Source organism: Drosophila subobscura, chromosome A, assembly GCF_008121235.1.
Source record: "Drosophila subobscura isolate 14011-0131.10 chromosome A, UCBerk_Dsub_1.0, whole genome shotgun sequence".
In the NCBI taxonomy this organism is placed as follows: Eukaryota; Metazoa; Arthropoda; class Insecta; order Diptera; family Drosophilidae; genus Drosophila; species Drosophila subobscura.
Genome location: NC_048530.1, coordinates 11,098,493 through 11,375,844, shown reverse-complemented (window position 1 = coordinate 11,375,844; position 277,352 = coordinate 11,098,493). Strand labels below are relative to the sequence as shown.

The following is a 277,352-nucleotide window of genomic DNA, read 5'->3' as shown; positions in this document are numbered from 1 at the left end:
CAGACACAAACGAGTGGGCACCCAACCGGCGAGTGCACAGACTGCACTCGCAAAAGATGCTGACAAAGCAGCGAGTGATGGAAAGAAAGAAAAACGAGTAGTTGCCTACACAAATAGGTAGATATAAATAGGTAGTTAGGTAGGTAGGTAGGCCTTTCTATTGGAGTGTTTATGTGTATTTACATTTACATATATCCCAGTTACCGCACACACACATATTCCAAGGTATGTCTATTTATATGTACTGCATATATGCATTTGCTTAAGACACATTTTTCAATAAGTAAGTGGAACAACATCCAACGCCAAGTGTTATATTTTGTTTCGGTTTCTGCTTTGCCTTTTTTCTGGTTTCATTTGCTTAATGTTCTTTCATTTTCGGTCTGTTTTTTATCTATTTCTTTTTTAACTACATTCACATAAATTACACACGTATGTTTAGCATTCTCTTATAATTTCTCTTTTTTTACTTTCTTATGTATTTTCTGCCTTTCTCGTACTCGAATCAAAAGTCTTTAATGACAAATATTTTGTGATTTCTTCCCAACGTTTTCTTTGTTTGACTTTGGATTTCTTTAGTTTTTCTTGTGCATCAATTAAATTGTTTATGTGTCAAATGTATTTACAATTCTTTCAACACTCAGATCTTAAGAGTACCAAAAAAAACACCTGTTATTAAATATTCTTCTGTTTTATTAATTATAATATTATCATAGTTTATAATCCACAATTTTTACTCTATGTACAAGCATTGCTAGTGTATAAATAATAATATAAAAAAAAAACAAATACATGATTCGTACATACATTCGTATGTACATATGTTTAGTTAAATGAATATTTTTCTGTATGGGTATGGTTTATATATACTCTTATATATGTACGCTTATATCTGATCATGTTTTTAGACAACTTTTTGTGGTGCAATCTTCTAGATCTAGTTTCCACATTCATTTCAAAAAAAATTCCATCCTCATTTGCGCTTCTCGTATTTCTAGTTGGGATGCGATACAAAAAAAAATTGGCTTTAAATATTGATTTATATATATTTTGTATATACACGAATAAATATAGTTGTGTGTGTGTGTGTGTGTGTGTGTGTGTATGGTATATGTTTATATAATCTATGTAGATACATTTATAGCGGTGCCAGATTTGCCAGATGGTTAATAATACATATATTTTGAATATATATATTGATCAATTCTGTGCTTAGTAACGATTAAAGATTTAAAATGTTCATCAGCCCTATCTCTAGCCCCACACATGCAGGAAAAAAACATCGATATACATCTATTCAACATACAACATCGTTATCGTAATCGTAATCGTAATCGGTTATCATTATTATCGCTTATCGTAAGCTGCATGCAATCGTGGTGACGGGGGTTGTTCTTCTGTCTTTCCTTTACTTTTCTCTACGCATTGCGTTGATTCCATTCCTCACTCTTCATTCCATTCTGTAGTTACTTTTGTTTTGTAGGTACCTTGCGTTCCATTCATTCAAATCATTCACTCCACTTCTCTCCTCCCCCCCGCCACCTATCTGTATACCACCACCCCACCCCCTTACAACATTTCTGTGAGGGAGTCGCACTGCTGATCCTGGAATATCGGGCGGCAACACTCCTCGACGGCATCGTATTTGTAGTAGCGTCGACGACTCCTCTGGCCGACAGTGTGGCCGTAGTAACGTTGCTTTTGCTTCCTGGCATATCTCTGATATTCAACTAGCTCCTGCCCACCCTCATCCTCCGCCTCCTGCCTAATATCATCGTCTTCGTTTTCGACCAGCTCGAAAGGATATTTGTGATCTTTGTGTAGGGCATAGCGACTACCGGCTCGCTGCAATGATGAAGTGGACGATGACGTTGATGCTGACGATGTCAGCTGCTGATGCTGATGTTGGCCGCTGCTTCTGCTTCTGCTTCTGCTGCTGCTGCTAGTGCTGTTGTTGTTGCTGCTGCTGCTGCCGTTGCTGTTGCTGTTGCTGTTGCTGGGTTGGTGGTAATAGTGGATGGCATGGCATGAGGCAGTCTTTGAATTGTATTCCTGCAAGCGAAACAAAACAATGCAAATAATAGTTATTAATCGAGCAAATCTTTGGCAATCTTTAAAGCTAAGAAATCCATTTCCAAACTACAATTTGAAAGCTATGCTGATAATGATAGCGCTAAGGTTTTATTTTCCAATCCTTCTATAGATCCCCAAATGGATAGTTCTGCACTTTCAAGTTCCTTTGTTTCCGATCTTAGTTTTAGTAGTTCAACAAGCTCCACGATCTGTGGGGCCTTGGGTCAAGTCCGGCAATTGACTTTTAGCCGCCACCTACTGGAATATTGTCTGCTTTCCAAATTTGTTGCACAAATTGTGGCAACAAATTTTGTGTGTTGCCGCTTTTGGCGCACTGCCTCGACATCTGTGTCCATGTGGCCAATGGGTTTCCATGGCCGTGTTGTGTGTGTGCTTGGGTGTGTGTGTATGTGTGTGTGTGTGTAAATAACCAACATAATGGCAGAAAGGTCGCATTCTCATAAAGTTGGCGCTGACTTCCAGTTGGTATCCTCTGCGCCAGCCTTCCTGCCTGCTGCCGCACCCTCCTCTCTGCTCCTGCTTCCTGTTCTTCCTCGCATATTATCAATAAATTGCATCTGACTGCCGGAGCAGCAGCAGACAACAAAACGGTAGCCCCGTAGCCCCGTGGCCCCATCTATGCGCCACCCTTAAACCACCCACACACCACACACCACACACCACCACCACCTGCCTAACCCGTTATTAAGTGAGCCTCGTCGTACGTCGTAGCACTGAGAGAAACGGCCATGAGGTTTAACCAAAAGGAAGCACGTTTCAACGCATTTCTTCTTCTCAGTGTTGGGGGGAGGAGCTGGGGCTCGGGTTGGCTCTGTCGTACCGCACCTTGTTCTAATTTATTTATTGTTGCATGCATGTACTTTTATTGGGTGCTCTCCCGGACACATCCCACACCCCTCCTTCTTTGCACATACACATCTCCTGCTCCTCACCCCCCAACTGTTGACCGCAATACTGCCTCTGCCTCTGCCTCTGGCCCTGCTCCTGTCCCCTCTGCCTTTGCCACTGGGCTTGACTCTGCCTGGACTTTAACAATTATGTTTTTTGGGGTTCGGTCAATGTCAACACCGGAAAATGTCTGACAATTTGATGCACTTGTCGCTCTCCCTCTCTCTCCCTTTGTCCCTCCCCCCAAAAAAGGGACTGTGGAGGGAGGACTGGGCCCACATTTGGTGCCAAAGTTATTAAGCAAAAACGTCTGGGGGATGGATGGAATTTTAAGCCTCAGCTGAGCGGCAGAGCCGAGTTTTGAAAGCAGCTTAAAGGCAGGTCGAAAGGTCCAAATGTATTTGGAATAACCCCGTGAAGCATTCAAAAAGCACTGCTATATCCAGCTGGGCCCAGCACCCTCCAGCACGCAACAGCTTCCCCTTTTCATGTCTACACACGTATGGATGGATGGATGTGTGTGTGTGTGTGTGTATGTATTTTTTGTTATTGTTGCAAGTTTATTGATGTCGACGCAAAAGGCACAGGTGGGGAGGCAGGGGTGTGTGGGCAGACTCGTCTGCAACGTGACAAAACCCATTATAGATGCGACCGCAAAGATAACACTCAATGGCTCTGGCTCTGGCTCTGGCTCGGACTCGAGCTCTGACCAGGCAAAGGTCCAGAGGACACTCCCGACATTTTATGGATGCCCCCGAAAAAGACAGAGCAGCAGACGCAAAGGGAACGAGTGGGTGGGGTGGGGTGGGTGTGACACAGACACAGAGTAAAGGTGAGAGAGCTGCTGCTTTTTTCGTTGGTGTTGCTTGGTGTGGGGAGCACATAAATTTCATTTTGCAAACCATCAAAAAGTTAAGTCAACGATAAATTGAATGGCTGCATGATTGACTGAATGAATGAACGAATGAATGCTTGAGGGGCAAAAAGAGCGGGGCTACGGCGGGGTTGGCTGCGGTGTTAGGTGTGTGCCAAGGGGGACGGGGCACGGGGCACGGGGCAGGGGGCACGGCTGTGGCTGTCAGTTGCTTTTCGGTCATTGTGTGCCTCGTTGCGTTTGCACAGACATCAAAATCCACATTGAAAAAAAAGGAGCCAGAGAGAGAGAGCGAAAGAGATGGACAAGAAAGAGACAAATGCATACATGCAGGGGGTCGCTGGGTGTAAAAAGCTTCCATATAAATATAAAACCCGTCAACACAGGCCACACAACGACAATGCCAAAAAGTCAAAAACCGTCAAAAAGCGTCATTGAACCAGCCGGGATGTAGGGCTGCAGGGGGGTAGGGCTGCAGGGGCAGGGGCAGGGGCAGGGCTTCAAACACCTTTCATATGAAAAGCATTCTTTGCCGTCGTGTCTGTCCGTCCGTCTGTCTGTCTGTCTGTCTGTCTGCATGGGGGGCGTATCGGTCTCTTTGCTGTTTATTTTTTTTTTATTGCAACAAGGCGTGGCATGGACATGTGACATGTGTGCTCCCCCTCACCCTCACCCTCCCCTGCCTGACACTGTCATGGCAACACCTACCAGCCGGAGTGGGGGCGTGTGCCCCGACAATAGTGCGGAAATATTAAATCTGCGCTTCACACACACACACACACACACACACACACACAAAAAGAACGAAAACTCGAGGAAGTACAAATATTTCGAAAATATCCAACACCTGCAGGAGAGACACGATGGGAGGGGGCGGTACCTGGTGCTATGCTGGATAATGGGCGTGTTTCAATTTTTATATAAACTGCAATAAACATGAATTGGGTCGCAAGCAGCACAGGCATTCAGGCAGCAGTCCCAAACCCAGTCCCAGTCTCGGTCCCCTCCAATTCAGTCAAAGGCAGTCGAGCAGACAGACAGCCAGGAAGGCCAGAGTTAATACTGATTATGTCCCCGTTGGATGGATGTCAGCGGAAGGATGATCCAGAGGAGGAGCAGAGCAGACACCCACCCGGCCCGGAAGGTTGGGGCAGGCAGCAGCTGCTATGGGATATAATGGATCATTTGAACGAGAGAGGAAACAGCAGTTTTAGTGCTGGTATAATGCGAGTAAAAGGATGATTGTTATTTTGTGTTATGTGGCGACGGCACAGGATAAGGGTTAAGCTGTAAATGGGCGGTGTGGACGGGGTGTGGAGCGCAAGCGAAAGCAAGGGAATTGATTAGTTGAGGCGTTAAGCTGCTTTTAGTTTTGCAGACTAGGAAAAGGATATCTTTATGATTAAATCCTTCTGTGATTCAGAACAAATAAACGTCCAAAGACAGGCTGAAGGACCTGGCTTAAAGACAGCTGGTGTTTGACTTCTTTAGGTGCCCACAAAGTACGAGATTCCTTTGGGCTTAGAAGATTAGCTATGGGCATTAGGTTAACTTTAAGTTAAGCGAAAAGGTCAACGTGAGCTAAGGTCATGCCTGGCAATAACCTTTTGTGCCCACCCTCTCCCTCCTGTCATTCATAAATGCATTACATCAAGACCCCCATCCCCCTCCCCATCCCATTGCCTACTTTCCAGCGCCGTGTGCTGTGGACAAAATTGTTGCCTGCTTTTTGGGGCGGCTCTCGTTTGACTGCACTTAAAGGTTGCATGGGGCTTGGCTTGGGCAGTGTGTGTGTGTGTGTGTGTGTGTTTGTTCCAAGGCGTTTCAAGCGGGTGGGGCCTGGTTGTTGTGCAGTGAAATTTCTGACATGCCATAAATCGGCACAATGGGCTAGCCAGCCGGCCGGCCAGGCAAGCGCCTTCCAAAAAACCACCCAGCCCGTCGCCAAGCCCTAGTTAAACAACACCCATGCAACATTCCATCGCACAAGGATGTGTAGGTACATGGCGTACATACATATGCATGTTTATTCCGATTCTCGCTGCTGCGGCTGTTTGTTGGCTGCTGCCGTGGTGCTTGTACGCGCGGTCTTGCACTCTTCAACTGCGGGGAAAAGCCAAAAACCAAAACCGAAACGAAATAAAACCGAACAGAAAACGCATTCGCCAGCTGCCCCACTCCCCGAGCTCCAACGGAACAAAAGCTCTTGCACAAATAAAGGTGTGAAGCGAGCGACAGCGACAACGCCAGCCACACTGCTCCTCCTGCCTCCTGCCTCTCCCCTTTCCCCATATAAATATGTACAGCATACTTTCAATGTTTGCATATGTATGTGTGTGTGTGTGTAGGTGTACATATATTTTGCACAGTTAATGAAGCGACCCAAGGACCAAGCGACTAGCGACAAGCGAATGGCCGAAACCAAAGTATGATAAAACAGCAGCAATGCGAAAACAACAAAGGAATAACGGCACAACGGTACGGTGGGCGCAGTCCGACGCTCTCTGGCAGCGGGTCGAAGGTGCAAGTACCCTTTTTGGTGGCAAAGTCTAAATATTTTAACTAACATTTTCATTGGCATCATCGGCTCTTTCCCTCTGGCAACATTTGAAGCTAACAAATCACTTGATTTGAACGATTTTGCCTTTCTCCGCACTGACGGCGACACTTTCTTCCTGCCGAACGAGAACGAGAACGAGAACCCCCACCCCTTCCCCTAAAGGGGTATCAGAAAAAAGAACCGCACTGTGGGCCACACCTCTTAGCTCTCAGCTGTCACCTCTCACCTCTCACCGCTCGGCTCGTTTGTTTCGCTTGTTTATTAGCCCTGCCCCGTGGCCCCACCGCTGCCCTGTCCAGCAACAAAATGGCCGCCACCGACGCGCTTAATTGTGCGGCCAGCAACCGGAAACGGAAACTGATTGTGCGGTCTGGCAGGGTGCCCACTCCTCCCCCCTCTGGCACCATTTCGAGGCTTGGCCTCTTGCGATTTTCTACAAATCTCATCCACATTACAAGCGAGAGCCAGCGAGCCAGCGAGCCAGCGGGTCAGGCCGCGTTTTTAGTCGCGCTGGCGGCTTTCCAATCAACGCATTTGACATTTCGCTCGCTCGTGTGGCACCACTTCCCTCGCCCCCGGCAGCAGTTGCACTGCTTGCCACACATTGATTAAGCAAAGGGAAAGGGTGAATGATGGGGTGGGGGAGGGGGAGGGGAAGGCCTACGCCAATCGATTTGTTTGTTTGCCAAAAAAACAAAAACGAAAAAGAGAGACTGACTTTGAGATTCCATCTCGTCTCTCCCTCGCAGTCCCCGCTCTCTCTCGTGTGTGGGTGTTTGCTGTTTTGTTTTTTAGTTCGTTTTGTGTCCTGATTGATGGGCTTAGATACGGTTGAGGGAGGGATGGGGCTGTCGTTTGCATTTAACAGTTGGTATCCCTGCTCCCAGTACTCCTCCCATGGCAGCCGGCAGAAGGGACAACGAAATCGCGTTCAATTGAAGCTGCTTCACATCTCTGTCCCTTCTCTCTCTCTCTGCATTCTCCACTCCACTCCTCTCCACTGCCCTCTCCGTTTACTTTCTTCTCTCGTAATTGATGTGTCTGCGCTGCGTTTCGCCTTCCCCTCCAGCCCCTTGCCCACAATTTTTTCCATTTCTCATCCCACCAGAGAAGAGAGCGACAGCCCGGCAGATAGTAGGTCCAACAGTTGCACATCTCCATTATATCGTGCGCCATGGCAAGAGGACGCGAAGCTCGAAGGATAGTGGTTCTCGGACAAGCCAAAGAAGATCCAAGACAAGATAATCCAAAAGAGGAATTGTATGTCCACGCTGCAGGCGATTTTATATTGTTTAGGCTAAAAACTATGCGAAAACGTTTGCTTTGCTCTTATTCCATTCCATTTTAGGAAACTTAAAAAGCAGAAGAGATCCTGAATAAAGTCAACCGCAAAAAGTAGTAGAAAATGCCACAAAACAACTAGAAAACTGCACCAAAAATATGCTTCAAAAATAACTAAAAATAAATTGTGAACTAAATAAAATATAATATAAACAAATGTTCCCTTGTGTTCCAACTATCATATTAAATAATGGCAACAACAAATCAAGAATCAATCGTCTAAGTTATTCGCACAAATCGAAAAGAAAAGACTCTGCAACCCATTCCCGATTTCAATGTCAAATGAAAGCTGATGCCTGAGGATTTCCTTCCACTTTCGCTCTACACTTTCCAATTATTCTAATGAGTGGCGCAATGAGGCTCTGATTCGTTTGCTTTCGCACGAAACCATTTGGTAACCATATCTCAGGGGTCGTCGTCGTTGACTACGACTATTATCAATTGCTCTTCACGCACGTTTGGCAGTTAATGCAGTCATCAGGGTCCCAAAACCCAAAGCCCAATCCCAAGACTCAATCCAGCAAATACAACCCCTCCACCCGCCATCCTCCAGCCTCCACTCATGGCGAGAGCATCATCCCACGCACCAGCTGCGTGCTGCGGAGAAGACTCAGCTCTCAACTCAACTCAACTCAACTCAAGCAAACCAAACCGAACCGAACCTCAAGTCGATAATTTAATGGTCTCTGCCATTTAATCTGCATTGAATTTATTATCTTGGAAAAAATTAATCTTGATATGTGGCCGGCTTATGTCGAGACGATGAACGCGAGACTGCGACTGCGACTGCGACTCCGACGGCGACGGCGACTGCCGACTGGGAGCGATGACGAAAATAGCTAAAAAGCCGCGACAAGCACGCGCCACACCCCAGACTCCCATTCCCACTCCCAATCCCAATCCCCTCTCCTCTCCTCTCTTTCCTCATTCTCAATGAGTAATTCTCCCCCGTGAATATCTCATAAAAATTTTGCAATTGTGCGGGTGTGCTGCTGCCAGTGCCTTTCGCTGGAGTGTCTCTAAATCTTTAAAGAATTATTTACTACAGTTTGCTTCTTAGACGACGAGCACTTTGGCCGAAGGGGGGAGAAGGCAAGGCCAGAGCCAGAGCCAGAGCCCAGAAACCAGAAGCGAAGTGGTGGGTGAACTCGGTTTAGACAACCCCCAAAAAAGTAACAAGAGGGTGGGGATGTGTGTGTGTGTGTGTGTGTGTGTGTGTATGAAAGGGAATCCAGACAATGTCACCACCAGCTACTACCGTTGAGCCACCCTCAGAGTTGTGTTATTGCTTAACGCTTGCCATTGTCCTCCGGTCCGGTCCGGTCCTCCTCTGGGCTCCGTTACGTTACGCCATTCCTTTCGTGTTGTCCATCCGTCCATCCGTCCACCCATCCAGTCGCCCTGCCTTATCCATTCCCTTGGACCACGGCTTGGCGCCTTGCCAGACCCCCAGACCCAAGACCCCAGGCCGGGGCAGGCCAGACTCGTGCTCCTACTCGTACGATAGCAGGCCTTGTCCTTGCAAATTTATTGTGTTACCCACGCGACTGCGACTTTGGCGCCAGCGGGTTAAGGTTTTCGCTTTTCTTTCACTTCTGATACACTCGCAAAAATATGAGGCCGATACCCTTCGGATACCCTTTGGTAGGAGGAATTGGAATGAAGTTGCAAAGCCATTCCCATGCTATGCGGCGGATTAAACAGTTCCATAAATGCCAACAAATACTTTGAATATGCAAAAGATGAACACAGAAAAGAGACATCTACAAACATGCTAAATAAAATGCCAGATAGAAGAGTACAAAACAATGCAGAAGACCACAACTAAGAGGCTGAAAACTATTAATAAAATCACAAACTTAATCGTCAAATAATCTTTGAGTAACTGACAACAAAAAGGACATCGAATCGTTCTCTTTTACCTCTTAAGCACCCAACTGAAGCTTTCTTTTTCGGTGTAGTTCCTGGAGAGAAACATTGCCTGCCGGACAAAAGTATTTTATGCCGCGACATATCCCCCAACTCCCCCCAACACGGAAAAATGCCTCACTACTATAACAATCTCTGCTGTATGGCGGAAAGTCTTCCGCTTTGAGGGGGGAAAAAGGAACCGGGTCGGGCCGCCTTCATCATTCAATTTTTAATCAGTCGAAGGAAATCTGCGTCTAGGAATAGGAAAAAAAAGAGAAAAGGAGAGACCAGCAGTGACGGGACGCTCTCCATTCATGAGAGTGAAACTTCAGACAAATTTCGCCTTGCGACCCCCGAGGATCCGCTGCGACCCCACGTGACCAAAACTGTGTGGGGTCCACCTCGGGGGACGGGTTGCGGGTGGTGGTGCTGCTGTTTCCTCTTTCCTTTGCCTCTGGGGTCTGTTCAAATAGAAATGTTGTTCATTTGAGTACTATGCTCGTACGTACGAAGTATTTTGGCTGCTGTTGCCATTTGCCATTTGCCGTTGCTCTTCTTTTATTATGGCTAAGTGAATGTTTATGCCCGATTTCCTTGCACTCCCATCGCATGTATGTTGCTATGTGCGGGGCACACTCTTCCACTTGCTCCATCTGGGCGGCAGCCCCTTCGTTTTTCCTGTGTGTTGGCCTTATCTTCATTACTTATATGCGGCATTGTCCAGCTCTGGAATCCCTAAATCGCCCGCCATCGTCCTGTTTCTGGTCCTCGGGGCGCATTCACATTCACATTCACATTCCCACATCCCACATACATTTTCATATTTGCCCAAAAGCAGCAGCAGCAGCAGCAGACGTTTCCCCATTTTGATGTGGCTCTGATTTCATTTTGGAGTTTCTTTTCGGCTTCCTTTCGTTCGGGTTCGTTCTTCCCCATTTTTTTCCCCCTTTTTGCTTTATTAGCCGCAGTCGTTGCCGTTGCCGTTGCCGCTGCCGCTGCCGCTGCCGCAAGTTTAAAATGTTTTATTATTGTTGGTTACATTTAAACGATTCAAAGGGACGACGGACTCCGCCAGGAAGTGGGGCACGGGGCATGGGCCAGTGACTGACTGTCAAATCGAGTGTGCACAAATCGTTTCAGGATAGAGTTTTCGGGACACACACGTACGAGTTGAGAGGAGAATTCTAAAAGAGAAAGGGGGAATCCTATTCCTATTCCTATTCCCATGCTCCTCTGGTGATGATGATGATGTGATGTCTGGCAGGAGCACAAGTTTGTAGTTTGAAGCACTCCAAAAATGTGCACTCCTCTGCACTCTCCACTCTCCAATCTCCAAACTCTCTCTCGAAATTGAATGCCATCGATGAAAGGCACACAAATGGAATGAATAGGAATGGACTGGACTGGGTGTGTGTGTGTGTGTGCAGAGTGTGTGAGTTCAAGGTGAATGCTGATGGATTGTGTCTACCTGAGAGTGTACACAGTCATAAAGCTGTGGGGCAAAATGCAAATATTATAAATATAACGAAAGGCGAAGACGCAGACGCAGACGAAGACGAAGCCCACAAAGCTGGCACACAATTTGGACATTTAGAAAACGTTTAATATTTGATCGGTTCACAAAACCCTTTTATTCTATAGTATTTTAGTTTGAAAAGTCTTTTCTTTTTGCACTTTCGGCTTGGGAATAATCTCTCGAGGACCTAAAGAGAAATCTTTAAGTGAATTCAAGGTGAAAGAGAGCCTCTGAATGGTGTACAAAGCTGAATGAATTTATGAGCATGAATGAGTACAGCCGAAAACTGAACCAATCCCATAAATGCCCTAAGAACACCCAATCCCCCCACTCCCCGACTCGAGTGTGGATGGAGAGCGCTGTTCCCCGGGCCACTTGGTCACTCAATGGACCATTCACACATGCACATTCGCGCATTCAAAACGGGGCGCACTGAATGGACCGTTGGGTTCCGTTCCTTCCCTTTTTCGGAGCGCTCACGAACATCAGCGCCCGGGGTCCCTTTCTCCCGGGACTCTCTCTATTTCGGCACTGGGCTCTGCCCTGCCACCGTTTACTTCGCATGCTACTTAACACCCGAGGCAAATTAGTTGCGCCTCAGCGCAGTTTCGAATATAAATCAACGCAGCGGCGACGAACGCACCAAAAGAACAGATTCGTTCGCTCCGAGCAAAACGAAGCTGTTGATACTCTTCCCACTGGCGCACATTTATCCCTGCTCCAACAGCAAATTTTGCATTTATTCAACTAAAATGCTATAAAATTAATGCAATAATCAATAAATGCTGAACTAAATGAACACTAAAATAGTTGTTCCTTTAATTGGGTAATAATTAAAGCACAAATCATCATCATAATATTTTTGCAATCCATCTCAAGTTTGTTTAAAACTTGGGAATAGCTTTTGGGCTTTTGATGGATGCGCTACGTATGTATATCTATGACAAAAATTAGTGTATTTTAATGCTGAAGTAGGAACAACAACAAAGTTGTGTATTCCGGCAGGCCGTGGCATTTCCGAGCATTTTTCGCATGCGATTTTTTATGGTTCCCGAAACGTGCGCACGGCGCACCCTGCGGATTCCGGACACACAGCAGTTGCAGTGCAGTGCCAGGGCCTGAAGTGTGGTTGCCCTTCAGCCCTGTGCCCTGTGCCCTGTGCACACCCTCAGTGTGGTGGTGTTTCCACACCCCCCTCCCCCCTGGTTGACGACGTTTGCCTGTCGAATTGCATCGAGAATCATACCATCCCATGGCCCTTCTCCCTCTCCCTCTCCCTCTCCCTTTCAGCACGCACAATTGTGCAAATTGACAGATTTATAACAAAATGCAATGAATAACGGTATTATTCACATACACCCATGAGTGTGGGAGGTGGGGGCGCCCTCCTTCTTGGGTTTTGTCTCGCATTTCAACAGGCGCCCTAATGGTCGTCGTTTGTGCTGCTGCTGCTGCTGCTGCATCTTGTGCTCCCATTCCATTCCAATCCATTCCAGCGACTGCTTTGGTAATCCCCGTGACCATTGCCATAAAAATGGGGGCATATGTGGCCGAGTGTCTGATGAGCGATCTCCGGATTACCCCAGTTCTTTCGGTCTTAAATTAATTTTTCTCCAATGAAGCCAGAAGCCTGAAGCCTGAAACGTAAAGCCTCAAGTATGAGGCTCAGGGGCTGCTGCGGCTGCTGCTGGGAAATCTATGCAGTTCAATCAGTTTTAATTGATTCATTTTTGGAGTGGTTGGGCAGGCGGCGCATGGATGGATGAGGGGAGGATTGAGCGGATCGAGAGGATGGTATTATGAGAGAGGGTGAAATTTCCTTCCACCTCCCACATAATGATGATGTTTTTTTTTTTTTTTTTCGTTTGGGTTGTGTGGCTGTTGCTGTTGGGCCTCTCTCTCACTCGCTGCAAGTTAATAAATTTATTATCTTGGGAATGTGTGGATTTGCTGCTTCTATAACTTCCTCTCTCTCTCTCTCTCTCCCTCTCTGTGCCACTTCCTGAATGAGTTCAACGGAAGTGCCTCATTGCTTTTGAAACGGAGCCCTGGCAATGGCCCTGACTCGCTCTCTCACTCTCGAAAACAGGCCGCAAATTTATTATGATTAAAGTTGAAAAGTTGAAATTGATGCCGCCCGGAAAAACCAGTGCTCTATATTGTAGAGTGTGTGTGTGTTGTGTGTGTGTGTAGTGGGGGTGGGAATATTGTACGATGATGATAGCTGATGGCTGATGGCTAGATAATGATGGAGGCAACGATGTCCCCCCCCATCCATGGCGAACACAGCAAAAGGATTCACAACAGAATGATGACTGCTGGCTGCGTATTTGGTAACAGTTTTAATAGGGAAATACGAGCATGCAGATGGGTTTATGGCATGCACATAAATGTTCAATGATTCCCACACTCACCATGACAATAGTCCATTTTTTGCATATGTGACGCAGCGCCTTTTTGTAGCATCACGGTTTCATGGTCCAGAAATTCTTCTTGGGTTTCGCTCCGGTGGACAGTGCCACGTTGCTGCTGCTGCTGAGACTGCAGCTGCCTTCGCCAGACATGGCCACCGCTGTGGCTGCACCTCCACCCATGCCCATGCCCATGCCCATGCCCATGCCCATTCCCATGCCCATTCCGGAGGCAACCGAGCGACCAGAGGCACGCTGCTGATCGGCTGAACAGCGTCGCGGATAATGGAAGGGCGATAGGGAGCCCAGGCCGGCATCCTGCATTCCGACAGCACCAGCAGTGGGTCCTGCCACACCAGCAGCAGCAGCAGCAGCAGGCATGCCTCCTGCTCCCATCATGCCCATTCCTGCGATGCCTTGATCCTCGCCACAGCTGGCCATGCTGCTCTTCGATGTCGATGTCCCAGAGGCAGTCGACGAGCGGCAGCTGCGAATATTATGGGGCAATGTGTTGTTGTTGTTGTTGTTGTTGTTGTTCAGTGGATGCTGCTGCTGCTGCTGCTGCTGGTGCTGGTGGTGGAGCGTGGGATTCAAGCTTAGATTCAGATTGAGATTGGGATTGTGGCCAGTGGGCGTTGCCGACTTGTAGTAGCGCAAACTTTCGTTGTAGCTGGCACCGCTGCTGCTGCCACTGCCACTGAATCCGCTGTCCAGATCCCCCTCATCGAATTCCGGATTAACACAGCTGCTCGTGTGTCCATGCTGATGCTGCTGCTGCTGCTGCTGCTGGTGATGATGCTGGTGGTGCTGATGCTGATGATGATCCTTCAGCTCCATGCTATTCAGAGTGCTCGATAGATTCTCGAGGCTGGCATGCGAGGCCGAACTGGAGGCAGCACTGGCACTGGCCGCCGCTCCGCCCAACAATCCACCGCGTCGTGGCCTCTGGGCGGTCTTCGATTGGCTGCTGCTGCTGCTGCTGCTGCTGGCCACCAGTGAGGATGGCACCGCCGCCGCTCCGCCTGGGGAGGAGGAGTTGGAGCAGGCCACGGCCTGTCCCAGGCCACTGCTGTTGGAGGGGGCACTTATGGGCCCCATGCCCATGCCCATTCCCATTCCCATCTCATCGACGGCCACGGCTATCGCATGACTGGGGCTAATATCCGGCGGCGTTGGGGGCATAATCAAGGCCTCCAGCGAGAGATTCAGTTCGTCGAGCACACGGAAATGATTGTGCTGGACGCGTCGCTGCTCCTCCTTCACGTTGCCCGCGCTGGACGAGGCGATGCGATTGTCGGAGAGCACCTTGCGGATCTTCTGCTCGCTCACCTCCTCGTACAGATTCTCGGTGGTGCCGTAGCGCGTGGTGTACGTGTGCCTGTCCCGATCCTCGGCGCTTGGCGACGACGATGTCGACTGCCCACCGTTGTGGGTCGATGATTTCGAGCGGAAACTCTTGGCCAGCAGGGCGCGTATGGAGTTCCTGGGCGGACTCTTCGATGGCGCCTGCATCTGTCCATGGGCCTGCGCCTGCGCCTGAGCCTGGGCCTGCGCATGGGCATGGGCCAGTGCCTGGGCCTGTGCTGATCCCTGGGCGGGCACATTCGTGTGGCACTTGGCCGCCCCTGGCTCATAGTAGGCGTACGAGTAGACATGATTGAATGGCGCCGCTGCAGCTGCTGCTCCAACGGCCCCACCGCTGGCCCCTGCCCCGGCGCCGCCCGAGCCGCCTCCATTGAAGGCCACGTGCAACGACGGTGTGGAGGACATGCCGCCACCAGAGGCGCCTCCGCCATGCGAGGGCGTGGCACTGCTGCTGCTGGGCGTCATAACGCCGGCGGCAAAGCCATAGTCCAGCGATGAGGTGGACGACGAGGACTGTGTGTTGGTTGTGGGCTCAAAGCGTTCCATGGTGGCGGCAATATTCTTGCGGGACCACTTGACCTACAAAAGAGACAGAGAGGGAAAGAGAGAGAGAGGAGATCAGTTGAGTATATCATAAATTAGGTATCCTTTCACTTAGGGGAACATTTTAATGGCGCAATCGGTCAAATATCTAGTTTGTCGTGAAAATTCCATGCACAGAAATTTATATTCCCCTCAGTGATAGGCTCTACCCTTAGAAGAATGTATCCTTTCACTTAGGGAAACTTTATTTTTTTTTTTTTTTTGGTTGAAAAGAGAAAACCGGAGACTCACCTGCTGCTCTACATCCATTTTATGGTTGCTCCTGCGACTATGTCCGCGTCGTCGACGCTCCGTAAATGCCTCCCCATGGCTGCTGCCCAACAGCAGCTGCTCTCCGCCATTCTGCTGTGATGAGGATGACGAGGAGGAGGGCGCTGCCGGCATGCAGAACTCGATGCTGTCCATGTCATCGGGAAAGATCAGATGGGAGCCCACATGATGGTGGTGGCCCAATGTGGCCGCCGTGCCATGGCCCATGCTCAAGCCGTGATTGAGGCCGTGATTGTGGCCGCCATGGCCATGGCCGCCATGATTGAGGGTCATTTGGTGCGCTGCCGTGGACGAGGTGGAGCGCTGGCTGGGATGCCGCATCGAGCCGCCGGCACCACCGCCCCCTGGGGCATTGTGTACGGCCGCGGCTGTCGTCTGATGTTGATGCTGATGCGAATGTGCATGCGGATGCGGATGCGAATGCGGATAGTCACCCGGTGGCGGCGGCGCAAAGCTGGCAAACTGTGGCGATGCGCAACGATTCTGAAACTTGGATGCAGATCCTGCGCTGCTGCTGGCACTGCCCGGATACATGATGCTCTCTGGGTCTTTGCTGATCGTTTGTTTGGGGTTCTCTCTGCCTCGCTCGCTCTCTCGCTCTCTCGCTCTCTCTTTTGGGGAATATTCCTCGCTTTATTTTGGTGTAGGGTTTCCTCTTAGTAGCGGGGCATCATCTGTGGAGGGAAAGAAAGAGAAAATATGGCCATTAATCAGAGTTGGAAATGGGAAGCAGCATCATACGTTCAACCCCCGAATGCGCATGCGGCATGCGGCAGGCGGCATGGCCCAAGATGCATGACTGACATGCCATGCTAAAATCCCACAAATAAAAGCAGGAATTATGAGCTTTACCAGAGCCATCCCCCCACACGCTGTCCCGTTGCCACCCTTGTAGCCCCACAGTCAATTCCAATTTATTTATGCGAAAACATTGTTGCCACAATAAGTGGCAGAGGCAGCAGCAACAGCACGCATGTAAAACATTTGGCGCTGGCATGCCACCAGAGTTCCAGTTCCCACTCAACTACCAAATGCTCTATGCCACATGCCCCATCAGTTGTTGCTCTCGCTCTCGCTCGCTCTCTCCACGAAATGCCATAAAACAGCATTAAAGCTATTAACAGTCAAAGGAGAGGCAGAGGCAGAGCCAAAGGCAAAGGCAAAAGGAAGCCAAAGCGTGGGAGGAGCAACAACAACAACAGCAAACAACAAAAAATGTTTAGTGACGAGAGCCTGCTGCCCCTTTTGGTGCCTTTGCCACTGCCACAGGGGGGGGACATAAATCAATCAGTGGGAGAGTCAGATCCCTTTATGAGTCGCCCTGGCCATGGCCATGGCCCCCAGCGTGTGTCCAAGATAATCCTAGAAGGCGGACAGACAGACAGACAGACAGACAGACAGACTTCATACATGTGGCATGTCACATGTATCTACGGATATGTCCGCCGCAAGTACAGCGAGCCCTCAAGGCCACATTTGAAAACCGAAAAGACCCAAGCGTCTGTCTGTCCCGGTTATTATCGGTTATTAGAACGCCTTCGAGGGAAACAGAAATTAAAGAAGATATAAGCCTCCACGGTAATGGCCATTCTTTTACGATGAACTCGAACATTTCGAGGGCTTAGAGGCCCGTAAAAATCTGCTCAGCGAATCTCCATGATTCATCAGGGTTTGCCCCACAGAAATGCTGGGAGGAAACGGCATGAATGGAGTAATTCCAAATGATATTTTTGGCTAGGAATACTTGTGCAATGAATTGCTCGAACGAAACTCTTTAATTATGTCTAGGGGAGTACGAGGTAGAACGTTTTGGGACGCGTTTGACGCGTCACTACTCTTAGCAGCAGTCTAGATGCAAAATATGGCTGGTGGCTCTAAACTTCTCAATTACAGGGTATAAATACGAACAACAATTTAGACAAAAATTAAATTAATTTAACAATTTTTTTTTTAAATTAATTTACAAAAATCAAGAACATGTTTTGGATTTTAGACCAAAAATGCAAGAAAATATTCGAATATGAATGCTCATTACTTTCCATTCCTTTACGTGCCAGCTAGAGGGTATAGAAAAATCCAAAATGAGTTTCCCCATTCCTCTCCCCTGGCCACCTTTCGGGCCCATCTCTCATCTCGCTTTTCCTCTGATTGATATATCAAATTGATGGCCATCCGCCGGCTGCTATATAGTCAAATGCTCCTCCGCCTTCTCCCAATTTCCATTGCCCCGTAGATACTTCTGCCCTACCTCTATCACCCTCTGACTGCCTCAATCTGTCTAGTGCCATCTCTGTTCAAGCTCTTAACAGAACTCGGAAATGTTTGTGCCTCTCTGTGTATTTGCTTTTCCTTTTTTGCTGTTGCTTTTTCTGTTTTCTGTTCTGTTCTGTTCAGATCTCTGTTTTTTTCGTGTTTTTCTCATTTTTCTCTGGACTTTTTTCTAGTATTTGTTGTTGTTGTTAGTTTTTGTTACGTTTTTTGTTTCTGTTTTTTTCGGGCGATAGCATTTTGCATGCAAATTCTAACGAGTTGTTTGTGGTCTTGTCGAGGCGTTGCCAACAATAAAAAATGGTCAAAAAAACAAAACAAAAAAACAAAATAAAGGCAACAGAAACAGCAGAAACAACACTGATAGCAGAGCAGAGCACAACAATGCCAACAATATGCCGTTTATTTGCTGCATTTGTGCAACATTTTGATACGAGCATTCCCACTGATTGAGTTGCTTTCGTTTGTGCCTAAAAACCAAAGGCAAACTGCACAAAAACCAGACCAATATCGCAATTGATATGCATTTTTCAATTAGGATTTCTCGGCAAGGATTCTCATATAACATTTTCCCGTGAATCTCTGCCTGCACTTTGTGTGGTGGCTCTTTGATTTGATTGCTGGTAGAAAATATTTTATGCCTGGCATTTGAGGGATATTTTCTTGTTTGTTTGTTGCTAAAACCATTTCAAAGATTTGTGTTTATTATTTATCTTTAGGGAATGTTTGCACAAACATATTGTAATCGAAGAAGCAAAATACTGGAGCATATTCAGTGGAATTCTTTGAGGATTTGTGAGAAGTATTTATAAAATATTATCAAATAAATGTTTGAATATTTTTTCATGTATTTTCTTCGTGTTTAATAATCCCTTAAAACTTATTAAACATTTAAATGTTAGATGCAACTCTCTCTTCTGCTCTGTACTCCTTCTCTTTGTTTACCATCTATGTACATAAGTATATACCGTGTGTAATACCGATCGATGTTCAACTTTTAACCTGGTTCCACTCGCCTAATGCAATTCTCGAATGCAAAAGCCAAAAGCCATAAAAATATCTATTTTAATCGAACACTTTGTAGAGAACTCTCTTAACATTTTTCTTATATTATTTCTCCTTTAGCTCAGCTCTCCGCATCCCTTTCTCTCTCTCTCTCTGGCCCTGTCTCTGTCTCTGTCTCACCCTCCGCTGTTCAGGTGAGAGGAGGACGTTGCACGAGATGCTGCACCGTTTGGCAAAAGCAATTTAAAGTCTTCTGAATCTTGGGTTCATCCTCATCCTCATCCTCATCCGTCCGTCGTCGTCGTCGTCGTCTTCGTTGTAGTCGTCGTCATCTGGGGGCCAACAGCAGCAGCGGCAGCGGCAGCTGCAAGAATAAGCTGCAAGAGGAGTTGTTCCAAGCACCAAGGCATTGAATGTATCTTATGGATACATCCACAGCATCCCCGGTCCACGTTCTTGAATGTATTTGAATGCCTCAGCTGCCTGCTGGCAATTCGATTTCATGCTGCAATTTAATTTGCTTCACTCTGGCCCCGACAGCAGCAGCAGCAGGCAGCACAGTTTTCGATTTGAAAAGCAAAAGTATCTCAAGGCAAGAGGTTCCGTTCCTTCTGCCGAACCAACACCCCTGCCCCGCCCCACCAAACACAGCACTTGGCAAAAAGGGCAACAGGTTCGGGGGCTCGTGGACTCATTAGGCAGTCATCGAGTGCGCTCTCGGCACACACACAAAGAGGTGAGCTCCACGAGGCCCCCATCCCATCCCAATCCATTGGCAGTCGGCAGTTGGCAGTCGGCAGTTGGTTTATCATTAACACATTTTGTGCATGTTGTGCATCATTAGAGGAGGCACACGAAAGGTAAGGGATAGTCCGCCACCCCAAGCACACACGGCCACGATACAGTGCAAGAAATATGTGGCTGCGTTTGTTCGGTGTGAACATTAAGGCTGCAGATCCCCGGATCCCCGATGATACCTTAACGCTTACTATTCCCGTTCTAACTTTCAAAGCAGTAAAACTTTAACCGTTTACACTTATTTTTTGCATTCATCCTCATCTCTGTGCTCCAACTGTTTCCAATTCCATAAATCTAATTGGATTTCTATCAGTGCAGTCATTTCGCATGTTTCATTATTTCGAAAATGCTTCTGACACGTGGCCACCACACCACACCACCCAGCTGGTACGCCTCTCCTCTCATCCTCCTTGAGCAACACACACACACATTCAGAGCCCTTGCCACACCCCCTGCTCTGCGCTCATCACCTCACCCATTCGCCCCATCGCCCCAGCGCCCTAGCCAAAAATTATTCATTGATGTCAATGCCAAAGAGGAGATTTTCCCAGGCACCATTCCTGCCACTGACCGTCCCTGCCTGTGCCTTGAGCTGTGCGGCTGCTGCTGCTGCTGCTGCTGGTCCGTGTCCGTCCCTCTCCTGATTTGCCTCCTGCTTGCCATGCATATCAAAATTGGCCAATTTGGCGCAGCGTTTGGCTCCACTTTGTTGTTGCTGCTGCTTCCAGAATCCAGCAACAGGATGAGGCGCAGAGTCCAGAGAGAGAGTCCCCAGCAGATCAGAAAGGAGCAGAGCCGCAGAGTGGCAGAGTGGCGGACTGCCGGACTGCCGGACTGGCGAGTGAAACGAGGAACTACATTTGAATTTTGTTTCCTTTGGGCTCTGGGACTCTTGGCGTTGGTGTTGGCGGCGTCCTCCACCTAATGACTTTAATTAACATACATACACGAAACTTTTGGCAGTGGGGTGCGGTGGCTGGCTGCCGCTCTTGTGGCACGAGCGTTCACGTGGAAGCCAGAAAAGGGAGCAGCAGCAGCGTCAGCAGGAGCCACAGCAACAAAAACAAAAACATAAACCGAACCGAAGCGAAGCGAAGCGAACACACAAAATGTGGGCCACAACTTGGTGGCCAATGCTGCAGCTGCAACAACAAAAACACTGCACACAGGCAGCAGCAGCAGCCGCAGCATCCGCAGCAGCCGCAGCAGCAGCAGAAACAACAACAACAGCAATCGGTAGCTTCATGAAAGGGAAATGCATTCTGCCAGCTGTTTTTGTTTCCTCAACTTCTTCGGGCATTCAAATATTTGATCAAATGAATGAGAAAATTTCATGGCAAAACTAAGGAAAAATATGCGAGACGGAGAGCAAAATTTGCCCCCCAAATTATTGGGTCAAGTGGAGCGTATGAATGGATGCTGGGAGAATAAGAGGCTTAACCGGGGGGATAGGCTGCAGAGCGGGATGACACACGGTTATGCAAAGGAAAACAATGTCATTCATGTGGAATATCATTTGAATATGCTGTCGGGAAAAGTGTGGCACTTATCTGCATATCCGCCACATACTGCGTATGTTTTATCCTTTAATCGAACCAAAAACCGCCGACCCCTTGCCAAAGAGCGGAAAGCTTTCTTTCCCAATCTGTGCTGTGGCCAATCTGTTCATCAAACAGAACCCTTTTTTTTTGGAAATGAACCAAGCGAATGGAAAAACTTATTGGAATTTCGAAAATGATAGTGTTGACATCCAGTCCCCCCTCTCACACTCGCACTCACACTCGCACTCTCACGCACTCTCGGCACTGTCGTCACAGCCTAAAAGCAGATGAGGGCCAAGATTTTGTGTGTTTTTTATTTAGCTTTTATTGTGTTTTATGTCGCAACAACACACAGCCAAGCACCCAGCCAGACGGACCGACAGGCGGACACACAGAAAAAAGTCAACCAGAAATCGGCTTAACAGAAGGGAAAACCCGAATGAAGAAAGAAATGAATCCAAGAGAGATGCGTATCTTGCGGTGCCCCAAAGTTCCCCTTTCGCCCTGCCTTGCTTATCATCTGCATGTTAGTGGAGGCTTAGGCCATGAAGATTTTCATTTTCTGTTTCATAGAGTGGAGGGAGTGGGGAAGGGGTCGGATTCGGATTCGGAATGGGTTTCGAATGTGGAGATTAAGTCGCTCACTCTCCATGCAGCTCTCCAGCCTCTGCTCCCATCGGTTGCCCAGCCTCTTCTTCGATATTTTTTGATATGCATCTATTCGGGCCTGTCTTTGGGCTAAGAGGTCTCTCCATGGCCTCCATGGATGGATACTCTGTGGCGCTTTTTATTGTCATTTTGTTTGGAATTTGATTATGGGAAAGAGACTTTTTTTTTTTTCTTTCATTTTGGTCTGCATTTTGTTTATGATTTGTCAAGATCTTAAGACCATGGAAAATGTGTTTGGCGATAAAAACTTTATCCGAAAGGAAAGAGCTGTCGCTCTCTCTCTCGCTCGCTCTCTCTCTATGTTTCTGCAGGAGGAGGAGTAGCACTAATAAATTCACCTTTTACCGCAAAATATTGCCCAACATTTGCAAAAGACAAACAGCTCAAAAAGCCAGAGAGAAACGAGAGAAACGCCAGCCCATAAATCTCCAGCGAGTGGAATCCATGGCCTGGCTGGCTGCCTGTCTGCCTGTCTGCCTGTCTACCTGGGTGTTGATTTTTGTCAACCTAATACAAAAAGCAAACAAAATTTGTGTTGGCATTTGGTTAGATTTGCCAGAAGCGGAGTGGCCGGAGGCTGGAGCATAAAATGGGGCGGATGGATGGAAATGGAGTCTGACTCGGAGAGTTGGCCAGAGTGGGGGAGCGAGGAGCTCTTGGGCTTAGGGTTCAAGTGCGGCAGCAAGTGGAAAAGCATAAAAGTGGACACTGGGGATTAGACGTTGATGAAGGAGCACGGAAATCGAATATTCGACGAGTTGTAGTTGCTGGCTTCACGGGTCGTAGGAAATATTGAGACTATTATCAGGTGGAATGCCACTTTTGACCTCACCCAACCGCACTGGACTTGCGGCCTTCCCCCTGAGGCTTCCTTATTAGTTTAACTTATTTTAATCATCACCAACATTCCAGGACCAGCTTCTCGTTGCCGAAGCTCGTGCACTTGTTTGGAATCTGTCTCTATAATCGCCGCTGTTGAACCTCTTTTACTTACCATTTTCCACTTTCGTTCCACTTTCGTGCCAGATGCTGCGAGATGCTGCAATGGAAGAAGCAATGCAAATGGAAAATATTAGAACAGAGTCACAATTTAATTAGCATGCGTATACTTTTTCAACAAACTGTGTAACCAAACAAACACACAGCAAACGAGAAGGGACGTGTGAGACGCTTCTTACGCGTCACAACTTTTATACCCGGCACTCAGTACTACATCTGCAACTTAGCGGTGTTTTGTCAAATTTTACATTTTTTCTTCATCTTCCATCTACATCAACAACACTACTCACGCCAACACGCTCCTTTAGCTCGCCACCCTCCCCTATAGACACACACTGCAGACTCACGGCAGAGGCAGAGCCAGCGGCAGAGGCAGAGACAGCGGCAGAGCCAGCGGCAGAGGCAGAGCCAGCGGCAGACGGCCAGTGTTTTGCTATAAGCTGCGGGACAGGGTGGGTTTGGCCACTGAAAATTAATTTCTTCATTGTGGCTATAATAATGATCCAATCGGATCCCATTTTGGTGATCTGATAGATATGGTCATTCCCTACGGAATGGCGTTTTTAGTTTTCTGTTATCTTCAAAATTGTAGATTTGGGAGGTTTTCGCCCTTTTGCGGGGGCGGAAGGGGGCGGGGCTCATTTTTGAAATACACTGGTTTCAGTGTGAGCATACAGCAGTCTGGTGCCAAAATTTGGTGGCTCTAGCTCTTATAGTCTCTGAGAACTAGCCGACAAACAAGACGGACAGACGGACGGACGGACAGACGGACAGACGGACAGACGGACAGACGGACAGACAGACAGACAGACATAGACTCGGCTATTGATGCTGATCAAGAATATATATACTTTATGGGGTCGGAAACGTTTCCTTCTGTGCGTTACATACAACCGTTATCCGCACAAATACAATATACCCTATTTACTCTTCGAGTACCGGGTATAAAAAAGCAAAAAAAAACATACGAAAATATACTCTCAGAAATAGAAAATGTTTTGCTTTCTCTTCAGCTCTTCCAGCAAGAAAAAGAATGATGGAAATGTTTTAGGGCATTGTATGTCAGATGTGACTTACGAATGTCAGACAAAATGAAATTTTACCTCTCTGGGTGGAAGCCACACCCCCTGCCCCTTCCCATCCCCATCTCCATTCATGCACCCCGCCCCGTCCATCTGCTGTTTGTAACATTTTGCTTTAGCATTTTCATCATTTCAAAGTCAAATGTTGGATAAATAAAACAGTTTTCCCCCGTAGTTTTTCTTGTATTTTTGTGTCTGTTCAAAGCTTTTTCTCGGAATTCATAATTGAATGTTTTTTTTGCCCCATCCTTCTGCTGGAACGACGTTCGTCGTCGTTCGGTACAACTTTCTGTGTGTTTTTCTGGGAGGATGATATGGGATTTGCAATTGAATTAAATTCTGATGCCATTTGTCTATGGTTTTCCATCGTTCGGTTCGTTCGCCTTTCGCTTCGCCTCTCTCGATGGTATTTTCGTCAGATCCTCTGGTTCTCTGATTGAAATTCTTGTGATTGTGTATTGGTGGTGGAGAGCCAGGCTGTGATTGCTTGGGTTAATTGTTCCATTTCGAGGTCCCTGATTGATCTGTGCCTTGATTGTTACAAATACGAAATTGAATGAAGGAATGGCCTGATGCTTCAAGTGGAACTTCATCCACGGTTCCACTCGTAGGGCATAAATTCCTTCCAAAACAGACTTTTGTATAGCTTTTAGTTGGTTTTTCATGCCATACTTTTCTTTTCCGCCTTAGCAATAGTTCCACATAAGCCGGCTGCAATTTTGTGCCATCAATCAGAAGCCGCAACATATTTGTGCACTGTCCTCTTTGGCATTGAAGATATCCCCCCCACGTAATGCTCTCACATTTTTTCAAACTGCAGCCGGGGGAAACAATACTTTAAGCAGATTTCCCACCCACCCAACAGAGAGAGGGAGAAAGAAGCAAACCCGAAAATGAATTGAAACCTTAAGAGCCGAGTTGCCCGAGTAATGGTCCAGTGTGCGGTCGCCTGTCTATGGCTTTCCACTGCTTTTCCCTGCTTTTCCAAGTATTTTTTCCGACTGCAAAGCCCCACAAATGTCATTGCAAAAATGTTCTAATTGAGAGCCGAGAATGGGGTGTGGTGGGTTATGGTGTTTGAAACATAAGAAACGAACCCAAAAACCAAATACACAAAATCAGTAAAAGTAAAAACGCTGAAAGGGGATGACGCTGACGCTGATGCTGATGCTGATGACGATGTGCGGGAGTGGTGGCAATACAAATAAAATAGCATTTTAAACCACAAGAAAACGTGCGTTATTCATTTTTGAATTTATAACACAATTGGGAGGAATGTGAATGCGAATGAATGTCAAAAGAGGAAGTCGAATTGGTGGCTTCAGCTGAAGACCAGAGGAGTGGCAAAACTGGATGTGGATGTGGATGTGGATATGGATGTGGATATCCAACCGCCCCCGCTCCAGAAAAGGAGTGAAAATGCGCAGTGAAAATAAATTCTTCTTGTCTGCTACTGTTGCTTTTGATACACTCTAAAGATCGGGCATTGCCCATTTTTGGGCAGAGGTTGCAGGGGACTGTCTAGAGCTGAAGTTTCGCGTTCAAAAATGAATTTATTCCATATTCGCCCATCGGTTTGGTGTAATTTGTTGCCACTTGAAGTGGCTCAAGGAAGTCTCTAAGACATAATTTTCACCTCTTGAAAGGGTATTCCGAAACACTGGAATTTGTTTCGGTTTCTGTTCCTGTTCCTGTTCCCGTTGGGTTCGTTTTATTTGATTTTTGGGTTGTTGTTGCCGTGTGCAACACATAAAAATAGAAATAAATAAGGATGTGCTTGAGGTTGTAGCAGGGAAGGAAGGAAGCAAGGATGCCGAGCAGCAGGAACAGGAGACGGCACAGGGCTGGCAAAGTCAAAGGAAATCGTGTCGTGGCAAATGTGACACACACCTCCTCCAACCAACCATCCACACACGCGACTTGCAAATGACTCGAGTTCTCGCGGCAAAATTGACAAAAAAACAGAAAAAGAAAAATGTAGAAAAGGAAACCGAACGAGGAGTCACACAGAAAGTGGCAACAGAATGTAACCTGTGCGAAATAACAATAATGATCATCATCATGAGCATTGTCCTTCCACGCCTCCTCCCCACACTCATGCGGAGCATGGGGGGAATGCCACCAGCTTCTGAATTTCTTCACATGGATTGCCGGCTGACATTTTTAAGGCGAGCTTCAAGTTCGTTCCGCTGGATTCCCATTGGGGCAGCCCCTTTGGGGAATGTGCTGATATTTCTACACGAATTGATTTTTTTCTGTCGCTAACAAGTTCATGGTTGATGGAGGTGTTCACTCCTGGCTCTTTAAGGCGAATATTTGTGCAGTTTTGTGTGGAAAATAAAAGGATTTAAAACGTAAAATGTTCTGTAGATCTGTCAGGGTTTTAGTCTGTGGAAAGGGATCCATCAATTTCGCGATTCATGCAAAAACTTCACAGAAAACTTGAGCAAACAACAAACTGAATTGGTCTTTTTTCTCCGCTAACAAATCGATTTACTTTCTAAGGAACCTTCTGTAAAGAGTGTTCTTTTGCTAATCAATAGCCCATTGTTAGTCAATGATCCGAATGCAGAGTTAATCGTCAAAGAAACCGAAGACCCACTGCCTCACACGAATTTCTTATGATTGAGGGGGTACGGACTCGAGTGACGTCCACGGGAAGACCCGCAGCTGGGGCTTCCACCAGAGCCGCGTTGCAACCCCTTTTTGTTTTTTGTTATTTTTGTCCTACTGCCATGAGTCATGGAGGCACGGACTTGTGTTTGCATACAGATAAACCCATACCACACACACTCGAGCAGATATGGGGGCAATTTTTTCATCCGACTGCGATTACAATGTACGAACGTACATGCATGTGAGGCATGCCTCAGTAGGCAGCAGCGTCTTTCCAGTACAATCAACCGAAGAGGGAGACAGAGGCAGAGCGGCGACCTTGTAGGAAAAAATTATTGAATGCTCTCTGCAATATGTGTGGCATGATGGAGTGTGCAAATATGTGTGAAATTTATTTGCCACACAACTCGTCCCAGGGGAGTTGTGGCGGAAGAGGGAGTGGGAGTGGGAGTGCTACCCGTATCCGTATCGAGTGTGTGTGTGTGTGTGTGTGTGTGTGAGCAACCCTTTTGCTCGTGTATTACTTTGTGCTTCAGGGGTTGCTGCTCTCACAGCACCCATTCCATGTCCACCTTTTCGGTTGTTTAAAAATCACTTGATTGCACAAATGCTCATTGAGCTAATTTAAAACGAGAAGGGACGTGTGAGACGCTTCTTACGCGTCACAACTTTTATACCCGGCACTCAGTACTACATCTGCCCTTTAGCGGTTATTTGTCAAATTTTACATTTTTTCTTCATCTGTCATCTACATCAACAACACTACTCACGCCAACACGCTCCTTTAGCTCGCCACCCTCCCCTAGAAACACACACTGCAGAGTCAGGGCAGAGTCAGCGGCAGAGGCAGCGGCAGAGGCAGCGGCAGAGGCAGTGACGTGTCAGGGGCCAGGCCATAAACAGCGCGAAGCAGAGTGTGAATGCTGCGGGACGGGGTGGGTTTGGCTACTGCAAATTAATTTCTTCATTGTGGCTATAATAATGACCCAATCGTATCCCAATTTGGTGATCTGATAGATATGGTCACTCCCTACGGAATGGCGTTTTTAGTTTTCTGTTATCTTCAAAATTGTAGATTTGGGAGGTTTTCGCCCTTTTGCGGGGGCGGATGGAGGCGGGGCTCATTTTTGAAATACACTGGTTTCAGTGTGAGCATACAGCAGTCTGGTGCCAAAATTTGGTGGCTCTAGCTCTTATAGTCTCTGAGAACTAGCCGACAAACAAGACGGACGGACGGACAGACGGACAGACGGACAGACGGACAGACGGACAGACGGACAGACAGACAGACAGACAGAGACTCGGCTATTGATGCTGATCAAGAATATATATACTTTATGGGGTCGGAAACGTTTCCTTCTGTGCGTTACATACAACCGTTATCCGCACAAATACAATATACCCTATTTACTCTTCGAGTACCGGGTATAAAAAGAGTTAAGTAATGGAGAGGAGAGGAGAGGAGCGGAGCGGAGAAAGGAGAAAGAACACGAAGAAGGGCAACTTGAGCTCACGGCTACATTTGATGGGATTCCGATTTCCATATGGAACACAAGAAAGGGAAGCCCCGTCTGACATTACCCCTAACCCATAGCCCCTTCTCTTTGAAGGAGAACTTCTTAACTAACTTAACTAAATGATTAGCTGCTCCCACTCCTTCTGGTGCTCGGCTGCAGGGTTAATGCTCATCAATGTGGAAAAATGTGTTATGTCCTTAAAAACAAAAGGGCAAACGACGCACAGTGGGCCATTCAGCCATTTCCGCTTGCTAAATTAATAGCTTCTAAGCGAATCAAGACATCTTCTGGAAATAAACTGCACTTCAAAGACAAACTATACAACATTTACTATGCACACAGAAGTGGCGCTACAATCTCTAAAAGCTTTGCAATAAATTGTCAAAGTCCATAAATTGTCACGATCTTTGGGTATTTCTAAATGTTTGTGTAAAATCCCTTTTTGCCCTTCGGAGCTGTTTAGTTTTTATATCCATTTGTAGTGTTTTTGTATGTCATTTTATCCTGCAACACAATTTTTTCCGATTTCCTTGTACGTTTTTTAAGCTCTGGAAAATGTTCTCGAGACGCGCTTGAGACTTTTGCCACCTCTTTTCGGCTGAGGCTCCACTGTGCGACGTCTCGGAGTTGGGGTGCTTGATGGTTGATCAAATTACCAGACCCCGAATACGGTTCTACCACTTTGATGCACTTGAGCCGAGCCCCGTCTGTCCCCCTGTCCCACTGTCCGTCCGTCCTGTCGTGTCAGAAGAGTAGTCAAAGAAGCAGTCAACTCCAGGAGAAGGAAGTGTCCATTAGAAGGAGGAGACCAGACCAGGCCAGGCCAGACCTGGAGCAAGCACAAAAGTCCAGGAAAGTCCATGGGCAACTACAAGTATTGTCCCTTCCTTGGGGGGGTGTGAGGACTAGTGGACTCTAGATGGGACTCCTTTTGTTGTGTCGCCTTTTTGCTGGGGGGTCACTTTAATTAATTACATGAAATGAGTTCTTTTCTTCTTGCGGTGCGGTGTGGGTGCTGTTGGAAGGTTAAAGGGCTGTCAGCCATAGGCCAAATTACACGGTCAGAAATGCTCGAACACAAAGGGCAAAAACCATTGAAAGAGGAGAAGAGAGTGGGACAGGTACGGAATGGTAAGATAATCCAATACTTGACAACTTTTGAGAGTTTTGCTTGCATTTATTTTGGAGATTTTCAATATATTCAGCCATTAAAAGCGTACAGGACAGAGACATCACAGCTGCTTCAGTGCTGAGTTTACCCAACAGATTCTGACAGATATTCAATGTAGACTTTCCCATCTGCAGGACCCACCGATAGGCGTGTGTGTGTGTGTGTGTGTGTGTGTGTCTGTGTGTGTGTGGCTGAAGTCCAGAGCTACGAGCTTGTTCCCTTTCTCAGGGCTGTCCAAAACAAATCCATTTAGAAGACGACCGACAGACCATCTTCTGGACTGATTCGCACTTGAAATGAGTTTTCTCTGTGGAAAACTTTTTTCGGAGAAAAGTTCCGAGCTATTTCGCACTTCTTCGCGCCCTTTGAACTGTCTGCAACTGTCTCTCTCTCTCGCTCTCTCTCTCTCTCTCTCTCTCGCTCTTTGTGTCATGCTTGGAAGTTCCATTACCAATTCCATTTAGCCAATGAACACAGCAACAAGAAGAACTACAAAAAGTCAACAGAAAAAAAAGAAAAGATGGAAACACAAATTTTCTCTCGCTCTCTCTCTCTCTCTTCACGTTCTCTCTGCTGGGTCTTATTTTTTGGGGCATGTTTGGCAATTAAATCATTTTGACCATAAATCGAATTTCGCAACAGTGTCCGTGTCCGTGTCCGTTTCCGTGTGTCCGCCAATGTGTCCGCCCGTGTGTCCTCCCCTCTCCACGGTGTTAATCCAATTAACTTGGCCTGCATCAAACACATTCCTCTCCAGGAGCAAAACGAAGGCAAATGGAAGAAAGCGGAAGACGAGAGAATGTTGAGGAAGTGGCAGGGGCAGTGGCAGCGGCAGTGGGGCTTCCCTCTTCGAGTGGTGGTGGGGGAAGAGGGAGATGAATAAAGAAATGAAAACAGTTTCAAAGAAAACTCAACGCAAACTTCAAGTTTTATAGTCCCCCCCACTGTTGTTGCTGTTGCTGCTGCTGCTGTTTTCTTGGTCTCCTCCTGGACTCCGTCACTCCTTCAGCATATATCCTTTTGCTCCAGCACACATACGGACAAACACATGTACATATATTTACCTTATATCCCCACTCGCACTCCCCGTTTGCGCGCTGTCCCATATCATCTCTTCTTGGCTACAAATTTCATGCGAAACTTCTCGACTCTCTGGAAACTTTTCACAGGCATTTCATTGGAATAACTTCCACCGCCTCGCCCCGCTCCCATATTAAACTTCCCAAAGAATCTCCGCCCCTCCCCCACCGCCCACCGCACCGCATAAGGTGGAGCAATGCTTGTCCTGACAAATGTTTTCATTGATTTTTACGAGCAGCGAACGTATAAAAATAAATTTCTCCCGTTTGTTCTTTGTTTTATTCTTCATTTTTGTTTCTGATTTTTATGTTTGGCGCCCAAAAAAAACCAACTCAAAGCCCCCGCCCGCCCCAAATTTAGAAAGAGAAAGCAGCATACAAAATCAGGCCCCACATGTACAGAAAGTTTTCGTTTTTTCTATGCAACAAAAATCTCAATTTCTGTTTATTTTGTTCCCGCTTGTTTTGCGTGTTTCGTTGTGTTATTGCTCTTCCGCCACTATTTCAAATATTCAGCAAAGGCGGGGCGCAGCGGGAGTGGGGTGTCAGTTTTATGATGCCATGCCCCACGCTGGGCTGGGCTGGGCTGGGCTGGGCGGGGTGTGCGGAGGGGAGGCGCCAACGTTAACGATCCTCCCACCCAACCAAACCAACAGCCAACAACCACCTCCACTGCTGAGGTCTGTCCATATGATATGCGTGTCCTGGTTCATGTGTCGTAAACGCATCATAAACACAGCTGCCACTCCACACACACACACGCACACACACACACACACGCATACATTGAAGCGGACATGGCATGGGGCATGGGTTGCCGGGCATCATCATCATCAAAATTATACTTCATATTTACTCCCTTTTTTTCGTGGAGTGGCAAAGACTTTAAAAGACTTTGGCAGAATATTCATGGTGGCCTGAATGCCAGCACTCCACCTGATCTCTTTGATCAACAGGTGGGGCCATGCTCGGAATCCCCTTGAGTGAATAGCCGTGGAAGGTTTGCAGGTGAAGCAAAAAGGGAAGCTAGAAGAAAAGATTGAATGTTCCGAAGAAGTGATATTCAAGGATGTTCAATCTGTGGTTAAAATGAAAGCTGCACCAACTTTTCCTTCGTCTGTCCATTTCCGACTTTTCGCTGCTTCGCTTATAATTCAATAAAATATTCCACTTGCCTTTCATCGATGGAATACTTCAAACTCTAAGCGGGGAAATCTTTCGCTTTCCTTTATTTTGTGAGAACTTAAGCCTCATGCCATATATCATTCCCCTGGATTATCAATTCTTCATTGCCATAAAACTTTCAATCATCATAAAAATAAAGCAAACGATTTAAATTGTTTCGATTGCCGGATTACCCGAGAATGGGGAAATGGAAATTATTATCAGCCGAAACATGAACAACAAAATATGAATTATCTACCACAAAATGATTCTTTCTTTTCACTGGAAAGATGCATCCAAGATGTTGCTGCTGCTGCTGCTGCTGCTGCTGTCTGTGGCAAAGGTTTGATTAGTCTGTTGGCTGTCCCCCACCCAGACCCTCATGATTTTTCCCCTCACACATTGTATTTGTGTGTGTTTAATATATTTTTCTTTCTGTGAATTTTACGAGCCATAAAATGCATTGCAACAACATCTTGGTCGCGTCCCAGAAAACAAGAAATAAGAAACGGGGCGGGAACGCGGCATTAACGTATTATAGTATTATTAATATCCCTATCCCTCTCTCTCTATCTCTCTATCTCTCCATCTCTCCCTCTCTCTCTCTGTGCATTTTGAAACCCTTGACTTATGCCGGGCATGAGAGATGGTGGGTTGAGGGTTCATTCTTGGGGCGCAACTCGAGAGTCGAGCCCAATAAAATGTAATTAATTTGCCAAAAACTTTTCCCTTCACAAAAGCCAAAAGCCAATAAACCAAAAGTCGAAGACGGAGACGGAGACGGAGATGCTGCAGCAGCACGACGATGTCGATGTGGAGGCCAGGCCAGGATTTGCATGAGCCAAAAAATGCGGGTAAGAAAAGCAGGCCAAGCCAGAAGCAGGGCAAACAAAAAGCTGCAGCAGCAGCATCGGCATCGGCGAGAAGAGAGCCAAGAGAAAGGCCAACAGCTGCTCGACATAAAACTTATAAAAGCTGGCAAAACTCCTCCAAGCCCCAGAGAAGACACAAGGACAGCAGCAGGACAGAGTGTAGCTGCAGCTGGAGCTGGGGATGGGGATGGGGCTGGGGCTGGGGAAAAGCTCTGGCATTGCTGTATTAAAAAGTTAATAAAAGTGGAGCATGCCACAAGTCGTGCCGCAATTTGCGGCAGCTGCAGCTGCTCCTGCTCCGGCTCCGGCTCCTGCTGTTGCGTTCCAACTCAGAAAGGATATGGATATGAATATAAGTAATCCTAGTGCCACACACAGAGTTCCAGAAGAGAGCATAAGCAGCAGCAGGAGCAGCAGCAGCAGCAGCAGGAGCAGCAGCAGTAGGAGGAGAAGTAGGAGGCGGAGTAGTGTCCTTGCGGGAAGAGGACTAAAACTTGTTGCTCTTCAGGTGGCATAAGCTGCGACTTTTGCACTTGCACTTGCCGCATTTGCCGTGGCTGGCTGGCTGGCTGGCTGCCTTCCTGCCACCAAGAGCTGCAAACAATTAAAATCCTCAAATGACGGAGGCACTCGACTGCCTGCCTGCCTGCCTGCCTGCCATGTGTGTGCTGTCCCAGAAGGATGTTCTCCTTTGCACATGCAACAACATTAACCAATAATTTCTGTGTTTTTGGCATGGAAATTAATTCATTTAGCAATGGAAGTTCTGGAAGTTCTATTTAAGCGATTCAAAGCAAACCAATCCCTGGGTATAATCGATTAGAGTCGAAAGAGTTTCCTCTTTTCGGAACACTGACAATTTCTGCTGCCTCTGGCCGCAAGCCATAAATAAACTTCTGTCAAATTTTAAACCACAAGAAAATCTCTATTATAGGAAGTACACATATAAACGAGTTTATGTGTGTGTGTGTGTGTGTGTGTGTGTGTGCGTGTGTGGCATGCAGCACACTCGTGTGGATGTTGCAACTAAATGCAACTCTCTGCTGGCAAGTGGCGAGAGCTCACTTCCACTTGCGGTTTCAAGGGTTACTCAACGCATGAAAGAGGCTGAGGAGGAGGCAGGAGGCAGGAGGCAAGAAGAGCACCCAAGGACCCAAAGAGGAGAAGCCAAGCTCCAAAGACCCCAAGACCCCGTAGAGTCAGAGTTAAAGTCGGCAGCGGGGTGGGAAGCGGGTGGAAGATGCTTGCACTGCCTCCACTGCCTTTCTGTGTGCGCTTTAAGTAATGCGGCCAATTGAAAATGTCGAACAAGTGCCACACACACACACACACACACACACACACACACACACACATACAGCAGCAGGCAATAGCCAACAGAAAGCGGCAAGCAGCGGCTGCAACTTGGAGCTAATTAAGAACGCATTAAAACGATTTGTGTGCAACGTAACACAGGCAGCAAGTCAAAGAAATGGTAGGGCAGGGTGGGGCAGGGAATGTAAAGGGAGCTCGCCTCAATGTGGCACAGATTAAGCGGCATAAGCAGACTCTCCCTCTCCCCCTCTCCCCCTCTCTCTCTCTGTCAATGGGCGAGGCGGGATTATGCCAGAGAGCGAGAGAAGGCCATCGTCAAAGACAATTAACAAAACATTGAATGCTGTTGCGTAAACCCCCCGAATGCCAGCACCCCACAACCCCACAACCCACGTGAAAAGCGCATAGAAGAGCGAACCCTAAGCTGATTAGCAGCTGAAACTCCCTTTGAACACATTCCACATGAAGCGAAAGACAAACTTTAAGCCACAAATGGCATAACCCCAAAAATATTGCATTGAACCCACACCGCAGAATGGCCAAAATGGCTACAATGCGATGGGAAAAGTGCAATTAACAGGCAAAGGAAGTGGTGGAGCCAAGAAAATTATGCAATTGATTGGAATGCGGCCTGAAATTTCACACTCATAGATGGGCTATTGAAATGCAAAGGCAAAGAGAACATTCAACAGCGAATCAATGTCATTCGAGGGTGCAGCAGCAGCAGCAGCAGCAGCAACGGCAGTGCTGGAGCCTCAATTACAGTTTCAAAATGGAAATAAACTGACAGTCTGGCATATTGGCTCGTGCTGCCGTGTCGTCCTTGAGGCAGAGGCTCCTCAATGGAGGCACAGGCAGTCTCTGCTGCAGAGGCAAACGGGCAAACAATGCGAAACTTTGTGCCAAGCCATTAGAAATGTCCAACAACAAGTGGCCATCGCACACACACAGAAAGGAGGAGAAGGAGAAGGAGAAAAACTACTTGGAAAAGCAGCAGCGTAGGAAAAACTTCAAAGCAACTTTCCGTGCGAGTGTGTGCACAAATATTTTCAATTACAAATTGTATTTTTCCGTTTAGATAAGCAAAATTTATGGCAGGACTTTCTCTGCTCCCTTCGGGATGTCCCACGTTGCCGCTGCGCCAACAAACACTTTTTCGCTTGGTCGGCGTCGCAGTTGTAAACAACGAGCAAATACAGCGAAGAAAATCACCGTAGAGCCACCCGTAGCCACCGGAGGGGAGGGGGGGAAAATGGAAAAACCAAAGAGTACCCAGAAGCAAGTAGCAGACGGCAGGCAGGCCAAAGACCAAGAGACGCCAACAAAAAAAAATCAAGCGAAAAGAGAGAAGCAGCAACGATGGACACGGCCGCCACGCCACCCAAGGAAACTGCAGGAGAAACTTAAACAAAAAAAAAGAGAGGGAAAAGGGAGAAGGAAAAAGGAAAAAGGGCAAAAGAAACAGCGCGCTCCCGCACACAGCGACACACAAGAAGCCGCCAAGGGAAATGGCGTACAGATTTATAGAGTATTTTCATTTTACGTGCTTCTCGGTGGCGCCGCCAAATGTCACGTACGCAGACATCAGGCGGCGGCCAGGAAGGATGCTGCATTGCATGGGTGTGGAATGGCATGGAATGGCATTGCTCCTTCTTCTCATATGTGGCTGTCACATGAATGCAATTGCCAACTTAATACCGAAGGCAAATGCAACAAACTGGCCAGCCAGACAGCCAGACAGCCAGAAACAGAAGCCTCCTTCCCTTATTCCTTGCTCCTTGGACTGTCCTTCGGCAAGGATTGTCATCTCTCTGCACTCCCATTTCAATAAAATTAGATTGCGACTCTGTTTGTGAAGAGTGCGGCCATAATGTGCGGCCAAAGGTGTGCGTCTGTGAGTGGAAGAGTAGAAGCTGGGAGCAGGAGTTGGCTTTCATGGGTATGATCGATATTTAAGTTATTTCTCACATTTACATTTTCGCCCATGCACGTTCCACAGGGATGCAGGAAATAACAAGAGAGAGCTAGAGAGAAAGAAATCGCAATGGATAAAAGCAAAATGAGTGAAGGAATTGCAAATGATGTCTCGAATGCCACTGTTGCATTTGGTGGAACATCTGAATGATGTTCCCATAGGTGAAAGGTCACATTTGAACCAACAGCAAATCCTTTAACTCTTCGACTTTTCAACTCACGCAACTCCTAAACAGAGCTGGTCACACCGATAATCTCACACTTACTAGGTGAATTCTCTGCGGTGTGTATTGACAACTCCTTCTAGAACCATTTACATGTAATTTGCAATTATTTGCCAACTTCTAACACATCCCTGGCAAAGCTGGCAGCTCCTCTGTCACGGTGTGGCTTAGCATCCTTCCATTCTGCATCTGTGGCATCAATTTCTTGGCAATATTTAACGAGAAATGTAATCTCTCTCCACTGCCACACAGACACCCACACATGCACACATCCCCATCCCCTCCTCCCTCCTCCCACCAACCATAAATAGTAAAAGAGTCTTGAGGCTTAAGCACAAGAATCAGGCGCTAATAGTCGCCGTGTCTGGGGTGGCGGCGGCGGCGGCGACGGCGGCATCCAAACGTTTGGTGTGGATCGTGTGAAGCCATCAAAAATAGAATTGACACGTTCTGTATTGCTCTGGCTGACTGCCTGCCGCATGCCTGCCACAGTGCTGTGTGCCAGATGCACGCAATGCGACAACAACAAGAGCATGCCCCATGCCCCCGGAATGCCTGCCTGGCTGCCTGCCTGCCTGACTTCGTTTCTTTTCTCTGGTGGAGTGGTGGAATGGTGACCCCAACGTCGACGTCGTCTTATCATAATGATGACGTTTACATTTCAATTAACGGAGAACAACATAATTGCAGCAGTCAAATTATATAATTATACGCAAACAACGAGAGAGGCACAAGACGGAGCAACACGAAACAGAAACAGAAACAGAAACAGACACACAAACGAGGCAGTTCGGATCCCAGGGAAATGAAATGCATTTTCTCTTATGGGGCGGGCAGCTGCAGATGTCATGCCGCACGCTGCAACGCAGGTGTTGCCCCATGTGTCAAAAAATAATCATTTTGAAATCACTTCAGACAGAGGGAAAATCAGTTAAAGATGAAAAATGCGTTCGCCAAGAGCGGAGGGGGCGAGAGCGAGGGCCTTGTCAAGTGTTCCTGGTGGTGGTGGCATGCCCCGTGTCCGTGTCCGTGTCTCCTGCTGCCCTGCCCGTCGCTGTCTTATAATTTCATTTCAACATTCAATGCAATGAAATGACGGACTTCAAGCGGCTTCAAGCTGCCAGTCAGTCAGTCAGCCAGTCAGACGGGGCCCACAGCTGCATTTTGAGATCAGCAGTCACACTGAGAGAATCCACCAACTGCAACGCAAAGAGGTGCACAAAATTATGTTGGTAGTATTTTATTTATATTTCTCTACCTTGATGCATTCAGCTTCTTGTTTTGCTCTCAGTGCAGCCACACGCACCATTTGAATGTGCGATCGAAAGTCCAGCGATCGACCAACATTTGGCGGCGGTTTGTGGCGGCTATGAAAACGGAGATTTTTAGTCGTGAAGAAACCGAATCCGACACGAGTTCCCACAATGTAAAATGCCTGAGAGAACTTAACACCGACAGGGGAACAGGGAGAGGAAAACAACAAAAAATTGAATTGTTTTCTATCGTGACACATGAGATGGGGACTGCGGCGACTGGGGCCTGAGGCGGCTCTCAATGGGCGCATAATTTTTCATGGCACACATTCCCCGAGAGCATACACATATAATAATAATAATAATCTCTGCTCTGTTTGGTAATTTATTAACAATTTCTGCCCCTCCGGTGTCGGTGTCTGTGTCGCATCTCTCTCTCTCTCTCGCTCTCCCGCTCTCGCTCCGTCTCCCTGCTCCCGATGGGTTGGCGGTTTCGCTTTCAGCGTTTTATTTCAATGCGATTGAAAGCACTCTTGTGTGGCACCTGCCATGGGCGGACCGCATCGGGAAAAGCAAAAGCAAAGAAAAGCAGTGGAAAGGGGAGAGAGAGAGAGAGAGAGAGAGAGTGAGAGTGTGAGGGGGGAAATGCCATTTGCCAGGCTGCCACACGCTTCCACTCTCTGGGATTTTGATGATGCAGCAGCAGCGCATTAAACAAATAACGCCCTGGCGATATTTCATTAAAAAACTTAACGGCTCTGACAGCACAACGTGAGTGAAGTGGAGTGCAGCTCCATTGGCTAATGCCCCTTTGGCGTGGCGATTTGATGGAGCAACACAAGATGCATTTTAGCCAGAGACAGACAAAGATACGGAGAGTGGCGAGTGGCGAGCAAATGGGAAGTGGCAGTGTCAGAGTGGCGTAAACACAGGATGGCTAAAGTGGCAACACTAATGTGATCCTAAATACAAGGCGATATCCAATCGCAATTGCCAATCAACCATTCCCAGGAACACTAAAAGGCTAAAAGGATAACTAAATATTTCTAACAAAAACACTTTAAGGCAAAAAATGCTTAGAATTTCCATCCCACCTACCAGCATTTATTTACTGCTCAGCTTAACTATTAGTTTTCATTATGCTTGCTGATTAATTTGTGTTTCATTGCTATCTTAAAGTGTTTGCTAGTGATTAGGATGTTTAATTGGTTTATTTTTAAGTGTTTTTTAACCCCACAAGTGGCATTAAAAATATATTTTAGGGCATTTCTAACCTTAAACACGTGAAAGAACTTGTTTATGGTTCATGCTCACACTTGGTCTTTCTTTTCTAACCTTTTTTTATTCATATTGAGAAAAGTAAACCACAAAAATCTCCCGCACACTTTTGACAATTTTTTCATTGCCTCATTTTTCCTTGGTTTTCTTTTCTTGTGGGTGAGAGGGGGGATTGATTTATTGTTATTGTTCAATTAAACCAAACCCCACCTTAAACGCACTTTCAACCAACGCAAAATCCTTTCATTAATCCTTTAATTTCAATCAATTTGCATCTTAAGAAAATAAATCAAATTTCCAAGACTCGCAAAGGTTAATTTGCAATAATTCGTAGACTCATTTCTGGCTTTTCAATCGATTTATTCCTTTTATTTTTTATGGCTTTCCCTCACTTTCCAGGTTCATGATTGCCATGATTTTCCTTTGTGTTCTGTGTGTGTGTTTTCCCCCTCATAATATTATTCTGTTTAATTAGTTTGAAAAGCGGAAAAACAAGAAATGAGACAAATGAAAAATGTATGAAAATAATATTCATTCCCATCCCCACTCACCCCCATTTCCACACACACACACACACACACACACACACACACACACACACACAGTTGTGTATTTTCCCCCATTTTCCATTTGTTGAAATTGACAGTGAAATTATTATTGCTTTTTGTAGTTGTCGTTAAAACTGTCGTTGGGCTGTTTCGCTGCTTTTTTGCAGAGTTTGTCTATTGTGCGAGTAAATACCCCGCAAAGTAGAAATGTGATTGAGGATTGGCAAAGACCAAAATTCAATTAACTTGACCAGAAATTGTTGAATTTGATTGGCAAAGTACTGGTGTGAATCGTATACCTATGAGGATAGTTTTTCGTACTGAGTGGATTATTTATTAGCTTTAATTCTTAAAAAAAAACGTTCTATTTATAAGCTCACAGTTCCGAGCATAAAAATCTACAAACTTCCATGGGTACCAGTGCCATTCGCTTAGGGAAATGTTTTTCAAGCGTCTTCCAGGGTATCAAAAGTTTCAAGCACCAAATGCATGGCATTTCCATTATGTATGAATTATATTTGTGATATTCGTAGCTTTTGTCAATTTTGGTTTTGGGTTTTATTTATTTTTTTGTTGTTTGCTTGAAATGCGATTGTTATTATTGTATGAGTTGGAAATTTTCGGTGTCAATTTGTAGTTTGTTTTTGGTTTATTTTTTATGTGGCTCAGTGTGGGCGTTGGGGCGTTTTTTGGTCATAGAATTTACGGTAAATTAAATTAGCCTGATTGCTGTATGCATTTTTAATGACATCACTTCAATCCGGAGCCTCGTTTGCCGGCTCCTTCTGCTGCCGTCCCCCCATGTGGATCGGAGTGTTTCTGTGTTTCTGTGTGTCTCTGTGGTGTGTGTGTGGTTTCTGTGTGCTTGTGCAATGATAAATTAATAAAATAAATGTTTATTACTTTTATTTCATTCGTGGCCGCTTCCACCAAACCTCCACCCCCGAATTCACTGCCTTTTTCGGTGTGGAAACGTAATTAAAGTGCCTCAGAAATTTCAATAAAATTTGTTATGTTATAATTATAGGCCAATGAAGAAGACAGCGGTCTGCGGAAAGAGAAGGAGACACAGGACAGGCAGTGGCAAAAGCAGTACGTCCGAATGGACGACGCATAATAAAAATTATCGCCATATACTGCCACCCCCCGGCTGTACCTTCGGGCACTGCTTGTTTGCTTTCGGGCCATAATTTTTCTATTAGACAAATATGAGGGAGAGAGGGAGGCAGAGAGAGAGCCAGTAGAAGATGGGGGCTGTGTGGCATGTTTGTCATGTGAGAGTGTAATAAATTTTATTAAAAACATACACAAAACAAAACGCATAAACGCACAAACGCAAAGGAGACGACAGTGCAGACGGACAGTCTCCAGGCGGTCCAAGAGGGGTGAGGGAGGGAGTGGAGGAGAGTGGAGCAAGACGAGGGGAAGAGAAGGGCTAGGGCAAAACTTGGAGGTGAGGTGTGGGTCTTGCACACACTTTTTGGGTCATCATACGTGACCGGACGGCATCGGAATGCCGGGCAACGACGACGGGACGCGCCCTGGCTCCACGTCGCGCCACGCCACGGCACACCGTTACCCCCTAATCTTTTCTTCCCCTTTCCCCTTTCCACTCTCTCGTTTTTGCTTTTGCTACCCACCGAACAGAAAAAAACAACACGATGTCCAGCTGAGACAACACATAAAACCGAAAATAAATAACGTTGCGAAGAAAGAGGCGCAAAGAGAGAGTGCAACAAGCACAAGCACGGCAAAAGAGCGAGGGAGAGAGAAAGGCACGACACATCTCAAGGAAATTTCAATCAAAATATCAGGATTTACTCTCCGGCTTACTCTTCGTCCATCTGCGGCATGCAGAGCGATAGTTTCTTAAGAGAATGCAGAAACAAAGGCCTGGAAATTACACCAAATATTGGTGTTAGTTTGTAAGAATTTATTTCATCTATTGGCAGCGTATTAGTCGGTAGTTCCTTTGCTTGCTTGCCACGCTTCTGCAATCCTTCGCACCTTGTGCTGAGTGAAAAACTTAGAAAACGAATCAGAAAAGTTTTCACAAGTACAACCAACACCTTCCAAAGTGGAACACCGCACACAGCCCAAACAACCTCTGGCGTGTGGTGTGCGGCATGTGGCGGAGGTAAAAATGAAAGCAGAAAAAAACGTAGTTAAGTGTGGCCAAATTAATGGACATTGAATGAAGTTGACCGGCCTGTCATAAAGCCTTCCATAATTACTTTTCACACCAGGCGGCGACAGCGGGGGCAAAACGTGAACCCGAGCCGAACCGACTCAACGAATGACTAACGATGAGAAAGATGAAAAAAAAACCACGATGGCAGGGGGAGGGGAAACAAGCCCATATTTATACACGTAGTTCATGTAATCTGTCAAACAACAGTCGGCGGGGAACAGAACACAGAAAGCCGAACGATTATTACAAATAAAAAATCATAAATTTCAATAAATTTCTATAAATTCTAATTGAAAGAAAGAGTTATTGTCGTTGTTTTTGTTGTTGTCGTTGTCGTGTGTGCTGTTTGATGTCTGCTTATAGGCTTAGGGAGGAGGAGGAGACAGCACAGCACAGGCCAGGCCAGGCCAGCCCAGTACGAGCCCCGTGTGTCGCACGACATTCATTCCGTTTTATTTATGGCTCCAAATGGCAATAAAATCTAATAACTTTGACACAATTTAATTAATTTCGATTTTTCGAAATATACTAAGAAGAAAAAAACAAAAGGAATAAGGGAGAAAAGCCAAAACATAACACAACATAAAAATGTTTATATTCCAAAGGGCAGGGAGCAGAATATACATAAACATTTCTATTAGTTTTGGGCATTTCCTCGCTCTATTTTCCCACATGCAAAGGGAAATTGAATCAAAATTCAACGAGAGGGCAGAATCCCATGGAATAGATTCTGCAAATGGAAATTTCATCAGTATCCACGAATCCATTTCTCAGAATCGAACCAATTAGGGGGCTTTTGACAACAAATTATCAAATTTAAAACTAGTTTTAGTTTCCCTTGCAAACAAATTCCAGTTCGTTCCTTTAAACAATTTGTACCATGGGAATTTGGATGGAAAACGCCACAACAGAGAACCAGGGTTTGAGGATGCTTCTTTTGGTTCTTAAATTCTCTTCAACTTTATTCAAACAGAACATTTTTTAGTGTAATTAATTGTTGTGGCATATTTTTTGATCCGTTGCATCGATTGGTAATTTCCTATTAAAGAATACTCTTTTACGCGTACCTAATAAGATAATTGGATGTCGTAAAAATCGCATAAGAAGTAGTTTAGTTGATCTCCTGTATTATCTGATTCTGCCTCGTCCCTCCATTTAAAGTTTCAAATATTTAAAGCACACGCGCTAATACCCCAACGCTTTCTGTGTTGCGTTGCACAATCGAGTCCCTCATTCGAATAACCTTTGAAGTGTAAGCCAGCGAGAGAGATCCGCTTGCATCCTCCAATCCCTTCCACATGAAATCTCTCGCAATTGACAAGAGTTATTATAGTCTTTTATGTGGCAGTGTGTCCTGTCCGTCCGTCCGTCCGTCCGTCCGTCCGTCTGTTGGCCACCGTAAAAACCGCAATTGAAATGCAAAATATGGAGACCATGGAATCTCCCGCCTCCTCGCCCATAGACGAGCGGGGCGAGCGGAAAAAAACATGTGAATAAATATAAATATTTTGAGGGGGAAAAAGTCAAAATGCAATGATGGACAAAATGGAAAGCGGATGGAAATTAATTTTGAATGCAGTCTGGAATTGAAAGGTCTCCTCCTCCTCTTTAACCCCTCTCTAGCGTAAGCCGCACTCTTGTATCGTTTTTAAATTGTGACAACATAAAAGAATTGTTAAAGCCGAAAAACAGCAATAAAAAGGGACAGGGAGAGGAACGGGAACTGAAACTGGGACAGCCAAGTGTGTGTGTGTGTGTGGCAGTGGCAGGAGTCAGAGTCAAAGCAATTTGCAATGCACCAAAAGTCCAAAAACCAAAAACCAAAAGCCTCGCAGCAGCAGCACCAGACCCAGCAGATTTCCCCCGTGTGTGCGTGCGTTTATGTGTGGAAAATTTATTGATTTCCATATATTTATTTGTGTAAAATGCCATAAATTACAATTATTTAACAGGGCCGTAAAGTCAACGCCCGTCCACATCCACATCCACGTCCCCACCGTCCTGCCGTGGGTTATCTCTCTGCTGGTTTGGCGCCTCGTTGGGTCAGTAGTGCACAGCACAGCACAGCTCTTCCTCCCTCTCTCGCTTCCTCTCTCTGTTGCTGCTGCTGCTGTTGCTGTTGCTGCCTCTTGCATAATTTGTTAGCCAAATTGCAACTCAACAAGCCAGGTACGACGACGCGGAGAGTCCAGGATACCAGGACCCTGAGACCCTGGACAAACACAAACACAAACACACATAGAGAGGCAAGAGGCCTGCCTGTCTGCCAGCCTGCCTGCCTGCCAGCCTGCCAGCCTGCTGCCTCATTGCTGGGAAGGCTCATCAAATATGCAAAATTCTGCAAGTCCTTGCAACAATCACAATTAGGGAAGAGGCGCCACAATCGCTGGTAGCACAACACTGCTAATGAAAACGGTGACGGAGAAGCACTGGAGAAAATACTCGGGCAAATACTGTGACAGCAAGTGGCACGGCCTCGAAAATACTCGAAGGAAAAGCAAAAGTTATGGTGAAATGGGTCTAAAATATTTTCAGGAATGCACAAGCTGAGAAACGGCTATGAAACCGATAAAGGAATAATAAGAAATATATTCTGAAAGTGCTTAAAGTCATGGCTAAAAATCGAATTAATTGTTGAAGCATTTCTCCTCCTCAATTCTTTGTATACTTTCGCTTGGGGCAACATTTCCACAGCGAGTCACAGAGTCACAATTTTGCACTGGAAATCACGTAACTATCACAGAAATCCACACACCGAAATTCTCGTGTAGGACATCTCTAGTCATCGCTTGAGAGCCATAAACCGTTTGCTGCCGTTGCAGGCTGCTACTGCGAGGTCCCTGCCCGCCCTGATCAATCGCTTGGTCATTTGTTGGCTTTGCCTGTGAAGTATCTGTTGCTCAGTGTGTGTGTGTGTTGCAGCTGTATCTGTGTGTCTGTGTGTCTGTGCATCTGTGGAGACTATTATGTCCGAGGCTTATTAACTGCGGGTCTTCGAAAATGCAATGCAAATAAGCAAATTTATAATCAAAAGAACGATTCTCATATTTAAGATGGCAATTGGATGGAGAGACTCAGGGGGCCACAACTACAGAATATGGAAAGAAGGGGCGTGTGCGTGTGCGTGTGTGTGTGTGTTTGTGTGTGTGTGTGTGTGTGGCATGCACTTAATTTGGCAATTGTCTCTCTGCGCTTCATGCAGAAAGAGTGAACCAGGCTGGGCGGAGAGAGGTCATAGAAGGGAAGGAGCTGTTTCTCTCATCTATGAATTTGTCTCTCCCCTCTCCATCACTCTACTTGTGTGTGTGTGTGTGTATGCGCCTGTCTTTGCCATTAATATTAATTTCGTGTTTAATTTATTGTAATTTACGTGCATTTGATAAATCGTGTTATTATAATCAGTTGACTGGAAACGTGAACGTGAAGAAAGGACACACACACACAGGGAGAAGGAGACGCCTCGCCTCATAGAGGAGGAGGCCTCTGCAGGGAGTCCATCTGGCCGAGTGGTGGTGGGGCGTATGGGGAGAATGGAGTGGGCATCGAGCCTCATATCGAAATGCCAATGACAGCTGTCCGAACAGACATTTGGTTGCCTGCCTGCTGCCTGCCTGCCTGCCTTCTGGACTCACATAAGAGGTGGGTGGCAGCCACTTACCTTTCATTCAGCAGCAGAGTCGCGCAACATTTCCCTCTCTAATGGCTCCAACTTAAAACAAAAACTGCAATGAGAACGAGAGGGTGAACGCAATCAGTAAGGTGGAATAATTAAAGTATTCAGTGGGTTATGAATAGATGGGCGCCGCTTCGGAGAATTAATCCACAATTTGCTGTGCTGTGGGAAAACATGAGGGGGAAAGAGTGTGCCTTTGAAATACAGGGATGAGGTGGTCAAGGAATCGATTACATGATTATCAATCAATGCTTCGAAACGCTAATGACGCAATGAGTGAAGCGGTTACGAAACAGAATTTTAAAGCAAACAGAAATCAAAATTGAAGCATTTGTTATGCAAGCAATCGCTGTAAGCTCCTTTCGACCAAGCGAATCGGGAGGAATCCAGCCATGGAATGTCTAGAAAGCATTTCAAACATCCATCTTTAGCTGCCTTTTTCCGTATTCCCTCGATGGCAGCTTTGCAAATACCCCAAAAGAATCCTCAATGTACGTATAACCCATCCACTTATGTTCTTTATTCCATAAAAATTCAAGCAGAAATCACCAATTCCAATGGCCAGGCGCCAACTAATATTTGTGACAATCTCATAGAAGGGGTGTCCAAGGGGAGACCTTTCGGAGGGAAGGAGCAGGGACAAGCAGGACCAAACAGGGTCATGTCTGGGTTAATAAACATTTTCTCATGTGCGCAGAAATGCTTAAGGAAAAGTGCCGCATAAAACGAGGGAGACTCCTGCATTTTTATAACCAAATAATTATATTTATTCCGCAAGTGCTGGCAGAGACACACAGACAGAGAGAGAGAGAGAGGGGAGATGTGTTGGTGTCTTTGTATGCATTGGGTATTGCAGCACAAAGCGCATTCTAGTCGGAGTAATGCAAGAAGGAAAATCCCCCAAACACAATTCCAATCACCCGCTCCGCTCCCGCACTCAAAGTTCGCACTCAATCCTCCTGCTCGATCCCGATTCCCATTGATGTTCTCCCCCTCTCTCTCTCTCTCTCTCTTCCACTGTCGCTGAGCAGCAGCGCCCCTCCTTCTGTGCATGACGGCATCCACTGCACGCAACAACAAAAGGCAAAATGGTGTCTGGGGCGACAATGTGTTGCTGCATGCGTGTGTCCTGTATTGTCGTTGGCAATTATTTTTATTAGTTTACACAATTTTTATATGGAAAAGGCAAAAGAATGGAAGCGATGGGAGCAGAATGGGAGAGGCGAACCGAACCCTGGCCATGGATCGAATCGAAACGAAGCGAAAACAACAGTCCACAACGCACAGCAACAAAAAAAAAAAATAAAATGAACTTTTTTTTGCTTGTGTTCAACACAAGCCACATAAATATTTAGTATATTGTTGTATTTAATGAGATTTTTGAACTTTTCCATAAGCGCCTTAAGCGTTTTCCCGCACCCTCTCTCTTTGTGGGAGAAAACACTTTGCAGAAGCCACAAAATGTGAAAAAAAAATAGCCAACAGAACAAGAAACAACATTTCAGGAAGTTTCCCAGCGACAAGTGGGCTAAAGACTGAAGGAAAGTCAGGAAGTGGGAGCAAAAGCTTCCGCCAATGCAAGGAACATACAGGAAGGAAAAAGACTAATAAAAAACGTTTAATACTTAAGTATTACCAGTCCAAGAATCCCCTCTGCCCCGATATCATTATCTAAATCTATTGAAAGGTAACTAAGCTACCCTCCTGAACATATTTATCTCAGAAACATCAAAAGTTCACCATTTACCATCTAAATTCTGTGGCCATATCACACCTTATGCTATCCATCCTCTACCCGCTTTGTCTCTCTATCATAAAAATATCTCAATTATCTGGCATCTTCTGTTATCTATCGATCCTAATGACTTCTAATTGCATTATAAACACACAAATTCCATTCCTCTGAACGTGGAATCAACTGATTGTCATCGCATTTAAGAGCCCATTAGTTAGATGACTGATTAGATCTCTCGGATCGCTGATCCCCCGAATGTTGAATGCATTTGTCATTCGAAAAACGAATCAGAGCAGATCGAAAGACCAGTTTCGAGACCTTCTCTCGATGTGTGCATTTGTGTGTGTGTGGGAAAACCGGTGGCAAAGTCCAATAGCCCAAATCCCAATCCAAAGCCAAAGCCAAAGCCTCCAACGCATTCATTAGTTCTCATTAGAGACACACAAAAAAAAAAGCATTGGAAATATCAACTCCAAAAACGTATTCAAATGATAAACAAAACATTTTTCAAGACGCCATGGGGGGTATTACCGGTTCTCTAATGAACCTCCCGACTCCACTAATGGAATACAGAAAAAGAAAAGCATCGAATAAAACCGATTTTCCTGTGTGGGTGGCCGCTGGGGAAGGGAGCGAAAGAGAGAGGTTTTAACTGAAGGAAAGCATGAATGATCAACATCTCATGTCGAAACGGCAAAGGCAAATTTTGAATTGAAATTTGAGAAATGGATGCACAATTCTTTGATACAATTCCAGAGCTACTTTCTGGGGATAAAATAGTGAAAAACAATCGATATTTGGGACATGTTCGAAAGGCTTTTATTATGTTCAAGAAACTCCATTTAAAACTTAACATTTCCATTTGCTTCATTTGGTCTTAGAACAAACCCTTATGTAATTTTTCCAATACGAATACGCCCTTAAAATTAACTGCAGGCAAACAGACAAATAAGGACCAACAAAATGCATTGCTTTGTCGTTAAGCTTCACGTTTTATTAATAATGCAATTGAAAAGCCTAGAAAGACACAGGGAAAAGCAAAGGAAGAGAGGAAAAACTGCTAAAGGAAACTCCAATGACATAAGCGTTTAAATATGAGAGGGGACCCATAAAGACCGAAAGCGAAGCAGACACTAAACTGCAGGCCGTCCAAAGAGTGGGCCTGGAGGGGGTAGACGCGAGTATGTGGGGCACAAAAGCAAACATGTGACATATGCGGCAATTAATGCCGTTAATTATTTAAGTTAACACCCAAAAGCGACATGCACAAGTCAAATAAATAAACACGCAGCAGGGCACCAACCAAAAGCCCGAAAGCCCGAAAAAAAACCCTCATACGATATTCCTCCCCTCCATGCCCCTCAAAAAAACCCATAAAATGTGAGGGTCTCCCCTCGCGAGCCAAAGAAAAAAACGCCCCAACAATTAAGGACAATGCGTACTAATTTCAAACGAAAACTTCAGCGCAAAACAGGGGTACAGAAATGGGGAAAATAATTACAAAAAATATATTTTGAATCAAAATGAAGGAGAGAGACAGCGAAACGAATGTTGGTTACCCTTTCAAGCTAAAATATGGTTCACTATTTCGATGGGAACTTTGCGTTAAGTCGAAGAGATTTTGATATTGTCTGGAAGAACATTTTGGAAGTATCAAATGCAGCTGTGGAACAACAAACTGTCATCCATTGAATGTGCATAAATGATGTAATGATGTACATATACTTAGGCTACAGGCACTGGGAAGACTTTCAGCAGTTAGAAGACCTTCCAGCAATGTTCTTTTCCTGGACTTTGAGGACTTTTTGGGAGAGCCTCCCAGTTTCATGCATAACTTCATGACCTCCATGAGGGGTGTGCGGGGCTGCAGTGGGAGTAATAATGATTTTTATTTATAAACTGCCTCAAAGGGGGAGCCCAAGTCATGCGTGCCACAAGCGGCACAGGCAGCAGCAGGAGGGAGCAACAGCAGCAGCAGCAGCAGGAATATTGGGTAAGGACAGTTGGCACATAAATAATTTACACGCTCCCGCCGCCCACCCCTCTCCCAAACTCTCGTCCTGCTGACATAATTTTATATCCTACCCCGAATTAGGGAGCAGAGGTGAAGTGGGTTGTGTGTGCATGTGCCAGGGGGCTGTGCAGGGTGCGGGGTGGGGGGTGGGGTGATGCAAATGCATAAGCAAACAAAACACACACACACAGAAAAACACAGAACTTTAGCAATTTTGTGCAACTTTTGTTGGCTTCCACATAACAAATTTCCTTCCTTTGTTGTTGTTTTTTTTTTTGCAGGAAATTATGTTTTCTTTTTTTTTGGAAAAACAGGAAAAACCTTGGAAAAATAATGACAATGCTAGTACTGAAAGGAGTTTATTTTTGGTGTCCTAAAAATGGACTTTGATCAATATTTAACTTTTCTAATCGAACTTTGAGGAAATATTTTTGATTAGGGCTTCCACTTAAGAGGATGAATTCCATTTTCTACTTCGACATCGCATCTCAAAGATGCTCTGACTCTTAGCCTAAATCTATCCTGAATCTATCCCGATTAAAGAAAGAAATTCACTCTGCTTAATGGGTGGGTGAACCCCTACTCCCAAGTAACACAACGTTCCTCTTCGTTTTTTTTTCTTTTCTGAAAACGTTTGGCACTTAACGGGCGCATAAAACGCCAATAAGGGGCTGCTAGCTGCGGCAGGGGGAGGCAGGGGCACAATGACAATGAGCATATGATTTTCAATTTTTGCCACAAATTCAGACAGACAGTGGAGCAGGGGCGAGGCAGAGAGCAATATATGGTGAGAGAGTGAAGGGCACAGACATGGCTAAAACTTTTCGCCCCTCGGTCTCACTCTCTCTCTCTTTCCCGTCAAAAGTGCCAATGGGATATACAGCAGACTGGCTCTAACTTTGGGGCATGCCACGAGAGCCCACACACCCTGCCCACTCCTACTCCTACCCATTCACAGTCAACCGTTAAGCGCCATTAGGCGGCTGTGCAGACATTAAAAACAGCTGCCATCCGCGTCTACAGTTGAGGGCCATACTCTCGTACATACCCTAGAAGGAGGTTCTTCGGGTATGATGGATAAGCAACAGATATTATGAGAGCCTTTTTTCGGACTTAGAAACTCTAAATTGAAAGTCAGGAGAAAGCTAAAAAAAAACGCACAGTCTATAATCTGATATGTTCGCTTCCAATTTCCTTCAGAGGGCACAAACTCTATTCCTATCGAAGGTATCAAAGAAGTTGATATTCTACATGTTTGCTGCTTGTTGTTGCTTTTGCTGTTCAGGCAGTTTTTCCCTTGTTTTTCGGGGGTCATGGGGCATGTGCTTGAGAGGGGATTCGTTGGGGTAGACGGGGCGGGGGAGATACCAAAAATTGCCTGTTTATATTCGCAGCGACAGCAAATTTTATTATTATTTTTGTTCTTGACAACGACAACAGAACAGGATCGGAAGCAGCACAGTGGAATGGGGACACAAGGGACACCGGAACATGCCCAAAAAAAAAAACTTAGTCGAGGATATTCCCCCCTAGAGAGAGGGGTGTATCGGTTAAATCGAAATACTGCACAAGCATCTCTATGAAGACAATAGAAATAATCATTTTTAAAGCAGGAATGAGGATATTTTTCAGCAAACATCGAAAGAAAATGCGTTTTTCTTTGCAATATTTTGTAGGCACTTTTTGAGCACAATATTTATTTTTTAGAACATTTATTTGGTGTTTTTTTTTAAACTGATTTTTCTATGTTATCATTAGGAGTCTGCCACAACGTGTCCTTCCGTTTAGTTCCATTCACTATTTACCCCTAGAGGGTATCATTTATTTGAATTTTGTTAAGCCCACAAATGTATGCCCCAAAATAAAATTCCATTCCCCAATATACACACATAAAAATTGATATATTTTGATATTGTTTTTATACCCGGTACTCGAAGAGTAAATAGGGTATATTGTATTTGTGCACATAACGGTTGTATGTAACGCACAGAAGGAAACGTTTCCGACCCCATAAAGTATATATATTCTTGATCAGCATCAATAGCCGAGTCTCTGTCTGTCTGTCTGTCTGTCCGTCTGTCCGTCTGTCCGTCCTGATGAGCGCCTAGTACTCAGAGACTATAAGAGCTAGAGCCACCAAATTTTGCATCCAGACTTCTGTATGCTCACACTGTTACAAGTGTATTTCAAAAATGAGCCACGCCCCCTTCCGCCTCCGCAAAAGGGCGAAAACCTCCCAAATCTACAATTTTGAAGATAGCAGAAAACTAAAAACGCCATTCCGTAGGGAATGACCATATCTAAAAGATCACCAAATTGGGATACGATTGGATCATTATTATAGCCACAATGAAGAAATTAATTTGCAGTAGCCAAACCCACCCCGTCCCGCAGCATTCACACTCTGCTTCGCGCTGTTTATGGCCTGGCCCCTGACACGTCACTGCCTCTGCCGCTGCCTCTGCCGCTGACTCTGCCTCTGCCGCTGACTCTGCCGCGACTCTGCAGTGTGTGTCTATAGGGGAGGGTGGCGAGCTAAAGGAGCGTGTTGGCGTGAGTAGTGTTGTTGATGTAGATGACAGATGAAGAGAAAATGTAAAATTTGACAAATAACCGCTAAGTTGCAGATGTAGTACTGAGTGCCGGGTATAAAAGTTGTGACGCGTAAGAAGCGTCTCACACGTCCCTTCTCGTTTTTTTTCTTTTTCTTGCAAATTTTGCAAATTTTTTGTAGAGGGGAATCGAAATCAAAGTCCAAATCAAAGTTGTTGCTGCTGCTGCTGAATGTTGTATTTGCCGCATAGACACAAATTCCCAACGATGCCAGAGACCACCTCCTACGGGGCATGGGGCAGGGAGTTGCGCCGACGCATAGTGCTTAGAAGTTTCCCATTCTTCTTTTTTTCCATTCTTTCGTCTTTCGACAGCGCGCCTCCAATTATAGAATAATTCATTTCAATTGAAGTCAATCAAAAGAAATTATTTCACGCTTAATCAATTAGAGAGGAACGGAACTGGAATTCAGGGAGACAGCGCAGGGCGCTGCACAGTATCCATAAAATTCTTTTGATGGTGAATCCCAACGAAGCGACACCCCAAAAAGAACCCCAAACGAAAGAAATGAAAGAATTTCATGCACAGAGATTCATTTTTCATTTGCCTCAATCAGAATACATGGTGATCCTCCTCATCATTATGATATATGGGTGCTGAGAGGCTTTGCTTTTATATGTGAATATATTTTTGGTTGGCTTTGGTCCCCAAGCAAATTGATTCCCATTGTGGTGGAGGGGGTGCCCCAGAAAGTGGCACTTGAAAGATGCTTAAGCTTTACTTTCGGTGCTAGCTGGAGACGCTCATGAGTGGCTGCCACTTTCAATGGAATGCTCCAGAATGGATGCACCCAAGTGGTGGCAGTTCTTTGGATCATGTGGCATAATGAGCCTAGGATTTATGGATCTCCGAAAAAGTGCCACACTTGACGGTAGAGAGGAGGCCACTCGAGCAAACACAAATAGATGGTGGATGATCGAGGGCTGAGGGCTTTTAACTATGCTACACCCAACGTTCATCAGATTTCATCGGCTATGATTTTTGTAAAAGAAAGACCTTTTATTTTATCGCAGAATGTCTGGCCTAATGGGAGAATGGAATCTTATATTTAAGATAAATAATGTACAGATATTCCTGCATATTCGATGCACTCCTTTGATTTCAGGCCAGACTGCGCGCAAAAGACGCGGAGGGGAGAAAGTAACTAAAATATATAGAAGCAAAAGTCAGCCGCAGAAGATCTCGAAAATTATTTATAGTAGGATAACTTCTAGAGCTGGGAAGACGAAGCGACGGAGTGTGCAGAGTGCGGAAAGCAGGGGCGGCACGTCGTAAACAATTTTTTCGCTTACGCAACGCCCACCCAAGTGGCGACACCAGACAGATGAAGGCAGACAGAGGGGCGGGCCAGCGGCAGCAGCAGCAGCAACAGTCGGCGGGGCAAGGCATCGCATTAATTTGTCATTTTGCGAGTGTGTTGACGACGGGGGCACAAACATATAAAGAGTCAACGGCGACTGCGAGTGCGAATAAAGAAGGCAAAGTCGTGGCAAATAGAAGCCACATCAAGTGGCATGCCACACACACACACACACACACACACTCTCTCCCACATGGCTGGAGGAAACGCTGCAGGAAAAGTTGCACTTTTTCCATTTTTTTGGCATGACTTTTTTATTCTTTTTTTTTTTTTGGTTCCTATTAAAATTCTCCATTTTTTTTGTCGCCTTATTCTTTAGCGGAATTTGACTTTGGGGCCAAAAGAAGGAACGAGTGGCACACACACACACACAACAAAAAGTGTCACAAAACTTTTATGGTGGCCCTGACACGTTGGTGGTATCCCAGCACCTGCCCCTGTCCCGACCCTGTCTCTGGCCCTGGCCCTGGCCCTGGCCCTGCAACATCCTATGCGGTGGTTGCCTCTACTTCATTTGCCTGTGCGCTCATTAAAAAAGTTGCGACACATACAAATGCATACACTGAGAGAAAAACGCGACGAGAACTTGCCCAACATCAAGCTGCAGCAATAAATGGCATTGATTGCAAACTCTTACCTAGAATGAAAGGGAAAATACAAACAAATTAAATATAGTTTTATGCTAGTTTATGCTCTTCCCTCTCCACGTTTTCTGCGGGATGTCCCTTTTGACTTTTTCTCTCTGTGCAGCCGCTCCTGTCCGCTTGTGTCGCACTGCCTCTGCCACTGCCACATTCTCTGTGCTAACCAATTCCCTAGACCAAGTCAACACGTTTGCCTGCATGTCAAGTGCCAGTCACTCTGTTGGGTACCCCTCGCCCCTTTGTCCTTCCCGCTTTCGTTCCCGTTTGTTTTTCTTCTTTTTTTCGGAAAATGAATGTCAAGAACGAGTGAAAATTTGCGCTTAAATGCAGCTGAAATAAAAACGAAGGAAGGAAAAACTATGGAAGAAGGCCAGCGAACTGTCGCCATTTTTGCATATTTTTCGGGGAAGGAGCTTGTCAGTCGACGTCTGCACCTCATTCCCACTAGGCGCTTCTCCCTTCCCCTTTAAAGTTGTGCCCCGCCCCTTCTTCCTCTGCCTTTTACAGCCCTGTTTCCAGGCTGCCATCTACTTGCCCCCTGTCTTCGCTGCTGTTTTGCTGTTTGGTCATTACACACATGAGACACATGAGGGGCCCGGCCTGGCCTGGCCTGGCCTGGCCCACGACGTTGGCAGCCAAAGGCTTAGGGAAGTCACTGAAGCGAACAAGAGGGGAAAATGCATGTGGCACTGGCAGCAATAGGGGTGGCAGGGTGCAGGGTGCAGGGGTGAATGCACCTGCCACAGCCACAGAGGTGAAAGGTGAAACATTACGATAAACATGTCCGAAAAATGAATGAATTTAATTCTAAAAACATTCACAAACAAATTAAAAAGAGTTTCTCCTTGCTATTGAAAAAAGGGTGCGGGGGGTGGAGTGTTGACACGGCATGATGTAATCATAAGCAGAGAGAGAGAGAGAAAACGGTTATTTTGTCTCCCAAGAGATGGATCTCTGTGCGATGTGGCGGAGGCGCAACCATTTGGCAGTCTGAACGTCGCCAGTGGCCCTATAAATAGTCCAGATAACACTAAACCAGGCAATCAGCTTAAGGCGAACCTCTTATCTTAATGTGTCGTCGTCGTCGTCGTCGTTGCCCCATCGTGCCCCCCCTTTACCCATATTCCATTCCGTCGTTCCTTTCGCTGAACTTCACTTCAGAGAGAGAGAGAGAGGGAGAGGGAGGGAGACATTTTTGCTAATTAAGCTGTGGACTTGGACGGGTATCGGGGGGATGACAGTAGAACTATGTAGCTCCTTCTGAACCATTAAAAGTGTCTCTCAGACATTAGCATTTTTATATATACTCATAGAGAGAGGGGGGGAGAGAGGGGGGGAGAGCGAAGACCCACTGTAAAGGAGCGGGGCAAAGAGCGAGGGAACGTAACGTTTATCTCTGGTCAGAGTTTATGTCTGGCAGCGGTCACTACTTAGTCTGATTATTGTTATTATGGCGTCGTAGTTTTCATAAATTCCCAGCAAGTTATTTTCCCATAAATTTCTACCTCTCGCGCTGTATCGTTGCCGTGCCTCTGCCTCTGCCTCTGGACGCCTCTCCCTCTGCTGCTGCTCTGCTGTTTTGCTGGTCAGGAGGCGACAGGAGTCGACCAGGTAAATGACGACGACAGCAAATGACAGACGAGAGGCGGCGGGCATGAGGTCTGCGGATGGTTCTACGTTCAGCAGAGGGGGAGGGGACAGGTGGTCTGGTCTGCCACTGCCACTGGGTAGTCAGTGGTCGGGTTGGTCGGGGGTTCGGCGGGGTGGTGCTTTGGCTGCCTCCTGTCAAGACCTAGACAACTAACGAACCAAGGAAATAACAACTAAAAAGACGGTGACTATGGCAAATCTCTTGGCAGGACAACAACAGCAAACGGCCATAAGCAACCCAACAAGAAGGTAGAAACTGGGCAGTCGACACACCGAAACTACAAACACCCTCGGAAGTCCGAACTTAACGAAGAGTGTTAAATGTGTACAGCAACAGTTTCATTGAACATTTCGTGGGGAATGCAAGGGATCAAACTCGGTGAATGGGTAAAGAGACAACGCTACTTGAGGATTCTGCAATTGCATTGAAACATCTATGGGGATTCATGAGTCATGGAAATATCATCCAATATTAATAAACATTTTTGGATGCAGTTCTGCACTGCAAGAACTTAGTTTCGTTGAATTGTTTAATGCAAAAGATACTTATCGTCGGGAAATCTCTTACTATCTTCAAACATTCCTGTGCCACAGTATGATTGATAGTCTCTGCCAAGGGTTAGGGTATGCCCAGCCCTAAGCAGACGACCGACCAACAAACAACGAAGCAAACGATGCGAACGAAACGAAACGAAACAAAACGAGACGAGACGAGACGAGACGAGACGAAACGGTGCCTCATGAACTAACCTGTCTCTCGACATGTGTGCAATGTGCACTGTGCAATGTCCTTTGGGTATACAATTTAAATTGGCATTCCACATGACAATAGATGTGTGTGCGAGTACGGGACGGTACGAGGAATGCACACAAGATGGAAGAAGCGGACAGGTAGATAGACAGAGGTTGGTAGACGGAGCAGAAACTTTACCAATCAGCGAGTTGATAATTTCTTCCTCCGCAAAGTGTTCAATTATCGCTTAAATGCCAAATGAATTAATAATCCACTAAATAAAACAAGTCTCGAGGCTTTTGTTTTCCAGCTCTCCAATTTGTATTGCATTTGGAAAATGTCAAGTTAAACCAATCAATTGGCAAGACAGCTGGAAAAACACCTGAAAATGGGAGCATAATTGATGGCAGAAGCAGCAAATATTCGGGCATCCATCAGGGCATTCGGGCATAAGCACATTCAATTATTAGTTGCTTAAACTAAAAGAATTGTTTTTTTTTTCGCCCGCCCATCAAGAGCACTTCCAGGGCCTGCCCTCTGTCTCGTCCCCAAAAGTTCCGCTTTTTCATGGAGTTTCCCCAAGGTTAGGTGTGGTCTCCTCCTGCTTATCGGATGGTTCGCTGCAACGCGTTGCAAGGGGTGTAAATAAAACGTTTGCAACTTGTGCAACGCTTCGGTTGCGTTTTGTTGCTGTCTGTTCCGCTGTCTGTGGCTGCCTCCTGCCTTTTGGTTGTTTCTTTTCGTTTCGTTTCGTTGTTTGCTATCAACATTAGCACCTCCAACGTTCCTTCGTCCGTGTCTGTTTCTTGGCCTCTTATCTGTCCTGTTGTGTTTGCCACCACCTACATCCGACTATCAATTGCGTTATCAGGCACAGAGCAAGATGCCATCAGTATCGGTATCAGTGGCATCATTATCCTGAAACCTGATTTATTCTCCATTCGGTTTCTCGTTCACTGGACTATTTATTTGCCTCTTCACTGAACACAGAAAAGAGCAGGAACGTATTGGATCAGCGATCACTTTGCAAGTGAAATACTTTATGCATATTTGTAAGCATCGAAGGAGAATCAGAGAATCGTTTTTACCGTTTTCGGTGTGTGTCATTCGAGGAATGCCAAACATGTTGTGTGTGCGTCTGTGTGTGTGAATGGATCTCTGCAAATGAAATGAGGAGGATGGAGGAAGGCCACCAGAGCCTGAGAGCATTTTGTAGAGTTTTGTTCTGGTCATTTATATTGTGGAATCCCCACCACTCCTGCTGCTGCTGCTGCTGCTTCTCCTCCTCCTCCTGCTGCTCCTCTGTGTGCTGTGTGCATGTGTCAAGTGGACTTGTTTAATAATTTATGATGAGGCCAAAAACGTAGATCGTGCGTTGCGCATTGCTGGCCATTAATCATGGCCGAAAGGCAGCCAGAGCGGCAGAGCGAGAGGGAGACAGAGAGGGGCATGTGGCAGATAAAGCGAAGAAGAGGAAGGCACAGTCCACTGCCACTGCCACTGCTGCTGCCACTGCTGCTGCTGCTGCTGCTGCCTGTAGTAAAAGTTCAATTACCCGCCAAATCAAAATTCAATCTGCTTGGCAAAATACAACAACAAAAAGTACATAAAAAATGAAGAAAAACCAACAAAAGTCTGGGGCTGGAGGAGAAGATACAGTGGGCATGCGACTGCATATTGACTGCCGGACAGACTGCCGGACAGACAGCCGGACAGACTGCCGAACGACTGCTGCCGGCTGCTGCAATGTGGCAAAAATCAAAAATTCCAAACGCATACACGCAGACAACCATGAAGTGAAGTGGAGAGACGGCCCCGGCCTGGCCCGGCCCGTTCCGGCCAATGCGATGGCCATGTCATGGCGGGTGGATGGAAACCACGACCGAATGATGGACACACGAGAGAAAGAGCCACAGAGAAAGACAGAAGGAGGAGCCAGGAGAGAGCCAGGGGAGCGGCAGCCACTTAGCCACGCCACAGATCAGATGACAGCCAGCCCAAGAAGGGAGGAGGCGGGATAACACACAGCAGCAGCAGCAGCAGCAGCAGCGACCGAGACAGAGAACAACAACAACAGCAAAACCTAAGCCGTAACCTCAGCGAAAAGCTGCAGCGGCACTCACAAAAATGCACTGAAGGAATACCCTACGAAACATTATTTTTAGCTTACCAAAAATGATATTCGGTGGCGCATAATCTTTGGTTCAAAGAGTGCCAAATGTTGTGCGAATTGATGGGAAATTAGTCAATGTATTATCCAGAATGTGGCAGTGGTAATTATACCCTGTATTTCCCTGGTATATTTGTGCAGCTATTGGCCGACTAAATGACCCGAAAAACCACCCAAAGCAGACACCTTTCGCCCACTGATGCCTCCCCATTTTCGATTTCCCTGGCAGGCAGCGCTGCAGAACTGCGGGAAATCTTTGCCCTTCGCAAAGTCCATGGCAAAGCTGATGGATATGCCCAGGGGGCACAAAGGCAGCGCATCCCAAAAGCGAGCAGGAACAAGTAACGCGGGTTTTCCACTCCTCCGATGCGTTGGGCATGGGACATGGGGCATGGGGCATGGGGCATGGGGAATGCTCTGGCATTTTAGCTTCCTGCTAGTCTCTACTCACACACACACACATGTGTGTGTCTGCCGCTTGGCCTGTGGTGCTTTCACGTAGTAGGTGCAAGCATAAGCGCTACTAATCTGCTACTCAGTGGCGTATCAAGCTGAAGGCACCAACAGCAGCAGCAGCGGCAGCAGCAGAAGCAGCAGCAGCAGCAGAAGCAGCAGCGGCAACGACAGCAGTTGAGGCATGCCACCAAACAAAACCAACAGACAAACAAACAAACAGATGGGTGAGGCAGCGGCATGGCCGGGGGAGGGATAGTCCCCGTGTGAGTGATCAGACAGCCACAGATTACGTATACGCCGCGGCGTCTCGCTCAGTGGCAGAGGCAGAGGCAGAGGCAAGGCGAAAAGGGGCACCAAGGGCGCTTAACTTTTTGACTCTTGGCTGCGGCTTCTGTGGCTGAATGCTGATGCTGGATGCTGATTCCTGATGCCGCACTACGTCTCCTCTCTCCTCTCTCCTCTGATGCTGATGCTGATGCAGCAACAACGGAAGGGAAAAAAAACTTCATCTTCTGTGCTGCTGCTGCTGCTGCCTCTTCTCTCTGCCACTGGAATCTGCTTAAAAAGTCCGCTCAGGTTTTGTCTGTTGGCCGTCGCAGTCGCAGCCTTCATTTGTTATTCAAAAGTTTCTTGGTTTTTGCACTTCTTATTGTTCGTTGCTTTCTTTTGGTTTCGTTTCGTTTCCTTACTTATTTATTTTATTTGCCCGATTTCATTTCATTTTTGTTTCATTTCATTTGGCTTCAATTTCATTCCTCACGTACGCGCCGCGTCTCTTGTTCTTTGTGGAATGTTCTCCTGGAATGTGCGACAGCGGCCGGGCAGGGGAAGGGCAAGTGCATCCCAATTTTGGTCACCAAATATTTCATCCATCCGCTGAATGCTCAAGAATGCTCAAAGGATTCCCCTCCAGGAATGTCTATGAAACAAATTAACCCGAAAATGATGTTCCGCAAATGTGCAAACAATTAGAAATGTGATATCAATACAGAAGATGCGCAATCTGCGATGCTACAACATTTCAATCGGATGCACAGTACACAGGGGCCCACTGGGAAGACTCAATCCTGCACTAAGAATGGACCCTATAATTCTATCTAGAGTCTGGGACATCTAGCCAATATATTTTGAATATTTGTTCATATTTATTTCCTTCCAACAGGAAAAGAGGATACAAAAGCTCAATGGTTATCCCTTTGGTCGCAACGCTTCCCTCGACTCTAAGGCATGTGGCGTTATTTTTGTGTTATTCACTCATTTTTCCACACATATTTTTCATAATCACCAACAACAACAACAACAACAGCAAAAGGGGGAGAGCGTGAGCGTGGGCGTGGGCTCTGCCCGAAATAATAATAATAAATAAGCGTATAATAATTGAAAATACAATTAGCATAATTGCCGGCAAAGGCGAAGGCAACAGCAGAAGCAACAAAAAACCAGAGTATAATTAACATAATTAGTGTTTACACATATTTAACATCCAGGCAGCTTTTGCGGGGGACACGATGAGAGGCTCTTCATTTTTTCAATCCAAATTTTATTTAATTTTTAGACATTTTTGTATTTTATATATTTTTTCCACTGTTATCGTGCGACGGAAGAGCCGACGCGATGCTTCTCGGAAAATCCCCTGAATTATCTGGGTGTTTCGATCGAGACAAGTCAGAAAACATTATTGGCTGTTTTTCGGTGTATTGCCATTGTTTATCTGGCATTTTGGTATAAATAAAAACAATAAGTGCAATATCTGATATACCGCAAAATGTTGGCCATAAATTGTTATGTGTAGCAAAAACATAAAATGTTGTTCTTTGGCCATAAATTTCAGTGGCGGCTTGACCTTTTTTGGCCTTTTGTTTATGGTCAAAATGCTTATCAAACAATTTCCGCAAAAAGCAAACAATCAAACACACACACAGATATGTGTGCACATATTTATATATGGCAAATCCATTTAGAGAATTCTTTTTCGGGCAAACTTTTTCATAATTTTCATACGCATATTTTAATCCCGAAAGTTTCATTTGAATATCCCAATATCCCGTTCAATGGATGCGATGGCTTAAATGCACAAAGTTGAGCATCATCTGCTTTGTATTGTCGCTGAAAAATGGTTCAGCTCAAAATTGTGTGCATACGAGAAGTACCTCTTTGTGCTAGAATATCATAATTGGTTGCACTTCAAATGCATTTTTCAATATTTATTGCAGTAAAATGTACAGCCAACCGGTCCACGTAATACGATCTATAAAATGTATATGGTATTACTCTTTGTAAGCTGAAAATCATTGGCCAGAGGAGGTACACTTAAGCATAATGAGGCAAGCATTTGTTCAAGTGTATTGATTTTGGTTTAATAAATCGACACAAACCCATGCCATTTATGAGTTGCTTCTCTCCCATTAACCGAGTAGCTTTACAGATAAATCAGAGATAAGAGCCAGAAGATGGATTTTATTGACAGTATGTCTGTATTTTTATTCTTTTCATATCCCAACCAAAATTAAATTGATTTTGCATCTCTCCACCAACCTCATGAGGTTACAATGCCAGAAGTCTGGGCACATAATTGCACGCCCACACACACGTCCACTCATTCACACAGAGAGACGCTGGGACGCTGGCACATGGACGACATGGACATAATGTATTCACACATATTCATTAAATAATTATGTTCATAATTAAAAACCAAGCGAATGCTAGGTAGGATGGCCGGCAGGCCTGCATCTGAGCGAACCCACAAGCGACCTTCGACCACTAGAGGCGGCAATCGGATGCCCACCGAATTCCCATTTTGAAGCTGCAACTTTTTATTAATTATATTTTTTGTATATTTCACTTTTTCATTATAATCATTTGGCGAGATTAAAAGTCTATTAACTTATGGCTGATGCAAACACAAAATAACAATATTTACAAAAAAAAACCCAGCAAGAGTGGTGTCTAAAGTGCTGGGAAAATGTAGGGAAATTCAGGGAAAAATGAATGCCAGATTGTTGAGAGTCGAGTGGCGGCAGCCCGCTCCCCCTCTCTCTCTCTCTGTCACTCTCGTTTTGTGTGCAAAAATGTGGAAAAATTATGCAAAAATATTGTAGAAAAAGTGAGGAAAATATGTAGTTAATATTTTTTCTGCATTTACGATTTTTGCATAAACTAAGAAGCGAAAACCATTACATTATATATGTATTTATGAATGTATTTGCTGCGCATTTGTTGCTTCATTTTTTACTTCAAATATTTTACAGATAATTGCGGTTTATTAAAAATATGAAAAATCATGATTTATATATTTTTTATGCCACTTATAGGTATTGTATCCCACGAGGCTTATCATTCCCAAGCTAATTGGGTTCTACTACTGTAAAATGGTTTGCTTTTAAATGGGAAATGCCATGCAACGATGGGAGAGGGACTTTTGTTGGAAAAAACGACTCCAATTCATTGGTAAATTATGATATAGAAAGTTGATTCACTGCACAAATAGCCAGGATCAATGAGAGTCAAAGCATAAACCAAATGTGCACATAAAATCAATGGATGATCATTTATAAATATTTATTAACTTTTTTGCTGTGTTAAATTTTGATGCCTTGACGCGTGTTTGTGTTTTCTTTTACCTTTTCCCCAACATATTGATCGTATTTTGCTCCCACTACTTCTCTCTCTCTCTCTCTCCATAATTCCTCAATCCACATTCTGCAGTCTCTTAATGGATTTATTTCTTCTCTTTTTTCGTGTGTATGTTTCAAGGCGAATGTTTATTAGCGTCACCTGACACTGCCTGTCTTCTGGGTTAAACGATACCATCTGTCGACGATTCATTTATGTATGTGGAAACTTGAGGGGTATGTATAAAAAACAGCAGTTCATAATTACCGCCCCTCACCAGATGCACCTCTTCGTGTTCCCAGTGCTCCCTGCTCCCTACTCTCGTTCCCACTCTTTTCTGTTTTCTGTTTTTTTGTTGTTCTTCAAGTTTCGTATACAAAAAACTGACGCCTTCGCCTGGCATTTGTTTAATTAAAGTGACGACCTCTCTCCCGCCTCCCCTCGTGATCCATGGTCCCGTGCGGCCGGTCGGTTGCTGCCTCAGAGTGCAAAAAAAAAAGAAAGAAAAAAATCAGAAGCCGCTGGCATTATTTAAAATGCAACGCAATGCGGCGCTCGAAATGCAATCAATGTGAATTAAATTCCCCAACTGGGACCAAGCCACAAAGAGCACAGAGTGATGGAGGGAGTGGCGTGAGGCTGGAATCACAGAGAAAGAGAGGGTCAGGGGTCGGTCCAGGGATTGGGGTCAGCAGCATCAGCAGCAGCATTCGGCCGCAACAATTTTATCCCCAAACTCAGGAGCGGAGATAAAAGTGCAAAAAATATGCATAAAAGAGTGAAAAATCTGGGAAAAAATTGAATTGAGCGTGAAATATTTTCCAGAAGCGGAATCGGTGCAGATAAATGCATCAGGAGAGGGTAGGCAGGAGGCGGAACCGCCCACCTACCACATCCAAGGTGTTTACTGCTAAAAGCTTTGTCAATGCCATAACTTTGTCTCTCTCTCTCCCTCTCTCTCTCTCTTTCTTTCAATGCCCATCTATCTAACACTTTGTCTTTCTATTTGGTTTTATCATAAATAATTTATAAAGCACGTGGAGAATTTCCCTTGCAATTTCTCGCATCTCTTCAAGAAATTCCAAATATTTGAGAGCTGTCTGAGAGAGAGGATTCTCTCGAAAGCAGACAGACACTTGTTAGATCAATTAATAATAAATACTCGTTATCTTTGGTATTTTTTCAAGGAAATTAAATGGTTTTTATTCCAAATTGAAGAGCATTTATAAACCCTTTTAAGCAAATTTCTTCTCTTTGATTTCGTATATTTTTTCGTATTTTTTCTGCAGATTTTGTTGCTTTGATTTTGTACATATATTTTTCTTCATTCGCTTCCTTTCTCCATTTTTGTTGTAGTTTGTATCCTATATTTGTTTCTCTCTAGTGCTTTTGTTGTGTTTTGCCTCCTTTTTGTTTGCTATTTTGTTTTGTTTTGTTGGTCACGCAATTAATTTCTGCACGCAAAGTTTTCATTTCTGTTTTGTTGAGTGAAACAATAGCCTTGAACACTGACCCCCCGCTCTCCCAGCCCACTCCACCAACCACATACCCACCCCCACTGTAAGGTCTAGGCATTGTCTTGGACCCCTCCCCCGTCAGCTCTATGAACCCCTCCCCCTCGATCGTTGTTATTAGAAAAGTTTTATGCACAATATTTCTCGCTCTTTTTGTCTTGATTGTTGTTACTTTTTAGGTTTGTACTTCTTTTACTTCTCCTTCTCCTTCTGCTCCCCCTCCCCCTCCCCCTATCCCTCATTCTCATTCTCATTCTCCTTCTTATTCCGACTTCTCTTTCTCGTTGTCTGGGGCTCTCCGTTTTCTCACCTTCTAACCCTCCTTTGCTTTTCCCAACCGGCCATCGGGCCATCATACATCGTTTATGTTACGTGACTTGCTTCCAAGATGAATGCAAAATAACAGACATCCCATCCAACCCATCGCCTTGAAGGAGTATGTCCCCCGTCCACCACGTCCACCAGATCCACGATGGGAAACACATGAACATCAGCATGGACAAGGCGAGAAGCCTCTTTACACTGAGAGAAACTTGCGGCAACCATAGCCACATGCAATACATATTTACTTATGTAAATATCTATGTAACAATAAGCCCTCGATTTTCGTTCGTGTAAGATGAGCGAGTGTGCGACAGCTGGAAAAACAGCGGAAAATCAACAGAAAAAGAAAAACACCAGAGAGAGTGGGTGTCCAAGAGGTGGCTTTGATAATGAGACAAAATTAAATGACGGCAACAGCCTATGGAAAGGAAGGCAGAGAAAAGGCCAGTCAGTGTATGTGATTCCAAAATATTTTTCCACAGCCCAGACGCGTTTTCTCCTACTTATCCGCTGCCGCCACAACCCCTGCCGCTGCCTCAGCCTCTGCGTTTTCCTTCTGCCACTGCCGTGTTAATCATTTTATCGATTCGTGGGTTTTATTTTGGTTCACTCTTTGCCTTTAATGCATATTAAACAGATGTTACAATTTACACTTCAACTACAACAATTTGAGCGTGAAAATACCAAAACGAACACAGCGAAAAAAAAAAACAAAAAGGGAAAAGGAAAAGAAAAACAAAAATGAGGAACGTTGTACAGATCCCACTTATCTTCGAGTAACGCGTATGCAACAAACGATAACCTTTGCAATACCCACCACTACAGCTGCATAGTTTTTATACAAATTGTAATTTATTTTTGCAGAAAATTGCAATTATAAATACAAATTTGGAGTTCTGCTTATAAATATTTAGCATTTTATGCTTAACCATTTTTTTATGTTGTATATTTTTATTTGTTAATTAAGCATCTTCTAGTAGTTTTTATTTTTTTGGGTCTATTACTTTTTTCTTGTGTGTGTTTTAAGTCATTTTTCTCTTATTGCTTTAGTGTTTTGTTGCATTAATATCTTATAGTAAGTTTCAAATATTTTGGTATGTTGTAGAAGTTATTTTCAAGTATTATTTTTACCCTTTTAACCATTACTTTAATAAGTTTCGAGTATTTCTTAACATTATTATTTGTATTTTGCTATTTGGTAATCCTCGTATCCGGATCTATCAGGATATAAAAATACTGACGCTGCTTTAACAGCGCCTCACAACGTTCCTCCTCGCTTCCTTTCATTTGCTTGTTCTAGTGTTATTCCTTGTTTTCCTGTTTTCCACGCTGATCCTTTTCCATGTTTTCTCAGTTGGTCGCTTTCCCTTTCTCTTGACTGAATTTGTTTTTATTTTTATTTCGTTTCGGTTTTATTTCATTTCAATATGTTGTGTGTGTGTTTTTCGCTTGTGTCTGTTTCTCCCTTCCTGCTTCTTCCTTCATTTGTATTTCTTCCTTCGCTCCTCCTTCTCCCGCTTGCTTTCTGGTTTTATTTTTTTCTTCATGTTTTGTTTCAGTTGTCGCTTACTGTTTTCTTTCTGTTATCTTTTTACTTCAATTGTGATGTCCCTCCGCCTTGCGGCAGCATCATTTACACATCCTCCAAACTGCAGCCTCATTATGGCCTTCAAGGACAAGGGCTCTTGCAATTTTGAGAAGTAAAACGAAGCAATTCCCTTATTTAAAGACTGCTCTTTCTGTTTAGTGGGCAGAAAGAGCTTTACATTTAATTAACTTGGAAAGAATGTTCCATAAATCTGCCATTCCCAGATTTATTCCATTCCTTAAGAAAATGTTACATCTTTAAAGATCTAATTTGAGTTTTCCCATAGATTCACCCCTCACATATTCCCAAAAGAAAAAAACCAAAAGATGAGCATGGAAAAAAAGGTCATCAAAAGGATCTTTCCCTTTCCGTGTGGCTCTGTTTTTGTTGCGGCTAAAATTACAAGTAATTGAACCTCGAGATGCTGTTCCCCGGCCCAGTCCAGAAACATGTGTGGTGTGCGGCATCATCGGGGGGTTAAAACTACAGAAAATACAAATCGGAAACTGAAAAACACAAGCAGTCGTCGGTGGTGGGGGGGAGACGGAGGTGCAACAGCAGGCGGGCCTCAGAGGCTGCACGCACAGGATGCTCACAATAAGCAATCCAGGAGATAGGCAAACTGAACGGCGAGGGCTACCAGATATCAGGGAAAGAATAAGTGGCAGAAGGAACTAACAAAACAAAGTAAAGGGAACACGGAAGGGTGCCTCCTGCAGGGGAGTGGCGATTCGCAACAGGGAAATGCGTGGCAGGAGGGACTTAAGTGGAAGACACAGTGAGGAACTGGAGAAACAAACTTGCGCAAAATTCGAAGGACTGGGGCGGTGGTCGGCAGTTCTGTTAGATTTTGGTATTGGTACAAACCACTGCACAGCCTATGCCTCCTGTGCACAGTGAATAGGGCACCGCCCTGCTCTGTCTTAGAGCCACATTGATCGCATCGATCCATCAAACGATCGGAACGGGACATAAACCATCTGTCCATATTTCTCTGCTCTCTTTCTGCCTTGCTCCATTCAATGCTCTTTTCCCTCCTTTATTTCTACAACAAGCAACGCCCACCAAGGATGAAAGGAGAGATCGTGCAAAGGATCGTGTTTCCCTGACACGTTTTTCACACACAGTTCGAGTGGTAAATGTGGCATATAGTACATATGTATGTATATCTATTAATGCCGACCATTAATCCTTTAAAATATAATGTGTTATTGATAAAATCCCCTTTAAACCTCTCTCACAAGTCAAGAACATGTTTGAAATTCATTTCTAAAACAAGTTTTCTCTCTCCTTACGTCACAAAGTCCGCAATTAACTTTTTGCTGCAAGACTTTTTGCCTTTCAAAACACACAACGGCAAAGCAGTCTTCGGTTCCTTTTCGTAGCTCTTCTGCTGGAAAATCCCTTGGAAAATTGGCAAATGCTAAACAGATTTTCCCACAAACAGAGAGAAATGAAAATTGAGAAATACAAAAATTGAAATGGAAAATCCCACTGTTTGCTGTGCAGCAGCCTTTGATGTGTGTGGTCCAATAAGGAGAGAGGGGGAAATATTTGACAATGTTCCACCGGAAATGAGCAGCAAATCGAAGAGATGATAAATTCGAATCTGAAACTGTTTCCAGTTCTGGTTTCTCGATTGAAATTTTTGCTCATTTTGTGGCATGTGGCAGCAGGCAGCCGGCAGCAGGAGGAATGGCAGGGGGCAGGGGCTTTTGCATAAACGAAAAACTTACTTCTTCCACAGATTTTTCAAAGTAAATATGCAAAATATTTCCTAGTATCACATTAATGCATCAGAGTTGGGAGAGGGACAGAGAGAGTACAGGGTGTGGACTGGGACTGGTGCCAAAGTCACTCAGACGTCGTCATCCTCGTCGCTGGGTCCAAAATGTGGGCGAGAGATAGCCCAGGAAGTGGCTACAAACATAACAAAAACCAGAAAATAAAAGAGAAAACGACAAAATCCAAGAAGGAAAATCTAAGGCCAGGAAAACGAAGAAAAATATACACTAAAAAAGCGAGTTTTTTTTATGAAGTTTTTAATTATGAAGCAGTTCTTTAAAAAAGAAAAGAAACTGCTTCCAATTGTTAGATTTTTGTAGAAATCAAAGCTAATAAATTGTACGCTCTGTTCCCATTCGTTTATGCTTCATTTGTACAAAGTATCAACGAAAGTCGCTGCAGATGTGCTCTCTGTTGCTCTTTGGATAGTGTATTTGCATAGGAAAGGAGCGATTTCTTGTGAGTCAAAAGCTATGCAAAAAACGTGCAACAAAACTATGCATTTGTCTCGCTCCAACTGCAGTATCCGTTCGGGTCCCCTCTCCCCCAGCCAATCTACCGTTCCTCGTCCCCTTTTGGGGCCAGGTTTAAATGTTGGCGGCATGTCATGGAAATAACATTAAAAACACATTAAAACCGCGAGGTTTCTGGGCAACAAACCAACAAACAAAAACTAAACGATGTGAGAAGGAAGCCATAGAGGTGGAGGGAGAGGTGGAGGTAGGAGGTAGCAGAGACCAAGCCCCAACAACACGCACAGACATGCACATGCATGCACAGACGCGTGTGTGTGTGTGCATGGGTGTAAAGCAGCGACAAAGATGCGTTTCTGCTGCTGCCTTTTTCATTCTCCTTCGCTCTCTCGTTCTTCTTTCTCGTTTGGACACTGATGATAGGAGCCAGTCCCTGGTGCCGCCGCCGCCGCCACCGTTCCACCAGCTTCTGGCTGCTGCTTTTGGCACTCAAAAACGAATGGGGGGGAAAAGACTAAAATGCTGATGTTTGAAGGGGATAAAAGTGCGAAAAATAAGTGCAAGTCCCATGGAAAGGTTAGTGGAACGGAGACTGCGATTACGGGGAAGCTAATTTCAAGAGGTGTGAGCGAAAGAGAGAGCTCAGGATTTGATTAGCTTCCAGTGTCAACGGGGGAATTTCAAATTCAACACCAATTTAGCGGCTGCGATTGCTGGCTCCAAAGATATGTGCTTAAGTTTCGCTGAAAATATGTTCTATTGATATTTCTAAAGAGGCAATCTTTTTCTTTGCCTCAAGATTTCCTTCCACAGGGAATCCTGTTGCTTCTTCTCCTAAAAAAAGTGCCCTACCTTACGTTGACTTTTTTCTTGCCATTTAACAAACCATTTACTTCATGGACCAGAAACGTACCTGAAAAGAGAGGAAAAATAGACAATCAAATATTAATCAATAAAATAAAAATGAAAGAAATCCAAAATATTAAATGTTAAAAAAAACATTTCCATCTAAAACTATCCCGAAATTATTTTCTAAATTTATTGAAAGGGAACTTTTTTATCTGCTCTTCTGACATACAATTTTATTCACTTTAAAGCAAAGCAAAAAGCTAACTTTTATTTGTATTATTTTAGTATTTTGTTTTAGAATAATGTTTTCATATTCTACCTCTGGCAATGCGTACGAGGTCAGAGAAACTCCCATATACGCGTTAAAGATGGGCATAAAAAGAGGGGGTGGAACGTGTGTTTCCTATCGAAACTGCTTCCGTTTCAGTGGCGCTGCTAATCGTCAATTTTCGATCCGAAAAAGCAATTAAAATCCAGAGGAGCAGCGAGCGAGTGTTGGAAGCTCAATGGTTAATTCAGGCATCCACGAATCGATGGATGATGTTAACTATATGTTTGCCAGTGTTACGCCTCATTAACCATTCGCTCATCGGCCCCCTTGTCAGCGCAAAATTATAGATGGTGGAAAAATCAAAGAGATAGAAGGGGGAGGGGAAAAAGCGCCACATAAACAAATTGTAAATTTCCAACACGTAATATTAACGAATTTCTTGTTAAAAGGGGCCACATCATCATCAGGAATTAACAATTTTGTTTGCCAATCCACACACATCAATGAATTATCATTAACGAGAAAACCAAACCCCATGGATGAATGGATAGATAGATGGTTGGATGGTTGGATGGATGGATGGATTGCTGGTTGGTTGGTTGGTCGGTTGGTATGGGGTTAAAAATCAGTACATAATTGAGGTTAGCCCAACAATGCCCTTTCCGGACAGAAGAGAAGAAGAGAGATTACCCTTTCGTGAGAGTACATACAAATTATAATTTATTTTGGAAGAAAATCAACATTCCTTGAAGCTAGAGCGCATCACACTATGGCTATCTCTCTCCCGTCCAACGAGAGCTCTCTCCCAGTGAGTCCCAAACTTTAGTTTTGCTTCTCATTCGATTTATTTTAATACCCTGCTAATATTGCAGCTTAAACCGAGTCACCTCTCGCTAGCCCCCCGTCTTAGTCACGCTCGTCGACGCTTGTGTCAAAGTTTAAACAAAAAAAATGCAAGCAAATTTCAAAAAAGAATTATTTACATTCCATTCCAAAACGATTCTCACATTGGCTTTCATGGTGTCGAAATTTCTCACATTCTCACCACCCCCCGTTAACCTTAACCCCTTGCAAACAGCCGTGCCTCGTGTCACCCTGCGGTTCTCGCAATCAATTTGCTTTGAACTTCAGAGCCAGAGCCCGAGCCAGAGTGAGAGCCTGAACTAAATGGATGGGCATGGGCATGGGAATGGGAATGATGATGATGACTCGCCAGAAGAAGAACAAACGCCATAGCCACGGCCATAGACCATATGAATATACAACAAAAAAGCATATAGAAAATGCTCCAGCCCCTCCTGCACTCCCTGCCGCACCATCCATATCTCCCCCCGTATCATATTTTTCGTATATACACATTGTTTGGGCGACTTATGATTGATGATTGCCATTGATTGATGCATGACGCGCTTTCCACGCCTTGGCTTCGCCTCCTTCTCCTGACTCTGTCATCGTTTGTTGCCGTTTAATTGAATTTTCCTACACCCCACACACTCCGCCCAGCATTACCGAAAAAATAAAATAAAAAGAAAAAAGAAAAAAGAAAAATATGCTGAAAGCGAACTTTTGCATGTGCTCCACACCCTCCGCGAACTATTCCACCCTGTCGCACCACTTCTTGGAGCACTCCCTCCCTCTGTGCCCCTTTCGCGTCGCTTCTTGCTGTCCCGCAGAAAAGTTTCGCTGGGAAATTTGTGCGAAAGCCACAAGGAATGCGCCACATAATCGTCATTGCAGCGTCAACAGCATTTTATTGCAACAGCATTGATGTGGATGGGCGGGGGAGCGGAGAAGCAGAAGAGAAGAACTAAACGCAAACAGAAATAAAGAAGTAACGAGAAGAAGAGAAGTGGAACATAAAGACAATGAATCAAAAGTTATAGTTGTACTCAAGAAGTTTTCTTCAGAGAGTTGCCATTGAAAACAAACAGAAATTCTGAGAGAGACATTTTCGACGAATCAAAATATATTTTGGGCTGCTAAAGCATTATGGTCTCTCCATCCAAACATATGTACATATGTACAACTTTCCATTTTCTCAAACTGTTTCCCCTAAGCCGCATTAATTTTCACACTTTCTGTGCATTTTTTTCCACTTTATTTATTTTTTGGGAAATTTATTTAATGAGTTTTTTTCAAATATTTCTCATAATTTTCGTAATTTTCAGTCATCAAATGCATGAAGACCCCACAATAAATAAATCCTTGAAAATTGCCACCGATGTCTGGTTTTTATGATGATATAGTAGGTTGCAGCCCCCCTCTACAATGTTTTAATCAAACCAGCAAAAAAATTGTTTATAATTGCATCATTTCTGCAAATTCCTCTGCCCTTGGGGCTTCCGCTTCCTCTTCATCTATTTTTGTTTCTGTTTCCTCTGCTGGTGTTTTACTTCTTCTGGGATCTTCTCTTCGTTTTGATAACTTCTTTGGCCTCACCCGCTCTCATCATCACAGTAAGTATGGGGATTGGTACCCCTTAAAGAAGGGAATGATGATTTTAAAGATGTTTTTGTTAATATTCCAAATATGATTGCAACGACCCTTGTGCATGGTGTTTACATTCTTTTGTAATATTTAATGAGTGCTTATTCAACAATTTTAAAAGGATTAAGCATATTTTAATGTCTTTCGAAGCGAATGTGTCCTTTCAGTTAGGGTAACATTTTCTGCTAGTGTAAACAGGGTAACAAGTCCTACAATACTACGCTCGAAGTATATTTGGAGAATCAATTGAACAAGAGGCTTTGGAAGGTTCTTCTGTTCAGTTATAGTTATTCCCATAAACTCCTTCTTGATGGTATGCTTAAGTGTGTGTGTACATTTGTTTATGCATGCCCTAAGCAGGGTATCGTTAACTTCGTTTTAGCTTTGGTTGAACATTAATTTCCCGTGTTTTGTTGTTAGTCCCCAAATGGGGCGTTGTGGCTGACGACTAATGCGGCACCTTGAAATGGTTTTTATGGTCATGGCGTGCGTTTGGCCATTTCAATTAAACGTCTCATGATGATGATGAGGATTGTAGAGGGACAAGGGGTAGACGACGGCAGGGGAGTGCGGTGTAGCGAATTCACATTTTCTAGTACACATTTTTTTTTTGTTTTTGGCATAATCACAGCTACTTTGTCACCGGTACCGCCGCTTCCACCCTCTCTCTCTCTCTCTCTCGCTCTGTCTGTTTTTCTCTACCTATCCCTCTTTTTCGCTCCCTCTGTTTAGCTAGCTCTCGACCAGCCCCTCTCCTCTTTGCGGGCCTTGCTGCCGCCTCCTTAATGCAACCGACACACGCAACAGCCGCATAAAAACAAAATGTTTTGCGGGAGGTCGTCTTTCTCTAACTCCACCAATTGCTACACCCCTCACACTCACACTAACCCCCTCTCTCTCTCTCTCTCTCTTTCTATACTTGTTTAGGAAGTCTCTGTGTTCTCTCATTTTTGTATTTGGCCGGAAATGAAGATGATGCAGCACTAAAACTGTGAAATAAATAAACTACATGCCACACACCAAAAAGCCAGAAGGAGGAGGCATGGAAAAAAGCAGGAGACGGAGCAAAGCGGCACAAAGACCGAGGAAAATGCTGAGGAAGAAGGCCCAAGGAGAGTGGCACAGCACAGCTCCATTCTCCCCAAACTGAAGAACGCAATTCTTAACTCAATCCAACAATTTGGCAAATGCAAAAATCTTTAAAAATAAATACACACAAATGATGGGAAGAAGGCAGAAGGGGCTGTTGAGAACCAGAACGGGTGGAATGTCATGGTACAGAAGGGAAAGAGGGAAAGGAGTGGCAGCAGACGGAGTCTGAAGGAAATCTGTATTCAGAAAACACACACAAAACACTTTGGAAGGGGACTGCAACGAGTGGAACAGGGTATGTAAAAAGTTTTCAGTGCTTGTTTTTGAAGAGGCTTTAAGCATTTCCAGAAATTATGATTATTTCAACATTTTTCAACCCTATAAAGGATATATTTTTGTGACCATCATCAATAGCCGAGTCTCTAGGGCCCTGTCTGTGTGTCCGTCTTGGTTGTCTCCTAATTTTCTGAGACTATAAGTGGCTCTTGTTACACATGGACTTCAAAATAATATTTTTATGCATTTTCCTACAATTCTGAAAGCCAACTTTTATTTAATTCTTTGCTGGTTAGCAAGAAAAGCGTTTTAAAATGTTTCCATATTTGGCTTAATTAGCTTAAAAGCTTTACAAATTCCATTGCAAAGTTTTTGTTACGCCCTGGCCCTGGCACACTCTTCCTTCCATTTCACATTCCCCCTCGCTGCCACAACAACAAAGACAAACACAATTTGCAGCACTTGTTATTGTTAAAAAGTCACACAAAAACTTCAATTAAATAATTTATTTTATGAAATTAATTATGTATGGATGGAAGAGCTAAAAACACGGAGAGAGTAAAAATACCTTTAAGGATAATGTAATTACGAGGAAACTGAAATTACAAATTAGAATATTCTTGGGATTTACTCGGGAGAGTAAAGACCAAAAATATAAAAGAAAACTGTTTTAAAAATTTAAAAAAAAATCTAAGAAAGTAAAGCTTAAAGCAAGCAGAATAACAAGCCAAGAGAAATAACGATACAAAACGATAGAAAACAATACTTATCGAAGGTGTAATACGTCGATAAATAATCGATAATTATTTTAATTCTATTTTAGTTTATTTTTTGACGATAAAATTCAGATTTAAGGATAGCACAATGTACCGAGAATTTATCGATTAGCAGTCGAATCATATTTACTTAACTTTATAGTTTAATAATCGGCTGTCACGATAAATCGATCAATTCGCTGACATCATAATTATTTGTGCGCTAATTGTCAGTATTTTGACATATTTATCAGAGACGAACGACTCGCCTCTAATTAAATAAAACACAAACTCTGTGTGATAAATACGCTCCCCCTTGATCCATCAACCACCAGTCAAGGGCCGCTGCCACACCTGCCGCACTTGCCACAAGGCATATTCCATCATGGAAGCCAAAAGTCGAAAAGTGAAAAAAATTAAGTCAACTTCCGCACACCGAAAATTGATGAGGTGCGGCACTTGATGCGACGCGACGCCCCATATAGACAGCACCCCGACCGGCAACAGCAACGGCATCCATCCATGGGTGTCGCAGCACTCCCCTTACGGTTCCCACCCCCCCACACCCTCTCGCTCTATCACTCATTCTCTCTCTCCCTCTTGTTCGCCTACCATTCCTCCTTCTGTTCTTCGACCAAGACACCTTTCACCTTCCATTCATTTTCACCAAGAGAATATTTAAACTGAGGGAAAGAAACACACACAAATCGAAGCGCAACTCTCAGATACCCTTTAAATTGTTCTGAAACGAAACATTTATAAAATATATTAAGTAGGGGGAATGAATTAAACAAATATTTATGGCTCTCCTTGAAGCTAATTACTGCACAAAAAGCTATTCATTTGTTGATCATCGAAAGAAATGGAAAGTTTCTGTGATAAACATGCGTCAGTGCAGTAGTTTTCCACTGTTTATTTTGGTTACTAGCATTTCCATCAGCCTTTTATTCTCCTGCTGCTACCCTATGATTAGCGCTGATAATTAATTAGCACCTGGCCGCTTCGTTACGTTTTTGGGATGGAGGCAGCTAGACGTAACACAAGAAGTAGGAGGAAGAGGAGTAGCGCGATGCTCAGACATAAAAACACAGAGACAGAAGGCAGGAGAACAACGAAAAAGCGACGGCAAAAGTGGAACTCCCCACCCATCACACCGTCCACAAGAGATATTGCAGGTCGTGTAGGCGAGAGATGCCGCAATGTTGCTGCTGCTGCCTTAATGATCCACATGGCTCCCTCTCCTTCTCCTACCAGCTCTCCCCTTCGCTCTTCTTCCCACACTACACTCTTGATGTCACCCTCATTTTTGTGGGCCGCAAGTGTCATCCCAAAATTAATTGCTAAACAAATGTATAATCTTTGCAAGTTAAAAAGCGCATAAATCAAGCGCAAATCAAACACTACCCAAGAAAACAGAGATGCACAGATACACAGATGCATAAGAGCTACAAATACAAATACAAATACAGTCCACAGATGTGGACAGAAAGAGACAGCAACAGCACACATGACAGTTTGCTTCTTGTTTTTTTTTGGTGTCTTTTCTTCTTGTTTCGATGTCTTTTCCAGTATTTTATTTTTGGGTGAATGGCAAGTGACTCAATTGGGGCCAAGTGGCAAATGGATTTAAAATGAAACAGAGATCGCGAGAGAGGTGGAAGAGGGAGTGGCGGAGGGAAAGGGATGGACAATTGCGTGATAAATTTTAAAATAAAAGAGTAAGTAAGTAAGATGCTTCTATCCAATGACTACATATGATAAAACACTTACAACAAATATGTCCCCAAAACAAATAACTTTAAATGATTCCAGAATTCCTATTTAAATATTTTGGTACTTTATTTTGTATGCAAATTTAAATATTTATATCGTTTAAATACATAGCTTTATGGATGTGCTTGCTTATTTAAGAACTCCAATAAAAAGTTTCAAAATGAAATCTCTATGCGTTGTCCGGCGCTCTGCCATTCAACAGAAGTCCTGCTGGTGATGGTGGCGAGGGCATAGAGTCCACTGGGGAAAACTCATTTCCTATGCTACTTCTGCCCAGTCCCACCGACTCCTCTAGGCTTCCCCCGCTGCTCGTGCTCTGGTCCCTATCCCTCTGCGTACTCTCTAGGCGGCAGGCCTTTCGCTGGGACTCCCGTTTTGGTGTCCGTCCGTGTGGGAGGCGTGTGGGAGGACCGACCATCGTACATTTATGATTTAGTTTCTGCCTCGCTCTCTGCTATACCCTTTCTCCGTTTATCAAGAAGTCTGTTTCTCTCTTCGTTTCGGTTGCATTTTTATTGCCAACTTTTTTGCACACTAAACACACCCCCTGGCCCCCTCACCGCACACACACTTCCAGCGACCTACTGCCCCTCTCCAATCATCACTCTGCTCTCCAGTGAAACTTCCTTTTGCCTTATTTGTCTCTCTCTTTTATTTTGCACTACTCTTTCACACTCTCAGTTTTTTCTATTTTTTTTTTCTAGTAGAAAATTTAAATTTTGATGTCACTGGGAAACTCTGCCGCTTCGCTCAGCTTCCCTTCCCCGGTCCATGGACCGGGGGACACTCACTGTCCGGCAGTTTCCCTCTTATTTTTCTCTTTTTTGCTTTTCTGCTGCTTCCTGAATGCACTTTCTCCTCTACAATTTCATGCTTGACTCTAGTGTGGTGTGACGCGTATTTCCCTTTGCTCCTTCTGCCACTCTTTGAGTCTTCCTTCTTCTTTTGGCATTTCATCATCGTTGACGAGCTCGACACTTTTTCGTCTCACTTCTACTCTGCCTGTGGCGACGGGTATTGTGCCGAGCCTATTTCTCGAATTATTCTCTCCCAAAGTGTTCCCGTATATGGCCAAATAAAGTACTTAAAATGTAACCTAAAAGTGCAGTTTCCTATAAAAATACAAAGTGCAAAAACAATAAAATTAGTTGGCCTTTTCCATTACCCCAATGGATCTTTAAGTGTATCACAAATTTAACTTTTCCTTAGACGTTTTTTTGCACCTTCTTTTCTTCCTCGCCTTTTTCTCGCATTTCTTATTTTTTCTTCACTTTTCCTTCTAAATTTCTGTTTCCATTGGTCTATTTTGTATAGTTTTTTACTCAAAAAAGAATATTGCAAAATGTGTATTTATTTGGACAATTTTTTATTGGATTTCTGGGGAAGTTTCTGCTCTCCTTCGTTGCTCCTTCTTCGCCTTCCAGGTTGCAGGACTGCAGGACTGCTTCTTGTTTATTTGGTTAACCTCTGCTGCAGCACCCTGCCACCTTGCTTCAGTGCCTGGCTCCTCTTTAAATTTACATGCAGTTGGGTCACAAATTTAGCACTTTTTGCTTGCTCTGCTCTTTGAACACGCGAAAGCGCAGTGACTTTAGACTTAGCTTTAGACTTTGGAGCCAGCTACCGAGCAGTGGCAACTTATGACATTTTCCATCGTTTAGTATTACCAGAATAGCATTCGATGCAGGCCTCCCACATCCGTCTCTGTTCGAGCCACCATCTGCGAGTAATCCGAAATGATTGAATCATTCGGCAACATCCGTTTCCTGCTTCAGTTCTCACTCCAAGCTGCTCCAAGCTGCTCCAGGCTGCTCTCACTCCTCCTCTGCTCGACTTTCTTTGTGAACTTCCCTGCACCTCTGCTTGCTTTTCTCCTTCTCTTTAGGAGACAAAAAAACTCCCTTTGGGGTCTTTGGCTTTTTGACACTAGTTTTCTCCTTCCCACCATCCTCCGAAGCTTAATTAGCCCTCAAAAAAAAACCCGACCACGGAATTAGCCCGAAAGCAAAGTTTTGAGTTCAAATGCGCGAAGGTGAAAAGAGTCCTTGCTCTCAGGATTTTACCTCCTTTTCATTGATATTTGATTACAGGGGACACGTTTTTTTTTTGTTTCTAACAAAAGTTCCTCCCCTCGTTCTCTCTTTGCTGGCTTCGTATTTCTGCCTTTCTTTTCAGTCTTTCTTTCTTTCTTGCGTTTTTGTTTTGTCGGCTGCCTGACATTTGATGTTTTTTTTGTGCCCCGCGGTTCCTGCCTCAAATTTCAATCGAGGCATCGAGCCACTTAAGCGGTTGAGCGGTAGAGCGGTTGAGCGGTTGAGTGCTGTGTGGTGTGTGGTGCTGGGGCGGTGCAGTAGAGCGGTTACTGTCATTCGATATTTTTGCCTAAAACGTGGCTTCAGGTAGTCGCTCGGAGTAGCCCAATGCCACGTCAGTGGAGGCAGAAATAACAGCAGCAGCCACATGTACACATTTGGGCATGCCACAAGGTGGCCCGAAGGAGGCACAAAATGATTGAAAAGTGGATAAAGATGCGTCGTTAAACATTTTGTGTGGAATGTGTGAAAAAGATGACTAAACATTTTGCGAGATTCGAGGGGAAACAGCATACATTTCGTAGTTAAAACAGTGACCAAAAACGCTACATTCGTCGCAGCAGAATAGCTACTTTCTTTCTTGAGAGCGACAGAGGGACTCTCGAGCCGCCGCCGCCGCCTCCGCCTCCGCCCCAAGGCGGAAATGAAATATGGAGTACCCACTGACGCCTGACGCCTGACGCCTGACGCTTTGGTCTGCGTCTGCCAGTCACTGCATCTCTGCATCTATGTACATCTCTTTATAAAGAGCATATCTCCCCTAGTTGCTTCCCCTTAATGCTCAATCCCCATCCTTGATTTTCAGTCTTCTACCATTTTATATACTAAAATATTCTCCTTTTTTTTTCTTTGCTATTTTTGCGGGTGCAACACACTTTTGAGTACTCGAGAAGTGAGTCAGTGCCATGCCACAGAATGTGGCGAGGCAATGGCACAGAGCGGCATGGCATGGAGTTTCCCTCTGCTGTTGTTCCCCTTTCTCTCTGGCTGACTTCTGTTTTTTTCTTTGTTTTGTTATTTATTTTGTAGGGTAGCTCCGTGTCGGGCAATAACCCCTTTTTTTGGCGCTGCGAGGGGGACAGCGAGCGCAAAAAATGTAGCACCAACAGCGACACAGCCCTCGCCACGGTTCCTTCTACTCCTCCGCGTGCAACAGAAAGTCATGCTGCACAGAGAGGGGCTGAGGTGATGCCACAATTTTGTTGGGTCGATGATCGAATGCTCTTTTGTGTGTGCATTTGAAACGGCTGCTTATGGTCAAATATTTCGATTATGGAAACCTTTCTCAGCCGCCATGAGGAATCGGTTATGAAGAAGTGATTGTGTCGGCCACGAATATCAGTTTATAAATCTGATAAAACCGTTCGATTTGCCGCAATAATGAATATTTCCTCGATCGTTAATTAATTCAGTTTGAATCGGCAATTTAGTTGTAAGCGTTTAAAAATCGTTTCCAAATAAAGCCGCTGAAAACTGAAAAGCAACCGGCTGAAAAAGTCATAAAGCGACCATACCAAAAGTTCCCCCACCACCAAACCGAAGCCAACCCAACCCAACCCTTCCCCGCCACGAACCCCGTGCGCATAAAAGAGGGCCAACAACCGCAGTGGGACTTTTTTCCCCTAGTTTTATTTTTTTTTTTTGTTCACAACTTCTTTCTCATCTTTTTGTCGTAACTCTCATCTGAACTCTACGAAACACTCTGGTACACTCTCCGAACTCTCCGAACTCTCGGAACTCTCGCTGTTCTCGCTGCCATTTCAACTCGTACCCTATCCCCCATTTGCCCATTTCCCACTTTTTACTGAAGGGTCCCTATTTTTTTTGGTAGTTCTTCCTCCTCTTTTTTGGCCCGGCCTTACTTTGATTGAGAGCAGACTGCAGAACACTCGCACAGCACCGCAGCGCGTCACAAAAGGCACTCCCGTGCCTGGGAAATGGGGGAAAACTGTGACTCGCAGTGTGACTGGCGGGTACAAGTCATTAGGCCATGCCCCCAGCTCCTGCCCCCCTTCAATGCTGCCAGCCAGTCAATGCTGGGGCTGGGGCTGGGGCTGGGAGCTTTGGCTTTTGTTTGACAATTTCTGCGCGAGGGTCCTTCGAGCTGCGGCCTCAAGCCAAAAGTCATTGTATCTTAGCCTGGTCCACAGAAAAACCCAAAAAGTAAAACAAAAACCCAGAATGTGGCATGCAGAGGGTGCAAGTTGAGGGTGCAAGTGTATAAATATTTGTTAAGCCTTTAACGATTGTTATTGGCATTTGGAAAATGTTTAAAATTAATTGAATTTTTGGTTTAAAAGTAACTGAAACAACGATGAACCGGTTAGGAACCGGTTATGCCATCCATAAGTTAAATGCATAATTGTTGATCAACATTTTCTTTGGAGTCTTTCTTAAACTCAGACTGCTCGCGCTTGCATTGTGAATGAATCATCCACAAGCTGCCAATTAATGAATGATTCACTTCATTTCGAATACATTTACATATGGGATACTCACACACAAATCTGTGTGGGATCCAATTAGTAAATAAAAGCATGGGGGTTGCCCAGGGTTGCCCAGGGTTGCCACGGTGCGACGCACACACGACAATCGTAGTGTAGGGGGCGACAGCTCTCATTTTTCCACCATCCCTAAAAGATGCCTCCCCCCCCCCGTCTATATCTCCATTTGTGCTCTGTGGCCCCCGCGTTGTCGTCGCTGCACTTAATTTTCATAATTAAAAAAGTTTACCTACGTAAAATCTCATGTGCGTGTGCCCCATGCAACACCCCCTGCAAGCAACCCTCCCACTACACACCCACCCCTCCCCCACAGTTCCCCCCTATCTGGTTGATACGCACAAATGGGGGGATGCCCCGTTTCGGGGGGGCAGGAGCAAAAACGTTTTTGTAATTAATTTATGCAAATAATCAGAGACGCCGCCGCTTAGGGTTCCCTCACAGGGTCGATGGGGTGGGTCGGGGGTGCGGGGAAGGTGGCCAATTGCAGCAGCTCCCGTTCCCCAGCTCACCACCCCTCAGAGCATATTAAAACGAATGACCCTCGGCATACGATAAATAGTGGAGCTCCTTTGCCTCTCCCGTTCTTTTTTTGCTGCTATTTTTCAGATATTTTCACTGCTTCCATGTAGTGGCGGAGTGCGGGCGCCACTCTCTCGCCCCTTTGTGGTGTATGGATTAAGTCGACAAGTTGGGAAATGAAGAGATCGCGAGAAGAGGGGAGCTGTGGAAACTAGTCTCTTCAAGCAATATTTTACATTTTTTCTCGCTCTTTTTCGCAGTAAATATTTTGCAAATTTCTCCCACCAAGCGGTTGGTTGTTTGATAGAAATTGAACCCTTGCAAAGGACTCACATGTGTAGAAAATGTATTAAAAACAAATGCACTGCACTTGTGGGTACACCCATGCGAACGAGTGTGATTTATGTCCCCATATTCCACGAATGTCAATTCTCTTCCCTTCGAATTTCAAAGACTGTTCCAGTCCATGAAATCCTCCGCATGATATACGATCCATGCGGACAGTTCCACGAAAATGAATTTCGCTAAAAACAAATGAATGTGAGGGAGGGAGGGGGAAGGTAGGTGGGGATTACCCCGTTCATTTAATAGCCATTTACCTGCATGGATTTGTAACCGTTCCCCACTCCTCCTCCGCAAACTCCTCCGCCATCCCCTCTCCTTCAACCGCGCCCCATTAAAAATGTTTAGCCCCAAAGTTCGTTTCGTTTCGGCCCAAAAACACCTGAGCGCAAAAAAAAAGCACTTAAAATTCCAAATTTCTCTCTCTCTCTCTCTCTCTCTCTGTCCCCACCTCCTGCTTAGCCCTCTAATGACCGTTGGACGTCTCTAAATGCGCCGTCAAACGCTTAACGCATGCGCAACAAAAGGCTCCAGCTCCAGCTCCAGCCGTGCCCCGCCGCCTACTCAGCGCTCCCCTTTTCGAGGGAATCGTGGAATCGGATCGCTGAGCAAAAATTGCTTTTCTCAAGTCTCTGAATGATTGTCGGAGTGCCAGCCTGCTGCTACTCTGTAACTTATAATGATTTAATGGAATTTTCACGCGAAGCGGAAACACAAAAATCTACGTGCAAGGAGTGAGTTTTTTCAAAAGGAATTTCTAACAGGTAAACCTTTATTACCGATTGTTTATGAAAGAAATGAATTACTGATGCCTTTGCCAGGGTAGCACAGCCTTCGTTGCCCCTGTAATGGTTAACTAATTAACTCTGAAATGAGTGTTGCGGTCTGTGAGTGGGTGTGGGATATGGATATGGCTGTGGCTGTGGGTGTGGGTGTGGCCTGCACGTATTTATGTGTGTGTGCCTGAGACGGTTTGGGTGTTTATTTGAGTGTGGTGAATGGTGTATCAGTGACCCGAAGGGTGTTCGTCACTAGACCAAATATTGCAAAATGTGTTATAAAAAAGTATTTATTATGTTTTTCTCCTCTCTCTCTTGCTACTCCTTTTTTCTACTCTCTTTTGCTTCTTTTTCTAACAAAAACACGCTCAAATCTATCGAAAAATCGTCTCAAAATTAAGCTTTATATTTTCTGTTCTATTATTTTTCTCGTTTTTGCTGTTTTTTCTTCCTTGTAAACCGGAAATTTTTCATCATTAGGTGGGAAACTTGATTTTCACTTCGTTGTCAGGATTTTTCAGGCACATTTTCTGTGCAATTTTTTTCTAGAAGGGAGTTTCCGCTTTGCCCTGACCTTTGCCTTAGCGGAAATCCCTACCTTCTGTGTGGTGGTAAAAGGGACAGTAAAAGGCAGTTGGGGGCCAGGACATTACATTCAAATTCTTGTGTTCTTTGCTGAATATTTTAATTTTTTCAGATTTAAATATCGAGCTTTTGCCAATTACAGGGTGTCTAGTGCGTCCAGCTGGCAGAAAGATTGCAGGAAGGAATGTAGAAGGAACTCGCGCATTCACCTTTGAACCTCTCCCAAAACCTAAGCTTCTTTCCACCAAAAATAAAGATAGAAAGTGGAGATAATAGGTTCCAGGAGGAGCCAAGCAGTAGGGAATGGCTGGCGAACAGAGGGGGGTAGGGTTGAGGGTAACAACTGAAAGCAGACGAAGAAAAATGATAAAGCAACAGACCAGGAACAGTCGTCGTCTCCCCCGATAAAAATTTCGTTTTGGGCGCCAAAAAGAAAACAGACGAAAAATCGCCAACGGAAAACAGGAAGCAATGCTAGAGGAGGGGTTGTGCACAGTGATTTGTGTGTATGTGTGTGTGTGTGTGTGTGTGTGTGTTGTCGTGTGGAGGGGGGACAAATGATAAATGAATTTGTGATAAATGAAGCTAAAATGTGGCCAAAAACGTTGCACAAAATACTTTTTACAGACTTTTTTTCGGGTGGGGGTGGAGGGAATGGAAAGAGGGGGAACAAAGAGGGGACAAAGGCGAGGCCAACGAGGGGCAATGGGTGCCCAAGGAGGGTACTCTATGGTAGCGAGAGGATTGGGTTTCTCTGTGGCGTCAGGGTTTAGAAGGTGAAATCTATATCGAATTATGAATGGGGGGCGGCATGTGGCATGTGGCATGTGGCAAGTATCGTATCATTCTTTTGGACAAAGGAGAAGACTCGGTGGGCCAGGACATCCGGAGGCAGGGGCAAATCCCTTTCATTAACATTGGCTCTTCGGGTTATGCATTGGGTCCCATCATTTTTCCATTCGATTTGCAAACCAAAAACTGAACTTGCCCCACACTGAGAGCCACTCCTTTCACTTGGTTTTCCCCAAATTCCAGACAAGTGTGTGTGAATGGTCGAATGAGTGGGTGATTGGCTGCATAAATGAGTGCGAATGTTGGCCAATAAGTGTACGAATGACGTCCAAGTGGCAGTGTGAGTGTGTCGAGTGCAACTCTGAATCCGAAGCGATTAATTTTCAATCGTTTTTAACAGCTGTTCTTCAATGTCTCCTCCAGCCTTTAGTAGCAGGAATCTGCTTTATTCCTCCCCAACCCCTGCTCTACACCCACTCATATAATCATCCATCAGCAATCCATCGATTGTTTCGTCCATGGTTTATGGTGGGGCTATCGCGGAGCCCCTCAGTCGTCTGCTCGCACATATAAATGATGATGCTGCTCATTTCTGGTTCAAATATTCCAGTTCCTCTCTCTCTCTCTCTCTTCATTCTCCACCTCATCGATACGATACGGTTACTGATTCTGTGTGGGCCGACGCTGTTTTTTATACCCGGTACTCGAAGAGTAAATAGGGTATATTGTATTTGTGCGGATAACGGTTGTATGTAACGCACAGAAGGAAACGTCTCCGACCCCATAAAGTATATATATTCTTGATCAGCATCAATAGCCGAGTCGATTGAGCCATGTCTGTCTGTCCGTCCGTCTGTCCGTCTGTCCGACTGTCCGTCTGTCCGTCCGTCTTGTTGAGCGCCTGGATCTCAGAGACGATAAAAGCTAGAGCCACCAAATTTTGCATCCATACTTCTGTGTGCTCACACTGTTACAAGTGTATTTCAAAAAAGAGCCACGCCCCCTTCCGCCTATGCAAAAGGGCGAAAACCTCCCAAATCTACAATTTTGAAGATAGCAGAAAACGCCATTCCGTAGGGAATGACCATATCTATCAGATCACCAAATTGGGATCCAATTGGATCATTATTATAGCCACAATGAAGAAATTAATTTTCAGTGGCCAAACCCACCCCGTCCCGCAGCTTATAGCAGCACACTGGCCGTCTGCCTCTGGCTCTGGCTCTGCCGCTGGCTCTGCCTCTGCCTCTGCCGCTGGCTCTGCCTCTGCCGTGAGTCTGCAGTGTGTGGGTCTAGGGAAGGGGGGCGAGCTAAAGGAGCGTGTTGGTGTGAGAAGTGTTGTAGATGTAGATGACAGATGAAGAACAAATTAAAAATTTGACAAATAACCGCTAATGTACAGATGTAGTACTGAGTGCCGGGTATAAAAGTTGTGACGCGTAAGAAGCGTCTCACACGTCCCTTCTCGTTTGTTGTTGAAATGCCGCCGCCTTAGTCGCTGATAAATGAGTTTTTTTTGTTGGTTCTTTTGTTGTTGGCTTTTTGGACGTGGGAAAATAATGCATTGATTTACATGTGGCATCCATGGAAATACTCACTGACCAGACACGAATACTCACACTCGCTCGCACACGCATAGAACTGAGTGGTCGGGGGACAATCGTCTAGACATTCGTCTTTGGGGATTCTCAGATTCGCATGGATCAAGTGGCAGACTTTTCCAAAGAAATTTGCAAATAAAAACAAACACTTACGCCCCCAAAAGAGCGAAAACAAATGTTCTGGTCTGATTTCGGATTAAAACGTAAATCAAATGACTGAAGGGGCTCGAATATTGCGTGGATTAAGGTGTTGATTTATGGTTAAACAGGAAACGGGTGCAACATTCAGTGGCAAAGGACGGGGACGGTGTAAACCGATGCAAGAATATTTTTTAAATATAGTAATAAACAAATATAATTAGGAAAGATGGCTGAAGTGGTGAAAATACATTCAGAAATTTGGACTACACCCTCATGAGTGTATTTATCATTGAAATGCTGAATCCCTCTTTGAATTTCTGTTTTTTGCTAGTGCCAATCTTTGGATTCTTTTGATGTTCTTTGGATTTTTATGTCCCCACATCTAATTTATGGCCTAAACATTTAATTGCCAAAAATGTACCACTCCCCCATCAGCCCCATGCCCCCACTCGTGCAACCCCCGCAGATATATTTATTACACTTGTTTGTATGAATTCACGAATATACTTGGAGTATTCATTTCAAATAATGACCACAAAAACTGTCATTAGACACGGCGCATAAACAGCGGAGAACACAAACACAAAAATAAAAGAAGAGCCCAACGGAAAGGCTGAAAAGTGGGGGAAAGTATGTAGTATGTATGTAAGTGGTAGGTGGGAGAAGAGAGTGGGCAGGAAAGGGGCGATGAAGTAGATGGAATAAAGTGTATGGCAAACAGAGCGCAACGGATGATGATGGCGTTGGAATGGAATAATAATATGTAATACTAAGGCTCGTATGTATGTTAATATCTATATATGTATGTATGTTCATTTGTAGATATTTGTTAAATGTAGATACTTATGTACGTACATATGTACATATGTATGTATGTATGTACTTGTGTACATATATTTACTCGCTTCTTTCGATTTTGTTGGGTACAAACTCCTGCTACTCCTATTCCTGCTCCGCCTCTGCTACTTATATTTCTACTCCTGCTGCTGAGGCGATTCTCGTAGTAGTTTTACGAGTGGAAGACACACACGCACACACACATACATACATACATACATATGTACATATTTACATATGCATAAATGGGATATTCATTGGCATGAGCCTCATACTACTCCTCATAATCGTACTCCTTCTTTCTCCTTGTTCTTCTTCCTCTATGTTTGTTTATAATTTGTTTTGAGAACAAATGCAGAAGGAGGAGTGGAAGTATAAGGAGGAGAAGAAGTGCCTGAAACAAGCCAAAAGTGGATGTAAAAGATGTTCATTATGCATTTACCCGTTTATTTAATTGATTTGAAGGCAAAACAGAACGAAAACAGTGAATAAACTATGGATTACATTTTAGTTTATTTTGATTTATGTTTCTTTTATCTTTTCTCTAGTTAAGGTATTTTCCTTTGAAAAACATATCCTTTGGATCAAAGAAAAAACTTAGAATCTCAAAAAGTGTTAAAAAATATCGAGTGAAGTAAAAACAACGAAGAAACCCAAAGAAAGAGAGACCGGGATACTCACAGGGAATGGATGTGAATCCGATCCTCTCTTTTCCTCCTTCTGTCACTGCTTCTTTTTCTTCCTCTCTCTCTCTCTCTTTGTGACTGTTTTGCCCTCTCTTTATTCCTCTCTCGAAGAAACAGGTTCCCTTGGGCGAAAGAACTGTGAACGAATTCTTTCCTTCGTTTTTCGAGTCGTGTTTCTTCTGCTCTGCTGCTGCTTCTTCAAGAAGAACCTGCGTGTGTGCCCACACTCACACACATGCACGCACATTCGTTGCCTTCTCTCTCTCTCTCACCCTCGGTCTCCCTCCGCCCTTTCTTCTGTCTTCGTTTAAAGTGGCAAGGAAACCTGTTCTGGTTGGGGGTTTATCTCCAATAATAAAAAACTAATTTATTAACTAGTTTTTGGAGGCACAACAGAAAACACAAACCCAAAATCATCAACAACAACAGCAACAACATTATCGGCATCGCATTGAAACGGTAGTAAAGGGGGGGGAAGCAAGAAATGAAAAAAACATCTCCATACTCCAAAACCCATGGCGACAAAATACAACAACTGTAAACGGGGTAAAAGAAAAACAAAACAAAGGTAGTGTGAATTTTTGCTCTACAGTGGTGGGTGGACGGTGAAGAAGGGAGGGCATGGAAAGAGTTGTGCGCGAAAGAGAGAGGCGGGGAGAGGTGCGTAGCTGTGTCGTCGTTGGTTGAGGAGGGGGAGAAGGTAGAGGTAACAAAAAAAAAAAAGGTTCCAAAGAACAACAATAAACGAGGAGGTGAAAAAAAAACAAACTCCGTGTGTGGCTAATCAGAATCAAATTGATTTAAATTTCAATGGTTCTTCGATGCCATCGATGGATGGATGAGTGGAGCGGTGCGAGTCAGGGTAGGGGAAGGTATGTGCATATGTGCAGGTAACGCTTTAGAGGGAGAAGGGGTAATTGTATGTGGCTGTTTGTGCAAGTGGAATGGGCTGGGGAATGGTATGGAAATGGATTGGAATGGAATCGAATGGGAAGGAGGAAAGGCAATCGTTGACCGTTTCTTCACGTGAAGAGATCGACAGAGCGAGAAAGAGAGAGAGAGAGAGCGATGTGTGACTGTGTGTGCAGGTGAAGAGTGAATCTGGGATGGGGGGTGCGAAGAATTGGTGACTGTTGGTCGATAGAGTTGGAGGGAGACAGCAGGCGAAGAGCTGACTGTTTGCTGCTAAAGTGTATGGATGAGAGAGGGAGGCGCATGCAATAAGCAGATCGTAACTGAGGGTCGGCTCTCCCTTCCGCACTATTCGGGCTGCTGTTCATGAACTTATCTCTTCGGGGACGCTCTTCGCTGACTAATTAAAACTGCTGGAGCAGAGAGAGAGAAGACAGGAGAGAGCGCAGCTTTCGTTCCACTTTGTCATGAACATGAAACACACAAATTTGGATGCCATTGAAGGCACTTTAGTTATGTTCCACACAACTTTGTCCCTTCTTTCACGCTAAAGGGTTTTCCTTAAAACAACTGGGAAACACAAACATCTCGTTTTCCACAGGTAAATGCTAAATGCAGGAAAAGCAATGGCGAGGGGCAAACAATTCTAGATAAGCGGAAAATAGGCAAACAACAAAAATGTTGATGGTATCCAAAAGAATAGAAACAAAAACAGAAAGAAAATGAAATGAAATGGAAAGCGTAGAAGAGTTTGCCAATTCGCAAGTTCTTCCAGCTGTAAAATTGCAAAAGGGGCGAAACCTAGCGATAACCAGAGGGAAAACCTTCAAAAAACTAAGGAAAAGTAAAAGCTTCAAAACCGTAGCAAAACCCCGAAAGGACAACCCCACCCCACAGAAAACTGGTGGAAGACCCCACGCGAAAAGCCCAAAGAACAATAGAAAATAGTGGAGAGAGAGAAAGTTTCTTAAAGATACAAAAGCAAACAAAAGCAACGGGGAAACAGGCTGGGTAGACGGGGAAGAGGGGAAAGCATCGAACAGGAGTAGGATAGGCTTCGGTTGTATCTGTATCTGTATCTGTGATGGCAGGGAAACAGGGCCACTGGAGGATATGGCTTGAAATGTATAGACAAGACGAAAGCGTTAACTTTGACGCTCACTTTTGACTGAAGAATACTTTTAGAAGAGAGAGCGGGTGTCAGGGGTCGTCAGATTCCTCTAGAGGCAACAGGTGGGCCGGCCATTTACTTACCTTGAATTCTGTTTGTTTGCGTTGTTTTTTTTACTGCTTCTCCCCTTCTTCTTTTTATATTGCGCCTCAATCTTCTCTAAGGACTTGGCTGCATCCAACAGATGCGCATCCTTAAAAATGTACTTTTTTTCTGCACCTCAAAAGTTGTGTCGACTCAAAAGTTCTAGCTGCAAAAAGAGAAGAGCCATTTTCATACAAATTAAAAACTAAATAAATAATAAATACATATTTATATTTAGGGACCCATGAAACCCGTTTTCTGTTTTTTTGTTCCCCGCTTTAGGCCCACTTTTAAGCTCAATTTCGGTAGTTCAGTCTATGATTCACATCGCATGAATATTCATCAACATTTTACGCGGTTTTATGCCTTAGGAAACTAACACTTTTTCGATTGGCAAAACCAGTCCTGCCTCTTTTCTTTATTTATTCTTCATTCGAATTTCAAATCCTAATTCAATTACAATTTCTGACTCAGGCCCCTATGATTTATAGATGAAAATAGATGGGACATTTTTCATTTTTCGTGCCCTAAGAGTGTGTTTTCTTATTACCCAGGAAAATCTCTTTCTCAAGTGAAATCTTGTTGAATTTTAGAGATAAGACGAGAAGGAACGTTTTTGGACATAACAAATTTCACTTAAAAATCCTTTCAATAAATTGATTGCACGTTGCAATAATTTCCAGAATTTATTTTCGACATTTGCTTATTTTTTTACCAACAAAATCTGGATCCAATGTCTTTATTTAGCCGCATACACTCCCTCAATGCCACATGAAAATAACTGTAAGAGGTCTGCGTTCGTCGCCTCCCATCGAAAAGAGACGGCGAAAAAGATACTCAATCGAATTAAAATGCATTCGAGTAGCAATGACACTGACACCGCCCTTGCCACTTGCAGCACGCCCACCACCAAAGTCCACCTCCTTTGGCCAGGCCAAGCAGAAAAATAAGAAGCGAGAAAGCAAACGATACTCCGCCTCACACAAAAGATACGGCGGCCAACTTAAACTGTGGCAAAAGTTATTGTAACTTTTCGGCCGCCGCTGGCAGGGGCAATATTCTGGAAGGGGGCGAGACAGAAAGGAAACAAGAGGAAGAGTAGAGGGGCAGAGTGTAGGAAAGATAGGAAGGCTACGGGAGGAATCAAGAGGGAGTAAATACGGTATTACGGTAGCTTAGGAATCGTGGCTTGATTTCCATTCTAAAGTTCCCGTTTGAACAATTCTATTCCCAGGGTATCTCCAATTCGTTTTATTTGTATACAAGGATTAAATAATTCTTTGCTTTTCTTTCGTTTCCAACTCATTTCCACACGAATAAATCTTTTAAATGAGTATTTTATAGCCGATAATGCCGGAATTTGCAGTTTTTTGTCTTTATTTTGACCTCAATTTTTCGTTCGATAGGTGACCGAATATGTACGGATTAAAAGTGGAGAGAGGAAGAGGAAGATTCTGCAGAGAGGTGAGAGAAAAGGGAAAGACTGCAAAGCAGAGAGGATAAGATAGGGAAGACTTGGTAAGAGGAGGAGGTGTAAGGCTTCTTTCTGCAAGGGGTAAAACTGACGCCACCAGCAAATATTGAATTTCCTGAATTATTTATATTATTTCCTTGCCAAAACACCAAGTAATACTTCTCCTTCCACCCTGAGGTATAAGTATTCCCACTTCCCCTCCGAGTATTAGAATGCCCAGCTCCTCCATCAAGTATTTAGTGGCATTCCACCCCACGTCTCTCTTTTCCCCCATCAAGTGCTGCGACAACTTTTGACTGTTTTATCCGCAAAATACAACAAAAAGTTTCTTCTCTTTCTTTCTTTTATTTCTTTTGTTCCGGTGATGACTCCCTCACCATCCCGCCACCTTCGAAGTCCCTTCACCCGCTACTTTTTTTTACAAAGATGCTTTTTAAATGATTAAACGCTCCGAATTACCAAAAATTTCTGCCATCGCCTCTTTTTTTCTTGTTTTTTTTTTTTGGTCTCAGGGCTAAGAAGTTTTTGCTGCTGTTTTTTTTATGCTTTTGCTTCTCTTTTTTTCATTCTTTTGGTTTTGTTCAGCTGTCTGTTTGGCTTCTTTTTTTTCTGCTGAGATTTGAGATTTCGTGTGGAATGACATTACGCGAAGTCATGGTGGAGAGACTAGCGGGGGAGGGGGCACTGGGGCCGCTAAATGTCACGCAGAGGGAACCCCTCTTCCCTTATCTTCCACAACAACAAATATTCCAACGTTTTAGCCATCGATTTGCGTTTTGATTTGATTCTCTTTTTTTTTACATTTTAATTTGAGGAGTCATAACATTTTAAGACGCAAAACTAAGGGGGGAAAGGGGCCATGGAAGATGAAAGAACTTTTTTATTTTGATTTTCATTTGATTGACTTAATTCTGGTTCCTGGAATGGTATGCAGAATGGAAAATGTTTTATTTTAAACATTTTGTGGAATCCATTTTCCGTTTCGAATAATATTCGGGAGTTTTTGGGTATTTATTTCATGGTATTTTATGGCCATAAAAATGGGAATTTCCGCTTGCAAAAATGTATTTTTATTGAATGCATTAAAATTAGGAAAAAAGAAGAGTAGAAAATTCTCTACATGATTGTCTGTTGCATAAATTTAACAGTTTTCATAATTACATTTTGCATTTCTGTAGGTGATATGTACGGTGATTTATGGTGGAGAGCTCCCCTCCAGCCCTCTCATTTGTTTCTGCGCTTTACTCCCCTTTTTGTTTGTACCTAATTTTCTAGCACTACTTGAAATTGTTTTAACATTTTTCTATCTCCATTCGTGCAATTTCCATGAAAGTTTACCTTTTTAATTGAGTGAGGCAAAAAATGGCTAGAGCTAGGGAGATATTATATTTCCGAAATGGATTGATTTTTCAATTTAAATACGAGAGGTAGAGGGGGGCAGGGTGGAACTCTTACTTCTCAATTCAAATCGTTTGTAAAGCTTCTAAAAAACAATACGAAAACTGGACAATTCTGGCTAATTGGCTTGCCCACCTAGCCCCTTCACACTCTTCTTTCCCCCTTTTCCGCACAATCCACAACATTTTTCTACAAATTAATTCTATAAAATCGTTTTGTCATGGCTCTGCTTTTTTTTCTCACATGACAATTGTTTCTTCTCTCCCAACTCTTATCTTCTTAAACTGTCTCATTCCCTTTTTTGTTTTGTGCACATTCACGGTCAAAACCACTTGACCTCCCACGCACCCCCTTCCCTCTGAACATAAGAAACGGAGAGAGGGGTAAAAGCGGAGAGACTTGTCATCAACTTTTTCTCTGAGAACAAACAATTTTAAGAAAACTACACTGGAAAGCAGAGCTACAAATGTCACAGGGAAATCATCTTTCTGGATGAAATAATGTTCATTTTTGAAGACATTCTGAATGACAGAAAAACGACTTCAAAACTTCGTGAAAGACTGTGTGAAAATGGGGGTGAATTCTCTGAAGGGAAAAAGTCAATCAAAAAATAAAACTGTTTCCGATTGCAATCAAGAATATTTTTTTTTGCGGTTGGTAACTTAAACGGTTTTAATGTTTAAAGAGTAGCTCATCTCGAAAACTTCTTTCTCTTAAATAACATGGCGTACCGAAACATTTTTTGGAAGGAGTTGGAAGGTCAGTTCTATGTGTTCCAATTTCCTCATCGTAATCGGGAAATCTTTGAGTTCTTTAATCATTTCATGTTCTCGAGTTCTCTTTGATTATATTTTAGATAATTTCACATTTGTGTGTGTTCAAAGACTCTTTTATTTCTCTCACTTTTTACTGTTTCCGTGTTCGTATTCGTACGCGTCTTTCCTTCATTTATTGTCACTTTTATCTACTATGTACATATACCTTCTATCTTCTAAATTTTTGATATATGTATTTTCAATCTTACCCATTACCGTAATCTTGTGATATATTTCCTTGGGGAAACACTCTCTCAAGTCTCTCTCTACGTCTCTACTCTTTCTTCGCATCATTTCAGATTTCTAAGATCTCTAAGATTTCCTGTCTATGTATCCATCTTTTTCTCTCTCTATTGCTCCCAAGCTGATTTCCAATTTCTTCCGGGAATCCACAATTCGCATTCTTCTTCCCATAGATCCCTCCACCTCTTCTCTCGCTCTACAACTCCCACATCTTCTTTATTTTTTTTTTTGTGTTTTCACCGTTCGGTTTATATCTGCTTTGTTTTGCTTTTTATTGTTTTTACGGCATTCTTTGGGAACATTTCTGCCCGTTTCGTTTCCTCCCGAACGATTGAGACAAAGAGAGAGTGAGAGAGAAGGAGAGAGACAGTGAGCAACATCTTCTTGATTACTGTTTATGTAAAGCTAGTTACATCCCTTCAACTAAAGTTAAAACATTTTATAAATTATTTCAACGGCTAATCTCTTGCTTTTGTGGGCATAGAAAGATAGACAGAGAAAGAAGATATGTACATGTCCATACATACATATGTATTTATGTACTCTCCTCGGATTCCCCTTTATTCATCCTTTTTCCAAAATGAGAATTATATTCTTGCTATTCTGCGAAATTCATACCATTTTTGTTCTCAGTTTTCTTACAAAAAATTGGACATTTTCTATTTGGATTTCCGCTTAATTGGCATTCGAATTGGCGCTTGTGGCTCATTATCCCCTTCTCCCTCCTCCCCTACTCAGGCTGTCTCTCTTATGCAACACATTGACTGGCACTTAACCTGCCATAAGCCCCTGCCCCCGTGCCCTGAATGCACCAGTCCCCCCACCATCATTTAAATGTCAGGCACTTGGCGCGCTAGAAGCTAAAACTAAAACTAAAATCATTTGCCTCTCAGCCAAGTAGAGGCAGAGAGGGAGAGAGAATAACTAAACAGAAACCAAGCATTGCGGGATACCCTATAAAAAATCACTCATTTCAATTTGAATTCAAATGTTGGCAGATGCCTATGAGAAATGTTTGAAAACTGCAGAAAACTCTCGATGAAACATAAAAACATTCGATATACCGTTCTTTTTTTCGACCCAAACCGCTGATCAAAATGGTTATGCCCTTCGCTCTCAGAAAAAGGGTACCGTACCCTAACGGAGCCACTGCAATGCAGAGAGGCAGAGAAGCAGAAGCTTGATCTGCACAATACAAACACAAACACACACAGGCATAGAGCAGGTAGCAGCCGCCAGGCAGAGATCTGCATCTGCTTCTCTCTCACTCACTCGCTTGCTGGCGCAAAATGCAAGTGAATGGCACAACACACACACACACACAACACAATACAAAAACAATATTACGGTTACTGTTTCGTTCTTCCATCTACTTCTTCTTATGTTTTGTGTTCTCCTACCTTTTTTCCTTCCTCGAAAAATTCGGTAAGATTTGCAACTTTTTTGTTTTGTTTCTCGTATTTCTTGCACACTTCTCTTTTACTTCTTTCACGCCTCTGCTCTTTCTTGCACTTTTAATATTTTTCCTTTTGGCTTTGATCTTAGCTCTCGATTTTGGCTCTCTATATTCTTGGATTTTTCTTTGGAACACTTTTACACTCTTTTTGATGGGAATTTTTTTCGCAGGAGCACAATAAAAAAAAAATAAATGCTATATTTTGTTGTTGTTTTCGCGGCGTTTTTTCGAAGCGATCGAATCGAATGGAGTATGGAGTGGTGTGAGTGAGCGGTCTACCTTTCCTCCACACACTCTTTTCAAATTATTATATACTTTGTTTGGGTTTTCGATACAAAAAAAAAAATACGGACAATTTTCAAAGGAAAGAGAACCGGTTTTAAAATAATTTCTCCTTTACACACGCACACACACAAACGCGCGCGCACACGCACACTTCCACGAGAAATTCACGACGAGTTTTCTGAATTCAGAAAAAAATTCGACACTACGTTGTGTTCTTGTCTATTGTCGGTTTTATTTTGAACCAAAAATGATTGTGGATACGATACGATACGCGCAAACGCTTCGCTTTTTCCCTCCACCATACAAACTTGTTCCCTTATCATGGGATGGGACGGAAACAGAGGATGGAAAATAAGGTGTCGACAACGGGTATATACGTCACACATAATTCGGGCTTGCAAGGTAAATTACACCCTGCGATTTTCATCCGCCGTGATTGACGAAAACATTCACGTCATGTTATATGAATACCTAAACAGGTGCTAAAAAGGTGGGAACCCTCAAAAAATTTCGTCCTTTTTACCTGCTTGCCATACCTTTCGGTTACATGCCAAAGAGCGGATTAGGTCAGCGGAGAGAGGATTAGGTCAGCAGATGCTCTCTCCTCATTTTTGCGTCTCATATGAGTTTGAGTCTGGACATGTTTGTGCTCATTTTTGCGTTGCAAAGGCGCCTGCAACATGCTGCAGCAACCACCCGAAGACGTTGCTGTAATGCTGACAATCACCACCTCGTTGTGGTAATACTCTTTGCACACAAGAATGCGCAACATCGGTGTGTTCGATGGATGTTGCTTTAGTTCAAATTGGACTATGGTTTATTGTGTTTCTAGATAAATCTTTCAACCCAATAAAACAAATAATAAAATTAATTTAGTTACTTTGGAAACTAATTATGATAGACTAGAATGGAAAAAGAAGTCGACAGAGCAAAACGCTGGCTTGGGCTCGAATGGGTTAGATGTTGCCTGTGGTTCGAGTTGCGGTTGCGTTGTGTGGAATGTGTTTGAATGTGGTATGAAATGCAGTGGCAAAACGAAAGACTTGAATTCCATTTTATTTTGAAGGGAAAAATCGTAAGGCTGTTGGGAAAACACGAAAAACTGCTCTTGCTGCTCTTTTTGAACCGGTTCAACCGGATGCAAGGAAGTGGAACAACAACAAAAGAAATTAAAAGGAGTAGGTTGCCAAGAAGCGTTCTCTCTCTCTCTCCTGGAACCAACCTGACAACCATTTTCAGACTGCTCTCTTTATCCCCCCTCTACTTCTCTCTCACACTCTCTATATCACTCTCTTTCTTTAGTTGTTGTAACGATAAATGGCAAGCAGCAACAACAACCAAAACATCGAACCTGCTGAGAACCGGTTGAGGTTCGCTCTGGCCCAAGGAATGCACAAAAAAAAGAGAGAGAGAGAGAGAAAACAAAAGCAGCAGCAGGCAGCAAAATGCAATGCAATGAAAAAAAAATAGCAAAAGGAAACACCACCACCAACAACAATAACAAAGGGATATCAAAGTGGTTTTTGTTTTTGGTCAGTCAACCTAGCAACCATTCACAGTGCAAAGCTAGAGAATGACATAAATCTGCGTGGAACAAAAGACTCGAGCAACGAACGTGTTGCAACCGATGAAAAAGAAATAGATAGATGAAGCGAGCAAAAGAGCGGGTGCAACACTGCAACTGGATTACTGTTACACCAAAGCCAATCTTATGGGGTTGGGTGTGGGAGTGGGAGGGTTGAATGATCAAATCGGTTGGGTGTGGAAGAGTAGGGCAGTGAAAGAGAGAGAGAGACAGTTTGTGATCCAGCCAGTAGAACGGGTCAAATTTTGAGTGGTGGGTGGTGCTGGGTCAAACCCCTAACACCCACCCAGCACCCAAAATAAGTGAAATGTGAGTGGACTTTGAACTTTTTTGGACTTTTTTTGTTTATTTTTAACGTTCTGTGCAACCTGCACTTTGCACTTTGAAGAGAGACTCCACTTCTTCTGAGAGACTCCTGGTAACCCTGAAAAAAGCACGCGACAATCAAACTCAAATAAAACGACGAGTTTAGCTAATGCTTTTTTTTTGCTGCACATTTCCATGAGCTCTGATCTTTATTGTTTTCTAGAGTTCGAGTGTGTGGCAGTCGTTTTGTTTTCCCATTGTGTGGGGCCGCGATCTCTGGCCGCCAGTTCTGTTGTTAAGCTGTTTTTTTTTTGTTTTCGTCGGCCACTTAGAAGCCGGCACACAAAATACTCACTCGCAACCCGAAACTCGAACCATGAAAAATGTGACCCAAAAAGCCAGACCAGCAAGCGAAGAAAAACGTAAAAATAAAAATAAAAATAAAAACAAAAACCACAAAATAAATAAGACAAAAATTATGCAAAGCGCAGACAAATGCGCAAATTTGAAAAATGCCACAGCAAATTACAGCTGCGCTTTGCGGCGCCCCCGCTGCCACTACCAAAAGTGCGGGTGGTACGCGGCAAACCAACAGAACTGGCATTTAAAATTTGTTTACCTATTTTTCGGGATGCTAAATCGGAGATACTCTAATGTTTCCGGTCATTCTATGTGCAGCCTTTACTGCTAAGCCACACTGGAAGAGAGATACATACTAACACGGCTAAGTCGCATTGGATGGGAACGAGAGGGACTGGCACTGCTAAGCCACACCAAAAGACCAATAGACAAGTTTGCACTGCTAATCCACACTGGAAAAGAGAGAGGGGCATACAAATTCGACTAATCAAAGTTCCCCCTAGCGGATATACCCCATTAATTGCAGGTCTGTTACCTCAAGAAACCACACACAAAAAAAACAACTTTAATTTTAAGTTACGGAGCAACGGCGGCGCTTGACTTCTGCTAATGGGTCCCCCCATTCGTAAATATTTTTTTGTTTTTCTTTCTTTGTGACTGGGTTTGGGCTAGCTTTCGGCAGGCGGTGTCTGGTGCGGGGTCTGGTGCGGGGTCTGGTGCGGGGGCGGGGGCTCGGGCCGACAAAAAAGGGCGTTGCTGCTGCCGCTGCCGATGTCGATGCCGCTGTTGAACAAATATTACTCATGAGCCGCAGAGTTCCTGAGACTGTGACTGTGCCTGTGCCGAGCCGCTCTTGGCCCGGCCTGGCCCGATCATGTCGAACAGCATAGCTAACACCCAAGAACAACGTGACGAACGAAGAAACAAGCGAATGGGCTACGGCTACGGCTACGGCCCCAAAGTTGATTTCAAGTTTTGGCTCAGAGCCGCTGACTGATTGTCAGGGCACGATAATGAAATAACAATTTCTGTGGCCATACCCTCATCGACCGGTGACTGTGGTGACTTTTGTTGCGAAGTTAAGCTATGGCAGGAGCACATTTAAATGGAGTCCATTCGTTTATGGGAACATAATTGAAGTAAAATTTGCACTGGGAAATACTTACTCGCTGAAACAAAAACTTTATTTCGTTTGTGTACAATATTTCCCTCCATTTACCTTTATTGTTTGTTTGTTTTTCTATAATACTGTAAGATTATAATTTAGTAAACATATTTCGAAACTTTAACTTTTCCACAATATTTATGATAGTTTTTTATAGAGCTTGTTTCAGTTTTAGAGCTTTCATTTATATATTCGGTATTCATTTGAGTGCTTTGAGGAATTGTAGTATTTTTTCGTATATTTGTTGGGACAAATTTGTTGCTAAAATAGTTTATTTCTTGTATTTAGCATGCCTTGAGTGGAGTTTTGGGTCTGAAAAGGGTATGCACGATGCCCTCTGACGCCAGTGAAGTGCCCGGGCCCTTCTTTATGATTTTTTAATGGCTCTGCCTCTGCGCTCGCTCTGCTTCTCTCCATGTGACTCTGTAGGAGTACGAATATACCATACATATGTGGCATAGTTTCCTGAACGAAAGAGCAGAACGTGCAGCAACGCAATGGGCATTCCTCATGTGTTTTCGTTTCTTGTTGTTTTCTCTCTTCTGTCTTGTCAACTTTGTTGTTGGTCTTTGGGCCGTGGCTCCTCTTTAGCATGCAAGAGTGCGCGCGCCTGCGCCCCCAGACTGTGGCGAATGTGGTATCATAATCATATTATTTATGATTGTATTTGCTTTTGTATGTGCCACACAGCAAAGGAGGCAATGAGGCAGAGGCAGAGGCAGGCGCATGGAGAGGGGACAGTGCACAGGGGCAGAGCTTCATCACCGATTCCCTGGCAAATGTGGCAATGTAATTGCCGTTTTGTGGTCTCCACACTGGCTGTTGGCTGTTGGCTGTTGGCTTTTGGCTTTTGGCTGTTTGGCTCTTGGTTGTTTCTGTTTCTGTTTCTGTTTGTGTTCTTGTTTTGCTGTGTTACTCAGGCATCTTTTGTGTGCCACTCACTTCACTTCACTTCTTTTCACTTCACTTCACTTCGGGCCACATCAACTTCAACTTCAACGTGGACTGTGGACTGTCGACTGGTGGACTGTGGCGACTGGCTACAAAAGAGAGGCAGCTCCAATGAAGTCGCGGGATCGTTGGTTGAGAGCATATGTTTTTGCCATTTTCAAGGGCACTCAGTGTCTCCCACTGAAAGGTGGATGGGGGATTGAGAGGCATGGGGCATGGGGCATGGGGAGGCATGACTGTCCAACCCGTTGAAATGCTTATCGATCGCTCGGACTAGAAGGCCTATGAATCATTTGTCAATTGTTTCACAAACCCAAACTGAATATGCAAATTGCTTTGGCCCTCCTGCTCCCTCTCTCACTCTCACTCTTTGGGATCGGTGAATAGGTCCGTGAATGAGTGCCCACAAGTGTGAATAATCATGTGAATAAACCAGGCAATTGAATCTATTTTTAGGCCACTGAAACCGAACATTAAACCAGCAGCTCCAATGCCCGCATGATACATATATTCATATTCGAATGAATAAATGTTTGAATATGTTTAGAAACTGCAGTTTTGCCTTTGAAGTAAGTTCAGCAGATTGGTTCATCTTTTTGTGATTTGTAATTCGGTTCACGACTCTTTTTGCCAGTCCTTTTGCTCCAGTAATTTCGCATAAGTGAACGGCTACACACGCCCAGCACTCTGTGCACTGAAATCCCAAAAAAATATATTCTTTAGCTTTTCCCCAACAAAGTAGGCTTAGGATTGAAGGCTGTCACAGCTTGGGTTTGATTCTGTACAGCTCAGTCAGATCTAAAAATGGATCAGCCGAACGAGAATCAAATAAATAATCAAGAGCGTAGACGCTCCCATCGTGCTCGTCGTGCTCGTCGAGCTCTTCGTGGTCTTCGTCCTTTAGCTGCCGCAGAGGAACCACAGATGCAGCCACCACATGGAGCCTACCCTCAAGTTCAAGTCAGACGTCCTCCATATGGACGTGGGCGTTTGCGCGGACGTGGGCGTGGACGTGGAAATCGGTATCGCCGGTCAGAACGGAACCGGAATTTACTTTCTCCAAGAAATCGGACACGCAGATTTCGTCTGCGTCAGCTTGTGGCTCGACCCCGACGCCAAATACCCGAGGACCTGCTGCGGTCTGTGGGGAATATGATCAGCGAGCTCGCTGAAGGGATGCAGCGCCACATTCGAGAAGCCGAAGAGCAAGTGGCCGAAATATTCCGTGTGGTAAGACTGCTGGATGCTGCTGCTGAGGATGTTGCTGCTGCGAATGCTGAGGATGTTGCTGCTGCGAATGCTGCTGCTGTCGATCCAGCTCCAGACGGGGTCCAGCCACAGGTTCCGGCCGAGGAGCGGGTGAACCAGAACCAAGAGGACCAACAAAATGTTCGCCAAGAAGGCGAATACTTGAATATGGATCAGGTCGATTGATCAAACACTTTACACAAACAAAACTGAATCCCTTCATATAACGATACGATATTAATTGAAATATTTTAGAAGCATTTTGCAGGCCAAAAAGCTCTAGCTTTAATATTCCAAATCTTCTGTAATTCTTCAAAATTGTCATCAACATGCACACAAAAATTTGTTTGTTCTCCCAATAATCAGACTAAGATTGCAAAATATATATTTTAATCAGCTGTAAGATGCATTTTTGTGTGATATTTTCATGGAATACAAATCGTAGAGTGGAAATGAAAGATAATTTCAGCTACTCCTTTGATAAATGTGTTTTTACGATTAGGGAAAAGCGCTTTCCGAGAGCCTCCAAAGAGCCGTTTAATTTATGGCAAGAAGATCGTTGGGAAATTATGTGAAAAATGCCTGCACCACAGCAGAAGTGAAAGAATGAAGCAATGGGAAGGAAAAGGGAGAACTCGTAGAGATCGAAGAATTGGGAGCTATGCAAATATGCCTGGGCCGATAACGGAGCCTTGAGGTTGCCTGCCCCAAGAGGTTGGCACCATCATGGAATAACTTTTTTCTCTCCCCCTCTCTCTCTCTCTCTCCCTCTCTCTGTCTTTCTGCTTTTGTTGGGCAGAATTCATTTCCATGGTTGCCATGGCACAGACATAGATTGAAGGCCGCCGAGCAATGCATAGAGATAAGTTCGATTCCAACTCCGACTCCAACTTCGACTTGCAGCTGAAGTCCAGGCCGTGGTCAATGCTTGTTGCTGATGGCATCATGCTGTTCACAGCGGAGCACCAACAGCAACAACAACAACAGCAACAGCAAACAAAAACAAAAAAAAAAACGAACAAATATTTTCGGATGCAAAGCATTTTCGAGAGACAAAAGTCGGGGAGCAATAGCAGCGCTCTCTGTGTGTGCATACTGGTCCGCTCCATGGCCCTGACCATTGGCACAGTGGGCGCCTCCGCCGATGCCGCAAATTAAAAACACATTTCCCAAAGAGCACAAACTCAAATTAAAATTTTAATTGTCTTGATAAATTGCGACTGAAAGTTTGAGCCGGACCAAATATCTCAGTCCCCGATCAGAATGCTCGCCAAAAACGCTTTTCGCTCTGCCATGGCATTCCATTTTGGTTGGAATTTCGGGTAAAGAATGTAAAAATATACTCATAATACAACAAAGAGGCGTCCGTCGTGCCTGATATGAAAGGTGGAATTGAATTCATTTCGAAATAAATACACCTAATTAATAAGGGTAAATCAAATTTAGGACTTAATTTAAGTTACAAAAATGTTCGGCGGCAATTAGCAAGGGTGGAAATATGCTCATAATTAAGCAAATTGAATTGAAACAACAAAATGTGTTCTATGCGCGACGAAAACTATTAATTGGAGTACTCAATTAGTGCATAAAGTGGAAGGTAGAACTGTTTGCATAATATTAAAAAAAATGCTCTTAACTTTCACTCAGATTTGTATGGAATGTTCTTCACTTTATTAGCTAGAATTTCCATAAATTGAGATGCGTTTTTTTGTTAGCATTTTAGCTCGCTAGGGAAATAAATGTGGATGCATGAACAAAAACGATTAAAAGTTTTAGAGACAGAGAGGGAGAGTTTGAAAGTATATTGGGGCTCCCCTTTTGTGTTTTCCTATGCACAGAATAAGACGAAATATATTCGATAAAAGTATACGCCATAATTCCAAAGTAAACACGGGTAGCCCATTAATTTGGGTCTTAGCCAAGCGACGTGCCCAAATACTTCTGCCATGATCCATGCACAACGAAGATCTTCCAAATGCCAAGTGAAGATCCAAAGCACGTACAAAATGGCTAATATTTGAAAACAATTTCCCCATCAGATGGAAACAATCCCCAGAATAAATGTCTGAATGTTGCTTTTGGGGTTCCCTCACCACTGTGATGCAGCACTGTTCTGTCCCAATCCCCCCGCTGCGGTGGCTCGTTCGTGTAATGCGATTCAATCAATCCGTTCATCGCAATGTTCTCGAGCTTTGGAGTTTCTCGGGCCGCCGCTCTCCACCAGAGTCTACGGTGATCGGTATCGTGGCTGCTGTGATCTTGGCCTCGTTGGCCACTAGCCACAAGCCAACAGGCCAACAGCCAGCCACTAGTTGTCCCCTCTACCCAAAAAGCCATCAAGCTCTACTTCTTAGGGCTACCTGCTTGAAAAAGTGATTCGTTGCTTGTATTACTTATTTTCATGCCATTTCGTGGCACATTAAAATACACACTCAAATATTCACTTAGTTCGTCGGGTGGCGGACTCCAGCTTGCTCTTGCTCTGAACATCGCCGCGACTCACTTGGGATTGAGTCACGCCCACCAAAGCTACCATATGATTATCGGGTAAATTGTATAATTTACTCCATTAAAGTGAGTGGCAGAATGAGCGACCGAGAGAGGCTGCAACATTCCCCTCACCTGTAGATTTGAGTGTCTGGTTTTTCTTTTGTTCATCCAAAGTCGCCGAGCAATTGCTCCAAAATTTGCTTTCCGTTTTAGTTTAGCTTAGTGAATGGAACACGAAACATGCATGAAATAAATAAAATAAACTCCCCAAAAAAGTAAAGACAAGACGAGACGTGTTGCTGGTGTAAACGTGTAAACACGAAGCAAAGACATCCGAAAAAATGGAAAATCAAAAATCGTGAACAATAATATGGTGAGGTAAAGAGATCGTTGGAATAATAATTTACTTTGGAATAAGTACAATATTTACACAAGTGTTGCACCTGTCTCTATAATAATAGAAAGGAATAGGACTTCGCCTGAAAGTGTCTCTACAAACTGTTCAAAAATTTGAAGATCGGATCAGCGGATTTTTAATCCGCTTCAGTATTAATTGCGCTATGAATTTAGTATTTTATTGGTATTCTAAGTATTATTTGTGTTTAATCACAGCTTTGTTCGTCCCCTTCTAAAACTGAAAGCCCGAACTAGATGCGAATCGATGTACATAGCAAATAAATCAAAGAGGCAAACAATTATAAATTCTTTGACTCCTTTCCCAGACAATATTTTCTGCCCCCACAGCCCATCCCCCTCTTTTCGATATACCCTCCTCCAGTCACCGATTATGTCTTGGCTTAATTGCTGTAAATGTGGAGTTGGACTTGCAGTGGCAGGGGTGCGGTGGAAGTTGCAGTTGCAGTTGCAGTTCCAATTGCCTGCCCATAGTTGGGTGTTGGACACAGACAGTCGCACACAAAAGCATGCACACGCGCACGCCATGTGGACACTGTGTGGTGTGGTGTGTGGATTGTGTCGCAGTCTGAAGTTGTCTAAAATTTGACAGTTGTATGAGATTTATGACGCCGCACACTCGATCATATTTGACTTAATTGACAGCGGCAGCCACGACAAACTGCCATCGGCATCTGTCAAGAGTCACAGCAGCCAGCAGCAGCAGCAGAGGAGAATGCAACAAAGTAGAGACAGCAGCGGCGATAAGACTGCCGCCTGTTATATGATACGTTCTGACCGATACTTTTTGAGAAATATGTACATGAAACCTTTCACTGCATGAATGCAACAAGAAATCCTGATCACACGATTGCATCGTTCAGCAACAAAAAAGCGCCGATGGAAAAGATTTTGCATAGCAAAAGACTCTAAACAGCTGCGAGTGCAGCAGCACAGAGTTGTAGCCTGGAGCAGCATGTGTGTGTGTGTGTGTGTATGGGGGGGAGGAGCAGGTGTTACATTGACTCTCACTTTGCTCTCACTTTGGTAAATTATTTTTAATTGTGACCTCAAAAAGGTGTAGGATGTCACAAGGTGCCCCCCCATTCCGTCTGTGCTTCCATGTTTCTATCTCTCCCGCCCTCTCACGCTTCTAGAAAATCAATTAGAAGGCCGCAGCAGCAACAGCAGAAGAAATAGCGGAGAAGAGGGCAGCGCATTCGGCAGCATAAGAGAAGGAGAATAGAAGAGAAGAGAAGTAGAACAGCAGCAGCAGCAGCAGCGGAGTGCAAGAAACTGAAAGAGAGTGGGAGAGCAGCAGAGCTGTTGTTGTTGCTGTCATTTTGCTCTCATTAATGTTGTTGTTTAATTGTAGCCCCAACAAACAAACTTGTAATTAACACATTTCTACCTTCTGCCGGCCCCACACACTTATTTTTTCTCTTTCCCCCAGCCCTCTTCAAACCTTTCACGCATCATAGAAATCAATTACAACGAAATCTGATTTCTTGCTGTTGTTCTGCTTATCTTTTTGGGTCTCTGTCGGCCGTGTCCAAGGTAAATTTGTGTATCGAAGAAAGGTGTTCGCTCTCGAGGCTGTGGTAGAAGTGTCCCCCTATGGGTGGGAGTGCCTAACCTTCCAATTAATATACCTTGTCCAGCTATCCTCTCTGTCGCCGCTGTCCTCAGCCTCTGCCTCTTCCTCTGCCCATGCACGTGACATCTGCAAGTGGGAGTGGGAGAGAGATCGAGCGAACTGGAGTGGGTAGTGGCGGGAATGAGAGGGGAATGGGTGCGCTAGGGTTACTGCACTTTGGCTAAGTGCGTCCGCGGGCTGCCGCAGCGATGGCATTGCCAGCGACTGCGAGACAGCATCGGGCAATAAAAATAATAAGTGGAAGCGAGAGCGGATGAGCCCAGTTCGCTGGGAAAAGCCAAGTAACGGTTCTATCTGGCCCGGCACTGTGCCTCTGTCCCTGTCCCTGTCGCTGTCCCTGTCGCACATGCCATAAATTGGACACATTGTTGATAAAGCGCAACTTTATATGTTTTATATGAAGCTCTCCGTCTCTCTCTTTCTTTCGGACACCGCCACCGACGACGATACCATCATCATTATTGTCGTCATCATCGTCGTCGTCAGAGCCCATCACCATGGGCTCTCCTCTCTGCAACGCCCATCAATGGTTTTCATCATCCAACATTGTTATCAGCATCGTTGGCTATAACAACAGGAACAACAAGAACAAGACCAACCAACCAGCACTTGTCGTGCCACAAACCACAGCCCAACCCAACCGCCTGCCAACACCCTCCTCCTGCTTCAACTGGGCCCTGAACCTATGCTCCTGCCCCATCCCACAGCCCTGGTACTGAAATGACGTTGGAAAAAGAGCGAAATAAAACCGAAAAAAAAATCAAGAAACAAGTAAGATTTGCCCGAAACTTAGATATCCTAACAGGATGCATCGTTTCTAGAAGAGGACAGGGGACATCTGCCACTAAAGTTCTAGCATATTATTAATAATTTATGAAACTATTTTTAAATTGTGAACTTATCATTATTGTAATCAACTGCACTGCAAACATTTGGTCTAAATCATGATGCCCACCGTCAAGGGGCTGCAAACAAAAAAGGAGGTGATGAGACGATGAATAAATGCTGATAATGTTGAATGTGGCCCATAAATGACGCTCAAATGACACACTCACACACACGACACCCAATGCTGTACATTGAGGCGCAGATATAGCCAAAGCTATGACCATGCTTAGCTACAGATACTCGAAAGCGACTTCAAGTCCGCATTTAATGAACTCTAGACGAAAAAATCTCAGCCCGAAAAAACTTGCTGACAAAGGATAAAGCTTGGGATGGCACAGACACTGGTCAGAGGGGACACTACTCTTGTGCGTGGAATTTTTAGAAATTCAAAGTTTATAAAGAGGCAAAAAAATACTCATAGTTATTGAAACGCCATCTCTGCCCCTGACTTTTTACTAAACCCATTAAATCTGCTAAATCGAGGAAAGAAAGGTAAAACTTACTTGAATCTTTGAAGTTCTCTCAGAAGAGAGAATCAATTGACGTAATATGAAGAAGTATCAATATCTTATTGTTACAAAAAAATTAATAAAATCATTTCTACAGCTCCTATCCCTAAATCATATATGTAAGTACCAACTGCCGATTGCTTTTAAACTTTTATTCACTTTGTTTCCCGAATTGTAAACAGCTTTTTCTGTTGAACTTTTATATGTTATGCATATTTTTTAGCTAGATGTTTATTTGCATATTCTTTTGGCATTAAGCCCTTTATTTTTTGGCATTTATTTAATTGGTGTACTCGAATTTGTCACTCGTACACACACACACACACTCACACACACATTGTATACAAATTGTTATGGCCCAAAAATGGTGCACATTAATATTTACATAAATTCTTTTTTTTGTGGCAGTTTTCGTTTGGCCACAACGGAACGGTTTTTTTAACTTATTTATTGTTGTTTTTTTTTTAAATATTTATTTGGTTATTTGTTGCTGTGTGTGTGTGTGGTGCTGCTTCCTTCTGTCTCTGTCTGCAGGCGTTTTGTCGGTTGATAGATTGCAGCTGGTCGCCGAGGAAACATATCTGGTTGCTCCAACTGTTCGACGCATACCCTGTACGATACCAAGAATGTGCAGCCGCAGGGTGTATGCGATTTTTAGAAGCTTTGGGAAGACACACAATGATTGCGGGATCTGAGGAACAAAGCCAAATAATTTCAATTAGATAAAAAGTTGGAAGTCAGAAGCCGGACATCCCATTAAAGCGTTGAGATATTTCACATGAGAAGAGAGAATTTAAGCCAACCAAAACAATGGTGCTGAAGTATTTACTTTATTTCTGTATTTCATTAGTTTTACTCTTGTGAATAGACAAAATGTTTTCCCAATAAAATGAGAGATTGATTCAACCATTAGGTCGCGTACACCCAGTCTCTGCTTCATTCTGGCTTGATGCGTTTCGGCCAATTTTTCATACATGTGCATGTCCCGTCAGTCTGTCTGTCTGGCTGAGAAAATTGCCCAGCTAATGGCTATTAAGGCCCAGACTCCAAAACTGCGAAACTCCAACTGGAACGAAACTGCAGCCCGAGCCGCGCGCTGTCCCCGTGGCCCGTGTCCATTGAAATGCGTTCCCGAAATTGCATTTGTCGCTCGTTGGGTTTCTTGTTCCATTTACAGTTTACATTTTTGTTTCGGGCTGAAGGGTTTTTGCTCCTTCTCCGCTGCTCTTAGTTGGGTTTTTTTTTTCTTAGCTAATTTATTATTGAGAAAGCGGCAGTCAGGCAGTCAGGCAGACGCAGACCAGCGTGCTCTCGTTCTCGTTCTCTTTCTCGTTCTCGTTGCGCTCGCTCTCTTTATCCAGCAAACACATCTGATCCTTCTTTTTGGGTTGGCTCATCTGTCAAAGGAGCTGTCAAATTATTAAGCGTTACCCGGGACATGTGAAATATGCCCTGAACTTTGGCCAAAAAGGAATCACCCACAAAAAAATTGTATAAATATATGTGCTACGCCAGTAAATGCACTCAAAACAAAAAATAATCGGGATAAGCTGATACACAAAAACGAGAAGGAACGTTGTGAGACGCATCTCATGTTGAATAATATCGATGGAGTTGTATTAAAAACGAAAAAACGTTGGATTCCTCGCATTTCTTTAAACTTTAATCGTTTTATATTTCTGTCAGTGTAGAAACTCAGTCAAAGCTCTCAAGATTGATCACCATCTGCTCTCCACTTCACCCCCCTCGCTGTGGCACCATCTCATGCCTCCTCAATGCTTTATCACTCCCCTCGTTTTTCTATGTTCCTTTTTTTCTTTCTGTTCTTGTTGCACTCTTCCAAGACCGCAATGCATTTTCAGGGGCAGCTTGACAATTCGTCACTCTTTTGGTTGGAAATAGTGCTAGCAAAAGAGAGAGAGAGAGGGAGGGAGAGGTAAGCGCTCCCCATCCACTGCCTTCACACTCCACATCGCAAGTAATTCATCAGCCACGCATTCTCATTGTTTCCTCGCTCATTTCTCTTGCCTACACCCCAAGCGCCCGTTGCCAGTGCGTATTGCCCGCTGACGCATGACACCCCTACACCTACCTGTACCCCACCCACACACCTCTCTCTCTCTCTCTCTCTCACTCCCCATGGACTGTGCGACGGATGTGAACGCGGAAAACGCACTTGGCGTCGATTTGCTTAATTGGTAAGAGCGTAAGAAGGTGTTTGCCTGGAAGGCCCAGCAACCTCATACCTCTAAGCATCGCACACCAAGGTAGCTCTGCTATGGACAGCCGTTTGTGGCTACATCTGCGGTACATTGCAGAACTAATTAAGGATTAAAGCAAGAAGAATAAGCCAGATCCAATGAGGAAACATTCCTTTTAGAGTTTCCCTTCAGCGAAGGCTCTCTTGTTAGCATTTTGTATTTCCCTTTCGAATAATTGTCTGTAGATGCCTAAAAAGAGTATAAATCGGTCAGTGTATATCCATGATTTTATTTCTATGCAGATATCCATCGCTTCCTCTCTCTATTGTACGTTCTTCTTTCATTCTTTCTCTCCCTTTTCCATTCTCCCCTCTACACTCCTCTCTGCAGTCAGTGCCTCTGCCTCTTATCAGACTCCCGTCGACCACTGTCGTCAATCAAACTTTGGTGACTTGCCAGACGAAGTCGCCGTCGGTCTCTGGCGTGGGTTCTGGTCACCCTCTCTCTCTCTCTATCCCTCTCTCATTTTTGTTCATGGTCGAGATAGGTGCGTGTGAAGTTTTTAATTTTCAACATTAATTTAAAGACAATTCTTTATGTTCCTCTAACATTTCGCACGCGCAGGCGCAAAAGGCGTCGAAGCGTGTCCCAGGTTTTAGTTACCTTTTTTTTCTTTCTTCCTTTTATGGTTCCATTTTTTGTTAGACAACAAACAACAAATTAATGAGAAATGCAAAAATCCACACACCAAAAATGTGCAGTGCAGAAAAATCAACAAAGTGTCAGGTCACGCCGGCGCAGTCGCAGTCGCAGTCGCAGTCGCCGTCGAAATGGCCTCGAGCAGCAGCTGCCATTCCCTTGGTTGCCTTTATGTGGCGAGGTGTCAGCACGGCTGATCTTTTGCAGGAGTATGCGCAAAGGCGTGGCAGCTCCACAGGTAGAAGGTAGGAGGCTCCAAAATTCCAATTGCCAATTGCCGATGCCATGTGGCTACCCTTTTTTGTTAGCCTTGGGGGCACGTGGCCACCAGCAGTGGGGTCAATGCCTGATGATTGTTTAGGCTCCTCTGCTGACCGTTTCAATTTTTCGTTCTGTGAAATGCTCTTTGTGTTGTGGAGCCTGCGGAGCACGCCAGAGCATGATCAGCTCAAAGCATTTCAGAATGAAACTCACAATGTGCTTCAGCATTCTGTTGGCTGGAATCACACAGATTTGGACTACGTTGCCACTGCCTATACCCTAAACCATAGGCTAAGAGTGTAAGGGATGGGGACAGGAAGTGGCCAAGAAGTTTAGAGACCGAGAGGGGCGGCTGCAAAACGCGTGAATTGAATTGAAAATATCGAATTGATGCTGATTTGCTGATACATTGTTCTGCTGTGTCTGCTGTCCTTTGTGGACATTTTCAGACCAGTGTATCTTTGGCGTCGCTTTGTGGCGCTTAACCTCAATATTTGGTGAGCTTTTTCTTTCAGCTCGCTTTGCTTTTACTCGGTTCTCATGTTTCGCTCTTGTGTTGCCTTGCCCCCACACCGGCCCAGCCCCCCGGCCAGCCCTTTTCCCAGTGCCTGCATCCGCTGCGTTGTCTCTGCCTGCTGCCTGCCGTTCTCCGCCTTGCCGCTTGTCTGGCACGGTGCTATCTTTCTGTAGATTTATTGTGTGAATTGGCATTGACAAAGTGCATTGGATTGGTTCTTTTCTCTTTCTCTCTCTCAGCAATGCACTTTGTTGCCTGTGTTTCGTCTTCTTGTTCATGGCACATGCCGCATGCCGCATGCTGCATGCCACCCATCTCCATACCCCTTCGCACTCACTCGCTCACTCACTCATTCTGCTTGGCTGTCGTTTTTAATGTGTTTTGATAACAATTCCATTAAAAGTGAAGAAGTTTATAATAATAATTTCGAGTAGCCGTGAGGCTGGATTGCCTGCCCGTAGCCGATACCCTATACCCTCGCCCTTCAGGGCATTATAATTCTGTGGTGAAGAAACCCTTGACTTCAGCTGTGCACCATGGTAGCCATGTGGGCTTTGGGGCTGGAATTCTACACTGATTTGGAGATTCACAGGAGCGCTATTCGCTCTCTCTCTCTCTCGGTGTGGCTTCGCTGACCCATCGTGGAAGGGTATTCTGGGAGATGCTTCGTGCCTTGGCTGCTCTTTTTGATTCAATTGATTGTTGTCAGTCCATCACATGGCATTGGCCAGATAGACGTGGACCGAACACCATATCTGTGCATACAAATGTGTGGCTCGCATGGGAGTTTTGAGTATGGATAATATGGGCTGGGGTCCGACGTTGACCCAATGTGCCATGTGCTTTATTGCAATCAATTTGCCCTCTTGTTTGTCAATTAGTTTTGAGTACGGGGTACGGGGTACGGGGGTGGGGTGTGGGAGTGCGATTGTGATTGTTAGTGCCGTTGTTGTTTCATTGTTTTATGCTGTTATTGGTGTTGCATTTTGTTGTGCGTGCTCCCCCCCTCTGCCACTGCCACTGCCACACGTCTGTAGCTGCCACTGCTGCTGGCTGACTGGTGTTGCATTTGAAGCCAAACAGCCAAAGTTTTAATTGGCTGCATTATTTATTGTTTTTCACTTCGTCGAGCAACCACAAAATATTCTCTCCCCCAGCCCAGCAACTCCCCTCCCGGCACACCGCTTTTACATGAATAATCATTTTTGTTGCACTCTCAAAATGCATTTAATATTGGCTCAAGTTGTGTGTGCTTTAAGCTCTCTGCCTGCCTTCTCTTCTCTTCTCTCGCCAAAGCTCCCCAAGCACCTAAATAATTTTACGAATACAACAAATACTCATCCATGGAACAATCAACTGAAAAAATTACTCGCAAAAGGGCTTTGGAGTTGTTGTAGCTTGGGCCAACATTTTAATTCAATAATTTCTCTTAGGACATTTTTGAGCTAGCCAAACAAGTAACTCTGGACGGGGAATTGATATTATCTTTGCAGAATAAACAGATGGAATATATGTAGAAACATTTGTGCCATGATCGAGCCTTTGAATATCTATTGCCATCAGATGCACAAATTCGCAGCATCCTAAACTACTTTACACGACTGAAGAAATAACCGGAAAATATTACAACGGAGAAGTTTCTCCTTTCTTGCATAATTTCTGCATATTTAATGGGCGCTCCTTGCCGTGACAAAAGGAAGACCGTCGCAAGGAGAAGCACGAAGGCGCAACGTGATCCAGGATGTCGCAAGTTTTTTCTCTCTGTATTTTGTATTTGCAGAAATCTACAATTAAGCGTACGAATTGCCACAGCCCGTGCACATGGCAGTCGCATTGTTGTGCTTCAATCTCTTTGGCATCAAACATTTCCACACATTTGCAGGTGCACAAACAGAGAAGTAACAAGGTGGATCCATACACAGCATCAGCAATGACAAAACCATCTATTAGGACACCCCGGACACAGCTGGCGAGCCATTCACTGTTTGTAGAGCTTAAGGACGAGAAGAGACGATTCCAAAATGCCATAGAGGAGAGTGAGTGCCACAGAGGGCTGTGTAGTAGTGCTGCACATGTATGTGTATGTGTGTTTATGTTTGTGTACCTATAATTATTTAACTCTTTTGCATGTTGGTAACCCTACTCGTGCCGCTACCATCCCCAAACCTTGTGTGTGTGTGTAGCTAGCGCCAGATGAAGATTAATTATGGCAGAGGAAACATTCATAACATTTTTCATGCTTAATATTGTAGCACAATTCCCGGGTATCCATCCAGGCGGCATCCACACAGCGCGAGCAGCACGTGGAGTAAAACTAACTTATTAATAATAATAATTGTTTCATGTGCATAGAGTCCGCGTCTATTTACACAGCAACCCCCGCCCTGAACATGTGTCACAAAAGGAAGATCCCTGCCGGGTCGGGTCGTGTCGGGTCGGAGGTCTGTGTGTGCGTTTTGAAAAATGATTTTTAGCGGCTTACGTCTGTGGCTTGGGGGGGTATGGCATGGGCCTGGGAACACCAAAAACTAGTTTAACCTTATTTACCAGCACCCCCCCGCCCCACGATAACGCTGCTGGACACCGCTGGACACCGCCTTTTGCCATTTGACCAGAGAGCATGGGAAATAGAAGAGGCAGCGGCAGGGGGAGCGGGAGAGCCGGCTAAGGTCGCGTTTAACTTCTAACGAAGTTCGTATACACTATTCAGCTATTATTTATTTATTTACTTGTATGTATATCCCATACTAATATTTGTTGTTTTCGTTTAAACAATTATTTAATTTACCTCGTTTAGCCAACCATGAAAAATATTCAATTTACAAATGAAAATCATTTCTATTTAAATATGAGACATTTATTTACTTCCACTCTCTGGGCTAATGTGTTAGTGAACAATTTCTAAATGTTAAAATGTCAGCGCTTTCTTGCTGGATATTTCTGGCATGCATTTTCATTGATTTGTTTCCATTTCAAAGTCAGAACTCACTTTTGATACATTTATTTGTTGGTTCATTTTGCACTAGCTTCAGTATTAAGTTTCACAAGCCTTCATTTATCATCATCATTTGATGTGTACGTGTATAACTTCTCCTCATCGCAGTGTGTGATATTTCATATGGGCAGGTCAGAGTATTTATGCTCTGGGAAATCAACTCGTCGTCGTCGTCGTCGTCGTCGTGTGATGTTTGTTTCCATTTTGTTGTTCAACGACTTTTTACAACTGCTACCTGTTTAGGGTTTTTTGTTTTGTTTTTATAGATGGAATTCCATTTCGGGATCACTTAAGTGGCACCCGCTGATCCCTCGCTAAACCTGAGCGTGAACCCCAACAGCGGAGACATTAATTTTATTGTTTTGACTGTGTGCGCCACCACCACACCACCACACTACCACACCATCATGCTACGATCAGAATCTTTATTCTTGTTCAAAACATCTTGCGGTGGCTTGTCTTGGCCTCCTCCTCAGCTCTGTTTGGAGTTCTCTGTTCAGTCCAGTTATTGATAGTTCCAAATTAGGGTCAACTATGCGGTTAGCAGGGCGCTCCCCACTCCCATTTCCATTCCCATTCCCATACCCATCTGCAGGTAGCAACAGGCAGGGCTATCATCTGTTTTAATTACAAGTACCACTCCGGGAGTGGTTCTGGAGCAGCGCAGATTAGACCAGAGCCGAGCAGAGCACTGGATATCAGACTCTAAATGCCGATGCAGGTGTTTCCAAACAGTTAAAAAGGGATCTAATGGCCCCCACCGGAGACCCCACACACAGACACGCGTACACGTCCAATCTTCAAAGCGATGCTTTCAGAGGTGGGAAATGGGAGGAAAACCCAAATCAATTTTCTTCACACTGCTACGCGGTGAGATGTTGTTTCTCTTGATGGAATATGCGTTGAATATGAATGTCTTTCGGTTTCCGTAACACATTTGGGGATGATAAATTATGAAAAATCGTACGGAAAAAAATATCTGCAGATCCTCTTTCCCTATATTTTAAGGCCTCTGGTCTTTGCATCGATTTGATCGATAAAACTTGGACACTTGGACCCTAACCATAATTAGATATCATATGGGAATGCTTTCCTTTTATGATACTTACGTGTATATCCAAATTGATAGGATCATAAGTGAAATTACAAGTCCTCCAACGAGTTTGCCACTAAAATTATTATTGCAATTAAAAATGTAGAAATCTGTTGAATATCAAATGTGATGCTCAAACCCCATCGCCCATCTGCGGAGACTCTGTTAGAAATGCTAGCGGATGGGCTCAGAGATCCCTCTCACAATATATCCAACTCAATCTATGATTCCGCTTACTCAAACAACGATATAGAAATAATGGCAACCATACACATATCATCTATCAAATAAACATAAATATTTAGAGTCCCTGTTTGCAATGAAACAATTTTTAAAAGATGCCAAATAACACATTTCAGAATGGAGTTTCCATCATCCTTGTTTTGGTTTGCTTTTTCTTTATTTTTTATTTGTTTTTTGTTGTTTTTTGTTCGTGTATTTTCTTTGTTGTATTATTAATCACTTCTTAGACATTAGTTTTAGTTTTTAGTTGATTCTCGTTTGGTTTTGCTCATCGTTATACATGTACTAGAAAATATGAGTTATTTTTGTTTTTTTGGTTTTTTGGTTTTTTGGTTTTCTTTTGGTTTTATTACTTTGTTTCACACTTGGTGTATTTGTATATATAGTGTGTGTGTATAGTTGGTATAGGTGTATATAACGCATGCGTTTGTATATCCATTACACGAGTTATATGTATGTCAGTATCGGGTTTCGATTCTATACATTTTGTAGGTTCCTTTGTTCTATATAGTTTTTCAGCTCTTCTTAAACATAGTAAATCTATGTGTTATAGATATATGTGAGGGGGTGGTGTGTTTGTGGGTGGAGGGGTTGTTTTTTTTGTGGGTACAATGGGGTCATAACATGGGGATCAAATAAAAGCTCTAACAAAGATGAACCATACAAAAAAGATACATTTTTATATATAAATATATAGGTATATGGGTGTAAGGAATACATGTATATAAATCTGTATGTCTAGGGTATAGGCAAAAGGTATATATAGGTTCAATGCATATATCGCATATAGAGGTGTATATATATGTATATGTATATCGATTTTATTCATTTTATCGCCAATTTACGAGTATTGTTTCTTGTTAATGTTTCTTTTTTCGATCGTGTCTGTCTAACAATCTAGGTCTCTAGGTGTCTGTCTGTGAATGAATAGATAACTTGCTTCCCATATATCATATATATGTATGTATGTATGTATGTATGTGTGTATATATGCCATGATTACAGGTGTTTCTTTTTATATATGCATCTAGCCACATATTTTCGGGCTCATGCATCCAGAAGACCAAGTTACCATTTATAAGTCATTTGCTTTTTGGGCCTTTATAATATTTGTTTTCTGTTTATAACAACAATTCTTTCAACATTTTGCAATATTATATTTCTTCTTCTTTTAGGGTTATTATTTTTATATTTTTTTGTTTGGTTAGTTTGCTGGATTTGGAAGAGTTCCAGCTCCACAACGTGTTCACTATCAATACTATATCCCCCATTCCCCCCTCCAGCGTTCAGCATTCAGTATTTTGTTGTTCGTTCTCTTTGGTTGCAATTGCTTTTCCTTTTCTCACACACAATACTCGTATTGTTGAAGCCCCATCCCTAATAGGGATAAAGGTTCTTGCGCTTCAGCTCCATGTCCAGGTCGGCCAATTGCTGCAGGAATCCATCATTGGGCCGAATATCGCGACGCATTCGCACCGTGCGTATCGCATCCACCGCCGACATTTTGCGGCAAATCATCAGATAGGCCAGCACACAGGTGGCCGAACGGGACATCCCCACCAGGCAGTGTACCAGGATTTTGCCTATAAGAATATTTAAACACGCATTAGTTACAATTATCCAATAAAATGTGGACCGGAAGGAGAGTGAGATAATAAATGCACAGTCGCTGCAGTGTTTCGATCCAACCGAGGTGCACTGCTGTACATTACATTACCCCAAACGCTCCCCAATATCGATTGCCGGTACTCACCGCCGCTGCTGATGGCGCTGTCAATGAATTTGGAAGCCACATAGAAGTACCGCGAGATGTCTGTCGTGGGGGCGTCGATCATCGGGAAGCCCATGTACCTAAAAACACAGTCCTTATGGTTCCGTCTGTGGTACACAACACAACACACACACACCACACCCCCACCCCAAATACACCACAAAACAGCAACAACACAGATGAGGCCAAAATCAAAATGAATGGCAAATGGAGATGGATGCATGGACGGACGGGATTGATATTCGAGCAGGCGGAGTAGAAAGAAAAGAATCAATGTTGAAATGTGTGAAGAAAGTGAAATTCAAATCAAAAACGATCCCAAAATAAAACAAAATATGAACAAATTTCGAATTGGAAAACTGAATTGTTCCATTGTTCATGTTGTTGTCATTTCGTTGATAGGATGGAAGACGCTCCGCGACTCACCTAATGCTGGGCATGTCCCGGTAGTAGCTGTGTCCGGTGTCCACCTGGCCATAGCGACACCCCTCGGCGGCATTCAGGACATGCGTGATGCCCATCATTCGCAGGTACGTCTTGTTCTTGGCCGCCGCACTATCATAAAATAAGTTCCTCAGTGATTGTGTGAAACATCAGAAGGACTGAACTTACGCATCGCCAATGTAGATGCCCGGATATACCTCGTCGCAGTCCACATCATGGATGGCGCATTCGGCCCGCCTCAGGCCGGGCAATGCCCGTGTGGGTGCCATCGAGTAGTGCAGGACACGCTGCAGCTGTCGTCCTGTGGTCTGTTCGGAGCTCTCCAAGCGGCTGGGCGACTGCAAAGATAAACCACAAGACACGTGCCACAAAATATTAAATGTGTATCGGGAAACGATTTCGGTTTATCATGCTTCAAGATTTTAACAACGTTTACGCTCCCTTAAAGCTTCGTTTTAGTACAAATAGAAGGCACAGCGCTTATTATTTAGGCCTTTCGCTTAGGGGTACATTAGTGCAGCGAACCAGCGTCATTCGTGTGCTGCCCAGTCATTATTTCTTCATAAATCTTTAGCCTTTTGGCAGGATTATAATATTTTCTGCCCCGCCCAGCAATACCCGCCCGCCCATGACATCACAATCCCTGTGACAATTGCCAAAAAAAAACAATTTAAAAAAAGAAAGAAAAGAAAATTAAAGTAAAAATGCTTGGGCAGCAGATTTATGGCAAAGGCGAAGGTCGCAATTTTTGTGTTGACAAATCAGACGGTGGGGAGCAGAGGTCAGGGGTTTTTCGTATTTACTGTGTTGTTTGGCATTTTTTCAGGGTCATTCAGGCCGTGAAAGTGAAAACTTTTACACATTGCAATACCCTCAAATACGAATACGAGTACGAGTATTTTTCTTTCAATCATTTTCAGATTTCATTTAATTTTCTCTCTCTCTCTCTCTCTCTCTCTCTCTCTTTTGTTATTTTGTTGTCGTTCCCGGCTATCGGCTGTCTAGCAGTTGTCATAATACTACAATCACATCACATGTTTGGGGCCCACGTTTCGTGAAAACTTTTGCTTTTTCTGCCGGCATGCGACCCTGACAAGAACCTCCCGAAACGAGAAACAAGAAGCAAGAAGCGAAAATCAAATTAGAATTCAAAGCATCTGTCGTCTGCAAAATTGCTTCAACATTTTGCCCGTCTGATCTATTGTGACGGATCTATCTCTCGTTTGCTATATGCATACTCTAAACATACATCTCTTTCGATGTACATACATATATAAAATAGATCTAAATGGGGTGTGCACGGTGTGTGTGGGTTAATTGTTCTAAATCTGTTGTCAACCGTTGAAAAAAAAAAGAAGAAAGAAAGCAAAATGCGTGTGTTGGATATTATTTTTAGCCTTCAGTTTCAACACTGATCAAGGAGCACATATAGACAACACAATTAAGTTAGTGCAGCACTTTGGTTAGCATTGAAAATCCACGAACTTTAAGCTCAGTTTAGCTTAGTTTTTGTTGGAGCAAACAAGCAGCACAGACAACGACAAAACACGCTACATAATCCTATGTCGATCCTTCATGCTCTAAGTTTTTGGGTGCGTGTAGAAAACAAACCTGATAATAGTGCGGACTATATCTATCGCCGATACTGCTGCTGTATCTGTCCGTTGAAAGCTGAAAACAAAAATCGATATTCAAACGCAAACAAATATTAAATATTATAAAAATAAGAAACAACTTATAACAACAAATTTTCAATTGGCAATAAATTTATTTTAACTTTGAGAATTTTTCAACAAAAAAGAGAAGTAATTGAAGCGAGTGTCAAACAATTTTCTACCACGATTTAAGCTCCGAACTAGCAGTGGTAAAAATAGGTAAAATTTAGCTGAAGCTCAGTACATAAACCAAAACGATAAACGACTTTCAAGACCAAGGAAATTGTTTTATACGCAAGTAATCTAATATCGAAAATATCTGCTATATCTATGTATAGATCCCCGCCAAGCTATAGACAATTATTCAGGTAGAAACGGAAATAGATAGAATAAATGGTGAAAGCTTTTCTGTCGCGGCAGGCAGGTGAGACATCGCCCCCAAGTTCTCTGTGTCTTGGCTACTAGGCGACAATGCCTTGACCTTGTCCCGCTTGCTTTGCGTTTTTTTTATACGAATATACATACATACATATGTATATAGAAATATACCTATATCGTACCAGTACCAGTAAGAACACGAGTACGATTTTATACCCCTGGCAGATAGATTACTCTCCCAAAGCAAACAAAAAAACCGCACAGCACACATCACTCTCCTCTCAGCGTCTTTCTCTGAATCTAAAAATACCGTATAGAATAAATTACTCAGAAAACATAAGAGCACACGCACACACACACACACAAACACAAACACAAACAAGAAAATTATTCAAGAAAATGTATTGGAAACAAAATATTTGTTGTTTTTTCCTTTTCTTGTATGACTCATCCCCCTCCCAACACTCTCCTCCCCAAGGGTACACATGACCCGCATGACAAGACAATTAGCTGGACACGACAGATACTTGGATCCCCAACAGCTCAAATCTGAGAGAACAAAAAATCGACAGAAAATGGGGGAAAATAAAGTTAAGTAGAAAGCATGATTGAATATTTGAGAGCAACGTAAACGCCAGCATATGCATATGTAAGATATTTGTATATATAATAGAAACACCGAATATATGGAACGATATCTGTAGGACCGTTCCCAATGGGTGACTCGAGGGAATGACTGCGTGACTGACTGACCAACTGAGTGAATGACTCGTGTGTTGGCGAAAAATGTACATTGGCATCTGTTTTCGTATATCTTATTATAGAAAAGAAGGAAACATTGAGCTCCGACTCTCACCTGAAAGGTATGCCTGAGCAAATGCTAAACAAACGAAGAGGAACGTTGTGAGGCGTGTTTAAGCGCGTCACTCTCTTTTGGCAAATTTAACATTTAACGTTTTGTTTTCTACGTTACGCCCATCAAAAAAAAAAAGCATAACTGTGTACTGACTGAACTCAGTCTTTTCTGAGAGATGCAGCAGTCATATTTCTGTAGTTTTTCCATCCACCATTAATAAAAAGTCATAAGAAAATGTAGTCAAATCCAACATAGAGAAATAATACAAAGGAACAGACGCAGTTCACGCAGAAACTTATGATGTAATCCATGAATATTTCTTATAAAAAAGATCAGTAAAGAAAGTGCATTAATAAACTTTGATCAGAGCTTTGAGTTATTGGGTTTGGCGCCCATCCAATCCCAAGAGTTTAAGCCGATTTACATGTGGTTGTTATTTGATACATTTCTATCCTATCCTCTCTATCGTATAGTTTTCGTGGCCCTTTCTGCCACTTCCTGGCACCGGGAAGCAGCATAAGCGAATGCAACTGTGTCAGCCCACAGCCCAGAGGTCAAGCTTTGGGCTCAGCCACAACTGTTGGGACACTCGGCGAACGAATGGCTGGTTGGTGCAACCTGCAACACGTAACCTCCGCTGCGCTGCCCTGTGCTGCAACATGTGGAGAGGATGTGGGTCATGCGATTGTGGATTGAGCGGCTGATTGGAGTGGTTTGTGTGTGAGTGTGTGCCCAGTAGGACATCAGCAATAATCAAAATCAGATTATGACATCATCAAGATGACTGCATTATGGATATTCTCCCCGGTGTACAAGCTGCCTTCTAGTCACACTGGTTCTCTGGTGTGGCTTTACCCATAACGTGAACCAGTTGCGTCAAGTGAAAGCATACATCTCTGGGAAACTCAGGGAAATGTTCATCAATGGCAAAAACTTATGCACCAATTGCACTAGCAGAGAGAGAATTCACACACTAAATTCTTTCGAAAGCAAACATTTTCATATTTTTGTGGTTTTTCTTGTGCCTAAACATCTCCGATTCCCTTGTGTCGCATGTCTTTTCGCTTAGGGGTTGATTTTACAATTCCTAAAATATTTTCCACTACTTTATTATCGACTACAAATGTTTTTACTCATGGAAACACTTCATACCATTCTTTGAGTAATTTCTAAATCAGTGTAAAGTTTGTCTTTGACTTCAAAATATCTGGAAATACCTGCCACCAAATTCGAATTAACATTTTTAATCTTCTACTAAAACCATTCTCATGTACATTTATGAAATGGAGCATCTATGAAATTTATATCGCAATTTACTTGCCTTTGGCCTTGGGCAGCCAAAACAACAAAAATTCCACCAAAAATAGAAAAATAGAAAAATCGAAAAACGAAAAAAAAGATTACCCAAAAAAATCATTTCTCAAGTGTGAAAATTCTCAGCGTCCAAATGTTGGAAAATCAAACCAATAGCAACAGCAGCTAGAGCAACAATTAATGTACATTTGAGCCAAATGAAAATTAACAAATTTACGAGTTCATTTTTGGCATTGATAAATCTACGTCTTCATGCTTATATCTGACAGAATCTCATACATAGCTCTCTGTGCAAAGTATTTATATGGATATATGCAGAATTATTTTTTTTTTTTTTTGGGGGGGGGGGGGCACTCGAAAAATTCAAATTGCATTGACATGCAAGTCAGAGGCAGAGTCAGAGGCACCTGCAGATTTTTATTGATTAAACAGTCAACGAACACAACCCTTTACCTCCAAGAAAAGTAAATACAATTCCGAGACATTTATTAAAAAAAAAGCAAAGCAGCAACAGAGAGAGAGGGAGAGAGAGAAAGAGAACGAGAGACATTCCTGATGTGATTTCCCAATGTGAGAACGAACTTTGGCAACGGCAAAAGGAATGAATAAATGTCTGATTTCCTCGGATTTAAGTTCATTTGCAAAAACAGAAACAGAAGCAGAAACTGAGAACAAATAATTGCAAAAACTAAGTTTTCAAATTAATGCGCAATTCCTGTGCTTCTTAATTGGCCTTTTAAGGTGTGCAAAATGCAATGAATAATGTTACTTCGTACTCGGATAAATGCTCATCAGAACCCTCATCGTCATCGAACGAACGACAATTTATGCAAATGAAATGCAAATCAGGCGATGGGACTGAAGGTTATGAATAGGGCGCATCCACATCCACCACCACTGGTAGGGAAACGATGAATGCTTTATCTGCCGCAACTGGTAGTGTGAGGCGACATCCATTAAAAATGGTTCATTAAAAACAAACACCAATCAGAAAGGGAGAACTTGTGGTGGAGCTAATGCGGTGGCTGCTCTCCCACACTATGTTGAAATGCTTTAAAGATGTGGAGTTCTAAACACATTAAAATGTACCTATGTACATAAGTGCAAGTGCTGGGATGCTTCTTAATATTTTTTATAATTCCATTCATATTTCTATTTATTTTTAACTAACTTTAATCTCCTCTTTTATATCTTAATTGAATTGTTTCTTAGTTTCCCGTATAAGCAACTTGTTCCCCGATCGTTTAACGCTTTTCAATGCTCTAAGAAAAGATCTTACTAGCTTTGACCTTGAAACAGAATACACTCAATCGTACATTCCCACTCTGTTAATACAGTTTTGGGTCGAGTTTTTCCGCTCGCACCAAATGGGGAAACGCTTTCAAGTGCCCGCCAGCCAGCCATCGGCTGCTTTTGTCTTCAAGCCACAGAGCGCAATGCCTTTCGCTTTTTGCTCAATCGGGCGCAACAGCTGCGACAGCGACACGCCCACAGCTTTCGATACAGATACTATATCTGTGTGCACATCTGCAAATAGGCAACTAAAACTAAAACTAAAAAGTGTACAATGCTCTATCGATTGTTCAATTAGCGCTCTCCATGGGCTTGACACTGAGCCAAAACAGAAACAGCAGCAGCAAAAAATAAAAAATAAAATAAAACGCAGTTGATGACATTGACATTTTAGCTAAGCTTTTTGGTTCGTTCCGTTGTATGTACATATGTACATAAAATATATTATATACCCTGCAATCGCCATTACACGGAAGCTCCCCTCCCTCTTCGACCAGCAATTAATTTGAGGCGAGGTGATTTAAGGGGAGAGACATCAACTTAATACGCTTCAGTGACTCTGAAGGGGGGTTTGGTGGTGGCCAGCGATTTAATGAATTCTCTGTTATTATTTTTATTTTTGCATTTGACCTTGAGATATTTTTGTAATAGGAGGATGCCACCTGGAAGCAGGTTGGTTCCCTTCCCGTGTACCCATTGAAATACTCGTTTTATAATTAAGTTAATTGGCCCACGCAGCGTGTGAGTAATCAGAGTGAGAGGCCAGCGGCAGTCCACAAAATCCGATTACCATTGATCCGCTCTTTGAGGTCAATCGAATACCGTGCAGCGTCACTAATTCGTTTCGTTTAGGGGTGGAACCTAGGCCCACCCCCATTTGGTGGCCCATTCAAATATTTACTTTGGCATCCGTGCTATACATATTTTATATGAATACCGAGGGGGTGCAGGGATAGTGCTTGAGACCCATAAAGTGTTCGAAAAAATCAATTTATGTAAAGATTTTTGGGCAAAACTAAGTAAAACTAAATGATCTGTATCTACATAACTGTGTACATCAGCATCTACATATACACATGTATGTATTTAGATGCTTATGACATTCCTCGCTCTTTATGTGCTTTTTGTATAGCCTGATTTAACCCTTCTTCCCAACAGTTTCCTCCCTTAACTGCCAAGTTCTTTGCACCTTTTGCAAGACCCACAATTTTATTATTTTAGTATCGTTTTTTGCAATTTTGTACGCTCTTTTTTTAACAGCGATTGTCCTACATAGAGGGGCTGTTGTACACCTTCGAGGCCATGCCCTGCAATCTGCCAGCTGAAACTTGGATAAGCTCCTCCAGGAATTTGGGCCACCGCCCAAGTGCAAATGTTAATGCCAAGAAGATAGCATCCTGATAAATGCCAGAAGACACAAAGATATTTAGTTACATATTTAACGACCCACATGTTGGTGGGCTATTGGGTTGATGGGCTGGTGGTTTTGGAGGCCGGGCTTCTGCCTGCCACGCCTTTAAAAGGCACTCGAACTTTGCATTTGCATTTGGAGGCCTTCAATGGTATGGGGCGGGGGGTGGTATGGGCATGAGCATGGGGGCATGGGCATTGGCATGCCAAGGCCTCTCTCTCTTTCTCACTTTCCCTCACAGATTCTATTTCCCTCATGGTTCTTTTTTCGGTGGTTTATGGGTGAAGTGTGTGTGGTTGGCAGCAAATTGGGTCAGCAGAGCAAACCACACACAAGCAAAGACAAAGCCAAAAACAATGTGAGAGAGAGAGAGAAACAAAGAGAGAGGGAGAGACAGAGAGAGAGAGTGAAAAAAAAGAAGGCAAGTCAAGGTCATTCGGATGGTCCATTCCCCCATCATCATCGTCAAAAGCATCAACAACATCGTCCTTGTCAACAGCTGTTTTTGACAGATGCCCGGAAAATGGAGCCCGAGTCGTCGAAGAGTCTGCCCATCCCTTCATTCTCTCCACTCACTCATCCTTTGACAGTTAGCCAAAGGTAGTCAAGGTAGTCCTTGTTGAGAACTTCACCACACCCACTCGCTGTAGACATTGCAGCCTTCGTTTTGACTCTCATCTGCTCCACAGGGGCTATTAATGCAAGGTGAGGCTCTATGACCATGCGTTGCCCTTGATTAAGGGACACTTTTGGAAGGTAATTTTGAGTAGGTTGAAATCGGATTGCGAGACGTTAGCAGATGGCTACCATACAATCGGTACAATCCGTAGGAAATTTCACAACACAAAATTGTGGGACGAAAGGTCTCAAGAGAAGAGAACAACTTGGAGAGGTCGATGTGAGATTTGTGCTCATTGTTTGTTTACTTCTGGCATTTAAAGGCCTAGAATCGCATGCAATGGTTAAAACGAATGCATGAATAAATCCCAGCCATTACATTGTTATGAATAAATGTTACCGAATCGTCATTTGCCTGTCTTTGTGGTGATATATACGAAGGATAACATTATTCAATTGGATTTTAGTCAAAGGGTTCACCTTATTTGAAGTTTTCTTTGATCTTAAATCGTTTTTGTGCTCCTCTTCCTTGCTACTTTTACCGTTACGAATTCTCGTTTTAGTTATTCTTCCAGCTCTCCCACTCTTACCATGGTTACTCTTCCTGCTCTCCCACTTCTCTGTGTTCCTGCTCTCCCATGTTCCAGTGTTCCCGCTCACCCACTCTCCAGTGTTGCTGCTCTCCCACTGTCCTACAGTTATGTTGCTGCACCTGCTCGCTCTCCCACTGATTTGTTACTCCTCTTGGAGAACTCCTGGCTTTGGAATTTCTGGGTTTCTAGGTCCTAGCACCCCCCCACATTCAATTGTTGGTGTTTCCATTTCCATTCCCATTCCACGATCCCGTTACGATTGCTCTCTCTGTCTCATCCACACCCACTGCCATTCTCCTGTGTTTTTTTGTTTGTTTGCTTGGTTACTCCTTAGTGTGGGAAGGATCCCGTTATGCGCTAAGGCCCCCTTTCCACTTTTCGCTTCTCCCTTTCCACGCTTTCCACTTACCGCATATCTCCATGACATCTTTGTTGAGTGTGTGGGTGGGTGGGTGTGTGTGGGTGTGTGGTTGGTTTATGTGTCCTGCTATCCTGCTACCGCTCCTCTAGTGTGCGCCCAGCCCTCCTCTTGCCTCGTGCCTTGCGCCTCTCCTGTTCCTTGTACCTGTCACCGTTGGTCTCCACTCCTCACCTTACCACTCGCTTCGTTTCGTTTCAGGGGGCAGGCTGGCGGCTGTCGCGTGTGTGCGGAGGGGATTTGGTGTCTCGCGCTGGTTGCCTTTTGGTTGGAAAGTTAATTCGTTTTAATAATAGGATCAAAGAGCAAACAAACAACAGCAGCAGCAGCAGTTTCAGTCAAATGACGTCGCCGAAAGGGATGTGGAGATGCTGATGGAGAAGGGGGAGGAGCAGGACAGAGGGGGTGCAGAAGAAGAGGCTCAGCATTCGTACACTTCTCGGTCGCCAACAACAACAACAACAACATCACTCTCTCACAATCACAAACAAAAAAATAATATGCTTTATATGGAGGGACCCACCACAGCCACAAAATCTTACTTTTTGTTTGTTGCAAAAATGAATTTTGTTTGTAAATTTATTTAATATATAAATATATTTACTGCGATTTGATTTCGGACTTTTTGTTGATTTTTCGGGCTTTACTTCTGCCTTTATTCTTTATTAGTTTGCTGGCGTTCTCTGGCGACGGATACTTTTTTGCGACTGATTCGCGATGCCGCTTTGGGGTTGTTTTGTAGGCGCCCGAAAGCGCTCTCTTGGCCTGGCTGTGACGTAGGCGACAAAAGCTCACGCTCACGCTCCCACTCCCGCTCAGACTTTGGCCGGAAAGGTATATTCCCCCATGGAGGTAAGGCAGAGTGTATTATCAGAGTCTGCCTGCAGCATCCGCTCTGAGGGGTGCGCAATTACGTAGTACCCAATAAATTGCCTTACCTTTTGGCACTCAAATCGGATGCTCATTCCCTCTCTCTCTCTCGATTGGAGGCGCGCACGTGGTGAGCGCTGATTTCTGTGTAGGAGGCAGGCATGTGGGTGTTGCCACACACACACACACACACACACACACACACTGCCACCCACTTACGCATGTGTAAATATTTTTATATTTACATTTGTATTTGCGACTCACTCATTTACATATTTAATCGTTTAAGCCAAAATAGAGACACTGTTTTGAAAGAGAGGGAGAGAGAAGGAGAGAGCGACTAAAAGCTAAAAGCTTTTCTAGGCAAAAGTTCTAGGAAGCCCAGCAGACGACTCTTATCGAGCCACACATACCCTTCTCCACTAAAACAAATTGAGGTAATATAACTGTGGAATGAAAACTATAGATATAAGAATCAACGTTGAATAATGCTACCGACAGTCTTTGAAAACTAATTTAAAAACAAATATACCACCAGTTGGACACAAAGAATCCTCTCCAAAGCTCTGCGTGCCGCTACAAAAGGGGAAAGAGCATTACAAATGTGTTAACACTCAACAATTACAATTTCATGCGCTCCCTGCAAATACGAACCACAGGATGCTTGCATGCATGACTAACAAAATTCCATAACAAATCTAGCAGGGCAGCCTGTTATTTTCCCAGATCGAGAGATAACAGTGGGCAGGAAGATATCGTTGCCAAACAGCAACTAAATGTACGAGAATCTTGTCTTAAAAAGAACAGACCTACCCCATCAAGAACCTTGATCACCATGTGATTCATGCACTCTCTTAGTCCATGAATTCGATTCCCAATGCAAAAAAACAAACTTATATACGTATACGCTCTCTCACCCACACAATTTATGACTGTGAGATGCGAAAATAGAATGCTAGATAGATCTCCAAAGAGAGAGACATACACAGGGAGATTAGGGAGCTTATCTCTTTTGGCTCACAAGTGATTCGCGTTCAAAGTCATTCGCACTTGCGAATGGGGCTTGCATTTTGTCATTGTGCACCACCCACGATCCATGAGAGTCATCCAAACTATGGCTACCTTTACTTAAGTTTAAAAAGTGAACGGCCATTTATAACCAATTAATACATATCCATAAGTATCAATACAATATACATATGTACATATGTATGTACATATAATGTAATCGTTAATTATTATGTTACAATTTTGTTATGGTTGTTTGATATATTAGTTTTAAAGTGAAGGGTTTCTGCATTCATAGCTGTGGGGCTTTAGTAAGCCAAAAACAGTGTTGGATATCGTGACATTTAAGTGTTTTAGGCATTCATAAGCAGTGCTGGATCGATCTCACAAACTTGAAGACTTCTCTGATTTCAGTAAAAATGACGATATAACATTACATCCCATGTTCTACTTTCCGTTGATTTGGCATTCATAAACAGTGCTGAAACATGTCTGAAGCAGTGTCTGAAGCATGTTAAAGTCTGTTGGGGATTCAGTTAAGAGTGTTAATAGTTCTTTATAGCTAACGTCTCATGGCTTTCATAGACAGCGTTGAATATCGTTGCAATTGAGTGTTACAAACCCTAACCAGTGTTGTAAATTGTGTTTGTTTTTAACTTTTAACTTTGTTCAGTTCAGTTCCTTTTCAGTTCCGTTCACTGTTAGCATTTAGTGGCATTCATAACCAGTGTTGCGTTCGGTTAGAAGTGTGGGACAGTGTCAGGCGTAATGGAACGAGGTGTAAAGTAAATCGTTCATGGAAGAGTGTTCGTCCCTTACTTGCCCAAGAACAGGCCATCGGTCTGGAGCTCCGGCTTGTTTTTCTTTTTGGCGCCCGACAGCAGTTGCTTCAACTGGATAATGGCCCTGGCCGGATTGAGGTTCTTCGGACAGGTATTGGTGCAGTTTAGGATGGTGTGGCAGCGGTACAGCTTCCAGGGGTCCTGCAGGAAGCACAGCCGCTGGTCGGTGGCCTCGTCACGGGAGTCGATGACCCAGCGGTAGGCCTGCATGAGGACGGCCGGTCCCAGGTACTTGTCACTGTTCCACCAGTAGGAGGGGCACGAGGTCTGACAGCAGGCGCACAGAATGCACTCGTACAGGCCATCCAGCTTGTTGCGATCCTCCAGGGACTGCAGATACTGCGCCTTGCCCATCTCGTTCTGTATATTCTTGCGCTGCAGCCAGGGCTGGATGGAGCGGTACTGATCGTAGAACTGGCTCAGATCCGGCACCAGATCCCGCACTACATACAGATGCGGCAAGGGATAGATGCGGCACGGACTCCCCAGGCTCTGGTCAATGGGCGTGACACAGGCTAGGGTGTTGGTGCCATTGATGTTCATGGCACACGAACCACAGATGCCCTCGCGGCAGGAGCGGCGAAAGGTCAGTGTCTGGTCGACCTCGTTCTTGATCTTGATCAAAGCGTCCAGCACCATGGCGCCGCACTGCGACAAATCGATGGGATAGGTCTGCATCTGGGGCTGCTCTCCGGGCTGCCAGCGATAGACCTCAAAGTTCTTCACACGCTTCTCCAGGGGCTTGGGCGGTGGCGGTGGTGCTGCTGGTGGTGGTGCAGCATCCTTTTTCTTCTCTGCAGCGGCTGGTGGCGCCTTTGGTGGCTCCTTCGGTGGATCCGGCCCCTTGGCTGGTGGTGCCTTCTTGTCACCCCCTGCCGCTGCTGTTGCTGCCAACGTGACGGTGCCCTCAGGTACTCTCACATCCGCCAACCAAATCGATGGCTGACGACAAGCGACGGTTGCCATAAACTTCAACGCTTTCTGACTGCTCTGCAGCTGTAGCTGCCTGCGCAGCAAAAACATCTGAAAATCCCGAAACTCTAGCACAATTTTGCAACTATTTGGATTTAATTGAATGCTCACCCTACGCTTGTGTGTGTTTGTTTGTTCCACTTTGAAGTTTAGGATTAGACTGAGATTTCAAATGGGTGGAGGCATAAAGACAGATATCTGTGACATTCAAGGATTACTTGATTTACTTTTTGTTGAGTTTAATCAGAGGAAAGTTTGGCCAGAACGTTCCACAAATTCATATTGTACAGAGAGAGAATCTTGTTCCAATTGCCGCACTTGAACTGTGTGTAATCCCCATTTGCAAGACAAATTCCAGGCATTATTCCCCATCCAAGCAAATTCTTGTTGAGAAAAGAAATCAACATAACCAACAGCAAATCAATGCTTTGTCTGCTATTTCTGCACTTGTTGCAATTAAGTGGGGAACATGCTATACGAGTGCGAGTGGGGCAATGTTAATGTTCGTGTCTGCGCCAGAGAGACCCAAGACATCAAAAAACAACACATAAAACTTCAACATTTCTCTCACTCACTCACAAAGGAGACGGCAAGTGGAGATCAGCGATCAACTGGATGGAGCCTAAGGGTGTTGGGTGCTGCATTTGTGAGGGAAACTGAATGGAAACCAACTGTGAAAACGGTCTCCAGTAGCAGCAGCAGAAGGGCAAAAAGTCTATAAATATGCCAAACGCAAAATTCTGTTGCAAGGGAAACCCAAAGAGCAGCAGTGCGGGCCATTGGATGTTGATGGTGTTGGATGTTTTCTTTAAAAATAAAAAAAGCTACCCCCAGCTCCAGCTCAGCCAAAAAGAGGACTTGTCAGCAAGGAAAGCAAAAACTGTAAGGGGGAAAATTGTGAGGAAATGTAAGGAATGGGCCATGGGCATATCTTGTCTCATTTACACAACTTGCACTTGGGCAGAGACTTTGGATCTCTCCTCTTTAAAAATGAATAAAAATCAGGCTAAAGTATTCCACTCATTTATCGCCTTTTTTCTTGTTTGTTTTCCTTTCGATTTCCATCGACATGACATGGTCGTGGACGTGGACGTGACGTGACAGCCACAAATCAGATGAAAGCCCAAGCGGCAAGCCTTCAAGAGATTAACCAAAAGCCATAGCGACGAGCAGCTTCGCATTATGCTGCCACTTCCAGCTATGGCCAGATGCTTCCGCCCATTCCTAGCGATTCCATTCCATTCCATTCCCCATTCATTTGGCGTGGAGCAACAGCATCCCCAACGAAAATAGCTGCAAAGAAGGAGCCAAAGAGAGACAATTAAAAGGCAATCCCAGCAATGCGCCTGTTTGCACCTGCCGTCCAGATATCACAGGCGACAAACGACATTTTCAACAATAAAAGAGCGAAAGAGAGAGAGAGAGAGATAGAGAGTATTTACACTGCACAACATGATTGAGGCACTGCAGTTTATGGCATGGTTCAGCCAAGACAAATTTTGGAATATTCTAAACTTATGTTTATACCATATATACATAAATCATTAGAATGGATTCCCTACTTCTTTGAGTACTTTGTTGTCTAGTGTTATTAAAAATAAATGCATCAACCAAAGACAGACAGACAGACGCACACGCGCTCTAGTTGCTGCTAGTTGCTGCAAATTATGTTTGGGCTGCAGCGCATTGTCGAGGTGTCAGCGATGCTGCCTGCGCCCCGCCGTGCCTGGCAACAATTCTGAGGCGTGCTCTTAAGCCGCCGCTGACGTCCGAACAGGTGACAACAGGCCACGCACAGGCAGGCAGGCAGGCAGGCATTTCATGCTGAAACATTTCGTCATAGACGCGTGCTGGAATTAGCTTGGATTAGATGTGGATCCCATGCAGACATGCCAAGCCATGGGTGGACAGAGGGAGGGAGGGAGTCTATGATCCAGGCGATAAACGATCCAACATTGCGGGGCGACAACTGTCCTTCCTGTTTTGCAGCCAGTAGTTAATTTGATTGCCAGCAATCTGGGTGTGCAGCAGTGCGATATAAAGTCGCCAAGATTTATGGGTTTTAAATTTTCATGTTGGGATCTTCTGTATCTGTCCGACTGATTGCTACTCTCCAACCAGAGCCCAGAGAGTCCAGAGCTCCCCACGAGCGGATGTACAAATCAATTGTCATTCTGTTTGGGTGGGACAGGGACATGGGCAGGGGCAGGGGCAAGTGAGATTATCAATTTCATTTTGATGCAATCGTAGCTCTGCTGACTCCTCTGTTGCCTCGCTATTATTTTAATGGCACTATCGATGAGTTGTTTATGTTTCTCTTCTATTGATTTCGCATACCAGAATCATACCAGAGCGAAAGCCGTTTGTGGCGGTAGTCAAATTTAAGCAGGGGATCAAGCGGCAATATGGAAAATCTGGATTTTCTAGTGAGGCTCCCACATAGTTTGAAGCTATTCTGCATTTATTTAAGGATTTTTTTTCGTTGTTTTCAAGGACAAAGTCGATTGGACATTAGAAATAGTTGTACGAACACAAATGCATCCCAATTATTATATATTAAACAAAATCTAAGACATAGAGATGGCTGAGCAAATTGTGAACCTGAAAAAGAATTTCTTTTGCTAAATCCAAAAGAAATTTCAAGTGATGCCGACAAAAACTAGTGTGATTATAAAGGAGAGTAATGTTTTAGAGTATAAGGAGAAGAAAGAAGAGAAATTATTTAAAATAAAGGCGCGTATTTTTATGAGTACAGGAGTATGGCAGAGCGTCTGAGTGGAGAGCATTTCCCCGATCGTTTAGACACAGGAGCGAATTAAGCTGACCATCACATGAACAACTCAATTACAAATTTGTAAAATATAAGTTCATAAGGTATACAATCCAATAAAAAGGAGTACTTATAATAAGCCAAATTGTTACTTCAATGGAACTAAATTATTGTTGTATTGCGTAATGTCTTTACAAGCAAGTAATATCAAATAGAACATCAAACTCGAGGAATATGATTTAAGACTACGGTATTTACGGTATGTTTTTAAAATTTGATGGTATATTTCTTTGTATATTTTTGAGGGTCTGACGGTATATTTAATAGATAATTGCGCGGTCACACTGGGGAAAAAAATGATGGTGGCAACAAAGTAGTATAACATAAATAAATAAAAATTTGAGAGCGGGAAAAGTCGTTAAGTGATTTCAAAAAACTCCGCGAAGCATAAGTGGCAGACTCAGGTTTGCGGCGGCCGTCCCCCCACCAGGCACCAGGCCAGCTTTTCGAACCCAACCCACGTTTAAGGATCCGATCATATGGAGAAGAAGACGAAGGATACACTGAGGAGATATAAGAAGTCCTCGCGCCACAATGCCACGCACACGAGCAGCGAGAGCAGCAGCACCGAATCGGAGAGCGGCAGCAGCTCGTTCAGCAGCACCGACAGCGAGACGGGTCATGCGGCCAGCCATGGGGCTGTCCACCATGGACATCCGCATGGCCATCATCCGCGCTCCGCGGAGCGTCATCATCGCAAGAAGAAGAGCAGCAGGCGGGCGGCCAGCTCGTCGGGCGACGAGCAGCACCAGCGTCGCAAGCGGGACAAGCGCGATCATGTCCAGAAGAAGTTGGTGGCCAAACGGAATCACATCAAGCGAAAGCTGAAGGAGGCGCGACTCAAGAAGCGTGCCGCCGCCGCCCTGAGCGGCCATGTCCATCGCTCGCTGTCGCCGGCCACACGCTCCAAGCTCAAGAAACTGGCGGAACGGAAGCGTTTGCGTGCCGCCAGCAAGGAGCAGCGGGAGCGCGAGAAGCTGCGAGCCGTGCAGCGGGATCGGGAGCGAGATCATCATCGCTTGGGCAGCAGTCGATCGCCACCGAGTTCATCCACCACGACCACAACCAAGATCCGCATTCACCAGGATGTGGTGGGCAGCAAGCGCCAGAAGAGCCCTGGCCTGGGGCCCAATGGCACGGGTGGCGCCGGCGGCGGCGCTGGCGGTCATCCTGGACCCGGTTCCTCCCGCATGCACCACCAGCTGATGTCGCGCGAGAAGATCATCATTCAGACGCGCGCCCGCGGACGCACTGCCTCCCTGGAGCGTGAGCGAGAACGCGAGCGGGACAGAGAGCGGGAGCGCGAGAGAGAGCGCCACGATCTGTCGCTGCGCGAAAGGGATCGTCGGGATCGGGACAGGGAGCGCGAGCGAGCGGAGAGAGAGGCGGCACGCGACAAGGAGCGCGCCGAGGCCCTGGCCCGTTGCCAGGAGCGACAGCGCGAGCGAGAGCGACTCGCACGCGAGAAACTGCGCCGCCAGGAGGAGGATGACGGCAAGCGGGGCGGTGGTGGTGGCATCGGTGGACGCGACCTGGACCTGCCGCCTTATGCCAGTCGTGAACGTTCCCTGGATGCTGTGGAGCGAGAGCGCGGCGGTGGTCGCCACATCCGGGACAAGCGGGAGCTGGATCCGTACGAGCGCGAGCAGGAGTACATGGAGGAGCGGCATGGCCACGGCCATGGCCTGATCGATGAGATGCGTCGCTATCGTCGCCGCGAGCTGAGTCCCCTGCCCGAGCACTACGTGCCCCGACTGCGTGATCCACGCGATCTCTACTCCGAGGAGGAGCGCGAAAGGTAAGGCCCGACCCCCTCTGGCTCCGCTTGAACATTCCTTAATCTCATTTCATCTGCAGGGCCTACAAGCGGGCATTCATGGATGCGCGTTTCTCGTCGCGTGAACGCGAGGCCTGGATCGAGGCGCGGGAGCTGAGGGAGCGCGAGCTGCAGGGTCGCGACTATCGGGAGCTGGTGGAGCCCGATGAGGTCCTCTATCCGGACGAGCGGGAGCGTGTGATTCGCGATCGTGAGCGTGAGCGCGAGCGGGAGCGAAATCTCGACAGAGAGCGCAATCTGGGGCCACGCGGCGAGTACCGGCCGGAGTGGGAGCGCGACTGGGATGATGATGGCAACAGTGGCGGTGGCGGCGGAGGCGGTGGTGGTGGTGGTGGTGGCGGCGGCGGCAGTGGCACTCCCGGGCGCCCCAGCGGCTTTGGGGCTGGCCCGAAGCGCGGCAAACCGCTGCCACATCCAGGCGCTGGCCCACAGCAGGCGGCCCAGCAGCATCATTCCGCCTCGGAGCCCGACTGGGATGCGGATGAGCGCGAGCGAGATCGTGAGAGAGAGCGCGAACGTGAGCGAGAACGGGAACGGGATCCCCGTGATGACAGAACGGACAATGGCAGCGTTGGGGCAGGCAGCGGCGGCGGCGGTGGCGGTGGCGGCGGTGTGGTCATCATCAAGAACGAACCCGCCTGGCTGGAGCACGATCAACGAGAAAAGCCACGCGCCTGGCAGCAGCAACAGCAGCAGCAGCAGCAATCCAACTCTGGCGGGGATTGGCGCGACAACGATGAACCGTTTGGACGTAAAGGTGGCGGTGGCGGTGGTGGTGGCTCCAATGAAGCACCACAGCCACCCAACCATCCGCATCCCCCGTCGCCCCACCATCATGTGCATCCGCGTGGCGAGCGCGGCTCTGGAAGAGGCTTCCGACGCGGCGGCCATGGCCATGGGGATCATGGAGAGTCCCGCGGTGGTCCCGGCTACAGGTCACATCCCCCACCATTGATGACGCTGCCTGTGCAGCCACCAGGTGGCTATCATGGCAGTGGCGGTGGCGGTAGCTCTCGGGGATTTCCCCACAAGCGGATGCCTTATGGCGGCGGTGGACCCGGCTGTGAACGTGGCGCCCCGCTAGGTTCTTCGTCGTTTCTCAAGAAGCACATCCATGTGCCGCTCGTGTCGCCCACACACCCCGCACCGCTGCTGCAGTGTCAGGTGTCGGCGGCGGGTGGCAAGCCGCAGCCCGGCAATGCCGCTGCCGCACAGGCCAGCGCTGTGGCAGCCGCAACAACGGCGGTGGCAGCGGCCAAGGCGGCGGCCCAGAGTGCCGCCAATGCCACTACCAATCCGGGCATACTGGGCCAAGTGAGCGGCGGCAAACCGACGACCCACATCAAGCTGGAGGATGCCTCCGAGGACTCGGTGATGAGCACCCCCAGCCTGTGCACCCAGGACTCAGAGTCGCCCAACGGCTCGGCCAATGGCAGCGAGCTTGTGGGCTGCAGCACCATCAAGCAGGAGCCACGGCAGCCACCCGCACGAGAGCCAGAGGCGGAGGAGCTGAGCGAAATCAGCGACAGCGACGATGACATACTCAACACAACGGAGATCACTCTGAGCAGCAAGCCAACGGCGAGCGCCAATGGTGTGCGGCCCAAGGACGAGCTGCAGCTGGATGGGGACCCATTGGCCGGCACACAGGAGCTCTCCACGGACACACTCTCGCCCAGCACGGCGGAGGAGGTGAAGAGCGAGAGTCCATCTTCAACTGCGACGACAACAGGTGCGGGAGGAACGGTAGGACTCAATGGGGGTACAATCAGTGGCAACATCAAGGTGGAGGAGGTCGATGAGGTGCTCGACTTTGAGGAGATATCCGACGGGGAGCTGGAGGAGGATGCACGCCACAAAGGTGAGAAGCGAATTTCCCTAATTCCTCCCACAAATCTCTAACTTTATTTGCATTCCTCAGGCATTGGTGATGCTTTGGGCGTGGACTGGCAGGGCCTGATAGCGGAGACCAGGCAGCAGACGGAGCAATCGGCACAGCAGCAGGGCGCGGACAGGGGAACGTCGGCCAAGCAGCGTTGGCAGCCGCATCGTTTGATTCTGGACATGGGCATATCGTTTGGCATGGCCGGCGAGCAGTATGCCCGTCGCGTCATGGAAGATGCCCGACAGCAGCTCATCCAGGAGAAGGAACAGCTGCGGGTGGCCGAGGAGCAGGCCCTGCTGCAGCAGCAGCTGGCGGAGGAGCAGGCCGGAGATCTGGAGGATCTGCCCAACAAAAAGGAGGAGCCAGCCCTCAAGCGTGCCTCCCCGCTGCACGACTATCGCGACATTCTGGCCACCGATCAACTGGCGCCCATGGCCTGCGTACAGCAGGGACTACGCGGCCTTGCCGCCGAGCGTCAGCGTCTGATGGGCAATGTCTGCGGACCGGGCAGCCGTGCGCTTTGCGCCCGCCAAGATCTTCGCCTGCGACGGCAGCTGTGTGGCCTGCCAGCGCGCGAATGCGAGTTCCCGCGCAACATGCCCGTGGTGGGGGAGGGACTGCGGCATCTGGCCATGCAGATGTTCCAGCGCAGCCTCGACGTCAAATGAGATCCGATGCGCAGGGAGTGTCAGCGCGCCAGGCCGCAGGCCGCACCCACCTACCAACTGGATGTGAAAATCTATGCTGGTGGCCAGCGCGAGCAGCAGCAGCAGCTGCCCCGGAAACGCAAGTGGAAGTGGACAAGGCAGAACGAAGATTGAACTAGAATTACAATACAAAATGGTTCGAAATCACGAGATGGAACGAAATGAAAGGATCCAAACCGAACCCCATTATATTATTGTCTCTTAGTTGTTAATAAACATTTACTCTTGATGTATTCCTACTTCTAGATATTTTCTTTTGTTTTCGGCTATAATTTTCCAAGTGCATATAAATATATGAACACCTAAGGACGATCCTCTACTATTTTGCATACCCGGTAAACGAAGAGTTAGGAAAAAAGTATAAAGTATAAATCTATTTTGTTGATTGGCATCAGACACGTCTGTCTGTCCGTCTGTCTTGTGGAGCAACTAGATCTCAAAGACCATAAGAGCTCCAGCAACCAGCATCTAGACTCCTGCTTCGATATCAAACACCTCAACAAGTTAGAATTTAAAAGAAACGAGCAAACTCGGAACCAAAGAGAACACTTACACTTGTATCTCCACGAGTGCCCAAGCCGGATCAGAGCGGATAATTATTATTATAGTCAGAATCGAAAGATTTAACTGCAATTGTCAGACACCCTCCTCCACGCGCTTACTCGCTCTCACACACCGCCCTGTGCCTCGCGAAAAAGAGTGAGATGGCACTGCTCAAGCAGGAATGGTTCGCAATTAACTTTAAATGTAAGAACCAATTTCAGTCAAATGTTGGAAATTCAATTCGTTGATTTTGAGAGCCTAAATCGAATCATGAGACTCTCAGGTCTCTCTGGTCTATCCCAATGTCATAATTTAATTCATGTACCTAATGGAACCCACAATCCTATTTTTTTGGCTTTTTGCTTTTATCTCTCTCTCTCTCTCTGGTTAATGCCGTTCTGTTCTCCCCTTTTGGTGTTTTGTTTTCTGTACAAATAAATCACAATTTGAGGTGCGATTTTTTTGTTTTCTTTATTATTTTATATTTGAATTGTTATTGTTAATTTCTATGGTGTTTTTTTTTTTTAATATTCTGTTCTTTGATCTTTCTCTTACGTCTCTCTAGCTCTTACGCTTACGTTCTCTCTCTCTCCTTCAATCATATCCTTTCGCATTGATGTTAGTAGTTTTTTGCGTGTGTGTTGTTTTTGTTTAATTTTATTAAATTTTTTAACACTACAAGTAATTTGTTTAAAAGGCCAAAGAACAAATATGGTTTTGTTACTCTACGACATAGCTTCTTTTCCTTACTCTCATGCTCTGTGTGTGCTCCTTACTCTTTCTCTCTCTCCTTCGCTCCTTACCTCTTCCTCCGTTATCTTTTGTCTAACTCTCAGTTAAATGATGAGCTTTCTCTCTCTCTGGCTCGTGTCTCATTCATTCTATTCTCTGTGTGTTTACATCTTACTTAACTCCATACAATTTTTGTGGTTGCCTGTAATTCAGTTGTGTTTTTTTTTAGTTTCCATTTTTGAAACGTACTGTATTTTGTTTTTTCTTATGTTTTTGAATATATTTTTAGTTTTTTGTGGATTTTTATACATCGATAAGTTTTTGTTTTTTCCCATTTTTTTCATTGTTTTTGTTTTATTTTATATATTTTTTTCGTTTTTGTTAATAATATTTTTTTGCATACAGCTATGCATAAGGGTGTGTGTTGTGTTTGTTTGTGTGTGTGTGTGTATGTGAGGAGGCTGGGAGAATCAACGCTGGGCATTCTCTTTCCATTCCTTTTATTGTTCTCCTGCAAAATGCTCTCTTCCAGAGTGCATTTCTCAATTGTTTTATATTTTTTTTTTTTGTTATTTTTTCACTTTAACTTTTCAATAAATACATATCCCACAAATTGTTTGAAAATCATTCTGAAATTCAAAATTTGTGTTGTGTGCAGTTGCCTGTCGCCTGTCCTGCCGCTCAATGGACATTTATGTTTTGTGGTATTTGCTTCTCTGCTTTAGTTTTGTGTGTGTTTTGCTGTCCTCTACTGCTTCATCTGCTTCTGCTTCTGCTTTCGCTTCCTTTCTTTCTTTTGCTGTCGCTGCTGTGTTGCAACTGCTACTCCTCCTGGTGCTGCTTCTGCTTCTGCTGCTGCTGCTTGGACTGCTGCTGGCAGCTGGCGATGTCAATTCAATGAGGGTGTATGCCATGGATCATGCCAATTAATCTCGATATTCGGCCACTTGGTCTGGAGGCATGTCACCATCGGGTTTGAGGCACAAATTGACTTCAGATCCCCCTCCAGTAGAATTGCCGAGCCGCAATAGTAGCGGACCTGTAAAAAGTTAAATTAAATTATTTACTATGAACCTTTACAACGATTTAACGAGAAGGAACATTGTGAGATGCGTTTATACGCGGCACAACTTTTGCAGGCGACCCACAACGTTCCTTCTCGTTTGTGTTGGCATCAAACCGACTTTTTCTGAAGGCTTTAGCTTCCAAATTCAATACACAAAAAATGGTTTAAAAATATTTATGGCACCAAATCTATTGGAAAAAGTTGGTTTGATGTTGGGGATTGGTTGCTTGTTTGTTGGGTTTGGCCGTTGACTAGTGTTATGGGAGAGGTTGATTCATTAGATAAGTTTATACCGACCTTGTTGTTGTCATTGGAACCTGGTATGCCATTGTAGTGCATTAGCTCAAAGGTATCGGGTGCGGAATGTCGCTCGCATGGAAAGAATTCCTCCATGAATGCATTCAGCAATATGATGCCCAAGTTCTCTGGATCCAAACGTTTCATCATGAGATTAACACTGTATGATGGTGGGTCAGGGGAGGGAGGGGAGACACACACACACATAAAAATGATAAATGAGAAACAATTGCATGAGGGAGAGCATTCGGATATTAATACTTACTATCCCTGTTCACTGACAAGGTTCAATTGGGCCAATACCTCCCGTAGCAGAGATGAGGCAATAAAGTTATTACCCTCCGGATCATAGGACTTGAATACGCGACGACCATGCTCTGAGGGTGTCTCCGGCGAGACGAGCTTCTTCTCATGGCTAAAAAGCACTGCGGAAAGAGAACATAATGGACATTAGGCACAGTTTCAATTGTCAGGGAAGAGTTCTCTTCTTCGTACCAGTTAAATGCGTGTCTGACCCCATCACCCAGACGGGATATCTGGGATTCTTGTAGAACGAACCCACTGTGCAGTAGCGCATCTGTTCCATTGTTGTTATGTATCCAATGTCGCTCTGTTCGCAAATGCCTCTCAATTTGAGGCCGCCAACATCCTGTTCATGGTCCCACACATAGCCAACGGCACGACCCGTGAGCATTAGATTTATCATGGACTGGCCGCCATAGCCAAAGGTTCTGTGTATGATCGGCTCCGAGGTGTCCGATATGTCGGCGGCCACCAGCTCAATGCCCTTGGTAAGGAAAACCGAATACATGAAGAGCATTACGCCATAGGTGTCCGTCAGTTGGTTGTAGTGATCACCGAAGTATCGCGCCACTGTGGGACCATCGAGGAAATGCAGCGTATAGAGACGCGCATGGAACTCCTCGGGGGTCAGATCACGATCCGGGTGATGCTCAGACGAGTCCTGTCCACCTTTATTGTCTTTCCCTGTTAGATGATCCACCGTTTCGGGTGTTGCCTCTTCGGCCTCCTCATCCACTTCATTCGCATTGGGTCCGGCTCCGGTTCCTGCTCCAACTGCAGCTGCTGCTGCTGCTGCTGTTCCCGATGTGGTGGCTCTCTCTTTGGTTGCCTGGTTGTCGCTGCTGATGCGATGTCGATGCAGCTGGACAAGACGATAGCGTGGAGCACGGCAATTCCGTAAAATATTGCACAGGGCCTGTATGAGCAGACGCTTGCACTCTGCCGGAGTTATCTTTGGAAGAGATTAATGAACGTACAGATGCATGGATGGGATAAGCGTTGGATAAGAGCATTTTTCAATTACCTCCGACAATCGAAACTCGTGGGTATCCATGGTAATTATCTTAAGCAAATACGCCTGAACTGGCGCTATCACAGCACAAGGGCCGCCCTGTTTTTGCACCAATGCCGACGGCTCATAATCACTAAACTCAAATCCTAAAACAAAAGCAAAAAACAAAACAAATTAAATCGTAAGGAAAAGGGCGCGAAAAATAATTTGGGTTTTTTTTTTCTTTTTGTATTTGCTTCTTGCATGTGTTGGGCGTTGAGTTGTGTGCAGTGGGGTGTTTTATTTTTTATTTTTGGTTCGGTTTGGGTGATGGGGGTTGGTGGGTGGTGCATGATTACCTTGAGACCAACGCTTGAATACATCTTCGCGCACATTATCGCCCCACAACAACTGCTTTATCTCGCGCAGTTCGCGCATATCATTTGCATTCAACTGCGGCATCGGCGGCAACTGCTGCTGCTGCTGCTGTTGTGGTTTTTGTTTTGGGGTCTGCGGCCCGCCGTCAGGAGTGGACGACGCCTGCTGCTGCTGCTGCTGCTGATGATGGGCGGCCGATGTTGTGGGCGGCCCAGCACTTGTAGTGGGACGTTGTTCCTGCTGCTGCTGTCCAGCAGCAGTTGCAGTGTCGTTCGGCTCCAAGGCTGCCGAGGCCAACGTCATCGATGTTGACGCTGATGCAGTTTTTTGCGAGGCAGATTTCTCGCTGGGTTCCCCTACGGTTTCCTCGTTCATGACGTTTTTCTGTTTTGTGTGGATTGTGTGTGATGCTGTTACTGCGCTTCTGCTGCTGCTGCTTGGGGCCTGTCGACGGTTTTGAAAGGGTTAACACACACACACACGAAAATGGTTTTCGTATGTATCGAAATGCAGTTAATGCCACTATTTTGTTGGCATTTCTGCCTTTTTATTTTCGTTTTTCCTCTTTGGGCCGTGTGGGCTGCAAATGCAACAGTGTAGGGGCAGTGTGCCCAGAAACCAAAACTGTGGAAAGACCACGCCGAGTTTAATGAAAAATACTTTTGCCAAGTCCCAAAAATACTCACTTTAAATCAAATGAACTTAATAAAATGATAATGTGGATATAGAACCACGAAGATGCTTTATTTAAAAAGATTGGAAATGGGAATGGTTAAAAATTATGATTTGATAATTAGCATAAACTTTATCGGCCTCGCATACCCACAAGTATTTCCGTTCAGGGTGGACCAAAAATACCAGTTTTCAAATGCTGCAGCCCTGGCCATTACAGTTTTTCGTATTTTGTATTTAAATCGCTGTTTAGTTTATTTAATTTGTTTATTTCATGAATGGCAAACTGATTAAGCCCAAGCCACCTGGTGGCCACAGCACGGATGCCCAGAGATTGCCCCCACAGAAGCAGGCCAAGCGGCTGTACCACTGCGGCTACTGTTTGGCCAGTTTTCGATGGTACCCAAAGACCAAGCAGCACGAGCAGCACTGTGCCGGTCGTGTGTGGCGCCTCCACATCTGCAAGCATTGCCTGACCCTCTTCGGGGATGAGAAGGTCCTGGAGCGGCATCTGGCGCGGAAGCATGCCGACGGCCGGTTCCTGTGCCTGCAATGCGGCAAGCGGTACTCAACGACGACGTTCCTCTACCGGCACGTGGTGTCCTGGCACGGGGTGCACTCACTCTTCTACTGCGCCATGTGTGCGAATAGCCGCAGCGATGTGAAGACGTTCAGCAGCATGGAGGCGCTCCAGGCACATGCCGAGCTGGCGCACGATCTGGCGCCTAGGAAAACGCACAGCGAGGTGGACGAGACCGAGGAGCTAGAAATGCTGGAGGAGAACATCGATGATATACTGCCGAGTGTCGACTGGGATGACGATGTCACCTTTGGCTGGCCCATGGACCTGGACAAGGAGGCCTGCATAGCCGATCAGAAGCCCAGCGGCTATGTGTGTCCCATCTGTGCCAACGGCTTCCCGGGCAGCATGAGCCTGATCCGCCACCTCGCGGACACACACCAGAAGAGCTCACTCGAGTGCTGCTTCTGTGGCAAGTTGCACACAACACGCGGGGCATTGCGAGGACATCTCGAACGTATGCATGTCCTGATCCGCGGCCATGTGTGCAACATCTGCCAGGCGGACTTCACCACCAACGATCACCTCAAGAAGCATGTGAAGAGCAGGCACGTGAAAGATCGTCCCTATCTGTGCCCCGCCTGCGGCAAGGGTTACAAACAGCTCTCCCACCTCAACGGCCATGCGTGCTCCGCCACCCAGGGAACTGAGCCCCACATTTGCCAGCTGTGCAATTTTTCCTTCCGTCGGATAGTCGATCTGAAGCAGCATGTCATCAAGAAGCACGCATAAAGGTATGTGTATATGTATCCATGGAGGAAGCTTATTTAGGGTTACCATAGATATAATAGATTGCATTGCTTTCGGTCGACAGTCGACGACTCCAATGCTACTGCTCTCTCGTTTGGCCGGGGCCTAAAGCTGCCGCAAACAGATGTTAAGCCACAGCTTCAGTGGAGTAGCCAGAGCATTGATTCGCAGCCTCCGCTCGCGAGAGCCGGTTCACTGATCAAGCCCCAACCCAAGAGAGAGCGAGAGAGAGCGTAACAGCTGCAGTAACAGTAACAGCAGCAGTAACAGTGGGTGAGAATAAGCGCTATGTTGTGGTCGGGGGCGCCTATCGCGGCATTTTTCGAATACACGACAAAAACAAAAAAAAATAAAAACTTGGCCCACACCGATATGACAGTTTTGAACGGAACTTGCTGGCGTCTGGATCGCTTACACCGCCGTCCACCGCTTTTTCATCTCTCCCCTCCGACGTGTCTTCGTTGTCGTAACTATTTATCACAAGTCACAACCAAAAATACGTGTTTGTTTTTTTTTCGAATTTTCTTGGTTGCTTTCGAGTGTGTTCGATTTGTTGTGTTTCAATTGTTTTTCCGCCAGTCTGTTGACAATTTTTTTAGTGCACTTTTTTTTGAGTATTTCTCTTGTGTTTGCAGTAAGTAAAAGCTACTGAAGAATTATTTTCCATACAATTTTAGACAAATATTTCGCTGATCGAATTTTAATAACTTCAAAACATATAAATTATTGTAAATATTAAAAAAGAAATTGTGCATAAACTGTGCAACGTTCAAAAATATTAAAAAAATAATACTAAATGATAATAATTTTGATTAAAACTGCTTTTAAAAATTGAATATAAATATTAAAGAATGTGCCAAAGAAAAAATAATAAAAATTGCATTTAATTTGTAAGGCTTATTTACGATTAGAATTGCGTGATAAAATGTCTGAAGCTTTATGATAAAGTAGCCCGATCTTATAAGTTAAAAGCGTTGCAACAAAAAGAGGATGGAGTGAACATTAAAGCTTAATGTTGCAGTGCCCCAAGCAAGCTAATGACTCCCCAGTGAATGCTTATTTTCATTGCACTTTTTAATCTCGCAGTGCTTTAAAAATGACTTAAAAAAGAAATTAAATTAAGAAGCGTTTTAAATTCAAGTGAGCCAAAACAAATTACCAAAAATATAATTCAACTTAAAACATGGCTTTTAAAAACCACGGCTAATACTTAAACCACCTAAAATGGCACGAAATAATCTTACAAATTGTGACAAAACAGTACACATAATATTGCAAGCGTGTGCCAAAACAACAACTAACGAAAAAGCAAAAAGCAATTCGAATATAATGAATTCAAAATCAAATCCAAGCGACGACCCTCAAGCCGCTGTTAGCATTTAAACTGAAACAACTTTTGTTGTTGGTTTTTCTGCTTTTGCAAATGTTTTCCACATTTATTTTTGTTGTTGTGAGAGCCGAACCGGGCTTTAAAAAAGCTTTTTCATATCACATTTGTTTCTGTGTTTCTGTATTTTGTTTTTTTTTTGCATCTAAAAACAGCTTTTGGCTGGAACGAGAACAGATTCCGTTGTGTTGTGACTTTTAATGAAAAAAATACAACAACTTTAAAAAAGTACCAGCCGTAATTAACTTTATTTGTTATTGTTGCGGCTTTTGTTGTTGTTGATTTGCTGTAGTCTATTTCTGTGAGTGGTGCGGAAAACCCACAATGAAATTTGTTGCGCTTGAGTTGTTCTTCCCAACCGTCAACGCATTTAAAAACCTGGCTTGAATGGAAATCATTTTGAATGTGAATCGAGAATGATCATCGCCTGAATGGTGTGCAAACGAAATCCGACTTAAACAAACGATTTCCATGAATGGTTCACATAAAAAATAGTTGTACTTTAGATTTCATAGATTATTCAGGAATAGTCCCAAAGTAAAATGATTACTAGAAGAGGCAAGGCGAATACTGATCAAGTGCCAGTGCAGATCAATTAATGGCTTGCATGATAAATCGAAAGATGAACACATTAATTGTTAGTTGAAAAGGTGAAGCGAATCGTTAAACAGACACTGTAATCATAATGTGCTTTGTTTGCATAAGTAATCAAAACTATGCGATACCGTTCTCTAATTAAACGATCGAAAAATAAATGAAAATAAACTCCAACGAAGAATGTCTCACATCTAACGTTGAATATCGGTTAATCGTTGTTCACGTTCCAGACAGCACTTTAAGACCCAACTCCCCTTGCCACGATCAGGGAGTGGTGGGAGGGTGCGCATCAAATCCATAATTTATCTTGTGGAACCGTTAACCTCCTGTCCCTCGCTTTTCTGTTGTTTTGTTGTAGCTCACCCCCCCATAGCTCAGCGTCAGAGGAATTATCATTTATTCCTATATTGTAATTGATTTGCCTGCGAGAGCCCTACGCTCCGTATTCCAGAGTGGATCTTGGAACTGAACCTCTCCACTGAGACGGGGTCTGTCTCCTTGTTTACTGCCCTCTGCGTCTCTGCCTCTTCTTATCGTTAATGCCACAGTGCCCGTTCCCTGCGTGTGTGTCCCCGCAAGTGTCTGCCTGCATGTGGAATGTTTTTGTTTGGGGCAATTACAAGTTGGCACTCCTTGGTGTCCCACAGAATGGAGATCGGACCGCCCATGTAGGTACTCGAACTCAAACTCGTACTCATACGCATTCTCAGTGGAAGCTCGCTCAAGAAAATAGCTCCCTTAAGCTTGTCCCTGTTCCCATAACCGTTGGGACACATTTGTTTCTGTTCTTTTTATAAAATATCATTCCCTAAGCACGAATTAAAAAGCGTTCTATTGGCGGGACAGCTCACCGATTGGGAATCTCCCATAAAAACACAAATTTCATAGATCCCATATGCTAATAAGTTTACCCAACGATCAAAGCACTCGCTGTAAATCCTTTTGTTTTCGCGCATTTCTCATCCAATTTCTCGATGTTTCGCACTGCACTCCACTGTCTCCAAATCTCTCTCTCTCGCTCTGCCTCTTTCTACACAAATGTATCTATCGCTCTCCCTTTCGGTGAATACCTGAGCAATGACGCACCACTGGGGCGATGCCTCGAAAAGAAAATAAACGCTAAAACGCCTGCAAAAGCAGCAGCGAAAAGAGCACACACACACACACATTCCAACGAACACAAAACGCATTTAATAATTTAAAAACGTGCTGAATTTTGTAATCAGTGCTTGCAGTCAAAGTCCCCGTCGCTTGCCTTCACTCTCCTCACAACCAAGCTCCACGCTGTCTTTGCACCTTAGTTCCTCTTTCCTTGGATTGATGTTGTCTCTTCTGTTTTTTCAAAGGGTTTCTTGCTCCTTCATCTCCGTCTACACCACTCTGCCACTTCACCCACATTCTACCCATTCTACGCCACTTTGCAAAGCAGAAAATCAACAACTGATAAGAGACGTCAACTCAGGTGTTTCTCAAGATATTGGAATCATATTCGATGGAGTTACAAACACGTCTATTATCAGGACAGATATAAAAAATCATTAAAAATGGTGTGGAGAACAGGAATACAAAGTTTGAAAAATGAATCATCGAGTAAGCCTTTTTTCCATCCCATTCAATCAGTTAAAGTTCTCTCTGGGACATTAAGCCTTTTGATAGGTACTCTAGGTCTTCATTTTAATTTAATCCCTAGTTATTAATGTTTATAGTCATAATCATATTAAATACTTGTGTTAGTGTTTTATTATTTAAACAGCTTTTTCTCGATTCAACAGTTGTTTTAGTATTAAATGTGTTTAGAAACATTTTGTAATCATACGAGGAGTGATATTTTGTGAGCTACTAGAAAAACTAACATGTAGTTATTCGGTGTCTTTCTGGAATTTAATCGTAACGATTGTGATTGAACTTTCGGTCTTACTCACGCAGTTTCACCCCTTTGAAACTTAAACTCCAGAGACAACAGTCAGTATCGCTTCCACCCCATTAATTACCCCGCTTTTCTAAAGAGATCACGAGAAGAGAATCGATACGAAACGAAAATAAATGAGAAAAAGGATTGTCATAGTGAATCACACAGGTGTGCGTGTTCATGAGAGAGTCAGAGAGCAAGACGCTCAAACAAAAGCTACAACAAAAGCAGCAACTGGCAGCAGCTTTGCCATACGGTTCTGCCTGTCAATCGGTGTTTGCTTAACTGTTTCGTTCCCCTCAAGAAAGAAAGGGAGACGTAAAGAGCAGAGGCAAATAAAACAATGGAAACAGCAGCAGCACAGGCTGTGATATCAGTAGAGTGTGTGAGTGTGAATGTGTGTGTTTCTCATGATTGCACAACACAAATAAACAGTTAAGGGCGTAACTCCACCTCCACCCACAGTGCCACCTGTACGAGCAGGTACTCCTAGACCAAGTTGAATTTACCTATAAGTAAGTCAATTCTAAGCAAATACACCTATCCCTAGACCACAACTCCTCGTTCTCTCTCGTGCTCTGTCTCTCCGAAACTCTTGCTAGCACCGTTACCGCTTACTGTTTTTAAAGCTATTTTTAAAACAGCGTGATCTCTCGGCAGCAGCAGCACTGCACTGCGCTTTTGCACTCTCTCGCACTCGCTCTTGTTCTTTGGGTTATTTATCTCCTTTCCTGTGCTGTTGTTTGTGGTCTCTCTTTGAGCTGTACTTGATTTTTCCTTCTACTTGTACCCCGTACTTCGGTGGACAACTGCTACCTTATTTCAAAAAAGGGTATCTAGACGATTTAGTCTGTTTAAACAGATGGGAAAATGATTTGGTAATACAAATTTAAAAGAAATTTAAAAGAACATATTTGATAGATTTGCAAACAGAACTATTACATGTCAACCTAACAAAAATCATACTGATTGGATTACAGTATTACATACTGCCAGAATAATTTGCAACAAATATGTACGATCTACTCCAGCACATAAGTAAATCCGAGTAGCAAGTATCCTCTAGTCCGCATATCGAATATTATTATTGTGATCTTTTTGTTCGCTTCATAGGGGAGCCAATTTGTCTCGCTGGCATTCTGCTACTGCTGCTGCCTACTGTTGCTGTTTTGTTTTGCATTTTTATGAATGAATGGCAAATCACTGCCTCTTTCTATTTTATATGTACATATATGTATATGTACATGTACATACATATGTACGTATGTACGTACGTATGCACATACGTATTTTTGTTAGGCTGATAAACCGCCTTGAGCCAACAAAAACAACACACAAAAAATATCATTATCGGGGGGTACTCGTCGTACGAGAGTTTTATTATGTTATCGACAGCAGAGCTGAAAGGGAAATGCGAACGCGAACTGACCTATAATAAGAATTTTCATATTTGAGCAGCCCACAGAAGACAGAAGAGGAGACTCCAAAGCAGCAGAGGGGAGGTGAGGCCTTCCATTGCAATCGAAGCATAAAGAGGAGGAACAGAGGAGAGCAATAAATGTAAATTAAAATTCCATGAAACGCAAAACGAACGAAATAAAAGAACCGCAGCATTAAATACTCTTGTATATCCGATGGTTCTTGGGAATAAACATACCTATAAAATATGATAGCTTTCTGCTGGAGATCGATACTTGCTATGGGACTAGATACAATTTCATCAAGTTATGAAGAAATATACATATGTACATATATCTATCTGTGTAATCCATCAATCAATATTGTATGGCATATTAAATTCTGTATAAATAATGCTGTAATACCCGCATGAAGAGTAACCGCAATATAACTCAACAGTAGGAGTACGATTACCACGTCTATGCGATGGATTACACATGATTACTCAACAGATTTCCACAGGTGCAACTAACTCTATACAAAAGAAAGGGAATATTTAATTCCAATCACACCTCGGCCTTACCCATGGAGATACCAAAAAGGCAGACAGGAAATCGAATGGGATATTTACTCCCTCCACCTGTAGATTGTTGATTGTATCAAAATCCTGTTTGCTTCAAGTTTTTTTCTGTTTTACGAGTCAAGAAAAGGCTGTGCTGTGTAATTAAGTAAGCAAAGAAACAAAAGTCTTGCACCGCTAAACAAACGTGGTTCATTCATGGCCAAAATGCGTTGCACTGTTCCACCAATGGTGTGATGTACATATAAATAACTGTTGAATAGGCATATTGGTTTTGGTGGTTAGAGTATTAGGACCAGGAACAGGGAATCAACGTGCCAGGTGACGCATGTGCACTTCGGCGGCTATAAGGCCATAAGTAGAGCTGTAAATAGTTTCCAACTATAAAACGAAAGCACTCGTAGGATGAGAAGCTACTTCCTTCTGCTGGTAATTTCTCAAGAGGTACACATATGACTAAGAGGTATCCCATTGGTTGATTACCACACACTCTTTTGGTATGAGTATTTCTTTATGGGCCCCCCATTCATTTCTCATGCAATCATGCCGGATGATTGTCTGATTGATATGCCTGACGCATACTCACACTCGTGAAACTGTCTCTGCTTTTTGTTTTTATTTTGTTTGCTTACGATAAGAGTTTTTTTTATATCAATGTCAAGTTAGCCATAAAAAAGGTTTTTTTGTTGGACAACGTCGACAAAAAGCAGATTCAGAAGGTGGCCCCAATTCGAACGGTAAATGTGTATGTCCGCCCACCTGAGGCCCATCCGAAAAAAAATAAAACTAAAGAGTTGACACTGTAAATTAGGCAGCAAGAAGAAATAAAAGTAAATTAACCACCGCACAAATAACATGAGACACATCTCTGGTGACGTCTTCGCGCTCTGTCCAGCCATCCGCATCGGCGCTGTAAATCAGAACATAAATCATGCTGCGCCACAAAGCCACTGACAAATAGCCTGACAAATGAGACAAATACACAGAATATGAGGGATTGTCAGAGATGTGAAGAGTATATATGATAATACATACGTGTAGAAAGCTACAAAAACATTTAAAGAAAATGTGTACTGCCCTGCAGTTTAGGGATACCAGAAAAATTATCCTCGAATATTTGTAATTGACAGTATACATAAAACATAATTAATTCACATACAATCTGAATTCTGTTCTCATATTAACTCCTTTCACCCTCACTCTTATTCCAGCGAAATAACGGAAGCCGCAACAGAAGCTTTAATAGAAGATAGAAGACGTCACAGAAGCAGCAACACCGACTCTCACCCACAGACTTAACAGAGCACCCGCTCTCGCTTGCTCTCCACCCACACTTAGCCATGCCACAAACCAAATATCCGATAACGCACCGCCTACCGCTGCTGCTGCTGATGCTGTTAATCGCCAGAAGTGCCGCTGGCGTCTCTGTTGTCTCCTCGGCCAGTCTGCTGCCCTCGACACGCTTCTTCTATGCTGCGGCGGCGGCCCCCGCCTCGTCAGATGCCACTTCACAGACAAAAGTGCGTCTGCTGCGGCAGGCAAATGTTGCAGCCGGGACAGGGGCAGCAGAAACAGCGCCAGTGCCTGAGGATGAGGGAAGCTGTTGCCAGGGAGCAGCCGCAGCTGCAGGAACACCTGTAACGGTGAGTGGCTTAACGGAGATGCGAAGGGGGGATATCTTAACAGCTGTACGAGGCGAAACCAGAAGGAATAATGCTTGTAGCGGTGTATTGGATGTGATGGGCAGGGAAATTATCTCAGTGAGCGGCAATGGATAAGACTAGTGGATGGTGGCGCCTATATACATACATATATTAACAGTTGCAAGAGGAGATATTTGAAAATGTATTTAGTGGAAGATATTTGAGCGGAGAATGGAAGGAGCAACAGAATAACTCTCATTTCGAGGGGTGTGGTTGGGGGATGTGCAGTGGCGCCACAACTCTTATGGCGGCGCCACAGTGTCGTCTAGAGACATTGCATATTTGGGTCAGCCTTCAGCGATCATCGCATTTGTTTGCAGTTTGATAAGCCACAACCCCAACTCGGACCCCAATCCAATGCCATCTTACCCCACCCCGCCAACATCATCCATTCCCATGGACAGTGGAGCCGTCGCACAGTGGGGCCTCAGCCGAGAAGAGGTGGCAAAAGTCGAGACAAAAAAAGTCATAGAACATTTTCCAGAGCTTAAACAACTTAAAATTTGAGTTTCTGTCATGAAGATATTTCTTGATTCGTTCAAGCTGAAATGGCTGAAGGCCCCACTGTGCGTAGCCAGTCATCTTCTCAGCCCCTCTCTGCCCCAGAATCTCTAGTTTCTGGCTGTTTTTTCTGGGGTTCTGTTCTGCTTCTACTGCCATTGATAGCGATCGCCTTGATTCCAAAACAAATAATTCGCATTACGTCCCAGCCATACCCATACCCATTCCCACATCGTCTACCCGGAGCTTTTGTTTGCGTCAATTCAAAAATAAACAAACCAGTGCAGGGCTCCATTTTCTCTACTCTCTGCTCTCTCCTACTCCTAATCTGCCTCCTCCCACACCTGCTCTGCACTTCGTTTCGGGTTCGGATGCGGCAGCGGCAGCGGATGTGGATAATGGAACGGGATTTTTGGCTTTGCTGTGTAAACATCTGGTAGGATCAATTTCTGAATACACAAATAACTAGCTGATAGCATAGAAAGTCGCAATTTGTTTCCTGGAAGCCTCTATTATTTATCAGAACATTACTTTTTACGTTTACAAAACGATTCGTAATCGTGGAATTTAATGGGCGTCTTGGTTATGATTCACCACTCGAATTCGATGGCAAAAGATAGCAGAATCGCAAACTGATTTCAAAGAGATTCTTGATTCTCATTGAGATCGATGATAATTTGCAGGGATTACAGGCATAACCCAACGTTATGCTAATGGGAAGTTGGTTCCGATCAATATCTTTTTGCCGAAACGCAACTTCCCATTGAGTTTGGAATTGTTGTGATGTCTATGTGATGTTGGCTTTAATCGTTTCCTCACGAGCATAGTCGTGTCTGTTGCCCTTGAACTTTCTCTGTGCTGCTTCCATAATTAACACAAGAGAGTGAACAAATGGCAAACCGTTCCGGGGCGCTAATGAATCATGGCCAAACGATGAGATCGGAATGGCGCCGACACCGTCAGACGCTACTACTACATTGAAGCTGATGATGCCGTGCCAGTTGGTCAAAGCACCTGGCACGTGGCATTTCCCTCACTTCACCGAAACAGAAGCAAGGGAATGACGCACGACAGCACCAGATATATAAAAAAACACGAATAACTGTTCGAGCTTCACGCTATTTTTTACCTGGAGATAGCAACATTTCCATGCAGTTGTCGTCTGTCATTTGTATGTCGACGTCAATTCAGGGCGAATCGAGAGAGGGAGTGAGAGAGAGGAGAGGCAGCAGCAGCCGATCGCCGAAGCGATCTCTTGTACGTGTTCTCAAAGTTGTTTAATAACACTAATGCCTGTATCTACTATGGGAATAGTTATCCAACGCCATCCAGGGGGAAATACATACATTTCCCCTGCTGAAATAAAATAGCTCAGCATCCCCTGACGCTGCCCGTTTTCATGTAGGATCTGCTGCAGGCCTCCAATGCCTCTTGCCACAGCTACCGCTTCGATATCTACATTGTCGGCCAGCTACAACTGGTTCACATCACTCCCTTGACCATTGTGTACCTGCAACTCGAACTTCATTTTGGATTCTTCTATGAGAAAATTTAGTTTATGCTTTTTAAACGAATTCCGCAGGTCAAGTTGCGGGTAAAGCCAAGGAATATATTGTTTTTGGGGGTGTGCCAGAATACCCAGGGGTTTCACTATTAAAGATTATGTCGGTTCACTTATGGGAAATTGACTTTCCAATGCAATTTGTTAACCAAACCACTGATTTCAATTACTTGTTTCTTCATTAGTTGCCATTGGAACTTGCAACGGACCTGAGCAATATTACCGCAGACTACGATGTCTCTGGCGAAATATCATCCAAGGGTGAGTGGGAATACATTTGAAAGCATCTACAAATTCATTTACGCTGTCTTTTTGTTTGTTCCCGCAGAGAACTTCAAACGCAGCGTTACCCGATGTAAGATCTTCGTTGATTCCTGATCTGTGCAAAAGTCAACAACACCTGTCCTTTAGAGAGAGTTTAAGGTCATAGATGCAGCGCCTTGCTTGTTAGGCTTTTGGTTGATTTCTTTCATTTAAAGTAGAGCGAGGCAGGGTGAAGCGATTGCAACACTTCATATATTTGAAGAACAACATAAAACCCACACGACTGACATAAAACACGAACTTTTCAGCTGGAAAGAGCTTCAGTTGTTGTGTAATTATAACTTGGAATGGAATAACCACAATCCCTTAGTTTGGGTAATATAATCTCGAGCTCTTTCGGTTATTCGTCGCCCTGATTGTAAAGGTTTCCATTGATTTGTGGCATGATATAAGCACTTATTAGATAAGGTAGAAGAATTTAATGTACTTTACAGGGAATGTTGTAGAACCGCAGAAAACAAATCTAAAAATTGATCATTTCGGTCTCTCTCTTGCAGCTACCATACGGAAAGCGACTCCCGCGATCTGCTCGCCTCAGCCCACCATTGTGGAGCTGAAGCCGCCGAGCGATGAGGCGGGTGGCTTCAATGTCTACTATACGCCTGCATGCACGCGCATCAATCGCTGCAATGGCTGCTGCGGCTCCACACTAATCTCCTGCCAGCCCACACAGACGGAGAAGGTGCAGATGCGTGTGGGCAAATTCGAGCGTGGCGTCACCTCCAAGCGGAGCTCGGAAATCATTGTGGTGGAACAGCACTTGGCATGCCGCTGCGATTGCCGCATCAAGGCCGAGGACTGCAATGCGTATCAGCTGTACAGAAGGGAGCTGTGCCGCTGCGAGTGCCAGAATACGGACGCCAGAGACAAGTGCTTGGAGCAGGCAGACACCAAGTACTGGGACGATGCCAATTGCACCTGTGCCTGCCGCTACAACCAGAGCTGCACCACCGGCACTGTTTTCGATGAGACGCAGTGCAAATGCACCGATGTGAGTCTCCGCTGAGTGCCCTGGAGTGCAGGGGATCTTATGGCATAGATCAATTGGTGATAGCTTGGTGTGTGTTTCGGTTGTGGTCATGTCCCAAATTGTCGTCCTCCCAATGCAAAACCACAAACTCTCACAAGTTGTATCCTAAAACAATGTCCAATACAAGTGTGATTCGTTTTTAGTTGTAGTTTAAGTAATTTGTTTTGGTCTTTTGCTGTTTATAACTGTATGTACACATTGTCTTTTTCCTCCATCTATTCTGTTTTCTCTTTATGTTTCGTTTTAGATCCAAAATGTCGAGTATTATTCGTAAAATTCGTTAACACACACACACACACACACACACAAACACAGAAACAAACACACTGTTCCACGGTTCTTTCCATTAATTTGTTGCTGAAGAAAATTGCTAAACATTTTTGAAGAATTTTATAACCACTTTTAAAGAGCAAAAGAAAGAGAACTAAATCTTAACTCTTCTTTGTGATAATTTCCTGCAAAACGTAACTAAAATTCAAAGTCAATGGCACTTTATTCTAAAAATGTAACTTATAGTAGAGCTGTGCTGAGGCAAGACAGAGAGAAAGAGAGATAGAGGGAGTGAGTGGAGAGAGTGGAGTGTGATCCCCAGAAGGTTTCATTGCATTGTGTGAGTACTTCCCTCCTGTTGTGTGTCACCGCCCCCCCACCCCACTGCATGCAGCCATAGCCTAAATCATATAAATACTCTTCCCACAGTTCACAATCAATCATTGCTTCTGTTCCTATCCCTAACTTATGCCTAGAATTAATTTTGTTTTGCTTAGATTACTAATTGAAGTTCATTTTATTTCAAATCCAGCCATCGGCGCCTGTTGATGTGGTGGATCGCAAGCGTTTCATTGTGCAGGCCGTGGAGGTGGAACCCGACAACACCACGCTGTATCATGTGTGAGACTGCAGCGAAGGGGAGGATGTAATGGGACCAGTATGAGGAGCACCAGCTGGGACTACAGCCTAGAGTGGCGAGAGATTGCACTGAGAAACCCACAAATTACACAATGATTGCTTAACTATGCTTAACTGCACACGTACTTTATATTATTTATAGTTATTGATTTAGACTTAGTCTATTACTACACACATTCCATTCCCCCGTTTCCCCCCGTATTCAGTATTCTGTCTGTGCAGCCTAAATATTAATAATATTATTTTTATTTTCGATTTGTTAGCGCACTTCTTAGGCTCCTTTCCATGTTTCCCAATGTTTAAGTTTCAATGTTTCTGCAATAATTCAACAGAAATTTCACTTTTGCCACACATTTTAATTGTGTGTGTACATTTTTTGTTGTTTTCGTATGCACATTTTGTAGCTTTAAGTCCAGCCATTCCAAGAGAACGATGCAAGAGAATATACAAAGATTATTGAAATAATATTTCCATATACATGAACTGTGCATTTTTCTTAAGTGATTGCTTCTTTTTGTTTGGATCAGTCCAAGAACTAAGTACTTCAAAAATATGACAATATTTAAGGGATTGTTTTCCTGGCCCTGGGGGAACCTGAAGGATCGAGGCTCTGCATAATGCTCTGTGCACTGGAAATGCAGGCAACCCTTTTATGTACATATTTGGGGCCAACATTTCGTGTTCTGTGATCTATTTGAGTTGTGTTGACAGGCGCCAAGGCAGGCCACGAGTTATCTGTAGTCATACTGTCATCTGAGCTGTCTTTACTGCATGCTTAATAAAATAAATGAACAAAGCAGTCCTAAACATTAATGTTGTTTGAATAAGTCAGTCAGTCATCGAAATTGCTTAAAATTTTGCGCAAAAAATGAGCGAGAATCAAGAGCGCCCGAAAAAATGTGCGAAACTGGAGAAGGACCAGATGTCAGAGCTTGAGATGATGCTGCAGGAAAAAGTGAACAAGCTCGACTATTGGCTTAACAATTTGGCTTTCTCGTTTCACATGCAAAAAACCGACATCGAAGCCCTTTGTAGACTGGTGGTCCTCATGACGAAGGTTCGCGATGAGTATGAAATCGTCAAGGAAAGCTGCCTGGCGGAGATGCAACGCAAGGGGGAGGAGCAGATCATAAAGCAACTGATCTCTCGCATAGACGGCGCATTGATGCAGATCCGTGTGGCGCAGGACCAATACATGATAATCCAAATGGAATAAAACCAGAACACATTTACTCGACACACTTTGAAGCCCGCAAACACCGCAAATGATTAACACAATTTCATTCAGGCAGTTCCATAATACACATGACAACAAAAATGTACTATACACTTTTTGAACGCATAAACACTATAAATAAAAATCCAAACTAATATGTACTACATAGTTACATATATGTGTCATCTGTTAACTTTCTTTCCACCATTCCTCCTTTGCTTGTTGGGAGCGGAAGCCTTTTCAGTTGAATTTCCTCGCGCCAAGGCTTTGAAAAAACTTCCATTATCGCCCAAAAACATTAAAATTAATAACTATTTGCAAAAAGGTATATCGATATTTCAAGTTCACTGCAAGCGTTAATGCGATTCTCGTTGAGCGCTTTCACATTAAGTTTTCTTTATATTTATCCGACAAAATCCACATTTACATTTTTTTTTTGCTTGGAGTCCTAACCAGCTGTTAATATTAAAAAGACCATCAAAATCGAGGAAAATAATTTAAGATTTACGGTATATTTACAGTATATTTTGAAAATGCAAGGGCATATGTTGGTATATTTCCGAGGGTCTGTCGGTATATCTTATCGATAATTCCGCGGTCACACTGATTGCAAATTGTTGGAAGAAAAATGGAAAAATGGTCTCACAAATTTTTTCCCCGCGAACAATGAAACAACAAAAGAGTGTCGAATTTTTTTCTAAATTCTGAAAAGTCCGTTGATTAATTTGTAAAAAAAACAGATAATATCGCCCTCAAAAATATATTTAAGAAAAATATATTTAACATCCCTACAGTTCGCCGAGTCGGAAGTCGGAGTTGTGCATAGAAGTTTGAGGAAAGAGCCGAAAAACGAAAAATCGAACAAGGCGGATAGCGAGAAACGCAAAATTAACACATCTGCTTGCCATAAAAAAAAATAACCAAAAACCAAACCAAACCAAGACCAAGACCAAGACCGCCTTACATCGTGCATCGCATCGCACTCTACGCTGTCCGCTGTCCGTTCTCCCACCCCCCTGTATTGCCTGTTCTTCGAAAAGCGAGCAACAGCAGCAGCAGGCCCCAAAATCAATAATCTGGTTGTGTGGTTTTCGCGGCTTTTTTTTTGTGTTTTCTTTCAAAAACAATCAATACCCGAAGGTAACGTGTGTAGAAACAAAATCTAACAATTCCACCTCTCAGTGTGCGTTTGCGTTTGCGTTCGTTGACGCTTGACATATTGGTACACATTTTCTTTTATATTTTTACCTTATTTGTCGTTTTTATAACAAAAAAAAACCCCATGCATGCAAATGCCTTCCCCCCCAAAACCCCACAAGATCAGCATCCTAGTCATCCTCATACCCCATTAGCCATCCATCCCCCTCAACAATCTACCTTAAGACCAAACTTCCTTCCCCCAAAAAATATTCGCACCAAAAAATATGAAATACACACGCATACACACGCACACACATACCCATACAGGCGTGCGTACATATATCTGCATGAAACTTTAAAATGATTTGCTTTTTCCGTAAACGGAGAGAACTCGATAAATATATACATATGCATAAAAGAATGGAAGAGAGGAGAAGAGAAGCGAAGAGCAAAACATGTTAATGCCAAAACAAACACGAGAAACGAATCTTGCGTGCAAACGAAAGGCCGCCGCTGCCGCTTTAGGTTTACCTGAAAAAGCACAGCACAGAGATCTTGCGTACAAACATATGTATGTACATATGTATGTACACACTGCCGGGGTACGCAGTGCCGCCGAAACAGCGAAACACATGACTATTGTACATAGAAAGGCTGGTGCTGGTGGTGGGGTGGGGTATATACAAGTACTGTATGTATTCATATGTATTTTGTTTCAAGCACTCGAACGCCCTAATTATTCTCATATACATTACGATTTGTACAAATGTGCGACGTCGGCGTTGGGCAGTCGTACAAAATAGTGCATTTCGGATACGTACGATATAACACTCGGTTCTACATCGCGATCTAATCACAGCAAACATTATTGGCTTATAGGGCCCAATCAGAAAGGCACAGCCGTGTCCTATCTGTTTCCACTTTTGCCGAAATTATCTTTTTTAATTTTTGCGCCACATGTGTATGGGACTTGGAACACACATCTGTTTATGTGTATGCACGTACGTGTACCTTCTGTTTCAGTCTTTTATCTGAGTGCTAAGAATTTTGTAATGCGTTTTCTCCTTACGGTACACGTGGTCGAGTGGTTCGCTTAATCATGTCACCCACCCACCATACACCATCCCTTCCATACATTTTTGTTGTTTTCTTCCGCATGGGAGTCATGGCATGGGCTGTCTGTCTATACTTTTATCTAATTAGTCGCAGAGGATCTACTGCTACACTGCTACTACTTCTATGAACAATTCAAATGTCTAGCTCTAGCGAATAGATTGTTTTGGGTGCGGTCCTCTCATCCTGCCTATCCTTATGCCTTTTTTTTTGCGCGCATGAACTGCGGGGGGAATGTAGTATACTTAGAAGGAGCTTCGGCCTGCCGATTTCTCATATCTGATTTGTATGTGCGTGTTGTCTATGTGTGTGCGCTTTGCTTTTATTTAGTTACATATGTATTTCCATATGTACATACATATGTATGTATGTATGGTGTTATTGTTGTTATTTTTATTGTTGTATGTGTTTTTGACCCGACCTCTGACACACCTTTCGTATATTCACATGATTGATAAATACCGAATGATAGAATGGGCACAGAAACCAAGAGCAACAGTTACACAGGACAGATTTCAACAAGTGGCGGCAATCCAAAAGTGATGAAAGATTCTTTATCCTTAGTTCGTCAAACGGTCAATCAGCAATCGCAATCGAATCAGAATCAATATCAAAACGATACCGATAACGATAACCATTTGAATTCAAACTCAAAATCGTATTCAAACGCAACCAAAACCAACCAACCAGAGACAAACCACACGGAGAAGAACATATCGCCATCGACCAACGAATCAAAGAAGATTATTGTACCCTTTGTGCCCATTTTCGTTGAGGAGGCTGATGTAATTCAAGGGGCAAAAGAGCTATTGAAGGTTATACGACCGAACTGGGATCTCGCCCACGTTGAATTTAAGGTAATGTATAACCTAACCGTCAACCATCAACCATCAATAAAAGAACACATCCAAAGTCATCCTAAACTTCACCCAATAAAACCAACAATCAAATACATAGAACCAAACCATACATTCTATTCCCCCACCAACATTGACTACCTCTACCTTCAGCTTCTTCTGCATCTGCTTCAGTGTCGCAGTTCCCAGTGATCATTTGAATCACCAAAGAATGGACTGAAATGACACTGACTGTTCCCCACAAAGCGATGATGTTTTTTCCACGGTAAAATGTAATCGTATATTTGCTATGGCCATATTCTACATGCACACACGCACACACATTATGTACAGTAATACAGATATAACTTCCAACTAATGTACTCTGGGAAAGTCAGACAAAGGCACAGAGGGAGTAGCGTAGCGTAAGGCTGATTGCACAACCTTCAAATAGTAATTATGTATTATACTTGCATACACACTTTACTATATATGTACATACATATAGTATAAATACTGCGATATTTCGCTACCTTGAAGTTTGTTATTTACTTATTGTGAGCCATGGAAATTAACATTTATTTATTTGTTCCCGCTGGTGTTGGTGTTTTTTTTTTTGCTGTTTTCCGTTGGGGTGTTAGGACAATCCGAAACGTAGTAGAAACCAGTTTCTTTTTTTGTTTGTACTTTTGTTTCCTAATCTCGCACCAAGAAAGAGGCGCCTGCGTGACGACGTAGAGCTTTAGGCTGTAATCTCAAGTCCTTCTCCAACAGGTGCATTGACTCGAGTGGCCCAACCATATATTACGGATGAAACAGATAATATACTATATGGGTTGAGTGTGTGCTGATAATGTTCTTCCTCCACTGATACGTTGATAAGAGCCAAAGAATGTGTGCGCTGTGCCCAGCACAAATCTACACTGAGCGAGGAAAAACCCAAAGCAAGCGATTGTAAAAAGTTTCCATTATAATTATCTGATTTCTTTTTGCTCAGTGTAGCCATAAATGCTGCTTAAGCCATAATTCTTTTTAAAAATGGGCCGCTCCGACTCGGTTCCTTATCGGTGCGCTTATGACTTGACCTCCGACTTATGTACATATGTACAAGGTGTACCTATATAAAGATGTACAATGTACATACACATACACTGTTGGAGTGTTTAAAGTCTAATGAGTATTATAATATGTATGCTAGGCACGCAATCTATTCATCTATAAACGTTTCTACAGTACGTTTCAGAACCATAGCAACAGCCAAGATTTTTCTTGAATGTCATAGATAGCTATGTTTTGCTCTTACAACACTAGAATACAGTCTGCATTTCTATAACATAACTTTAACATTCAATGATGAATGGCAGAGCCAAGTTTCCTTTCACTTAGGGGAACTTTGTACCAGCGAATCACAGCGCGTCACTCGCATCATTCGACAATTGTTCGAGCGGTCATAGGTTCCATTCTATATTATCAACAAGTCTATATATTTGCCCGGTTATGGGCCTCTTTATATTTCAGGTTTTACTTGATATTTTCATCTAAGTTTTAGAGGTGGCGGCGCCCCATGTGTGTGAGGGTTATCTCGTAGAGGGGGATACATTCGGCAACAAGCCAGAGGGGGGCCTAATGTCAAAAAGTTTATCACTAGCAATTCTACACGTACCTTACCCCTGAATGTACATACAAAATAGTTAATACATACATATACATATGTATGAATGTACATATGTACATATAGTGTATGCGTAGCATGTGCCAGCGATAAGAAACCCCCATCCCCCATCCCCCTTTCTTTGTTTTTTGTTTTATTGTAGAACGGTTCCGGCTTTAACGAACGTTTTACTTATTATTTTGCTCGAAATATTTCCATTGAAAAAACCCAAACTAAAACCTTAATGTCCGCGCGGTTTTGGTTAGAGCTGTGATGCAATAGCTGCATACCTGAGTAAACACCCCAAACTGCTCCCCCATAACCTCATAACGTTGTTGCACATAAACTGGGCCAAGGGACAAACGAAATTAATAATTGAACATTTTATTGATTTCAGAGTTTTACTGATGGCATCACAAACAAACTGGTTGGTTGCTTCCACAAGCCAACAACCAAACTGAAGAGGAGCGATCAGAAGGACGACGATGACAAAGAACAACAAGAGCCATATGTACCCCCCATCAAAGTTGAGGATCAGCCAGCAGTGCAGGAGGAGGACGAGCACGAGGACGAGGAGGAGTTTACGGCGAATGGGGAAACAGATGGCCTACCTCTACAGTACTCCGATAACGTAGTCCTGGTCAGGGTATATGGAAACAAAACGGACCTACTGATCGATCGGAAAGCTGAAACGCAAAATTTTCTACTATTGCATACATACGGCCTAGCGCCATCGCTCTATGCAACATTCAAGAACGGCCTCGTCTACGAATACGTACCTGGTACCACCTTAAATACTGAAAGTGTTCTGTGCCCAGAGATTTGGCCTTTGGTTGCTCGTCGCATGGCTGAAATGCATCGTAAGGTTAGAAAGAATGTTGGAGATATAGTAGGAGGTGCTGCGAGTGCCGAGGTGAATGCGGCTGCGGATGCAGCTAAACCATTGCCAATGATATGGACGAAAACGCAAAGCTTTCTTGATTTAGTACCTGAACGTTTTACCGATGCTGAGAAACACAAAAGGTGCGCAGCAAAGAGTTACGCAGCGCCTGCTCCTGCTCCGCGCTAAATAGTTGATAATTGTTTCTTATGTTTTGTTTATTTTTGCAGAGTGAAAGGAACATTTTTACCTATTTGTCGACTGCGTGAGGAATTCAACAGCTTGTACAAATATCTGGTGGCATTAGACAGTCCAATTGTTTTCTCACACAACGACCTACTGCTGGGCAATGTCGTCTACACGAAATGCATGAAGACGGTCAACTTTATTGACTACGAGTATGCCGACTATAATTTCCAGGCCTTCGATATTGGAAATCATTTCGCGGAAATGTGCGGTGTCGATGAGGTGGACTATACGCGATATCCGAAGCGCGAGTTTCAATTGCAATGGCTGCGCGTCTACCTCGAGGAGTATCTGCAGCGTACGAATATACAGAGCGAAGAGGTTGACTTGCTTTACGTGCAGGTCAATCAGTTTGCCTTAGCGTCGCATATCTTCTGGACCGTGTGGTCCCTATTACAAGCCGAGCATTCCACTATCGATTTCGATTATGTAGGGTAAGTGGTGCAAAGTGCAGCAACATGTATTGATTTATGGTTAATAATTAATTCATTTGTGTCCCTAGCTATGCGTTTCTTCGCTACAATGAATACTTGGCCAGGAAGGAGGAGTTTTTATCATTGACTGCTGCATCGCAGAAGAACAATAAATGAGTTCTCTCCCTCTCTCGCGCTACATATATATATATATATATATATATATATATATATATTTATTTATATATTATGTGCCCCCAGTGATATATGTGTGTAAACTAAGGCTGGCCACGGGTCTCAATGTTATACATCTGTATATATACTAAAACGTGTGTGTGTGTGTTCACAAAACATCAGAAAAACCAAAACCAATCTTAAATTAGTGTCGTACTCGTGCCAGCCTTAGAATATGTATATATATATATATATATAAATATATATATATAAAGAATTTGTATATGTTCTTTAATTTGTAAATTGATATTTTGTAGTCATAAATAAAAACGAAAATTCAAAGTAATATACTTTAAAACATACATAAGTACACATGCAAACAAAACATTCTATTGCAAATGGAGCACTCCGAATGTTTTATAGCAAAAATATTCTACTCTTCTATGCATGTACATTGTACTCTTATAGAAGCCAGACAAGGGATCATTCCCATATACAATAAATACACACCTAGTAGTGCTAGATACAGTAGAGAGTTAACATGTAAGAGAGGCATCTTTTGTCTTATGGTTTTCCCCCAAAACACGCCTTAAGATTTATTTTCCGAACAACAACGTGGTTGGTTTAATTGTGTGTGTGTGTTTCTGGTGGTATCAAATATCAAATATCTCCCCTTCTGAAATTTGGCTTTTAAAGACACCATTGTGATTATTAACTGTTGTCATCTACATGTCGTGTATATTGTTTATGAAGGCGGATTTGTACATGAAGCTTATTAGATTTTACAATTTCGATACAATTTATTTACTTTATACAAAAAAGGCTTGTTCGTATATTTTGTAATGGGTGTATACGCTCAACAGACCATTTTTACTACACTGTTGTCCGGTTGCCATCACCGCCAAGTTTTTGAACAATCTGTAAAGAAATAAAAAAATAAAAAAAAGAGGCAAAGGATAAATAAAAATCGTCAATTATAAAAATTGGTTGCAAAATTATATGCATATTGTTGTGTATTTGTATGAATTATACAAACAACATTTCTTCGTAAAGAAATGTTTGATACTTTCCCCCATATTTTCATGTATTTTTTAAACAACCTGCGCGCTCTATCGGCTTAGCTCAATCGATTAAGTTAAAGCAGCCCTGGTATCGATACAGAACTCGGTTGTCGCTGGTGATTGCTATCGGTAAGTCGAATCGAGGCAAGTGTCACCACCAGCTGAAAGCAGCTGTCATTTGCCATACCAAAAAAAAAATAGGAGCCAGGCGACCGAGTTTCTAGAATTATTTTCTATTTCCCTAAATAATGGCGAGCTACATTGCTAGGAAAGGTCCATCGGTTTTCTGTAAGTACTCTTTTAGATGGCTGCCATGGCGATGCGCACGAATATGGCGCCGCTCTTGTGGCCTGAATGTTAGAATGATTACGTAAAATGTGTAACTCGAATTTTTTTTGCAACTGCAGCTAACCTGGGCAGATGGGCCTACAACATGTCTGGATTCAATCAGTACGGTAAGATGAGGCATTAATGGCATTAACAATTGCAACGAGAGTGAATATAACAATGAATGTTTATTGGATGTAGGTCTGCACCGTGACGATTGTCTCTATGAGAACGAGGATGTGAAGGAAGCAGTCCGCCGTCTGCCCCGCAAGATCTACGACGAGCGCAACTATCGTATTATGCGTGCCCTGCATTTGTCCATGACTAAGACAATTCTGCCAAAGGAGCAGTGGACAAAGTATGAGGAGGATGTCAAATACTTGGAGCCCTACTTGAACGAGGTGGTAAAGGAGCGCGAGGAGCGTGAGGACTGGAACAAGAACCACTGAGAACTCAGCCCCTTCCAGTCTCAACCACTCGATTTGTAAATGTTGAAATACATAGCTTAGATGAAAACTAAATAAGCTATGAAATTAGCCTGTTTTGCATAGTCAACTAAAGGGGGAGATGCCATTTTAATTTATTAGTGGGTTAAATGCTCGTGTGGATCAATGGAGTCGTCACCGCTCTCTCCATATGTGGTGTGTGGGTGTGTGGAATGTGATTTTGTGAGCTTAAGCATTACGATATGCACCATTCTGCCTTACCTTTTGCATAAAGGGTAAATTGAATAGCGATCCCAAGACGGGCACACGTCCAAGGAAATTGATGGCCACGGGAAAGAAGCCGCTGCAAAGATACAAAGAAAAGCCAATAGATATCATTTACCTAACAATTGTGAAATGGAAGGTATTGCCGTTGCCTCGTATTCATTTAAACAATTCCGAATGCACAGACGCACGCACGTTAATACATAGAAAGAAAGCGCGAACGGACGGACACATGGGTGGGCAGGATGGACAGAATTGCAAATGTTAATTTAAAGCTCTGCTTTAGGTTCTGTAGACATGGGGGAAGGTCCTTTTCCACCAATATTTGTGGTCCAACATTTACTTATGCAAATATCTTCCTATCCACGTAATTCTCATCGACAACACAATAATATATGGGTATAGCGAACCTGAATAGTGCAAAGAATCCATAGGATTCAACAATCATTCCAATGATGGGGAAGCCCAGCAGAACGATCAAGATTCCACCAAAGAAGGCGGTTGTGCCTTTTACTTTATGTCTTTGAAAGAAAAAGCGCAAAGTTCGCTCCACGCCGATGACACATCCCAGTCCCGAAATGAACAGAATCTATGGGTGCGAATAAAGTTTTGTTAATTATGGGGCGCCCATTAGGTGGAGTGGCGCCACAGCCTTGCACAGAACATACATTTCCAATTGCGAGCAAGCCTTTGTCGAACAGAAGCAGCATGCCAAGGAACAAAAACGATATGCCGAAGCCAGCCAAGCCAATGCCAATTTCTATGGAAAAGGGACTCAAGTAAGCTCACAGAAGTATTTCAATAGATTTGGTGTCAATGGGCTTACTCTGCAGATCTGTTACTTCAATCATTTTGTCCGTTTTTATTTATTTCGGTGAGAGTTTCGGACCTGATTGGAAATTCCACGTAAACACGTAAATTATTTAAAAATTGGAACAGCTGATTCCTACAATCTAAAAATGTATCGTATTAACGAATATAAACAATCATTCGCAGGGTTGCTGTGGCCCAAGTGCTGCAAAACGAAGTTGGAAATAAAAAAAGTCACGATTATGTGCATTTATGTATTAGTACAATTTAGAAATCTGCAGTTAAATATTATCGTTTCCAATTATATAGTTTTAATTACACTCCACCCGTTGACATTTTTCCAAGCAATCAATGTTAGGAACGCACACTGGTCACGATAGTTAATTTTTAGGTAGTCAAAATGCAGAAACTTTGCAAATAATAATGTAAAAATATGACAAAAACGATAAGATGATTTGTTTCCATTAAAAAAATAATTATAAATTAATTTAAAATATAAAAAACGCCGATATTTCCCGCATATCGCACAAAAATACCGATATTTGTTTTAAAGCTAACCAGTGCATCGATAAATAGAGTCAAACTTGGTCTTGTTTGATCTGACGACAGGAAACAGCAGAAAAACTGATCAAAATTCAGAAAATTGGTTTCGTGGATGATATATTCAAAATAATTTCCAAAACAGTCCAACAAAATATCACCTCTACAAATACATTATCGGCCAGCAAATACATATCGATATATCATATGTCATATATTTGCATCACCATTCTCCGCCATTTTGACAAAAGAATTTGTTCATAGCGTCCGAATATAATATCCGTGTTGGGAGTAATAAACTCCTTGTGTTGTTGAAAAGAGTATTTGCAGACGTTATTTGTGATGGATCGTAAGTACACCATCGAGATGTATATTTAAGGAAGAAAAACACTAAAATATGTGTACTTTAGGGGGAGGTTATGGCGGCGGCGGCCAGGGCTTTAATAATTTTAATGTCCCTCCACCAAATATGCAGTCCAGCTACAATCAACCACCTCCAACCCAACGCGGCGGCGGAGGTAAGAACCTATTTAACATGCTAAAACATGTTAAAAAACAAAAACTGATGTACTTCTTTAATATCATCTAACTAGATTACGATTCCGGCATTCGTGGTTCTGGCGGCGATGGCGGTGGCCCTGGCTCATGGTCCGACAAACGAGGCGGCAGCTCATATGGGTATGTTATTAAAATACATTCGTTATGCTCAAATCGGGACCGGGGGTAGAGTTTTTCCACTGAGGTTACCATGATTTATGTTATTTTTTTTATAAGAATGTGTTCTTGAACCTATTCCATCGACCAAATATACGGGCCTGCAAAAATTTAAACTAGAATAAAATGTGAGACGCGTGAAAAAGCAATCGATATGTGTGTATGTATGTGTGCATGAGAGCATACATGTGTATTGAAAATGTTTTTTTTTTGAGGAAACGAAAAGGCAAAACATGCGGAAAATACAGCAAAGAGAAAAACTTTAAGCGACCGGCTAGAAATAAAAATAAATGTTCAAGGAGAAAGCGACACTTGGTTCGATATGTCGCTTCGCCTTTTGGTGGAAATCTATAAAAACAAAACAAACACACGCACACGCATAAACAAATTATGCATTTTGGTACTTGCAAAATATGTACATATGAATAGATTGATATTGCAGATATAACCGCCGTTGTAACTGTGAAATTCTGTTCTTATCAATTCGTTAATTATCTGTGGCATATTTTTTGTATATAAATAATTATATCAATTTACATAAATGTAAATAAAATAAGGTGCAGACAACAGATGCAAAAAGCTGCTTAAAATTTGCAACTTTTGAAAAATAGCAACAACAAAATAGAGTTAAATTTACAATGAAATTGTTCTGGGTAAAGTTAAATGTGGTATCAAGATATAAGCAACTATCTCTCATTTCTACCGACTGTGCAAACATTTACATGCAAATTAAACAAAGCATCAAAGGGTGACCCTTCTCTGGAACAGAAGAAGCTACGTGTTATATCAAAATACTTTTAAGAAACAAGAAACCATAATCCGAGTTGAGTACGGCCAATGCATGGGATATGTTTAGGCTACGCACAAAACAAGCAAACGCGCGAACTCGATCTGCAATTGAATTTTGATCTACAGGCGCAAAAATACGACACCACAGCGCATGTCCGATTATAAACAATAACAAACAAAAGAAAACCAAGAAATCTAAACAAGATTATTGTCTTACATGTAAGCAGAAAAGTGGAAAAAACGAAGAAAAAAAAGAGTCGATTGGGTATCTAATGTTCGTTGAAATCTGAACATTTTCTGTGACTATCCTTAGAGCCTAAGCTACGAATAGTAAATCTCTTGAATATACAAAACTATAGAGTGTATCCACACCTCTGCACCCAAGCGTGAGACTATCCCTTCCTATTTAAGAGTTTATTTCGAATAATGGGCTGCCATATCGGCTGGAACAGGGGAAAAGGTGGCTGACAAATTTGGTATTGCAAAGTCAGATTACAATCTGGTTATTTGTCACGTTAATGCGTGCAATTCCTAGCTATTAAGTTCACTAATCTTAAGCCAAACCACAAATGATATTCCATAGAATAATACAAATTATGTTTATTATTATTTTAGAATATAGAATAAGCATTTGTATTGTGATGTCTCTTGTCTAGAGTAAATTTAATCAGTTTTACATATACATGTAGATATAAGTTTTATGATTATTATGTAGAGTGAAATGAAACCAATAGTTTTGCGGTATCCACCAGAGCAGTTGTGATCCACTATTCGGTTCTCCGGTTCGGTTTGAGTTGAATCGATCGGTGGACTCGATGTGCGATCTAATCTATGCTGGTGGTGGAGACCGGCCTATCCAAGTTGTTGGCACAATATATTGAAACGAGCCGCAAAAATCAAGAATATGTATTTGATGCCTTACAAAACCCCAAAACAAATCGAAATTCAAACATTAAATAAGTTCATTCAATATCCTTTTTTAGAAATGGAGGCGCCAACAAGGACAGCTACAGCAAAGGTAAAAATAATGCAAATAGACTGCAATCCTATCGAGTAATGTATACCAATATTTTTCTACATATTGAACTTAAAAAAAAAACAATACAAAAAAAAGGATCCTAAAATCAAAAATCTCAAATTCCAAATCGAAAGGAAAGCAAAGCAAAGTAAAAGAAAAGCAAAGCCAAGGCGGCATTCTTTGGTCGTTATTTTTCCATCGTTTTATTAGGATATTTAGGATAGAGTGTGTTACATCTAAAGCGAATTTCATGGTGGTGCTATCTATATACATATATGGTTAAGGATGGACTCAAAGAGTGTTGTTACATTACCGAGGTACTCTAGGGGTTTGTAGGAGGTGTCCAGAAGAGTCCTGCTGCAATCTGGCCATACTTTTGTATCACATAACAATTGTGTTGTATCTGTCGTGTGCGTACTGTTGTGGTTTTAATGTAAAGCACTATCTCTCGGTATATTTACAAATATGCAAGCAAGGTTGTTTGTTGGTTTGATCCTGAAGAAGTGGTCGGTCGTTCGGTCGGTCGGTCGGTTTGGTTTGGTGACTGACGGGGCGGCACTGTGCTTAAGCGAGTCAGCAGCTGGCCTTCTTTGTTGTTAATTCTCATATATTTGGTTATTCGTTTTTGCCAATTGCAGTGCAGTTTGTGGGCCCATCTACGAAAATTACATACGATACATGCAGAGATGGGCAATGTGCATCGAATTGCTTTCTTGTTGCAAAATATTTATAGTAAAATGTTCCATTTTCAGAGCGTAAAAGTGCGTTTGTTTGGCAAGACACTGCTGCTTTCTCGTTTAGCCAGTGGCTCAATCACTTCCTCTCGCTCTCTCTGTCTCCTGGCTCTCTCTCTCTCTCTCTCTCTGCCTCACTCTCTTCTGTGGATATGATGTGTTTTGTTGTCGTTTGGCGGGAGAGCCAGTGGGGTAAATAGGGCTAAGATAAAACCGTTTCCCCCTCTCTACTCTATCTGTCTCTTCGCTCTCTATTTCTTCCGCTCGTCACTTCCCCTCTCCTGTCTCATACTGTCTAAAGGTTCTTTTGAAACAAAAAACAAAAAAAAAAAAAGGTTTTCTGAAATTGTTTTGGTGTCCCACAAACGCCGCTGCAAATTCTGGTTGTTATATTGCTAAGCAAGGATTTTAGTCGCAGCGCGCCTCGGCACGGGCGATACATGGTGTTTACGTTTACCCCCGATCCATTGATCGGCAGAGTCCGGTGTTAAAATGCCCATTTATACATTTATACTATTTGTACATTAAGAGCGCGCGCGCACACCCGTCTGTTGGGAGAGGGGCCCCAGGTCGTGAAAGGAAACCAATCCGCAAAATCCAATAATAATCTTTGTTTAAATAAGCTATTTATTGCCCTCTGTGCAGCGCATTCTAACACCATTTTTGGCCATTTTTGTAGGACCCATGGGTGGCGGCGGCGGCGGCGGTGGTAGCGGTGGCAGTGGCGATATGATTACCCAAGATGATACCATCTTTGTCTCTGGCATGGATGCAAACACAACAGAGCAGGATATTGAGACGCATTTCGGTGCCATTGGCATCATCAAGGCAAGTATTATGTTCACTTGTTCCCTGTGTCAATGTTCTAATCGAAGTTAACTCTGTTCTTATTTAATTTTGCAGAAGGATAAGCGCACAATGAAGCCAAAGATTTGGCTCTACAAGAACAAGGACACCGGCCTGTCGAAGGGTGAGGCCACCGTTACATACGACGACACCAATGCTGCCCAGTCCGCCATCGAATGGTTTGACGGACGTGTCTTCAAGGGAGCCAATATCAAAGTATCTCTCGCACAGCGTCAGAGCACCTGGAACAAGGGCGGCGGTGGTCGCGGCGGTTTCGGCGGTCGTCCACGCGGTGGTGGTGGCGGCGGAGGCGGTGGTCGTTTCGATCGCGGCGGTGGTGGCGGCGGCGGCGGAGGAGGCGGTGGTCGCTTCGATCGCGGCGGTGGTGGTGGTGGAGGCGGCGGTGGTGGTGCAGGCGGCAATGTTCAGCCCCGCGATGGCGATTGGAAGTGCAACAATTGCAACAACACCAACTTCGCCTGGCGCAATGAGTGCAACCGGTGAGTTAGCGCTCGCATCTAAACCTTCCCTTGAATGCCCATCTAATTCTACGATCTTTTTGCAGCTGCAAGACTCCCAAAGGAGGCGAAGATGGCGGTGGTTCCGGTGGCAGCAGCGGCGGATATGGCGGTGGTGGAGGCGGCGGCGGCGGTGGCGGCTACGGTGGCATGGACCGCAACGATCGTGGAATGAATGACCGTGGAGGCGATCGCTCTGGCGGCGGCGGCGGTGGCGGTGGATACCAAAATAGAGACCGTGGGGGCAACTCAGGCGGCGGTGGCCGCTATTCAAACGAGAATGGCCGTGATGGCGGCGGCGGTGGTCGCGGTGGCGGAGGACGTGGTGGCGGCGGTGGGGCCAATCGCAGAGATGGCGGCGGTGCTATGCGAAACGACGGCGGCATGCGCTCCAGGCCATACTAATGACCTGTGCTTTGGTGACTCGATGACCCCCAATTTTTCAGATTTACGTATTAATCGTAGCGAAAAGTAACCTTATCAAAAGTTTACCCCAGTCAAAGCAAAAGATTCAAAAGCGCAACCACATCAACCATTTTATCTGATTTTACGCCCCTCCCCCCAGCAACAACCACACACAACCACACACAACACAAGCACACGCCACTATCCTCTATCCCTCTTTTATCGCTCGTTTTGACTTAGACTATACATACATAAATGTAATCTAATTTAAAAAACACTATTTGTAATATTGAAACAAAAACAAACAAAAAACAAATTATAAAACTACATATATACATATATATATGTGTGTATTTTTATAATTGTAAATACATATATATATATATACATAATATATAATGTAAGAGGTCCCTCAATCACTTAATGCTTTGGTGGGGCTGGGCAGATGCCAACCCAATCTATTCTTGTGGCACGCGCTTGCGCCTCTCGAGAGTTAATGGGAAAGGAGCTTGGTCGAAATCCCACATCCCACAAATATGTAAATATGTAGACTCGCTGCCGCTCACGTACGCTTTAGATTTGAGAGTTCGTTTTGGAGAACACATTTGTCTTTGGATAAAGAGAACTTCGTAAATTTGCCTGAGTCTAATTAGCTAGCTACTCATTGCAAGTGGTAGAAAGATCTAAATTACACGCATTATGGCACACCTTTTGACCACCAAGCACGCGGCAAATACGGAAGCTGTTCTCCCGGCGACCAATTCAAACTCAGATTTCAGCGAAAGTCTATATCTGTTTTCCATTGATAGTTGAATATGTCAGAAAGTCTTTGCGGGTCAACTTTTCTCAAGAATCATCTTTCTTGTGGGAGATAACAGTAATCGTAAAAGCACGAACAACAAATTCTGAACGCTAAGTTCAATTAGGGTAAATCGTTAGAGCCGTCAAACATGGCTTAACATTTTCATACATATTTCTTTGCAAACCTTGAATAAGTAAGTAGTTGCAGCAGTTTCTTGGGAATGTGTGTGTTGTTTTTATAAAATTTTTGTTTTAATATTATTTGTTGAATATACATTAGTTAATATTACAGTTCATCTTTTTCTAGCAGGGTATAGCGGTGCTTGGATGGGCCCAGTTCCTTGAATTTCGATTCGGGCGGTGAGGTACCTTTGCCGGTATGTGGATCAGGATGTATATCATTATTTGAGGGATCCGGCCCATAATGAAACTCCCTATACAACAACAAAAATAAACACACAAAAAGGGTATCAAAAAGTTGTGTACAATCGTTTGTGTTGTGCTTTTTGTTTACCTGTGCAGCTTCCCGCTGTAGAGATCCTGGAGGAATTGCTTTAGCTTGCCCGGCGTGTACATATCACTAAAGTGGGGGAACAGATACATGTGCTTGAACGAATCGATGGCTATCAATGGCAGATCGTCCTCGGACTTTCCCAAATGGTGCAGCGGATGGGCAAACCGTTTGCCATCTGCCGTCAAAAAGTTTACATTCTCTGGAAAAAAAAAGAAAACATGCCATAAATCAGACGAAATCAGATGAAATTTACATGTATGGTACGTACGTTTCTCATCTAGCAGCTGACGCTCAATAATGGACTTGTAATCCTTGATGGAGTTGAGATCGTCTGGCCGGTGGAAGAGAATCAGGAACGGCAGTCCTTCTTCGGTAAGCTCCTCGGCATTCTCAAAGGTGATTTCCCTCACCAGCGGCACACACTTTTCCTGTATCCATATCTTTAGTTCATCGAAATTTTGCAGGCTGCCAGTGTAGGTCTCATCGTTCTCATGCGACAAAGCCACATCGGGTCTAAACACAATGATGGGGGTTCCTATATAATCATATAATCAAATCAATCAATCGTAAAATGAGCCGTGAATGTTTGATTTTAACGATTCCCTTACCAGGTGGATGCATGGCCTGTGAGGCATCACCGAAACCCACATGGAACTGGCAATCTTCTTTCAAATTTGTAGCCACCTTGCGGAAGGTGTCATATTCCGGCTGATCCCTGCGATCAAAGTATCCCAATATGAGGCGTTTCTTAGAGTCCAGATTCTCCAGCTCCTTCAGCGACTTAAACTCCTGTATGGGATCCTCCAGTTGTTTCTTGACAAACTCCAGAAAAGCATCCGCCGAACGCTGGCCGCGATATTCACGCTTGCTAAGCTGTCCATTTCGTACAATTTTCAATGTTGGATATTTATTGATATGAAACCGTGAGGCAATGGATGTCTCCTTGTCACAATCCACCTTGCCGAGCACCACACGGCCGGCATCGGGGAATTCCGCCTTGATCTGTAAGCAAATACACTTTAATCTTTGCAACGAATTTTGAGGAATTTTGATTTTAGCTTACCTTGTCTGCAGCTTCGCTGAATATGGGGGCTAGGATATTACTAAAACGACACCATTCGGCATAAAAATTAAGGAAAACCAATTCATTAGACGCTGCAAAAAGATACAAAAGAGGTAAACATTACACATCAGACATTAAACCGTAGCAATTATCACACAGCATCTAAATAGAGGAATTGAGGTTGCTTGTTGTTCAGCGGAGAGGGCAGATAAGATAAAGAAAACAACTGCTCTATAGAAAGCCAATCTGTCAAGATTTTAGGCCTTCCATACGCTTCTTCTGCTCTTATGTTCGAAGTAATTCCAGCAATGACTCACTCACGTGGCAGTCAAGTGTTTATGTTATGAAAGGAACAAGTGTGAAACCAGATGTGTGTGTGTACAAAAGGTAAGATGATATTGTATCCCCCCCACTCAATTAACAGAGAAAACTCAAATTGTTGTAATAACTAACTTCATTTCTGTATAAATTGTATTGCTTTAGCCCCTGTTGTTGGTTTTTAGACACGTTGGCAGCAGGTCGCGTCAATACGCCTGCCAACAACAACAGGCCCCACCAGACCAATTTGCCGGGCCAATGGCTTTTTGTGTGAAACTTGTGACACGTCAACTTGCCCACCAAAATGTTGGCTAATTGATTTTCTGCATTCTGATGCGCAGCGGATGAACCGTGTCCACCACCAATTGTTATGTTCCTTACCTAATGTCATATCAATGTTTTCACTGGTCATGGGCACCGCTCCCGCCGCGTCTGTGGCCGCTGGATGTTGGAGGAGATGAATTATCTGGAATTATGCATAAAATCGCGCAACTTAGTTTGCAGGTTTTGCAGTGCTGTGTGGTGTTGGGGTGACATGTTTGGGCGTGGAGTGACAGACAGACAAGCGGGCGGACAGCCAGTCGGGCGACAGCATCTTACGAATTATTTTCATGCTCTAAGCCGGGTAACCGACCGCGCGACCGCTGCGTCGACCGCCGTCTGGTGTGCCATCGTCGTCGTCCAGCCAGTGTGTTTTCTGCGGCATTGGAACACGTCGACTCACCGCTAGCAGAGCTATGCTGGGCCCCAGCTTTTGAATTCTTGCTTCAATCATTCTGGGGGACTGGCTGTGGGTGGGGGGGCTGCGACTAATTGCACACAGAAATGGACACCAAGTTATTGAATTCGATTCAGTTCGGCATGGATTGGAATGAACTGTCGCGTCGCACTGCAAATTTACAAAAAAAATTTCAACAATTTAGCTGGTTGATAGGGCTGCAAGACCATCGATGGCCCTATCGATGATATCGATGGTTGTAGAATTGTGCGAAAAATCGTTTCTGAGAAACAGTAGAACGTAGAAGTAGTGGCATACATAGCTAAAACCTGTGGAAACCACTAAATCACAGACGAAAATAAATGGTTGCTAATCTGTTATTGACAAAAATAATTCACGCCATACTATAATTATAATAGACGATTGCAAGATCCCATCGACTTCTAGTCTTCAATATTTCAAAAGTTTTCGATGGAAATGTAGATATATCGTTGCAGCCCTGGTATGTACAAGAACAAAGTTTCAACAATTTGTATGGTGACTGTTGGCCTTCCAGTGTTGGGTTGCGTTTGATAGCCGCTGGAAACTGAAGCCCATGAATCCAATTTTTTGACGACCGAATCAGGTATGATATTCGTATGGAAACGATTAGAATTCATCCCTGTTTTTTGTTCGACAAAAAATTTAGCAGCCAGCTTTAGCCAATTATCGGAATATTTCTAAGATTCAGACGTTCACACTAAAATAAGCAATAAAGAATAAAGAAGAAGAAAGTCGATAAATGGAATTTGGCGGACATCCGTATATTTTGGTATGGATTTCTGGTGGTAAATAGAGCAAAGCAAAGAAAAAGCAGACTACAATCGCGTTTTTAATTCGGCAATAAAGTTAAAAAGTATATGTACATTCCAAATACGTTTTATCAAAGTTTTTTGTTTGGCCACAAATGTGTGTGTGTGGTGCGCACATGCATATACATATTTACGATTGTTTTGTGTTATTGTTGCGTTTGAAATATCGGAATATGTACATACATGCAAACATACATATAAATATTTAATTACTTTGTTTATGACAACATAATTCTGTCTTTTGGCATTGAACAACTCAATCAACAAGGATCTAACCGAACATTTCAAGTACGACAATTGCATTATTTTTTCTCAACTTCAAACTTATTGGTAATGGAAATCACGATAATCTAGCAGTAAATATACAAGCATACACCCCATATGTACACACAAACATACATATGTATGTAGTGCGCACCTTCGGGCGATTGCAGCTGTGTGCCATACAAATGTATGTATGTACATATGTTCGTATGCAGTCCGTATTATCTATATTGCCACCACGACATACAAAACAAAATTAACTTCGATTTGTTCTGAAGGTGTTTGTATTTGTTGTATATAGTGCGTGTAGGACGTAGGTATGCTACCTTCAAACATTCACACAGATATGCATATGCATATGTATGTATGTATTTACATATGCAGATACATTGTATAAGTGCCCCCGCATATCGAGGAACTAAACGGAACGCCAGATTGCCGACCTTCCATCTCGTACCCCAACATCACGTCGCGTCCCTTCCATCCCACACACACACACATAAACAACGCATAGGGACGTTCCGTAAGACTTGTGATGGCAGACGCTTTTACAAGACGAGAAAGCAGAAGCAATCTATCGCATACCCTCTCCACCGGAACTCAATCTTCACTCCACTGTTAGAGCCAGGACATGGCTGGCGAAACTCTCATTCTATATTCTGAATGTGTCGTGGGTGGGGTCACCCACGACCTGCCTCTAAATGATCGCGATCTCAAACCCAAACCCAAACACACAAATGTACAACATTGCAATATACATATGTAAACACATGCATACATGCATATGTTCGAATGCACGCACTTGTAGTATCTCTAAATATATGTACATACATATATGTACATATGTATATAATAAGTATGGGCAGTGAATGCTAACCGGATTTTTGCAAAAAACAATCGCCTAATGCGAGCAAATATACATGTGTACATACATTAAATATAAGCAAACAATATAATACTGTATGCATTATATATAGTCTTATTTTAGCCGATTCACACAATGTCAGATGGATCACCGCCTCCATCGATTTGCTTTATACGCGCCGCCGAATCTTATCCAAAATCACAAATGGAGAAGGAAGACTCGCAGCTGTTTGTACCATTTCCAGAACGTATGTGTGGCCAAAAACAAATCTATTATTATTAACATTTATGTTAACGATTTCCGACATTCATTATATTCAACAGTTGCTGGCGAGTCAATCAAGTACCTAGGACGTACCGATGATGGTGTTCTGGCGCTGTCAAATTATCGCATATTTTTATCAAAAAAATCAACGGCATACGAGACTTATGTGCCCTTGGGTCTGATCGAATCGGTGCAGGTGCGTGACCTGTTCCAGCTGATTGTCAATTGCAAGGATGCCAGCACGGTTAGGTGCTCCTTTCAGTCCGCCGAGCAATGCTCGGAATGGCAGCGACGCATACAGCTGCTAATCGGTGTACCTGTATCGCTGGAGACGCTCTTTGCCTTCCCCTTTTACTCGTGGACCTGTGACATTATTGGAATAGCCAATGCCAATGCCAATGCCCATGCCCAGGCGAATGGTAATGGCTATGGAAAAGAGCGCATTCCTTTGTCAAATGGTTCTGGATTTGGATCTTGTGTGAAACCCCCTGCCTTATTCAGTGAGACCTTTCCAACGGCCTGCGAGATAGCAGCACCGCAGGCAAGCAGTCGCTTGCAGCGTGAAGTTCGATATGAGAGTGATTTCAAGAATGAGGTGGCACGTCTGGGCTTCGATTTGAAGGGCTCGTGGCGCATCTCGACAGCAAATGCCGACTTTAAGCTCTGTCCATCGTATCCGCCAAAATTGCTTGTTCCTTGCTGCATCACCGACGAAATGCTCCACAATGTGGCCAACTTTCGTGGTTCAAGGCGTCTGCCGGCCGTCGTCTGGCGGCATCAGAAGTCTGGTGCCATATTGGCACGCTGCAGTCAGCCGGAGGTCGGTTGGCTAGGTTGGCGGAACACCAAAGATGAGCAACTGCTGAAAGCACTGGCCGATGCCTGCGCCTTTGACAGAGGCGAGCATAACAGGCGCCAGACACAGACACAATCCTCAAAGGCCCAAGCACCCGCTTACGCCGCTGCTTCAAAGGACACAAACGGGCAGTCAAATAGCTCGGGCAATAGCTCGCCGTCGCTGGATGACTCATCATCGCATGAAGAGCTTGCCCTGGACGAAATACGAGTAAGTTTTCCCACTTAATGTTTGCCAATTCCGATATTTATTTGTATTCCATTTTCTTTGAATTTCAAGAAAATTCTCATTGTTGATGCACGCAGCTATACATCGGCTGTGACGAATCGTGCACGCGGTGGCGGCTGTGAATGCATTGAGTATTATCCATGCGCCGAAATCGAATTCATGAGCTTGGGTAACATTCATGCGATTCGTAAGAGCTTTCATGCAGTCCGGCAGCTGTGCGCCTCATCGCCAGATGATCCAAAGTGAGTAAAAGTTTCTTGGAAAGTTCTTAGGAGCTTGGTGCTTGACTGTGCGATCACATGCCCGCGCTGTACGTTCCCCTGGGACCTGGACAGCATGGCGATTACTCTTCATATACGTCTCAAAATTGTTTATTTATACTCTGTTTTCCCCAATTGTCTTTTTCTAGTTGGTTTGGGCAGTTGGAAAAGACCATGTGGATGCAGCATTTGTCGGGTCTACTGGGCGCAGCCATGACCGTTGTCCACACGATCGAGAAGAACGGGCGACCCGTGCTAGTGCACTGCTCCGATGGTTGGGATCGTACGCCACAGATCGTGGCCACAGCGCAACTGTGTCTGGATCCATACTATCGAACTGTTGAAGTATGCCTCTCAATAATCGAATCCCTAAACAGCAAAAATAATTGAAATCTCTTCTCTTTTGGACAGGGTTTCCGTGTTCTGGTTCAACGGGAATGGTTGAATTTTGGTCACAAATTCGCCGATCGTTCGGGCAATGGCCCCAACTCTGATGAGGTGAACGAGCGTTGCCCCGTTTTTCTACAATGGCTGGACCTGGTGCATCAAATCCATAGACAGTATCCATGCAGTTTTGAATTCAGTATTGGCTACTTGGTAAGACGAAATTCCCGCTGCCTTTTAGGGAAATTTTGATCTTTATTTCGTTCTACTTTCAGATAAAACTAGCACAACACTCGCTATCCTGCCTGTTTGGCACTTTCCTATGCAACTCGTTGAGGGAACGCATTGAGAATTCCGTTTTTGATCGTACGTTTTCAGTGTGGCCATTTTTAGCTGAAACTATGTATAGAAATCCACTCTATAAGCATGAGACTGAAAAGGTACACTCCACAAAAACATATAGCTTGTAGTCCAAACAGTCTCTATCCTCATCTTCTTCACTGTATGTTTGTTTTCAGGTTCTTTGGCCAGCGCACAGTGTGCGGTTTTTATATTTTTGGTCTGACGTTTATCTTGGTAGCTTAGGCAACAAAAATGGTACTGATCTTCCATTACTAAGTAATGAACGACAAAGTGCCCATAATGGTAAGTAGATAAAATACTAGAAAAGATTTGTATACGCTTTTGAGAATGGAGTTCCATTGTGTTTCACTTACTTGACTTGCTGTAATCTTTCTCAAACAAATGTTGGCAAGATAGAGAACAAACAGCATTTAAGCCGAACTTAATTGTAGTTAAAAATCAAAGCAAATCCAAAAGAAACATTTCTAATCGAATTACTGCCCACATTATAGGTCCGTTGACTAAAACACGATCCTCTGAAGATCTAACAACGAATGAATTGGGTCAGAGCACTATTTCGAGGAGATCGAGTGATCCGAATTTGACCGTGGAATCAATGTGAGTGTTGTAAGGTAAACGTACGACATTTCTAGCACTAATTATACACCCATTTACAGTGTTTCCGAGTGCGCTTTAAATGTGAATAGTAACTCGATGTTTGATATACGATCGGAGGCAGACAGGAGGCAGTGTGGTAGTGCAAATAATGCCCCTGATAATGTTAAAGACTCCAAAGAACCAGAGGTAAAGCTTAAGGGTGCCGAAGACGAGACAGATGCCAGCTGTGGCTCTACAACGTGGACCTCCAAGCAGTTGAAAAACGACCAAAGTACAGCTTCTAACCGTGATATAATATTGGAAGCAGCAGCATCAGTGACGGCGCCAGAGCCATCTCAGCCCCAAAACTGTGAAACGGCAAATGCTGTCCATGCCTTATCGAACGGTTAGCCCTATCCATAACAGCTGTTCTTTCTAATTCTAAGAAATCTTTTAATTTCATTTATTTAGATCGAGAACAACAAGAGAAAAGTGATACAAGCCGCGCTCTTTGGCATGGCCAAATTGATACTAGTACAGATACCCCAATTCCTACAGAGGCCGTGCAAGAAACGAAATCTGACAATAACCATCCCGTAGCGTCTTTGGAGAATCGCGTGATAAGCAAGGACAAAAAACCAAATCAAATAGTAGCACCAGTACCAGTCGCTGTCCCAAGTGCTCCTACCCCAAACAATAAGATCAGTCAAAGCTGCAACAATTTGCCTCGGGTACACAGCAAACCAAACACGAACACGAATTCGAGTGCTTCTGCTGCGCCTGCTGCTACTGCTGCTACTGCTCCTACGGCTCCTACTGCACTCTGCACGAATACTACGCAAAGAAAAGAAGCGAGCGCACATTTTCCGCACCATTTGGATTTGCATGTGCCCAGCAGATGCAAGGAGGAGCAGAAAAATACGAATGGTTCGATGATTGATGCAGATAATGCTGCTGATGAAAAACTGTTCATGTCACCCGAGCTACTGCCCACGCTCGGCAGTCGAACCCGCAGGAATACATTTGGTTCGAGCTACAGCCGGGATATTGGACATTTGAAATTTGCAGAAAATGGCAGGTAAAATAGTCACCTGAATACAACCTACCACTGTCATTAGATAGAGAGTAATACACTTTACACTTTACAGCTCACATAATTTCGCTTTGGCGGGTGGACTTATTTCATTGCCACCTACGCCAGTGGGTGTTCAGGAACGGCCGCACTTCACAATATCCTGCCCCGATGGCCTGGCCCACGGCCTAAGTGAACAAAACATAAGACTCCATCAGATAGTACAAGAACACAAGGTAATTGGCAATCTAATTGGGACTATTAATGCCTACTGGTCTGTTCTTTGATTGATTTATTTGTATTTATAGCAACGCGAAGAGTTACTTCTGCGGGAAATACATGGCATGCGTCTGGCGCTCTTGGAGAAGGGCTGTCCCAGCTGTAATAGCATCGTCTCGACCAATGTGGAACACGTAATTGCCCTTAAATCTGGTTTAAAAATGATCGTTAACCATATGTAGATTTGCGTATATTCTTGAGATAGCGAGAGGCTAACTAACGTTTGGTCTAGCCATTTGTATCAGTATATTTGATAATATATGGAGTTTATTTCGGGCTGTTGAGGGTCTCCAGATTGTAGCCTTAAATCATATTCTTTTGTGTGTGTTTTTCTTTTGTATAAACTTCTGCAGCCTTCCACAGTCTAATGATTTGAATCTCCTTTAGGAAAACGGATCGGATACCGTTGAAAATGCCTCGACGTGTTCTTGGGAGGCCGTCGAAGAGCGTAATGGCCCCTCATCGTATGCCCCATCTTCGATACAAGAGAAAAAAGCAACCAGCGTTCTCTGGGTACCAGATCATGCCGTTTCACGTTGCTCCAGTTGTCAAACTGAGTTCTGGCTTGGACGAAGAAAACATCATTGTCGGTGCGCATTACTCTTTTCAGTAATACCTACACACACACACACTCATACACAGTTTACACATACTTTTTTCTGGTATTATTATTATTTTTTATTTTCGAAAAAAAAAAAAAGAAAAATAACAAATTTCTCTCATACCTGTTTATAGCTGTCTAACAATCTAATCCGTGTAGTTGGAGAAAGTATTTTAAAACAACATATTTCAATAATCTTACAATTTATAAATTCATTTATGAAATTCCTTTGTTTAATCATCTCCTACTTCAAGTATAGTAGCTTATAAATTTGGTTTTCAAACTGAGACACATGACTAGACTAATGCTAATCAAGAATATATACATACAGATGTATATAATTATATGCATTTGAATACAAGAAATTCCTCTGATATCTCTTAATTTTACAACCATTTACCTTAACATATATGTACATATTACTTGATTTCATTGAAAGTAATACTATTATTTTGTTATTTTATAATTACGTGTGCTCTCATTTCAGATCATGTGGAGAAATTTTTTGTGCTGACTGTTCGGAATTTTGGGCCCCTTTGCCGTATGAGAAGCTTTTCAATCCCGTAAGGCTATGTGGGTCTTGTTATACTACAGTTACATCCAATGTCCATGAGTATGCTGCCGTGCCTTCCGACTCCACGGCGAATGAAACAGCGGCTAGCCCTTCTGCCAGCGCCTAAGACAAGCTTTCTTTATGCTGTGGGTTGCTTGCTCCTCCTCCAGCCTTGTATCGATATGTACATATAATACATATACTCAACAAACAATATTTATTACATATGTATGTGTTATAGCACCATAATAGCCGAAATTCCTTTGTGCGATTGTAAAGAACACGAAATTATACAAATTTTGTTAGATATATATATTATGGATATATGGACACAAAATGTACATTTAAATACAATCTTAAAACAAACGAATTTATTTATTGCAGCGGAAAGTTATTGTATACCCTCACTCGAAGGTTGTGGTCGAAGTATGTAATTCTTAGAGACTCTACGAACTAGAGAAATCAGACTTTGTTTGCCCGACTACCGGGTACGAGTCAGTACACGTGGAATACAACGTTCCTCCTCATTTTATTACACTTTTTATACCCGGTACTCGAAGAGTAAATAGGGTATATTGTATTTGTGCGGATAACGGTTGTATGTAACGCACAGAAGGAAACGTTTCCGACCCCATAAAGTATATATATTCTTGATCAGCACCAATAGCCGAGTCGATTGAGCCATGTCTGTCTGTCCGTCTGTCCGTCCGTCCGTCTGTCCGTCTTGTTTGTCGGCTAGTTCTCAGAGACTATAAGAGCTAGAGCCACCAAATTTTGGCACCAGACTGCTGTATGCTCACACTGAAACCAGTGTATTTCAAAAATGAGCCCCGCCCCCGCAAAAGGGCGAAAACCTCCCAAATCAGTCGCCAAGTAACTAAAATTAATTGCGGTTTAATAGCATCCAGCTTTTGACACAGTGAAAAAACATGGAAACCAGTTACCTTCTACTGACTTCTGTTCGCCTGGTACTTGGTCTGAAAATTTTCCAGTTTTCGGCCATTTCAGTGAAGCAATTTCAAAAGTTCACAGTGGCGTCCCAACACAGATCGGCCAATTCTCGAACTACGTTATTTTAGTTCCAGAAATGACCGTCTTCATCGCGTGGGCGCCACTGTGCAAAGAGGTGACTGTCAAAATTTGACAAAAATAACAGGAGAGATTTGTTTTGTTGTTTTCTCCTTTATTTGTAGTCCGGCCAGGATGTGGCACGCCCCCTCGTGATCGGCACAATGTCCTGGATCCTTTGCGACCAGTTCGGGTGCAAGGACATTAAGGATAATGCCATTTTCACGTTGTTTTTTCTTTTTAATCTCTACAAGGCTATAGCTCAGCTGTTTCCTGTCGAAAAAGGACATGTCACGCCTCCTCGGGATCGGGAAAAAGTCCCGGATCACTTCGGGTGCTAGGACATTAAGGATAATGCCATTTGAATATTGTTTTTCTATATAATCCCCTTCAACGCTATAACTCGGCTGTTTCCTGTCGGATCAGGACATGGCATGCCTCCTGGCGAAGGTACGAGTCTCCTGTATCGCATGAGTCCATCAAGGACCACAAGGACTGCATGATATGGCTGTCCTACGCTATTTTGTAATTGGGAACTTTTCAGCCTGAAAGTATGCTATACTTTTGAGAACAAAAGCAGCCCCCAAAAGATACTTCAGTTTATTGGCCTCTGCCCCTGACACGTCTCTGCCGCTGCCTCTGCCGCTGCCTCTGCCGATGCCTCTGCCCTGACTCTGCAGTGTGTGTTTCTAGGGGAGGGTGGCGAGCTAAAGGAGCGTGTTGGCGTGAGTAGTGTTGTTGATGTAGATGACAGATGAAGAAAAAATGTAAAATTTGACAAATAACCGCTAAGTTGCAGATGTAGTACTGAGTGCCGGGTATAAAAGTTGTGACGCGTAAGAAGCGTCTCACACGTCCCTTCTCGTTTAGTTTCTTCTCTGATATTACACTGAATAAAGTGTCTCAAAATTTGTCATCGCAACTTTCCGCCACCATAAAGACAAAACCTAAAACGCCGTTCCGCAGTACAGGGTACGAGTTTGTACACGTGTCATACAACGTTCCTCCTCATTTTATTAAACAAATTTAGTTTCTAAAAGTTTGAGCGTTAGAGTGCTATGTAGCTACCTACCTACCTATGCTGACTGTGTCTATTCTTCTCCTATGTTCCGTCTCCTCTACTTGGCTGTCCGTTATTCTAGTCGTTTTCCTATGCTATTCCCAACTGCTTTCATGGACATGGTGTGAAAGCTAACTAATTTCAAAATATTTAAACTTAACTGAATTTAACCGTTTCACCGTTCCGGTTCTTGGCAGCAAATATCGCTATTTAGTTAATGCGATATGGCACAATTGGGATCCAATTTTGTATCGTGTATAAGCCCATTAGGGGCACTCCTACAATTGCTTTTCAAATATTTAAGTAAAACAGAAACAGCTGACAGCGATTCCTATTGCTAACGATGCCGGAAGAGCACAATCGTGACTATTCTAAAAATTGAACTTACGTTTAGATATTATAGTCAACGTTATGAATAATAGCATTATTTATTCCGATTGTTGTTTTCCTCGGGTGTCGGGTGGAATGTCGATCTAAAATATACAACATTTCTTAGCGTTGGTTTACTTTAAGAATCTGTTTTACATGGAGCGGAATTAATGGAATTATTTTAGAAATGGATTAATTTTACCAACCTATAAAAAAAATATTAAATTTATTAAAAAATCAAAATAAGAAAATTGTTAGCTCAAAATATGTATTCACATATTGATTTTTCTAAGGGCAAATGGCCCTAATGGTTTGTAGCTACCCTAAGATGATATAACACCCATGCGCAGGGTGGAATCGAACGATTGCCGAAAACGTAACCTCGTGTAGTAACATACACGCGGTCATACACGATGGTCTTTTTTGGTGCAACTCTGGTACGACACATTCGGAACTACAAGTCGGCGGCATTTCAGATTGCAGAGTCCGCCATTTTAGCTAAGAAATCTATAACCCCAGCTTCGTTAGCGAGTACCGGGAACAGAAGTCAGTTGCAATTTGGAATTCAGTTTGTTCGCGAATATTCAAGAGAGTCGAAGATGAGTACTTTGCCTAGGGTGTTTTTCGATATGACCGCCGATGGGGAGCCCCTCGGTAGGATTATCATGGAGGTAAGTTTTATTTGTTTTATTTTAAACGTGTCAAAGAAATTAATTTCATTTAAAGTTTTTTTTTTCTAATTTGGTAAAAAGAGTAAATTTGCCCAAGTGTGTGCCTATGTATGTGTATTTACACACGTAGAAAATTAACGTGCACTTAGATTTGAACACGTGATTTACAGATCGTAAATGAAACGGTACCGTTTAAGTGCACTCCTAAAATACATTATGATGCATATTTTTATAATAAATAGCAGACATTTTTCACCAAATTTCGGCAGAATTACCATGCATGCATCCAAAAAAACGCGTACATACATATGCACACACATACACACAAGTAATTTCCATGTGAAGCGTGCTTATAGTTTTTTATCTTTTCGGTTTTTTCTCTGGAATATACATATGTATATATAGTGTCCTTTTTCCATATAAAAGCAACCCAATAATTAAATTAATGACAATGTAGAAGGTTCATTTTACGGCCAGGTGTGTTCAAATTTTATTGCGGTGCTCCATAAACGTTTGTGAGCGAGTGTTCGTGTGTTTGAATAGTTTGCCGGTATTTCTGCACATGCATACATGCAGTGTATACTGTATGCATGTGTGTGCCCATACACATTTCAATCAATACAGTGAAACATAACCTCTACGTTGCCGCACACACATGGACGTGCATATGTACATTGTATATGCATGAGAATCTAGTAAACCCGTTTGACGAATGAACTCAAGATTAATTTTGTTGATGATGTAATGGGGCATACGTGCATCCTTTTCTTTATATTTTATTCAGAGAGTTTTTAGCAATTGCATTCGTAGTATATTTTTAGTAACAGCCAAGTCATTGCCCGGCATGACAAATAAAACCGATACATGCGTATATGTATGTGTGTGTGTGTGTACGTATTCGTTTAACATTGCGTGTTGTCATCAAAGGGCGGGCGCGCGCGGGATGATGCCACTTTTTAAACCCGACCCGCGCACGTTTACATGCTAAATTTGATGCCCCGGATCCCACGGGATTTTCATTTCTATGGCATGTTTAGTTTTTGCCAGTAATTACATACATATGTACATAGATATATGTAGGCATGGGGTGATATGTATGTATATATTTTATGATAAGAAAATATCACTTGAAATTGATTTTCTCTTACCAATATTTACCCTACTTTGTCTATCTCTCAAAGTCAGGGAGGTTAAAAGTTTTGAATATAATGTTTTATGTATGTATATTCAAATAAATAATCAATAACCTTTGTGTCTTTCTTGAATACATTTTCCAGCTGCGCTCCGATGTGGTGCCCAAGACTGCCGAAAATTTCCGTGCACTGTGCACTGGCGAGAAGGGATTCGGCTACAAAGGCTCCATTTTCCATCGCGTTATTCCCAACTTCATGTGCCAAGGAGGTGACTTCACCAACCACAACGGCACTGGCGGCAAGTCCATCTACGGCAACAAGTTCGCCGATGAGAACTTCCAGCTGAAGCACACCGGCACTGGCATTCTGTCGATGGCCAACGCGGGCGCCAACACCAATGGATCCCAGTTCTTCATTTGCACCGTGAAGACCGCTTGGTTGGACAACAAGCATGTTGTCTTCGGCGAGGTGGTTGAGGGTTTGGACATTGTCAAGAAGATTGAATCTTTTGGCTCTCAGTCCGGCAAGACCTCCAAGAAGATCATGGTGGCTAACAGTGGTTCTCTTTAAACAACAACAACAAGAACAATACAACAGCAGAAACAACAACACTATAACAACAACAACAGCAAAAAGAGGAAAAATGTGTTAAGACGAAAACCATTTGCATTTTCTCCACAACAATTTTTTTTACGAATTACTTGTAATATTACAAAATACAATACAACAAGAAATAATATTTTCAATAGACCTTTGTTCAAATTCGAATGTTTCCCCACCGTGGGACAGGGTCAGCACTCCCAGAGATTCTTCTTCGAATATGTACATTATGTATGGGGTGGCGAGCGGCATACGTTTGGAATGCAGGAGGAAGAGTTTTGATATATTCCGATTGGCTTCTAGCATATGAGAGAAGATCCAATGCATACGAAGGTGCTGTTGCGGATTGTCTAGTCCCTCCCTATTCTGACAGGCAGTGCCGGCCCGCCGTTCCCGTCTCGCGGGAGAGAGTTGAGTTGTGTGTATTTTAGATTTCATTCTAGTTCAAATGTCGGGAGTAATGAAAATAGTAATTAAATAGTTGAAACAAACAAACGAAAAGAAAACCGAATAACCGTGTAACTTCCACATTTCCATTGGAAAGAGGCCCAACAACCCCTCACAACAGTTTTGTGTGTCGCTGTTTGTAATCAATCTAGCGATCTAATCAAAGAAAAAAAAACGTTTGTCGATTAAACCTTAGCATAAAGCGCTTTCTAAAGCTAGTTACATATATCTACTATTCACACGATATGTACCAGAATCAGAATTGTATTTTCGTCTTAATAAAAAATAAATAAATGGCCCCCAAACAATCCAAAACCTAATAAGTACTACGAGAAACGACGTCAAACAACTTTTTGGGGAGGTGTCTGGTGGGTGGGCAGAGGGGCACTGCCGCATCACCAATATTCGAGTATATCGATCAACTAAACTGAACAGCAATAGTTTCTTTTTTGGTTTAACAATAACAATTTTTATTGAAAGAATATTTCGGCACTGCTCAGTGTGGCATAAAGTAAATTGTACTCATGCTCGTAGGAATTCACATGCCTCTCTGTGATGGCCACCGTCTGGAGTAGCTTCTCATCGACCGGATTCGTTGACTGTTGGCCCCCGAGCATTTCGCGCACCTTTGAACGCTCCAATTCCAATTGCTGTGTGGTCGCCTGGCTCCAGCCCAGCTCGTGGAACTCGCCCAGCTGGTTGAGCATCGTCAGTATGTAGACCAGGCCAATGGCGAAGCCATCCTCAAAGAGCGAAAACTTGGCCAGATCCTTCTTGTGGATTTTCAGCTTCTCCTTGACCCGGTAGTCAATGTAGTTCATTATGAGAGCCGGTGCAATCAGGTAAAATGTCCTCAAATGATTATTGTTTGGATTGCACAGAAACGGCTGAAAGCCTTGCAAAAGTAGCTTCAAACAGAAAAGCTTTCAGTTTAGTTTCGTTTTTAATGGAGAACCCTTTTTTGTTGCTTACCTTGAAGTAGTTTGTGCTGTCCGAGTAGCACTTTTGCATGTGACCCACACTCTTCTCGTACTCCTTGATGGCGGACTCTGTGGACTCATGCAGCGGTTTGGTGCCACCGGCAACGAAGCTGCTGTGGAATCTGGACATGTACGAGCGACTTTTATAGTTGGCACTCTTGCTGCCCGCCTGCAGGAGGCGCACATAGCCAACAGCATTGCCTAACAGACAGACAGACACATTATAAATATGATTTTCTCTATCCCTGGAAGTGACATACCAACATGTGTTATCACCTTCCTGAACAGATCCATGTATGTCTCGCCGTTGCCGGAGAGACCCAGCTTTTTGATCTTCTTGAGGAGAGTGTCCGCCCGCTCATACGGATATGATTCGTTGGTATGCTTGTGCTCCGAGTGATAGCGCAGCTCCTTCAACAAACGCGACTTGATCTGCTCGTCGTGCAGGAATGTGGAGAAAGTGTAAAACTTCTGGCGCAAAAATTGATAGATAAAGTTCACGGTGGTATTGATGATGCCAGTGCCATGCGTTTGCACCGAATTGGCCACATGTCGGGTGCCAATGATATCCAAGTGCTTGCTCTTGCTCTGCATCTCCACAAAGATCTGCAGATTCATGTTGTAGGCATACGAGGAGGCGAATGTATGAATATTACGCATGATCTGTAGCACGTCTATGCCCTGTTTTGTTCAAAATAAAGCCGTAAGAATCATTCACTTTAGGAGGCAAAGGTAATATTACTTGGTCGATGATTTGGTTGGGCAAATGATCATCGATGGGACGCAGCTGGAGGACCTTGTCGGCAATGTGGCGCATCTGCTCGTATGATTTCCAGTCGTGTGGTGCGATGGTTGTTAAATTGTAGAATGTTTCAGTGAAATAGTTCTCAAGATTATCTAGAACAACCAGCAGAAGTCTGTTTAGGTAGTGTGGCATGTACGATAAGATGGTATACAAATAATTGATTTTAAATGATTTCCAAAGTGGCAAAAACGTCCAGCTGGACCTGCCTACCTCTTAAAATGCTGTAAGTCCCTTGGTATTCCATAGCTTCAACGTTTACGCAGCTGCGGTAGTCCAGCAGATGCGTTTGAAATGGTTGATCCTGGTTCAAAAACAGATGCGACAAGGCCTCCACACGCAAAAAGAACTCCAAATGGGTCTTGAGAAACTCGGCCTGGCCACAGGCCGATTGCTTTGAGCTACCATCGCGCCTGAATATCGCTAGAGTCTTCTCCAGCTGATTTGTAACTGCAACTATATTCTATGGATGCGGTTGGTTAATTTCAGAATTAAATTAGCTACCCCCCAGGTGGGTTTGGTGGCGTACCTGTAATCTGTATGGATTGCGCTGATGCTCTGTGTATTCTTTTAGCAGGGAGTTGCTTATAAAGCAGTAATTATACATGAGAGTGGTCGAATCGAATTGTCCCCTGATGTTTCGATGGAAATCGCTGAGATTGTTGATGCGCAACAGGATCGATTGAAATTGCTTTTGCATGTCGGCCGGCAGCAGGCGATCCTTCTCCAGAAACTCGTTAAAGGCCAGGTTCACAAAGGTCAAGCGCTTTTTGCTGGGAAACCCCAAGATGGATCTCTCGGCCAGCTTCATCGTTGAAAGAATGTTCATTTTTCGTTGCAGCAGCTTCAAATCCACGATCTTCTTCTTTGTGCTCGACAGGAGTTGTAGGAGCTTTTGTTTCTGCCATTGGACGAGGGAATTTACGTGCCAAACCACATTGATTTGGTTCGTTTCAAAGGTCTTTTGGATAATTCTTAAATACTGAAGCAGACGGCACACAGTGAACCATTCGGACTTTGATAGTGGGGTCGTTAGCGCCACATGGCGATTGATTAGTGAGTCCATCATTTGATTTACTTGATCCGCATACGATTGGCCCCTGAGTATCAGCTGCGAGAAGGTGTGCAGCTGACCAAAGACACCGCTAGCAAACACCCTCTGTATGTGGATTGTCCACAGGGAGATCTGTGTGCCTAGGTGGCGGCACTTTTTCTGGTCGCTCAGCTTGAGCTTCTCCATAAGCGCCAGCTGGGACTTGTGATTGTCTTGCGGCCTCCCTTGGGGCGGTGTCTTTATCAGCGTCTTGGCATGTCTGGCCAAAAAGGCAGAGGGGGACCAGCAAACACTCTGATTGAGGGGCAATTTTTTATGCCTGTTCACAACATCCACGACACTCTTTATCAGCTTTCCCTCCATTTGAATGCCCAGCTCATGAAGCACTGCCACAAAGGCTGTCAGCCGGATAACATTCTTGGGCTCCTCATAGTTCTTATAGTCATTGCCATTATTTGACTCAATTTCAAGCAATATTTTACGAATATATGCATTCGAATGCTGATTAATATATTGAACGTCCTTTAGGCTGAATTGTTTCTTCAGCTCCAGCAGGCTGTTCAGCAGAATGCCAAATAGATTGCCCGCAATCACAGTCTCTATATCACCCAGGGAGCTCAACAGGCCATTCAACTCCATGCTGCTGCATTGCCCAGTTGTCTGTTTGCTGTTTGACAGCATTGTCAGCCACTTTTTGTACAGCGTCCACTTGAGCGCAATCTTTGATTGATCCGCAATTTCATTAAAAACAACCACATCTTCCAGCAGCTCAGTCATGGCTTCAAAGACAGTCTGCAAATACGAGACGCATAAGAGATACGAGATAGATGAGATCCCGATCCCGATCCCTTTCCCCCCCTTTCTTTGAAATACTTACAAATAAATGTACTTCGCTGATGTCCAGTGGCATCCCAGCCGATGCACTTATCTGTTTCCAAAGATTTTGTATCATCAGAATAATGCGTCTGAGCAGAAAGTACACCTGACAGAAGAAATCTATGGCGCTGCTCATGCGGTGTAGGCATCGTTCCATTCCGGTAGTGTCGGATACAGCGGGCAGCCGGCCGTCCCCCAGTTGAGCATCGTTGAAGAGGAATGCCAACTGATACTGTTTGGCCGTTAGGGACAGATCTCTGCATTGATTACACAGATTGGCTAGGGTTTTTAATGACTTATTGGCCAGCAGCTCGGATTCCTCTACATTCTTGTGACTGAAAGTGACATCGGCTCCGCTGCCGTAATTAACTTCTATCGGGGATGACATGGCCACCACCGTTACAGACTCGCCCGTACTCAAGCAGCACAGCTCATTTTTTAATGATTTCATTGCGCCATCGTGCTCCTCCATGAACAAACCGTAATCCCTGAGGATATCCTCGGCGAATAAAGCTGTGGCCAAGTGGCAAACATTACACATTATAAGTATTCATAGTCTGGTAAACAAAGTTAAGATTCTTACAAATTGTACTTTGCTCATTCTTCATGGTTGATGGCCTGGCCCACGGTAATGTTGTTTGATTGTTTTTTTCTTTTGGTTTATTATTTTGATTTTCCCATTTAGTAATTTAGAGATGGAACATTTCAAGTGAGTGCATTTCGATGCTATTCCGATGGCGCATTCATCGAACTGTCCAGCCGACAAATTTTTCAAAAGCCTTGAGTAGTTCATGGCGCCGCTGTTTAAGTCATCTCCAAACGTAGAATTTTAACGAAAAACACAGTGCTAATATCTGGTAGCACCGTCCATAGAGTCAGACAAGATAACGCCAAGGAGCCCACCAGTCCCATTACTCCCAAAGAACCACCAACAGGAGCAGAAGTATGAAGAACGGAGCTCTGGGGAGACCAGTAAATGTTATTTTTTCATTGCTTAATTAACCGGCCGCCGCGGGTGATGGCTTCATTGGGTTCTTTTTGGACATTTCTGACGGATAGCATTACTTGCCGTAGTCGTTCCTAACTTTATGACGTTGTAAATACCCGCCCTGCGACTTTGATTTTATGGACGCTGACCGAGCAGCGTGAGAAAAAAAGTTTGGAGTAATTTGTATATGATATTTTACGTTCGGGCACTAAATTTAAAATGAAATGAGACTGTTCTCAACGAGTCGAAGCCGTACTGTTGGAAAGAATATAGTTTTATTTTGCGTTTTTCAACGGCGTTAAATGGGCTGGTCTGTCACCCGCTGTTCTTGTTCTTATCGATAGCGAATACGATGCGATGTAATGAAAAGGATCGGTCAGCGCGTTAGTAATATAAATATTTGTATATCAAAGCTATTATATTCAATTAATTAATCTTTTATGCACATGCCATATCTTTCAGATATTAAATTTCTGTATTCGATTCGCAGTGTGTACCAGCCCTAAGAAGCTGTGTGTAGACATACAAGTAGCTGTTCTATTAGCAATTCGTTCCATCGCCCTCATAACGTTGGTTGACCTTTTTAGTTGTAAACATAATTTGGAAACACTTCAATAAAAGGAAGTCGTGAAGAATTGATTAAATAATCGGATAAAATTATAGTTTTAGCGCTGAGAATCCTAAATAGCAAGTTATATTAAATAGAACATCAAAATCAAGGAAAATTATTAAAGATTTAAGGTATAAATTCGGTATATTTTTAAAACAATAAGGTATATATTAGTATTTTTTTGAGGGTTTTGGGTTATATTTTATTGATAATTGTCACACTATTTTTAACAATTCAGAATTTATGCTCAAAAAAGTATTCGTTTAATTTTACTTTGTACAGAAATAGCAAACCAACAGAAATGGAGGCGTCAGAACCAGGTTGATTACAAAATGAATTAAAAAAAGCAATACGTATTTAACTATCTGATTATTTTCGAAGAAAACGCGTGCCCCGATGACGCCGAGGCATCCGCAAAGCCAGCAGAGACAATGGCGACGGTGGAGACAGTGTCTAAGGAAATTCAAGATTCGACTTGCGAAGTGACTTCCACCACAACAATCGATGATACAACCGCACCGGATGGCCTTAACAAAACTGTTTCCGAGTCACCAGCAACTCAGGAGGAAACCAGTTCATCGCGCTCAAGAAGCCGCACTCGCGATGGCAGCGAGCCAACACGTTCGGGCAGTGGCTCGGAAAGATCCCGCAGCGGATCGAAGGCATCGGCCACAAGCTCCCGCAGTCGCTCACGATCGCGCAGCGGTTCTCGTCACTCTGGAGGATCTCGACGGTCGCGAAGTGGCTCAAGACGCTCACGTAGTGGCTCCAGGCGTTCGGGCAGCGGCTCCCGTAGCAGATCCGGCTCGAGACGCTCACGCAGTGGCTCGGCTCGCTCACGCAGCGGCTCAGGATCTCGCAGTGGCTCTGGTTCGCGGCGATCCCGCAGTGGATCTGGCTCTGGACGTTCTCGCAGTGGCTCCAGACGCTCTCGTAGTGGCTCCAGACGCTCTCGCAGTGGCTCAGCCCGTTCTCGCAGTGGATCTGGCTCTAGGCGATCCCGCAGTGGCTCAAGACGTTCACGCAGCGGCTCGAAACGTTCCCGCAGTGGATCTAGGCGCTCTCGTAGCGGATCTGCCCGTTCTCGCAGTGGTTCTGGCTCGAGACGTTCACGCAGCGGCTCAAGACGTTCACGCAGTGGCTCTGCACGTTCTCGCAGTGGCTCCAGAAAATCGCGCAGTGGCTCGAGAAAGTCCCGCAGTGGCTCGAGAAAGTCCCGCAGTCGATCCAAGAGCGTTGGATCACCAAATAAAAAGCGAAATGGCTCTCAAGACCGTTCACGGTCTGGCAGTGCCGGATCCATAGGTGCTTCAAGGCGCCGGCGACAGGCCATCAGCGACTCAGAGGGTAACTTTTTATGTCGCACCTACACAGCATTTATTTTCATATATTTATGCACTTGCAGATGAAGCACCCACAATCGAAAAGAAACGTCCCAAGATAACGGATACAGACAATGAGGATGACGATGAGACGCAGCCAAATGCTTCCGCCACAGAAAAACCGCAAGACAAGATTACGGAGAGTTCCGATGATGAAAATATACCCATTTCAAATGAACCAGAGTAAGTTGATCCCATCCACATAGCCACATACACTTGAATATTTATTGATTTAATTTCGGATTTCAAATTGCAGCCACAACAATTTTATGTCAGACTTTGATGCAATGCTTCTCCGCAAGAAGGAAGAAAAGCGCGTGCGACGACGCAAGGGAGATATTGATCTGATTAATGACAACGACGATCTCATGGATCAATTGATTATAAGCATGAAAAATGCCTCTGATGATGACAGGCAATTGAACATGATCGGACAGCCGGCCACCAAGAAGATATCGATGCTAAAGCAAGTGATGTCCCAGCTGATCAAAAAGGATCTGCAATTGGCCTTCTTGGAGCACAATATACTCAATGTACTTACAGATTGGCTGGCACCATTGCCAAACAAAAGTCTGCCCTGCCTGCAAATACGCGAGAGTATTTTGCGTCTATTATCGGATGTAAGGCACAGTCAGCGAAAGCTCTCCTACATTATGAATAGCCCTATAATTGTATATCCTTTGATTTCGCTTAGTTTCCCACGATAGAGAAGGGCTTGCTGAAGCAGTCGGGGATCGGCAAGGCTGTGATGTACTTGTACAAGCATCCCCAGGAAACCAAACAGAATCGCGACCGTGCTGGTCGCCTGATATCCGAATGGGCACGCCCCATCTTCAACCTAAGCTGTAACTTCTCGGCCATGAGCAAGGAGGAGCGCCAGGAACGTGATCTGGCACAAATGTCACGGCACAGAAACAAGAGTCCAGAGCCAAATCAGGCGGCATCCGAGGAAAGTCGCTCCCACGCACTCAGTCAGACATTCTCCAGCGAGGACAAGCAGCTGCGTCCCGGTGATCCCGGTTGGGTGGCCCGTGCACGCGTACCAATGCCTTCCAACAAGGACTATGTCATACGTCCCAAGTCCACAGTAGAGGGCGAAGTAACTACGGTAAGTCTTTCTGCAATTTTATGGATTAATTGCACTTTTCACATTCAATTTTTGTGTTCTTTTATATGTCAACAGTCAACAAAGCGTAAGCCAAATCGCTATGAAAAGCACATGAAACGTTTCCTCGACTCAAAGCGTTTAAAGGAGAGTCGCCGTGCCGTCGAAATATCCATAGAAGGACGCAAAATGGCGTTGTAAGATGGAATCCTACTCGTAGCTAAGTTTCAATCTAAAAGAGAAATCATCCAATCCAAACATAGAACAAAATTAATAATATAAATTATATTTTTGAATATAATACGGATGTATTCCACGCCACCACCCCATAAGCAAATAGCCCATCACCACACAAGCACTCGAACTCAATCAAGTTACATAAAAGATAATTACGAAGCAAATGAAGAATCAATTAATGAGTTGAATTGTGAAAAAGAGAGAGACAGAAGACGACCGAGAGATGGATTGGTCGGTCTTATACCAATTGTACATATATAAGTGTATGTGTATATGTATTGTTTACATATGTATGTATTCTGTTTAAGTGAGGAATAAATGTCTGTGCTTCAATCGCAAAATCTAATCCATTCCTAATCATCTAATCATGATCCAAAAACGATTAATTATGCACACATGTGTGTGTGCGCCCAGCTAATAATATTTCAATTATAGCCAAGAGAATCAACAGTGAACCCAACTATTGCCATCGCGAAGGTAAGTTTTGCTCAATTACAAATAATGGAAATACATATCTACATACATTTACATACTTATACATGGTACACGAATATGTATGTACATATTTCCAGTCACAAATGAGTTTGCGACGGAACTGCTGGGAGGCAATCTTAATTGGATATCTCTCCGATATCTTAATAAAAGATAAACCTTGCATCTAAAGAGATCTATCAATTAAAATGTGCATTTAAAAAGATTATTACATGACACACACACTGCCAATTAATGGCCGATTAACAAAGTGGAGTGGAGTGGTTGCAGCAATGACTAAAAACATATGTTTTATGTATTCTACAATATGATTTATTTATTTATTTCTTAGAGAGAACATTGAAATATTTCCACTTAGAGCTACGTACATAAGAATGTAATCACAAAGATACCACACGGTCACCGATTCGCTCCGCTTGTCTTGTTGGAATTAATAATAGATGTCAAATTAAGGGCATTTTTGACAGGCACACACATTCAACCCCCCCATTTGGAAATGGGATTACCCCCCCTGGCTGTACCGTGATAAACTGCACACACAAGTGGGGTGGAAAAATACCGAAAAGACTAAGCTTTGGAGTGTCTGGGCACGAGCATATGGAATGCGATGGATGTTGGGTTTTGGGGAGACTGCATGCTCTCGCTGTCGCCAGCGGCTTTGTCTAGGATGACGAATTGTCTAGCGGGTGGCTGCTGTCATACTATCGCATAATAGTTGAACTGTACCTGGAGAGGGGAATGGAAGGGGGCCGGGCACTCATTATCTCTTTGAAATATCGCCAAACACGACTACCAACACCCCAGAGAGCACTTGGGGGTTTCGGGTTCACCTCTGTTGCTTGTCCCGCCGCCTTATCGCTTAATATTAAACCGGTTGCGCTGTTGGACTATTGTTCAAACGTCTCAGCACCGTCGTCTAGGTTGGTCTGTGATTGACTGAGTGCTCTGCAGCCCAAACAAAAACAAAGAAAAATCATACAAGACAACACATAAAACATAGTAAGAAAATGTCGCAGGTGAAAAAGAACGAGAAGGTCGGCATTGTGGGCAGGTAAGAACCAGGAACAGGACACAGAAAAGAACAGGATATATGTACGTCTACTCCTTCACAGCGGTCTCATTGGACGCTCCTGGTCGATGCTGTTCGCCTCTGTGGGCTATCAGGTGATGCTCTACGATATCCTGCCAGAGCAGGTATCCTCAGCGTTGACGGCCACACAAAAGGAGCTGCTGGATCTAGAGGCCAAGGGACTGCTGCGTGGCACACTGGATGCCAAGCAACAGTTTAGCTGCATGTCCGGCACCAATGACATCAAGGAGCTGGTCAAGGGCGCCGTATTCATCCAGGAGTGCATACCCGAGCGCCTGGATCTCAAGAAAGCGCTCTACAAGCAGCTGGATGCTGTTGTGGGTCCCAATACCATACTCTCCAGCTCAACGAGCACCTTTCTGCCGTCTCTGTTCAGTGCGGATCTGAAGAACAAACAGAATGTAAGTACACACAGTGCTGCCAGCCAGCCAGCCAGCCTGCCATATATCTATCCAGACGGGACGGCAACGCTGATAAAGTCACTCCAAAATATCTGAGCAGGAGGCCAGCGCATGCATCGTCATCTGTCCTTGTCCCCGTTTCGGCTTAATCTCTAATGGAAAACGTTAACAAATGTTTGTGTTTTGTTGGAACAGGTTTTGGTCTCACATCCCGTCAATCCACCTTACTACGTTCCTTTGGTGGAGATTGTGCCAGCGCCATGGACCAAACCAGAATTTGTGGTCAAAACCCGTGCACTGATGGACGAAATTGGCCAGAAGCCGGTGACGCTGTCTCGTGAGATTGAGGGCTTTGCCCTAAACCGTATACAGTATGCCATTTTGAATGAGACCTGGCGTCTGGTGGAGGCTGGCATCCTGAATGTCAAGGATATCGACAGTGTGATGAGCGATGGCCTGGGCATGCGCTATGCCTTCCTGGGGCCCCTGGAGACGGCCCATCTGAATGCCGAGGGCATGGCCAACTACTTCGAGCGCTACTCAAAGACCATTTACAGCGTCAGCGAGACCATGGGACCTACCCCCAAAATGGAGGGACCCGTGGCCGAGGAGGTCGCCAAGCAGCTCAACGCCATGGTGCCGCTCGACAAGCTGCCCGAGCGACGCACCTATCGCGATAATTGCCTCACACATTTGAGCATACTGAAGAGTAAACTGAATAATCAGTAAATGTCCATCCCCTCCTTCCCTTATGTTTTTTTATTTCTTGCTTCTTTTTACAATAAATAAATCTATTTTTGAATAACTAAATGATTTTATTGGATAAAACATAAAATAAGGGGTTCAGGTTTCGTCTCTCTCTTTCTCGCAATCTGAGCAAAGATTTTCAAGTAAATTGCTCTCGTGTCCTTAGGATAAGAATATATCGAGTATTTTCGTGTAATAATAGAACGAGTATTTCTGTTTAAGCTTATTAAGTACTGTGCTGGAGGAACGGGCGGGGCTTCTACATATCAGCTCCCTTTATCTTAAGACGTCATAAAAAGAAAAAACCAAAACAAAACTAATACTTCACATGGGAGATAGCCAGAACACGCTGCGTGATGCGGCCATTCCGACCTTTTTTATGGGCGGAGGGGAAAGGTTTATCTTCAAGGTTAAACATCACATTGGAATAATTCACTTTCATACGACATTGGTCTTCCTACCCGGAACCGGGCTTCTTTGAGAAGCTGGGCCGCCTGATATTTGGCGTGGAATACGATGCATTGACCACTGCATTCACCGACACTGGCTTCAATGATCTACGCTGCATTGAGCGCATCTGTGGCAGCGGTGTGCTCGTGCAAAATATCTTTTGGCCCGCCTTTGGCTTCACTGGCATGGGCGTCTCTGGTGGATGGACTGGATTGAGGTACGTTCCCTCATTGGGAGCCATATTGACGGGCTTTACAATGGGTATGACACGCTTAATGGGTATAGATGCCTTCGCGGTACCATTGCATTTGGTCATGGATTCATTAATGGACGGTGTCTTCATGCGGCTGCCCAGAATGGTGCGCCTATTGTGCGCCTCGGCTCCCTTCACTGGCGGATTGACAATCGAAAACGAGTTGCGACGCTGTCTGAAAGGGGGCGGTCCACCTGCAGATGACATATTTCGTGGCTCTTTTGGTGGCACATTCTGTATGTTTTCAATCAACTGATTGGCCTTCCTTTCCGGCAGCAGCTTGGACTTGTCGTGTATGGACAGAGACGAGGATCGTCGACGCATTGAGCCCTCGTCGTCGTTGGCCACAATGGCTTTAGCTGCAGTCTGTTGATCTGCAGCTGGTGGCTGTACAAAGCAGCTGGTCTGGAACTGACCCCCATTGCTGGGATTCACCAAGAGAATGACTGTTCGTGGATCGGCGCCATGGTGTTCGTTGTGGCTGCGATTGTGGCGCTCCAGGAGCTCATTGATTTGCAGCGCTAGTGATTCATCCACCAATTCGGTCATGAATGACTCTCGCTTTAGGGGAACTACTGCTGCTGCTGGTGCTGGTGCTGGTACTGGTGGCGCACTCATTGGATGGAAATCCTTGTCATAAAGTTCGGGCCGCGAGTCACCATCGAATGTGGCCGAAGAGCAGACCATGGCATCGGGAAATTCCTGCATTTTGGTGCCGGGTGGTGTTTGCTCATCCACAGAAGTTGTCCTCTTGTCCTGCAAAGGGAATAATCCAGCATTTATCCCTGCCATAAGCAAATGCTTCCAATAACTTACCTTCAGTTCGAGGTCAAAGGTTCCCTGCCGAGTGTACGCGTGAGGCAATGTTGTTACTGGCGTGGCATGGTTCACATCTCCTGTTGGAATGGAGGTGCTACCAAAGAGGGCTGCATCCAGCGACTCAATCACTGAGTCAAAGTGATATCTCTTCGTAATGTCCACCTTGTCATGCACTAGAGTTTTCAGCTCCTGCAACAAATGGCCTACGTTCTTTCGTGTGTTTGACTGATGGCCGAACTGCGGTTGATTGTCGGGCGTCTGGAAATCTGCCTTGTGCCCCTCCTCTGGTGTCTTGGGCTCTTCTTCCTTAGCCGTCATGGCGTCCAGTATGGGTATGCGTAGCATTTTCATATCCTCCTCGAAATTGGCACTGGAACGATAGTTACTGTCGGCGGGCGGCTCGTCTTCTATCAGCTTGAGCGGCGATTCGGCGGCAATCATTTGCAGATTTTCGGCCAGAATTGTTTTCTCAAATTGAGAGTCGCCTCCAGATGCTCCCCTGGATTTTGAGCCATGATGCGGAGGTGTATTTATTACCGATCGCGAGGCATTCAGCTTGAGCAATTGCTTTTGAAACGAGTTGTTTGTGGGTCGGTTGGGCGGACGTACCCCCTCGCCGAGCACCACATCCGATTGCATGCAAACGGGTGGACTTTCATTTTCGAGATCAGGATACGGATTCTCTGTTGCCTTTGCTACCTCCGTCTCTTTTTGTAGAGTCGACAAATTGATGCCCTAAAAAAAAAACCAAAAGAGTTGATGCGTGTGCATGTGTGTGAGTGTGTGCAAGAGTATATGCTTTCGCATACAGTATGAAATTTGGCAAATGAGAGTGTATGCGGCTAACCTTGATGCAAGCTTCCTTTTCCACGGAATCGAAGGGATCGTAGGGTCCCTTGAAACTGTTGGACTCAACAACCATTGAGGCTTCTGGTTCCTCCAATATGGTCTCTTCTTTTTGGGGCTCATCCCAGCCGGTCAGGTCAATAAGGTTTCCAGTATCACACATTTCTAACCAATTTGAACAAAAACTAGCGGAACCCGTTCCACCGCACTGGACCGCGGAATTATCGATATACCTTAAAAATTGAATTTAATAGACGGATAAATTAATTAAATATACCATTATATACCGTATATATACAATGAACTCAATTTCGTAGTCAAAAAACCTCGAAAAGTACATAATATATCTTAAATGGTCACCTTGCGTTCAACTTCGAAACAATGCCGAGTTTCCCGCTACTGTTGATGGACAATTGTATTGGTAAGTAAATAATGATGATACCTGGATGATAAGATATATCGATATCTATTAAATAGTAGTTTTGGATATGAAACGATGGAACCGACTGCTCGTTGCTTTATTAATTTTACATTTATTTTATATTAATATCAACAATATATTTCACGAAACGACCTTGATGACACTACCATATTTCTAATGGATAAACAAAAATTCCCACTAAATTACACTACACTAACCCACACACATCTTTAATTTACATATTACCAAGTTGTTTTGTTTATGAATAACTTAGAACTTTCATATCTCTCTTTCTGATTGTATCCGGAAATACATAAATATTAAATGTATCCAAAGGGTTTTGATCAAGGTAATAATGTTTCTGTTCCATTCGTCCGTTCCGATAGATACGCGATTTCTGCACATACCGATGATAAACACAATGACTAGATATTTATAATACACATATATATTTATAAGCAGCAACTAGTAATTACCTAATTAAATTAATTTTTGCTACTGGTAAACAGTTTGCTTATTCTCAGTAGGCCACTAATGGTGGATGAGGATAAAACGGCGTAAAAAGAATCAATAATAGTGCAGAATACTTACAAATACAAGCAATATTTTTCATCGTGCAATTGACTTTTAAGCAAAGAGATCATAATTAACAAGCCAATCAATCAATCGAATCGACAAGATGAACAGGAAATTCTTGCCAATCGCAGTGTGCGTGGCTTTACACGTACTCCTCAACAATGTGGGGATCCAGGCACAGCTGAATCTTGACCAGATTGAGCTGCAGAAGCAGCTACCGGAGGAGCTCCTCAAGTCCAACTTCACCCTCAACGATGCCAAGGATGTGTTTCGCAAAAAATGCCAAGAGGTGGCCGGCGAGGAGGCTGGCGGCAGGGCGTTCGAGGAAATCGAGTCCGGACTTGGAGTTCTCAGCGATTGTGTGAACGGCATTGTCAACTATACGACAATGCAGCAGGAAATCGAGGAGGCGAGCCCAGAGGGCGAGCTGGATGTAGTTTTTAATAAGTATTGCAATAAGCGATCAAGTGCCATTGAATGCTTCGATGTGTTCACCGCCAAGCTCTCGCCTTGCCTGGACAAGGAGGAGCACGAGAGCAAGGATGTTATCAAGCGAATCATTCAGAGTTTATTGAACTTTGTTTGCCACAAAGATGGAGACCAAATAGCTCTGTTCATTGCTGAAAAGGGGCCCGAGTGCCTTGAGTCCGAAAAGGACAATATCCAACAGTGCCTGAACAGCACCTTTTCTACGTATCTGAATTCTGCGGATATCCATGACAATAAGATTAAATCCATACCCAAACTGACTGTCGGTCAGCGGCAATGTGATGATATGCTGAGCCTGCAGTCGTGCGTGGTCCACCGGCTGGAGCAGTGCACCGACATAACGCCAGCCAATCTTGTGGAGTCCATGTTCAACTTTATCAGAAACGAAACACTGTGTCGCAACTATCAGAAGTCTCCCCTAACCGCAGCCGCCGCCAGCAGCAGTCCAGGCATTCAGGCAAAGCCAATATTGTACTCTCTGTCTCCCATGTTTATTTTGATGTTTGCTATCCGCAAATCTGCATAGTTCTAAGCTGCAAAAACCAATGCCGCTTGAATCTCTCGAATATCTCGAATATATTTACTTTACTTTTCCCCCATCAAGATTCAAAAGTCAAGTAAATAATTGATGGAAGGTCGCGCGGTGTGCATATGGATTTAATGGATATTATTTATGCACCAGATTCACATACAAACATATATCTGTACTCGTTTATAAGTGTTTACTCAAAATATTGAAAAACTAATTTGTATTACCGGTGCTAGCACCATTCCATAGGTCAAACCCAAATATGTAGATGGGCGCACCATATGGCAACCTACCTACGACTTTTTTGCACGCAACTCAGGCCGCGTTCAAGTCTCCATAATAGTAATTTACAAAATAATAATGAATGAATGTTAAGACATTGTCGTACCCTTTTGGTCATGTCGTGCGCCCATCTCTAAACTATGTATTACATTTAATGAGGCCTTTGCTTTTTCAAGTCTATTGCTTATTTGCTTTTGCTTTTGTTTATTGTGTGTTTTTTTTTGTCACGGTAACGAATCTCTTGAATTAATCTGATTGAAGTGATCGAAAAACACTGAGTGGGATTCGGATTAGGGATAACTCTTACATCTCATCATGGAGTGGGTACGAAAGGGTTCGGGTTAAAGTAAATAATATTTAAATATATATATGTATTGTATGTTTTTTTTAAAGAATACAAGTATCATAAATGTGCAAATAAAGTGATATAAATTTGAAAGAACATTTAATCTGTAATGGTTATTTTTGAATAAAGACATCAAGATTAAGGTGAAGAAATTTGTAGTTTTATTTATTAATACATTTCGTTTCAAGCTCTTTGCGCCACATATTTAAATAAATTAATTGTTTATATTTGCGATCAAGTAATTGGCTAGTTCGATAGCTCGAACTAGATAATGGATAGAACTAGTTCATTTGTGGCAATCGATCTTATTCGTTTGTCCTCTATTTTCCTTTAAATTTAACCGAAAGACTCCTCCAACTTGAATACTTTTGGCTTAAGATCATCCTTATCTCAATTTTCAAGTAAAAAAATATATTTCTGTACATGAAAGTAAAGAACCAAACAAAAGAAAGTAAACTGAACAAGTGAACAGGCTCGGAGCGGCTTGAGCCAATTGTTTGTCATCTCTAATTGAAAGTTCACAGTTCTTATCTTGGCTTGACTTGGAATTTTCATGTAATTGTGAAACTACGGACGAATCTGCGCCATTATGCGAAGTCCTCTGCAAGTCAGGGCCAAGCTGAAGGTTTCTGAAGGACAATGAAGATCGCTGCTAACACCAGAATGGAGGAAGTGGTGGACGCCTGCGTGATGGTGCCAATCAATCCGCTGAGCATAGTGCTAACTGGAGTCTCCGTCGTATTGCGCTTCCTTTCCATCATTATCAACTGGAGTCTGGCCTATGATTATTGGCTGGGTGGATTGTACAGCTACACCGCCTGGACCATTGGATCGATTCTGGTGCCCATGGTGATCACATCGATCATATACACAAATGTGTAAGTATGCCAATGCCAAGGCCTTGAACGGTTGTATTCTAGCATTCAGTTTCAGATTGGCTGCCAGCAACTCGGCTCAGAGAGGCATGCTCTCCACTGTTGTGCTATCATATCTCTTTCGGGACGGATATGCACTGCATTATGCACTGGAGTGCAGCAAGGCAAAAACGCAAGGCCACAAAGAGTTAGAAATAAAGTAAGCACAGGCGCTGGATCCCGCTAGCCATGGGTTGCCATATCCATGACTAAATCATATAATTGAATTGCCTTTCAGATACTATCAACAACTGTTGCGGGAAGAGTGCGATGTGGGTTTTATTCGTCTCTTTGATTCGTTTCTGGAATCCTCTCCTCAAAAAATCCTACAGCTTGTCATACTTATGCGATCTTCAACGAAATTGACATGTAATATAAATATATATGCACCTTGAGAGCAGTTTTATAGATGAATCCCTTTCAGATTATCGACTGTTTGCCTTCGTCATCTACTTCGGCAGCATTGCCTGGTGCATACAGGCCTATAATCGTTCCAATCGCCTGGCGCAGCTCGACAAATATGACATTGCGGCCAAGGGGCGATTTGTGCAATTCCTTTTTCTACTATGTCTCACGGGTAATTCAACTCACTTGTCACAATAACCGTTATGCTATTGATAGATTTTTATTTTTATAGTTTCACGCACTTTATGCATTGCCTATATGGCCAGTCTCTTCCCCCTGGAAACACTGTGTTTTTGCATCCTGCATGTATGTTTTTGTGGCACTGTCGTCTTTGTGTTTGACTCGCCAACGATTGCCCAATCAAGAGTTTTAAACTATATCTATTGCCTGACCTTTGGCGTGGTGTATATTTTTATTTTTACCCCTGTTAAGGATGCGCCCACAAAGTATAAGTATGCCTCGTACCTGACGTTTTGTCTTTTGCAAAACATTGTCGTCTGTGTGCTATATATCCCTATTTATTTATCAACTGCCATTATTGCCTTGTATATTTGTGGAATCGTGCTCACGATATATTACTATCTGTTCTGCCACCCAAGTATTTTATGCCTATAGTTTATGTAAATTCTCTTTTTGAATTTGACCGGGATAATAAACGTGTCTCCATACAGCTCAATTCTGTTTAATGGTGAGCTGGGGATTTATTTATTTTAGGGGGAAATTATTTAGATTATAGACTGATTACAGCAATAAAAGCATTATATTTATTTATATTCAAAATATGGAATTGCATTTTTAGAAAAAATCGCTTGCTCTAAAAGGTGTTTAGCCCTCTCGGTGTCGAGCCGCTTTCCAGAATCTATTTACAGTGATTATGCTGAGTCATATGGATTTGATTATAGAGCAATTAAAAAATACATAGCATGCTGAGATCATTAATAATAAGGTTTCAAAGCAAGACGGAACATTTCGGACACATTAAAGTGAGCTAGTTCGTGGTTTTTTCCGGTATACTTGTGGTACATTTTGGAAATAAACAGGTATATTTTGATATATATTTGAGGGTCTGACGGTATATTCTATCGATAAGTCCGCAGTCAAACTGGTCACATTGCCTCAAAAAGTATATTATTGGTATGTAGAAAATGTGTAGTAGTAATGTCATAAGGTCATAAGGTATACCATCCAATAAAAATAAGTATTTAGGAAATTCTTCAAACGGATTATATTGTTTCAATGTTAAAAGTCTTTGCAAGCTAGCAATATCAAATAAAACATCAAAGTCGAGGAATATGATTTAAGAGTACAGTATTTACGGTATATTTTACAAATTAGGATGTATTTTTGGTATATTTTACAAATTAGGATGTATTTTTGGTATATTTTTGAGGGCTGGTATTATTTTTCGATAGCTCCGGTCGCACTGCTCAAAAAAGCATCATCATTGCCGGACAAAAAAACTTTCAAAGAACTTTGAATAATCCTTTAGTGCATCATCTGTTTGTTGGCTAATTCCTAAATATGTCTTCACGTTACGATCGCGCCGTTACCATTTTCTCCCCTGACGGGCATTTGCTTCAGGTGGAATATGCCCAGGAAGCCGTCCGCAAGGGCTCGACAGCGGTAAGCCTCGCGCTTTTTGCAATGTTTGTCATGCAATTACAAAAAAAACAATTATATTGCTTAGGTTGGTGTTCGCGGCGGTAGCTGCGTTGTGCTGGGCGTGGAGAAGAAGTCTGTCGCCAAGCTGCAGGAGGACCGCACAGTTCGCAAAATTTGCATGCTCGACCACCACATTACAATGGCCTTTGCCGGCCTCACTGCTGATGCGCGCATTTTGATTAACCGTGCTCAAGTTGAGTGCCAGAGCCATCGCCTTAATGTTGAGGACCAAGTTACTTTGGAGTACATCACTCGGTATGCATAGCGCTCATGTCTTTCGTTGCCTTTTGCTGTTCAATGATTTAACATTTCTTTTGTACATTTTCAGCTACATTGCACAGCTGAAACAGAAGTACACTCAGAGCAATGGTCGCCGTCCCTTTGGTATTTCCTGCCTGATTGGCGGCTTTGATGGCGATGGCTCGGCGCATTTATTCCAAACCGAGCCTTCTGGTATTTTCTATGAATATAAGGCAAACGCTACGGGTCGCTCGGCCAAGACTGTGCGCGAATTCTTCGAGAAGAATTATCGCGAGGAAGATGTGGCCACCGAGAAGGGTGCCGTCAAGCTGGCCGTTCGCGCCCTGCTCGAGGTGGCACAGTCGGGCCAGAACAACCTGGAGGTGGCCATCATGGAGAACAACAAGCCACTGAAGATGCTGGACCGTGAAGTCATCCAGGAATATGTGAACATCATCGAGAAGGAGAAGGAAGAGGAGTTGGAAAAGAAAAAGCAGAAGAAGTAACACACCCGGCACTCTTCAACAGAATGCCTACAATTCGAACATTTTCCAAGTTCAAGATCACTGCAAAAATTCCCCTTAAGGTTATCTCTCACTCACATTCAGTCTCTTTATCCGACAAAAAGTGTTGGCACCACCACACAGAATCACTTTACACAATATTCATTAGCATATAAAATATGTAAATTTCATATAAGAAATCGTTGGGAGCTTTTGCAGTTTTCATTGACTTGGAGAATGTTCTGCAACACATCGCATCGGGTGGCCCGAGCGCACTTTTTTTATAAATTAAATACTTTTCTACATTTTGAAATGTGGTAAAGTGGTTCAAAGCTACATATTTGAGTTGTATAAAATACATGGTCTACCATACACGAGGACAGAGATCCAATATGCTTTTCATTTTAAACATTTGACATCGGTATGGTTCTTACTTTGATTATAACCTTTTTATTTAATGAATATGGGTGTAACTGGATAACGAAGATAAGTGAGATGCAAATGTATGAAAAAAATAAGAATTCTTATGCCTAGAATAGGAAAACTCATACAAGCATAGCTAAAATGCGTGAGAACCGATCTAAACAAATATTTTGATCACTGATCCCTTATACAATTGTCGTGGCCATTCGAAAACTATTGAAACAAATATCGGCTGTAAGAAGTATCCAACCCAACCCCACCCACTCTGACCATCCTTCAGATGTTGCGGCAGGTCAGGTTCAAAGATCAAAAGCAAAGAAATGAATATTCGTTCTATCGCAGTTGAGCGAAGCAACCAACGAACACATGCGCACGTATCGGCGTGGGTGTCAAGCGTTTCAAGCTTAAAAGAAACACAAAGTGAACAGTGTCATATATTCGTCTTACATGCTCACATGCATTTTCACCAGCTGCCTGGGGTACTCTTACAGCAGAGTCAACTGTGACGTTTCCTTTGTATGAACGGACACATCTACATATGTACAAATACAGTGAACCTTAAGAGCCATACAAGGTGGATTGAATGCCTAACATACAATATGGGTAATGCCTCGACGCTTCGAGAGTCGATATCAAAAACCGTCGTGTTAAATTGAAATATTTAGTTAATTTCATTATATTTACTTTTACTTTTCGACTTATCGTGTCGAAATAATATACGATGTCAATGTATCTCATAGTTTACATCCGCGCTTCGATGAATCGCACGTAAAGATACTATCGATGGCCTAGCAACCATAATTGTCATCTCCAGCGAAAATTTCGTGCGCCAAAAACATAAACTAGAGTGAAATAATTAGAATTAAGAAGAATTAAGTGCAATATAGATTGTAACAGCAAACTAAAAAACTAAACAAGTTTTCAAAGAGTGTAGTTAAGTGCCCCACATTAAGGTAGCAACCCTATAGTGCGATTGAAAATTGCGTTGTGAAAATGGCTGTTTTGCGGGGTTGGGGTGGGCCGTGAGTGAACGAGTGAGGCCAACAGTCAGTGGTGCTCTGTCGCTGCCATCGTCAAACACCTTTTCATTTTCCATCAAAATGCACAGTTACAAACAGTAAAGTTGGAGCACAATCCAATAATCAGAATAGCTTTTCTTCGCTACTCAAAATAGACACATATTTGCTTCAAGGCATTGGTGTCAGTGTTCAGTAAAAGATTCGTTACAGAGTGAAAAAAAAACGCCTTTGTCGTTATGCAGCAACAGGATGATCCTCCGTCACTGCCCGTGGGCACGGAGGTGAGTGCCAAGTACAAGGGCGCCTTTTGTGAGGCAAAAGTCAGCAAAGTTGTGCGCAACATCAAGGTGAAGGTGGTCTACAAGCAGGGCCTTGGCACGGGCATAGTGCCCGACGATGCCATCAAGGCGCCGCCTGGCCAGATGCGCGTGGGTGCCGTCGTCGAGGTGCGGCACCCAGACAGAAAGGAGATCGTCGAGGCGACCATTGCCAAGATCCAGGATGGATCGCAGTACACGGTCGTCTTTGACGATGGAGACATCACCACCCTGAGGCGGACAGCCCTCTGCCTGAAGAGTGGCAGGCATTTTAATGAGAGCGAGACCCTCGATCAACTGCCGCTGACCCATCCGGAGCACTTTGGCAATCCCGTGGTTGGCGGTAGACGGGGTCGTCGTAGGGGACAACTGAATGAGGACAGCTCCGATGATGATGACGAGAGCGATGCCAAGGAGGTGGTCAACGAGAAGGAGGAGAACATTGGCCAGGTTGTCTGCGTGGAGACAGAGTCAAAGAAGAAGGACAAGGAGAAATGGTTCCCCGCCTTGGTGGTGGCACCCACAGCTCAGGTGAGTCCTCGTCCAGCCCCTTCCGTCGAAGAATAGAGCTTCCCCCTAACTTTTCACTTCACTTTGTAGGCCACGGTCCGAATCCGCGTGAAGGATGAGTATCTGGTGAGATCGTTCAAGGACGGACGCTACTACACGGTGCCCAAGAAGGAGGCCACGGAGTTTACCAGGGAGGTGGCAAGCAAACAGGATGTGCCTGCCGTGCAGGCTGCCCTCGAGTTCCTCGACAGCAGCATCCTGCCGCCACACTGGGACCGCGACTCCCTCTTCGGCCTGTCCAATCTAACCAGCGACGATGATGGCGAGATCGATTCGGACTCGTCGGACGACGAGCCGCACGAGGAGAAGGATCGCTTTGTGGCCCAGCTCTACAAGTACATGGACGATCGTGGCACACCGCTGAACAAAGTGCCCTCCATTCAGAGCCGCGACGTGGACCTCTACCGACTCTTTCGCGCTGTCCAGAAGCGCGGTGGCTACAATCGCGTTACGACCCAGAACCAATGGAAGATGATTGCCGTTCGTCTGGGCTTTGCTCCCTGCACGGTCAGCGTTATGAATCTCGTCAAGCAGGCGTACAAGAAGTTCCTTCAGCCCTACGGGGATTTCCATCGCAAGCTCGGCTGCTCCATGCTAATGACATCGCGAAACACGAACCGCAGCAAGGGACGCAGTCTGGTCAGGGCCAATTCAGTGGCCTCGCCCAAGCCCATGGAAACCACAAAAACAGAGACAATCAGCAAGTTGGCCCAGCCGAATCAGACGGCTCACAGTACGAGCTCGACTAGCTCCGCCAATGCTTCAGCAGCAGCAGCTGCAGCTGCCTCATCCGCTGCCACCTCATCCTCATCGATTGGACCGACTTTAAGCGCTGCAGCGAGCGCTGCCAGGGCCGCCTCGACAGCCTCCATATCGACAGCAGAGGAGTCGGAGAACACCAGCGAGTCCAGTGTGGTGGTGGAGCCCATCAAGAAGCAACGCAAAGCCTCGGCGGCAGCTAGCACTCAACAGCAGGGCAAGGTCAAGAGCCTGGTGGAGAAGTACGAGGAGAAGTCCTCGCCAGCGACTCCCCAAGCGACTGCATCCGCTGCGCCTACTGCAGCTACTGCTGCAACTCCTGGAGCTACCATAGAAACCATGCAGTCAACAATAACTGCGGCAGCAACATCTGCTGCCAGTCACACTCCATCCACGGCCACTCCAGCATTAGCTGCAACCACATCAGCAGCAGCAACAGCTACAGCCACTCCTTCGGCAGCTGTTGGAAAAGATACCGAGTCGGATATGCCTTTGGCCAAGATCAAGCTGCAAGCGGCCGCCGCTGCGGCAGCAGCCGTGACCAGGAATAGCATGGAAAAGGACCAGCAGCAGACCAATATCAGTCCGGGCAGCGCCACATCCAGCAAGGCCAATTCTGCGGACAATCAAAGGAGCCGCGATGCCTCTCCAGCCTCGGGTAAGTTCAGGGCACACAATTCTCTGGATATTATTTATTCTCTAGATATGACGTCGTTTATTTATTGTGAGCAGACGCGTACTTTGACTGCTGCTATGCGAGCTTCACTTTCACCTTATGATAGGCATTGGCCAGGACGCCGCGCAGATTCCAGATATGCTCGAACTTTTCCGGCTGCACATTGTAGGCAGAGTCTACGGCCTTGGCCCAGATCTCCACTTGCTGCTGCTCCTGTTGGTCCTTCGTTATGGGCAGACGGGCGGTCCACAGGGACCAGCCATAGTGCCGGCCATCGGGTGCATCCTCTTGCTCCAGTTCGGCCACATGCCATGTCTTACCCGCGTCGCCGGTCAAATCCACGCGCAGAATTTTGCGCCCACCACCGCTCCAGGCATAGCCACGCACGGTAATATATCCGTCCTCCGGATTCACTTTGACTCGCTCCCCCGGCAGCGGTGTGCAAATGGCCGAGGTAACCGGCATGGCCTGAATGGCCTCGGCCTTGCCAAAATCAACCGTGTCCCAGTCCGTGCTGGGACTGAAGCCCTTGTAGTCGTTCTGCTGCCAGTGGGAGTCCGACTCGTGGTCCGCCACCACGATTCTCGTCAGCCATTTGACATTGCGGGCACCCACAGTGCCGGGCACAATGACGCGTATGGGATAGCCATGATCACGTGTCAGCGGATTATCGTTCATCTCGTAGGCCAAGATGACATCGCCGCGTGGATCCAGGGCCTTTGAGAGTGGTATGGAGGCGCCATAGGGATGGGAAGTGGGATCCAGATCGGCACCCTCGAATATCACGTGCATGGACTCGTTGGGCTGCACTCCCTGCTCCCGCAAAAGATCGCAGAGACGCGCTCCCGACCACTTGGCATTGCCCACAGCTCCAGCACCCCACGAAAGACCTGCCACAGAGAGAGAGAGAATCATTTAGTGGGATTAGTTTGGGGGGTAAAAAGTACTAGAACTCACCCTTGACAGCCTTGATGCTGGTCATCTCGGAGCGTCGATTGCCCCCGCACATGATGGCCGCCGTCACTGTGTGCTTGGGCAGGGCCTTGATCTGGGCCAGCGTCAGGGTAAGCGGCTCCTTCTGCTCTCCCCCACTAGCATCGATCTCCAGTTCGTACTCTTCGGGCGCCAGGACGGGCACAGGCAGATGATTCCTCACGTAAAACAGCTCGTTGGGTGTGTAGAACTTCTCGGCTAACATCCCAATAGGCGGCTCAGCATTGAACGGACGCTTGGAAGCGGGCTTCAGCAGGGCATGACGTTTGGGCTCTTGGGCCCAGGGCGAGCCCAGCTCCTCGTCCGTACTGGCCACAGTGACACCTTCAAGATTCCCGATGCGGAACGATTCGAGTAGCTCCAGTACCTCCAGGGTGTTGTGCTGCTGGTAGATTGCCCAGAAGGGATCGATGGCACTGCCTGCGGCCATCATTATCTTGTCCCCTCCGGGATGGTTCTCGGCGAATTCAGTCACATCGTAGACGCCCAGGCCATAGGTGACCCAAATGCGTTTATCGGGCGCATTGTGCTGTTCAACCTGCTCCGCTTTGTAGGTGGGCAGATCCTTTCTGGCCGTGATATGCCACAGTCGGGCCAATGTCTCATCATCGAGCTTAGCCTCTGGTTCGCCTCGCTGAGTCAGCAAGAAGTAGGCCAGTCCCAGGCCACCGGTCCAGCAGACTCCGTACAGGAGCATCTCTGCTTTGCTCTCAGGCGTACTCCATTTGTAGCGTGCATTGTCCTTTTCTTCTTGTCCGTTGCCTCGTGCTGAAGCTGTTGTGGTGGCCAGCCAGCGGCGGTAATGCTTTGTCTGTGGCAGCAGCTTCTGCAGCATGCCCGCCCGTTGCCACAGCAAGCGCATGATTATATAACAGAAAGAACTTCTCCTCCAGAAAAAGATTTCATCAAATTAATTTGAATCGATGGATTCCTCCGAGTTGTCCCGCGATGCCGCTAATGCTGCTGCTTCTTGAACGTCGCCTGTTGCTGCCGGTGCTTGTGCCTGTGCCTGACTGGCTGTCTTTCTCTTCTGTTCTATTTTTCGGCCTTGGCCTTAGCACTCGGTGGCCCCCTTGGGCGAGTTGGTTTTATTGATAAGCGAGCTCTTAGACAGCATAAGCGCTAATTTCTGCTGTTTTTGTCGCCCCGTTTTTCGTTTTGTTTGCGGTGCACGCACACACACACACACTCACCAGCTTTCGAGTATCGATACACAGTATCGGCGGGGCAGTTCTATCGATATGTCTTAATTACTGTCAAAACGGGGCCTGCAGGTTCCTGATCCCCTAATATGTATCCCCATGCGAATTTGTTGGTCGAATGTAAATATATCTGATTGGGCTCAAGCACAGTCGAGTTCCCATCGAACACAACAAATTCAAAGCTAGAAACTGCTGGAATATCTGATGTGGCTGTAAGGGAGAATACCGTTTGACAAGTTGTTTCAGCATTACAAAGCAGGTGCAGTCTCGTTTAGCCGGTACTTAAGAAAAACACACCCAAGAGGAATGAACCAAAATGAATATAATTAGGAGGAAAAGGCTAGTTAATATGCAGTATTCAGAGGTATTATAGATATGTGCATAGATAAGATACTAATAAGTATATATCAAATACAAATAAACGTATAAAATGTGACCAGACTGTATTGACCAATTTGTTCTCTCTCTCTATCTCATGTCTATAGCTGCCGCTGGCCCGTCTGCTGCCCCACCGACCACCGTTAAGAAAGAGAAGCATCAACGAAAGCAGGTGGAGAAGACGGACGAGAAGCAGCGCGGCAAGCGAAAGAAGGAGGATAAGGACATCAGCGTTGAGAAAATCGACACTGGGGACTTTGTGGTGGGCATCGGCGATAAGCTGAAAGTCAACTACCACGAAAAGAAATCCCCCAGCTCCCATGGCAGCACCTACGAGGCAAAGGTCATCGAGATTAGCGTACAGCGCGGTGTGCCCATGTACCTGGTCCACTACACCGGCTGGAATAATCGCTACGACGAGTGGGTGCCCCGCGAGCGGATTGCCGAGAACCTGACCAAGGGATCCAAGCAAAAGACGCGCACGATCAGCACCAGCAGTGCGAACAGTGGCAGCGGTGGCGGCGGCGGCGGAGGAGGAGGGGGCGGTGCTGGATCTGGCACACTGCCCCCAGGTCCGGGAGGCGGCGGCGGCGGCGGGGATAAGCAGCCGCAGCCTGGCAAGGATGGACCCTCAAAGACAGTTCCGCCATCGGGAGCGCCGGGTGGCCAGCAGATCGGACAATCGGGAAATCCCAGTGGCTTCAGTATGGCCAGTTCGCTGATTCAGGGCATGGTGAAGACGCCCACAACGACAGGAGCGAAGCGCGGCCGTGGACGCAGCGATTCGATGCCGCCGCGATCGACCACCCCATCGTCGGTGGCCTCCAACTCGAGCAGGACCAAGTCACCGGCCAGCTCCCAGCAGCAACTGCAGCAGCAGCAGCCGATGAAGAAGCGTCCCACTCGAGGACCGACCAACAGCGCCAATATCCATCGCATCTCAGACGCCTCCTTGGCCTCCGAATCGGACTCGGACTCGGATGAGCCCGTGCGCCGGCCCAAGCGGCAGAGTGCCAAGGAAAAGGCGGCTGGTAAGCCGCAGGCCACAGCCAAGGGACGCTTGTCCCGTGCCCCATCCTCTGGGCCCACGGCCGCAGCCGCCCAGCAAAGTCCCACCGATGATTCCGACGAGGATGAGGAGGAGGAGGAGGAAGAGGGGCCCGGCCACACCCCAAGCAAACAGCAACAACAACAGCAGCAGCAGGCGCCACCCTCGCTGCAACGTTCGCGCGCCGCTGGCAATCGGGCAATGAGCAGTGGAGCCGCCACATCCAAGGGACGTGACTACGATCTCAGCGAAATACGCTCCGAGCTGAAGGGTTTCCAGCCGCAGCTGCTCTCCTCCTCAGCAGCCTCCTCCTCGGCGTTGCCCAGCGCTGAGCGCAAGAATCACAGCAAGGGCGAGGGCCATGCTCCCGTGGGAGACATCAAGAAAGAGCCCAAGATGGAGTCCTCGGCCAAGAGCAGCTCCACGGAGCTCTCCTCCGAGACGGACTCGTATGTGGACGAGGACTCGCAGTCCTCGGACTACCGCAAGCAGGCCAGCGAGAAGCGCACAAAGGCAGGAGCTGCAGGACAAACGGCAGGCAAGGCAGGAAACGAGCCAACGGGCAGCGGAGATTCCATGCAGCTGCTGGAGTCCATCAAGACGGAGGCCAAGGATATGATCAAGGCGAAGCCCTTCCACACGGGGGCAGACATCAAACCGACAACCACACTGATAGCTCCGGCACGCTTCGGCCTGAGCAGTTCCTCCTCGCAATCAGCCGCAGCCTCTTCCTCCTCTTCGACATCCACTCAAGGGCCCTGCCTGTCGGCCGTGGCCGTGGCTAAGTACACGTCGGTGATTGTGGAGAAGCCACTGACCATGACAACAGCTGCTGGTGCAAGCAGCAAGAAGGATCCGCCACATGCCAGCAAGAAGGTGGACAGCCTCAAGAAGCAGTCGAACACGGCAGGAGGAGGAGCCACAGCCACAGCCACGTCGGGACAGGAGGCAAAGAAATTCGCTGAACCTGTTTCCACCTTAAAGGTGGAGCTGCCGGCCGCCTGTTCACCCTCCTCGTCCTCCTCTTCGTCCAGTTCCTTCTGCTCGAGTGCCTCGGGCGGCAGCTCCAGCTCCGCCACACGATCTCTGCCGGATATGAGCAAGCTGGCGATCAGCGGAGGTGCAGGAACAGGAGCAACAGCAGCAGCAGCAGCTGGTCCATCTGGTACGCAGCCCTCGACACCGCCGACAGCCGCCAGCACAGCCAGCAAAGAGTCAAAGTACAGCAGCAGCTGCCTCGCGGCAGCCACCGGTGGCCCACTCACGCTTGGCGATCTCTTGGCCTCGGATGTGTACGAGTTTAAGGACACGGAACCCTTTGAATTCGAGAAGCGCATTTCGCCCATGGCCGCAACTTGTTCGACGACAGCGACTGGGGTGGCTGGAGTTGCTGGCCTACCCGCCGCCGCTTCTACTGTGATTACTGCGGTGCCGTCGCAGCCAGTGCCAGCAGCAGGAGCAGCAGCAGCAGCCGCAGGGGGAGCTGGCGCAGCAGCAGCTGGAGGAGGAGGAACATCTCCTACTGCTGGCACTCCTTTGGTGTTGGTTAGCTCTGCAGCCCGAAAGCAGGCCCTCAAGGCTACAGCCATGCAGCACAGCTTGGAGCAGCATCAGCTGCCGTCCACTGTCCATGGAGCAGCAGCAGGAGCAGCAGCAGCGGGAGCTGGTGCTGGAGCTGGGGCAGCTCCTCCAACTGTCGCACTCGCCGCAGGCAAAGCCAAAAAGCGTGGCTCACCCTTAAAGGAGGCCAGTCTGGTGCTGGAGAAGCCCAAGCTGATAAAGCTGGAAAAGGAACAGACGGAACAAAAGCCAAGCATGCCACAGCAGCACCAGCAGCAGCAGCAGACGCCACCCACTGTCAAGGTGGTTGCAGCCACACCAAACCTCGCGCAAAAGTTGAACACTCCACCAGGAGTAGGCGCAGCAGGGGCAGGCTCGTCCGCCAACGTTGGCCAACTGACACCCGGGCACCATGCCACGCCCTTTGACGCGCTGCGCAAATCCCCGAGCTTTAACCTGAATATTATGGCACTGAACGAGGAGCTGGCCCAGACCGTGCAGGAGACAACGCGCGCCCTGACCGATGCCCTGCAGCCACCCACAACGCCCATTTCGGCTAGCGTGCCAGCAGCCGGACCGCTGCTCATATGTCCAGTCACGCCGCCCACGGGTGCAGGCAGTCAAGCGGCGGCCTCGCCCAAGCTGAGCACACCGCCGCAGCCACAGACAAAGCCCCCGCCGCCAGCCAATGTTGTGGGCAGCCCGTTCATCGAGACGCGGAATGTGTTCGAGTTGAGCACCTCGAATGAGGGCAGCGGCTACAGCTCCGGCGAGTCCAAGGACAACAAGCTGGAGAAGCTGGAGAATGTGAAGATTCTGCTGGCTGGAGCAGCGGGTTTGCCCTTTGATCTGGATGCAGTCAAGTACGAGCAGAAGACCAGCTCCATAGCGGACAAGGTGCTCAAAGCCATAAGCCAGAAGAAGGAGGAGGTGGAGAACAACAAGAGTAAGCCACAGCCACTGCCACTGCCACAGCCACACACAGAGGCCACAGGCACAGGCGCCGGCACAACCACAGGCGCTGCCATAATGCCCAAGCTGCAGCTGAGCGATATGGATGGCAGCACGCCTTTGCTTTTGGCCAAACCAGAGCCATGCACCAGCTCCAAGCTGGAGGCACTCAAGATGCTGAGTGAACCGCTGAAGATACAAACAGGATCGCTGCTGGGGGAGCTGTACAGGCCGGGACCAGCCACAAATAGTCCGGAGACCAAGTCCATACTCGACTCGATGCCGGCGAAGAACAACGAGCTAAGCGAAACGATCCAGAAGCTAGAGTGTGCCATACAGCAGCGCAAGACGCCGGTGGGTGGACTCTCGCTGGCCAGCTCGACGGCTGGCACACCACCAACGGCACACACACCCAACTCGACGGTCACTGTGGGTGTGGGCGGTGGCTTCTCCGACGAGTCGATGGACAGCACCGACTCGGAGCAGCGGCTGGTAATCGAGGATGTGATTGTAGAGGATCACACAACGACCACAACGGCCGAGCAGAAGAGTCCTGGCTCGCAGGAGGAATTGGCCGAGACAATGGACAGGACAATCAGCACGCCCACGCCGCCCGTCAAACTGGAATTGATGGGCAGCAAGCAGCTGTCCAGCAGCGGCATTCAGGCACCAATTGCCCTCAAGCTGGCACAGGCTCAGGCAGAGACCAGCACCGGTCCCGGTTGCAGCTCGTTTGCTGGCAAGTTGGCTGCAGTCACACAGCCACCGCCGCTGGCGAAACTCCAACAGCAGCAGCAGCAGCAGCATCAACCGCCAGAAGAGAGTAAAATGGGTAGCAGCTTTGGCATACCCATTGTGCTGCCCGAGATACCCGCCACTGTGGTGATGGCCACACCCTCCATTATGATACCAGCATTCACGATTCCCATGGAACAAGATCAGGACAGTCCGCCCATAATGGCATGCACCTCCAGTCCGGCCTCACCCTCGCCGCCAACTGTTTCGCCCGAACTGGGCGACAGGCTGGGCAGCGGATTGCTGCTGAAGACCTACATAGAGCCAGAGGCTGAAACACGTTCCAGCTATCATCAGCAACAGCAGCAGCAGCAGCAGCAGCTATCGACGGCAGCTCAAACGGAGATTGTTCTCCAGTCCAATGTGAACGTATCGAGCAGCAGTGGCTGGATGGGCAGAGGGGCGGAGATTGCGGGCGACACGGCGCCCGTGGTGGCACGACCATTTGTGATGCATGCCGTCAACAAGGAGATGTACAATGTGGTGGCCAATACTGCGGCACCAGCGGCCAGCTCGCCGCTGATCAATGACCCACACAATGAGTCCATCAATCTGCTGTGCGAGGAGACAATACCGGGCAGTCCGGCACCCACATATGGCGGCAAGGATGAACAAATGCCCGCCACAGGGAGCTCTGCCTTGGTCATTGCTGGCATCACGCCACTGTCGCCGGACACGCCACCACCGGGCGCCATTGGCCTACTGCAGGGCACCACAGGGGCTCAGCAGAATGTCGGGGAGTCAGCCATGGGCGCATCGCCGGCAAACAGTTCGCCGGACTCGGCCAGCCAGGAGGATGAGAGCAGCGAGGAGACCAAGACCAAGCATCTCGAGAACGAGCTGGAGGGCCTGGGCTTGGGTGGTACCCTACGCAAGAGGAAGCGCACCAGCAAGCAGACCCAGGCGCAGATCAGTGCCGTTGCGGCACAGCTGCAATCGTTGAGCAAGCGCAGGCGTCAGGTGTCGGGCATGAGAAGCAGCAAGACGACAGCAACAGTAACAGGTGAGAGTTGAAGAATCAACTGCTTTGACTTGGATTCAAACTTAAATATCTTTACCATTTCACAGCTGGCTCGGATACAGATGAGAATTCAGACCATTTGGTGTCCAATTTGGGGCAGCAGCCGGCGCAGCAGCAGCAGCAGCTACGTCATAGTGGACGGCAGCAATTGTTGCCGCTGAGCAATACCCAACAGCAGCAGCAGCAACAACAGCCACAACAGCAGCAGCAGCAGCCACAGCTGTCACAGCAGCTGCAGCAGCCAATGCAGCAACAGACACAGCAATCGTCTTCGAGCACCCAATTGGGCGTACGACCCTGTCCATATAACTTTCTGGTTGAATTGGGTAAGTCCACAGCAGCCGCAGCCCCAACGAAATGTGTGCAGCTTCTCATTGAATATATTCCCGCCACAGATCGCTCTTTGAGCTCGGATCAGTGCATCACCATTTTGCGCAAGCAAATACAGGATCTGCGCAAGGCCTACAACACCATCAAGGGGGAGCTGGCTGCCATTGATCGCAGGCGCAAGAAGATGCGCCGACGTGAGCGCGAGAAGAAGCAACAGCAGCAGCAGGGCCAGACGCAGGGCAAAGTCTGCACCTGATGGTCGGAGAGGGAGCGCGAGCGAGAGCGAGAACGTGAACGAGATCGTGAGCGAGAGGAGGGCCTGGACGTGGACGAGGACGAGGGCGAAGACCCCTAGCAGTAGGAGCTAGAGGAGGGCCTGGACGTGGACGAGGACGAGGGCGAAGACCCCTAGCAGTAGGAGCTAGGAAACTGCAACCAGAACAGCTGAATGATACGAAGATAGAAGACAAAATGAATTACCGTCATTATTAGCATACAAAATAATTCTAAAAAATACATTTAAACGAAATATACATATAAATATAGGTATATGTAAATGTCTTAGGCGTTGTTTATACAGCTTCAAACTTAGAATATTTATCTACAAAATGATTATACACTCGGGGTCATATTTAATGGCTGATTTACAAGAGACAAATTTCGTATTTACAATAATGGAATAAAATGCCCATTGCAATGCCGGAATCTGGGGTAAAAATGGTTTAAAAAAAGAACTTTTAGTCTAAGCCAAGTCTTCTTTTAAACAATTGCTTGAAACAAATGTTCTTAGCAAAATACGTAAAAATAGATGTATTTCTGCTTGGATATTTATTTAGATGTCAAATATGTAGATGGATATTTAAAAATACATTTAAAAAAACAATTGTACATACATGCACTTGGTTATATTTGATGGCAAAACATTTGCTTGAGAAACCTCTAGAAATTGTGCATAAATAAGCTTGGAATAAATTGTAATTATAGGGAAACAAAAATGTATTTTAATTAATGCAAAATGAATTCTACTATGCATGCTATATATGTACATATATGTACGTATATATATTGTACATACATACATAGGTAAGGCCAAAATTGTAAATTGACATTTGGTTTTATTTGCGAAGAAAATGGCAACAAAAATGATACAAATTCAGATATTAGTACACACACACACAAACGTATGTATATCTAAGAATTCAATCAAGCTTTGATGCTAAATTATAAGTGATCGAAAATGTTTTTTTAATAGAATCTAAGAAAATAAGTTCTTAAGTCCTTGAATTTGAATTACTCACAAATATACCATGAAAAATGTCAAACGAAAGGTCCTTTTGTTTTAAGAACCAGTGGCAGAGTTGTCCAACTGCAACCTTTAATGAGTTCGGAAGATGCTTTGAATATTTGTCAAGGGTATGCGATCCATCTACCCATGTACATACATCCATATGACAACCTTTGGAATTGACTTTGTGTAGATTTAAAAGATAATTGTCTGAGCTTTCATTGGACTATTGATGCGTGTGCCACAGCTTGCCATTCCAATTTAGTTGCTGCAATTATCTAAATTAATGTGCGAAGCATATTTATTTGCATTTAATATTTAGCCGCATGCAAAGATACATTTCATTCCATTTAAACGTTAGTGAAATTCGGATATTTTTTGTGGAGTATTATTTAGGACACAGCATAGCCGCCTTCCAGCAGAATATGATGGCCGTTCACAAAGCTGGACTTGCTGCTCAGCAGATAGCCAGTGGCATCGACAACCTCCTGCACCTCGCAGAAACGATTGAGCGGAATGTGGGCCAGCAGTGGTCCACTCTTGGCGGGATCCGACCAATTGTCGCGACCCATTTTGGTCAGCACCACTGTGGGATTGACCGAATTGACGCGTATGCGGCGTGGACCCAGCTCTAGGGCCAATGATTTGGTCAGAGAGTCAAGCGCCGCCTTGGTGGCACTGTACGCCGTATGGCCAGCAAAGGAGCGCGATGCAGCTATCGAGGAGACATTCACAATCGACGCGCCATCACGAAGCCTGGGCAGCAGGGCCTGTGTCACATTGAACACAGCTTTGATATTCACATTGATGTGGCTGCAAGACCAAGATTTATGAAATGTTTCCATTTTTATGGAGATAATTTTACGCCTACGTATCAAAGTCCTGTTCCGTGAGCTCCTCGAATGGCTTGATGATGGCCACTCCGGCATTGTTCACCAGTCCATCCAAGAGCGGCACCTTGGCCAGGGCCTCTCGCACTGGCTGCCACTCGGCGAGGTCCAGCTGCAGCGGTTGAATGTGCTTGGGGTCAAAGGCGGTTAGCTCCTTGAGCTGGACGTCGCTGCGTGCCACTGCTATGACGGTGGCTCCCGCGGTGGCCAACTGTTTGACCAGCGCTTGGCCAATGCCCGCACCAGCGCCCGTCACCAAGATCACCTTGTTCTTGAGATCGTCCCACATTGTGCGATGTTGATCTCTAGCTTCCAGTTGCGTTACTGTGGAAAGTTCCGCTCTGTGCTAATGTGCGATCGTATTTCGTATTAAGAACTGGAATTTATGTTTACACCTTATCGTTCTAATCTGCTGGCGGTCGGGCAAGGCGAAAGCTTTCTTTGCCAAGATGAGAGCTTTGAATTGCCGTAGCTAGGGCGTTTAAGGTCGTTTCAAAGAATTCAGAGATTCACTCTCAGCAGCTTTAATCAAATCAAGCAGACAGTCCAGTTATAAAAAAAAGGCGGAGAAATGGCCTTTATGGTCTCCTCCACACCGATTTCTTCAAAGAATTAATTTGAATTTCTTTACTGGAGCCGGGGGGCAGCAGTTATCCGATAATCCATTGATCTCTATTTTGAATTGGGGGCATGGCTTAAAAGCTTCCGAGTGACTGTTCAAACTTAACTCACTGAACGCCCGCCTTTTAAATAGTTAAGCACTTTTTAAAAATTAGAGAGATAATACTGCTGGCAAAAGATTATTGTAGCCACCCATCCCCCCTGTTTACGAATAAATTCGAATGGGCTCCGTTTCATTCAGCGAAACTGCGTTAAAAATCTTTAAGTTTCATTAATTTCTTAGTTTGCACTTAAGCACCCATTGGTCAACAGAAGGTTAATCGGTCTCGGTCAATGACATATTTACTCGATTTTAAAATTCTGTTTAATATTGCCATCCAACTAAGACTTTCAGCCATGGAGATACAATTTTCTACGATTTTACAATGCATTCGCCACAAGATTGGCCTACTCTTTATGGCATCTTTTATTGAATTGTTTACAAAAGTAACGATATAGCTGAATAGGATCGAAGAAACCGAATAAATAAACGCTACGTTTTAGAATGTTATGTTACGTTATTTGTCAATTTGTTGCTGCTCACTTTTGCAGCATGTTGCTGGTCCATGTTGCCAGTGGTCAAATACCTAAGTGGGGATGGTATAAAGACTCATTGCTGCGATGAAAATTTCCATGTTGCAAGAGAGAAATATCCCTTCAAAAGAGAGAGAAAATGTCCTTCCGAGAAGAGAGAAATTCCTTGCCAAATATCGATGCGCAAACATATCGATATGATCGATATTTTCTGCACATGCAACCGTGTTGCCGGCAGCCGCTTTCCAATACTAATCCGACACCGCCATCAACAAAGTTTTTTATTTAAATGCATTTTTGACACAAAAACAACGGCAAGAAATGGCGCAAACGAAATCTACAGGTACCTAAACTTGTACCCCAAGCTTCCAGCAAAATCCTAACAGAATTCCATTTGTTTAGCAGCTAAGCGCCCGAGGCTGGACAACAGACAGGCAAATGCACAAGAAGAGGATGGTAAGTCCAATGGCTGGGAAGGAACAACCCCAATGGTAATGTGTATGATTTAAATTCCGCTCATTTCTACCACGCAGAGACGCCATCCGTGTTCAATCCAAAGTATCGGGTGTGCCCCTACCTGGACACGATCAACCGAAATCTGTTGGACTTTGATTTCGAGAAGCTTTGCTCCGTTTCGCTGACGCGGATCAATGTGTACGCATGCTTGGTGTGCGGCAAGTATTTCCAGGGACGCGGCACCAACACGCACGCCTATACGCACTCGGTGGGTGAGGCGCACCATGTGTTCCTCAATCTGCACACACTGAGATTCTACTGCCTGCCGGACAACTACGAGATAATCGACTCGTCGCTGGACGACATCAAATACGTGCTTAATCCGACGTTCACCAAGCAGGAAATAAGCAAGCTGGATCTAGTTCTGCCCAAGCAGTCGCGAACCGTCGACGGCATTCTCTATCTGCCCGGCGTTGTCGGCCTAAACAACATCAAGGCCAATGACTACTGCAACGTGGTGCTGCACGCCCTCTCGCACGTGGGCCCGCTGCGGGACTACTTCCTGCGGGAGCAGAACTACGCAAAGATCAAGCGGCCGCCGGGCGACTCAATGTTCACGCTGGTGCAGCGCTTCGGCGAGCTGATGCGCAAGATGTGGAATCCTCGCAACTTCAAGGCTCACGTCTCGCCGCACGAGATGCTGCAGGCGGTGGTGCTGTGGTCGAGCAAGCGCTTCCAAATCACAGAGCAGGGCGATCCCATTGACTTTCTCTCCTGGTTCCTCAACACCCTGCATCGTGCGCTCAAGGGCAACAAGCAGCCAAACTCCTCGATTCTGTACAAGATATTTCTGGGCGAAATGCAGATCTTTACGCGCAAAATGCCGCCCGTAGAGCTGGACGATGCGGCCAAGGAGAAACTGCTGGCCACCGAGGAGTACCAGGATCAGGTGGAGCACACGAACTTTATCTATCTCACCTGCGACCTACCGCCGCCGCCACTGTTCACCGACGAGTTCCGCGAGAACATCATACCGCAGGTGAATCTCTACCAGCTGCTCGGCAAGTTCAACGGCAGCGCCGAGAAGGAGTACAAAACCTACAAGGATAACTTCATGAAACGCTTCGAGATCACCCGATTGCCACAGTTCATTATCCTGTACATCAAGCGCTTCACCAAGAACACATTCTTCTTGGAGAAGAACCCAACAATTGTTAATTTTCCGATCAAGTGAGTTTGGTTGTCCATTTCTTTGGATTGAACATATTAAATGCTGTCCTTCTTTCGGCAGAAACGTGGACTTTGGTGACATTCTGGGCATGCGACAGAGAGACAAGGATGTCAAGGACACCAAATACAACCTGGTGGCGAATATCGTGCACGATGGTGACCCCAAGAAGGGCACTTATCGCGCCCACATTCTGCACAAGGCCAATGGGCAGTGGTACGAGATGCAGGATCTGCATGTCACCGAAATTCTACCCCAGATGATAACACTTACCGAGTCCTACATTCAGATATACGAGCGGAGTTCAGAGCCCTCATGATCCCTAGTTTATTATTTGTACCGAAAATACATCCCCCTACCCACGAGCTATACATAAATACAAGCTATAGTCCACACAGACATGACTATAATGAATCCTTGTATTTAACACTTTTTTTATGGCTGCTGCTGGCAGCTGTTCCACGCGGATGGCAAGCTCTGCGCATGCCTGGGGCCGGGGTGAGGCGGAGACAATTAAAACAAGCAAAAATCGATGTTACTGCCAGTCGATTGCCAGTTTGTTTAGCTGCAAGATGTCCGAATTGCAGCAGCAGGATCAGCAGAGCAGCAACAGCTACGAGCAGGAGTGCCAGCGGGCCGAGCTGCTGGGCCTGCAGGCGCCAGACAAGGATGAGTTTGAACGCAGGCGGCAGGCGCGCCTGGAGCAGCAGCAGGCCGACCACGATGCTGCCGAGGCAGTGGTAAGTCCCCCCACCCATGAGTGCTTGCTTGTTGGTTGATCCTAAGGCTTCCTCCGTACACCCCCTAAAAGCTGCTGGAGCAACAAGACGAATCGCTGGGCAACGTCGGCGGCAAGCTGGGCGAACTGAATAGCATACTGTCCAGCACGCAGCAGAGACTGAATCGTTTCAAGGAGACGGCCTGCGGCAGTCTAACCAACATCTTTGCTCGACCCAACTCTGGATCTGTAGATCTTTCAGCAGCTGCAGGGGGACCGACAGTCGCCACTCAGGAAGAGCGTGCCCCTGTGCAGGACCAGCCGCGGCCACCGCCCACAGCGGCCGAGGTGAGTGCAGCGAAGGCGGCCAAGCAGCAGCGCATGGACTCGCAGCTGGACAAGCTGGATGCGTTAATCAACAAGGCGGACAACGCCCACATAGCCATGGGCGAGCAGACGCAGCAGATGCGACGCTTGGCCAAGTGAGGAATCCGAGGTGCGATTGGGTTTGACTTTTCTCTCCTTATCCTTATTTTATCGCAACTTCTGCATCTTCTCTACGTCTGCTAGCTCTGATCCGCTGGTCACCCTTTTATCCTCTCCTTGGATGAGTTTCTGTAGCTAAAGTTGAAGTTGAGTTACAACCCAAAAGCGTTTTCAATCACATGCGGAGGCGGACAGTGCGGGCAGGCAGACCACTCCCGCATTTGGATGGATCTGCGCTCCTTATTAATGTCCTTCATTGTTTCATTTACCTCTAACAATTATTATAATCGTTGCATTCATTTTTTGTCTTTGCAAAAAATAGAGAAAATGTTTTTCGTATCTAGATTAGAAGTACAACAAATTTTGGTTTAATTAATATTTTCATTATTTTTTATCGGTTTTTAATTGTTGTACAATTTAAGCTAACAAAATTATTTTTTTATTTGTTTTATTTTTAAGTTTTATTCTTATTTTAATGTGTTTTAGTTACTCTTTCCCTTTTTCTTCTCACTTTTAATTTCTTTACTTTTAAATATATTTTTTATTCTAATAAAATATTTGCAATTATTTTTGGCTTCCTCTTGGCTTACATTTTTCATCAAACATACAAATTGAATGCATGGTACAGTGCGTTTCACAGCGTTAGGAAACAACCAAAAACAAGAAAAATAAATAAAAACTATATCCAGGAATCACAGCCACTGGTTGCATGGCCATGAAACGCACTGTACCAGCTGGACTAGCATTACTTCCACTTACTCTAGCACTTCCTCTAGCCTAATACTTGTTGAGAAAAATGTTTATAGCTCTTAAATAAATGCGGCAAACAAACTCTGCCTTGGGGGAGAAATTATTCAACAAAAATGGAGCAGCAGCAGCTCTGTTCTACTGCCACTCTGTCTGTAACGAAAGGAAGGATACGAGTATTAGTTTAAGGAAGCGTCGTGGCTCGAACCAAACTTATTCTTGGCCAGATGCAGGTGCAACTTGAGCAGACGCTTGTGATTGGACTCCTCATCGAGCACACTCGGCAGGGATATGGCACGTCTGAGTCGAGCGCTGCGCTTGCGGGTGGACTTCCCGCTGCCTGGATCAGACTGATCGTCATCGCTGTCGCTGCTGTGTTCCTCGTTGCAGAGTAGCTTCGGTGCATGCACATTGACTCTGCCCGGCTGAGCTTCTTCCTCGAAGATGAAGTAAGTGAGGATGAGATTCTCTGACATCACATTGTGGCGCCACTCTATGGGTTGGTACTCGGCGTTATGGTCGAGGCGCTGGCGCAGCTTCATGAACATTTGTGGAGAGATTTCAAACTGGGAGACATCCTGGTGCGTCTGCCAGCGCTGCACAATAGCCGGCGGCTCCGCCTGGCAATCCTCGACAATGCCGTAGTTCAGCTTGATGGCATAGTGGCCGCGCAGCTCGGGCGCATGTCCACTGATGCGACGCAGCACTCTCAGCTGCGGCTCCACCACACGGATGAGCATATACTGCTTGTGCTGCGACGTGGGAGAGGCGGAGAGCACGGCGCGGCTGCCCGTCAGGTTTATCGATGGCAGCATGTGTGGCCATAGGCTGTTGAGCAGGCGCAACACCAGCTCCGTCAGGGTGGAGAACTGAAAGAAGTGACGGCTGGCCGGCTGCTGTTCGTATGCTTTCTGGGCGAACGGCACCCAGCGGACGGTGTCGGCCCACAGTCTGGCCGCTGCGCCATTGAAGATGGCCATGCCCAGAAGGCGCAGGCACCGCTGGCAATGCAAGTGCTCGCCACGCTGCACAATATTGCTCAGATTTACCATCCGTAGGATCACATTGTTCAGACCGTAGAACAGGTCTTCATCGCCCGGCAACAGGCTGTATGGTTTGTCCTGGCACCCCATGGTTCCGTGTCCATGGCAAAAGAACTCATTTGGATCCACAATGCAGTTGGGAAACTCACGCATGCGCCGGTAGATGCGCAGCGGTGCGACCTCTGCCTGGCAGCCCGCGCATTGGATCGCCAGGGAGTCATTCTCGCGGCATCTAAGGAGTAGCGGCTGCATGAGCACCCTTACCGTGCGTTTGTCGAGGGCAGACATGGTTAAATGGTTGAAATTAAAGCGAAAGCTCATGTTTTTGCCGCTCAAAAGGAATCCGGACAGGCTGCCGAGATCCAGGTCGAACTCGTTTACGCGCATGATCTCGGTGTTGCTGCTTTTGCCTGTTCCTTCGTCAGCATCATCAATGTAGATTCTCTGCTCCAGGATAAAGACGCGCATTCTGTTGGCGCTATTGCGATTCAGTTTGACATACACTTGGCCACAGTTTAGGTATGGGCGAATCTCGATGAGTACGCCCTCCAGCATTTTGATTCTTTTGAAGTTCTTTGGATTGTTTCCTTGGAGCGTACGCTAGTGTGACTGCGGACTTGTCGATCAAATATACCGCGTGACCCTCAAAAACAAACCAAAATGTACCTTGAACTCAAATTCGACGAGAAAATTCGCCATAAGGTGCGTACATATATGTAGGATGTATGCATGTACATTTGTGGATAAATTACCGTGATTTACATTAGTGTCCATTTATAAGTAGTTTTTATTTTTTATCCATTTACTACCATAATTCCATACCAAAACATACGAATGATTTTTAGTTCTTTTTCTAGTGAATGTGACTGTCTGGCCCTCCCCCTTGAGAGAAGCGATCCGTGGGCCTCCGATAAATTTGTTTGACTTTAAGGTTTTCTTTCAAATTTATGTTCTAGTTGTGCAGCTCTAGCTACCGATCTGTACACAACACCATCGACTGTTGCAGATTATACTATAAATTTTCATATTATAAATGTTGTGCTCCATGTGAATATCAATTCCACATAAAACCCTGGTCATTTCCATGAAAATTAAGTAACTTGAATAAATATTTGAAAGCTATTTTGTTTATTCTCCTTTGTAAGTAAGGTGATCTACAAAAATAAAGTAAAAACAATTATTCTCCACCTGTTCATATTGAGGGAGAATGAGTGGGTTAAGTTCGTTCCTCATCAATTCGGTATATAATATAGTATATTTCATCAATGTGCTGGTATATTTCTGAGGGTCAGGCGGCGGTATGATCTATCGATACATCCGCGGTCACACTGGATGGCTGGCTAAAAACAAAGCCCCGTCCCGTGTATTATTCAAAAAGTGTGTGTTAATTCAAACTATTCGTAACTCAAAGCTCTAATTAACATCGATTGGAACGACAATTAAGTGCTGAGTGCAGTTGAACAAGTTGAATCAATTTCTGGACACGGGCAATCGGGACAAAATAACGCAAAAGAAAAAGTTTTTTTTTCCTCACCGTTCTCTTTGAACGCATTTCGTTCACACACAACACACACACACGCAAAACAACGCGCAGCGCATATACACAAAGAAAGAAGGCAAAAAGGCAGTGAAAATCGACAAGCGTGTGAGCGAGAGAGAAGGAGAGCGCGCGCAGGTTTCGCGGTAAAGAGACACTCACACAGCAACACACACTCGTAAAGTGAGTGATGGCAGGATAAAACAGGAGCGAGAAGATGAGCCAAAGCGTAAAAGTGAAAAATAATTAAAGGTTGCCTGGCAGTGGTCGATTCGAAGGAGCGGTACTGTGCGGTGCAGCAGTGTACGGTGTGTGGAAAAAGTGAAACAGAGCAACGGCCGTCGTACAGCGATACCCCTACAAATTGGCCATTTTGGCGTTGTTCTCCCCTCCCCCCTCTCCCGCGACCATTCTTATTTTTGGCAGTCGTCGTCCTCTCTCTCTCGCATTCTCTCTGTCTTTTGGTTTGGTGTTGCTCTCTCCCCCAAGACACTGCTTCAGTGGGGGGTAAGAAAAATTCACATGCAACAACAACGACAACAAACAAAAGCAGCAGCAGCAGCGCCAGAGGCAGCAGAAGTGGTAGTGGGAATCGCAGTCGCAGTCGACGCAGACACAGGCAGAGCCAAAGCCGCTGTCGACGAAATAAATGTATTTTGTACATATATAAAATGAAAATGAAATAGTTTTTAAATCAATTTAATGAATTCAAAAACCCCAAAATATACAATAACGGTAAACTCAAATCGCAAAGTCAAATAAAATGCAAAAGGCAAAGTAAAAAAAAAAAGTGTAAACATCGTCAAAAACGCTCAACAAAAAATTCGCCTTTTACACGATTTAAATTGAGCGTTTACGCATTCGATAATTTCATCCATCCAAAAACAAAGGAAAATAATAAATTAAACAAGTAAAATAATATAATTAACAAATGAAATAAATAAGACACAAAACTAAACGAATACAAACGCGCGCTCGAAGCAGTAACAGAAGCAGAAGCAGCGCCGCAACACCCACTCCCACACACACATCCCCACACACACCAATTCAATCTCAGCCTCACGCTGGCGAATCGCAGTGGCAGCAACAACAACAGAGGTGGCGACACCGGTGCCGTTGGAGGAGGGGACGGAGGACACGCAGGTCCTTCAGTGGGCAATGCATCCAACCGAAACAACAATAATGGCGGAGGAGCAGGCGGTGGTGGTGGTAACGGAGGAGGCGCTGGCGCCGAAGCAAACGGCGGCGGTGGAGTAGGCGGTGGCGGCGGCGGTGCCAATGAATGGAATCCCGAGGAAATGGACCGCTTCAGCTTCGATGACTCCATCCGCTTTGAGGAGGACTCGCTATGCAGCTGGAGTTCAGAACCCGAATCGTTGTGCAACAATTGGCGCGGCTGGAAGAAGCCCACCAATGCGGCTGGTGGACCTGGAGCCGGACTCGGCTCCATACCCATGGCTCCATTTGGATCGGTTGGCGGACTCGGATCCGGCGCACCAGGCTCCTACGGACCGGGCGGCAGCAGTTCAGCTATGGTAACGATGTCAGCTTGCGGCAGATATCATGGTAAGCGGAAGCTTGTCTTATTGTAAAAAAAAAAAACACCAATATTGGAACTTGAACTCCTGCTCAGGCCCAAATAATAAGCTAAAGGTTAGGTCTTCCCGACACGAACACGCAAAATCTTGTAATTAACTCTGATCATCTGCTTAACACTATACAGAAAGAAGAACAAAACAATTATGTAATTATTTTCGAGCGAATTCTCTTTGTTCATAAACGAATGGGTCCTTGTCCCTATATGATGCGGCACATTTAAGCTCGAACTCGAGACGCACAAGAGAATGCTGTAAAAGAGAATGCTCAAGAATTCAAAAAACATCTTGCATTGTGTGTGCATATATGTATGTAGAATGAACTTCTGTGTGCTGTGGCCTTAAAATACCGACAAGGGAAACGAAGCGGAAGGGGTCGTTTAAATAGCTATTTTTCTTTTGAAATGCGTGTGTGGGAAAACTACATTTTGCCAGGAGTTATGTATGTATGTTTGGATGCGTTCAGTATCGGAGGTGGTCTGGTAACAACGTACTGTCTGATGAAAGGATAGCTGGGACCTATTAGAGATTAACTATGTGTTTTATTTAGATATTATGTACATATATATTTTGTATAGCTTCTTGAACTAGAGAAATTCGATTTGCTCTCTCTTTTCGTCTCGTCGATGATCTGGCAACACTGCTGTGTCTGTCTATCTGAAATAATGCGCATGACCTTTTCTTCGCTCTTTTGTAAATTGTGTAAAATTGGCTTAAGAGCAACAACAACAGCAACCACAATTACATTGAGTTTGTGCCTGCCTGTAATGCAACTGCATGTTCTGGGATCTAGGCTCTGAGCCCTACCTTCTTTCCACAGAACACGAACAGAACAGCCCAGACATATCCGTCCAATGTCCTCTCCTGCTTATCGCCAAAGTCAAAATCACGACTTTTGTTAGTTACGCTCTTTGTTGTTTCTTGTTTTGTTTCTGTTTATTTCATGTCTTGTTGCTTATTACGTATTTTTCCACTGTGTGTGTGTGTGTGTTTTATTTGTCTTTTCAGAGAGAGACGTTTTTTACACTCTCTCTCTCTCTTCTATCCTGTGCGCCGTCGCAGCAACATTATCAGCATGTAATCTTTCACTGCAGTTGCGACTGCGCTGCTGGTCTGCTGGTCTGCTGGTCTGCTTGCGTCTCATAGCTTCTCTGCTCTTTTTAGATTATTTTGGAATATGGTTGTAGAAAACGTCTAGCAGCCTTGCGGAGGACAACATATAGAGAGAGAGAGAGAGACAGAGAAAGAAAAAAAAAGATTTCAAGCCATCTTCATGTAGCTTACCAGATGGCAAGGTGTGTTAATATAGGGTGAGGGTGATGGTAGAATTCCTGCAGATATACATACATAGCTAGGAGAGGCAGAGTTGTAAGAGTGTAGGCGAGAAATTTCAGAGGAGATGACTCCAAGGATAGCCATTAACACTGCAGCAGGAGTGATTGTAGAAAAGCAATACACCTTTCATTCGCTTATCCTCTCTTCTAAGTGTGTGCGTGTATGAATGTACATACGTGTGGTCAATGCCAGCTGCATTTTTATGCTGGCAAGATACTAACCGCAAAACAACAAAAAATTGCCTCAAAACTATGTCGCTGACAGCAGTGAAGCTGACGCTGACGCTGACGTCGCCGTCGCCGTCTGCTTCATCTTCGTTTTCCCCATCTTCTGGTTCTTATTCCTTGCCTGCTCCTGTGCTTCGTTGTGTTGTGTCAAAGAACCTTTTCAAGGATATCACCACGGCACAGCACAGCACCGCACACACCCAACACCTGCTCGAGGGGTATGTAATAAAAATGAAGACATGAAGACAGCCTGGATCATGTGAATAGCAGCGAATGGGAAATCAACTGATTTGATTTGAGATCTTTCAAGAAAATATATCAATATTAATATGTTTAATATGTATATGTACAACGAAGCTAAATAGTTTTTGCAACCGTGAATTCATGTCAGAATATCTCAAGATATTTTATTATTAGCTTTTTTTCTGACGACCCCAAATGAACCGTGTATTGCAGTCACTGGGCACTGGTTTGCCGGTGGTGCAACTTCAAAAAGCAACCTTTTAAATCCTAGCTTAAATTTACTTTATTCTCACTTGCATTTAGATTTAATAGAGTATGCAGAGTACAATTATTTTCTTCTTCTAGGCGTTCTGGTGGGCGTTCGCTTACCATAGGGCTACTTCGGAAAGTACGGACCAGCGTAGTGGGTAGTTCGGCATGGTCAATCGCCACCGCCAGTACAAGAGGGATGCAACTCTGCTTTAGGTGGGGGGACATGCCACGGCATACGAGTATGTGTGCGTGTTAAGTGCTTGGCGTTGCCACATGTCATCATCTAATTAGTGGGTCGAGGGTTGTGTGTGTCAATTTCGAATTAGGTTTCGCTCGACCCAACGGGAATGCGTTCAGTTTTTCATACTTTTCGCTGTGCATATCAGTTTCATGCACTTCCGCAGCCCCAACAATTACACGAACATATGCAAGACACACCAGACCCACCACACAGTACGTCACACACACATACACACACACACATGGAAATGATGGTTTGCATTTTGACCTCTTTTTTTCTCCTCAGTTTATCTTTTTCTCTTTGTTTTTTGATTTGTTTCTTTTTTGAGCCAAACTTTTTGTTCATTATAACCTGAATTTGTCATGTCGAACAACATAAAAAACCCGAAACATGCTGGCAACACAAAAAACTTTATTGAACAAAAACAAAAACCCCGAAAAACATACCGGGAATCGAATTCCGGCCCTTGGGGAGAGGGTCGCTAGCCACTAGCGGTTCTAGCCACTAGACCATATGCGATATGTGTGTATGTAGTGTGAACGAGCATCATTTTCGGAATGGATATTATTTGGGAAGACAGAGAACGTAGCAGTCGACGGCTATTCTTTTCCACACATGACTGGGATCGGATGCACAATCGTACTACAGCAATCTACGGCATACTTAGCACCTCTTTCCCAACTTTGTTTTGGGAATTCGTTCCGTAATAGAGAAAATAATTGGAGCATGAGGTTTGTTTTTATAACTACGAGTATTATTGTTGTTACATGTCTTGTTGTTCGTTGCAAATGGAAAACAAATTGAAATGCATACACAAAATCGCAAAGAGGAATAGTGGAGAAAAAGAGCAGAGCAAGGCAGAGCCGAGCAGATCAGAGGCGAGCTCAAAAACATAGGGGAACAGTCAGGAGAGTACCTGCATTCAAAGAGGAACGGAAAACAATACAAAACAAACCGGTTTGAAGCAGTAGCCTTGAACCAGCTGAAAGAAACACAAACGAATCGGTTATTAAACCTTCTTCAATCAAATTTCTGTGCTCGTTCTGGCCGAGTCCGCATTGAAGTTTTTGGAGTCAGCATTAACTTCCAAGCCAAACCCCACCCCCTATCTTAGCTTCCTAGTTGATATTTCGTTTGACAACTGCATTCAATTATTTATTTTGCAATTATTTGTATTGTTTCTTTTATTTTAATGTTGAAAAAAATGAATTGAAAATTATAAGGCATAAATAATCTTTACATACATATGTATGTATGTACATATAAACATATGTACTTGTCTGTATGTGTATAAGGAGGGATAGGCATGAGCAATAAGTTAACGCTTGCAGAAAATGACTTTGAATAAAATGGTGCCAAAGTGTCTGAAAATTAAGCGAAGACCACGACACCCAACGACGCGGCTCACAGTGGGGCGTTCAGCCATTTCAGCTAGCTAAATTAATAACTTCTTAACGAACCAAGATATTTACATATCTCCATGAAATAAAGAAAAATACCCCAAAATTGAGTATGCACGAGAACATGGTGCTGCCATGTCTGAAAGCTTTACAAGTTTTGAAAGGTCTGTAAAATTGTCTATGAGATGAGTTTATTCATTGTATCCAAAGCGTTCATGAATTTTTCGACTTTTGACTCCTCGTTTCGGCTGAGGCCCCACTGTGCGACGTCACAGCGCACGAACGGAGAAGTCTTGCAGCTTGCCAGAGTGCGAACGAGAGCGAAAATTGAGAACGAACGAACGAGGGGAAGAAAACAAACAAACAAAAAAACAAAGAGCTGGCCTTTTCAGTGCTGTCGACTTAGCCTTTTCGTGTTCATATTTATAACAGCTTCCCGGTTCATCTCCGAGCCAAATATAATCCCATCTATCGGAGTATCGACGACTTTCTGGTTTTTGTTTATTTTATTTTCTTTCCGGTCGAATCTTAAATTATCTTTTTTCAGATGATTCTACTTTGTCCCGCTTAGAAACTAATTTTGTGTCTCTTTATTCGTATAAATCTGCAACCACATTTGATATTTTTGGCGTGGGCGAACTAGAACTTTCGTTTTTGTTGTTGTTGCAGGTTGCTAGTTGTTGTTGTTGCACTCCCCCCATCTCTACTTTTGGTAAACACACAGAAGAAAACTTAGCTTCTTCCAGTTTGGCTTTGTTTTGAATCCTTGATTCGAATTTTCAAAACTTTTTTACCAATATGACACGCCTCTTGCCGACCTCTATAAATGGTGCTAAGGTTGATTTTGGGCAATCATTCATTCTTTTAATTTTTACCAATAACCAAGCCCTTCGCACGGGAAAAATACGGAAATATTTTTGATAGATTTGATCAGAAGTTGATGTAATAAATAAGTGCGAGTTTCTGATAAATTTGGTTCATTGATGCCTCCATAAAGAATTATATGAAAGCGTGTTTTTTTGGACATTTAAATTTTTGACCTTGGTGGACATTGCCAGAGAAATGCCCATATGTAAATACATACATACATATGGATGTATGTATAAACTATCTGAGGACCGTTTCTTAAAGTAGTGACGCGTCTAAACGCGTCCCTCAACGTTAATCCTCATCTTTTTATTTGTTTATTTTTTTTGCTTTTGAGCTTTAATGCAAAATAATGGGAACGAGACCTTTAAAATGCAGGCCATTGTTGTTGGTCTTTACGTCGCCTAGAATTTGGCTTTTGCATTTGTTTTTACTTTGCATGCCAATCCGTTGGATTTTTGTTTGTTTTGTTTATCTATGTACAACTCAAATTCGCTGCAAAGATAACGACCACAAAGAGTGTAACAGCTAACAAATAGAGGGCTAGAAATGCGTGGCCAAGAAACTCACGCACACAACCGCAGATGCAAGCTAGCAGGCTTTCCCGCACACACATGCATTTAAACATACATAAATACATATGTATGTACATATATATGTATGTACAACCGAAGAAGCAGCGACAACCAGCACATTGTTGACCTCTCTCTTTTGCACTGCTCTGCACGTCTCTCATTTTTATACTCTCTGTGTTCTCTGTTCTTATTCCTATTCTCATCGGACTGCGCTCTGGCCTCTCCTGGTCATTGGCCGTGCGCCATATAAAAAGTTCTTTAATTAATAAACGTCTTTCTATCTGTCTCGCTGAGTTTGTCCGATAGAGAGAGAGAGAGAGAGAGAGAGTGCGTGTGCGTGTGGCTCTTCCCTACTTTGTTTGGCTTTAAATATTGCGTGAGAGTGAGAGGAGAGAGAGAGAGAAAGGTGGAATTAGTCATTTCAGATTCTGCTTAATGAATGATACTCTCCCTACTCTCCCGTTTGGCAACGCTATCAGAGCATACAAATGCTGACCTTTCCAATTCATTTGCATTTCAATTTGTATAGAGCTATGCCGATTCCCGCTGTCCTTTTATGTATTTACCGCTACTTGTACTGGGTGGCAACGCAGCGCTACCAATGAACAGCTGAATCTGTTATTTCATTTCAGCTGATTTGATTTTCCTTTCTTAGCGCTGTAAAACATTATGTCCTTGAATTGCTGCAACCTTTAATTAAACATATCGATTACAAATTGTCAGAGTAATATTAGAATGGGTTGGAATATTGGAATATAACAGTTATCCGCTGTTTTTGAATTGCTTTCATTTACATAAATAAGCTTCCAGGCTTAAAAGCAAATGAATTAAAAATGCTATTTGGGTGGCTAAACGTAATTGCTTTTGCAATTTTAATTTGATTGGATTTGATTTCTCTCCTTATCATCTTTGTGGAATGTAATTTGAAGATATTATTTGGATTCCTATAATTTGTTCCTCATTTAAGGTGCAATTTCGACACATTTAATTGATTGGTTTACCTTTTGTTTTCCCTTTTTGTCCATACCCACAGAGGTTTCCACATTGGCCGAACTGTCAGCCCGCTGTGTCGCCTCCTACATACCATTCGAGCTGGTGGAGCATGTATATCCGCCAGTGCCGGAGCAACTGCAGCTGCGTATCGCATTCTGGAGCTTTCCCGACAATGAGGAGGACATACGGCTGTACTCCTGCCTGGCTAATAGCTCGGCGGATGAGTTCAATCGGGGCGATCAGCTGTTTCGCATGCGAGCTGTCAAGGATCCCCTGCAGATAGGTAAGATTCAAATGTACTTTTGCCAGCTCTTAAGGATACGCTGACTAAAGGCTATATATGTTGTTTGCTTTTAAAGGCTTTCATCTGTCGGCCAGCGTGGTTAATCAGACGCCGCGTGCGTACTTTAATGTGGCGGTGACCTTCGATCGACGTCGCATCTCCTCCTGCAATTGTACGTGCACCTCATCTGCATACTGGTGCTCCCATGTGGTGGCAGTCTGTCTGCATCGCATTCATTGCGTGAGTGTTGTCCCCCCATTGCCCCACACCAGATAAATGCACCACAAAACTTATTTTCTCTCTCCGTTCCCTCCCACATACAGCCGCAGGAGGTCTGCCTGCGTGCACCTGTCTCCGAGTCCCTGACACGCCTCCAAAGGGATCAGCTGCAAAAGTTTGCCCAATATTTAATCAGTGAGTTGCCGCAACAGATTCTACCCACAGCACAGCGGCTCCTGGATGAGCTGTTGAGTGCCCAGCCAACGGCCATCAATACGGTATGCGGGGCACCAGATCCAACGGCGGGCGCCTCGATAAATGATCAAACCAGCTGGTATCTGGACGAAAAGACGCTGCACAACAACATAAAGCGGATACTCATCAAATTCTGTCTGCCCGCCCCCATTGTATTTAGGTATTATCCGAAGTCCATTCAATTCCTGTGGAAATCTTTAATCTATCTTCCTCTTTCCTCCATTTCCCAGTGATGTCAACTATCTGACCAATTCGGCACCGCCAGCAGCTGCCGAATGGAGCTCACTGCTGCGACCGTTGCGCGGCAGAGAGCCCGAGGGCATGTGGAATCTGTTGTCGATTGTGAGGGAGATGTACAGGCGCTGCGATCGCAATGCGGTCCGCTTGCTGGAGATCATCACGGAGGAGTGCATGGCCTGCGATCAGATACTCATCTGGTGGTTCCAAACGAAGCTGGCCCTGATGATGGGCTCGCATGGCCACAGCGGAGGCAAACACTCGAATACGCACTCCAATTCGACGGCCCTGCAGCATGCGTGCAGCTCGCTATGCGATGAGATTGTGGCACTGTGGCGGCTGGCCGCTTTGAATCCCGGCCTGGCGCCGGACGAGCGGGACATGCTGCATGCTCAGTTCACGGCCTGGCATCTGAAGATACTCGATCGGGTGGTGAAGAGCCGCATGATGCCCTCATCGTACACGAACAAGCATCAGATAAACTCACGCTCGGACACGGAGCTCTTCATCGGCTTTAAGCCGGCCATTGAGGCGTGCTATTTGGACTGGGAGGACTATCAAATACCTGGTGTAACCCACACACACGACACGAATCCCATTTACTATTCCCCCTTCACATGTTTCAAGCACACGGAGATCAAGGGCGATGGCGCGGCCATTCCACCGGGCACGCTCATTGCCACCCAGGCCCTGATGAGCAACAACAAGCACTACAACTACTTCAGCTCCTCCAATGAGCATGGCACTGGCCTGCATCCGGGCGCCTTCAAGCAGCGCCTGGATCGACCCTTTCGCGAGCGACTCTATGCCAGCCCAGCGGACCTGGAGGCGTCTGCAATCCTAGCCGGTGCGAGTCGACAATACTCCTCGGGTCTGGGACTGGCCGCCGCAGCAGGAGGTGGCAGCGGTGTGGGCGGAGTGGCGGCTGTTAACGGACTAGCAGGCACCGGCGGTGGTGGCATGCCCAATGGCGACGCAGATGCCGCACAACAGCAAATGCCAAGCACCTCGGCGGGTGGATCGGGAACGGGCGCAAATGTCGTCGGAGGAGGAGGAGCAGGAGGAGGCGTCGGCGGTGGTGGCGGAGGCGGCGGCGGCATACGAAGAGCAGCAGCAGCAGCAGCTGGTCGTGCCGATGGCAATCGTTCGAGTGCCAGCAGCGAAGGATTCTGCGAGAATGACGATTTTGGAGGCGACAACAGCAGCAGCCACAATTACTGCACCCCGGCGCAGGCTGTGCCCGGGCAGAAGTCCACCCTGACGGAGTCCGATTCGCAGAGCAGCTTCGATGCCGTCTCCCAGCAGAGCAAGGGCGACCCGGGCCTGGGGCCCGGCGAAGTGGGTGCCGGCGGTGTGGGTGGAGCTGGTGAGCAGGGAGTTTGCTCCACCTCGGACACCTCGTCGGCATCGTCCTCCTCGTCGGCATCAACGGCATCGGGCAGCTCGAACAGTTCGACATCGTCCATGCTGATGGCCGGACAGGAAGCAGTTGTGGCCGCCCAGCAGCCAGCGCGAAGGCTCAGCAAGGACGAGTCCTTTAGCAGCAGCAGCGATGACTTTGCCCAAGCAGCGGTGGGCAGAGGCGGAGGCGGAGGAGGAGCCATGCCACCTGGCAACGGCGGTGGGGCAGGAGTATCCATACCGCCGGGCGGCGATCTAACGCCTGTGCCCAGCACCTCGGCAGCGGCTCGAGCGGCACTGGCAGCGGGTTCCAGTGCCACAGCCATGGTACAGGCAGCCGTGCAGACGCCACACCTGCCAGGAGCAGGCATTGGCATCGGCATGGGCATGGCCATGGGCATAGGACTGGGCATGAGCATGGGATTGGGAGCATCATCGTCGCTGAATGCCTCCCATCCGCCCAGCGGCAGCAGCGTCTCGCAATCAAATTTTGCAGCAGCCCGTGCCCTGGCGGCCGCCGTGGCGGTGGCCCACGACAAGCCGCACATCTTCTCGAATGTGCGGCCCACAGAGGATGCGTGGGACATACTGCTGGCCCGTGCCGAGGGACTACATGCCCATGGACATGGCCAGGAGGCGTGCATACTGGCTGTGCGTCTGGCCGAACAGATGCTGGCCAATCCGCCGAATCTGTTGCTGGAACTGCCGCCGGTGCCCAAGCGGAAGGGCAAGAAGCAGAACGTCAATCCGATCTCCCATCAGCTGACGGTGGTGGCCTCGGCCACGCTCTCCAAATGCGCCTTCCTCTGCACGGTGCTGTCGGAGAACTCGGAGCACTATCACATTGGCTTTCGGATTTGTCTGTTCGCGCTGGAGATGCCCAGGCCGCCGGCCAGCACGAAGCCGCTGGAGGTGAAGCTGGCCAATCAGGAGGCGGACATTCTGGCGCTACTCAAGCGCCTGCCCCTGGCCGCCGCCGAGTTGCAGGTGATACGCGAGCGGGCCGAGCAGCTCCGCAGCGGCACATTTAAGACCCGCGGCGAGGCACTGCTGCCCATCAATCTGGCCACCTTCATCTTTGATGCTTTGGTCACGCTCAGCCAGCAGAGCGGCGGCCTGGGCACCAGTGGCGCATCGGGTGCGGGTGCGCTGCCCAACAAGAGCCTGGTCACCTGCGGTTCACGGCTGCTCCTCTACAAGCAGAACAACGACGAGAATCTGGGCTTTGAGGCGGCGGTGGCCGCACTGGGACTGAAGGCGAATGTCTCCGAGGCCGAGCATCCGCTGCTGTGCGAGGGCACGCGACGACAACGCGGGGATCTGGCTCTGACGCTGCTCTACCACTACAAGGATGAGCCCCGAAAGATAGCCAAGATAATGGAGAAGCTGCTGGACAGGGATATACACACACTGCTGAAGGCGCCGCTTCTCTCTGCCTACTACTCCAGCAATCCCCCCGTGCGGACGCCCAGCAATCAGCCCTCACGGCGCGAGGAGCACGACTATGGAGGTGGTGGCAGTGGCAGCGGCGGATCTGGCTGCAGCGGAGGCGCATCATCGAGCTGTAATCCCGGCTCGGGTGTTGTCAATCTCTGCGAGCTGTTGCCGGCGGACTATGGCAGTGTCGGAGGGAATAGTCGGCCCCACAGCTCGACCAGCGCTGAGCTGGAGTTGAGCATGTGCGCCTTGAGCATGGCCAGCAGCAGTGCGGGCAGCCAGTCCGGGCAGGGCATTGTGCCCGGAGGAGGTGGAGCAGGAGGACAGGCGGGCAGCTCGGGAACGGGCGCCAATGCTGGGGGCAGCAACAGCAACAACAACAACAATCCCAATGGTAACCCCACAGGCTCCGGCGGAGGCAACAGCAATGGCAGCGGCCGCAGCAAGGAGAGCCGCTACAAGGGCAAACGTGCCTACCCCTCGATACCCAACCAACCATCGGAGGCGAGCGCCCACTTTATGTTCGAGCTGGCCAAGAACGTGCTGACAAAGGCCGGTGGCAACAGCTCCACGTCGCTGTTCACGCAGGCGAGCACCACCCAGAATCACCATGGACCCCACAGGGCGCTGCACATGTGCGCCTTTCAGCTGGGTCTCTATGCCCTCGGGCTGCACAACTGCGTCAGTCCCAACTGGCTGTCGCGTACGTACTCGTCGCATGTCTCGTGGATACTCGGCCAGGCCATGGAGATCGGGGCGCCGGCCATTAGTTTCCTCATAGACACTTGGGAGGCACATTTGACGCCGCCGGAGGCTGCTGGCATGGCGGATCGTGCCTCACGCGGCTGGGACAGCAACATGGTGTATCCGGCCGCTGAGCTGGCATTGTCCGTGCTCCCACATGCCGCCGCACTCAATCCGAATGAGATACAGCGCGCCATACTGCAGTGCAAGGAGCAGAGCGATCTCATGCTGGAGCGTGCCTGTCTCACCGTTGAGACGGCCGCCAAGGGCGGTGGCGTCTATCCGGAGGTGCTCTTCCAGGTGGCACGCTACTGGTACGAGCTGTATATGCGCGTCTCCCCCAACAACAGCGAGCACGATCAGCACGAAGATCCCATGGACCATTCGGCGGTTAGTTTGAGCGCCCTCATCGAGTCCCAGCAGCAACATGAGATGCAGCAGCAAGTGGCGGCACACCAGCAGCAACAGCAGCAGCAGCAGGCGGCGGCCCAGCAGCAGCAACAGCAGCAGCAGCAACAGCAGCAGCAGCAGCAGCAACAACAGCAACAGCAACAGCAGCAGCAACAGCAGCTGGGAATGTCGAATCCTGGGGGACCTGGAGCTGGTCCCCTGTCCGTGGCCGTGCCCTCTCCAGTGGTTACATCCGTAAACACGCCGCAGGCCTTCCAGCCTGGCGTTGGTGTGGGTGTTGGTGTAGGTGTGGGCGTGGCCGCTCTGGCGCCCATCGGTCTGGCACCATACGCGCCGTACAGCTTCTGCCAGGGCATCTATGCGCACCACCACAACATCAGCTATCCGCCGGGCCAGATGCAAATGTACATCTCCGCGGGTCCACCACCACCGCCCCAAGCCTATGCCGGATACCAGCAGCAGCCGCAGCAGCAACAGCCGCCGACACAGCAGCAGCAGCAACAGCAGCAGCAGCAGCAGCAACAGGTGCAGATGTCTGGGCAGGCGCCACCCGGTCATCAGGTGCAGGGCCATCAGCCGCCACCTGGCAGCTTCCAGGCACCGCCACCGGGCGCTTTTCAGGCACTGCCGCCACAGGCGTATCAGGCCCTGCAGGCGGGACCTCCAGGACCGCCAATGGGGCCACCACAAGGCTACTATGGACCGCCGCCGCCACCGCCGCCCAATGGCCCACCCGTTGGCGTGGGTGTGGCCATGCGACAACATCAGCATCAGCATCCCGTGTATCCATTTATGCAGCAGGCACCACCACCACCACCCCAGCAACAACAACAACAGCAGCAGCAGCAGCAGCAGCAGCAGCAACAACCTCCCTCCCAGCCGCAAGTGCGACAGCGTCAGCCACATCAGTTTACGTGAGTTCAATTTGAGTGTACATTTTGGGTTACGTTCACGGAATCTTTATTCTTAATAGATCCACTCAGCTGCGTTACCTTCTGGCTGCCTACAATGTGGGCATGTTGGCCATGGAGACGCTGGCGCGACGCGTGCACGATGATCGTCCGCAGGCCAAATATGCACGAAATCCGCCATATGGCGAGGATGTGAAATGGCTGCTGAGGATCAGCAAGAAGCTGGGCACCCAGTATCTCCATCAGTTCTGCATCTGCGCCGTCAACTCGATTGTGAGTCCGTTTGTGCTGCACGATGTGGCCATTGAGTCGGCCCACTATTTGGGCAGGAATAACCATCAGCTGGTGATGCAGCATTTGCGTTCGGCGTTGACACCGCTTGTGCAAAAGTGTCAGCAAATGTGAGTAGAGTAGAGCACGAGCCAATCACTGAATGATCTCTTAATGTTTGGGCATTTTATTTGTACATCCAGGTACATCCAGTGCATACACCAGAAGCTGTATCATCTGACTCAGGGGGACTATGAGGAGTTTGCCAGCATTGTGGTGGCCGCTAGGGCCGCCTTTCAGATCACACCAGAGGGCAGTGCGCAGTTCAAGGACTGGCTGCAGTCCATCAAGAGGTGGGTTCCATCGAGTGACGCGTTGTACCTGTAACAAGTTTGTGTTTATTTCGTAACAGATCGAAATCGTGCAAGAAGGAGCTGTGGACACAGATCAATGCGGCGCTGCAGAGCAATTCTAAATGACAAAGACTTGACTCCTGCACTCTGATGACGGCAGTGGCGAATGCAACAGCAGCAGCGGCAGCGGTAACAGCAGCGGCCGGCAGCACATCCACAACGACAATTGCAACGGCCACCACAACGGGATCGAAAACAGATGCAGGTAGCAGTTCAGAAGCAAAACAACAACAGAACAAATCAACAACAGCAGCAGCTGCGGCAGCAATCACCAGCAGCAACGGCAGCAGCGGCAGCAACACGAACAAAACCAGCAATGATCCGGCAGGAGGCAAAGCCATTCTACACAGGAAAACTCTACATTATCTACTGGAGACACCAACAACTAGCACAGCCACACCCACAGCAGCAACAGCAACAGCATCTGCAAAAACAACTGCAGCGGGAACAACAACAACAGCGGCAGCATCAGCAGCAGCAACAAGTTTAGCTCCACCTGTACAGGGTTTTGTGCGTCCACCCCTGCTGGGTGGTGGGCCAATGCCACCAACAACAACCACACCGATGGTGGGTCCACCATTAATACCGAGATCAGCAGCTGCTGTGGCTGCAGCAGCAGCCTCCGTGCACGCTGCCTATCAATCGCTGACCTACTATCAGGCGGCGAATGTGGCGCGACAACTGGCCCAGCATGCGCACAACCATCACAACCATGTGCACGGGCACCCGCTGGCGCCACATGCACATCCCCATCAGTACCAGCTGCAGTCCCTCAGTCACTATCATCAGCAGCTTTAACAACGTGCCAGCGGCGCTGCCCCTGGCGCGCCTAATCGCATTCCTCCAGCGCTTTGGCAGTGGTGGCCACAAGGGCCCGGTTGCTGTCGACTGCATCCGGCGGCAGCCGCTCTTGCATCCGCTTGCCCATGCGGCAGACCACAGCCAAATAGCGGAGGAAATGCACGTCGCCCGCCGCTACTGCCACTGCCGACAGGCGAGGGTCATGCAAGTGATGATGGTGCTTCGGCCTCTTCTGATGATGGGCCTGCTAGTGGAGCAGGTTCTGCTGGTGCCCCTGCTAATGATGCTTCGGATGCGGATGCGGATGCGGATGCTTCGGATGATAACCAACCGGTGACGCCCACAAAATCAAAAAAATCATCATCAAAATCTCCCAAATCCCCATAGTTGCCCCGCCACCAACACCAACCACCCAAACATCCCTCTGAAACAACAACCACCGCACTTATTTAATTACATAAATATTATATTTTACGTTAATTTTTTAATTCGAGTTTCATTCGAAACTCCTTTCGTAATTGTATCGTATGAATTTCTTGTAACAATTAACTACAGATTTTGTGTGGATTTTTGTGTGTGTGCTTAGGTTTGGGTTCGATATTTTAGACTGGGAGACACACACACAAAGAAAGCCACAAGAAGACAGACAGAGAGAAGAGATGACGAATTCTTTTTTCTTTTATTTTGTCGTTTGAGATTGTGTTCAGTTAAACTAACGTATTTATAGACGATCTACCCAATAGTTTTCTACCCCCTACCATCTGTATCTGTAGCTCTAACTACATGCATGTTTTTTTTATACATATTACTATTACTATTCGATCTTGATTTAGAATTAATTTTCTCTTACTTAAGCCTAAATCTAATTTCTTTTATTAATTGTATGATTTATAGGCATAAGTCGAAGATGGAGAAAAAAGGAAAACAGAAAACACTTTATACGAAATATTATATATTTAATGTTTTGTGCATAAGCAATGTTTATGATTTTCAAATTTTCTCTGGCATAACAATATCAACTTATACATATACATAGTGCTATATGCATATATTCGATATACTTCTGTGTATATAGTATAAAACAATATGTTAATGCAATCAATCCGTGTTTAATCGAAGCAGTAGTGGAACGTTATGGGGAAGCAGTTGAGCAGTTTTTTTTAAATATTTACACAGCCCACCCAAGCAACAGCAAAAGACTTGGCCAGATCTCGATTTAAACAGAAAAGTGTCAGATCAATTGTTACCAGAGAATGGATGGGATTTCAAAGGCTATCAAGGTAGATATTTTACCTTGCTTCAATTTTTAGAAATTTCTGGCTGTCATAATTATCCAATTGCAGCGACTTTTTGGGTAAAAGGTTGTACTAGCGCTAGAAGTGTAGCAATCAAACATCAAATTGAGTTGCTCCAAGCTCTTTTAGTTACCAAAATGGACATGGCAAGCCGCTCAGAAAATGTCGCTGAGAGCCTGGTTCTTTCGCGTACTTCTGTCGGTTTGCATATATTTTCACAGATGACAATCTGCAAGTCTGGGAATATCTTTTGGAAACATATGGAATGTATTTACGGCAAAGCTTTCAGCTTAGTTTTGTAATTTTTGTATTTGTTTTCAAAGATTTAACCAACCTTTTGAGGCAGGACACAAATATATATCTGTATTTATATACGATTATAATTATCCATTGCCAGCAAATATTTAGAACAAACTGCTACAATTTCTTTAACATACTTTTCTAACTTTATTCGACGGCAGGCAGACAATATTCGGAACTGCTTGCGAGAGATCTAAATACTGAACCAATCTGAACAGATTTCTTAAGAGTTTATAGACATTACCTTTTTGCATATACAATATATCTGTAAATTATATGATAGTTTTTTGTTGATGAAGCAAACTCATTGGTATAGAATTTTGTTATTCGGAAGAAAATTCGCAGCAGAGAAGTTCATCTGTTCTTTAACGAAACAATTTAACAAAACAAACAACAACAACAAAAAAAGTAATCAAATTATACTTTCTCTTTACAAATTGTATTTATTTTTTAAATACATTTGATTTTTATCAACTCTTTTTTTTATTATGTATATGAAGCATAAATATTTTTTTTTTAAATATAATGTTCTATACTTATACAAAAAAAAAAAAAAAAAAAGGTAAAAAAAAAGATTTTTTATATTTACACTTAATGCAGTTTTGAATAAATATGGTTTTTTGGATTTATTTCAAAAAACAAAAAAAAAAAAAAAAAAAAAAAACAAAAACAAAAAATAATCAAAGTTTGTTTTATTGATTTTCATTTATTCAGGAATAATATTTAATTAAACCCAATTTCGACACATTTTCAGAGTTATAACAAAAAGTTACTTAATACTTTTAAAGCATTATATGGTACAATACAAATTGTAATTTTTAATTTTGATTTACAATTCTTAATTAAGTTTCCTATTATCAATTTAATTTTCGCGGGACAAAGCCCCTTCCTAGGCGACGATCATCATCATTTCATTGATTGCTTGTGCTGGTCAAAGCAGTAACCCCAAAACCCTCCCCACACCTCTGCGCCCCAGCTATCATCCTAAAAAGCATCCTCAAAAGCATCGAAATAAAACTAAAAAAGAAACTGCCACTGTCCCGAGGATTGCGTAGTGTCATAGATATGTATATGTGTAATACTAACTACATAATATATTTAGGTATACTGAATCGCAAAGTCCATAAACCAGCCCGCCCCCCGTTAGCTCGAAGGTAAGGCCAGGGTCGCTCTGTGGACCAGTGAGTCCCTGGCAATCCTCCCAGTAATCAGCCCCCGCTTAGAGATTGTAAATACAAAAGAATGGTATATAAATATTGTGAGTCTCCTTCGTGTTTTTTTTTATAAATAAACTCTTAGACCACACCAGAGAAGATGTGGGAATTTAAATATTTAACCGAGATCGAGTCTCCGATTCTCGGCAAGCAATCAAGTAAATTGTAAACATTTAGTGGGCAGAGTTTTTTACAGGCAAACAAAAAAATTAAATTAAACATATTAAAACAACAAATTATTAAATGAATCAACACACACATAGGTTTATTTCTATTTAATATCGTATGCAATCTGTACATTTAAATAAGTAAAATAACTGTTTTTAAATTATATTAAAAGAGAGAAAGCTCTATATACACATATGTGTGTATGTATGTACGTACATATATTGATCGACATATACATACATATATATTTATATTTATATACATACATACATACATAAATAGTTAACTTTTTTCCATGAAAAACACACAGCAACAAAGAAACCAAAACCGAATGAGAACAGAACCCGATAGCCCTCCCCGCTTTGTTTACCCAAATATTTGTAAATGATATGCGCCACAATCCAAATCCGAAAACAAATAGAACTCGTAGAGGTAGACGGAAAATATTTATTAAACTATTGGGTTGAAGGCAATTGACATAAAGAACACCAAATAAACCAATAAGTGAAAAGCAGCAGGAAAAGTATATGGAAAACTGTATACAAAAAACCAAAAAAAGAATACGAATAAATGAAAACCAATTGTTAACGTAGCCGATTAGCCTTTAGATCACATTTAGCGCATATTTTACACAGCGTAGTGAACCAATTCCACATAAGTATAGCCACCAGTAACTCCCATACACCCCGAAACCTTCCCAACTCCCCTCATACATAGATTAGGAACTGAGTATATCTGAGTAAATACCATCCATTGAGAGTGGAGTGAGTCCAAGTTCCCCCAAAAACTGTCTCATTATTCAACAAAAAATTAGAGCAGGATTCCCAAAGTAAATTATAGGAAAAAGTCGTTAAAATTCGCAAATGAAAGACCACTAAATAATAATTAGGAAACATTTCTCCTTTTTTTTTAGGTGTTTTTATTTTTTTTTTATGCCTATTATATCTCCAATTTGATTTGCTTCGGGAACTCATTTACTCAAACTCCCTCGATATGTGCTGGTACCTCAATACCTTAGGCAGCCACATTAACCTTAAAGCAAACCCAAGAGATGCAGTCATAGTTATAGAAGACTATCTGAATCTCAGCATAGCAAAGTGTACATAGCCTCACAGAAACACAAACAAGAAACACACACACACAAAAACACAACACAAAGAAACGACGACAATTGGTGTACGGAGCTGATGGGGGACTGGATATGGTCTGGCTATATCGCTCTGCAAATCAGCTCCCTGTTTGGATCCGCACAACAGATACAGATGCAGATGCAGATGCAAAAACAAAAACAAAAACACAGGCAGACATAAATTCACGTTAATCTTAAGTCGGAAATAAAGCATTACCTCATACTTTAAAAACTTATGAAGATGAAAGTTACCAGTAGTAGATCACTCAATATTCATATATATTATATACATAGATATACTTATACACACGCCTAGATATATATACATCTAAATATTACAAGAAAAATACTTATTAATAGGACATTTTTTTGTAGCAATCGAACATAGGCTTTATGCAAAATTCATTTTATTTGTTCTGAAATACTCGTAGTAGAGACGATGGAGAAAGAGATATTTTGGGGGGTGGGGGGAGATAGCCGTCATCTTTGGGCTTATGAACATTTCTTTGAGATCGTTTTAGAAACCAGATCTCTCCCCGAGCATCCGCTTTAACCTTTAACCTCGGACTTGTTTGGAAGTCACTTGGCAACCCGGCAGAGTTCTTCTTTGCGTTGATCCCCTGGCTCTTTGTACATTTTGCACTGTAAAAACTAAAAAAAAATATACATAATAATTTGAAACAAAAAACCAAACAAAAACAAATACGAAAATAGCTTAAAAACGCGCAAAAAAGTTTATCATGCAAAAATATATCTACATAAATATATATTATATATATATATAAATATACATATATACATACAATGAAACGACGTTATTTATATATACGCCTACAGAAAAGTGTGTAAGGAAAACTAAACAAAAACTATTATATACAAAACATATACATACATATATATATATATACACAATACTTATTTACATTGCATATTTTAGCGATTTATTCAACTTTGGAAAATAAAAAATAGAAACAAAAACTAAAAACTAAAAAACAAACCATAGAAACGCTACAAAAAGTGTTCTTTTTAACTAAAAGCCGGAAAAAAGAAAAAACGTCTCCAAAAAATATATATATATATATACATATATGTATAATTGCAAAGATATGCAAAAGGAAGAAAGTAGAAAATAAATTAAGCAAGAATATTTATACACGGAAATGCATTGGCATGTTGAAAGCTTAAATAGAAACCACTAAAGTAAAACAAATACTTGAAAACTAATTTTACAAAACGGGAAACATAATGCAAGTTCTTTTTTTTTACCAATCGCTGTAAATATGTAGCAAAGATGGAACCACACAATTTTGAAGGGGTCTTGGATTGATTTTCACTGAGTTTTATCCCTTGCAAAAAAGGGGGAAAAAGCATCCCAACAATCCGAAGCTTTAATCCATTGCCACACGACACACACAAAACACACACAGCTATGCTAAAAAGCTTTAAAACAAACATTAAAATTCTCTTAAAAAATAAAAACACGACCTTTACGAACAAAAGAAACAGAAACTCTGCCAAAATCCAGCAAACACCAAGTAAAACCACACCAAACTAAATACCCAAATTCTTCTTTATATAGCAACAAATTGTAAACCACAGAATAATACGAAATAAAATAAAAAATAAAAAAAACAGAGTCAGAAAGTGAAACAGCAACAGTGAGGAGACGAAAAGGGAAACGAGAAATAAAATAAATAAGCTTATTTTATATATTCAAACATACAACAATAAAATAAAAGAAATGACCATTAAAAACACTTAATTATATATGAACAAAAATTATAAGCAGAAAATATATATATATACATATACTTCATATGGTATATATGAATGATTTTAAACCATGTAAAGATCACAGAAGAAACATTTTCTCAACTTTTAATAGTTTCCCGAAAGTTAGTGAGCGAGCGAGAAGGCGAGTTGGAGAGTGCGAGGGAAGAAGATAGAGAGAGCTACAGACGCGCATTATAATTAACTAATTTAATATGCAGTATGCTATATACATATATACATACATATATACATAATGAATATAGTGTATGCATATAAATATATCTACTATATTAAAAACAAAAAATTAATTTAAATGAAAATAAAATGAATGAAGATGATGAGTAATAAATATACACCGCAAAGGAAAATGATTAAACAAAAGAATACATTTTAAAACAATGAGAAAAAGAACGAAAAAAATACACAAAACAGAACACTCGAATAAAAAAAAAACAACAAAAAAAGAAACCAACAAAAAAAAAACATAAAAGACCATGACTTTTCATTAACATGTTAGCTCCTTTTTTTCAGCGTCGCCCAGAAGTATAGCAAAGGCATAGCAAAGTCAAAAAAGAATCGTCCAATACCCTATAATGGACGTACATATGTACATATGTAAGTACATGTGACCCACAGTATGGATGGGAATGCTAACATCCCACCCGAGGGCGGGCATGATGAGAATGCAGAGATTTCATCCAAAATTATCCCAACTAAAGATACCAAGGAGAATATTGAATTGGAAGAATAATGATTCTCAGATTTAATTCCACACAAGGAATTAAAAGCCTTCAATGTTTAAATTGTATAAGTATAAATGTTTTTAGTGAATTTGTTTTAGTATGTTTCCAATGTGCTGCATGCTTTCCCCTGGTGATTGGGTAGCTGTAGAATGCTGTTGGAATGCACAGGAGACCTTCGAAAAAGTATCCCCCGTAAAGGCCAAGGTTGAGCTAAAATTAGTGTGTATGCAAGAAGTGATGATTTCTGGATGCAATGGTACTCCATTCCTGGTATGTACGTACATTTGTATGTGTGTGGCCCAAGGGTAGACAACTAGGGGTAGTTGGCTCTGTTGCGCAGCTTTTAAGTGTTCGAAAACGCTCATTTGTAGGGGTTGGTGCTCTCTGTTGCGCACCTGTGCGTAGGAAGGAAAGCTCTGTTGCGCACCTTTGAATGCATTAGGGATATGCTATGTTATGGGGATGCCGGTAAAAGTATGCAATTTTGATATAATTCATTTCCTAATATCAGGCATAGGCACGGAGTCCAGTACAAAACTCGCCAAGCATGAGCTGGAGCCACTCGTGGTGTGCATTCGGACTTGTTCGAAGGGTTTTTAAAAATATTTTAATACATTGTTTTGTTAAAGCCGCGTTGGATATTCCGTAAGTAGTATTATGCCGTTATTTATTATACATGGAAGAAAGTAGAAAGTCATTTTTATTGCATAAGATCAACCGGAAGGTATATAGAGTGTTCTGATTTTATAAGAAATTATCCATATTTAGTAGGCTCTATTTAGTAGGACTGAACAATTTTTGGCAGCAGTTATACAGTCTGTAAACGGAATGCATTTCAATGGGGGATGCTGCTGTATAGCAGCATGACCCTGTTGCATTTCCCCACTGTAAGGAAAGTTAGGACTCTACTCCACAGCTCCAGAAATTTCCTTCATTTCGTTTCACGTGTTGCTGGTGTGCTCAACAGGTTTAGTTTCCCCGCTTCAAATAAAATTAACTCTTTTTTTTCTGATTGCCATTCGCCAGACGTGTGGTGTGGTGTGTTGGGCATATCCCATATCCGCATGAAGGGCAACAGCGCGAACGAAATTGTTGCAGTTGCAAGTCCAAGCACAACCACCAAACACAGCACAATACGCATGCGTAAACGTGAGCCCGCAACAAGTGAAATGGAGGGCACAAATGAAAATATCGCAGCCGTGGTTAGGTCGGGAGAGTGTTTTCTGGGCATTAGGCAGACGCTGAGGACTCTGCATCGTGGAAGGGCCAAGCTGGTTATCATCGCCAGCAACATATCCACAGCAATGCGCATTAAGCTGGAACAGAGCGCCGCAATTGCCATGGTCGAGATCCAGTATTATGCTGGGACCAACAAAGAGTTGGGCATCGCCTGTGGCAAATCATTTCGTGTGAGCTCCATGTCCATTACCGATGCTGGTGATTCGGATATCCTTGGTCCCTCATCGGCTGACAATTGAAATGCAAAACTAAACTATAGTTACTCATAAATTTAAATTTAAATGTAAAATAAAGGAACATGTTTCCCCTGAGTGTGTTTTATGGTTAAATGGTTTTGTCTTGAAGTTGGACCCCCGGCTGGCGATGCTTGCTGGCACTGAAAGGTGCCAGCTGAAATCTGTTGAATGTTGCAATCAATTGAAGGATGTCTTTAATGACTATCACAAACAAATGCGTGGCATAATTCTAGCAAAATATTGTAAAGAAAATAACGTTGCAGGGGAACGAGTGAGTCCTCTCCCTTAGAGCGCTGTGTTGCGGCACCCGACGACCATGGCCAGCAGAGCCATGCGAATGTACATGCCGTATTCGGCCTGTCGGAAGTAGGCAGCACGCGGATCCGTATCAAAGTCGCGACTGATCTCGTCCAGACGTGGCAACGGATGCAGCACAATCATCCGCTTTTTGGCCAGCGTCATCAGCTTAGGCGTGACAATAAAGCGACCATGGCACTGCAAGAGCAAAAGAAGCATTCAAATAGATCAGTAAATAAATGGATTATTCTGGGTGCTGGCTTACCTTTTGATACTCCTCCTCGCTGTCGAAGCGCTCGCGTTGTATGCGCGTCATATAGAGGACATCCGTGTCGGCGAGCACCGTCTCGAGGCTGTTGCAGTAGAGCTGCTTAACGCCGCGCTCATTGACAAACTTGGATACCTCTTCTGGCATCTGGAGAGTGTTGGGCGCCACATACTGCAGCGTCACATTGTAGAGGGTGAGGAGACGGGCCAAAGAGTGGACAGTGCGGCCATTCTTCAGATCGCCACACATGGTGATGGTGAGTCCATTGACGGTGCCGATCTCCTCGCGAATGGTGAAAATATCCAGCAGCGCCTGGGTGGGATGCTCGCCAACGCCATCGCCAGCATTGATCACCGGCTTGCGGGAGTACAAGGCGGCACGCTGAAAGGGCAGCAGAGAGTAAGGTAAGATGGCAGGGACTCGGGATCCGTTTTGTATACTTACAGCCACAGCACCGGGCAGGGGATGGCGCAGCACCAGAACATCTGAATAGCTGGCCATCACTTTGATGCTATCCTCCAGGGACTCGCCCTTCTTCACGGACGATGTGAGCTGATCCATGCTGATCACACGGCCGCCCAGTCGTAGCATGGCGGCAGCGAAACTGCACTGGGTCCGTGTGCTCACCTCGTAGAAGACGCTGGCCATGATCTTGCCGCGCAGCAGATCGTCCACCGGCCGGTCCTTGCTCACCCGCGACTTGAGCAGCTGCGCCAGATTGAAGATGTCATTCAGATGATCCTTGCTGAACATGTCCACGGCTAGAATGTGCTTGGACACCAGCGAATGGGCCACCGGATTGGTGCTGGTCTGAGCGTACTGGTTGCTCGCCGCCGCCGCCGTCGCCGCTGATCCCGATCCTGACCCTGACATGGCGGTCCTTTGTAGATAGTCCCGCAGGGTGGTGTTGCTGGAGGAGTCCAGGCGGTGGCGTGGCGACGGGGAGATTGGCCGCAGGAAGTTGTTTGAATTGTTGGCATCGTCCACAAAGTGCACCTTGGCTGCCCCCTCGACAGTCAAGAGGCGGGCGAAGGTGTCATTGGCATCCCTGTCGCTGGGCAACTCTTGTGTGGCCTCGGACAGCAGCTGCTGGGCGCCTTGCTTGGTGCGGACATTCTGCCCGAAGCCAGGCTGAACCAGAACCTGGCCATCGATGAAGGCCACCTCGCCGCGCAGCACGACACGATGGACACGGCCCGTTACCTTGGTGCCCTCGAAGGGCGTCCAGCCGGCCTTGGTCTTCAGTTCGCTGCCCGTGATGGTCCACTCCTCGTCCAGATCGACCTCCACATAGGTGTGCGGCTGCTCGGGCAGATTAAAGATGTTGCGCGGATTGCGGTGCAGCTTCCGTTTGATGTCCTCCATGGTGAGCCGACCCTCGTGCACCGCCTGCAGGAGCAGTGGCAGAATGGTCTCCAGGCCGGGAAAGCCGGGCGGCGGACGCTCCGATCGCTTCTCCTCGAGCGTGTGCGGTGCATGATCGGTGGCAAACACATCGATGTACTCCATGTGCTCCCACAGCGCCTCCTGGTCTTCGGGCGAGCACAGGAGCGGACGCACCTCTGACATTCCCATGCCCAGACGGTCCACATCCTTGGTGCTGAGGAACAAGTGATGCGGACACACCTCGCACGTCACCTTGATGCCCTTCTCCTTGGCGGCCCGAATCAGCTGGATCTCCTCCCGCCTGGCCACATGGCAAATGTGCACATGGCGATCCAGTAGGTGTGCCAGCAGCACCACAGCCGCCATGCTTTGCTTCTCCGCATGGCAAACGATCGGAGCCCGTTTGGGCCAGTGGGAGAGGTGACGCTGCCATGATGTCATATCGCTGAGCCGCAGTGTGCCGTACGTGTCGTTGAGGTACATCTTCAGGCCACAGGCCTGTGTGGCCAGCTCGTGGGCCTGTGCCCAGTTTGCATCGGAGGCGCCCAAATACAGAGCGTAGTCACAGCGGGCACCAAGGCGTGCCAGCTCCTGGAACTGCGCAAATGTCTCCTTGTCCACAATCGAGGGATTGGTGTTGGGCATGGCACAGACGAGGGTCACACCGCCAGCCAAGGCGGCGGCTGTGCCGCTGGCAAAGTCCTCCTTGTGCGTGGCACCCGGCTCCCGCAGATGCACATGGACATCAATGAAGCCCGGCAGCTTGACAATCCGCCGTGAGGTCATGCAATCCGTGTGCGTCTTCATTGCCGGCTGGCCACCCATCAAACGCATCGATTCCACCAGCAATTTGGTGCACTTGACATCCGTGACCAATGGTATGGAATAGTCCACGGCCAGGCGCCGTGTGCGATAGCCATGCGTCATGAAGGACGATACCCTAAGCGATAGTTATGGGAAATTAATGGTTGAGGCAATGCTTGCAGTATTTCCTGCACTCACCTTCTGACTCCACCGCCACTCATGGGCAAATTGATGACCAAATCAAATTGTTTGTTGGCCAGAAATTCGGCCAAATGTCGCAGCTCTCCATTGATGTCGTCCGGTGTTGTCTTATCGAAAGTCCACTGTACGGATTCCACCTGAAGAGAGAGTCGCGAGAATGCATTAGACAGAGAAACAGAGAGAGCGCGTTTTTCAAGGCCAAGAGCGCGTCAGTGCAATCAATTGTTTGCTCTGGCCACACTAAGATATCGCTATTTGCGGTACATGGCGATCCCCCACACCTCCGACAAGAACAGTTATTAGAGCTACGTTACAATGGCACAGTGGGTCGAATGCAGCGTAAACTTTTCGCACAACTTATCGTTTTGCTTTTAACTATTTTGATTAATATTTATTTGTTATTATTATTGTTCTTATTTTAGGTATTTATTAGCAAGTTGAATGCTGGAAAGAGCCATGCTGAAACTTTTGCTTGTTAGTGTAGGTTCACCTTTGGATATTGTTCCCATCATAAATGGTAATTGGTACCAGTGTAGAGGGAAAATACAGATAGGAGACGAGCAGCCGGAAGTGTAGCGTCGTGTCAGAATCAGTCACTTATCTCTGCTCTTGGCTGATGATTGCAATTGTTTGATTGTTGATTGGTGGCGCGATCTTATCAGTGCAAGGGAATGGGAACATCGAACCTGAGCACAGGCACACACACTGGAGCTGTGTCTGTCAGCAAAGAGATCCAGAGACAATCAGCCAGCCAGCCAGCCATGGGTTGCTCCTGCTCAAGGCCATTGGAGTACGACGGCTCCACGCCGAATCCACTGCAGGCGGCTATTGCCGCACAGCCACGCGTCCAGCGGCGACGTCAACAGGAGGAGAAGCGTATGCGTCAGCTGCAGAAACTTCAAAAGCGAAATGCACGCAAGCGACAGGCGAAGCGAGGATCAGGCGGTGACTCATCGGGATCCATACAGCGTCGGCGGGTGAGCGGCAAACAGAATCAGGATTTGGCACTGCAGCTGCGACTGCTGGGCGGCAGCAATGGCAGCAGTGCCACGGAGTGTGTCAGCGCATTGTATGCCCGCACATTGGAGCACCAGCGGGAGGAGCTGCAGCGCACCATCGAGCAGAAGACACTCCAACAGCTGGACAAGGAGCTGCACACGTTCCTGCTCAATCAGCTGCTGCTGGGTCTGCAGTTCTTTGCGCACTTTGATGCCGAAATGGCAGCCATGGATGTGGAGCTGCAAACGCAACGACGTTTGGCCCGTGGCCAATCCCTCACCGAGCACAGTCTGCTGCAGGCGAGCGCCATAGATGTCACTGTGGCCAAGCATCTGCACTTTAAGCCCATGTAGGTGACAAAGTTCCTTCTGCTAGACTCCAACTGATCTCTCTCCCTGTCTTTCTAGAGCTGCCAAGAAGTCGCAGCCTCTGCAGAAGCCTCTGACATATGTGGTGTTCGAGAATGTGGATATATCACGGCCGAATGATGCCAACTACGACTCGATAGCCACACTCTGCAAGGTGTTGCTCGAGTCCGACTATTACACATCCACGCCCTGCCGCTCCGAATATGTGCAGCTCATGGAGCAGTCGCGCTGGATGGGCTATGTGCGACTGAAGCTCCGGGAGCAGGGACAGCCAGGCAGTCCGATTGGGCGTGCCACTGCCGCCAGCAGCGGCGATGAGGGTGATGCGGGCATCTACACGGACGGTGGTGGATCCACCTCTGGCTACAGTTCGGGCAGCTGGCGGGAGGGTGACTACGATCATGTCTACCTGGAGCGCCTCAACACTCTCCGATCCATGGAGGAACTGAGAATGTGCCACGCATCGCCGCTGGAGCGAAACATCCTGCCGGAGGGTTGCGTTTGCCAATTGTCCAGCTGCCTGCCCGCCTGGCTGGAGCAATCCGATGATGAAGATGACAACGAGGAGGAGTCCAGCAATGGGGAGGAGCAGGAGGAGGAAGTCGAACAGGAGGCACCACGTTCCGCGTACGAGACAGTCCAGGTGCTGCGCCAGTATCGCGTGGAACAGCAGCGACGACAGGCACTGCTTCAGCAGAGTTACCTCAGCTCCGAGCAGTTTATGAAGTACTTTGGGGATCTGCTGCGCCAGCAGCTGGCCAGCGAGCTGAACATCTCCGCCTCGTTGCTGGCGACTGCCAGCTATCGGGGCTGCAGCGTCTACACGGACAGGGAGGAGCTGGTGCCGGCCATTCATGTGCACAACGCCTGGCCGGATTGCGCCTTCGAGTTCAATCTGAGGGCTCGTCCGCGTCTCACCAATCTGCACACAGACGAGAAGTTCCAGTGGCCCACGGAGCAGATGAGGAATCGCATACGCTCTTTTGGCTTCCATGTGGTGCCAGTGGGCTATGCGCCGAAGCATTCACGGAACCCATTTCGGGCGCTCGAGTGGCGCATTGTCTTCCCGCAGGCGGAGCAGTTTCTGGAGCGCCAGCTGACGTCCATGCAGCTGAAGGTGTTCCTGCTGATGAAGGTGCTGGTGCGCACCTTTGTGAGCGACAAGTGCCAGGCGATGGGCAGTCTGGTGGAGCAGCTGCGCGCTCATCTCTTCTGGCAGTGCGAGCGGCACAGCAACGACTGGCCCGAGGAGTTTCTCGGCGAGCGGCTGCTGCGCTTTGTGCGCTCCTTTGACGACTGCCTCGCCCGTAAGCATCTCAGCGATTACTTCATCGAGCGGCGGAATCTGTTCGAGCATGTCCCAGAGGATGCCCTCATGGAGCTGCGCTCCATCATGGCCGGCATTGCCGAGCAGCCGCTCCTCCACCTCGTGCAGGCACTGCGCAGTCTCGAGCATGCGCCCGACTTCTATCCCAAGCTGGACTACAAGCGGCTGCTGGATAACTTCTTCTGCCAGGACTACCTGCAGCTGCACAGCTGGGGTAGATTCTATCGCAGCACTTCCAGCACGGAACACTTCCAGCAGCAGCAGCAGCAGCAGCAGGTGGATGAGGAGCAGCAGCAGCAGGAACGACCAGAGGTGACCGATGCCCGTGGGTTGCTGGGCATGCCGCAGCATCAGGAGCGCTCACGGGGCAAGCTGCGTCGCAAGACCCAAATGCTGCAAGCCTCACACCAGCAGCTACAGTTGGCCGATCAGCGGCGTTCCTCGCTGGACTCCTCGATGATGGACATGTCCATGCAGCTGCTGCTGTCGCGCTCCTGCAGCGTGCAGGACACTCCACACTCGCAGTCCGCGGCGCAGGCGGGGCCGCAGCTGAACAACGGCCTGGAGATACTGCGGCGCACCAATCTGTTGGAGCTGCTGATCGATCATCTGCTGGCGATGCTGGCCAGGGCCACACAATTTGGCAATCGGCTGCACGCGGAGCTCTACTTGGAGCAGGCACAGCGGCTGTGCCGACTGTACCAGCAGCTCGGCTGCTCTCAGAATGCCCAGCACTATGTGGAGGAGCTGGTGCAGGCGTCTGCAGGCATCGAGCGGATGTCCGTGGCCGGTGCGGAGACGCCGCCTGCCCTGCCACGACGCAGCTTCTCGGGTTCGGAACATCGTTCGTCGGTGACTCCCAAGCAGCGTCGCAAATCCCTCAAATTCATGGAGCATGTCGTGCAGATACATTCACCCGATGCCATGTCCAGGCAGGTTCTGCCTCTGCCTCTGCCTCACCACACGGCGCCTGGCATTCTGAAGGGAAACACACAGCCCAAGCCCGAGATAGCCCTGATAGAAGAACCCGCTCAGACAGTGCCCAGTGCCACGGAGAGCATCCTTTCACTCAACACTCTGCTGCAGCGCCTCAACGTGGATCCAGACAGACTACAGACCCTCAACAACAAGACGGAACAGGTGCTACAGACGCTGGCCCCGTCGGAGACGAAGCGCGACGAGCTGCGCGACATTCTCAAGCGCAACACGCAAAAGATCAGGGAGGCCTTCAATTGAATTCATTCATCGCCACTCAAAGATAAGACCCATCCGAGGACTCGAGGACTCGAGTACCTTGAGCCACTAAAAACCATTTGACGCTTGTGCACTTAGAGATAATATTAGAGGGTAAATTCGTTGGATTTTGGAATGAAATTAAAGTTAAGCCATGGACAAGGCACTAACTGCCTCTGCTGCAAGTCTCTTTCTTGCAAATTTCAAATCAAATTAAATCAAACTGTAGCCAGATCTTTCGATGCATGGCTGCTGAGCCCAAACCCAACCTCTTCGCTCGTGAAATTATCATTTTAGCACTCACATCGACGCCATGTTCCGCATAGAAGTCGCCAGTGCCCATGGAGGCGTACAGCTTGTAGCCCATCTTGGCCAGATCTCGTATGGATGGAAGCAGTTCCATTTTGTGCTGCGCAGCAGGCCGAGGAAAAATTCGATAAATAAAGAAGGAAATTGCAGCATAAAAGCAAATGCTTACCTTGAAGCTACCGACGGAGAGGAGCACGGCATTCTTGGGTATCTGAAAGCCAGTGGACATCATGGCCTTGAGGTAGGCCTCGTAGCGATTGTCGCCAAAGCCGGCCACCTCGCCGGTGGAGGCCATCTCCACGCCCAGCTGGACATCGGCACCCGCCAGGCGGGAGAAGCTGAATTGCGGCACCTTCACACCGACCTTGCCCACACCATGAAGCACATCGATGGGCTCCACCTCCATGCCGACAATGGCTCTGGTGGCCGTGGCGACAAAGTCATGATCGAGCGTCTTCGAGACGAAGGGGAATGAACGCGAGACGCGCACATTGCACTCGATGACCTTTAGTTCGTTGTTCTTGGCAATGAGCTGCATGTTGAAGGGTCCGGTGACATCCAGCAGACTGGCCAGGGCGCAGGTGATGCGCTTGATGGCCTCCAGTGTCTCCGCGTTAAGATCTTGCGGCGGTGTGACCAGCGTGGCATCGCCTGAGTGAACGCCAGCATTCTCCACATGCTCCGAGACGGCCATGCAGAGGATCTGACCATCGGCGGCCACAGCATCCACGTCGATCTCCTTGGCCTCGGTGAGGAACTTGGATATGACCACCGGATGCTCGCGACTCACCTCCGAGGCGGCGTTCAGATATGTCTCCAGATCCTGATTGGAGTAGGCCACATTCATGGCCGCGCCGGACAGGACATACGATGGCCGCACCAGGCAGGGATAGCCCACCTCCTCGCAGAACTCGATGGCCGACTTGAGGTTGGTCAGCTCCTTCCAGCGCGGCTGCAGGATGCCCTTTCGATCGAGCATGCGAGAGAACTTGAAACGATTCTCGGCACAGTCAATGGAGTCCGGGGAAGTGCCCAGAACCTTGGCCTGCTGCCTGTGCAGATCCATGGCAATGTTATTGGGCAGCTGGCCGCCCATCGAGAGGATGATGCCCTCCGAGGATTCCAGTTCGTAGATGTCCATCACCACCTCAAAGCTGATCTCCTCGAAGTACAGCCGGTCGCACATGTCGTAGTCGGTGGAGACCGTCTCCGGATTGTAGTTGATCATTATGGTAGGCTTCTGCAGCTTGCGCAGCTCCCGCAGGCAGCCGACGGCACACCAGTCGAACTCCACCGAGGAGCCAATGCGATAGACGCCCGAGCCCACGACAATGATGTGTCCGCCGGGGAACTCCACGTCATGCTCGATGCCGTGATAGGTCGTGTACAGATAATTTGTGCTCGCTGGCCACTCGCCGGCCACGGTGTCGATCTGCTTCACAAATGGACGAATGCCCAGCTCGTGACGCTGCTGGCGGACCACTAGCTCTGTGCTTTTGGTTGCCTTCGCCACCTGCTTGTCGGAGAAGCCCAGACGCTTGGCCTTCAGCAGCTGATCGATGCCCAGCTGCCTGGGCGTGGCATTGAGACGCTTGAGATGGTGGTAGTACAATATGATTCGTTCCAGCTTGTGCAGGAACCACTGATCGATGTTGGTCAGTTGATGCAACTCCTGGATGTCCATGCCCCTGGCCAGGGCAGCGGCCAAGAAGAAGGGCCGCTTATCGGTGGGCTCCGACAACTGATCTGCGAGCTGCTGCTCATCCACGACCACAACGTCCGCATCGAAGCCCAGCACATCGCTGTCAACCATGCGTAGGGCCTTCTGGAAGGCCTCCTCGAAGCTGCGCCCAATGGACATCACCTCGCCCACGCTCTTCATGGAGCTGCCGATGTGCTTGCTGACGCGCGTGAATTTGGCCAGATCCCAGCGCGGTATCTTCACCACACAGTAGTCGAGGGAGGGCTCAAAGCAGGCCGTCGTATTGCCCGTCACCGAGTTCTTGATCTCCGTCAGGGGCAGCCCCAACGCCAGCTTGGCGGCCACGTAGGCCAGGGGATAGCCGGTGGCTTTGCTGGCCAGCGCCGAGCTGCGCGACAGTCGCGCGTTCACCTCAATGATGTAGAACTGCTCCGAGTGGGGGCACAGCGCATACTGGATGTTGCACTCCCCGACAACGCCCAGATGCCGGATGACCTTCAGGGCGGTGTTGCGCAGCATTTGATACTCCCGATCCGAGAGGGTCTGCGAGGGTGCCACCACAATGCTCTCGCCCGTGTGAATGCCCAGCGGATCAAAGTTCTCCATGTTGCAGACGGTGATGCAGTTGTCGAAGGCATCGCGCACCACCTCGTACTCGACCTCCTTCCAGCCTTTCAGTGACTTGTCCACAATCAGCTGGCTGGAGTGGGCCAGCGCCTGTTGGGCCAGGCTCTCCAGCTCCTGTTCGTTGTTGGCGAAGCCAGAGCCCAGGCCGCCCAGCGAGAAGGCGGCCCTGGCCATCACTGGATAGCCGAGACGTCCGGCCGCCTCCAGGGCTTCGGCCACCGAATATACGGCCTCCGATGGCGCCACCTGCTCCCCAATATCGTTGACACGCTGTGCGAAAAGCTTACGGTCCTCCGTTTCGATGATCGACTGAATGGGCGTGCCCAGAATGCGTACATTGTACTTGGCAAAGACGCCAGCGCGGTCCAGTTCCACGCCGCAGTTGAGGGCCGTCTGGCCGCCAAAGGTGAGCAGCACACCGTTGGGCCGTTCCGATTTAATTACCTCCTCCACGTAGTGCGGTGTGAGGGGCAGGAAATAGCACTTGTCTGCCATTCCCTTTGAGGTCTGCACCGTGGCGATGTTTGGATTGATGAGCACCGTCTGGATGCCGCACTCGCGCATCGCCTTGATCGCCTGCGAGCCGGAGTAATCGAATTCGCCCGCCTGGCCAATGGACAGGCCGCCAGAGCCCAGGATGAGCACCTTGCGCGGCTTTGGCTGGACGGGCACATGCTTGGCGGGACGCAGTCGTCGCGCTATCAGCTCCGGCACACTCAGCTGGGGATTGCTGATGGATTCCATAAAGACATCGAAGAGGAATTCAGTGTCGCAGGGTCCGGCATGGTGCTCCGGATGGAATTGCACTGAGAAGTAGGGCTTGGAGCGGTGGACAATGCCCTCGTTGGTGCCGTCATTGGCATTCACAAAGAGCTCCTCCCAGTCGCCGGGTAGATCCTGCAGATCCACTGCATAGCCATGGTTCTGTGAGGTCATCAGACAGCGGCCGGTGGCGCGGTGCAGGCAGGGCAGATTGTGGCCACGATTGCCGTACTTCATCTTGTAGGTGGAGCAGCCAATGGCCTTGGCCAGCAGTTGGTGGCCCAGGCAGATGCCAAAGATGGGCTTCGTGCCGGCCTGAATGACGCGTCGCACCTGCTGAACAATTGAGTCGCAGCTCTCCGGATTGCCGGGCCCGTTGGAGAGGAAGAGGGCATCGTACTCGTCGTCCTTAAGCTCAGAGCTCCATGGCAGCAACTGCACGGAGGCGCCACGCTGCAGCAGACAACGCAGCTGATTGAGCTTCAGGCCGCAGTCGATGATTGCGATTCGCGGACCCTTGCCACTCTTGACATCTCCGAAGACCATCCTCTGCTGCACACTGCACTCCTGGGCCAGATTACGGCTGTTTGGGTCCTCGAATATCAGCTTGGTGGGCCCCTCCTTTGGGGCCTCGTACACTATGCGACCCAGAAGGCTGCCCTGCTCGCGCAGCTTTTTGGTGAGGGCGCGTGTGTCCACGCCACTGATGCCGGGCACCTTGTGCTGATGCAGCCACTTGGGCAGCGTCTGAGAGCTGCGCCAGTGCCAGGCGCACTCGGCCACTTCGCCCACCACAAGGGCGGTGGCCTGGACGGCGCCCTTGAGCCACTCAAAGTGCTTGGGCAGGCCGTGTTCGTCCTCCTCCTCGCCGGGTACTCCGTAGTTACCAATTAGCGGGTAGGTCAGCACCAGAATCTGTCCACTGTACGAGCGATCTGTCAGCGCCTCTGTATAGCCGACCATGCCCGTCTGGAAGACAACCTCGCCGCCCACGACCTCATCTTTGGCCACATGGCCGAAGGACAGGCCCGGCATGACAGTGCCATCCTCCAGTACCAGATAACAGTCAACTTGTCGCATCTTTATCCTGTATCCTGCATCCACAGAAGATATAGAGAGTGAGAGAAAGAGATTTGTTAAAAATAGTTCCACAGCAAACGAGGAGGAGCATTGTGATACGCGCTGAAACGCGTCACAACTTTTATACCCGTTACTCAGTCGAACGGGGATTTCGCTTCTACATATAATATACTCCTTAACTCTTTGTGTACTGGGTATAAAAAAAATGTATATACGCACTTGAGAATTACATACATATGTATGTACATATATGTATCTATTTATTTGTGGGAATATTCTGAAAGAGCAAATAGATATTTTCTTTAACAAGTATCTAGTCATTCCGATCCAGAACAGATTTGTATACATTTATACGGTTACACTATACTCCTTCTACTCGACAAGTGCAGGGTAGCTAGAGTACCGTTTAACTTAAAATCAAACGCGCGATTGTCATCACACACACACGCAAATGCACACAAGAAACTCTCTCACGCACTTTTGTCTGCACCTATCTCTGTCGCACTTGTTTGTTTTGCTATGTCTGGCGGCAACATGTTGCTTGCGGTTGTGGGAGTGGGACTATGTGTTTCTTTTCACTCTACGATCAGCGCCTTATCACAATATTTAAAACTTTAGACAGTTTAAAAACACTGCCACGACATGCGTGGAGATTTTTGTTAAATCGAAAATTAACCAAAATAAATTGGAACATGCGTGGAGAGATTTTGTCAACCCAAAACTACCCAACATAATAAAAAAGAACTGAATTCAATTAAACGCTTCGATGTTTACCACAATATTCCACTGCTTGTGCGAGTGTGTGGATGCGCACGTGTGAAGAAGTTGAACTTGAAACCGGTTCATACCCTAACAAAGTACAGAAAATGCGAAATCCAATGCGTATTTTAAGTATGTTCAATTCATACCACAAATGTCTTCATTATGAATAAAATCTTTTAAATTTTGCGGTATATTCCTTGGCTTTTTAGATGCACTCACACAGACGACACTTTCGTATACAGAAGCTTCCGATGCAGCCTGCAGTTGTAGTTGTAGATGGAGAGCACGTGTACACGTGTGTGATAAAGCTTTTTAGTGGTACTGCCTCACTTGATGTCCAATCAATGTTGTATTTATAGCGCTACGAAAACTTGATTTGTGTGGCATTTAATGCCGCTTGCCGCTTATATTTATATCAATTAACCAAAGGGTAGGAACTATATGGCGCAGCAAAGCAACCAAATTCGCCGCCTAAGTTGTTTTCTTCTTCTTGTTGAGCTCCACTCGGGTTGGAGAGAGAGAGAGAGAGAGACATTGCGAGAGAGTGCCTAACGCGTGGCCAGAAAATGATTAACGCGTTCTCAAAATACTTCAACCGCGCTTTGGACATTTCAAAGTCAAAGCTTGCATTATTTACTTATTTACTTGACAAAGTTGAATGCAATTGCATATTACACTCAACTCTATGAAGCTGTTGGAACTAAGGTCTTAAGTTTGACTAGTTCTAGTTATATTTTGTTTTTTATTTTAGTTCCCAAAGTCCCGAAGAAAAGGACGGACGGGACTTACTCTGAGGGGCATCCGTTTCTTATGCAGCTCCTGCTTCATGTTTGCCTGTAGACTTTATAGGATGTGCTGCAGTGTGTGAGCGTTGTACATGCCACAAACGAAATCTCATCAACGCGAAGGCTGTGGACAACGGAAGGCCATTAGGTAATATTATTAAAACGCATATTACCTTGCCCTGAGTAATACCAGCCACTGGTTAAATTAATTATATAGACGCTAAACACAATAACTTAAGTTAATGTAAGCTTTAAAAAAAAATACACAATAAAGGTTTTAAGCTAAGCTTTTGTTATCTAATGAGACTACAATATTTTTCAGGGCGCTGTAATTCGTTTCTTCAAATACAGATATTTCTACCTGTTGATGCTTATACTCAGCTGCAGGCTTTACAATGGATTTATATTTTTAATACTGAGCAAAATACACATTTAGCCGGCGATAGCATTGTCGATAGGCAATACAGCTGGTCTCTCAGTGCTGTAAAACGGGTTTGAACCAGAGCTGCTAAACCATCGATACATCGCCATTTCCAGCGAAATCTTTAAAATAATTATATGAAACATTTACAAAGTGGTAGACAACTAAATAAACTCAATGCTTTTGAGTTTCCATTATAGTGGTTGATACTTTATTATTATTCACCTTATTTCTCAAACGATATGGCAATGGCCGACAAAAGACCGTCGATCTATCGTACAGTTTTAAACTGTCGGTACTATCGGCCACTTTCCAGGCTTTTGCAGCACCAATTGGAACAGCTGTTTTCTGTTTACACAATTAAAAAAAAACAAAATGTTTCCAATATAAATCATATTTGTTCCGTTTAAGTAAGAAGATATACGGAACTGATGATATGTTAAAGGTGCAGTGTAGCCGAAAACCTCCGCCAGATGGCTGGAAACTGATAGAGTCCACACCGGTGGAGGTTGAGCAGCAAATGCGGGAAGGTAAGCCAGCTGCTTTTATATCTGCAAAGCGAAAGAGTGAGAGAGAGAAGGGAGAGAGAGCGTTGAAAAACGGTAAAAGTGTATGTTTATTTACAGGCGAAACGGAATCTCTTTGACCCAGATTCAAGAGACGCGCAACATGTACAAACTGTTTTACCGCCGTAAAACCATCAACTGGGAGCTCTGCGACTATTGCCTGCGGGAGAGGATCGCCGACAGCAATCTGGCAGAAATCCGGCTACGAGAACCGTTACTGCCTACTTTGCAAGCAGACACTCGTCAACTGCATTTATCGTGTGACCAAATCCCGGCTTGAGGAGGGACGCTTTGCGGTATTCGGACTAATGCCCATCGGTCCCTCCAGCCACCTGTAGATTTAGGATGTACATACCTACATGTGTAAGTATACCCGGTACTCGAAGAGTAAATAGGGTATTTTGTATTTGAACTCGAAAGCGGATGTACATCCATAGAGTATACATATTGTTGTAGATGAAAGATTTAGAAAAAATGTAAAATATAAAATTCGAAAATAATCATAAGGTTAAATTTGATTGAGTACCGGGAATACAATATGTGATGCGTACGAATGCGTCGCACAACGTTCCTCATCGCCTTTGTATACGAATGTTGTGGCTGATTTATGCGTAAGTTGTGCCCCGATGGCCAATAGCTATTAGCACACTGTTAGACAGAGACACCACTCAAACAGAAAAAGCGAGAGAGAGAGAGAGAGAGATTTGGGAAATGAAAGCGTACAAAAAATTAAGCGTACCATTTATACGATTTTGAAAATGATGAGAAACCAAAACTAAACGAGATTTGCCTGCCGGCCTGCCTGCGTCTTCACTGCTGTAAATTATCCAACGCAAATCCCAAATTGGGGTCACCTATCTGCTGGGCACACTCCCCCCAGTGGCCCCCAGCTACGCCCGCAGAAATTGCATGTACATAGATTTTAATTTAATGCCTGGAACAATTTATTACTGCGCTGACATAATTCAAACTCAATGGCGTTGGGGATGCGGCCGGTGGCAGTGGCAGTGGCGGTGGCGTCTCCACGATGAGCACGTTGCCTTTATGGCCGTATTTATGGCCCTGGCTCCCTCATTCCCCCATTCTACCATTTTATTTCATTCTTTTCGAGTTTGGGAATTGTCAGGCTTCAAGTGCTCGTTGGACATGGACATGGGACAACGTCTGGGTCGATGCTGTGCCCGGGTGTTTGGGTCTAGTCTATATTGGGAATGTCCACTGGGGATTTGTGCGAAAATGATTATAAATCGTTTTTTAATTATACTTGTCGTCATATTTTCTCATTTTCCGTTTTCCGCTTCCGAAATAGAATCCTATCCATCGCAGACACACATTGTGCGACAATTTTATTATTCAAATCCTAATATTGTTGTCCAGCACAGAGTCTGGGTACGTCTGCCACTGACAGCTTGCCCCAAATACCCAAGTGATGAAGAGATTTCAAACAAGCGGAATGGCTACAATATCTGCTAGAGTCTCGACGAAGAGGTACCCGCCAAATTTTTGTTTGAACTGATTCCTCCGTAATCGGATGATCGGTTTCAATCCGCTTCGGCAAAGCGCAGTTTACGCGTTAATCGTTGATTTCGGAGCACTCAATTGTAAATTAGCATCTTGAAGGATTTCCATGTTGTAGATTCGGCTTGCTGGATCATGGGTTTATCCCCGATCACCTCAAAACCGGGTTAACGAACCTCTTTTGCTGGGCTGTTAATTTAATTATACAACGGTCTGTGCCAACAAGCCGCAACATGTCCGCTGATTTCTAAAATAATAATGGCTACCTACCGTCCGAGGGGCCAGAGGTTGCCAATTGCAGGTAGACAGCCTTATCGATGGGCTCTTATCGCTGAACGGTGGGATTATCCCGTCGGAGTCGAAGTTTCTGCAAGTGTTGGCAGTTGACCTTTGGACCTTATTATGAACGGCTTGTCCGTTATGCACATTTCAGCAATTTACAGCTATCTACATATGTCTGCACACGATTCATACATAAGTACATAAATATGTGCATATGTACATACATACATATGTTTGTATACGCTGATATTACGGCTGGCTGTTGTTCCCGTTAATCTTCTTCTCTTCTGTTGCTCTGCTTCGCTGTTGCTGCTTACCTGCTGTTGGCTTGCTGTTAACGTGTGGATGCTTTTACTGTTGCTCTGCTGTTCTGGCGCTGCTGTTGTTTTGCTGTTAGTCACTGCTTATTTCAATGTGCTGCTGATATTCCGGCTGGCAGTTGTTCCCGTTAATCTTCTTCTCTTCTGTTGCTCTGCTTCGCTATCGCTGCCTTTCTGCTGTTGACTCGCTGTTAACGTGCTCTGTTGCTCTGCTGTTGCTCTGCTGTTCTGCAGCTGCAGTTGTTTTGCTGTTACATACATATGTATGTAAATGTCTACATCACCTATTTCTAGTGTTCGTTCGGCAAACAACTCTTTTTTTTGAGTTCAAAATTTTCAGTAACTTTTTATAATATTCAACACAAAACTGAAGTATCTGGTCAATGCGGACTCATCTCTGCGACCAACCAATTTCGCTGTAGCGATTAAATATTAAAAAAAAATAAATGTCTACATGTGCAAACATAAAATGGATACCTGCCAGAACGCATTAGCTGAAGTTCCTTAAAAATATTGGCAGCCCTCGGTTGAGGCGTCGCCGCAATCCCTAACGCTGATCCCTTTGTTTACATCGACGGTGGCGAACCCATCGCTGGATACCAGGTAGGCGGCACACCCCAAGAAAAACAAGATCATAAAAGTCTCAGTCGCCCAGGCGGGGTGGCGGCCATTCATGAACAGACCTGCAGCGCTGTGGCCGTGGCCACCCAGCTACCTGTTTTCTATAAAAGCGAGGCGTGACCGACTGAGGGGCAGCACACGCCTTGCACATCTCGACGAGAGCACACGACACACGAGAGACACACCCAAAGCCATGGAACAGAGCCAACTCTATTTGCATAAATTCTACGCCCAGGCCATCCCAAGGCCCCTCCTAGTCGCCAGCCCTGGCCTTCATCATCCGCAGACCGGCAGAGCTGCGGCCACGCAACAACAGCCCGAGCATATTGACGAGCTGGTGGCTCTGGAACTGCAGCACCTGAAGACTCACTACGCCGACGAGGAGCAACGATATGTGGACCAGATGCTGCTCGCGAATCCCATTGTGGTGGAGCGACGGGCACAGCCCAAGCCGGAGACAACATCCCCGACAGAGGCAACCAGACGAGTGGCAACACCCTCGCCCGCACCCGCACCCACGCCGACACCCACACCCACAATGCCCAGCAGTCGTCACGACACGCAGCGTCAGAGAGCCGAGTCCTGCCGCAAGTCGCGCTACAACAACAAAATCAAGAAGGCCAAACTGCGCTTCCGGCACAAGTTCGTCAGCAGCCAGCTGACGGAGAGCGTCGGCGTGCTGGACCACATGCGGGAGGTGATTGCCCAGGCGGAGGCGCAGCTGCTGGCGCGTGGCTTCAACCTGGGCGCCCTGGAACGCATGCGCAGCAATTTCGGTATAGATCGGTCCATGACAACGGCCATGGACCAGTGACTCCATGACTCCCTTCACCTCTACCTTAAGACACTTAAGAATTTTTTTTTTGGAACTTGTTAATTTTTCGATTGATAGCATAAATATTATTACTATTTAAACCAATTACAAATATTGTAAATAAACATGTTAACAGAAACGAAATTCAATGGTGTTTTTTTTTGGTTATTTCGGAACGGAAACCTTACTTGGAATGCATCATGAAGGATCCCTGGCGTTCTTTTTCCACATAAAGAGTTGAGCAAAGAGTTAAAGAAGGGACTCGAGAGGCATTCCACGCTTCTATTCATGAAGAAAATGCTAGACTTTGTCTGCCAATATCGATGGTCTGCTGCTCTTTGATGTTTCCCATTGATTTTGATGCGCCATTCGCGAGCAATTCTTTACACAATTAGAGAGAAGGATCGTCTTGCAACTAAAGCTGCAGCTTGAAAGTGCTGTACCATTTGGAGATGTTCAGTGTCTTGGATTGTGTATTTATTGTTAGTTATTACAACAAATTCGACAACATTTGGAGTCAATGATGGTTGCTTTCAGTTTGAGTTGAACGCTTAAGCGACTCCCCTCGAGCTGCATGTTTTGTATTTCAGCAGAAGGTAATCCCATTGGCATGTCACTCAGCCTGGTTAAGTTCAGTTCATTTGCTCCGACATGATTGCACTCTGATTTCACCATGCAGCACGATAGCTCCTCTGTGGCCCAAACCCACTGCTGTTCGATTTGTTAAGTTCAATTTTGTTGACTAGTGCTTCTTATTTTCTTTTCTGCTGTTTCTCCTTTTTTTCGCTCGCGAGCAATTTGCGTTGCCAAAAGAAGTAAATGCAATGGAAGCAATGGCTTTTGGGGTGGGCGAAGCGAATGCGAATGCGGATGCGAATGCGAGTGGGATTGTGGCTGCCTGTCTCTGTCATTTAGTGATGGCTGCGAACCAAGGATATTGCCGGCAGATAAAGAGCCACTGGCTTATCGAGAAGTGTACTGTGTGTCCTCCGCTGAAAGCATGAAATGCGCTTCCTTGTGTAACTATATTTGCATGTAGAAAGCATATTTTTCGAACAAGCATTTAAGGATTAACTAGAAAAGTGCTGGGTAATCTCATCGCTGCACTGGCGTGCTTTTCGGGCACTTAGTTTTTATGGATTTTCCGGACTAAGGGCAAGCGCCACCCCGCAGAACAACCCAAGAGAATGCACTTTACCACAGTGGCCAATCGACGATGCCTGCTGGTTTTCACGTGCCAGGTTACAAATGATTTCATTCCTTCCTGGATGCACCATGCCCATTCCCATTACCTCCGACGTGCGGCTCTCACTCACTCAAGTGCACACAACGGTGCCCGTCATAATAATAAATGAGTAAACCGCTTCCACGACTCTCTCGCTCTTTTGCCCTCTGTCTCCGGAAAAACTTCAATTTGATTTTATCGCCGGGCCATAAAAGCAGGCCCCGCCCATTTGGCTCAGCTCGCTTCAGTGCTGAATGCAGTTCGGTCCAAGATGGACGATGGGTGCGGCTACTGGACGGATTGCCGCACGCACGCAGAGCATTTACGAACCATCCATCCATTCATCCATCCATCCATATTCCTTCTTCCGTCGATCTCTGGGACTTTAAGAGTCATGCCGAAAAGGAAAACACTTGCCACAGCTCCGGTGGAAAATAAAAGCTCGAACGAAGAGAAGCAGAAAGACGAAATCAGCCTCTCTCCCTGCATGGATTATTTTTCGGACTTTTCTTCACTTTTTGTGGCTTGTTTTCTGCTTGTAAAATATGGAAAACGAGTTGTTCCCTCACTAATTTTGCGTTTAACTTCGAAATGTTCCACGCGCCCATCTCTGGCTTGGTAGCAAATGAGATAAGTGGAGACAAGCTTCACGATGAAGCAGCAGGAGATGTGGCAAAATGAGGTTGAGCATCCGAGACAGTAGCCATTGTCTGGGGAACGCACCTGCCAGGGCAGCGATAAAACTTGCCATTGTCCGTGCCAACTGTGGGCGGTGGAGTCCTCAACAGCGAGTACTTCCATTCACTGCACGTTTCTAATGCGATGAATTGCTTTTTAAATTTTTCCAATTTTCCAATTTATTTTTTTTTTCATTTTCAAAACTACTCACATGCACGGGCACGGCCACGGCCACGGGAATGGGCACGCACAGCTCGAGTAGATCGAGTGTTGGAGAGAGGAGTTGAAGTTTATTGATGGCAGTTTTTGTTGCTCTTGTCAGCGGGCAGCAGCGGCGGACAGCAGTGGAACGTGACCGCTTACAGAGTACCTGTAAATGCATACAGGCAGAGAAAACAGCTTTGGTGCATAAAAACAAAAAAGAGGTAGAAAACGCCAAGGCCAGAGAACTATATTATATGTATATGTAGCTGCCATGAAAAGAATCAGTCGAATAACAACCAAACGTTCAACACTTTAAATAACTCAATGAGCAACAGCAGCAGCAGCAGCAGCAGCCACACCAGCAACAGCAACAGCGAGCAACAGCAATGTTAGCGCCGAGGGGCTAACAGCCTGTTATTGCTCTCTGTTACAGCGCCTGTTACCTGTAACACTTTGAATAACTCAATGTTCAGCGCAGTAGTTCGAGCAGAACAGCAACAGCAATGTTAGCTCTTGTCGCTCATAGTTACAGCGCCTGTTGCCGATCTCCGCTGCAGAACCATTTGGTGCGCTAACATAATGCTAGTCAGAATCGCAGTACCCGTAACATACGGGTATGCATGGCCATTTCTCTGGCGAGCTCCACCAAGGCCAAGCAATTAAATGTAAACAAATTAAATCTGCAGCAGCTACATTCAGTACAACGAATATCTAATAGTATGATATAATAATAGACACCATAACTAGTAATTGCATGTTCTGTGATACAAGACAAACATTCGGCAGCCACAGTGCGAGTTGGATCGTGGCTTCCCTCTCCAGCAAATCTCCGCCTCCGCTTTTCGTTGGCCTTTTTGCCTGGATTTCCGCGTTAAGCCAAGTTGATTTAGCAATGAATGGTCGAAGCAAATGGACAACAAAAGGGCAGCAGAAGTTATGGGGTGGTTCCCCATGGGGTAGAGCCCTGCGATGTTTGCCCAGGAGCTGCGGCAAGGACTTGCTGACACAACGAGTCTCTAATTACGCGCAAGCAAACAAACAAAATTGCAGGTGTCAAAACAGGGAACAGGCAGAGGCAGTGGCAGTGGCAAATGACCCAACCGGGAGGACTTCTTGAGTCATTTGTCATATCAAAGGCAAGACGAATGGCAGTCCAAATCCTGCTCCTGCTGCTGCTGCTGCTGCTGCTGCTGCTCCTCTCCGCGGGAAACGCTTCCAGCGGCGTGGAGCTGAGCCAATTGGATGATTTGATGGCGGTGCCCACACGGGACCTGCCACAGGTGCAGCTGTGGCTGCGTCTGCGGCATCGGCACGGGGATGCCGCCAATGTGTATGTCCATTGGTTTCTGCATCGCTCCCAGCTGCCGCTTGTCGTGCGGGTCTACGAGTCGGAGCAGAATCAGTGGCTGGACGATCCGTTTGGCCGGGACAATCTGGTGCTGGTCATGACACTCGCGGAGCTCATCTCGAATCGTGGTGCAGCCGGGCCCAGCCAGCGGGCCGGCGTCTTTCTCTACATCCTCGCCGATCAGAGTGAGGCACTCACGATGCGCCAGCAGCTGCAGCTGGAGGAGAGCTGCCGTCAGCTGTGGATGCGCCAGAAGATCTACAACCGCTACATTCTCTCCCTGGAGGGCATCTGGATCTTTGATCCGTTCCAGCGTCGGGCAGAGGCCTTTGGTCGCTTGGTTGCCTACACGGGCCAGGAGCCGCTGTCCAAGCATCTCTTCCACGACATGGCCGGCTATCCGCTGCGCGTGCAAATGTTCAAGTCCGTGTTCACGCGGACGGAGCTGGACCCGGGCTCGGGCCAGCTGGTCAGCGTGACGGGCGTGGACTACCTGGTGGCCCAGACGCTCCGCGAGAAGCTCAACTTTACGCTGCTGCTGCAGCAGCCGGACAAGAACTACTTTGGGTAGGTGCTCCCCGTCGACGGATCCATCCCCACGAATGATTCTCCTCTCTTCTTTGAAGCGAACGCAGTGCAAATGGCAGCTACAACGGGGCCATCGGCTCGATCCTTCGGGATGGACTGGACATCTGTCTGACGGGCTTCTTCGTGAAGGACTATCTGGTGCAGCAGTACATGGACTTCACGGTGGCCGTCTACGACGACAGCCTGTGCATCTATGTGCCCAAGGCGCATCGCATACCCCAGTCCATTCTGCCCATCTTTGCCGTGGGCTATGACATCTGGCTGGGCTTCATCCTCGCCGCCTTTGGCTGTGCCCTCATCTGGCTGCTGCTGCGCGTGATCAATCTGCACCTGAGGATCGTCCGGCTGCGTCACCAGCGGCTCTACAAGCAGGCTCTGGGCATAGTGGTGGACACGTGGGTGGTGTGGGTGCGCGTGAATCTGTCCAGGCTGCCCACGAGCTATGCGGAGCGGGTGTTCATTGGATCGCTGTGCCTGGTGAGCGTGATCTTTGGGGCCATCTTTGAGTCGAGCCTGGCCACGGTGTACATCCATCCGCTGTACTACAAGGACATCAATACGATGCAGGAGCTGGACGACAGCGGCCTGAAAGTCATCTACAAGTACAGCTCCATGGCGGATGATCTGTTCTTCAGCGAAACGTCGCCGCTCTTTGCCAGCCTCAACAAGAAGCTGTCCTGGAACCACGACCTCTACGCGGATGTCATCGATGATGTGGCCCGCAATGGGGGCAAGGCCGGCGTCTCTCGCTACAACTCCCTCATGCTGGAGTCCTCCCTCTTCATTTTGCTGCGCCGCATTTGGGTGGTGCCGGAGTGCCCCAAGTACTATGCCATTTCGTATGTGATGCCGCGCGACTCGCCCTGGGAGGATGCCATCAATGCGCTCCTCCTGCGCCTCCTCAACGCCGGCCTCATCGTTAAGTGGATCGCGGACGAGAAGTCCCGTGTCGACATCAAGATGCGCGCCCGCACCCTGGAGGCCAATGCCGAGGCCGAGCTCGCGCGCGTCCTCACCATCGGTGACCTACAGCTGGCCTTCTATGTCGTCCTCGGTGGCAATCTGCTGGCGCTTCTCGGCTTCCTGCTGGAGCACCTCTGGCGCAGAATCTTCCCTGGCGTCGGCCAGTGAAGTTCGATGTTCCAATTACTTTATTCGCTTCGATTTCAACACTCCCAAAAGCGTTCCTGGAATTTTCCCCCTTGAATTCCTTGCAACAATTTCGAGTTCTTTGACACGACCAAAAGATAAACAACCAAAGCTGAGGGCACTGCACACATACATATGTATAAGTATGTATGTACATATATATTTATGTAGAATTTGGCAAATATGTAAACTCATTCAGTCCGAAATTGTTGACCGAATTCGTTGAACATTTTCAACTTCTGCCTGCAGCGTTTGCAAATTTCATTTGCCAAAGGCCGGCGGGCCACCACACACACTCCCACACCACCCGAAGTGGGCCGCACCGGGCCTATATAATTTAGCCAAGTTAACATTGATACGCACCAGCTGCTGTTCTGGCGGCCAGGGGGAAGCAAAATGCAGTTTTCAATTCAAGGTTCCCATTGCAATTGCCAAAGGTGCAAAGACAGTGGCGATTGGCCCTAAGCTACGAGCAACAATCATTTGTAAGTGGATCCGCAAAGAGATCTATGAAATGTGAGAGCTCTGTTAGTCCCCCCCTGTAGCTTCTCACATTTGTTCGAATTGCTTTCGATAAGTTAATTTTGTATGCTTTTGTGTTGGTCTTTACTGTGCCCGTGCCCAATGTGTTCACCTCACTCACGAATGCGTCAAGCGGTCACATCCAATATGTGTTTATTTGGCATTTCAGTTGCTGCACACGAAATGACAATTAAACAGCCGCAAACAGCGACGCATCCGCCAACCAACAACAGCGGGCTTTCCAATGGTCCTGCTGGAAAAAACAGTTCATTTAAGCATTCGAATTCCCCCACACAAAGAGGGAAAAATGTTCATGGGCAGCTCTGGGGCTGATGCCTTGGTTCGTCTTTAAAATTGGGGAAACTTTCAAACACTTGCAACATTTAATTACAGTTGGAAAGAATGCAAATGCTAAATCAGGGATGGTTTTCCTATGGAGACGATTAGAAATCATCCCTGTTTTTTGTTCCACACAAACTATCGCAGTCAGCATTGGTCAGGGATGGCAGAAAAAGAATTATATTATATATTCAGGATGGACGTTAATTTAAAGTAGGGGTCGGCACGGCCCTTAGCTGTTATCTGCCTTAAAGGAACTAATAGTAAAAAATGTGCAGTGTAAACAGCCATCAAACAATTGTCATAAGGAAACTTTGAAACGAGTTGGCAGCTCGTTTGGCGAGCAAGTTGGCCCGGTGCTCAGTGTCAAAATCTTAACTTTTATTGTCACACAACGAAAAAAACCGGACCAGCTGTAGTTGAACCATTTGAAAAGCTCTCAAATATTCGCAAGAGAACGGTGAGTAAGTGTGTAGATTTGGGATTGTGAGCGCATGATTGGCAGACGCCTTAAAACTACCGCTTTGGCTTTGCAGCTGCAAAGCAAAAAGAAAAAAGCGGCGAGCTCTCAAGGAAAATTAGAAATTAAATCAAGATGGATAAGCCTGCCCCTTCAACGACAACTAAGGAGAGAATGGAAATTAGGGACGAATCGCGTAAATTTCGAAACTCTGTCATCGAGAGAATTGGCCAATTTGTCAAAGATGATAGGGCGTACATAGAGTTTGAGGCCCGGGATTATAGTCAGTACATGGCCGTCTATGACATTGCTGCGAGTGCTGGCCTCGTATCGCTGCTATTTGGTGGCCAATCGGTGGTTTACAAGAAGCAGCATTATCCCAGCGCCGACGAGGTTGAGGCGCGAATGAACGGCGAAGGCTGGAACGAGAAGATAGCCCAGAAATATGCCGAAAAAAGAAAACTGCTAGTGGCCCAAAAGCAGTGCGATAAAACGTCTAACGCTGCCGAGCCGGAACCGGGAGCCAAGAAGCCAAACAATGCTAAGGGCATGGCAAGGCCCCAGACTGCTGGTATCAAACGCATGGCGGAGGCTATCGAGGGCCCACCAGACGCCAAGAAAAAATAGGAGAAAAGCCAGAGCTACATTTTTGGACTCTAACATAGGATCAACCAAAATGAATCATTTAAAAAAAGAGCGCACAACAATAAACACACAAGCAATCGTTATTTACTCTGTTTTTACTTAGTTGAAATATTTTTGTGGGAGGCTCGTCTTGCCCGCTTTGATACTGAGCATGAGGAGTAGCTCCTGCTGTACACTCCCATACATGTGTACATATGTATGTATGTATGCATGTGAGCGTCTCGCTAAGTGTGTGTGAATTTCGGTTGGTCAGTCCAAGCAGAATGTTCGCTCAGTTGCATGCGCTTACGTGACGGGAATGCTAATGAAGTGGACGGTGAGTTTTTCTGATTTAAATATCGCCCAAACTTCTACTTCTTGCTGTCGCTGTGGTGGAAAAAATGTCAGTTTAATGATCTCCTGAATGGGCAATGAAAAATCACGTAGTAACTTTTCGCTGTTGGTCAGTAATTTGGTCAGCAACCGATCTGACACATTTATGGCATTGATTGACTTTCGATTTCGTGTCCATGAATCCTAATGAATTCTGCCCATAGGCAGCTAAAGCCATGGCCAAAAAATACATACATACATAAGTAAAGGGATGAATGAAACGCCTAGTGGATGACTTTATTAGGAAATTGTGACACTGAAAGACACAAATCGTACACAGTGGGTATTCCTCGAGCATCGGACAATCAATTGGTTGAATAAAAAGGCCCACGGAGTAGAGCTGGAGTGGTATGTACAGCTGCTGCCTGGCGGCACATCGCGGAATCGGTGGAATTCCGAGACTGGAGCGGCTAAAAATAAACCAAATCAAATGGGAAAAAAGTGGGAATCGAGAAACAAGAAGAACAAAATGACCAAATATAAACGAAACCGGCGCTGCGAGCGCGCTCTCCTTGAGAAACAACCAAAGAAAATTTTGGTTTATTTCCAAATCATAACTTTTGTTTATCTTTAGCTGGTTCTGGTGCTGGTGCTGGTTCTGGTTCTGGTCTGCCGTTGCCCGATTCTAAGCCAGCTGCGGCTGCTTCTTCTAGGTCTTTCTGCTCCTCTTTGTTCGGTTAGGAACTAGAGATGGCAAACTGGCATGAATCGTGCGTGACTGCACGTGCAAATACAAATAATAACAAATAGTTAACACGAACTTGTAATGTTCTGAATTTAGATATTTCTGTTTTCGGTGCCTTTTTATTTTGTCTGCACTGCCTATTCTTTTTCCGATTTTAGGCTTATTCTTGGATGCTTTTAATGTTTCTTGAGTTAGTTAATCCGAAGATCCGTCCCGTGGCCATCTCTAGAGTGGGTTCTCGACTGTGCGCTGCTGCCTCGGGTCGCTGCTTCTGCTGCTTCTGCACACAGCCTCTCTGTCCGCGACCGCATTCGGTGTCGTCGTCGTCGTCGCTGCAGCAGCAGCCAACAGCCAACAGCCAGCCACAAGGCAAAAGAGAGCGAAACTCATTCCGATCTGTTCCGTTTTTTCCATACGCCGGCTAAGTGTATTTATTTTTAATAACAATTTTATTACATTTGGCTCCATAATTCCCGTAGTCGCGCGTGTCTGTTTCTGTTCATTTTTGGCACTGCCGTCTACAAATCTGATTAGGAAAACCATTCACATTCAGTTGGTCAGCATTCGGTTGGCAGAGAGCGCCGCGTGCCGAAGTGAATTTTTAGTCTCCAAAGTCTCCACTGCTCTGCTCCTTGGCAACTACTCCCTCCTCAGCAAAAAATAAACTCGTCAATTCTATTGCTTTTTTTGTGTGTGCAAATAATACAAATTGATTGGTGAAATTAAATCAAATGCATAAAAAACAATTAATTTTCACGAATATAATCATATTTTTTACCCGTGTTTTGTGTTATTGTTTTTTACGGTGAGTACACATACATTTTCCCACTCTTTCCACTGCACCATGGTCACAGCGACCACTTTTGTTGGCCAAAATTAATAACTCGCGAGCGAAATACAGATTTGTGGGTTATGTTTTTTGATATAAAGATTAGATTCGTGAGACATTTACAACTGTAACTAAATTGGCACTTTATCATTGCACGTGCTGTTAAATAATACCCGCTGGGTTGCACAGCTGATTTTGTGAAGCTGATTTTGTGTTCTTCTACATAAGAAATTTTCTGGTACGCAACTCTGACCAACTTTGGCCATAAGCCACATTTTTCTTTAAATTTTGAAAAGTTCAGTTTTGACCAACAAAAATGGGCACAGGGACCATAGTGCATTGTCTCCAGCTGTTTTTGTTGTCTGGTTTTATTCTTGTATGTTTTTGTTTTTGTCTATTTTTAAGTCGGTTTTTTCTTCGAGACTTTGTGCATGTGTGCGTGTTTTTATACAAAACGAAAATGTTGTATTATTCTTGATAGTGAAAAATTATGGTAATTTATTTTGGCTAGCTGCAAATATCTAGCGCGACTAGTAAATACCCTGGAGCGTTCGATTTTCCTCGAATGCAATTCTTTACTTGCTTTGAACTCCTTAATCCTTCACATTGTTTTTTATGTGTATTTCTTAAGAACACTTACTTACATATGTACATCTATGGTCTAAGTACAGTGCAGGCACTCAAGAAGGTTGATGAAATGTTGCATGTCCGTACATGTATGAGGAAGATGTATGAGAAATATGTACACACATCTAAGGAGCTCAATTT

At 45.2% G+C, this 277,352-nt stretch overlaps 33 protein-coding genes across 50 annotated transcripts; 21 read left to right on the top strand and 12 right to left on the bottom strand.

Moving 5' to 3' along the window:
- Window positions 1–1,905: 1,905 nt before the first annotated feature.
- LOC117891479 (pneumococcal serine-rich repeat protein) lies at window positions 1,906–45,118 on the bottom strand. Its single transcript, XM_034796962.1, has 5 exons — window positions 45,055–45,118; window positions 23,109–23,153; window positions 15,795–16,507; window positions 13,599–15,539; window positions 1,906–2,052 (listed from the first exon to the last, which is right to left on the bottom strand). Exons 3-4 carry the CDS (start codon window positions 16,365–16,367, stop codon window positions 13,650–13,652), a joined length of 2,463 nt encoding a protein of 820 aa, XP_034652853.1. The 5' UTR covers window positions 16,368–16,507; window positions 23,109–23,153; window positions 45,055–45,118; the 3' UTR covers window positions 1,906–2,052; window positions 13,599–13,649.
- A 69,264-nt stretch (window positions 45,119–114,382) lies between these two features.
- LOC117903734 (dual specificity protein phosphatase 3) lies at window positions 114,383–124,968 on the bottom strand. 4 transcript variants are annotated; one of them, XM_034816088.1, is made up of 7 exons: window positions 124,818–124,968; window positions 124,267–124,536; window positions 117,351–117,410; window positions 115,908–116,077; window positions 115,722–115,850; window positions 115,278–115,402; window positions 114,383–115,107 (listed from the first exon to the last, which is right to left on the bottom strand). In XM_034816088.1, the coding sequence occupies exons 2-7, from the start codon at window positions 124,282–124,284 to the stop codon at window positions 114,902–114,904; spliced, it is 708 nt and encodes a 235-aa protein (XP_034671979.1). In that variant the 5' UTR covers window positions 124,285–124,536; window positions 124,818–124,968; the 3' UTR covers window positions 114,383–114,901. The 4 variants fall into 4 exon arrangements, with proteins under 4 accessions (XP_034671979.1, XP_034671980.1, XP_034671982.1 ...); XM_034816089.1 differs by having other exon boundaries at window positions 115,278–115,375; window positions 124,818–124,966; XM_034816091.1 differs by lacking the exon at window positions 117,351–117,410 and having other exon boundaries at window positions 124,818–124,967.
- Window positions 124,969–126,432: 1,464 nt separating this feature from the next.
- LOC117903733 (succinate dehydrogenase [ubiquinone] iron-sulfur subunit) lies at window positions 126,433–128,033 on the bottom strand. The gene has a single exon (XM_034816087.1). The coding sequence runs from the start codon at window positions 128,016–128,018 to the stop codon at window positions 126,969–126,971; it is 1,050 nt and encodes a 349-aa protein (XP_034671978.1). The 5' UTR covers window positions 128,019–128,033; the 3' UTR covers window positions 126,433–126,968.
- Window positions 128,034–131,074: 3,041 nt separating this feature from the next.
- LOC117903731 (fl(2)d-associated complex component) lies at window positions 131,075–135,407 on the top strand. The gene is made up of 3 exons (XM_034816084.1): window positions 131,075–132,595; window positions 132,655–134,495; window positions 134,556–135,407. Exons 1-3 carry the CDS (start codon window positions 131,277–131,279, stop codon window positions 135,185–135,187), a joined length of 3,792 nt encoding a protein of 1,263 aa, XP_034671975.1. The 5' UTR covers window positions 131,075–131,276; the 3' UTR covers window positions 135,188–135,407.
- Window positions 135,408–136,989: 1,582 nt separating this feature from the next.
- Window positions 136,990–140,136, bottom strand: LOC117903732 (ubiquitin carboxyl-terminal hydrolase MINDY-3 homolog). Its single transcript, XM_034816086.1, has 6 exons — window positions 139,518–140,136; window positions 139,192–139,325; window positions 138,360–139,119; window positions 138,130–138,289; window positions 137,865–138,024; window positions 136,990–137,540 (listed from the first exon to the last, which is right to left on the bottom strand). The coding sequence occupies exons 1-6, from the start codon at window positions 139,909–139,911 to the stop codon at window positions 137,391–137,393; spliced, it is 1,758 nt and encodes a 585-aa protein (XP_034671977.1). The 5' UTR covers window positions 139,912–140,136; the 3' UTR covers window positions 136,990–137,390.
- Window positions 140,137–140,426: 290 nt separating this feature from the next.
- Window positions 140,427–148,757, top strand: LOC117896650 (myoneurin). The gene is made up of 2 exons (XM_034805100.1): window positions 140,427–141,522; window positions 148,621–148,757. Exon 1 carries the CDS (start codon window positions 140,483–140,485, stop codon window positions 141,518–141,520), a length of 1,038 nt encoding a protein of 345 aa, XP_034660991.1. The 5' UTR covers window positions 140,427–140,482; the 3' UTR covers window positions 141,521–141,522; window positions 148,621–148,757.
- LOC117896661 lies at window positions 148,722–153,911 on the top strand. Of its 2 annotated transcripts, XR_004649038.1 has the most exons (6): window positions 148,722–149,052; window positions 151,360–151,435; window positions 151,503–151,529; window positions 151,996–152,489; window positions 152,776–153,138; window positions 153,331–153,911. XR_004649038.1 is itself a non-coding variant. In XM_034805111.1 (5 exons), the coding sequence occupies exons 1-5, from the start codon at window positions 148,750–148,752 to the stop codon at window positions 153,421–153,423; spliced, it is 993 nt and encodes a 330-aa protein (XP_034661002.1). In that variant the 5' UTR covers window positions 148,722–148,749; the 3' UTR covers window positions 153,424–153,907. The 2 variants fall into 2 exon arrangements, 1 of the variants encoding a protein (XP_034661002.1); XM_034805111.1 differs by lacking the exon at window positions 152,776–153,138 and having other exon boundaries at window positions 153,331–153,907.
- Window positions 153,912–155,314: 1,403 nt separating this feature from the next.
- LOC117889614 (ethanolamine kinase) lies at window positions 155,315–161,280 on the top strand. 2 transcript variants are annotated; one of them, XM_034794036.1, is made up of 5 exons: window positions 155,315–155,793; window positions 157,379–157,763; window positions 159,791–160,416; window positions 160,504–160,953; window positions 161,022–161,280. In XM_034794036.1, the coding sequence occupies exons 2-5, from the start codon at window positions 157,380–157,382 to the stop codon at window positions 161,107–161,109; spliced, it is 1,548 nt and encodes a 515-aa protein (XP_034649927.1). In that variant the 5' UTR covers window positions 155,315–155,793; window position 157,379; the 3' UTR covers window positions 161,110–161,280. The 2 variants fall into 2 exon arrangements, with proteins under 2 accessions (XP_034649927.1, XP_034649928.1); XM_034794037.1 differs by having other exon boundaries at window positions 155,315–155,875.
- Window positions 161,281–161,817: 537 nt separating this feature from the next.
- On the bottom strand, window positions 161,818–164,188 carry LOC117889616 (vesicle transport protein GOT1B). Its single transcript, XM_034794040.1, has 5 exons — window positions 164,031–164,188; window positions 163,873–163,964; window positions 163,615–163,793; window positions 163,202–163,283; window positions 161,818–162,024 (listed from the first exon to the last, which is right to left on the bottom strand). Exons 1-5 carry the CDS (start codon window positions 164,053–164,055, stop codon window positions 161,980–161,982), a joined length of 423 nt encoding a protein of 140 aa, XP_034649931.1. The 5' UTR covers window positions 164,056–164,188; the 3' UTR covers window positions 161,818–161,979.
- Window positions 162,298–163,015, top strand: LOC117889617 (cytochrome b-c1 complex subunit 7). The gene is made up of 3 exons (XM_034794041.1): window positions 162,298–162,455; window positions 162,575–162,622; window positions 162,696–163,015. The coding sequence occupies exons 1-3, from the start codon at window positions 162,416–162,418 to the stop codon at window positions 162,941–162,943; spliced, it is 336 nt and encodes a 111-aa protein (XP_034649932.1). The 5' UTR covers window positions 162,298–162,415; the 3' UTR covers window positions 162,944–163,015.
- A 579-nt stretch (window positions 164,189–164,767) lies between the features above and the next one.
- LOC117889615 (RNA-binding protein cabeza) lies at window positions 164,768–169,879 on the top strand. Its single transcript, XM_034794039.1, has 7 exons — window positions 164,768–164,903; window positions 164,965–165,072; window positions 165,148–165,232; window positions 167,041–167,075; window positions 168,489–168,637; window positions 168,713–169,155; window positions 169,221–169,879. Exons 1-7 carry the CDS (start codon window positions 164,897–164,899, stop codon window positions 169,576–169,578), a joined length of 1,185 nt encoding a protein of 394 aa, XP_034649930.1. The 5' UTR covers window positions 164,768–164,896; the 3' UTR covers window positions 169,579–169,879.
- A 730-nt stretch (window positions 169,880–170,609) lies between these two features.
- Window positions 170,610–173,210, bottom strand: LOC117900274 (endoplasmic reticulum resident protein 44). The gene is made up of 7 exons (XM_034810588.1): window positions 172,999–173,210; window positions 172,656–172,740; window positions 171,957–172,048; window positions 171,502–171,895; window positions 171,162–171,428; window positions 170,894–171,092; window positions 170,610–170,813 (listed from the first exon to the last, which is right to left on the bottom strand). Exons 1-7 carry the CDS (start codon window positions 173,047–173,049, stop codon window positions 170,666–170,668), a joined length of 1,236 nt encoding a protein of 411 aa, XP_034666479.1. The 5' UTR covers window positions 173,050–173,210; the 3' UTR covers window positions 170,610–170,665.
- A 543-nt stretch (window positions 173,211–173,753) lies between these two features.
- Window positions 173,754–180,752, top strand: LOC117892657 (myotubularin-related protein 4). 5 transcript variants are annotated; one of them, XM_034799037.1, is made up of 15 exons: window positions 173,756–173,803; window positions 175,096–175,219; window positions 175,296–176,302; window positions 176,372–176,562; window positions 176,730–176,925; window positions 176,992–177,177; window positions 177,240–177,404; window positions 177,483–177,609; window positions 177,819–177,924; window positions 177,984–178,309; window positions 178,375–178,981; window positions 179,052–179,211; window positions 179,284–179,388; window positions 179,642–179,844; window positions 180,343–180,752. In XM_034799037.1, exons 1-15 carry the CDS (start codon window positions 173,774–173,776, stop codon window positions 180,533–180,535), a joined length of 3,726 nt encoding a protein of 1,241 aa, XP_034654928.1. In that variant the 5' UTR covers window positions 173,756–173,773; the 3' UTR covers window positions 180,536–180,752. The 5 variants fall into 5 exon arrangements, with proteins under 5 accessions (XP_034654964.1, XP_034654928.1, XP_034654946.1 ...); XM_034799055.1 differs by having other exon boundaries at window positions 173,763–174,131; XM_034799047.1 differs by having other exon boundaries at window positions 173,763–174,131; window positions 175,085–175,219.
- A 2,566-nt stretch (window positions 180,753–183,318) lies between these two features.
- On the top strand, window positions 183,319–185,804 carry LOC117897385 (peptidyl-prolyl cis-trans isomerase). Its single transcript, XM_034806197.1, has 2 exons — window positions 183,319–183,576; window positions 184,854–185,804. Exons 1-2 carry the CDS (start codon window positions 183,319–183,321, stop codon window positions 185,277–185,279), a joined length of 684 nt encoding a protein of 227 aa, XP_034662088.1. The 3' UTR covers window positions 185,280–185,804.
- Window positions 185,805–186,203: 399 nt separating this feature from the next.
- On the bottom strand, window positions 186,204–190,250 carry LOC117897299 (WASH complex subunit 4). 2 transcript variants are annotated; one of them, XM_034806045.1, is made up of 8 exons: window positions 190,052–190,250; window positions 189,470–189,981; window positions 188,068–189,384; window positions 187,752–188,001; window positions 187,479–187,633; window positions 186,997–187,417; window positions 186,729–186,937; window positions 186,204–186,664 (listed from the first exon to the last, which is right to left on the bottom strand). In XM_034806045.1, the coding sequence occupies exons 1-8, from the start codon at window positions 190,074–190,076 to the stop codon at window positions 186,227–186,229; spliced, it is 3,327 nt and encodes a 1,108-aa protein (XP_034661936.1). In that variant the 5' UTR covers window positions 190,077–190,250; the 3' UTR covers window positions 186,204–186,226. The 2 variants fall into 2 exon arrangements, with proteins under 2 accessions (XP_034661936.1, XP_034661946.1); XM_034806055.1 differs by lacking the exons at window positions 186,204–186,664; window positions 186,729–186,937; window positions 186,997–187,417 and having other exon boundaries at window positions 187,507–187,653.
- A 1,026-nt stretch (window positions 190,251–191,276) lies between these two features.
- Window positions 191,277–194,131, top strand: LOC117896818 (protein IWS1 homolog). Its single transcript, XM_034805366.1, has 7 exons — window positions 191,277–191,386; window positions 191,448–191,995; window positions 192,065–192,413; window positions 192,472–192,631; window positions 192,705–193,068; window positions 193,143–193,556; window positions 193,632–194,131. Exons 1-7 carry the CDS (start codon window positions 191,368–191,370, stop codon window positions 193,752–193,754), a joined length of 1,977 nt encoding a protein of 658 aa, XP_034661257.1. The 5' UTR covers window positions 191,277–191,367; the 3' UTR covers window positions 193,755–194,131.
- Window positions 194,132–195,165: 1,034 nt separating this feature from the next.
- LOC117897141 (lambda-crystallin homolog) lies at window positions 195,166–196,578 on the top strand. The gene is made up of 3 exons (XM_034805850.1): window positions 195,166–195,333; window positions 195,395–195,773; window positions 195,969–196,578. Exons 1-3 carry the CDS (start codon window positions 195,290–195,292, stop codon window positions 196,500–196,502), a joined length of 957 nt encoding a protein of 318 aa, XP_034661741.1. The 5' UTR covers window positions 195,166–195,289; the 3' UTR covers window positions 196,503–196,578.
- On the bottom strand, window positions 196,566–199,319 carry LOC117896905. 4 transcript variants are annotated; one of them, XM_034805729.1, is made up of 4 exons: window positions 199,236–199,318; window positions 198,890–199,121; window positions 198,040–198,777; window positions 196,566–197,979 (listed from the first exon to the last, which is right to left on the bottom strand). In XM_034805729.1, exons 2-4 carry the CDS (start codon window positions 199,049–199,051, stop codon window positions 196,978–196,980), a joined length of 1,902 nt encoding a protein of 633 aa, XP_034661620.1. In that variant the 5' UTR covers window positions 199,052–199,121; window positions 199,236–199,318; the 3' UTR covers window positions 196,566–196,977. The 4 variants fall into 4 exon arrangements, with proteins under 4 accessions (XP_034661620.1, XP_034661368.1, XP_034661530.1 ...); XM_034805477.1 differs by having other exon boundaries at window positions 196,566–198,777; window positions 199,236–199,319; XM_034805639.1 differs by having other exon boundaries at window positions 196,566–198,777; window positions 198,890–199,089; window positions 199,258–199,314.
- Window positions 199,320–199,750: 431 nt separating this feature from the next.
- Window positions 199,751–201,363, top strand: LOC117895837 (27 kDa hemolymph protein). The gene has a single exon (XM_034803784.1). It carries the CDS (start codon window positions 199,989–199,991, stop codon window positions 200,898–200,900), a length of 912 nt encoding a protein of 303 aa, XP_034659675.1. The 5' UTR covers window positions 199,751–199,988; the 3' UTR covers window positions 200,901–201,363.
- A 655-nt stretch (window positions 201,364–202,018) lies between these two features.
- Window positions 202,019–203,533, top strand: LOC117895828 (XK-related protein 6). Its single transcript, XM_034803769.1, has 5 exons — window positions 202,019–202,409; window positions 202,465–202,605; window positions 202,684–202,814; window positions 202,870–203,022; window positions 203,083–203,533. The coding sequence occupies exons 1-5, from the start codon at window positions 202,171–202,173 to the stop codon at window positions 203,463–203,465; spliced, it is 1,047 nt and encodes a 348-aa protein (XP_034659660.1). The 5' UTR covers window positions 202,019–202,170; the 3' UTR covers window positions 203,466–203,533.
- A 746-nt stretch (window positions 203,534–204,279) lies between these two features.
- LOC117900549 (proteasome subunit alpha type-7-1) lies at window positions 204,280–205,641 on the top strand. The gene is made up of 3 exons (XM_034810956.1): window positions 204,280–204,473; window positions 204,538–204,767; window positions 204,841–205,641. Exons 1-3 carry the CDS (start codon window positions 204,372–204,374, stop codon window positions 205,256–205,258), a joined length of 750 nt encoding a protein of 249 aa, XP_034666847.1. The 5' UTR covers window positions 204,280–204,371; the 3' UTR covers window positions 205,259–205,641.
- Window positions 205,642–206,476: 835 nt separating this feature from the next.
- LOC117903452 (serine-rich adhesin for platelets) lies at window positions 206,477–217,659 on the top strand. Of its 4 annotated transcripts, none has more exons than XM_034815487.1 (6): window positions 206,478–207,545; window positions 207,615–209,001; window positions 211,700–214,152; window positions 214,570–216,949; window positions 217,015–217,293; window positions 217,363–217,659. In XM_034815487.1, exons 1-6 carry the CDS (start codon window positions 206,934–206,936, stop codon window positions 217,551–217,553), a joined length of 7,302 nt encoding a protein of 2,433 aa, XP_034671378.1. In that variant the 5' UTR covers window positions 206,478–206,933; the 3' UTR covers window positions 217,554–217,659. The 4 variants fall into 4 exon arrangements, with proteins under 4 accessions (XP_034671379.1, XP_034671378.1, XP_034671377.1 ...); XM_034815486.1 differs by having other exon boundaries at window positions 211,700–216,252; window positions 216,283–216,949; XM_034815485.1 differs by having other exon boundaries at window positions 211,700–216,949.
- LOC117903454 (probable sulfite oxidase, mitochondrial) lies at window positions 209,035–211,171 on the bottom strand. The gene is made up of 2 exons (XM_034815489.1): window positions 209,977–211,171; window positions 209,035–209,909 (listed from the first exon to the last, which is right to left on the bottom strand). Exons 1-2 carry the CDS (start codon window positions 210,872–210,874, stop codon window positions 209,095–209,097), a joined length of 1,713 nt encoding a protein of 570 aa, XP_034671380.1. The 5' UTR covers window positions 210,875–211,171; the 3' UTR covers window positions 209,035–209,094.
- Window positions 217,660–218,865: 1,206 nt separating the features above from the next.
- On the bottom strand, window positions 218,866–220,002 carry LOC117903457 (L-xylulose reductase). The gene is made up of 2 exons (XM_034815494.1): window positions 219,454–220,002; window positions 218,866–219,395 (listed from the first exon to the last, which is right to left on the bottom strand). Exons 1-2 carry the CDS (start codon window positions 219,759–219,761, stop codon window positions 218,975–218,977), a joined length of 729 nt encoding a protein of 242 aa, XP_034671385.1. The 5' UTR covers window positions 219,762–220,002; the 3' UTR covers window positions 218,866–218,974.
- Window positions 220,003–220,876: 874 nt separating this feature from the next.
- LOC117903455 (U4/U6.U5 tri-snRNP-associated protein 2) lies at window positions 220,877–222,760 on the top strand. Of its 2 annotated transcripts, none has more exons than XM_034815490.1 (4): window positions 220,877–221,009; window positions 221,069–221,122; window positions 221,200–222,352; window positions 222,414–222,760. In XM_034815490.1, the coding sequence occupies exons 1-4, from the start codon at window positions 220,988–220,990 to the stop codon at window positions 222,667–222,669; spliced, it is 1,485 nt and encodes a 494-aa protein (XP_034671381.1). In that variant the 5' UTR covers window positions 220,877–220,987; the 3' UTR covers window positions 222,670–222,760. The 2 variants fall into 2 exon arrangements, with proteins under 2 accessions (XP_034671381.1, XP_034671382.1); XM_034815491.1 differs by having other exon boundaries at window positions 220,896–221,009; window positions 221,072–221,122.
- A 112-nt stretch (window positions 222,761–222,872) lies between these two features.
- LOC117903458 lies at window positions 222,873–223,863 on the top strand. The gene is made up of 3 exons (XM_034815495.1): window positions 222,873–223,090; window positions 223,162–223,564; window positions 223,639–223,863. Exons 1-2 carry the CDS (start codon window positions 222,923–222,925, stop codon window positions 223,552–223,554), a joined length of 561 nt encoding a protein of 186 aa, XP_034671386.1. The 5' UTR covers window positions 222,873–222,922; the 3' UTR covers window positions 223,555–223,564; window positions 223,639–223,863.
- Window positions 223,864–224,098: 235 nt separating this feature from the next.
- On the bottom strand, window positions 224,099–225,966 carry LOC117903456. Its single transcript, XM_034815493.1, has one exon. It carries the CDS (start codon window positions 225,897–225,899, stop codon window positions 224,481–224,483), a length of 1,419 nt encoding a protein of 472 aa, XP_034671384.1. The 5' UTR covers window positions 225,900–225,966; the 3' UTR covers window positions 224,099–224,480.
- A 1,646-nt stretch (window positions 225,967–227,612) lies between these two features.
- LOC117900064 (zinc finger SWIM domain-containing protein 8) lies at window positions 227,613–242,899 on the top strand. Its single transcript, XM_034810675.1, has 8 exons — window positions 227,613–228,447; window positions 234,650–234,892; window positions 234,969–235,132; window positions 235,216–235,526; window positions 235,597–240,510; window positions 240,570–240,908; window positions 240,981–241,130; window positions 241,190–242,899. Exons 1-8 carry the CDS (start codon window positions 228,180–228,182, stop codon window positions 241,254–241,256), a joined length of 6,456 nt encoding a protein of 2,151 aa, XP_034666566.1. The 5' UTR covers window positions 227,613–228,179; the 3' UTR covers window positions 241,257–242,899.
- A 6,759-nt stretch (window positions 242,900–249,658) lies between these two features.
- LOC117903307 (60S ribosomal protein L30-like) lies at window positions 249,659–250,132 on the top strand. The gene has a single exon (XM_034815240.1). It carries the CDS (start codon window positions 249,678–249,680, stop codon window positions 250,089–250,091), a length of 414 nt encoding a protein of 137 aa, XP_034671131.1. The 5' UTR covers window positions 249,659–249,677; the 3' UTR covers window positions 250,092–250,132.
- Window positions 250,133–250,257: 125 nt separating this feature from the next.
- Window positions 250,258–262,720, bottom strand: LOC117903305 (CAD protein). The gene is made up of 7 exons (XM_034815237.1): window positions 262,433–262,720; window positions 257,450–261,465; window positions 257,276–257,380; window positions 253,042–253,181; window positions 251,098–252,979; window positions 250,651–251,034; window positions 250,258–250,583 (listed from the first exon to the last, which is right to left on the bottom strand). The coding sequence occupies exons 2-7, from the start codon at window positions 261,449–261,451 to the stop codon at window positions 250,374–250,376; spliced, it is 6,723 nt and encodes a 2,240-aa protein (XP_034671128.1). The 5' UTR covers window positions 261,452–261,465; window positions 262,433–262,720; the 3' UTR covers window positions 250,258–250,373.
- LOC117903306 lies at window positions 253,572–257,147 on the top strand. The gene is made up of 2 exons (XM_034815238.1): window positions 253,572–254,392; window positions 254,451–257,147. Exons 1-2 carry the CDS (start codon window positions 253,716–253,718, stop codon window positions 256,972–256,974), a joined length of 3,201 nt encoding a protein of 1,066 aa, XP_034671129.1. The 5' UTR covers window positions 253,572–253,715; the 3' UTR covers window positions 256,975–257,147.
- Window positions 262,721–266,876: 4,156 nt separating the features above from the next.
- On the top strand, window positions 266,877–267,613 carry LOC117895581 (protein sisterless A). Its single transcript, XM_034803316.1, has one exon. The coding sequence runs from the start codon at window positions 266,920–266,922 to the stop codon at window positions 267,538–267,540; it is 621 nt and encodes a 206-aa protein (XP_034659207.1). The 5' UTR covers window positions 266,877–266,919; the 3' UTR covers window positions 267,541–267,613.
- Window positions 267,614–270,792: 3,179 nt separating this feature from the next.
- Window positions 270,793–272,714, top strand: LOC117895090. The gene is made up of 2 exons (XM_034802490.1): window positions 270,793–271,562; window positions 271,622–272,714. The coding sequence occupies exons 1-2, from the start codon at window positions 270,793–270,795 to the stop codon at window positions 272,712–272,714; spliced, it is 1,863 nt and encodes a 620-aa protein (XP_034658381.1).
- Window positions 272,715–277,352: the final 4,638 nt, after the last annotated feature.

Bases quoted from the DNA above. Each gene is read 5' to 3' on its own strand.
- LOC117895828 (XM_034803769.1), top strand. From the start codon at position 202,171: ATGAAGATCGCTGCTAACACCAGAATGGAGGAAGTGGTGGACGCCTGC. The intron at 202,410-202,464 runs GTAAGTATGCCA...ATTCAGTTTCAG, and splicing joins TCGATCATATACACAAATGT to ATTGGCTGCCAGCAACTCGG. The intron at 202,606-202,683 runs GTAAGCACAGGC...ATTGCCTTTCAG, and splicing joins CACAAAGAGTTAGAAATAAA to ATACTATCAACAACTGTTGC.
- LOC117895090 (XM_034802490.1), top strand. From the start codon at position 270,793: ATGGCAGTCCAAATCCTGCTCCTGCTGCTGCTGCTGCTGCTGCTGCTG. The intron at 271,563-271,621 runs GTAGGTGCTCCC...TCTTCTTTGAAG, and splicing joins CCGGACAAGAACTACTTTGG to CGAACGCAGTGCAAATGGCA.
- LOC117889616 (XM_034794040.1), bottom strand. From the start codon at position 164,055: ATGATTGAAGTAACAGATCTGCAGA. The intron at 163,794-163,872 runs GTATGTTCTGTG...TCGCACCCATAG, and splicing joins GCTTGCTCGCAATTGGAAAT to ATTCTGTTCATTTCGGGACT. The intron at 163,284-163,614 runs GTTCGCTATACC...GTATCTTTGCAG, and splicing joins GGATTCTTTGCACTATTCAG to CGGCTTCTTTCCCGTGGCCA.
- LOC117903454 (XM_034815489.1), bottom strand. From the start codon at position 210,874: ATGCGCTTGCTGTGGCAACGGGCGGGCATGCTGCAGAAGCTGCTGCCA. The intron at 209,910-209,976 runs GTGAGTTCTAGT...TCTCTGTGGCAG, and splicing joins CAGCATCAAGGCTGTCAAGG to GTCTTTCGTGGGGTGCTGGA.
- LOC117903732 (XM_034816086.1), bottom strand. From the start codon at position 139,911: ATGAACGAGGAAACCGTAGGGGAACCCAGCGAGAAATCTGCCTCGCAA. The intron at 139,120-139,191 runs GTAATTGAAAAA...TCTCTTCCAAAG, and splicing joins ACGAGTTTCGATTGTCGGAG to ATAACTCCGGCAGAGTGCAA. The intron at 137,541-137,864 runs GTCGGTATAAAC...AACTTTTTACAG, and splicing joins GTTCCAATGACAACAACAAG to GTCCGCTACTATTGCGGCTC.
- LOC117895581 (XM_034803316.1), top strand. From the start codon at position 266,920: ATGGAACAGAGCCAACTCTATTTGCATAAATTCTACGCCCAGGCCATC.
- LOC117903734 (XM_034816088.1), bottom strand. The intron at 116,078-117,350 runs GTTTGTTTTCTA...TTATCTTTGCAG, and splicing joins ATAGTCCGCACTATTATCAG to TCGCCCAGCCGCTTGGAGAG. The intron at 115,403-115,721 runs GTGAGTCGCGGA...TGTGTACCACAG, and splicing joins CGGGACATGCCCAGCATTAG to ACGGAACCATAAGGACTGTG.
- LOC117896650 (XM_034805100.1), top strand. From the start codon at position 140,483: ATGAATGGCAAACTGATTAAGCCCAAGCCACCTGGTGGCCACAGCACG.
- LOC117896818 (XM_034805366.1), top strand. The intron at 191,996-192,064 runs TCTCGTAGTGGC...GGCTCTAGGCGA, and splicing joins CTCGCAGTGGCTCCAGACGC to TCCCGCAGTGGCTCAAGACG. The intron at 193,557-193,631 runs GTAAGTCTTTCT...ATATGTCAACAG, and splicing joins TAGAGGGCGAAGTAACTACG to TCAACAAAGCGTAAGCCAAA.
- LOC117903452 (XM_034815485.1), top strand. From the start codon at position 206,934: ATGCAGCAACAGGATGATCCTCCGTCACTGCCCGTGGGCACGGAGGTG. The intron at 216,950-217,014 runs GTGAGAGTTGAA...ACCATTTCACAG, and splicing joins GACGACAGCAACAGTAACAG to CTGGCTCGGATACAGATGAG. The intron at 217,294-217,362 runs GTAAGTCCACAG...TTCCCGCCACAG, and splicing joins TAACTTTCTGGTTGAATTGG to ATCGCTCTTTGAGCTCGGAT.
- LOC117889614 (XM_034794036.1), top strand. From the start codon at position 157,380: ATGGGCACAGAAACCAAGAGCAACAGTTACACAGGACAGATTTCAACA. The intron at 157,764-159,790 runs GTAATGTATAAC...TATTGATTTCAG, and splicing joins TCGCCCACGTTGAATTTAAG to AGTTTTACTGATGGCATCAC. The intron at 160,954-161,021 runs GTAAGTGGTGCA...TTGTGTCCCTAG, and splicing joins ATCGATTTCGATTATGTAGG to CTATGCGTTTCTTCGCTACA.
- LOC117891479 (XM_034796962.1), bottom strand. From the start codon at position 16,367: ATGTATCCGGGCAGTGCCAGCAGCAGCGCAGGATCTGCATCCAAGTTT. The intron at 15,540-15,794 runs GTGAGTCTCCGG...TCTCTTTTGTAG, and splicing joins AAATGGATGTAGAGCAGCAG to GTCAAGTGGTCCCGCAAGAA.
- LOC117897385 (XM_034806197.1), top strand. From the start codon at position 183,319: ATGGTCTTTTTTGGTGCAACTCTGGTACGACACATTCGGAACTACAAG. The intron at 183,577-184,853 runs GTAAGTTTTATT...TACATTTTCCAG, and splicing joins TCGGTAGGATTATCATGGAG to CTGCGCTCCGATGTGGTGCC.
- LOC117900549 (XM_034810956.1), top strand. From the start codon at position 204,372: ATGTCTTCACGTTACGATCGCGCCGTTACCATTTTCTCCCCTGACGGG. The intron at 204,474-204,537 runs GTAAGCCTCGCG...TATATTGCTTAG, and splicing joins TCCGCAAGGGCTCGACAGCG to GTTGGTGTTCGCGGCGGTAG. The intron at 204,768-204,840 runs GTATGCATAGCG...GTACATTTTCAG, and splicing joins ACTTTGGAGTACATCACTCG to CTACATTGCACAGCTGAAAC.
- LOC117903456 (XM_034815493.1), bottom strand. From the start codon at position 225,899: ATGCTGGAGGGCGTACTCATCGAGATTCGCCCATACCTAAACTGTGGC.
- LOC117897141 (XM_034805850.1), top strand. From the start codon at position 195,290: ATGTCGCAGGTGAAAAAGAACGAGAAGGTCGGCATTGTGGGCAG. The intron at 195,334-195,394 runs GTAAGAACCAGG...ACTCCTTCACAG, and splicing joins AAGGTCGGCATTGTGGGCAG to CGGTCTCATTGGACGCTCCT. The intron at 195,774-195,968 runs GTAAGTACACAC...TTGTTGGAACAG, and splicing joins ATCTGAAGAACAAACAGAAT to GTTTTGGTCTCACATCCCGT.
- LOC117897299 (XM_034806045.1), bottom strand. From the start codon at position 190,076: ATGAAGAATGAGCAAAGTACAATTT. The intron at 188,002-188,067 runs GTACGCCACCAA...CCGCATCCATAG, and splicing joins GCAATCCATACAGATTACAG to AATATAGTTGCAGTTACAAA. The intron at 187,418-187,478 runs GTAATATTACCT...TGAACAAAACAG, and splicing joins CCAACCAAATCATCGACCAA to GGCATAGACGTGCTACAGAT.
- LOC117889617 (XM_034794041.1), top strand. From the start codon at position 162,416: ATGGCGAGCTACATTGCTAGGAAAGGTCCATCGGTTTTCT. The intron at 162,456-162,574 runs GTAAGTACTCTT...TTGCAACTGCAG, and splicing joins GAAAGGTCCATCGGTTTTCT to CTAACCTGGGCAGATGGGCC. The intron at 162,623-162,695 runs GTAAGATGAGGC...TATTGGATGTAG, and splicing joins GTCTGGATTCAATCAGTACG to GTCTGCACCGTGACGATTGT.
- LOC117903731 (XM_034816084.1), top strand. From the start codon at position 131,277: ATGGAGAAGAAGACGAAGGATACACTGAGGAGATATAAGAAGTCCTCG. The intron at 132,596-132,654 runs GTAAGGCCCGAC...TTTCATCTGCAG, and splicing joins TCCGAGGAGGAGCGCGAAAG to GGCCTACAAGCGGGCATTCA. The intron at 134,496-134,555 runs GTGAGAAGCGAA...TGCATTCCTCAG, and splicing joins GGAGGATGCACGCCACAAAG to GCATTGGTGATGCTTTGGGC.
- LOC117900274 (XM_034810588.1), bottom strand. From the start codon at position 173,049: ATGATTGAAGCAAGAATTCAAAAGCTGGGGCCCAGCATAGCTCTGCTA. The intron at 171,429-171,501 runs GTAAGGGAATCG...ATGATTATATAG, and splicing joins ACAGGCCATGCATCCACCTG to GAACCCCCATCATTGTGTTT. The intron at 170,814-170,893 runs GTAAACAAAAAG...GTTGTTGTATAG, and splicing joins TACAGCGGGAAGCTGCACAG to GGAGTTTCATTATGGGCCGG.
- LOC117903733 (XM_034816087.1), bottom strand. From the start codon at position 128,018: ATGTTTTTGCTGCGCAGGCAGCTACAGCTGCAGAGCAGTCAGAAAGCG.
- LOC117892657 (XM_034799037.1), top strand. From the start codon at position 173,774: ATGGAATTTGGCGGACATCCGTATATTTTG. The intron at 175,220-175,295 runs GTATGTGTGGCC...TATATTCAACAG, and splicing joins GTTTGTACCATTTCCAGAAC to TTGCTGGCGAGTCAATCAAG. The intron at 179,389-179,641 runs GTAATTGCCCTT...AATCTCCTTTAG, and splicing joins TCTCGACCAATGTGGAACAC to GAAAACGGATCGGATACCGT.
- LOC117900064 (XM_034810675.1), top strand. From the start codon at position 228,180: ATGGACCGCTTCAGCTTCGATGACTCCATCCGCTTTGAGGAGGACTCG. The intron at 235,133-235,215 runs GTGAGTGTTGTC...TCCCACATACAG, and splicing joins GTCTGCATCGCATTCATTGC to CCGCAGGAGGTCTGCCTGCG. The intron at 240,909-240,980 runs GTGAGTAGAGTA...TTGTACATCCAG, and splicing joins GTGCAAAAGTGTCAGCAAAT to GTACATCCAGTGCATACACC.
- LOC117903305 (XM_034815237.1), bottom strand. From the start codon at position 261,451: ATGCGACAAGTTGACTGTTATCTGGTACTGGAGGATGGCACTGTCATG. The intron at 257,381-257,449 runs GTAAGCATTTGC...CCTGCTGCGCAG, and splicing joins TCTCCGTCGGTAGCTTCAAG to CACAAAATGGAACTGCTTCC. The intron at 253,182-257,275 runs GTGAGTGCTAAA...CTCTCTCTTCAG, and splicing joins ATGCGGAACATGGCGTCGAT to GTGGAATCCGTACAGTGGAC.
- LOC117889615 (XM_034794039.1), top strand. The intron at 165,073-165,147 runs GTAAGAACCTAT...TCATCTAACTAG, and splicing joins AACCCAACGCGGCGGCGGAG to ATTACGATTCCGGCATTCGT. The intron at 165,233-167,040 runs GTATGTTATTAA...ATCCTTTTTTAG, and splicing joins CGAGGCGGCAGCTCATATGG to AAATGGAGGCGCCAACAAGG.
- LOC117895837 (XM_034803784.1), top strand. From the start codon at position 199,989: ATGAACAGGAAATTCTTGCCAATCGCAGTGTGCGTGGCTTTACACGTA.
- LOC117903306 (XM_034815238.1), top strand. From the start codon at position 253,716: ATGGGAACATCGAACCTGAGCACAGGCACACACACTGGAGCTGTGTCT. The intron at 254,393-254,450 runs GTAGGTGACAAA...CTGTCTTTCTAG, and splicing joins CATCTGCACTTTAAGCCCAT to AGCTGCCAAGAAGTCGCAGC.
- LOC117903458 (XM_034815495.1), top strand. From the start codon at position 222,923: ATGTCCGAATTGCAGCAGCAGGATCAGCAGAGCAGCAACAGCTACGAG. The intron at 223,091-223,161 runs GTAAGTCCCCCC...ACCCCCTAAAAG, and splicing joins ACGATGCTGCCGAGGCAGTG to CTGCTGGAGCAACAAGACGA.
- LOC117896661 (XM_034805111.1), top strand. From the start codon at position 148,750: ATGCCACAAACCAAATATCCGATAACGCACCGCCTACCGCTGCTGCTG. The intron at 149,053-151,359 runs GTGAGTGGCTTA...TTTCTTCATTAG, and splicing joins CTGCAGGAACACCTGTAACG to TTGCCATTGGAACTTGCAAC. The intron at 151,530-151,995 runs GTAAGATCTTCG...TCTCTCTTGCAG, and splicing joins CAAACGCAGCGTTACCCGAT to CTACCATACGGAAAGCGACT.
- LOC117903307 (XM_034815240.1), top strand. From the start codon at position 249,678: ATGAAGGGCAACAGCGCGAACGAAATTGTTGCAGTTGCAAGTCCAAGC.
- LOC117903455 (XM_034815490.1), top strand. From the start codon at position 220,988: ATGGCGCAAACGAAATCTACAG. The intron at 221,123-221,199 runs GTAAGTCCAATG...TCTACCACGCAG, and splicing joins AAATGCACAAGAAGAGGATG to AGACGCCATCCGTGTTCAAT. The intron at 222,353-222,413 runs GTGAGTTTGGTT...TTCTTTCGGCAG, and splicing joins ATTGTTAATTTTCCGATCAA to AAACGTGGACTTTGGTGACA.
- LOC117903457 (XM_034815494.1), bottom strand. From the start codon at position 219,761: ATGTGGGACGATCTCAAGAACAAGGTGATCTTGGTGACGGGCGCTGGT. The intron at 219,396-219,453 runs GTAGGCGTAAAA...TTGGTCTTGCAG, and splicing joins ACGGAACAGGACTTTGATAC to CCACATCAATGTGAATATCA.
- LOC117896905 (XM_034805477.1), bottom strand. From the start codon at position 199,051: ATGTGTGATACTGGAAACCTTATTGACCTGACCGGCTGGGATGAGCCC. The intron at 198,778-198,889 runs GTTAGCCGCATA...TTTTTTTTTTAG, and splicing joins AAAAGGAAGCTTGCATCAAG to GGCATCAATTTGTCGACTCT.